Source organism: Dama dama, chromosome 6 (genome assembly GCF_033118175.1).
Source record: "Dama dama isolate Ldn47 chromosome 6, ASM3311817v1, whole genome shotgun sequence".
NCBI classification, from domain to species: Eukaryota; Metazoa; Chordata; class Mammalia; order Artiodactyla; family Cervidae; genus Dama; species Dama dama.
The window spans coordinates 43,323,300-43,546,345 of NC_083686.1; the positions used below are offsets into that span (position 1 = coordinate 43,323,300).

Here is a 223,046-nt window from a genome sequence, read left to right on the forward strand (position 1 = left end):
TTATCTGGCCCAAGAGTCGAATCCTTGAATGGCAGGTGCTGGAAGGGAATGAGATCAGGCATCCTTTAACAAATTAATTACTCAATTAATATATGTATCTAACTAGGGTCAGGGTTTTTGTTTGTTCATTTCTTGCATTTGAAGTACTCCTTGATGATATCATTGTCATGGTCCTTAACCACCACACAACTGCAACCAACCACTATGCCAGGTGTTTCTGTTAGTGTTTCAGCGGTCTGCCCACTGCCCTCGTTTCTTGTTGTCATCAGCCTTAAGGCTGATTTAGTGTTTAGCAAGTGGAGCAAGCCCGGTCTGTGCTTCTGATGGACAGGCTGTGAATTGGAGGTTTCATGATCTTCTCCTCAGGGTGGATTGATTTTCCAGAGCAGCTCACAAAACTTGGGAAAAGTTTACTCCCTAGATTACCAGTTTATTATAAAGGCTGTAACTCAGCAAAAGTCAGATGGAAGAGATGCAGAGGGCAAGGCACGGGGGAAGAATGTGAAGCTCCCAGGCCGGCTCTGGGCGCCACTCTCCCAGCACCTTCTCCTCTTTACCAAGCCAGGAGCTCTCTGAACCTTGTACTTTCGGGGCTTTTTACGGAGGCTTCATTATGTAGGTGTGATTGATTAAATCATTGGCCAATCATGATTAAACTCAATCCCCAGCCCCGATCCCCTCCCTGGAGGTCAGCAGTGGGAGGGTGGGAGAGGGCTGAAATTTCCAGCTAACCACCTGCTTGATTCCCCTGGTGACCAGTCCTCATCCTGTGGTTATCTAAGGGCTTTCCAAAAATCACCTCCATAACACAAACTCAGGTGTGGTTGAAAGTGAAGTGAAACTCACTCAGTCATGTCAGATTCTTTGCGACTCCATGGACTGTAGCCTGCCAGACTACTCTGTCCATTGGCTTCCCCAAGCAAGAATACTGGAGTGGGTTGCCATTTCCTTCTTCAGGGGATCTTCCTGACCTAGAGATTGAACCCGGGTCTCCTGTATTGCAGGCAGATTCTTTACCATCTGAGCCACCAGGGAAGTCCTTGTTATTCATGACAAGAGGTTCCTTTTGCCTTTCTCACTCTGGAGCTACTTCAGGAACTGGAGCTCTTTGAGGGCAAAAGACCAAATACTATTAAAAAAAAATAATAAGACGTTCCCATTGCTCTTATCACTTAGGAAATTACAAGGGTTTTGGGAGCTGCATGCCAGGAGCTAGATGAAGGGCAAACATATATATTATTTATTAATAATCATGAGATCACAATATCCTTAGAAAGATTCTTCCTAAGGGAGAATTTGCTCTTTTGTTTATGAAAACACCTTGATAAGTTTTGGGAGCCATAAAAACATAAGCCTAGAAGGGAAAAAAATGAAGAATTCAGTGGCTGTGTACAAGAAAGCAGCAGAAACTTGGGACTGTGTCCCATGGATGCTCAGGTGGGTGGCTAGCTGAGGCCCTCAGGCGCCGAGGGGAGCGATGGAGGAGCATGATCTGGGACAGAGCAAGACTCCAGCAACATGCCCGCTGACCCAGAAGGCTGGTGGGGTTGACTCAGGGACTTTTAAATGCCATTTTATATTAACACTGCATAGCGGCTACCATTCCACCACTGATCTTTGTTATCCGTCACCTCGAGCACGGGGCTGTTGCACAAATTGGCCTTGCCTTGGCGATGCTTTGGTGGGTGGAGCGGGCAGGAGCTGCTTGGGCCATGTCTGTGGCCTGCGGTGGGCAGCAGAAGCACTTGTTGCGGTCTGCTGTCTTCCTGTGAAGGGGTAACAACACCCCTTTGCATCTGGGGAGCACCTCCCACTTCATGTGGTAGAGCAGTTAATCATAGCATCCCCATTTCCCCGCCCTACTCAGAGTTAGACACACGACCCAGGCCAGACAATCACAACACCATGTCCCTTTGCCCCTGGGGACTGAACCTAGATATGGGCTTTGGGTCTAAGCTGGGCCAATTAAAGTCCCTCACCTGAGTTTCCCCAGCTGGAATGGTAGGGGTAGTTCTCTACTGTCCTCATGCTTAGAAAGTCGTGAGGGTGGAGGCCTGGGGTCGCAGGCAGCCATCGACCCAGCTAGGGAGAGAATGTCATGAGAGAATGAAGCCAGGCAGAGATGGAAGTTAGAAAGAGAGAGACACAGAGAGTGAAAGAGCATCCCTGCCGTCCTAGGTCTGTGAACTAGTGAATCCCCTTCTTGGTGTGTATCTGCCATTTGCAGCAGAAAGAATCCTAACTAATGGGAGAGTGAAAAAAGGAAGAGAGGAGTGCGTAGAAGGAGGAATACTGGCCACTAGTGTAACTATGAGTCCAGAAGAAGCAGGAATTAAGACCAAAAGAAAGCCAGGAATACATAGGCCAACAAACCCTAAAAATAACCAGACAGAACACCAGACAATTCTCAGTTGATGGGGACTTGAGAAAAAGGTTATTTTTGCATGTTAAAGGAAAAGATAACCACTGACAGGTAGATAATTTATGGACATTAAATACATACTTTTTGTAATTAAGTGCAAATGTTTGATCGATAAGATTTTGTTACCTTCTTGGGGACATTTGTCTACTCTCCCTCAACCCTGGCCATCTCCATGCAGCAATCTTGTTCCACATATTCCACTTTCCACTAAAGGGTCATTTGAAAACCTCAACAAACTGTTTCAAACATATCCCTGCCCAAACTCAATGCCAGAGTAACTAGCAATAACAACAGTAATAAGAAAAGTCATTTAAAAACGCCATATTCTCGGACTTCCCTGGTGGTACAGTGGACAAGAATTTGCCTGATCCAGAAAGATCCCACGTGCCTTGGAGCAACTCAGCCTATGCACCACAACTCCCGGGCCCATGCACTGCAACTACTGAAGCCCGCCTGCCTAGAGCTCATGCTCCGCAACGAGAAGCCCCTACAATGAGAAGCATGTGCACAGCCACTAAAGAAAGCCTGCTTGCAGCTACAGGGACCCAGTGCAACCCAAAGATAAATAAACAAATAATTTTTTTAAAAAACCTTCATATTCTATTCCCATGATGGAAGTCCTAGGAGGTAGCGGGGTGCACAGAAGTCAGGCAAGGATACGGAACATGAGCCATGCTTTTATTGACAAGGCAGGAGAATAAGATTTCTTGGTCTTATGAAGCCCAGGGCTTTGATGGTGTGGTGTCTGTGAATAATTATAGGCATGAAGAAGTTAAGGTTTCTAGAGAGAGTCTCCCTTCAGCTTCACCATCAGCTGTCATCTTACAAATATTCAAACACTGCTCCATTGGGGATGTACTCCTATAAACATGAGTTTTCATGTGACTTCTTATAAGAGTTTACCACCTAAACTTAGAAAAATATGAGAAACATTGGACTTGAATCTCAATTTATGTAACGCATCCAACTACCGAAATACTCATGACTAACTGACTCACAGTTCATGTGACTCATCCTTGGAGTTCCAGATGAGCAATGCAGAAGGATTTTCTCTCTCTTTCTTCTAGATGCAAGCTCCCTCTCCCCCTGCTTTTTTTTTAAAAAAAAAAAAAAAAGAAAAAACCTTGTACCTTGGAATTCGACACTGCCTAGGAGCGAAGAAGGCAAGTTTCTGATGATAGTGATGCTGAGGATAAGAATCCTCAAGGCACAGCATAGGAACCATAATACAGAAGCACAGAATCTTTTCAAGATACAGAATGTGTGTTCATGAACCAGGAGAGGAGTATGCACATATATTTATGTCCCCTTTCTCCAGGGGGAGAGCTGAGGCAGAGAATGCTGGTTGTCCCCTTAGGCCTTCTCTCTCTCTTTTTTAAAGAGTGCTTGCTGTTGGGTTTTTGTTTAGCTGGTTGTGTGTACACTAGCATGTCTCTCTTTCTTCCTGTAATTTTATCTGAGGAGAACGGCTGTCCAGCTAAAGACTAAATAGTGTCATTTCCCATGTAGTTAGATTTTTTAGCCAGCCTCCATCAAGCTCTGCTTCCTGGTATTCACGTATTTGCATAGGCCCTTCTCATACTGAACCAGGGCTGGTCTGTGTGGCCAGTTAAAAAAAAAAAAAAAAAAGCAGAAATGATGTGTCACTGCTGAGATTAGTTTCTAAAAGATACTGCAGCTATTCTCTCTCTCCCCCTGCTTCTTGGATTAGTTGCTCTGGGGAAAGGCAGCTGCCATGTGGAACTGAGACCCCTGAAAACAGCCAGTAAAGATAGAGGTCTGCCGAGAACCCTATGAGTAGGCTTGAAAGTGCATCCTCCAGTCCTTGTCTAGCCTTCAGATAACTGCAACCTCAGAACCACAATCACCCAGCTACACTGCTCTTGAGATGGTTTGATAGGGTAAAGGTCTGTTGTTTTAATCTGCTAAGCTTTGGGATAATTTGTTATGCAGCAATAGATAACTAAAGCACTGCATGTGACCAATGAAGTGATGTGTGCTACTTCCAGGTAATGCTCCTACGAAGAGTGAGTGCGCTCTCTTGTCACTCTTTCCCACTTCCCATGATCAAGGATATGAGTATCCCATGATCAAGGATGTGAGTGTCTCAGTAAGTGGAAAGCCCAGGTGGCCCGGTGGTAAAGAATCCACCTGCCAGCGCAGGAGATGCAAAAGACGCGTGTTTCAATCCCTGGGTCAGGAAGATCTTCTCGAGTAGGAAACAGCAACCCACCCCAGTATCCTCGCCTGGAGAATCCCATGGACAGAGGAGCCTGGGGAGCTACAGTCCATGGCGTCGCACAGCTGAGCACCATCCACACAAGGCTTTGAGCTGTCTCAGCTCATAGATGACAGCAACCCCTTAGGCTCAGGAGGGCAACAGAATAGAAAGAGCCTGCGCCTCAGGATTAGTCAGGAAATGCCAGGTTTAGCTGTGCTAGCAACCTCTGATCTCAGTGGCCTGAGAGCAATGCTGTATTTCTCACATCCACAAATCTGAGGCAGTTCTGAGAAACTCTTCAGGATGGCTGTCCTTTATGTCAATAGTTCTCCCTCAAATTTCAGGGGGAGGGAACATAAGCACGAGAGCCTCGCATTGGCATCTAAATGCTTCGGTGACACACCTCACACTCATTCACATTGTTGTTGTTGTTGTTCAGCAGCTAAGTTGTGTCCGACTCTTTGTGACCCTACGGACTGCAGCACGCTAGGCTTCCCTGTCCTTCACCATCTCCCAGAGTTTGCTCAAACTCATGTCCATTGAGTTGATGATGCCATCCAACCATCTCATTCTCTGTCACATTTCACTGGCCAAAGCAAGCTGCATGACCACAACTAACCCCAAGCGGGGTTAGCAGAGAAGCACATTCCTTCCTTATTCCCAGAGGAAGAAGACTGGAAACACTTTTTTGTAGAACTAACAACCACCAAAGTACTCAACACCATCAACTCATTACACCAACCCTGGACTTCTATGTAGGATGATACCTGGTAGAGAAATAAACTTACATATTGACTAAGTTACAGTGTTGGGGATCTCTTATTATAGAGCCTAGCTTTTATCCTAGGCAATGAAGGCATATAGATTAATGAATGGACCTATATTTTAGTCAAGGCCACAGCTTCTGGCAGGAGGGCCTTTCACAGCTATAAGTCTCTTCAGCGTCCAGTAACCTCTTCCTCTCCTTGATCCATTCTAATCCAAGAGGTAATAACTGTTATCAGCTCCCATGTTTCACTTCCTTGTTGGTTCCCTTAATACCCCTTACATCCTTGTAGAGTCCTTTCATTCAGTTCAGTTCAGTAGCTCAGTCATGTCCCACTCTTTGCGACCCCATGGACTGCAGCACGCAAGGCCTCCCTGTCCATCACCAACTCCCAGAGCTTGCTCAAACTCACATCCTTCTCCTAATTACTTCTGATATCTATTTCCTGTCAGTACCCAAACCAATACAATACTCCTCCCTGGACTTATAGCTGTTAGTCAAAATAAGTGATGACATAAGAAATGGGTAGATGTGAAAATCTCAGAAGGATGGTGATGATGTTTTAGATCAACAGTGAAATAAAAGAGCAAACAGGGATTAGCACCCAGATCTCATAGTGCATGGGAAATCTATCCCCTCTATTGGCATCATCAAGACGGTGAGAAGCCAAGTGGCATGTTAAATACTTGCAACTTTACACTAAAACTGTTCCAGCAAAAGCTATTTGACACACTTATTCAAAAATTAAAGCTTATCCCCAAATATCTCCATTATTCATTTCAAATATCACTGGCTTACCAACTTAATTCCTTAGCTGGAGTTCAACTGAGTTCAGCCAGGAAGCTTTGAATTAGAACATGGAATTTGCCAGGTTTCTGTTTGAACAAGATTCAAGGCGCCTCCAAATTTCACAGGTCACAAAGTGTACAGCTCACAGCCTAACTCATCTAGGGTAAAAGAAGGAAAGAGAAAAAATAGTGAATGAGAGAGAGTGTGTGTGAGAGAAAGTGGTGGGGTAGGGGGCTAGGGGAAGAGAAGGAGGAAGGTTAACGAGAGAGGGAGGGAGGAAGGAATGAAACTGCCTATCAAATTCATAGTAAGAAAGGTGATTCTTCAAATGAGGAGCTGTCTCTTCCACATTAAAAAACCAAAATACCCTCAATTTGGAGTGCTCCGCAAGGCCAAACAGCTAGGGGACCCAGTAGAGAATGCAGCTTTGCTGCCAGACATGTCAGCTTCCTGTGGAGGGATCTGCAGGGGCTGAAGGAAGAGACAGATCAAGGAAAACGACTTTCATCCATAAAGATGTCTGGGATATAAATTCCTCTAAGACCAAACAACACAGTGGAGAAGAAAATGAAAAATATGAGTCTTCATCCATTTATTAAAATATTCACTCTTTCTAATACAAAGCAAACAACGCCAACAAAATCATGCGTATTTTGTTAGGATGCTTTAGGCTCCAAGTGAGTGAATATCCAACTGAAAGTGTCTTATCAGGCTTTCTATTTTCTCATAGAAGAAAAGTAGGCCTTCTTTTTTTCAGGGAACAGGGAAGATGGCAGACATTCAGACTGACCATGCGTGCCAAAAGCAACCAACCATCTTTCAAAATAAGAAGAGGGTCCTGCTTAGAGAAACTGGCAAGGAGAAGCTCCCACGATACCACAAGAACATAGGTCTGGGCTTCAAGACACCCAAGGAGGCCATCGAGGGCAACTACATCGACAAGAAATGCCCTTTTACTGGTAATGTCTCCATCCGAGGGCAGATTCTGTCTAGTAACCAAAATGAAGATGGAGAGGACCACTCTCTCATCCTCCCAGACTACCTCCACTACATCGGAAAGCATAACTGCTTTGAGAAGGGTCACAGGAACATGTCTGTGCGCCTTTCCCCCTGTTTTAGGGGCGACCAGATCGGGGACGCTTTCACAGAGGGCGACTGCTGGCCCCCGAGCAAGACGGTGCCCTTCCACACGCACAAGGTCACCAAGGCTGCTGGCACCAAGAAGCAGGTCCAGAAGTTCTGACACTGGACCCCCTGCCCACTTCTCCAAACAGAACAGTTATTTTCCCAGTCCAAAAAAAAAAAGGAAGAAAAAAAAGTAGGTGACTCTAGGTTTGGCTAATTCGACCACCTAACTAGGCCAGAGCGCTGTGTCCTCCTCTCTTAGTTTCTCACCTCTTTCTCCTCATGGTTGCAAGATTACTATTTCAGTTCCAAGCATCACCTCTCACATGACACCATCCAGACACAGGAAGGGAAAGCCTTGGCTTTCTCTTCAAGTATCTCTCATTTTACTCTCCTAGAGAGAAAAAGCCTTCCCCAGAAGCCCCCAGCAGTCTTCCCCTCGCCCCTCATTGTCTGGAATTTGCACCACATGCCCACTCCACGCTTATAACTAGCAAAGATAATCAACACTTAGAGCAGACTGGTGCATAGCAGGAGCTCATTTACCATTTGCCAAATAAATGAAAGGTGAATTGGACTGACAAGGTTGCCTTAGACTAATTACAGTCTGTTTCCTAGAATTCATTTTCCTAGAACACGTTGTTAGGTGGCTGAAGAAAATTTGTATTTTCTTATCAAAGAGGAAGAAAGGGGCTCATCTAGTGGCTTAGTGGTAAAGAATCCGCCTGCCAATGAGGGGACATGGGTTCAATCCCTGGTCTGGGAAGATCCCACACGCCTCAGAGCAGCTAAGCCCACTCTCCACAACCACTGAGCCCATATACCGCAACTACTGAGCCTGCACCCCAGAGCCTGTGCTCTGTAAGAAGAGGAGCCTCTGCAATGAGAAACCCATGCACAGCAACTATTCACAGAGTAGGCTCCGCTAGCCGCAACTAGAGAAAAGCAGGTGCACCAGTGAAGACCCAGCACAGCCAAAAATAAATAAATAAAATTAGTTTTTAAAAAAAACGAGGCAGGAATGGATTTTGAGCAGTCAGCAAACAGCATGTGCCACATTAAGCCATTTATTTTTTTTTAATTAATTAACTTATTTCTTGGCTGTGCTGGATCTTCGTTGCTTTGGATGGGCTTTCTCTAGTTGCAGCAAGCTGGGGCTGCTCTCCCCCGCTGCGCTCGGGCTTCTCATTGCAGAGACTCCTCCTGTTGTGCAGCATAGGCTCCCGGTGCTCGATCGTCAGTAGCTGCCGCACACAAGCTCAGTAGCTGAGGCTCACAGGCTCTAGAGTACAGGCTCCGTACTTGTGGCACATGGGTCTTGTTGCTCTGTGGCATGTGGAATCTTCCCGGACCGGGGATTGAACCCATGTCCCCTGCACTGACATGCAGATTCTTATTCACTGTGCCACCAGAGAAGTCCAAGTCATTTCTTTCCTTTCTTCTTTTTTTTTGGTCAAATCAAGTGGCTTGTGGGATCTTAGTTCCTCTATCAGGGATTGAACTCAGAGCCCTGGCAGTGAAAATGCCAGGTCCTAACTACTGGACCACCAGGGAATTCCCACACCATTTCTTCTTTAAGCAGAGAAAAAGAGCAACCCAAGAAAGAAATTATTACTAATAGTTACTTTAGGAAAAAAATCGTTCTTTGGATTTAAACAAATTGTTCATGCAAGGGAGTAGTATCTTATTAGGGGAGAAGTTACCATGTTCTAGAGAGAAATGAACTTTTTTCTTCCCCAGCTGAGACATCAGTTCCTTTAGGATATTCTCTGCCCATACCGAAAGGTTGTTGCTGAACAATAAGACCCCGGGATTCTTGGCCTCTGGAGGAGATGAATTCAATCTGGGGCCAGAGACGAGGCTGGATCGCTCAGAGCTTTTGTGTAATAAAATTTTATTAAAGTATAAAGGAGATAGAGAAAGCTTCTGACACAGGTGTCAGAAGGGGGCAGAAAGAGTACCCCCCTGCAAGTCTTCAGCTGGATGTTACATAGCCACTAGCAGTCTGTTAACAAAAAGAAAGGAATGTCTTAAAACTCAGGATGGCACCAGGCCCCTCATCCATAAATTGCATTTTGTGATAATCTTGGCACCAGATAATTCATCCCAGGCCATAAAACGATTGACTTGAATCTTGTAGAAGGGCAAATTACCAAACAAATAGTATCATTTGCATAGATTAGGGGAACAATATCTGAGTATAACATACTGGTCTGTCAAGTAGGTTCTGAGCCATTTGGAGGAACTTACAGAGTCTGGGGTAAATGCATAGCACATTAACATAGCTTAAGACAAACATTTCCATAAGAAAAATGTATTGGTTAACTCAAGGTTTTGAGAATAGTTAGCTTCAGGTGAAACCAGGTGTCATGGCAACACAGTATTTTAAGAGAAACCTCCTTTTAAATTTGTATAGATAACGGAAAAAAATATGGCCAGTTTGTTTCCTCCTGCTGCTTAAGAGAGATAAAAATGTCTGGCACTTGCAGCCTATTTCCTCCGTTTGGAGACCCCCGGCCTTCCTGCCTGTTACCCTCTCAATGCCCAGTCTGGGTTAGGTGTCTTTCCCGTGTATTATCAAAAGCACTCTTTACCTCCCCACAGTATAGCACTTGCCACACCAGATCATACATCACTGTCGACCCCTGCTGTGGAGACTGTGTGTGTTCACTAAACTCTCCTTTGTTTTCCATGCGCTCAGTTATGTTTCCCAACCTCCCCTGCAGTCAGGTGTGGCCACGCGACTCAGTCTGGTCAATGTGGCTTGGGTGAAGTGATGTTTGCCACTTCCAGGCTTGGCCTTATCATGACAACTACCCATGCAGGCTCCTAAACTCTCTTTCGGATCTGCTGGCTGAATGGAGAGGGTTCTGTAGACATAAAAGAATGTGAAGGAGCCTTGGACCCAGAAAGACCACATGGAGCAGAACACCTGTCTTCATGCTTGAAGAATCTGGTTTTTTTTGCATGTGTGCTAAGCCACTGAGAATTAGCTGTTTGTTTGTGTGTTTTTGTTAGTGAAGTCATCCCACCCTGACTAACACAGTTCCACATTAGAATGAAAACCTCTTGAGAATAGAAATTTCCTCCCTCTATTCCACCAGGTATCCCTTGCTTTGGGTAGACTCTGGCAGTTGGTGATGGACAGGGAGGCCTGGCGTGCTGTGGATCATGGGGTCGCAAAGAGTCGGACACGACTGAGCGACTGAACTGAACTGATTCCTTGCTTTAGTATAGTGCCTATCACACAACAGGCACTTAGAGCATTTTTTTTTCATTATGCTGGGAAATATTTCATTCTTTGGCCTCTTCCTTTGTTCTTTGAAATAACCAACTCTCTGACCCTCCCTGGTTCAATCATGGCCACATAAAGGAATTCCTTCAACAGCAGCTTTTTACCCCAAGGAAGCAGAGATGACAAGTGGCTGACTTTTTTTTCTGCTGTTACTCTGCCCCCAATACCCCATTCTATTTCTGCTCCTCCATCAAATTCGTCAACATTTTTTTTTTAATGAGATAAATGTAACTGTCTCAACATGTGTCAAGTACCTGAGTGAGTGTTAGTCAATCAGTTGTATCCAACTCTTTGTGACCCCACCGACTGTAGCCTGCCAGGCTCCTCTGTCCATGCAATTCTCCAGGCAAGAATACTGAAGCAGGTCACCATGCCCTCCTCCAGGGGATCTTCCCAACCCAGGAATCAAACCTAGGTCTCCTGCATTATAGGCAGGTTCTTTACCATCTGAGCCACCAGGGAAGCGTCAAATACCTACTATGTGCCAAAATAGCTTTAACTTTGCAGTGATGTATCAGTAATTTTTGATATCTCCTCACAGCTCTACACTGAAACTAACAGTAAATCCTTTTAAAAGAGGACTGGAGTCACCTATGTTGATTGTCCTCCTTAGCAACGAGGAAGGGAGGAAAGAAGCTGACTCTCACATGTAAACTCTGCATTGCGAAGAAGATGACACCCGGGGGCAAAATGAAAGGCAGAAGCTTTCCCCCAATTTTTATGTATTTAAAAAGAATACTCAACAAAGCATTTAAGGATCAAAAAGATCAGTGTCAACAAGGTGCTCTGATGTAAAATGAGTCAGAAATATTCTTGCTATTACCCCCAGCACACATTACATGCAAGTATTGCTGAACCTCTAACCAATGTTTTGGAGTAGTATTTGAAACACCAGTGATATCACCTGGGGTATCTTTTTAGAAAAATATTTATTTATTTATTTGGCTGCGCTGGGTCTTAGTTGTGGCACATAGGATCTTCAATTTTCGTTGCAGCATGCGAACTCCTTAGTTGCAGCATGTGGGATCTAGTTCCCTGACCAGGGAGTGAACCCATGCCCCCTGCATTGGGAGTACCAAGTCTTAACCACTGGGCCACCAGGGAAATCCCTGGGGGTAACTCTTTAAAATTGCAGATTATGAATTTTTAATTAGCTTTCCTCCCAGTAAAGTTCGAGGGACATTGCTACTTAGCCTGTTTTTTTTTTTTAAAAATCACCCATTTTCATCACACAAACTGGAAACAACTTTAGCATCTCCCATTCTGTCAAATCCCTTTCCCTTTTATTAATAACTAGCTAAGTCCCTGCTAGGAAACCACCCCAAAATAGCTGCAGGATTTTCTTCCTGCTGCATTGGTTGGGGTGGGACAGTCACAGGTGCCCTCCATGGCCTCTGCATATTATTTTTCTTTCATCACTCAACTGCAAAGCATGGCCAGTTCATATCCCAGAGGTCATGGCAAATTTATGCAACCAGGAACTTGGCTCAGGTTAAGGTATTTACTGATTTTCTTTTCATCTCAAAAACACCCACTGGAGTTCTCAATGTTAGTGAATGTGTCAAATGATACAGCCACCTCTGAAAAATTGTTTGATAGTATCCACTAAAGTTAAAACATATCTTCTGTTTAACTAAAGATAGTTAAATCTATTTTCTGACCCATTGGTGGGAAAGTTCTTTACCTCTAATGCCACCTGGGAAGCCCCATAAATACTGTATCAGTTCAGTTCAGTCGCTCAGTTGTGTCCGACTCTTTGCAACCCCATGAACCACAGCACGCCAGGCCTCCCTGTCCATCACCAACTCCCGGAGTTTACTCAAACTCACGTCCATTGAGTCGGTGATGCCATCCAGCCATCTCATCCTCTGTCGTCCCCTTCTCCTCCTATACTGTATAGATTGTTGCAAATACAATATAAATGATATGTAAATAGCTGCTTACAAATGGCAAATTCAAGTTTTGCTTTTTGGAACTCTGGAATTTTTTCTCAAATATCTTTTGATCCATGGTTTGCTGATTCTGTGGATGTGGAACCCTGGCGTTCAGAGGTCTGACTATATTTACCCCCATCACCTACCACCAGGTGGGTTAGTAGCTAAAACCTCATTGCCCTTCTGTAGCCAAATGTAGCTGTTGCTGATCCTTTCTTCATGTCTCTTTGAAATCTTCTAACTTCCTTTTTTTTTTTTTTTTTTGCCCATTTCCATCTTTTTCACAAATTGGCTTCAGCTTCTAGTACCTTGATTGGTGGATTTAAACAGGACCTATGACCAACCTAGACAGCATATTAAAAAGCAGAAACATTACTTTGTCAACAAAGGTCCATCTGGTCAAGGCTATGGTTTTTCCAGTGGTCATGTATGTATGTGAGAGTTGGACTGTGAAGAAAGCTGAGCGCCGAAGAATTGATGCTTTTGAACTGTGGTGTTGGAGAAGACTCTTGAGTCCCTTGGACTGCAAGGAGATCCAACTAGTCCATCCTAAAGGAGATCAGTCCTGGGTGTTCATTGGAGGGACTGATGTTGAAGCTGAAACTCCAATACTTTGGCCACCTGATGTGAAGAGCTGACTCATTTGAGAAGACCCTGATGCTGGGAAAGATTGAGGGCAGGAGAAGAAGTAGACAACAGAGGATAAGATGGTTGGATGGCATCACTGACTCAATGGACATGGGTTTGGGTGGACTCTGGGAGTTGGTGATGGACAGGGAGGCCTGGCGTGCTGCGGTTCTTGGGGTCGCGAAGAGTTGGACATGACTGAGCGACTGAACTGAACTGAACTGAACTTGTGGTTTGGGACACAGTCCACATAGGTTTGCCAAACAGAATGAATGTCATACAAAAGCAGCTTGGTGAACTGCTGGCAACGGCGGGTTTAGGACACTAAAAGCTAAGGTTCTGGGAAGCCAAGATGAAGATGGTTAAATAAACTATTACAGTTAGATAAGAAATACAAAACAGAGCACATAGGCCCATGAAAGTCCCCACATTTCTAGCTCCTTTCATCTTAGCTTTTTGCTCAGAACTTCACAAACTATAAAATTCAGGTTTTTCAGGGCAAAAGTGCCAACCCATTTGGACAGAATTCAACTTTTGTTCCAAAGGGAACAAACGATTCTCTGCCCACAGTTGAGTCATAGCAAGCTAATCCAAACTAAGAAAAAACTTCAAAGCATCAAATATCCCTCTTTAAATTACTGAACATTCTGAGTCACCCACAGAAAGGAAAACAATGGTGAATTAGGAGAAACTAAGGGACCTTCTTGACTTGGAGGAGGAGTCTGTCCTTGAGGACAAGCAGCTATCTTTGCTGATTAATGTTAATGGAAAGAAGATAGGGCATGAGAGTGGTCACTTCTTGAAGGAACCCAACTTGCTAAGAAGTCACAATGCTCTGGGCTTCTTAAGTAGCTCAGTGGTGAAGAGTCTGCCTTCCAATGCAGGAGACACTGGAGACATGGGTTTGATCCCTGGGTGGGGAAGATCCCCTGGAGGAGGACGTGGCAACCTACTCCAGTAATCTTGCCTAGGAGATCCCATGGACAGAGGAGCCTGACTGGCTACAGTCCACGGGGTCACAAAGAGTCGGATACGACTTGGCGACAGAACATGCATGCATGTTTGATGCTCTAGGCTGGTGGTTCTCAACCTTGGCTGCATGTTGGATTTCATATGGTGTCCTAAAAACCACTGAGGTCTGGATTCTACCCTAGAGACTCTGGTTTAATTGGTCTGGGCTGTGGCCTGAGCATCGAGATTTTTAAAATCTCCCACATGATTTCAATGTGCTGCCAAGGTTGAAAACCACTGACCTAAGTTCCAGAACCCAGCAGGGAACTTAGCAGGCTACCAAACATTCAGTAAATACTTGTTACCGTTGGTCATAGTAATTTTAAAAAAGAATTTTTATTGAGATAAAATTCACATAACATAAAATTCACCATTTTTAAAAAAATTTATTTTTAATTGGAAGGTAATGCTTTATAAAATTGAGTTGGTTTCTGCCATATATCAACAGCCACCATTTTAAAGTATTTAATTCATGGGATTTTAATATACTCACAGAGTTGTGTGACCAGCACTATTATATAATATCAGAACATTTTCATCACTGTAGACTCTGTATCTATTAACGGACAGCCCCTATTCCCCCTTCCTTCAAGCCCCTGGCAACCATTTAATCTGTTTTTTCTCTTTATAGATTTACCTATTCTGGACATTTCACATAAATGGAATCATACAGTACATGGCCTTGGTGTCCAGCTTTTTCAGTTAGTGTAATGTTGTCAGGGCTCATTCATGTTGTTGTATGTATCAGAGCTTCACTCCTTTCTATGACTGAATAACATTCCATGGGTATACATTCATCAGTTGATGGACATGCGCATTATTTCCAATTAATATGGAAATTGCTGCTTCGATCATTCATGTACAAGTTTTTTTTTGCGTGTGTGTGAATGTATATTTTTGTTTCTCATGGGTGAATACGCAGCTAGACGTGGCATGACTGAGTCACATGGTAAATCTGTATTTACCTTTTGGAGGAACTGCCAAACTGTGTCCACAGTAGCTGCACCATTTTATACGTCAGCAGGTGAGGATTCCAGTTTTTCCATATTGTTGGCAACATTTATTGTTCTCCATTTAAAATGACATATAGTGCCTATGAAGTGGTACTCATTGTGATTTTGATTTGCATTTTCCTGGTGAGTAACTTGCTGAGCATTTTTCATAAACTTATTGGTCATTTGAATACCTTCTCTAGGGAAATGTCTGTCTAAATCCTTTGCCTATTTTTAAAATGGGTTATTTGTTTTTGTTTTTTAATTGTTGAGCTGTAAGAGCTTTTAATATATTTTGGCTGTTGGATCTTTATTCCATACATGGTTTTAGAAATATTTTCTCCCACCCTATGGATTGTCTTTTCACTTTCTCAATAGTGTCCTCTGATGCATAAAAGTTTTTAGATGAAGTCCAATTGACCTATTTTTCTTTGATTACTTGTGTATTTGGTATCATATCTATGTGACACTAATTTTGATAAATAAAGCCATTTTTTTCTCTTTCGCTGGGGCAGGCAGCATCTGAGATGGCTCCAAATCCCAACGCCGGAGATTCATGCTCTTGTGGAATCCCCTACCCCTGCCTGGGTTAGACCCCACGACAAAAGTGATGGGATGTCACTTCCAAGATTGGGTGACAGAAAGACTGCTGCTTGCTCTGTTTTGCTCACTCTTACTCTGAGGGATTCTGCTGCCCTATGGAGAGGCCCCACACGCCAAGAACTGAGGGAGGTTTCCAGTCAACAGCCAGCCTGGAGCTAGGCACCCACCTAAGCTGCACCCAGATTCCAGACCCATAGAAACTGAGATAACAAGCGCTTATTATTTGAAGGCACTGAGTTGCAGGGTAGTTTATTACACAACAGTAGATAACTCATACGATGACTTTCTGCAAAGGCAAAACAAGGAAAAGCGATCAACTAGACTAAGGCCCTGGCAGCCAAGCACTCTTGCCTCTGAAGTGCTCAGTCGCTTCAGCCACATCCGACTCTTTGTGACCCCATGGACTGAAGCCCGCCAGGCTCCTCTGTCCGTGGGATTCTCCAGGCAAAAATACCGGAGTGGGTTGCCATTTCCTACTCCAGGGTATCTTCCCAACCCAGGGATCAAACCTGTGCTTCCCATATTGGCACATGGATTCCTTACCACTGAGCCACCTGGGAAGCCCTTAATATAACATACATTATATGTTATATTATATATTAATATATTAAATGTAAAGTAATATATTTATTAATAAATTAGGCATGTGTTCATAATATATTAATGTACTGTATATTAATATAATACATTAAATTTAATACATGTAAATAGATATACATATTAATATATGCTATGTAATAAAAATAAAATATAAATAACTAATTTTAGATCACTAGTACCCATATTTCCAAAACACTCATTCAAAGCACCTCAACCAGTTTATCTCTTCCCTTCCTCCTCTTACCCACAACTGTTTGTAGTATCTTCAAATTGGTATGAGGTTACAGAATACAAGTAGTTATAATATCTGTCTAAACACAATAAGGTTAGGCAAATAACTTCATTATCCAAGTAATATGCAATATAAATAAAGGGACCATATAATACATTCCCAAGACAGTCTTGATTTCAAACCTCCTTTTTAATGTTAATCACGTTAAGAAAACAGTTTGCCACATATATACCACAAGGTCAAACAGCAACCATTTAAAATCTATTGCAAGTTTAAATAATTCAATTGCATCTCAACTAAATTACTCCGTTTGCACCAATAATTGGGAGCTACGAGGATTGAGTTAATGAAACAAGAACAGAGGTTTGGTAATTAATAAATCAGTCATAGACCATCTGCTTTTTTTGAAATTTGGCTTTCCCAGGTCTAAGTTGCGGCATGCAGAATCTTTAGTTGCCGCATGCGGGATCTAGTTCCCTGACCAGGGATTGAACCCCAGCACCCCACAGTGGGAGTGCAAAGTTTTAACCACTGGACCACCAGGGAAGTCCCTGTCACAGATCATCTTCAAAAGCCCAGAAAGTTTCAAAATAGCAGCAACCTAAGAGTTCTTGTTTATGAATTTAACTGCATCTAAACAAGGATATTAAGCAGGGAACTTGCCTTACCCAATCAGGGAGAAAAGCCACGGCAGGGTCAGGTCTAACTCAGATCCCAGACAGAAGGGTTGTTTTGCTTCCAGGAGCTGAGCAGCTGGCCGGAGGAAAGCGAAAAAGAGCCTTTGGTATTCCTGCCCTGGCCAACGCGGTCATTCCTTTTATCTTTTCTCATCAGGAGTCCGCTTTGTTGTCCAGTCCTGGTATAAAATATTTATTCCATAAAAGCACATAACTGTCTTGTCTGAAGATTATAAGGGGTCTTTTCCTTCACATTCTGCTCCTTTGTCCACTGCACTCCCTGATGCTTGAGGAGCATGGAGAACAATTAGAAAAGCAAAGACAAGGAGTTAGAATTGTCTGAGTCACTCAGTAAAATTAATTTATCTTTTTTAGAATCTGTGACTTATTAGCGGATATTAAAAAGCTTGGTGAGGTACACCCAAATTCCCCAAACACAGACTAAATGCAGCTCATTTCAATACAGTAAACATGGAGGGGATGGCCCCCAGGTGGCAGACATGGGGCTGGGCATGGGGGTTAGGGATGGATGAGGCCTGGACCACTCTCACTAGACAGGCTGCTCAGCACCCAGCCTCCACCTTTCATGCAAATAGCCAATCATTATGTTGTACAACTGAAACTAATATAACTCTAGATGTCAGTTACATCTCAATAAAAAATTCTTAGATTGATATAGTTGAAAAAAAAGCTAATGGCCTTGACAAGTTTCAGGGTTTCGAGGGGTAGGGAGCATGGAGAATTCCATCAGCCCTAGGTGGTGGAAGCAGGAGAGGAGAAGTGATTGGAGCAGAGAAGCGCTTATTCCCCTTTCTCTATCATCACGGTACCTCCCAGGGGGAGCCACCCAGGGCCCTGGGACTCTAGCCCACACAGCCAAAACCCTGGGAAGCTAAATACCACTCAATATGCACAGCGGCAGGGGCTTCCCTAGTGACTCAGATGGTAAAGAATCTGCCTGCAGTGCAGGAGACCTGGGTTCGATTCCTGGGTCAGGAAGATCCCCTGGAGAAGGGAATGGCAACCCACTCCAGTATTCTTGCCTGGAGAATTACATGGACAGAGGAGCCTGGTGGGCTACAGTCCGTGGGATCGCAGAGTCAGTGACTTTCACTTTCACACACAGCGGCAGGCTCCCTAAGGAGTTGATCAGAAAACGACTAAAGCTGTCATCAGACAACTCACAGAAAAGAAAGCAGATGTGTTCACACAGCACCCTTTCCGCAGATGCAGGGCCTACCAATGCTGGACAAAGTTACAAACCTTTGGGCTGGTTTCTGAGACCCTTTCCCCTTCCATTTCTTGCCCTAGTCTCCCATGGTGGGGGCGGGTGCGGTGGCCGTTGCTGTGGCCCGTTCCTTCCTCCCTCTCACTTGCTTCCATCAAAACTTACTTGTCTAGTGTCTCATTCCTTCAGGGTTTGCCCTCTGCCAAGTATCAGGCAGATGTCATCTAAGAGCATCACCAAAGAGCACATTTACATTTTAAGACAGGCCTCTGGTGCCTCAGCTTAGAGAAGTATTCGATGTGAGGTTGCTGGGGAAGCACTGTGGCATTTAGGGGTAGGAAACGCAATGTAGTAAGGTTTCCACCCCTTCCCTCCCCCCGCCATAGTAATATGGTTGTTACAATCACCATCCTCTTAATGATTTGGACTCAAGCCTTTCCATTTGATGAAAAACAGTTTTAAAAATCCACCTGATCTGGTGAGCTGTGTTCAGAGGTATTCAGTGTCTGCAAAGGTAATTCAGTGTCTGCAAAAATGTAATTGTTGGCCATGACTAGGAAGGGAAATCTTAGGGTTTAGTGGCCGGGATGTGACCATCACTGCCCCACAGAAGCAATTCAGAGCTTGCTTCAAAGTTGGGCAAGCTCAAAGGAAGAACCACCAGAGGTCGTCAGGAGCACACCTTCTCACTCCACAGGCGCTGGGGAGGACATAGGAAAACCAGTCACGCTATCAGACAGCCTAAAATACATTAACAGAGATGAGCCTCCATGCAGATAAAATATGTGGCCAAATAATATTTTCAAATACGGATTTCTTCCTTTTCGTCTCTGTAGGGCTCCTTTCCCTTCCTTCCATCACAGCGGGCTCTGGCCTCATTGCCTTGAGGAAGGGTTTCTCATGGGAGAAAACACATAGTTTGAAAGTATTTTTGCTTCTTGTTCCAAAAACTTAATTGTTTAGGGAATCCTGGGGGTGGGGGACATTACAGAAAAAATTAAAGAAAGAGAATCCGTTCATCTCCAGACTGGAAGGTGTTTTTAACAGGTGGGAGTCAAGAGGAAAAAATGAGAGGTGGTGGATTCCAGGAGCAGAAAAGGTCTGTGCCTGCCTTTGCAGCAGGCTTCCCAGGTGGCGCTAGTGGTAAAGAATCTGCCTGCAGGAGACGCGCTGGCTTCCATCCCTGAGTCAGGAAGATCCCCTGGAGGAGATGCCCGGAGAATCCCATGGATAGAGGAGCCTGGTGGGCTACAATCTACAGGGTCGCAAAGAGTTGGTCACGACTGAAGTGACTTCACTCACAGCACTACTGTGTGTTACAGTCACGACTTTGCAGCACGGTCACTACTCAGGCAAACAGTCCCAGAGAGAAGACAGCTGTGTCGAGACAGACAGGATCAGAGGTAGCCCTGCCAAAGACTCCCACACGCCAGTCACAAGGGAAACCAGCGGAAAGCGGGAAGACCTGTAAGGAGCTTGTAGAGAGAGATGACATGTCTAAGCAGTAACCTGCATGGGCCAAGGTCCAGAGGATCCTCCCCACCTCACCCCATCCCCACCACTCAGCGTCTTGGCATTCAGAGGTTCCTGGAACCCCAGAAAGATGGGAGGCTGTTTTTCCACCTTCTCAGCATAGTAAGGCTGGAGGTCAGAAAGCAAGCTGAGTTACAATAAAGGCCTGGGGTTTTGTTTGTTTCATAGACCTGAGTTTATGCCCAGGATTCAAGGCAGAGAAGGTGGCGAGTGGCCAGAGCGGGGAGTGCGTAAGTGGCTCCAGAGCTGGAGGAGACTGAGGTCTGATTGTGAGAATGAGTGTGAATTCTCCAGCATTATGGAGTTTCCACTGCAGAGAAAGGGTTACAGAACTGGTTCTCCCCTGAGCAAAAGCTGTCTTCTGATGAAGTGAGATCACTGATCAACAAGATTCTAACAGAAAAGCACTTTGTTAAACACCTTCAAATATATTTTCTGATACGGTGACTCCTGTAGTGAGAATTGCAAAGATACAGAGTTTTCTTACCAAATCAGTTGAAGAAGATTTGGAACTTATCCTATAAAGGGTAAAATTTGTTCCTCTGAATAGATTGATTCAATGTTCGTAACAGTCACCCAAATGAGAAAGCTTCTTTTGGCAACGGGAGCAAGACATTCTATTGCTCTCATTTCGTTCTTAATCCTTATGCCCTTGCAAAATAAACAATGCACCTTTAGGCAAAGTAAACAAAGAACTGGAAGCATGTTTTAGCCTTGATGATTCAAGATTTCCCTAAGGCTCAGCCATCTCTTTATCTGCCAATTTACCTCTTTTCTTTAATGAACATACTTTATTAACTGGGGGTCAGTTTTGCATTTTCAGATAAATTGATCAAAGTGCAGAGTTCCCATATACTTCCTCACAGCTACTCCCCACCCCCCAATTTCTCCTGCTAAGCTCAGTCATGTCCAACTCTTTTGCAACCCCAAGCACTGTAGCCTGCCAGGCTCCTCTGTCTATAGAATTCTCCAGGCAAGAATACTGGCATGGGTAGCCATTCCCTTCTCCAGGGGATCTCCCTGACCCAGGGATCGAACCCAGGTCTCCTGCATTGCAGGCAGATTGTTTACTGTCTGAGTCACCAGGGAAACCCAATATCTTTTATTAATGTGGTACAATTGTTACAATTGATGAGCCAGTACTGATACATTATTATTAAGTAAAGTCCACTGTTTAAATTAGGGTTCTCTCTTTGTGTTGTGTAGCCTACGGATTTTGACAAATATATAATAATACACATCCACTGTTACAATATCATGCAGAATAGCTTCATTCCCCTAAAAATCCCCTGTGCTCCATCAGTTTGTCCTTCCTCCCTTCCCCTCCCAAAACTGTCTACCACTCCAACTGATTTTTATCATTAACACAACTCTAGAGAAAATAAGGACCTCGTAAATGTCAGCACTATTTACATAGGTTTAAATTAAGTCCTCGTCTTTGCCAGTAGGCAAGCTTGTATTTTGTCGATGGTTGAAATAACTGTACTATTTTGAATTCTAATTGTTTTCAGTCAACATTATTTCACAGATCTATTGCCATGTGCAAGCAGAGTTCACATACTTATCATCTCTAATCTTGTCATAATTTTAAAGATGAATTACTTCACAGTTGCCATGATTTTGCAGGATTAATTGCCCTACAGTTTTAGATGTTTGTTCAATTTCTAGCTCTTCTACATAAACACTTGTCATTGAATCACAGTTTGATGCTTTACTCATGAACTAAATGATGTCTTAGTTTTTGTCCATATTTTAAAAACTCAAGGAACAAGCTTCTGTAGTTCTTTCATAGGTCAAGCTCATTTCCCAAAGGAATAGTGTATGAGGAGTTCATTCCTAGAGTACAAAAATCTGTACCTATTGCAGCACATTTTTACTTTAATGCTCCTTTTAATTTTTAAGCACTATTTAAAATTTTCCCACAGGGCTATCTCTTAATGTGTGCTAAGTCACTTCCGTCATGTCCAACTTTTTGCAACCCTATGGACTGTAGCCCGCCAAGCTCCCCTGTCCATGGGATTCTCCAGTCAAGGATATTGGAGTGGGTTCCCATGCTCTCCTCTAGGCGATCTTTCTGACCCAGGGATCAAACCCACGTCTCATGTCTCCTGCATCGGCAGGAGGGTTCTTTGCCACTAGTGCTGCCTGGGAAGCCTTAATAGCATGGTATTAATTTGGTTGATGGCCTTATAAATACCATTTATCAGATATAACTTTCATTCTGTAGTTTTTGACTTATAGCTGTATTTTTCAAGGCTTAGTTTTAGCAATATCCTGACTTGAATAGTATTTGATAGGATTTATAAAGCCTTTCAAATTATAGCAATAGCAAATGTCAGAATAGTCTCAAAGAGTCACACACCGCTGAGCAACTGAACATGCAGGCATGTCAGGATAACAATGTAATTCATGCTAAAATGACAAATAGGATTCCAGATGTCTTCAAGTAACCATAGTTCTGCTGACGCTGAGGATGAAGAGGACTAGAGCTGGCCAGCTAACAGGACTCTGCCAGGTGCTGGCAGCAAGAGAGAACAGTTCACAAGTCACTTCCTTAGGCGGCAAGGCAGTATTTCTATATCATACCACCATTGTTGGGACCTGGAGTTGATACAAAGATTTTTTTAAACTGAAGATTTAGCAGTTTTAAGATTTAAGTTTGAGATTCAGCAGATGTGGAAAGAAACCTTCTCAGAGCTTCCCTTATCTGACTAAAAACAGCAGCTTCTGGGAAATGAGGCTGCCATAAATCCCCTCTGTGGCTCTGAAGGCAGAAAGACTACTGCACCTGCATAAACAAACATTATTACAAACGTCTTATCCCATTTGCTCTCCTAAAAATCCACATGTCTTTCCTAAGGAAACCCTTTCTCCTCCCTCCCTTGTTCCTGCTAAGTCTATAAACCTCTAACTTAAACCATTTAAAGAACTGCTTCTTTTGTTGGTTTTCATATGTATACAAATAAACCCTTTTCTCTTGTTAATCTCTCTTGTGTTAATCTCTCTTTAATTCACAGGCTCACAGATGCTAAACCTCACAGAGTAGAGAAGTTTTTTCTGTCTAACATTTTAGATTCACAAGAATCAAATTTGCTTACCATGCATTTCCACAGCTGAATGCAGCCCTCCGCCTGCCCCACTGAATTTCATATACGCATTAAAAACATTAGAAGTTTGTTTTCTTCCTTTCAAGCTGCAACTCATTTTATCTGCTCACCAAAAAAAACATTTGTGTGTGTGTGTGGAATGTAATCTTTTTAATTATTTTAAGAAAATTGATGTGTTACTTTTTTATTTTTTAAGAAAATTTACATTATACTAGTTTCAAGTTGTTGTTCATTAAGTTCTGTCCCAGTCTTCCTGACTTCACGGACTGCAGCACACCAGGCACCTCTGTCCTCCACTATCTCCTGGAGTTTGCTCAGATTCATGTCCATCGAGTCGGTGATGCCATCCAACCATCTCATCCTCTGTCGTCCCCTTCTCCTTTCGCCTTCAGTCTTTCCCAGCATCAGGGTCTTTTCCAAGGAGTCAGCTCTTCGCCCCAGGTAGCCGAAGTATTGGAGGTTCAGCTTCAGCAACAATCCTTCCAATTAATATTCAGGACTGATCTCCTTTAGGATGGATTGGTTGGATCTCCTTGCCGCCCAAGGGACTCTCAAGAGTCTTCTCCAACATTACAGTTCAAAAGCATTAATTCTTTGGCACTCAGCCTTCTTTATGGTCCAACTGTTACATCCATACATGACTACTGGAAAAACCATAGCTTTGACTAACCCTATTAGTTGCAAGAGCACATATAATTATTTGACATTTGTATATATTGCAAAATGATCACCACAATATGTCTACTTAACATCTAAGGATTTTCTCTTTTTCAACATGAGAAACTTCCAAGGAGCTAAGCAACAGCAACTAATTTAAAGAGGCTTTGTCCTGGCTGTGTAAGAATCAGTCTGATTCCTGGGCTATGATTTTCTTTTCCTTCAGAGTTACTTTGCAGAAATAGGAGGCAGGCTGTAGCTGTGGTCTGCCATTTTCCATGCAGTTCTTACAACTTGCTGCTGCAGGAAAAGGCTTTGAAACAGCCATTTTTTAGCTAACTTCTTACATTTGTTTCAGTAATATAGATGCTGAAGAACACTAGCCTGCCAGCCTTGTCTGTGACTCTGAGGTGCTGCCTAAAACTATTACAATATTGTTAATCAGCTATACCCCAATACAGAGTAAAAAGTTGGGAAAAAAACAACCACTCCATGTGTATCAAACCTATGGAGATGAGTTTTTGTTTTGTTTTTTTTTTAACAAGGAAGTTATAGGAGTTTTTAAACGTATTTTAGAGATTAATCAGATTAACCCCTTTTCAGATATACAATTTACAAATATTTTCTTCCATTCTCTAGATTGCCTTTTTACACAGCTGATTGTTTCTTTTGCTGTGCAGAAGCACTTGAGGCTGAGCTAGTCCCACTTGTTTATTTTTGTTTTATTTTTTTGGAATGAAAATTCATGCCTGGAAGGCTACAGTCCTTGGGGTCACAAAGAGCCGGACATGACTGAGCTATTAGCACTTACACCTTACACTCCCTGGTGAACCCATACTATTTCTGTGATCTGTGTAATTTAGAGCCTTGCTACTGAAAGTGGTGGGGTTCACACACTCAGTAGACAGCATGTGAGGGGATGAACTGTATCTACCCCCTGCCAAGACCTTAGAATGTGACCATATTTGGAGGTAGGGTCTTTAAAGAGATAAATTAAAATGAGGTCATTAGTGTCGGCCCCAATCCTATATGCCTGGTGCCCTTTTAAGAAGCAGTTTGGACACAGACATGCAGAGAGGGCAGACGTGTGAAGCGACAGGGAGAAAGACGGCTGCTGTCTGTAAGGCAAGGAGTGAGGCCTCAGAAGAAACCAACCCTGCTGATACCTTGATCCTGGATTTCTAGACTCCAGAACTGTGAGAAAGTAAATTTCTGTTGTTTAAGTCTCCAAGTCTGTGATTCTTTGTTATGGCAGTCCTCAAAAACTAATATGGAGCATTAACATCACCTGGGAGCATCTTAGACGTACTCATTTTCAAGCCCCAACTCAGACATACCGAATCAGAATCTCTGGGGAGTGAAACCCCAAATCTGTGTTTCAGTAAGTCCTCTGAATGATACCTATGCAGCCAAAGTTTACGCAGCACTGATCCGGAGTAGTGTTTCTCAAGTTGTGCACCAGCCATCACCTGGGCGGCTTTGGTAAAAGAGCAGTGCCTGGGCCTCACCATGGCATTCTGGTTCAGCTGGGTGAGGGTCGAATGGGCAGTGGCTGCAAAGGCAGACCCGGTTTAGATATTTTCTAAAGCAGCCCTGTTGACTCTAAGGGACAGCCAGGGCTGAGCTCCCCAGGTCTAGAGCCTGCTGACGTGGTCTGGAAACCTACAGAAGAGATGACTGAGTGTGGGTACTTTGGGTAAACTGAGGCAGCTTACTAACCACCTAACATAAGAGGCCTCATAAGTAGTGTGTGATCTCAAGAGCAAGACGGATTCCTCCTCTAGAAATCATCACCCATCCCTTTTCTACCTGCAAATCCTCAGTTCCTCTCTATGACTTGGTGTGATGATTAGTTTAATGTATCAACTTGACTGAGGTGCCCAGACCAAACATTATTTCTAGGTGTGTCTGTGAGGCTGTTTCCAGATGAGATTAACCATTTGAATTGGTGGACTCAGTATATGCGCCTCCTCCACATGGTTGAGCTTCATCCCATCCACTGGGGGTCTGAGTAGAACAAAAAGCAGAAACGGGTGGCATTTGCCCCTTTTTCCCTTGCCTTGTTTCTAGAGCTCAGACATCTCAACTCATCATCTCAAGTCCCCAGACTGAGACTTATATCATCAGCTCCCCTGGGTCTCAGGCCTTCAGACTCCAACTGAATTACGCCACCAACTTGGCTGGGTCTCCAGCTTGTAGATGGAAGACCGTGGGTCTTCTCAGCCTCCATATCTTGTGAGCCAATTCCTCATGATAAACTCCATTTAGATAGATATGAAGAAGGAAGAAGGAAGGAAGGAACAAAGATAGGAAGAAAGAAAGATTTCTTTCTGCTTCTGTTTCTCTGGAAAAACTTGGACAAGCACAAACACCATGGAGGTAATAGCATCTTACTAGATGGGACCAGCCTGACACCAGATTGAAAGGGGGAAATTCAGGGGTTCTGGACCTGGCGTTATTACCCTTAGTCTTACATGGACTGGGGATGTGCAAGGGCCCTTCAGAACAGCTTACGGATGTATGTGGCCATTTCTCTGAGGGCTTAGTAAAGCTTATATTCTAAGCTTCCAGGATTCCTGTTTAGGATTTTATAAACTCTGAGGTGTATATACCTGATTAGATTTGCTGAGCCCTTTCTTCCTGTGTTTGCATTTTAAAAAGGGATAAAGTCTTTAGGTCATGAGAAAACAATTCTGGAGGTGAAATCATTTTATGTACTAGCAAACTGGCAGGAGAAATGGGGGCTGGACTGGAAAATAATGCTACTAATGGTAACTATTACTGAGTATTTTTGCCTGCCAATGCAGGAGATGTAAGAGATGTGAGTTCAATCCCTGGGTCGGGAAGATTCCCTGGAGATGAGCATGGCAACTCACTCCAGTGTTCTTGCCTGGAGAATCCCATGGACAGAGGAGCCTGGTGGGCTTTAGTCTGTGGGGTCACAAAGAGCTGGACACGACTGAAATGACTTAGCACTCACATGACTATACGTCGAGCACCTCATCCATAGTCTCATTTAACCCTCACAACAATGCTGGAGGTAAATCGGGAGAACTGGAACCTAAACCATCTGTACCCACACAGTTCACTGTCTGTATTAGCATGACTTTCACCACTGCCTCCAGTAATATGCTTTAGGAAACTCTTGCCCAGGGAGATAAAGCTACACACAATTTTTGCTACTGTCCTGAAAGTACTCTGTGGATCTTATCAATTCTCAAAAGTTCCTTTAGAAAACTTGCCCTGCTGTGTCTGTTAAGCCCTTGCTCAGTCCTAAACAAGCCCCAAACCTATAAATCCCCCACCACTGCCCTCTCTTCATGAGATGCTGCTAAGACTCTGTCGAGGAAGGGATCGCCCTGATCTCAGCGAGCTACAAACTCAGCTTCGCTTTGTCCACCAGTTCCTTCGTGGTGCCCTGTGGAGCAGCATTTGACAGCACCATGCTTATATCCATTTTGCAAATTAGGAAATTGAGGCTTAGTTACTTTATCCAAAGATACAGAGCTAGTAAGTGGTAGGTCCAGGGCTCAAATCCTGCCATTCAGATTCTAGAAAGCACACTCTCCACCACATCTACACCACCTCTCTTTACATTTGAAATCATGTAATACAGTCACTTATTCTTCCTCTACCAAGGATCAACCAAGAAAAACAAATACAAACTGTGAAAGAACATGTGCCCTCAGGCTCCTCTCCTCACTGCCTGGGCTGTGTCTCGCTGACAAAGGTGGTCACAGGCCAGGACTTCCTCAGATAGGTTGCGGAACCCTTTGGAAGAAAGAGGGGAGAGTTAGGTAATGTGGGAAGCTCCACTTTGTCAGTGACCAGCACACTCCTCTGCCTCAATCCACGCAGCTTCACACTAGACAAGAGTGTGCATGAGTGCACGCTTGGTCGTGTCCGACTCTTTGAGACCCCAAGGACTGGGGCCCACAGGATTTCCCAGGCAGGAGTACTGGAGTAGGTTGCCATTTCCTTCTCCAGTGGATCTTCCTGACCAGGCATCAAACCTAGTCTCCTGCATCTCCTGCATTGGCAGGAGGATTCTTTACCACTGTGCCATCTGGGAAGCCCCAAACTGACAATCATGGGTCACTTAAAAATCGCAGAGGAGCCAGAACTTAAAATGGATGGCTCTCTGACCGATGCCATGCTTTAAGTCCATGCTGAAGCCAGGACTGTGGTGCTATCCAAGCCCCAGGACACTCCTGCCTGCTGAGATCATTACAGAAAAAGCAGTGTGTTACCTGGGGTCTGTTACTGCTTTCCTTTGATGCCCATCTGCCTCAGCCACCCTTGCCCTTTCAGAGAGCACTGCCCGCCCACCACCATCATGTCCCTGGCATCCCAGGGTGAATGCGCTCCCCACTTCACGCTGAAGACCAGCGAGCAGCTTCTTCCTGCTCCCCACCCCAGAGCCCACTTTCTTTGTCTCCAGCCTGCTGCCAGCCCTGTCTTGCAATGCAAAGTAGGAAGTTCAACGTCCTGGAAATTCCAGCAGACCACGCCTTGGCAACAGAGAGCAGGCAGGCAGATGCCTGCTGCAATGGGTGGGGAAGCTTTCCGACCTGGCGGCACCTCCCAGATGGAGACGAAAACCCAGCACAAACTGTGGAAGAACGTGTGCCTTTGGGCTCCATCTCCTTACTGCCTGGGCCGCGTCTCTGCTGTTAAGAGTGGTCACAGGCCAGGACCTTAGGAAGCAAGATCCTCTGGGGGAAGTTAGGTAACGTGGAGGGCTCAGCTTTGCCAGTGACCAGTACACTCCTCTGCCTCAGTTCACGCAGCTTCTTACTGACCCACCAGGAGCCACTTAAGTTCAGGTCTGCTACAGGTTAGATCACACATGTCAACGAAGGGACTTACAACAGCTGGTTGAGGAGAAGTGTGTGCTCACTCATTTAGCAGACCCAAACCAAGGACCTGCTCACAAACTGTGGACATCAGCCCACTGCAATCAGCCACCCCTGTGGCCCTCCCCACCCACCACAGCTTCAGTCTCTTGCTCCACCGGCTTATTACATGTTTGCTCACTGTTGTTGAATAACAAATCAACCCCAAACAGTAACTTTAAACAATAACCATTTTCTTTTCTGACAATTCTGTGGACGGGCTGGGCAGTCTTTCTGTTGGTCTTGTGGGCTTGATCACGTGAATGAGTTCAGCAGAGGGCGAGCTGGACGCTGGGATGGGACCTCTCTTTCCAGGAGGTCTCTGAAGGTCTCTCGAGGGTTTCTCTTTACGCTGTTCTGGAGCAGTGATCTAAGAAGGCAAGAGCAGAAGCTACAAGTTTCCCTGGGGCCTTGGAAGTCACTTCTGCCACCTCCTGTCAGTCTCAGCAAGTCACAGGGACCCTAGACTCAAGGCGTGGGGGAGTGGACTACACTTCCTGATAGGGGTATTGTGTTTTCACTGGGGGTACAACGAGGAAGTGACTCCATTATCCACAAAGACACGGGAAGTTTCTTAATATTCACTATTAAAAATGACTAAGCACTACAATCAATAAATGCTGGAGAGGGTGTGGAGAAAAGGGAACCCTCTTACACTGTTGGTGGGAATGCAAACTAGTACAGCCGCTATGGAAAACAGTGTGGAGATTTCTTAAAAAACTGGAAATAGAACTGCCATATGACCCAGCAATCCCACTTCTGGGCATACACACTGAGGAAACCAGGTCTGAAAGAGACACATGCACCCCAATGTTCATCGCAGCACTGTTTATAATAGCCAGGACATGGAAGCAACCTAGATGCCCATCAGCAGATGAATGGATAAGGAAGCTGTGGTACATATACACCATGGAATATTACTCAGCCGTTAAAAAGAATTCATTTGAACCAGTCCTAATGAGATGGATGAAACTGGAGCCCCTTATACAGAGTGAAGTAAGCCAGAAAGATAAAGAACATTACAGCATACTAACACATATATATGGAATTTAGAAAGATGGTAATGATAACCCTACATGCAAAACAGAAAAAGAGACACAGAAGTACAGAACAGACTTTTGAACTCTGTGGGAGAATGTGAGGGTGGGATATTTCAAAAGAACAGCATGTATACTATCTATGGTGAAACAGATCACCAGCCCAGGTGGGATGCATGAGACAAGTGCTCGGGCCTGGTGCACTGGGAAGACCCAGAGGAATCGGGTGGAGAGGGAGGTGGGAGGGGCATCGGGATGGGGAATACGTGTAAATCTATGGCTGATTCATATCAATGTATGACAAAACCCACTGAAATGTTGTGAAGTAATTAGCCTCCAACTAAAAAAAAAAAAAAAAAAAAAAGACTAAGCAGACAAAGCCTACTTACCATGTACTGGGTACTGTGCTAAGCACTTCACGAGAACCCAGTGATAAACATTATCTCCCAATGCTCCCGTTTCCATGTGGGGAAGGAGAAGTCCCCAGAGAACTCCCTCATTTTGGCCTCACCCACCCCTATGTCCTCCTTCCCATGGCAGCAGGGACCCCTCTGCTGCTGAATCTAGAAGGAGTGCCTTTCTTCTTCCTTGAGATCTCAGAGCCATAGGCAGTGTGCTCTGTCTGCTCTGGGGGCAGCTGTGCCTGGAGAAGGGGTATTTAGAAATCCAGTTGGTTCACTAAAATCACCTTCTCCAAACAGCTTAATCAGTGGTAAAGGAGTTATGCTGAACTCCATCTGTCTGGGTTTCTCGACTGTTTCTGAACTAGCAAGGAAAGGATGGGTGTAATTTATTGGAGACTTTCAAATCTCAACAGCACACACTCTTAGCTCCTTTTCATTGAGAAGTAATTTGTACAAGGTTGCACAGCTAAGACTCTGTGAAGCCTCATTCTGGAACCAACAACTTTGAACAGAAACAGCACTGCCTTCACCTGCTCTCTCCTAGACTGCAGGGAGCCACGTAACATTTATGCTCCCATTTTCCTTCCTTCAACCAAGTCCAGGTTAACAAACAAAAGTCAGCTTCTTCTCTGTTTCCACTTGTTCTTCACCTCTTGAGAGTCAAGCAGTTGGAACCCAGAGATCAACAGAGGCATCTTGACCTTGGAAAATTCAGTTAGGGTTGACTTGAAACCCTTTCCCACCAGAAGTGTGTTGAAAGTTCTAAGTCTCGCCCACTCTCCTGGATTTGGGGTAGGAACACCAGTTTATCTCGTTTTACCTTACTTTAGTGGGTTGTAACTCCACCGTCCTATTTCCACCAAATTATAAAATATCTTACCATCTTGTATATGCTATTTCTCCCCTACACCAGCCATGGAATACAGACAAATTACCTTGACTTTCCCACTTACTTAGCCCTAAGACCAACCATGTGGGAGGCAAGCAGACCAGGCTGGTGGCGGGCAGTGTTGCGGGAGTTTTGTGCTGCTCAGGCCTCTCAAGCCTCTGTTGAGGCTTGTAACTGTCCGTCCTTTCTCCCCTCGGACATTCCACTTCATTATGTAAAACTTCAAGCATGTCTAATAGAAGAGAGAATGTTACAATGAACCCTATGCTTCCATCACTTAATTTCAACAATCACTGACTCACAACTCATCTATATGTCTCATCCACTTCCACTGGGATTATTGCAAAGCAGACTTTAGCTAGGGCATCCCAAGTGGCCCTAGTGGGAAAGAACTCACCTGCCAATGCAGGAGACATAAGAGATGCGGGTTTGATCCCTGGTTTGGAAAGCTCCCCTGGAGGAGGGCATGGAAACCCACTCCAGTATTCTTGCCTGGAGAATCCCATGGACAGAGGAGCCTAGTGGGTTGCAAGGAATTGAACATGACTGAATCAACCCAGCACACACACGCAAACTCTAGATATCACTTCATTCACAAATGTCTCAGCTTCCATCTCTAAAAGAACTGCTTTGAAAAGCATGACCAGGACTTCCCTGGTGGTCTCGTGATTAAGAATCTGCCTGCCAATGCAGGGCACACGGGTTCAAGCCCTGGTTTGGGAAAATTCCATCTGCCTCAGAGCAACTAAAGTTTATGCACCATAACTACTGAAGCCCGTGGGTCCTAGAGCCCGTGCTCCGCAACAAAAAGAAGCCAGCACAGAGAGAAGCCTGCACGCCAGAGCAGCCCCTGCACGCCACAACTAGAGAAAGACCACACACAGCACCAAAGACCCAGCACAGCTAAAACATAATATTTTTTAAAAAGCTTTTAAAAACATAACCACCGTATCAATACCCTCCTAAACATGATAAACAGCACTTCTCCAATACCAGCAAGTACCAAAGCAGGATTCCTCGCCTCCTGGTCCCACCTCTCAGCAACCCCCAGTCCCAACCACAGCTAACTGAGATGACTTGCACGCGTGTATCTCTGGCAGCTCTCCGGTCTCTACGCTGCCACCCAGACCCAAGGACCACCTACCTGAACGCGGTGGACTGCCTCCCGGGCAGAGCAGGCTCAGGGCCTACAGCCCACAGTACTTCTAGGAACTTACAAAGATGGTTTAGTTCTTTTTATATGAGAAGGAAAATATGAAATTTTAGTTTAAAAAAAGTCTTAATATAAAATATAAAAATATGTTCATCTTTATTTTAATATAGTCATAAAATATAATTTTAATATGGTTTAACTAAGCTTACCTAATGAGAACTTTCAATTAAACTTTCATCTTAAAACCAGAGGAGTGAACCACGGAATATTATCAGACGCAGAATAAAACAGTTTCAACCTTTATCCTGTGTCCTGAAAAATTTCAGGACTTTCTGAACTAGTGGCTTTAAAAAAAAAAAAATCCTTTGATAGTTTTGGTAGACTATGAATAGTCTCATTGATGCCATTTTCCAAAATGGACAATATTAACTTACCCAAATTTCACAAATCTAATAATACTATTCTCCACCTTTCTGCTAATAAGGAGCTGAAAATCACTCCAAGGCTTAACAGAGACAGTTAATACAACCATCTGGGAACAAAAGCTGCAGAACGGTGAACATTTGCAGCTGTAACACTTGACAGCTAAAAGGGGTGAGAAGACATTTGAAGCTTCTTAGAGAAATTATTATAACTTTTGGTAGTTAATCACAAGCCTCTGTATAATTCCTCAATAATCTTATTTAATAACTGCTTCTTTAAAGGATTTAGGAAACTTTCAATTTATACACAAACACAAAATAAAGACAGGCACACATACATATGAACATAAACACACACATATCCACTCCAGGGAGCAAATAAAAAATTCAGATTAAAGTATTGATACAAGTAACCAAGCAGAAAAGCAGCACAGACCAGCTGTCAATCTCCTGGGGTAGTGGTGGGGGTGATGATGGTAGCAGCTGTTATTTTTTGGTTTCCTGCTATGATTAGGCACGATGCCAGGAATTTTATTTGCTGAGGGGGCTCACCACATTTGAACATTACATTCATTAAGCGCTAAGATTCTTGTGTGCAAATCAAAGGAGGAGACAGGTAAAAAGTGAACACAATTTAGGGATTTAAAGACAGAACTGGAGTTTGTGGCAAGACGCAATCTGCCTAAAAGTAGTTTGAATGTCACAGACTCTCACCTTTCTTACTGAATTTTCACAGATATCCTTGAACAGATGTTTCTTTATTTGCTGTTTGTCTTAAGAGTCATTTCCAGAAACTTTAATTTTTGTTTCACTTGGCTGTGCCAGGTCTTAGCTGTGGCATTCAGGATCTTCCATCTTCACTGAGGCACACAAACTCTTTAGTGGGATCTAGTTCCCTGACCAGGGATCGAACCCAGGTCCCCTGCATTGGGAGCATGAAGTCTTGGCCACTGAACCACCAGGGAATTCCCTATATTTCATTTTAACCAATAAACCTAGCTTTTTTTCTTTTCCTTCTATCTAAAGAAACAAAAACAAACAAACAAAACCCCCAAAAATCAAACCAAAACAAAAAACAACCAAAACTACTGCATGCCATTACCTCTCCATGACACCAGTTATTAGCTTAACATAAAGGCTTTAGAGATAGAGCTCAATCATCTGTAAAACTGGTTTCCAAACAAGCTCATATTCATGCAAATCTAGATAGGCCATAAAAGTTAGTTTACTCCATAAAATACTAATCCATGGAGATAATAAAACAAATTAAATTTAAAAAATTCTGGGTGGATGCAGTTTGACAAAGCATTACAGTGCTTACCAAATGCCTAGTTTCTGTCACTCATGATAAATGACTCTGAGCGTGAGAGAAGGAAGAGGCTGGTGGAGATGGAATCATTTAATCTATTTCCTGTGGAAACACGAGGCAGCACTGTTTTTTGTGGGAAAGCACTGCCTTCACCCTTGGCTGCATGACATTTATGCTTCTGCAAAATGGAGACCAAAACACTCCACCGCAGCAACCCCAAGAACCAAAAGACTCCATCTCCTTGTTCCCCAGAAGAATCAGTCCTCTTTTGAGCTACAAAAGCTACCCAAGGCTCCCTTCTGCTTCCAGTTGTGATGATAAATAAATAGTAGTAAAACATAAAGTCTACTGGTTTAATCAAACATTTTGAGAAATGAAAAGCTATCCTCTAGAATACTGCTTCATAACCTTTTCCAGGTTGTGAATTAGTTTCAGACTATGATAAGAACCATGGATGTGGACTTCTCCGGTGGTCTGGTGATAAAGAACCCAACGACCAGTGCAGATGACATGGTTCATTCCCTAGTCTGAGAAGGTTTCACATGCTGCCAGAGAAACTAAGCCCATACGCCACAATTACAGAGCCTGGGTGCTTCAGCTAGAGAAAGACCACAAGCAGCAGGAAGATCCAGCACAGCCAAATAAAGAACCATGGGTGCTATTCCCAGCACACTGACATACGTGCAATTGTACATGGACTCATAGAAGATCTATGGACCCTGCAAAGGCTGTCTTCAGACTCTAGGTTAAAAAATTCTGATCCAGAGTAAGCAGAAATTACCAACTTCATCAATAATTTGATTTTAATGTATAACTATATTTTTTTATAAAATGATACATTAATTTGGAGCTGAAAATTACAATTTGACTTATAACTCTATGGCAATATAATCTAGGCTGGATCTCAGTGTTCTCGCTTGTAAACTGAAGATGATAATAATTATCTCATAAGGTTACTGAATTTTCTTTTATATGTATCTAGTGCAGCACTTGCCACAAAAATATTGAATAAATGTTCACTTACTCATTCAAAAAAATATAGTAACCCGTTTCCTAAATTTCATCTACAGATTATAGAAAGCATTTTGACTTATCCACAAAGGCTTCACCGTTTTTCAGTGTTACTTCTTGGTAATGAGGGGGCAATGGAAAAGTAACATGAAGAATGATTTCAGTCTTCAGGATTTATTTGAGAAGACAGTGAGATGAGATCGGCTACTGGAGAACATAGATCTCACCAGGAAAAGAAGAGCAAAACCAGCAAATGTAAGGAGGCTTTGTTTCTTCAGGTCAGTCAGAGCAATGAGACCGCTAAGACATGCATGAGGAAAGAAGTAAGGATAGTAAGGCGGGCTATCATTTCCTCTTTAAAGCATGCTGGAGTCCCCAGACCTGCTAAAGACAGGATTGCAGGTCACGCAGCGTGTTCCCTGGAGGTCCTGTGTGTATTGAGGGGTGGGGGCTACAAACCAACAGCACCAGACTAGGGAACTGTGGCTTTCTGGTTTTAACGTGTAATAGGTTCTGCCAACTCCTGGATCCTTGGAGAACACTGTGTTTTCAAAGCAGCTGGCTTGACTTTAAAGACTTCTGGATCATAATATACAATATGCATAGGAGTCCTGAAATGGAAAAAAACATTTGACTTGAAATAGGATGAAAGGGAAAGAGAACAAACACTCCTCAGGCATCCACTATATGTTAGGCACCGTGATATTATCCCGTTTTGCACTTGATCTTAGCCAAAAGGCCGAGAAGCGATTTTTATCCCGTTTTGATTTTCATAAGCATCTCATAAAACAGGTATCATTGACCTCCACTATACAGATAAGGAGATGAAAGCTCAGGCAAGTCGTAAGAATGACCTGTGGTCAAACCTAGATTTGTGTCAGATTCCAAAGCCTTTCCTCTTTCCATAGAAAGCAAATTCTGGAAATTCCTCAATAATTTGGCAATGTTAAAACAAAGCCAGATAGTTCACTAGTGAACTTGAAGAAATCATGTTTTTTTGAAGTTTCCATCCTTAACCACCAAATAAGAATTTTGCTACCAGGATAAAATCTTGAGTACCTGATCTTACTCTTCCCTTTCCTTTGTCAATGTACGGAGAATGAGTGCCATTTCATTTGATGTTTAACTTTTTTTTTTTTAAAAAGAAAAAACCTATTGCAAAATTTTAAAATATTTTATTATATAACATTGAATATATTTCCTATTCCCTAAGCTCAAGACTACTACAACTTTTTCAGTTATGTTTTCTTGATGGTGCTAGAAAAAGGGGATCAAGTATTATCCCTTGAAGGTAACGAAATGAACTGAGGTTCAGGCAAGTTGAGAGGTCTTCTGAAAAATGAACAGGAATTAGAGGCAAGTTTTTCTTTGTTTAATATATTTTCCGATTTATTTCAAATAGTTCATCCATGTACATGATGCAAAAACGTTCAAAAATTACAAAAGTCTATTTAGGGAAAAGTAAGTCTTCCTCCCATCCTAGCTCCCTAGGCCCCCAAAGTAACCATTGTTACCAGCCGATTATGTACTCCTCTGAGATAATATAAGTGGGCTTCCCCCATGGCTCAGTCCATAAAGAATCTGCCTGCAATGTAGGAAACTGTAACAATTATGTTTCTGTCCTATAATTTGTTTTCCTCAACAATATAAGTATAGATGTGTGTGAGTCACTCAGTCCTGTCCCACTCATTGCCCATGGACTGTAGCCCAAAAGGCTCCTCTGTCCATGGAATTCTCCAGGCAAGAATACTGGAGTGGGTAGCTATTCCCTGCTCCAGGAGATCCTCCTGACCCAGGGATCAACCCCAGGTCTCCTGCATTGCAGGCACATTCTTTATCACCTGAGCCACCAGGGAAGTCCCAACAATAGAGATAGATTATTCCCCTAATAATATAGATAAATAATCCCATATCCATAATAACAGAGTTGTATCCTAGGTCTAAAGCTCAATACTAGTCCACTATTTAATTGAAGTCTTATCAACAATTCATTGTAAGAAGACCATAGATTTGCCACAATAAATGTAACAAGTGAGATGATTTAAAAAATCTATTGTTTTCCTACAACTCATTTCACTGACCTTACTAGATCAGCTTTTCCCTCAATATCCCCAGGCTTTCCTATCCCATCTTAGCCTTTAATTGACATACCTTGCATTTGGGTTAGCTAGTTCTTGAACTCTGGGAGATATCTTGGAATGGAGAGCAGCATAAGATACTGGCCAGAGGGCATCGCGGGGAGGTAAATAATCTTTATGAAGAGGCTTGGCCTTAGCTAGAGCTAGTATTCGAGGGCTAGGGTGGGCCAGCAAGGCAGCGTGGGAGATCTATAGTGGAAACAAAATGACAGAAAAATTTCACATCTCTCTTTCCAGGTATAGCCTTTATCGAGTCACCAGTATTTCTCTCCTGATTCCTCTCCGAACTGGCCTCTCTGCTTCCCTTCTTGCCCCGTACAATCCAGCCTTCACACAGCAGTTACTGAGGGCGAGAAGGTGCATTTTAACAAGCGTATTCCATGAGCCAGAGAGTGTTTTCAGTGATCTGCCTGTATCATTCCCATGCAATCACCATAATAACTTGATGAGGGATGTACTTTCTAAGGCCCAAGTCAAATCATGTCACTCTCAGGGTTTAAATCTTCCAGCAGCTTTCCATTTTGCTAAGAATAACATTTAGGCTCCTTACTGTGGCCAAGAAGGCCCTACATGATCTGCCTGCTATTGTCCATGACATCACCTTCCTTCCATCTCTCCCCTGATCACTAAGACCCCAGCCACACAGGCCCCTCTGGCCCAGCTCTTTCCATCTCAAGACCTTTGCACTTGCTAGTTATGCTTGAAACTTTCTTTCCCCATTCTTGTCATGCCTCCTCTTCCATCATTCAAGTCTCTAGACTCAAACGTCACATTCTCAAGAAGCTCTTCCCTGACTATCCAAGATATATCGGCCATTCTGATTACCCTCTTCCACAATACTTAATCTTCTTCACAGAACTCACCAACACCTGCCTTAGCTCACTTATTTTATTGTTGGTGTGTTTATTGTCTGCTTCTCCCCACCAGAGTATAAGCTGCTTGGGAGACATACCTGTTTGCCCAAAACTAGACTAGATTCTGGAGCATAATTATTGCTGAATAAAGATATGTTGACTGACTGACTCATTGACTCCTTTTGGTCCTACTTTGGAAACCACATCTGCAGGAGGCCTTTCTATTATGTTGCTTTATTGGTAAAATAGGAAAGATGACATATAGCTACTATTCTCTCTCTCTCAAGAGTATAATTATCTGCAGTAGTTGCTCAGTCACGTCTGACTCTTTGTGACCCCATGGACTACAGCCCACCAGGCTACTCTGTCCATGGGACTTTCCAGGCAAGAACACTGGAGTGGGTTGCCATTTCCTTCTCCAGGGGATCTTCCTGACCCAGAGATCGAGCCCTCATCTCCTTCGTCTCCTGCATTGGCAAATGGAATCATTTTTTTAAAAGATTTTTTTTAAACCCCCAAACAATTCTAGCAACTAAAGACGGCTATAATCACATACCAAGGAAACCGAAAATCAAGTTTTGATTTGTCCAAAGGTCACAAGTCATTTTAGCAAACTCAAGTCACTCTCTCAAGGTTTTTTTTATTTCCTAGGGGATTTCCTAATAGAATTCCACATCTAATCCTCAGATTCCTATAATGATGAAATTGGTCTGACTTCCTTTGGCAACATGATCATTAGGTATTTATTGAAAACTCGATTGGGATTAGAAGTCAAGTAGCCACTACAGTGAATGGAGGGGAGTGTCCGGGAGGAAGAGTGAGGGAAACCACCAAAGGTGTTGGGCTCTGTGCTAAACACCTGCCTTATCGATTACCACAAGTCACAACAGGCCTGAAACTGGGAACTATTATCTTGACAATCCCCTTGCTCACAATGCCATCACAACTTTAGGACTTTGGCATGTGCTCTTCCCTTTACGAGAACATTCTCTTCTCTTCTTATTCACTTAGCTGACCTCTTCTCATTCAGCTCAAATAGTCCTTCCTTCAAGAGGCTTTCCCTGATTACCATACACAAGAAGCGTATTCTCTACGCTCAGCCATAGTCACTCCTTTCCCATTTTCTTCATAGCACTTATCACTAACTTGACATCATCTTATCTGTTTACTTATTTTTTTTTCTCCCTCCTTTGTGTTCACCAGGCATGGTGTCTGGCACGCAGTAGAGATTCAAATCCTTATTAAATGAATAAGGCTCAAGAAGGTTATCACATCACAGAGCTAGCAGTAGTGAGGCAGGAACCTGAACTCAGCTCTTAATGACTCCCAAATCCATGATGCTCTTCACCCACAACCCTCAACCTCTCTCCATATCTTGCAGCTAGGTCTTCCTTCCTGCCACAGACCACTCTTTCAAGGTTTCTTATCCAATGACTTTGGTCTATGCCCTACGGAGGCAAAGTAACACCTGGGAATGAGCAGAAAGTGAGCTGAAGGATGCCAAGGTAGTGATGGCTTACAGGACGAATGGGCTTTTCACTTCTTTCTCTTTCAAAGCACAGACCCTCTATCTTGATCCGTGGATGGGCAAGGTCTACAATTCTAGGAGCTGCAATAGCAGCCAGGGTAGATGACAAAATCTTGGTTTCAATCTAGGGGAGAAAAAGAAAACAGTACTTATAAACATCAAACACTAAATACTATCTAGGTCATAGTTACAAAGTAGCATCTGATTGCTGGACCAGACTTCTTAGTACATTCAACAGAAGAGATGAGAATATTGTAGTAACCCATGATTATAGCCGAAAGCATCAATTTCCATCCTTCTGAAACTAGGTTGTATAGATTCAAACTCAGCTGTTTTGGAACTTACTGTTAAACTAAAGATGGGGAAGAACTGAACAACAACCGTCCTAACAGTTACTATTAAAAAAGACTTAGGATGACGTTCATAGAGGTAAAAGGACTTCTTACAGTGTATCCATCCAAAGTCTCTGGTGGCAAGTAACCTCAGGTACTTGTAATAGTAACTTGACTTCTTTTGTGGGCGCGTGTTATTTTTAAACTCTTAGAAGATTTAGAATTAACTGTCAAATAGCTAAGAAAATACAACTCATGGAAATAACACTTTAACTTCAGAATAAGTATGTGCAAAAATTGATGAAGTGTGAACAGGGACTGTGGAATAGATATGGTACTACATCAGTGTTAAATTTCCTGATCTTGGTAACAGTACTGTAGTTCTAAAAGATAATATCCTATTGTTACGAAACACAATAAAGCGCTGAGGAAAGGGGTATACGATGTCTGTAACTAACTTTCCAAAATGATTCAGGGAGGGAGTTCTCTGATGATCTAGTTAGGATTTGGCACCTTCAGTGCCGTGGCCCAGGTATGATCCCTGGTCAGGGAACTGAGATCCCAAAAGCTGTGCAGGGTGGCCGAAAAAGGAAAACATGTGAACTGAAAAGTGATTCAGGGAAAAAAATTAAATACACACACACACACACCCTACACAGAGGACAGAGAACGACAAAGCCAATGGACTTTAATTTTTGCAGCTTGTCAGTAAATTTGAAATTACTAAAAAAACAAAAAATAAGCATATATTGGAATAAAAAGTAGGCGTGTTTTAAGAGAATTTGGCCTGTAAGAATGATAACATTACAACTACAATTTGCAGTGTATCATGGAGTAACTGATTTAGAAGGATGACATTCCATTGAAATCTTAACTTTATGTCATTCTGAAACAGGCTGGGACCTGGGACCCTTTATTGCAGTGCCTGTACCTCGACAAATGCCTCCTGGAGCAATAGAATACAAAGAAATTATAAGGGGACTAAAAGAACTGCTTATGTGCACAGCTGGGGCAAATTATGACTAAGTAGAAGACACAAAAAGGCCAAAACTCAACTGCCACTGTGAGATACCAGGAGCAAAAGCAGGATGCTATGCATGATCCCTGCACGCAGCGCCATCAAGGGAGCTGGCAGACCACCTAAGCCACCCTTCCTGTCACCTACCTCTGTGCTCGGGCACTCAGCTGAGCCCAGCTCTCTGCAGTCCCATGGTCTGTAGCCCACCAAGCTCCTCTGTCCATGGGATTCTTCAAGCAAGCATACTGGAGTGGGTTGCCGTTTCCTCCTTCAGGGGATCTTCCCAGCCCAGGGATCGAACCTGCCTCTCCTGCACTGGCAGGCAGATTCTTTACCACCGAGCCCCTGGGAAACTTCATCTGCCCCCACCCTCACCCTGTTTAAGGGAGCAGCTCAGCCCCCTCTCAGGAAGCAAGCAAGGGCACCTGTTACTTGTTTTCCCGATGAAGCCTTGCCTGAATTTTTCATCTGGCCTCTTATCCATTTGTTGATGAAAGAGTCCAAGAACCTGGGCCAGTATCAATGCTTACAACATTAAAAAACTTCAGGAAAAAAAAAAAAAACCTTCAGGTTCACTGTATTTATAAGTTTAATGTCTTCTATTTTTAAATAACTATTTAATATTTGAGGTTTTATTAATGTAGATGGTTGACATAAAGTAACTTTAAAAGAAATCAAATATAATATATTTAGGCTTCTCAGGTGGTGCAGTGGTAAAGAATCTGCCTGCCAAAAAAAAAAAAAAGCATCTGCCTGCCAATGCAGGAGACACAAGAGATGCAAGTTCGATCCTGGGTCGGGAAGATCCCCTGGAGAAGGAAATGGCAACCCATTCCAGTATTCTTACCTGGAAAATTCCATGGACAGAGGAGACTGGTAGGCTGCAGTCCATGGGGTTGCAAAGAGTCAGATATGACAGAGCAAGTAAGCATGTATAAATATAGTTTAAACTATTTGAATGAATTTAATTAAGTTTGTGTATCAAATATTACTTAGGACTCTTAAAAGTTACTGTCAAAAACTTCTAGAATTATAAATAGAATAGTAAAACTACCAAACTAAACTTAAAAGCCTAAGAAATAGATTTTCTAATTTGAAATTTTAAAAATTGGCTATTAATTACTGAAAAGCATACCTCTGCACAATCTTTTCTGCATACAAAAATCATGCTCAAGGATACCAAAAGACTCGCATCACTGGGTGTGGAAGTTTTTTTCTTAAGTGCCTATAAATTCTTTGCCACTTCTCTCATGGAGAGGTGAGGTTTGCAGCCCTGCCCCCTTGAATTTGGCCAGACTTGTACCCGTATCAATCAACAGAATATGCCTGCAGGGACATAATGTGACTTCCAAGGCTAAATCATAAGAAAAACATGGAGCTTCTACCTGATTCTCCAGGAAGGCTCACCCTTGGAACATTACAATTTAGGATATTCCTTCTCAGAATACAGCTGTCATGCTGAGAGAGGTCTAAGCCACATGGAAAGGTGACCCTGTAGACAGTCCCAGCTGAGTTTAACCTTCAAGGCATTCCAGCTGGGGGCACTACAAATAGTTGTTGTAATGGACTGAATCAGAGATCAAATTGCAAGCTATCATTTCATGGAGAAAGCAAGGGATTTCCAGAAAAACATCTGCTTTATTGACTACGCTAAAGCCTTTGACTGTGTGGATCACATTAAACTGTGGAAAATTCTTCAAGAGATAGGAATACCAGACCACCTTACCTGTCTCCTGAGAAACCTGTATGTGGGTCAAGAACTGGGCATGGAACAACTGATTGGTTCAAAACTGGAAAAGGAGTATGCTGCTGCTGCTGCTAAGTCTCTTCAGTCGTGTCTGACTCTGCAATCCCATAGACGGCAGCCCACCAGGCTCCCCCGTCCCTGGGATTCTCCAGGCAAGAACATTGGAGTGGGTTGCCATTTCCTTCTCCAATGCATGAAAGGGAAAAGTGAAAGTGAAGTCGCTCAGTCGTGTCCGACTCTTAGCGACCCTATGGACTGCAGCCCACCAGGCCCCTCTGTCCATGGGATTTTCCAGGCAAGAGTACTGGAGTGGGTTGCCATTGCTTTCTCCAGTATATTGTTACCCTGCTTATTTAACTTCTATACAGGGTATATTATGTGAAATGCCTGGCTGGATGAATCGCAAGCTGGCATCAAGATTGCTAGGAGAAATATCAACACTCTTAGATATGCAGACGATACCACTCTAATGGGAGAAAGTGAAGGGGAACTAAAGAGCTTCTTGACGAAGGTGAAAGAGGAGAGTGAAAAAAATAGCTTAAAGGCAAACATTTCAAAAATGAAGATCATGGCATCTGGTCCTATCACTTCATGGCAAATAGATGGAGGAAAAGTTGGGCTCCACAATCACCGCAGATGGTGACTGCAGCCATGAAATTAAAAGGCGCTTGCTCCTTGGAAGAAAAGTTATGACAAACCTAGACAGCATATTACAAAATAGAGATATCACTTGGCCAACAATGGTCCATGCAGTTGAAGCTATGGTTTTTCCAGTGGTCATGAATGGCTGTGAGAGCTGGACCATAAACAAGGTTGAATGTTGAAGCATTGATGCTTTCAAATTGTGGTGCTGGAGAAGACTCAAGAGTCCCTTGGACTGCAAGGAGATCAAACCAGTCAACCCTAAAGGAAATCAACTCTGAATATTCATTGAAAGGACTGATGCTGAAGTTCTACATACTTTGGCCACCTCATGCAAAGAGCCGACTCATTGGAAAAGACCCTGATGCTAGGAAAGACTGAAGGCGGGAGGAGAAGGGGACAACAGAGGATGGGATGGTCAGATGACATCACTGACTCAATGGCCGTGAATCTGAGCAAACTCCAGGAGGACAGAGGTGCCTGTTGTACGTGGGGTCACAAAGAGCTGGACGTGACTTAGCAACTGAATCACAACCATGGGCTGAATGTTTATATCCACCCCCTCAACACCCCTCTAACCTCCAGCCAAGTTCATATGTTAAAATCCTAACCCCCAGTGCAATGGCACTGGAGGTGGGCCTTTGATAATTAGGTTCAGATGAGGTCACGAGGGTGGAACCTCCACAAAGAGACTAGTGTGCTTATGAGAAAAGGGAGGGAGATCAGAACTCTCTCTGCTTACATACAAAGCATAGGTCATGGGACACATATCGGGAGGATGGCTGTTACAATCCAGAAGAGGGTCCTCATTAAAAAAAGAATCTAGGGGCACCTTGATCTTGGATTACTCAGCTTCCAGAATTGTGAGAAAGAAACGTCTGTTGTTTAAGCCACCCAGTCTACGGTATGTTGTTAACAGCAGGCCAAGCAAGGCAGGTATGGAGCTTTCAGTGGATTTCAGCTCCCTACCATTTGAGACACCCAAGCCCATTAGAAATCTCTCAGTTGAGGCTCCAGACATCATGGAGCAGAGACAAGTCATACCTGCTTCCCTGTCAGAGCTGCTGACTCAAAATCCTTGAGCAGAGTGGGCTTCCCTGGTGAGTCAGGGGTAAAGAATCCGCCTGCCAACATAGGACACAACTCGGCAACTAAAAAAAGCCTGAGCAGCAACGAAGACCCAGCACAGCCAAAAATAAATAAATTTTTAAAAATTTATTTTAAATCCTTGAGTGTAACAAAATGACTGTTGTTTTAGATCACTATGTTTGGGTGTGGTTTGGTAGAAAGCAACAGAAAACCAGATCAGAACTTAAGGATGAGTGCTCTGTTCGGGCATACTGGGTTTCATTGCACTTTGCAAATACTGTCCTTTTTTTTTTTTTTAATTAAAGGTTTGTGGCAACTCTGCATCAAGCAAGTTTATAGGCACCATTCCCCCACCAGCATCTACTCACTTTGAATCTGTCTGTCAGATTTGGGTAATTCTCACAACATTTCAAACTTTTTCATTACTGTTATATTACACTGATCTGTGATCAGTGATCTTTGACTTTACTATTGCAAAAAGATTATGACTCACTGAAGGCTCAGATTATGGTTAAGAATTTTTAGCAGTAAAATATTTTTTAATAAAGGTATATACATTGGTTTTTAGACATAATGCTATAGCATACTTAATAGACTACAGTAGTGTAAACATAACTTTTATATGCTCTGGGAAACAAAAATATTCATGTGACTTATCTTATTGCAATATTTGCATTATTGGGGTGGTCTAGAACTGAACCCAAAATATCTCCAAAGTATGCCTATATTAGTCCTAGACTATCTGGAATTTGTTCTCTGCGCAGATTAGATTTAAAGCTATTAATGATCCTATTGCCAGGGGTCAAAAAAAAAAGAAGAAAAAAAGACACCGGCAGTCCATGGCATGTACTGATAGAACCGAAGCATGATTTGGGGAGCCAAGCAGGTGCTGACGGAAATCTTTTTAAGGAAATAAAGAAGTGTCTGGGGTGGGTTTATCGGCCCTAAGTGCACTGGAGAAATGGAGAAAAGAATTATCAGCTCAGGGCTTTAAATTCCCACTTGAAGGTGTAGTTAAGAGACTGGAAAAGTTTTTGTGACTTACCCAAAATAAATCCTTATCTCCTATGGTCACAGGACTGAAAATACTGAAAACCAAACTTGAAATCTACTTCTGTGAATAGTGTAGTTCAGTGCAAATTGAATTCCCAAACTTATACCGTCTCCTATGTTAAAGTTAGGGCAATGACTGAGAAGGAATTGGACCTTGAAAATTGGAATTGAAACATAAGGGCCCGTTCCAGTGAAGCTGGGTACCCGTGAGTATCCTACGCCTTCCTCCCTTGTCTGAAGAGGTGAGACTCTCCTAGACGGGAGAACCTGAAATGGCCACTGAAGTATTTTCCAGGGAACTGCTCATTTGCCCCTACTCTCTCTCATTTCTCCTAGATCTATGACCAGACCCAAGTCCCAGCTGCCATGAAAGTCTTCCATAGACTTCTCATCAGCTCCCATAATTTCTTAAGGTTAATTTAACATAATACTCATTGTGAATCTGCTTCTCACATCAATTCTGACAGAAAAGTTCATTTGATGAGAGGGGAAAATAAACAGGAAGAAAAGAGAATATCCACCTAGAAATAAGAGGGGAGCACATCACAGTTACAATCAGGCTACAAAGTCTATATAGAACTGTTTCTTTCACATAGACCACTTACGCTTTTTGGAGGAACATAGTTTGGATTTGTGGCTTTGGCTATTGAGAGTTGTAATATCCGAGGAGAAGGATCAGAGAATTGAACAGAATCTCTTATTAAGTAATCACTGAAGGATCTATAGGCAAATGGAACATGAAATATTATAATCACTGGAAGAACCATAACTCCATTCTTCATTGCTACAATTAACTGCCAATCAATTATATATATATTATTTCTATCTCAGGAGCATCTTTTCCCAAAATCATTCATGCTCTTTCTGTTAGATTGGTATTTCTCAAAGTTGTTTCACTATGATCCACAGTACCAAGTACATTTTATATTATGATACAGTATATGTAAATTTGCGTATCTGAAACTAAATGATCATGAAACGATGCCTTCCCTATGCAATATATTCTGATTTTTAAAATTTCATTTAATTAAAAAAAATAATTGGAATTGATTTCATGATCCACTGATGGGTTGAGACTTGCAGTTTAAAAAACATTTCACTGTCTACCAAAACCTCATATTAAAACCTTGAGATAAAAATTCCAGTCACTATCAAGAACCTTCTGTGGTAGACTTCTCTGCAGAGCAGTCTGAGAGTACTGGCCATAACTTCCAGCAACCTGGTCGATTATCATAGTGGTTTCCCTATGTATGCCTTTTCCAGAACAGAGATCTGTAAAGCAACAAACCCACAAACATAGTATGGAAAAAGTTTTTCTCAAATAAATACGATTACCCTCTAGGATTAGTCTGTTAGATTTAAAAGCTGAAATATTGTTAGCATATCATAGAATTTACCCTTTTGAAATGTACAATTCAGTGTTTTCTGGAACATTCACAAAATTGTGCCATCATCACCACTACCTAAATTCAGGATGTTTTCAATGCTCTAAAGAGAAATCCCACACCTATTAACAGTCCTCCCCCATGACTCCATTCATCATCCCTAGAACCAGTACTCTACTTTCTGCCTCTACGGATTTGCCTGTTCTGGACATTTCAAATAAATGAAATCACACAAATATGTTGCTTATTGTATGTGGCTTACTCTACTCGGCATCTTTTCAAAAATCATGTATCAATTGTCATTTCTTTTATGGCTGAATAATATCACGTTATATGGACTTGTCATATTTTGTTTATTCATGCATCCACTGATGAACATTTGAGTTGCTTCCACTTTCTGGCTATTTTAAAATGCTGCTGTGAATAACCATGTACAAGTTTCTGTGTGAACATGTTTTCAATTCTCTTTGGTGCATGCCTAAGAGTAGCTTTGCTGATCATACGATAATTCTATGTTTAACATTTTGAGGACCTGGAAAACTATTTTTCACCCCTTTTACATTCCCACCAGCAATGTATGAGGGTTTCAACTTCTCCAATACAAGTTATTTTATGTATATTAATTATTATTGACACTCCAGAGGTGTGAAGTAGAATCTCATGGTTTTCATGTGCATTTCCAAGATGATTAATGATATTTAACATTTCTCATGTGCTTTTTGGTTTATTGTATATTTTCTATGGAGAAATGTCTATTGAATTCCCTTGCCTATTTTTTAAATTGGGTTGTCTTTTTTGTACAATTTTAAGAATTATTTATATATATATTGAATACTAGTCCCTTATATGATCTGCAAATATTTTCTCCCAATGTATGAGTTGTCTTCTCATTCCCTTGAGAGTGCCCTTTGATGCAAAGAAAGTTTTTAGTTTTGATGAAGTCCAATTTATTATATTTTTTTTGTCACATGTGTTTCTGGTGTCATGTCTAAGAAGCCACTGCTTAGTTACAGAGATATATGCCTATGTTTTCTTCTAAGAGTTTTACATTTTTGCTCTTATATTTAGGTCTGTGATTCATTTTGAATTAATTTTTATGCTTGGTGTGAAGTAGGGGTCATTTGCAAAAGAATGAAGTTGGACCCCTATTTCACACCAAACATACAAGGAATGAAAAACCCAGTTATCATGGGCTTCCCTGATAGCTCAGTTGGTAAAGAATCCTCCTGCAATGAAAGAGACCCTGGTTCTATTCCTGGGTTGGGAAGATCCCCAGGAGAAGGGAAAGGCTACCCAATCCCATATTCTTGGACTTTCCTTATGGCTTAGCTAGTAAAGAATTCACCTGCAATGTAGGAGACCTGGGTTCAATCCCTGGGTTGGGAAGATCCCCTGGAGAAGGGAAAGGCTACCCACTCCAGTATTCTGGCCTAGAGAATTCCAGACTGTATAGTCCATGGGGTCACTAAGAGTCAGACACGACTGAGCGACTTAAAAAAAAAAAAAAACCAGTTATCATAGTGCCATTTGTTTAAACGACTATTCTTCTTCAATTAAATTTTCCTGGCATCCTTGTAAAAAATCAATTGATATAAACATAAAGGTTAAAAAAAATAAAGGTTTATTTCTGGACTCTCAATTCTTTTCCATTGATCTGTATGTCTTTTGATCTTTCCATTGATCTATATCTTTATGCCAGTAACACACTGTTTTGATTATTGCAGATTTTTAGCAAGTTTTCAAATTGGAAGCTGTAAGTCTTCCAACTTCGCTCTTCTTTTTCTAGACTATTTATTTGCTACGCTAGGTTTCTTGCATTTATATATGAATTTTAGAATCACCTTGTCAATTTCTACCCAAAAAAGATAGCTAGAATTTTAATATGTGTTGAATTGAATCTGTAGATCAATTTGGTGAGACTTGTCATCATAACAAAATCAAGACTTTCAATCTATGAACAAAGAATGTCTTTCCATGTATTTAAATTTTCAGTTTCTTTCAACAATGCTCGTCATTTTCTGTGTACATATAATTCTTTTGTTAAGTTTATTACTAAGTATTTTGTTTTTATTTTTAATTATAGTAAAATACATACAATGTAAAATTTACCATCTTAATCATTTTAAAGTGTGTAATACAGTAGTGTTAAATGCATTCACATTGTTGTGAAACCAACCTCCAAAACAATTTTCATCTTGCAAATCTCTAAATCCACTAAATGGCTCCTCATTCTTCCCACCACCTCGTCCCTCACAATCACCATCCTACTTTCTGCATATGAATTTGACTGCAGTTGGTACTGTGTATAAGTGGAGTCATATAGCATTTGTGCATGTGATTGGCATATTTCATTTAGCATAATATCCTCAAGGTTCATCCCTATTGTGCCATGTGTCAGAATTTCCTTCCTTTTCAAGGCTGAGTAATATTCCATTGCATATATTATTATTATTCCATTGCATGTATGATTTTTGTATATTGATCTTGGATTCTGTGCCTCCTTAAATTCATTTATTCAACCCACTCCAGTATTCTGGCCTGGGAAATCCCATGGACAGAGGAGGTGGGCTACAGTCCATGGGATTGTGCATCAAACACAACTCAGTGACTACACCAATATTTTTACGTGCATTTCCTGAGATTTTCTATATATAAGATCATGTCATGTATGAGCAGAGAGAGTTTTACTTCTTCCTTTCCAACATGAATACCTTTTATTTCTTTTTCTTGCCTCATTGCTCTGACTTCAATCTGTAGTATGATGTTGAATGGCAGCTTCCCTGGTGGCTCAGTGGTAAAGAACCCACCTCCCAATGCAGGAGACATGGGTTCGCTCCCTAGACTGGGAAGATACCCTGGAGTAGGAAACGACAACCCACTCCAGTATTCTTGCCTGGGAAATCCCAGGGCCAGATGAGTCCTAGCAGGCTACAGTCCATGGCGCTGCAAAAGAGTCAGACACAACTTGGTGACTGAGCATGCACACATGGTGTTGAATAAAAATGGTAAGAGCTGATGTTCTTGTCTTACTCCTGATCTCAGGGTAAAAGCATTCAGTCTTTCACCATTAATTATGACGTTAGCTGTGGGTTTTTGTAGATGTCCTTTATCAAGTTGAAGAAATTCACTTTGATACCTAGTTTGTTGAGTATGATGTGTGTTAAATTTTAAGTTCTTCTTTTGAGTCTATTTAGGTAATTATGCCCAGTTCAGTTCAGTTCAGTCGCTCAGTCATGTCCGACTCTGTGACTCCATGGACTGCAGCACGCCAGGCTCCCTGTACATCACCGGAGCTTGCTGAAACTCATGTCCATCAAGTCGGTGATGCCATCTAACCATCTCATCTTCTGTCGTCCCCTTCTCCTCCTGCCTTTAATCTTTCCCAGCATCAGGATCTTTTCCAATGAGTCAGTTCTTCCCACCAGGTGGCCAAAGTATTGGAGTTTCAGCTTCAGCATCAGTCCTTCCAATGAATATTCAGGACTTATTTCCTTTAGGATTGACTGGTTTGATCTCCATGTAGTCCAAGGGACTCTCAAGGGTCTTCTCCAACATCACAGTTCAAAAACATTAATTCTTTGGCATTCAGCTTTCTTTACAGTCCAGTTCTCACATCCATACATGACCACTGGAAAAACCATAGCTTTGACTAGATGGACCTTTGTTGGGAAAGTAATGTCTCTGCTTTTTGATATGCTGTCTAGGCTGGTCATAGCTTTTCTTCCAAGGGCAAGCATCTTTTAATTTCAAGGCTGCAGTCACCAACTGCAGTGATTTTGGAGCCCAAGAAAAGAAAGTATCAGTTTCCATTGTTCCCCCATCTATTTGCCATGCAGTGATGGGACTAGATGCCATGATCTTAGTTTTTTGAATGTTGAGTTTTAGGCCAGCTTTTTCACTCTCCTCTTTCACTTTCATCAAGAGGCTCTTTAGATCCTCTTCACTTTCTGCCATTAGGGTGGTATCATCTGTATATTTGAAGTTATTGATATTTCTTCCAGCAATCTTGATTCCAGCTTGTGCTTCATCCAGCCCAGCGTTTCTCATAATGTACTCTGCATGTAAGTTAAATAAGCAGGGTGACAATATGCAACCTTGACGTACTCCTTTCCCAATTTGGAACCAGTCGGTTGTTCCATGTTTGGTTATAACTGTTGTTTCTTGACATGCATACAGATTTCTTAGGAGGCAGATAAGGTGGTCTGGTATTCCCATCTCTTGAAGGTTTTTTGTTCTATTTGGTTTACTACATTGATTTCAGAATGCTGAACTCAGTATATTCTTGTATTCCTGGAATAAATCCAACTTTGTCATGGCGTATAATTGTTTTTATATGTTGTTAGATTTGTTTTCCCAGTATTCTGGTGTGGACTGCTGCATGTATATCTGGACTTGGTTAGGTAGTATTTTGGTATGAACTGTTACATATATACTCATAAGAGATATCGTCTGTAATTTTGTTCTCTTTGACCTTTCCTGGTTTTGGTGTCAGGAATAATATGGATCTCATGACCTAGTTTTTGGAGGAAACTGAAGTTCTTCTCTACACATATCACTAAGTTTATCAATGAAGGCATCTGTTCCTGAGCTGTTCATAGGAAGTTTTTAAAAATTATTAATTAAATCTCTTTACTTATTATGAGTCTTTTGAGATTTTCTATTATTCAGTAAGTTTCAGTAGTTTGTCTTTCTAGGAATTTGTCTGTTTCATTTATGTTATCTAATCTGTTGACCTTATAATTGCTCAGAGTAATAATCCCTTATAATCCTTTTTTATCTCTATAAGGTCAATAGTAGCAACTCTTCTTTTTCATATGATTCCTTAGAAAGGTCCCTTCTTTCTCTCATGATGGTTTAGTTGCTAAGTTGTGTATGACTCTTTGCAACCCCGTGGACCATAGCCCACCAGGCTCCTCTGTCCTTGGGATTTTCCAGGCAAGAATACTGGAGTGGGTTGCCATTTCCTTCTACAGGGGATCTTCCCCACCCAGGGATTGAACCTGGGTCTCCTGCATTGCAGGTGGATTCTTTGCCAACTGAGCCACAGGGGAAGCTCCTTTCTTTCATGAGTTTAGTAATTTGAATCTTTTTGTCTTGATAAGTCTAGCCAAAGTGTTTTTGTCATTGTTGTTGATCTTTTCAAAGAGCCAACATTTGATTTTGTTGATTTTTCTCCATCTCCCTAGTTCCTATTTGTTTCTATTCTGATCTTTATTATTTCCTTCTATCTGCTACTTTTGAATTAGCTTGATTTTCATTTGTAATTTCTTAAGATGGAAGATTAAGTTATGGTATTCAATCTTTTATTTTTTAATGTAAGCATTTATAACTAAAATTTCCTGCTAATCACTATTTTAGCTATAAGTTGTGGTATATTGTGTTTTCATTTTTATTAATATCAAAGTGATTCATTCTTTGACCCATTGTTTTTGTTTAGGAAGGTATTTAATTTCACATATTTAAAATTTCCCTTCTGTTATTGGTTCCCAATTTCACTTCACTGTGGTCAAAGAACTGGTTTTGTATGAATTCTTCTCAAATTATTGACATTTGTTTTATGACCTAATGTATGATCTATCCTAAAGAATATTTCACGTACACTTGAGAAGAATGTGTGTTCTGCTGTTATTGGGTATACTGTCCTATAAATGTCAGTTAGGTATTGTAGGTTAATATGAAACATCAAAAATGTCTCCAAAATTGGTGACAGATAAATATTCTTTTAGTTTATAGATTGAAATCTCTAACTACCAAATTTACATGTATATTTTAACTAAATTAACAGATTTTATTGAATGAATTGATAAATAAGCAAATTTTGTGGAGGAACTGGGCCACTTTGGCTGGATTTTATGATGGAAAAAGACTCAAGTGGTCCAGTTCAACCACTCCCTGAATGCAGGAATCTTTTTTAAAATCCACCTAAAGTCATCATTTCTGTTTGTGCTTGAACATTTTCAGGGATTTGGGTGGAGACAGCAGTTGATTTCTCCAGATAAACACTTTCCCTACTGAATAGCTATCAGAAAGATTTCTGTATACTTAGGTGACACTGGCTGCTCTATAAATTCCTTGTTCTACTTCGAGTTCTAGAATCAACATTAAGTAACTTTGATTTTCCCTTCCTCTTTCAGATGCTGACCTTTTAAACACAGTTATCACTGTTTCCTTGGTGTCTTCTCTAAGTTAAACATATTATTTCTCCTAAGTATTATTCATATAACACTTTCCAGAAGACTCAACATCTTATGCATTCCCATCTGAATAGTCTCAAATTTATTGTCAGCTTCTTAAGGTATAACATCCATGAGTGGACATGTACACCTAATGTGCTCTGACTAAAGCAGTTCACGGCAGTAGTATCACACTCCTGTATGTGAACCTTGTACATATTCCACTAACACAACCTAACATTTCTTCCAATGACCTCATTACAATCATAGTTCTCATGTGGAAGATATCACCTAAGCTGTCTTTTAAAGTGAAAGTCGCTCAGTCGTGACTGACTTTTTGTGACCCCATGGACCGTAGCCTGCCAGGGTCCTCTGTCTATGGGATTCTCCAGGCCAGAAAACCAGAGTGGGTAGCTGTTCCCTTCTCCAGGGGATCTTCGCAACCCAGAGATCTTTTAAAGACAAGTAGAAATCCAGCATTTAAAGCAAAAGGAAGAGCGTTTATAGTCACAGGGGCATAAGATAACATAAGAGAATTGCAAAAACCTGTAATGTTTCATTTGAATATTTTTGAAGTCGCTGACAATGGTGAGTATGGTGTGAATTTTAGCTTCACTACAATTTGAGTCAAATGTAATTATTGATGATGATCTTCTGATTACCTACATTTGCTGTAAACTTTAGATTTTTCACTCTGATCCTTTGAAAACCAAGTGGACTTCTATTTTGTGAAATTGCATATACTCAAATAAGAGCAACAATATTGTGACAGTCACCAAATCATATGAGAATTTACAGAGATTCTCAAGGTACTCTACCTGTCTATTAGGTACCCTCTCTTGTATCTGTTGGGCTGTGCCAGCTTCTGGATCCTTTTGGAAGGTTGGCAAAACAGTGCAGGAGAGGGGATCTCCCAGATTACAGACTCTCTACCGCAGCTATAACAATATTGAACCCTGCAAGTTGTAGAAGAGAAAGTGAGTGAAACAGGCATGAATTTGAATTATTAAATCCAACCAGCCTAATAGTGTAATAGGAGCCCACAAAGAAGTAATAAATTCTATACATTTTCCAACCAATTCTATGAAGACAGCATTACCATAAACAAAGACACTACAAAAAGAACGACATTAGAAAAAAACTACAGATCAATATCTTATGAAGACAGATGCAAAGATTCTAAGATTTTGTTGGAACACAGGCACAATTGTTTACATATGTCTATAGGTGCTTTCTCAGAGTTGCAGCAGACAATTTATGGCCCCTTCCAGAAAAAGTTTGCTGACTTTTAACTAAATTGTATATTGAAGGAGGTAGAGAAATGGCTACCTCAATTATCATATAAACCAAACTTCAAATAATGGTTATCTTCACTTTTTTCTTTACTTTAACTTCCCTCATGCCTGTACCCATCCTCCCCACACCTTATCATCTTTCCTCAAAGTGCCAACTAGCAGAAAGTCCAGTCATTCAACAAACATCCAAAGAAAACAAATTTGCAAAGGGCATCAAAAGTCTTAACAACATTATTACTTTTAGATGCCCTACTTAACTCATTATAACCACGCCCATGGGTGCTATACAAAATTCATAGTTTCATGAATAAAATAAGAGTTATATATTGTGCTATATATAGTATATAGTATATAACACAATATATATAGTATATAGCACAATATATACAGTATATAACACAATAGTGTTATATATTGTACATGCATCTGCGCTGTCGCTTTCGTCATGCCCAACTCTTTGTGACTTTATGAACTATAGCCTGTCAGGCTCCTCTGTCCAAGAGATTCTCCAGGCAAGAATATTGGAGTGGGTTGCCATGCCCTTCAGGAGATCTTCTCGATCCAGGGATCAAACCCTCATCTCTTATGTCTGCTGCATTGGCAGCTGGGTTCTTTACCACTAGCACCACCTGGGAAGCCTGGTGTATATCCTTACATAACACCCTCATTTTATTAAAAAATCAAAATCATGATAAGCCAAGAAACTGTAAGATATAATACAAGTCTGCAGTAGCTAAATATTAGATGTTGCTCTGGAAAAGTTTTACTGTAGCATCAGATTGGAAATGGATATAGAATCTGTAATATTTAACAAATTTTGTGTTTCTGAAAACATACAACCTGGAAACACACAAATACTAACCTATTAGGTACATATCGGTAGGAGACTTCCTTAGGCTGGGCAAGGCTCTCTAATCTTCGGGTCATCTGAGCTTTCAAAGCACTCTGGGAAACAGGGCGAATAGGATCTTGATTCCCCCAAAACAGTTTTCTGTTAAAAATCAGGGAAAAAAATGCTAAGAAAATTCACTGATAATTGACATCTTAGAAATGGCTCTTGGTGGCTTCTCTATTGATTTTACTACACTTCAAAGAATGACTCTATTATAAAATTTTACAATTTCCAGGCATCAGGAGCTGATAAACTGCTTATGGAAGTTAAAACAAGAACAAGGCTGTTTTATCTACTGTCTTAAAAGGTGATGACCAAAAATGAATCTATCAGAGACAGTTCTGTTTCTGCCATCATGTAATGGACGCTGCAATTACAGCAAGATCATCATAAAATGGGCACACCACTTATCCACACTGTGGCCCCACTTTGGGTGAAGCACTGTACCAGATCTAATTAACTCCCGTAGACCCCACATTCAAATACCATCACACTAGGGCTTGGGATTTCAACATGTAAATTTTGGGGGGACACAAACATTCAGTCTATATCATCTGATAAAGTACTGGCATTCAAAAATACAAAGAACTATTAAAATTCAACAATAAAAAACAAACAACCCAATTAAAAAGTGAACAAAAGATGTGAACAGACACTTTAAAGATGATACACAGATGGCAAATAAGCATATGTAATATGCTCAACATCAGGTCATTAGGGAATTTCAAATTAAAATAACGAGGCACCTCTGCACATTTATTAAAAGGGCTAAAACACAAAACACAGATAACACCATGCGCTGGTGAAGACGTGAAGCAACAGGAACTTCCATTCGTTGGTGGTAAGAGTGGTACAGATCATTTGAAGACAGTTATGCAGTTTCTCACAAAGCTAAGGTCATAGTCTTACCATATGATCCAGTCATTGTACTCCAAGGTATTTACCCAAATGACTTGAAAACCTTTATCTACACAAAAACCTGCATATGACTATTTACAGCAGGTTTATTCATAATTGCACCAAGTCAGAAGCAACCAACATGTCCTTCAGTAAGTGAATAAACTATGGTACCTCCAGACTATGGAACATTACTCAATGCTAAAAAGAAATGTACTATTGCAACGAAAGGCCAAGGAGGAACACTAAAGGCATTTTGCTAAGTGAAAGAAGCCTGTCTGAAAACTTACATATTGTACAATTCCAACACTACATAACATTCCAGAGAAGGTAAAATTATAGATACAGTTAAAAGATCAGTGGTTGCAAGGGGTTTGGAGAGAAGGGAAAGAGGGAGAGGGATCAATAGGTGGAGCACAGGTAATTTTTAGGGCAGTGAAACTATTCTGTAGAACAATATAGTGTGAATACACAACGTTACACATTTGTCAAGACTCAGATAACTGTACAACACAAAAAGTAAACCCTAATGTAAACTATAGGCTTTCGTTAATAATAATGCTCAATATTTGTTCATTAACTGTAACAAATGTATCACACTAATGCAAGTTAACAGACTTCCCTGGTGGCTCAGACAGTTAAGTGTCTGCCTACAATGTGGGAGACCTGGGTTCGATCCCTGGGTCAGGAAGATCCTCTGGAGAAGGAAATGGCAACCCACTCCAGTACTCTTGCCTGGAAAATCCCGTGGATGGAGGAGCCTGGTAGCCTACAATCCATGGGGTCGCAAAGAGTCGGACACGACTGAGGGACTAAATTTTCACTTTTCAATGCAAGTTAATAATGTTAATAATAGGGGAAACTAGGGGAGGGGTAGTAATACAGAAACTTTCTCTGTACTTTAGTTTTTCTGTAAGTCTAAAACTGCTTTAAAAAATAAAATCCATTAATTTAGAGAATAAAAGATCAATGGATAAGGGGAAAAAATCAGGCTTTGTTCAGAAACCAAAAAAGAAAAGGGGACATCCTGTGACCAGGAGTGGAAAGCCAGTGGGTCCAGCCCGCTGGAGACCCCAGAGAACAGGTGTGCTCTTGGCAGAGGCCTAGAGACACAGGCCCAGATGTTAGAAGCTGCAAATGCGAACTTGGAGGATGGACACAAGTGTGTCCCATGTGTGTAGAATAATGCCCTGGGACAGTGATTCTCAAACCTGCCTGCCTGTTAGGATCACTTGGGGAGTCTTTAACACTCCTGAAGTCTAGACTGTGCCCCAGGCCAAGTGAGTCAAGATCTCTGGGGATGGAACCCAAGAATCAGTCAGCTTTTAAATTTTCCAGATGACTCCAGTGTGCAGACAAATTTGAGAATCACTGACCCAAGGTTCGCTTTCCTTGTGCTGACTCAGCTGAGGTGACAATACTGATTCAGTGGCTCCACTTGAGCACAGAGGTGCTAGGATGCAGAGTAAGTGGACAGGTGAAAAATTACTTATTGAATGTAAGGAATAATCATCACAAACAAGACTACATAACATCACCTTACCTATCTGGGGCTCCCCATTGTTTCTTAGGCCTAGAAAGATCTTGAATTCTCTTCCTAGAAAAAGAACTAACAAATACCAGCAGATTAATTCAATGAGGATGCTTAACAAATATGTTTACATTAGATGTAATCAAACAAATCTCATCTGAGGGAGAAATAAAAACCAAGGTCCTATTATATGGGATTTGAAGAGTGCTTAAAAAAGCTAAAAGTATTCAATAATATTGTGAACCCCAAATTCTCACTTTTAAAATCATTAAAAAATATACTACACAATAAAAGACAATCAATACACAATATGACCAAGAATGTACTTGGTTTCCAGAAGAATCCAAGTAAAATGTACACTTACTGGCAAAAACTCTCAATTTTCATAGTAAGTAAATTTGTAAATGCTTGATAGCACTGGATGTTGAAGAGACTGTACAGGAAAATTTCCAACAGAATTTTTGGCTTCAGGTAAACTATGAAACAGGCAAAATATACTCTGGGTACCACTCAACCTCCGTCCTGCCCTGTTCTGCTCCTTGGACTTCCCTGACTATTCTGAATCCACCTACAGCAGAGACAGTTTGTGGTCCCCAAGTATCCATATGTTCCTTTGCATTTTCCAGACTCCTTTGCAGCTATTTGCAGCTATGTGACTAATTATGTCTATCCTCAGCAGAAGCTAATGAACAATAACAACAAATCTTTCCAAACATGAGATTGTGATGGTGGTCTGAGATAACCAAAAGATTCTTCAGCGGTTAAATGTTTGAGATCTGATATGTAATTGATGGACTTCCTAGGGGGTTCAGTGGTAAAGAGTTCATCTGCCAAGGCAGGAGATGCTGGAGACACAGGTTCAATCCCTCTGTGGAGATCTCCCTCTGGAGAAGGAAAAGGCAATCCACTCCAGTATTCCTGCCTGAAAAGTCCCAAGGACAGAGCAGTCTGGTGGGCTACAATCCATGGTGTGGCAGAATTGGACATGACTGAGTGACTGAACACATACATATGTAACTGATGCAATGTACCCTGCCCCAAGCCATGTCTGCTATTGTCTGGAAATAATGAAGATACTGTCCACTGCCAGGGGGAAAAAAGCTACACCCTTACTCAATTAAAAAAAAAATGATTTTGCCATGCAAGTACTGTTCGAACCCTGCTATGATGGCCCGAACCAACTTTCCAGGGAGGGTGGGTGGCTAGGTGGTGGAAAAAGCAAACTATAGTGCAGACAAAATATCTTCTTATACATGAATCTTTGCAGGCAATTTAGCTCCTGGCTCCATCATCACCTCTAAGCCAGGTTTTCCCTCTCTACCTTTTCTTCACCACCTATATAATTTTATTTTAATGCATCATTTTATATATCAGACTACTGAGAGTTTCTCCATTGTATTTATATAGATAGTTAAACTGTATTGTTACTTTAATTGGAAATTATCTCATTAACACCTGTTAATCCTGTGTGATCATTCACTTATTGTGTGTTGTGTCACCAAAGCTACGTCTTCAACCTACATCTCTTCATCTTAATGCAGGCTTGCCCTCTCTCTTAAGTATTACATTACCTTACAGCATCTACTTGTGACCCTGTGCAGAAACGAAAGAAAGTGGTGGAGGGATCTGAACTCTTGAAGGCAGATTTCTTTTTCAACGAGGATTACTTGGCTGTTACATGTCTTCATTGATAATTAATCTGTAGTTTACCAATAGCGAACAAAATTTTGGAAATTCTTACCTCAGGAGCAGAGCAATAAATATATGTTTATATAGCAACAATTAGGAAACAATTTCATGTCTGAATTGATGGGGTAATTCAAATAATTCTTTCTTTCGGTCAGAATGCTCTTTTACACTTGACTATTTTGCTTATCCTAGAGTAGGAAATGGCAACCCACTCCAGTATTCTTGCCTGGAAAATTCCATGGACAGAGGTGCCCGGCAGGCTACAGTCCATGGGGTTGCAAAGAGTTGGACATGACTGAGTGACTGAACACCCATGTATATTTTGCTTATACTAAATATTTCTTTTAAAACCATCAGGTACAGCACATTTGTTTAACAAGATTATTTAGACAATTGGGACAGGCACAGATAATAGAGAACAAAATTTTCTCACAGAAACAAACCAAATTAACCAATCAAACAAAAGCAAGAAATAATATAACAACAAAAACAAAAACACTTAAAGAAACACTCTTCATAGTCTTTTTTTAAGTATAGAAACTTTCCAGATGTAAATGATTTCACTGTCTGTTTAGTAATAGGAGAGTCTGCTCACTTGGCATGCATTTATTTGAAGTAATTTGGTATTTTAAGTGGATATTCAGTAATACTCAGCAAAGGTTAGTTCTACCAGATTTGCTGCCTAGTCATCTTACAACCTTGGGAAAGTGACATGATTACTCTGAATTTCACTTTCTCTCAGAAAATCTAGCTGATTATATCCACCCTATCAACTTCTCAGGATTCCTGTGAGAAAATAAAATTTAAACAGCAAAGTAGTACATAAAAATAAGGCAGCAGTGTTTAATGCCTAAAAGAGGTGAGGAAAAAACAACTAGAAAATATAGTACTTAGGAAATGCAAACTAAGTCCAACCAATAACAATAACTGTAGATGGTAAACAATAACAATATGAATAATTACAACTCACTTATTAAAAGAGTGAAAAAATAAAATCTGGTATTATTTACTTCTCATCTATATAAGCCATTGATAGGAACCTTTAGTATTTTCTCTTGAGTGATTTTATTCTATTACCTCATCTAAGTATATCTTAACCAAATCAAGAATAAGCATCTGTTTTCAGGAGACATCTAGTTTGTACATTGCATACACACACACACATTTCTTTTTTTTCATAGAGGGCACTTTCTTGAAATTTCATTAGCGACTGAATTTTGAGTTAGAGGCAAGAGGAGATTGAGACGTACTAACGAGGAGCTTCACAAGGTCTATGACATGAGATGGTGAGTGCAGAATCCCAGGTGCCTTCAGGGCCTTGGACCTTTAGGTTCACCCCTGTTAGGCGGCACGCACAGCCTGAGCGACAGGTAAACACGGAGCGAATCTAAGGGGAACGCTCCCACGCCTCTGTCCTAACCACTTTATCGCTCTTCTTTCCTCTTCCCAAGGGAGCTGCCCCTAGAAAAGGGCCTCATGACACAGGGAAAGAACAAGAATCTCCTCAAAACCCCCAAGAGAGGCTTTCACTTCAAATGCCCCAGATTGAGTGCCCCGTTCAGCTAGTAAAGTCTGGGAAAACAGTGCTATGTCTATACTCTTACCGTTTCCTTACAAAGTCACAAGGACCAGGATCTGCAAAAGGAAAAGGAAAAGCAAAAATAAGATTCAATAAGAATCAAAGATATTCCTGCACACCACAACTAAAACAGTCTACATGCCACAGACCAGCATGCTACAAAGATTGAAGATTCCCAAGCTGCAACTAAGACCCATGGCAGCCTAATAAGTAAGTTTTCAAAAAATCAAAGATATGATTAAAAATAGCCATTACAAATCAATGAACAAAGGGACTCGGAAAAATAACTATTTGGGGGAAAGGCCAAAGTGGCTCCGATGGTAAAGAATCCATCTGCAATGCAGGAGACCTGGGTTCGATCCCTGGGTTGGGAAGATCCCTGGAGAAGAGCATGGCAACCACTCCAGTCTTCTTGCCTAGAGAATCCCATGGACAGAGGAGCCTGGCGGGCTGCAGCCCACGGGGTTGCAAGGGTCAGACACGACTGAGAATCTGAGAGCAGCACATCTTGACAAAGTAAACCACAGGTAAATCAAACAGTTACATTTCTTCTTTTTAAAAAAGTGACTTAGAGTAAAAATAAAAGAATATCTACTTAATGACTGGATTTTAATCTGCATTAAAGGTGATGAAAGATAGGAAACATACAGATTAAAATATTTAAAACTTAAAATGTGTGTCAAAAAATAAACCTTAGAAAACAAAAATTGGGAGAAATATGTAGTAACAAAATGATAAACTCTTAATATCTGAAGAGTATAAAAGTACAGATGAATAAGAAAAACACTAAAAAGGTGTCAAAAGTTAAATAGACAAAGAAGAGGAGTTCAAAGAAGAGGAAGACATGTGAAGGGCTAATAAATATAAAAAATTCAAACTTGCTTGTAATCAAAACAATGCAAATAAAGAATGAGATTTTTTTTAAAAAACTATCACATTAGCAAAAAGTTTTTACAAAGGATAACAATGCTGGAAGGATCAGATGAATAAGTAGTACTTCCATGCTTCTGGTGGATATTTAAATTAGTTCATTTTGTGAAAGATAATTTGGTGTATGAGTCAGCAATACTTACCTTCCTTAACCTAATTCTACTTCTAAAATAGAAGTACTTTAGAGTACTTTGGAAGCACTTCAGAGTACTTTCTTTAGTCCTGTAAAGAAGTAAGTACAAGTGTGGGCAAAGACTTATGCACGAAAATGTTAATGGTGGTATCTTCAGCACCATTATCTAAAAAGCTGGATACACCTGTATTATCCAAAATGGATGAAATGGAAGCAAATTAAAATTCATGTTTAGAAATTCTTTTTTAATGTGGGCAAATATAGGCCTTATCCTAAGGCCTATTACAGTAGGCCTCTTTAGGACAAATTGTTCCAGTTTCTCCTGGAGAGTTTCTAATCATATATGGGAGCTCTGAAATAACATCTTCTACTGTCTGGAGTGCTCAGGGTAAAGGAAAGTGGGTGTGCTCTGACACCAGATAGACATGGCTCAAACCCCAGTTTTGTTACTTACTCAACTGTTCAATCTTGGGCAAATTAAATAATTAATGCTAAAAATTTTTAAATTAGGATTCTGCTTAAATTTCTATAAGTAAAGGAAAAGTTTAAGTAACTATTAAGTTTGAGTAATTGTAAAGTTTAAGTAATTTACTGTCAAGGGCTCCAACTATGAAAAGTAATATTAATGCAATGAAAACCTGATTGTGAACATGTATTCACATGGATTTTCACTGATTTCTTTATGCCTTTATACCCTCCCCCTCATTTCTAAAAGGATTTGAGATTGCTTACACAAACACATAACAGGATATTCTCTAAGATGAAAAATTCAGGAAAACAGGTAGAAAAAAGGTGGAGGAAGAAGGGAAATAAAAATACAAAACAAAGGAAGAATGTAAAATAAAGTCATGTACCATTATATCTGAACATTTTACCACTGAAAGCAAAAGCCATAAACTTTTCCTAATATGAAATCTGAAAGAAACTCCTCTTGTGAGGTCTCTCAATGGTTTTATACACACATAAAATAAATTATAAGACTTGATAATGAAAAGATGAAGAAAATCTTATTTTCTTAGATTTTTCCTTCTTCAAATTTTATTTTTGATATATGTATTACATGAAACCAAGAGAAATTTTAAAAAATAAGAAGTTTTCAGTAAAGTATCATAATAACTGAATATAAGGCTAGATTTTGTTCCCAAAAATTATTTCTCAGAAAAGTGGTTACCTTACATGCAAGTCCTTTTAAGAACTCATCTTAGGAAGCACTTCCTCAATTACTTTATTTTCCCAACAAAGAAATAGCAAACAAAAACACAGCAGCCCGAAATAACTTCAGTTAATGCTAGAATGGAATAATTATAGAGCTCTCCATACAACTGAAGTTTAAATCTGTATTTTACAAAAGAGGGAAGAGGTAAAGAAATTCAATACAGATTTAATAATATTTTGGTGATATAATTTTGTAATCTTAAGCATTGGATGTTGCTTTATTTTTTTTATTATTATTATTTTTTCATTGATTTTTATTAGTTGGAGGCTAATTACTTTACAATATTGTAGTGTTTTTTGTCATACATTGACATGAATTAGCCATGGATTTACATGTATTCCCCATCCCGATCCCCCCTCCCACCTCCCTCTCTACCTGATCCCCCTGGGTCATTTTGCTTTAAACAAACATCATTTTAAAAAGCAAAAAGAAAGACAAAACACAAAGAATGAGGTGATTGTATTGTGAAGATAGAAGTACAGCTACAGAATGAAATTTTAAGAGTTCTGTTACATTACATGAGTGGGTTCCTAACAATAGCCAGGAACAGCATCAAAGACAGATTCAAAAGGGACCTGTCTTATCCCTAATGCTATGATGGAATCTAGGCAAAAACTGAAACTGGTTGCTGAAATGTGGATGGGAACTTTATCAAGGAGGGGTGAAGCCAACCTCTTCTGAACTCACTTGTCAACCTGAGAATCATCGCAAATGGGACAGCCTGACACCACGTGCCCCCACGTACCACCTATGAAAAATTCTTGCTCAAAACAATGTAGTTTCAATCTAAGCAAGTCTCTCAATCTATATGCTTTGCAAGAAACAGAGGAGCTAGAAGAACAAGTTAAAGACATCACAAAAAACAAATTAAATTCAGAATATGGGATATTTTAACCAATTTTTCTAACAAGTGTGTTTTAAAAAGGGCGAGAAGATTAGAGTTAGTGTTAAAAAGTAACAGAGAAGAGCCATGTGACCCTTTTTTTGAGGCCTGTTAGAACGAATCAGCTGTAAAAATACAGTTTTGAGACAACTAAAAGTGAAAGTTAGTCGCTCAGTTGTTCTGACTCTTTGTGACCCCCTAGACTGTAACCCACCAGGATCCTCTGTCCACGGGACTCTCCAGGCAACTATATTGGAGTGGGTTGCCATTTCCTTCTCCAGAGGATCTTTCCCACCCAGGGATCAAACCTAGGTCTCCTGCATTGCAGGCAGAGACAATTAAGAAAGTTTAAATATTTAACGGGTATTAGATGGTATTAAATTAAAATTGTAGAATTGAAGTGCAAATAATGACACGATAGTTATATTTTTTTTAAAAAGTCCTCAGTAATTAGAAAGGCATACTAGATACTATGGGCTAAATGACACACTGTCTAGCATTTTCTTTAAAATAATTTGTCCTACAGGAGGCCCCAAAATGTGTATGAGTGTGTGCACGTGTGCACGTGTGTATGCCTGTGTGTATAGTAGGAAGGGTTGGCAAGAGAATGCTTAGATGAAATGATTAGCAAAACGATAAATATTAAAACTAGATGGGGGTGTATTATAACATTCTCTATTTTGGGTGCATTTGAATATTTCTATAATAAAACTGTAGAAATAAAAATGATTTTTCTGGAAAAACTGTTAAATTAGTCAAGAGGTAACCATACTGGTATTAAGCATGCAAGTGAAAAAGTTGAATAAAACTGTTTTTCCATGCTCGCTTCGGCAGCACATATACTAAAATTGGAACGATACAGAGAAGATTAGCATGGCCCCTGCGCAAGGATGACACGCAAATTCGTGAAGCCTTCTATATTAAAAAAAAAAAAAACAACTGTTTTTCCATGAAATATAACATTAGAAATAACTATTTCTAAATTATATCATTGATTTTAATGTTATTTTAATTTTATAGGTATAGCGAAGTTAACAAATTCTAAATAAACGTTTGTCTATGCTGTCTTTCTCCCTAAAAGATTATGTATTCAAATTGGCCAGAATTTTTTCAAATTTCCTTATATTCAAGAATCTATAGTAATCTCACTTTGGCAACACCTTGCTGTATCAAATTAAGCAGTTGTATTAACATCCAGACTCTCAGCATTTATAAGTGTCTGTAAGAGTGCTTAGTTCACACATCTCATTTCACTAGAAAGGAAACACGGATCTGTGACAAGACCAAAAGTAACTTCCAAATCTCTTACCTCCTAATTTAGTGCTCTTTCCAATAGCATCAAGCTCCCTCTCCTACTAAGTAAGTGCTCACATTGAAATCCCCAGAATGTGGCTGGAGCCATGATTCGGGCATAGCAGTGTTCAAGCAGCCATATTTCTTTGGGGGCGAGGGCAGGATTGCACGCATTCAATCCATCCTTGGGGCAGACCTTCCTGAGCACGACTCTAGTAACACTCCCCGTCCCTAAAATATTTCCCAGCTCCTTTTTCCTAGTACTTCTTTCCCCCATTCTTCTCTCCCAGGGATCCCCACTCTCACTCCAGTCTAGCCACTGAGATATTCCAGGCTTTGGATCGAACCAACAGGGCTTTGAATGCTGGTCCCACCACTACAGACCCACAAACTACCTAGTCTCAGATTCCTCATCTGTAAATTGAGGACAAAAATACTTTGCAGAACCTTTTTTCAAGCAGCTAGGAAGATGGCAGACATTCAGACTGGGCATGCCTACCAAACACAACCAATCATCTTCCAAAATAAGAAGAGGGTCCTGTTTCTCTAAAGAAACTGGCAAGGAGAAGGTCCCACGATACAACAAGAACATTGGTCTGGTCTTCAACACACCAAAGGAGGCCTGGGGGGCACTTATATGGAGAAGAAATGCCCTTTCTTTTCCAATGGTACCATCTCCATCCAAGCGTGGATCCTGTTCAGTGGCTAAGGTGAAGATGCAGAGGACCAGTGGCATCACTGAGATGACCTCCACTACCCAAAAGCACCAGCTGCTTCATACCATAAGAATATGTCCATGCACCTTTCCTCCTGCTTTAGGGATGTCAAGATCCTCAACATTGTCACAGTGGGTGAATGCCGGCCTCTGAGCAAGACTGTGCTTCAACGTGGAGGTCACCAAGGCTGCTGGCACCAAGATGCAATTTCAGAAGTTCTAAGACTGGACCCCTGCCTACTACTCCAAACAAAATAAAGTTATTTTCCCATTCAGGAAGAAAAAAAAAAGTACTTTGCAGAGCGATACAAGAAGGACTTTCCTGGTGGCCCAGTAGCTAAGACATCGTGCTCTCAATGCAGGGGGCCAGGGTTTGATCCCTGGTCAGGGAACTAGATTCCATATGTGGCAACTAAAGAGCTTGCATGCAGCAATGTAATGTTAGCTCAGCAGGTTAAGAATCTGCCTGCAATGCAGGAGACACAGGAGATGTGAGTTGGATCTCTGGATTGGGAAGATCCCCTGGAGACGGAAATGGCAACCCACTCCAGTACGCTTGCCTGGAAAACCCCATGAACAGAGGACCCTGGTGGGTTACAGTCCAAAGACTTGCAAAGAGTTGGACACGACTGAGTGACTAACTTTCACTGTCAGATCACAATGGGCTCTGGAAGAACCTCTTATTCTAAGGCCGACAGGAAGAAGCCCCGAAAGGATTCTGAGCAGGATGGTGAAAAGCATCTCCCCTTTAAGAGATAATCAGAATGTTATTGCTATTTTATGCCCTTTAGAGATCTGTATTTTATTCCACAGCACACAAACTACACTGCTCACGTTGCCACCAAGCCAGCAAGTGGAACGAGCTGGCTTGTGCTCCAAACCATCTTCTGGGGAAGGCTGCCATCTGCTGGGAGGAGGCATGACCAAGGCTGTTCCCTGATGGGGGCACTCCTTACACCGGATTCCCTCCGCGTGTAGCAGGAAGCGTTTGTAACATGAAATTATAGCTATTCTCCACCTTCCTCTACCCTGTCTTCTTACGGAGCCCATGTTTGAGCTGCTCAGCCTTCAGGTGTGACCGGGACACCACTGATCTCTCAAGGAAAGGCAGGGACCACCTCTCAGAACAGATCTAGGGGGGCAAGAGAGAGGCAAGCTGGAGCTTGAGAGGAAGTGGAAAGGTATCTGTGGGGAACAGTTGTCATGGTGACAGGGACTTGGGAAGAGATGTGTCTCAAGAACATTTTAGCCTGCTTTGCTCTGTATGAGATGGTATAATCCCCTGGAAGATATTTCTGTAAAACCTACATTACTTCTCAGAGCTTTCTGAAGTAAAATTTGTGCTTGTTTTAGGTACATGATGGTTTTGAAGACTGGCCTTAAAGTAGTCAAGTTCTATGCTGGGTATGACCACGTAAACAGATATTGGGATGTTCTTTGACATGACAGGTTAAGCTATATAATCGTTACTACTCTTCATTCTTCCTTGATCTTCTCTCAGGCACAGCTCCCTCGCACTGTGCTCCCCACTGCCTTAGCTCTGGGTCATGTGGGCAAGAGATGGGAGAGTCTGGGCAAGGTGAGAAGGCAGAGGAGGAGGCCAAGCTCTTCTGTCTGATGTAACAACAACAAATACTGGGACCTCCATGCAAACTAGAGCTCAAAAATATCACCTCCCCAAGCCACCTATGAAGCTATGTTTCCTCTTATACCCCTCAAGTCTGTACTTTCGTGGCTTTTTTCTCTATTTTCAAATATATGCTTCATTTCACCTGATTTTATCTATGTTAAGACAGCATTAGCAACTGAGTAAGCACTAAAAGTTGGGTTTATGTAATTTAAAAAGACACATGTATCCCAATATTCATTGCAGCACTACTTATAATAGACAGGACACGGAAGCAACCTAAATGTTCACTGGCAGATGAACAGCTAAAGGAGATGTGGTGCATAGATACAATGGCTTATTACTCAGCCATAGAAAGGAATGAAATTGGGTCATTTGTAGTGATTCAAAGAGAGCATTTTTGACAGAGAGATCTGGTACATATTTATAAGGAGGTGACAAACACTTAAGAGAAGAGCAAGCTGACAGAAGAAAAAGCAAGTGAAACGATTGAGCAAGGAGCAAGGAGGCCCATGTGGCTGGAGAGCAGAGACGGTGGGGAGAGTGCTGGGACAGGAGGCTGGAGAGACAGTCAGATCAGGCCTTGTAGGCCTGCTTAGGACTTTCAACTACAAACTCTGTGATACGAGAACCTCTCAGGAGAGCTGAGAGCAGAAAATTTGCGTGTAATTTATGTTCTAAGGGATCCCTGTGAATGCTACCTGAAGCATGAACTGGTGGGAAAAGAGTGGGGGATGCATGAATGGGTCAAGAGTGGAGGCTACTGCAGCAGATAAGCAAGAGATGACAGTGGTTTACAAAGGTGGTGAAGCTCTGGATGTTAAGAATGGGTATTGTCATGACATATTTCAAAATCAGGGTTTGCTAATGGCTTGGAGGCAAAGTGTGAAGGAAAATCAGCTGTCAAGAATGACTCCAGGTTTTTGACCTGAACACCTAGATGAATGAATGGTGGTGTCATTTGCTGAAATGGGGAACAATGGAGGAAGATGAAGTTTGGGGGTAAAAGTAAGAGTTCGGTTATGGATATGTTAAATTTTACATTCCTATTAGATATTCAAGTAAGAATGTTAAAAGACAACTGGTTCTAAAACTCTGGAAAGAAAGAAATTGAGGCTGGAGATAATTTGGGAAGTCATCAGCATACAATTAAAGCTAGAATGAATGACACTGCCCAGGGAACAAGGAAAGCCAAAAGAATCTGAGAGCACTGAGCCATCATCCATTTCAACTGAGAGGCTGGGAAGAGAAAGATGATCTAGCAAACGATATTGAGTCAGGAACAATCGATGAGGTAGGATAATGATGAAGGCAGTGGTACCCAGCAGTCAAATAAAGAAAGACCTCCAAGAAAAAAAGGAGTGAAAGTATCAAACATGTAAGATGAGGATGAAGAATCAGTCATTGAATTTGGCAAGCAGAGGTCATTGTGACCTCAACTAAAGCAACTTCAGTTAAGTAGAGGGGATAAAAGCTTAGGTAGGTTCTCAAGAGAATGGGAAGAGAGAACATGGAAATAATAACTCATAAACAACTATTTTGAGGGTTTTTTTTAGAGAAAAAGGAGTAGAGAATAGGAGTGGTACCAGGAAGGATACACAAGGCTAAGGGGAGGTTTGGTTTCTTCAAGCTTGGAGTTATTGCTGCAAGTTCATGTGCTGATAGGAATGATCCAGTTAAGAGTGAAATAAAATCATCTGGGAAAGAGAGGAGCCAAGAGCTTAAAGTTAGGTGGGATAGGATCTAACATAAAGGTTGAGAGAATGGCCTCTGGTAAGAACAAAGACAGTTTGTCTATTATTAACAAAAGAAAAGCTACAGTATATGTGTATAGAACCTGGTAGTTTGGTAGGTTCCATGTTAGATAATGGATTGATTAGGGAAATGTAGTATGATTGCCAAGCAGCACTGAAAACACACCTGATGTTTACAGTCATGGATTTAAAGATCGGTCAACATAGTTGTTTGTTCTCTCTCTCTCTTTTTCATCTTTTCAAGTGCAGACAAGAAATGGATTTAAATAAGCAAGAAAGATAGAGGGAGAGACAACAAAGCCAATACTTGCAAGGAAGTGATTCCATCGGTAGACCATGGACTATAAAGTGAGAAAGGAGAGACAAAAAGACATAAGGTAGTGAGTGATATATAATGAACAGTTGATAGCATCAGTGGATTAGAGGTCCCTTGGAACAGTTGATAGCATCAGTGGATTAGCAGTCCCTTGGAACAGTGGACAGCATCAGTGGATTAGAGGTCCCTTGGAACAGTGGATAGTGTCAGTGGATTAGCAGTCCCTTGGAACAGTGGACAGCATCAGTGGATTAGCGGTCCCTTGGAACAGTGGACAGCATCCGCGGATTAGAGGTCCCTTGGAACAGTGGCCAGCATCAGTGGATTAGTGGTCCCTTGGAACAGTGGCCAGCGTCAGTGGATTAGAGGTCCCTTGGAACAGTGGCCAGCATCAGTGGATTGGAGGTCCCTTGGAACAGTGGACAGCATCAGAGGATTAGTGGTCCCTTTGAAGCTGAAGAATTGAGAGGGTACAAAGAAGAGTAAGTGAACTGGAAAGATGGGAAGTGATTAGAAATGGGAAGTGCTTGAAATAGATATTTTGGAAATGGTACAGCAATCGACATTATCAAAGGCCAGTACAGTGGATGTCTAAGATGGGGTGAAAGATCCCATCATTCAAGATGAAAAGGTCAAAGAACTAAGAAGCCAAGTGGATCACCTGTATGGATACTGAAATCTCCATGCATGACAACAGGGTTGGCAGTGGACAGAAAGGCAGTCAACTAGAGCAGTTTCAGTGGAGTGGATAAGAAAGATGCCTAACTACGTGGGCTGAGGAAAGAATTACAGGCAAGAAAAAGGAGTCAGTGGGTACAGACATCTCTTTTGACAAGCTCTGCAATGACTTGCAGAAAAATGGAGCTGATTGAAGGAGGAAGGTCTGAAGAAGACCTGAGGTTAAGGGTTACTTCAAGACAGAAGATTCTAGAGTGTATATGTATGCTCATGGGTCTGATTCATTAGAAAGGGAGAAATTGATCCTGTAGGAGAGAGGGGAATAACTGCTGGAACAAAGTTCTTCAGGAGACAAGAGTGGAATCCAAAGCACATGTGGAAGATTTGCTTCTCATAGAAAGAGGTGTGACTCTTCCCTGAAGTATGAGAAGAGACAGCATCCATGGATGCAGATTCATGTAAGGGAATAGATTAGTGCTAAGAAAATAAGGGAATTAATGACATTGCTTCTATTTTCTCAAGTGTGAGGCAAAGTCTTCAGCTGTTTGGAGTCAAAGGTGTGAAGGCTTGAGGAGATGTAAAGAAGACATTTAGACATCTTCTCACAGATTAGGGGAACTAATATGCTAGGTGAATAAAACAGGCTTGCTAGGCAGTGCCAAGTGACCAGCTGAGATCTGTGGTCATGAAACTGAAATAAAAGCAGTCAGTAGGGCTGTGTGATTTTGTACAGGAAGAGTCAGCTGCTCAGGTGTAGGCAGAGGGTGGTTGGTTGGGCTTAACGAGGGTTGAGGTTTTCCCAGGAGAAGTACTGTGAATGGCCAGAGAGCCAGTGGGGTGGTGGAAGATGTTGTGAGTAAGCAAATGAAATGGCAGACCATAGAATCAAGACTGATAAAGACAAGTCAAGGAGAACATGAGATAAAACACGGTCAGCCAAGGGACTGGAAGCCCAGCGTGGTTAAGGAATTGTTCTGGAGTCATCAATGAGAGGCCATACGTGAGCTGGATGTTTATACCCCAAAATCCCATCAGCCCTGTTATCTTGTGAACCTGGTGAAGACCGAGCATATAGTAAACACTTAGTAAATGTACTCTTTGAATTTTGCTCAATAAGTGTTTTGTTACTATATCTTTAACAATATCATAACATTTACTGAGTGCCACCATGTGACAAACAATGACAAAAATGTCTTCCCTCCAAAGATCCCTCCCCTAGTTGAGATAGTGATATAATAAAAAATCTTAAGTGCTATAATAGTGCTATAATAGTTCAACATGGCAACCCAGAGGACTGCAATGTCTACCTGCACAGAAGTCTTAAGAAGGGCTTCAAAAAGAAGTGGCAGTGATTAGGACAGCTAGCAAGTCACCAGGTGGAGAGAGGGCAGAAAGAAGAGATTGTTTCATTAGCAAGAGTCTCAATTTCCTATCAGGGCTTCTTTAGGTCCAAAGACAGGAAACTGAACAGCAGTAGGTAAATGACATAAGTATCACCTTCCTTTAAATCAAAATGGGCCCTTGCAGACAAACCTTCCCATTAGCGCCCCCAGGTCTAGATGGGGTTGGGTTGCTCAGTGCCCCGGAGAGACTCCAACACCTACCGCTCAGGGAAGACGGCGGCAGCTGTGGCGGGAGTCTCATCAGCAGAGATGGGGAGACCATCACGCCGGCTCTAGGAAGCAACTCGATTTCTTGAGGCTTGTGGGGCGCGCGGGGAACAGGGGCCCCCTGGGGCTTTCGGGGCTCGCGGGGCGCATGGGGCCCGCAGGGTGCATGAGGTTTGAGGGGCTTGCGGGAATCATAGGGTTGGTAAAGCTCATAGGGCTTGGGGTGACTGGGGATCTCGTCGGAGTTCGCATGCTCCTCGGACTCGCCTCGCTGGTCTTGCTCGTCGGCCTCCTCGGAAAACCCCGCCTCCCCAGACGCCTCTGGCTGCTCGTTCGCGTCGAATATCCTGACGACAAGGGGCTTCTGGAGGGCTTCGGAGCGAGCCGCTGTTTCTGCCGTGTGGTGCCCAGCGGACGGCCCAGAAGGACCCGAAGACTCTTGGCTCTCCATTGGCGGCCCAGAAGCTCCCGCTGGTTGACTGCCGGACGCCGGTCACCTTCCAGAAGATGGAAGAGGACGCGCGCGGCCCGCGCCCAGCCCCAGCGAGCCCAACCCGCCTGCGGCCACCGCCCGACAAGCCCCGGCCCCTGGGCCCCTCTCTGCGCGTTCTCCGGTTGCCAAGGGGACACTCCGAGCTGCTGGGGCCCGCCCGGGCTCCTCCCCGGAGAAATGAGAAGCAGCTGAAAAGGAGAGGAGGGGCGGGCTCCTGATCGGCTGTTCTTACCTCCTTGAAATCTGTTTCTGTGGCGTTAAGTCAGAACTGTGGTGTTAAAAAAGACTCTTGAGAGTCCCTTGGACTACAAGATCAAACCCGTCAATCCTAAAGGAAATCAGTTTTGACTATTCACTGGAAGGACTGATGCTGAAGCTGAAGCTCCAATACTTTGGCCACCTGACGCAAAGAACTGACTCATTGGAAAAGACCCTGATGCTGGGAAAGAGAAGGCAAGAGGAGAAGGGGACGAGAGAGGATAAGATGGTTGGATGGCATCACCGACTGGATGGACATGAGTTTGAGCAAGCTCTGGGAGTTTGTGATGGACAGGAAGCCTGGCGTGCTGCAGTTCATGGGGTCGCAGAGTCGGGATACGACTGAGCGACTGAACTGAACTGAAGTCTGTTTCAGAGCACATACACTTGTGTTTAGGATCATTATACCTGCTTAGAGAGTTAACCTCTTTACCCTTCTTTTAAAAAAACTATATTATTTTTCCAGTTTTATTGAGAAATAATTGATAAACATCCCTGTATAAGTTTAAAGTGTAGAGCATGATGGTTTGATTTGCACGTATGGTGAAATGATTACCACAATAGATTTAGTTAACATCCATCATCTCATATTGATACAATAAATAGAAGAAAATTCTCCTTGTGGTGAAAATTCTGTACCAATTTACAACCCCACCAACAGTACCAAAGATCCCCTTTGTTCTATATGCAAGGCAGCATCTGTTATCTCATCTTTTTGATGATGGCCATTCTACTAGACTTAAGGGGATCTACTCACGTAACAACTTTTCTGTACGTTATTATTGTTGTTCAGTTGCCAAGTTGTGTCCAACTCTTCGCCACCCCACGACTGCAGCATGCCAGGCCTCCCTGCCCTCTGTATATCATACAGCAGTGTCAACTATATAATCATCATGTTGGACATTCTATCCCTGGTACTAACTTATAACTGGAAGTTTGTATCTTTTGTCCACCTTCCTTGACCCACCCTGCCCCCGGCCACACCCCTCCATCCATGTAACCAAAATCTGATTTCTTTTTAGGAGTTTGTGTTTGTTTTGTTTAAATGCCACATATCAATAAAATCATATAATATTTGCTTTTCTCTGCTTGTCTTATTTCATTTAGCATAATGCTTCGTGGTCCATCTATGTTGCAAAGGATAGAATTTCCTTTTTTATGGCTAAATAATACTCCACTGTATACACTACAAATTCTTTTATCCATTTGCCTATCAGCGGACACTTAGGTTGTTTCTATGTCTTTGCTATTGTAAATAACGCTGCTAGGAACATGGTGGTGTAGATATCTTTTTGAGTTAGTATTTTCATTTCCTTTGGTTATAGTCTCAGAAGTGGAGTTGCTGAATTATATGATAGTTCTATTTTAACTTTTTGAGAAGCCTCCATACTGTTTTTCACAGTGGCTGTACCAACTTACAATCCCACCAACAGTACCAAAGATTCCCTTTGCTCTACATCCAAGGCAGCACTTGTTATCGCGTCTTTTTGATGATGGCCGTTCTACTAGGCTTGAGGGGATATCTCATTGCTTAATTGATATTTTCCTAATGATGAGTGATGTTGAGCATATTTTCATGTACTTGTTATTTATAAAAGAACTTCTTTGAGGAAAAAAACGTCTGTTCAGGTCCTTTGTCCTTTATATTTTTCTTTAATGGAGTGTATGAGTTCTTTATATATTTTTAATATTAACCCTTTATCAGATAGGTGGTTTACAAATATTTCCCCCAATCCATTGGTTGTTTTCTTATTTTTTTGATGGCTTCTTTTGCTATGTAGAGGCTTTTTAGTTTGATGTTGTTTGTGCTTTACGTATAATTGCCTTCTTTATCCCTGGTAACTTTCATTACTCTGAAGTCTTCTCTGTCTGAAATTAATATAGCTACTGCTGCTTTCTTTTGATTAGTGTTATATCTTTCTCCATTTATTTAATTTTAATCCATATGTCTCTTTATACTTCAAGTGAGTTTCTTGTAGGCAACATATGGCTGGATCTTTTTTTTAAATCCACCCTGACAATTTCTGTCTTTCAACTGGTGCATTTAGATCCTTGACCTACAAAGTGATTATTGATTTAGTTGGATTAATAGATACCATATTTTTATTGTTTTCTATTTGTCCTTGTTGTTTCTCTTTTTGTCTTCCACTCTTTTTCTCCCTTTTGTGGTTTTGAGCATTTTACTTGATTTCATTTTCTCTCTTTTCTTGGCATATCAGTTATAACTTCCTTTATTTTTTCAGTGGTTGTCTTAGAGTTTGCAATATATATTAACAAGAAATCCAAGTCTACTTTAAAGAACACTATACCATTTCACAGGTAGTGTGAAAACCTTATGATGACTAAATCCTAATTCCTTCCTCTCATTCCTTCTATCACTGCTGTTGTAACATTTATACACACACATAAGCATACATAGTCAAATATAGTGCTTGCTGTTATTATTTTGAAGAAACTGTAATCTGTCAGATGAATTAAGAATAAGAAAAATAAGTTTTGATTTTATCCTCACTTATTCTTTTCCCAGTGTTCTTCTTTTATATAGATCCAAATTTCTGAACTCTACTATTTTTCTTCTCTCTTAATCTTTCTTGCAATGCAGAAGTACTGGCCACAAATTCCCTCAATTTTTGTCTCAGAAATTCTTTTTTCTTCACTTAAAATTTTTTAAAAATTAATTAATTTATTTTTGGCTACACTGGCTCTTTGTTGCTGTGTGGGCTTGGCTCCAGTTGCAGCGAGTGGGGCTACACTATGGTTGCATTGCGCAGGCTTCTCTAGCTGCAGGCTCGAGGGCACCCGGGCTTCAGTAGCTGCGGCTCCCGGGCTGTAGGCACAGGCTCAGTAGTTGCAGCTCACGGGTGTGGCTGCTCCGTGGCCTGTGGGATCTTCCTGGATCAGGAATAGAACCCATGTCTCCTACACTGGCAGGAGGGTTCTTTACCACTGAGCCACCAGAGAAGCCCTCTCTTTCACTTTTGAAGGATTTCACAGGGTACACATCTAGGCTGATGGTTCTTTCTCTCAACACTATATTTATTCCACTCTCCCTGTTTCCATAGTTTCTAAGAAGTTTAATGTATTTCTTATCTTTGATCCTTCACAGTAAGGTGTTTTTCCCACTGACTACTTTCTAGGTTTTTAAATTTTCTTCATCTTTGATTTTCTGCAGCTTAAAAGTGATATGCCTATGTATGGTTTTTTGGGGGCATTTATCCTCCTTGATGTTCTCTGCACTTCTGAGATCTCTGGTTTGGTGTCTGACATTAATTTGGAGAAATTCTCAGTCACTGTTTCAAATATTTATTGTTCCTTTCTTTCCTCTTTCTGGTTTCCCATTAAACACATATTGCAACTTTTGTGGTTGTCCCACAGTCCTTGCATATTCTGTTCTGTTTTTCCAGTCCTTGCTCTCTTAGATTTTCAGTTTTGGAAGTTTCTATTGAGATATCCTCAAGCTCAGAGATTCTTTCCTTAGCCAGGTCTAGTCTTTTAACAAGCCCATCAAACATTCTTCATTTCTGTACAGTGCATGCTGTGTCTCTTCTGTGTTTTTTTCCTTTTAGTATGTCTTGTAGCTTTTCCTGATAGCCAGGCATGATGTATTGGGTAAAAGGAACTTCTATAAATAGGCCTTTAGCAATGTGTTGGTGAGGTGGGGGAAGGGAGAATATTCTATAGTCTTATGATGAGGTCTCAGCCTTTTAGAGACTCTGTGCCTCTGGACTGCAGACTTAAGTCTTAGTTTTCTGCCCTCTTAGGTGGAACAGAATGACTGGAGTGGACTAGAGTTGGGTATTTCCTTTCCTCCAGGTCAGTCAGGCTCTGGTTACTCTCTGCTAATAACAGAGTGGGATTCCCAGGTGGCTCAGTGGTAAGGAATCTGCCTGCCATGCAGAAGGCTCAGGTTCAATCCCAGGTTGGGAAGATCTCCCTGGAGAAGGGAATGGCAACTCACTTTAGTATTCTTGCCTGGAGAATCCCATGGACAGAGGCGCCTGGCGGGCTACAGCCCATGGGTGGCCAAGAGTTGGACACAACTGAGTGACTAACAGGCAGGCACTGGTCCCCATGGGGAGTTCCCATTATGAGTCTCTGCTCTGGTAAACTGTCATTCTCTGTATTCCGTTCGTCTCTCCAACACTGATTTTTCAGTCTGTTCAGCTTTTTACTTGTTAGAATGGCCTCATGGCTTCCAAGCTTCTTACATGCTGGACTGGAAACTGGAAGTCTTTAAAAAAAAAAAAAAGAAATTAGGACAAGACACTAAGGTTGGATTTGTATCATATCTGTAGGAAAGCAAAGTTATCACTCTTAAATATTTCTAGGAAAGATAAAGCTTATCTATATAAAAAAATAAAATATCAAGAAGTTGAAACACAAATCCCTACAGTGTTCTGTTAGTGGTAGTTTCTTAGAAAGAAGCCTTTCTTAAATCTTTTTTGAATGCTGTTAATTTGTATTTCTATGTGACTTTGATAGTGTTTACTTTTCTTATTGCCCTATCCTGATTTCTTTTCCCACACTGTTAAATGGATCCACTTAAAGGAAAGACACCTGGATGTACTTGAAAAGAGAAAAGTTATTAGAATATTTTAATGTAAACCTCATTTCATCGAGAAACTACAAATGGGATGAATGCTTGCTAATTTTCACTTTAATTTTGATTAAAAATCCAAATCCCTCCAAATACATTGTTTACCAATACTTTTAAAGTTCAAAATCTAAATAGAGATCCTTTTAATCACCTAACAGTATCTTATATGTGTATATGTGTCGTGCACTGAGAAAGTAGGACATGGCTTATTTTTTATTTGAGAGTGGAAATTTTGGCTCCCAGCCTGCCGTGTCGCGTCCCCTGGTGGCATCCAGACCGTGAGTCTCGTAGAGGCTGTGCCGGTCACTTGTGTCTGCAGCCAGCTGTGCAATCAGGTCTCTGGCGTCCTGCATGATGGACGGTATCTCTGAGCCGCTCTCAGTCACCTGGGTTCCGAACAAGAACATCTTCCTGTCATTTCCCACCTCAGATAATGCCAGAGCTTCATGGATATCTGTAATGTGATAGGCTGCTTCAAGATCCTTCACAAGAATGGAAAAAGAATTGAGAAAAAGTTGGTTATTTTGCAACATTTTTGGATAGATACATTTGTTACTCTCAATGACCGCACCTCCATGATAATATCGAGGATGTTGTAATCCCATTACTAGGATCCTAAAGGCTGTTTGAATATAAAGATTTTCATCAGAATTATATCAGCATTTATGAGTTATTATCAAAAGAGTATTTTCTGGAACAAAGTTAAGCCAATATGATACCTTAATCAATTTCCTAACCAGTGCGATCCACTTCTAGTTTTGTTTTTCCATTTTTGTCCGAATTTTCCCAAGATTTATTTTTTAACTTTTTAAAATAACTTAATTAATAACTTGTTTATTGTTGGCTGTACTGGGTCTCTGTTGTTGCATGGGCGTCTCTCTGTTGTGAGCGGGGGCTACTCTCTAGTTGCGGAGCTTGGGTTTCTCATCGTGGTGGCTTCTTCTATTGCAGAGCACGGCCTCTAGGGCTCGGGCTTCAGGAGTTGCAGCGCAAGGGCTCAGTAATGGCAGCTCCAAGGCTCTAGCACGCCGGCTCAGCAGCTGTGGCTTAGCGGCTTTGCGACAGGTGGGATCTTGCCGGATCAGGGATCGAACCTGTGTCTCCTGCACTGGCAGGCAGATTCTTTTCCACTGAAGAATCAGGGAAGCCCTCCAAGGTTATTTTAAATTTGTCTTTACAATAGAAGCTTGATTCATTAATTGGTTTTTGCCCATATAATATTTTATTGATTATAGCATTTGCCAAAGGTGAGTTTTCTTTTGCAAAAATTATTTCTGCTGAACAAAAAGTTTTACATCAAATTTGGGGGGATGGAGGGAGATAGAGAAGGAATCAGGGATGGAATAAATTTAGAAAATGGTGTAGTAGGTGAAGAAGGCTGAGAGGCAAGAGCCAGGTGGAGGGAAAGAGGATGAGATGGAGAATGGGGAAGGCTTAAAGGAGGAAAACCCATCCGAAGAGGCAGAGAGGGGAGAGATTAAAACAAGGAGACAAAAAGCATGTGTTTACGCTGCATGCTAAGATTGAAACATGTTTCTTTGCCTCTCACACATCAAGAGTTATTAATGGCAAATAACCTCTGATATTTCCTCTCCTAAATACATATGCAGATTCAGTTACAGTTTTTAAGTCTTCTGCAAAAGTTCCAGCATTTTCACTCTTAACATTGGATTTGTAATTGGCCTTTTGTTTCATGGTGCTCTCCCAAAGCTTTAGGGCATCATCTGAAAAGAGTACAATATTGTCATTTTCTCTTGTACCAATATGAACCTATCAAATTCTTGTGAGTCTGTGAGGTTTTCTTCACGTGGTATCATTACCTTTTCTGGTTCTTCCACTTTATTGCCTATGTGAAACCTGAATTCATTTAGTCTTAGAGCATGTAGTGAATTTTGCAATTGTGTTAATGAATCTAGTAACATGTGGACAATGTCTCAAGTTAAAAGAAATGCCACCAGTGGAATTGGAGAGGAAGAAAATAGAAGGGTGCTGGAAGGCAGGAGAGGCTCCTTGTAATGATAAAAGAACATCAGGGATAAATACCACGTGTACTCCACACTCACATAATTGTGCCCTAATAGATGTCATCACTCAAAGAATAACGATAGTAAGATGACTCTTAAAAAATATTTATGTAATAACTTGAAACAACGAGTCATCTAAAAGCTTAAGTTACTTTGATCGAGGAGTAATAACCAAGGTGACCTTAAACTAGCATGTGTGTTAGCTGCTCAGTCGTGTCCAACTCTTTGTGACCCCAGAGACTGTGTCCCACCAGGCTCCTCTGTCCATGGAATTCTCCAGGCAAGAATACTGGAGTGGGTTGCTATTCCCTTCTCCAGGGGATCTTCCAGATCCAGGGATTGAACCCAGGTCTCCTGTATTGCAGGCAGATTCTTTACTGTCTGAGAATATCCAAATTTTTTATTATTAAACCCCAGTAAAAGTTATAAATTTGACACCAAATGGTCCTGTTTATTCAATTTGATGAAGAGATATAAACCACAAAGGAAAGTATCGATAAATTGGACTATTAAAAATGAAAACCTGTGTATTAAAAAGAGAACCATAACAAAGTAAAATGTTAACAATAGTTGCTGCTGCTGTTAAGTCGCTTCAGTCGTGTCTGACTCTGTGTGACCCCACAGATGGCAGCCCACCAGGCTCCCCTGTCCCTGGGATTCTCCAGGCAAGAACACTGGAGTGGGTTGCCATTTCCTTCTCCAATGCATGAAAGTGAAAAGTGAAAGTGAAGTCACTCAGTCGTGTCTGACTCTTAGCAACCCCATGGACCGCAGCCTACCAGGCTCCTCTGTCCTTGGGATTTTCCAGGAGAGAGTAATGGAGTGGGGTGCCATTGCCTTCTCTGCAATAGGTTGCTAGAGAAGATATTTGTAATGCATGTAACAGAAATAGGACTATTTTTCCAAAAGATATGAAAGACTCCTACAACTCAAATGAGAAAAGATAAACACCCCAGTAGGAATTTGGGGAAAGATATTAAAAGCTAATTCACAGATATGGAAATTTGCTTCAAAGAAATGAAACTAATTTGAAACTAATAACCAGTGAACATCTGAAAAAAATGTTCAGGCTCACTAGTAATTAAGGAAATGCAAATTAGAATAATAAGATAAAATTTCATTCTCATGAGACTGGCAAAAATGAAAGTTTGACAAACCAAGTATTAACAAGGGTGTAGCGCTATAAAAACTCTTATATACCACTGGTAGGAAGAATAAATTGGTTCAATATCTTTGGAAAGCAACTTGGTAATATCTAGTAAAACTGAATATGTGAAAGAAAAGTGAAAGGTGCTCAGTCACATCTGACTCTTTGCGACCCCAGGGACTATACAGTCCTTGGAATTCTCTGGGCCAGAATACTGGAGTGGGTAGCCTTTCCCTTCTCCAGGGGATCTTCCCAACCCAGGGATCGAACCCAGGTCTCCTGCATTACAGGCAGATTCTTTACCAGCTGAGCCACAAGGTACAAATCCCCAAACCCAGCAATTCCTCACGCACTAGAGAGCTGTTGGTACACATCTATGAAAAGACACACGAAGATTCACTATAGAACTCTTTACAACAATGAAAAATTGGAAATAACCCAAATGCCCAACAAGAAAATGGTAAAGTGGTGGTATATTCATGCAATGCAATACTATACAGCTCACTTACATTTACCATGATCTTCTAAATCTTCATAGTTTGTGTTACTTAAGATGCTCACTTAAAAAACAAAACAAAAAAAAACTCCAGGCTTTTTTAAAAAAATAATCTGCTGGACTAGCATTTATGGTGGACTTTAATATAGGCTCCTACTTTTAGATCATCATTATAATGATTTATTTTACTTCCATAAACACTCACTCATAGGAGTGGGAGAAAGGGTAGGAACCGAGCTCTCTTATGACTGATAAGCCTGGCAACTGAGAGAGAGGCTACAGCATTACAAGCACCCTTCAGAGATACTGCAAATTGGGTTCCAGATGACTGTGATAAAGCAAGTCTACTGTGATAAATACTCACAATAAAGTGAGTCACATGAAGTTTTTTGTCTCTTGGTGCATAGAAAAGTTACTTTAACACTACTGTAACCTATTAAGTGTGTGATAGCATTATGTCTAAAAATACATACATACCGTAATTTAAAAATACCTTATTGCTGAAAATGCTAACCATCATCCGAGCCTTCAGCAAGTCATAATCTTTTTACAATAGTAACATCAAAGATCACTGATCAGAGATCATCATAACAAATCTAATAATTCTAGAAGTTGGAAATATTGCAAGAATTCCCAAAAGGCCACACAGAGACATTAAGTGAGAAAAGCAGCTGGGAAAGTGGCACCTATAGACCTGCCCCATGCAGGCTTGCCAGAAACCTTCAATTTGTAAAAATCCCAACACCTACAAAGCACAGCAAAGTGAAGCACGATAAAATCAGGTGTGCCTGCACAATGCTATAGATGTCTAATGTTTTTTTAAATTTCTTTTTATTGTAGTAAGATACACATAACAAAAATTTCCATATTAGCCTTTTTGAAGTGTACAGTTTGGTGTACAGTTAAGTAAATTCACATTATTGTACACCATCTTCAGAACTCTTCAACTTGTAAAACTGACACTCTGCACCCGTTAAACATTTCTCCCTCCCTCCTTCCCATTTCTCCCTCCCCCAGCCCTTGGCAACTGCTATTTTTTGTCTCTCTGATTTTAACTGCTCTGTGCTTAGTCGCTCAGTCATGTCTGACTCTGCGACCCCATGGACTGTAGCCTGCCAGTTTCCTCTGTCCATGGGGATTCTCTAGGCAAGATTATTGGACTGGGTTGCCATGCCTTCCTCCAGGGGATCTTCCCAACCCAGGGATTGAACCCAGGTCTCCCACATTGCAGGTGGATTCTTTAACCATCTGAGCCACCAGGGAAGCTGTTAACTGCTCTAGGGGACCTCATAAAAGTGTAATCATACAGTATTTGTCCTTTTGTGACTGGCTTATTTCACTTAGCATAATGTCCTTAAAGTTCATCCATGGTGTAGCATGTGTCAGAATTTCCTGACACATTTAAGGCTGAATAATATCCACTGTACATATACACCATGTTTTGTTTATCCATTCATGCGTGGATGGACACTTGGGTTGCTTCTACCTTTTGGCTACTGGGAATAATTCTGCTATGAGCATGGGTGTGCAAACATCTGTCTGAGTTCCTGCTTTCAATTCTGTTGGTAATATACCCAGAAGTGGAACTGGACTATATGAAAATTCTATTTTTAATTTCTTAAGGAACTGCCATACTGTTTTTCATAGCAGCTGCACCATTTGACATCCCCACCAACACTGCACAAGGCTTCCATTTCTTCATGAGTGTTTAATACTTGAATGCATGTGTGTGAAATTCAGGTCAGGCTAGCTAATCGAAAACTACTTCTGTATACTGACACATAGTATGTGTGTGTGTGTATGTTAGTCAATTAGTCATGTCTCACTCTTTGCAACCCCATGGACTGTAGCCTGCCATGCTCCTCTATCCATGGGATTCTCCAGACAAGAATACTGGAATGGGTTGCCATTCCCTTCTCCAGGGGACCTTCCTGATCCAGGGATCAAACCCACGTCTCTCAGATTCTTTACCATCTGAGCCACCAGGGAAGTCCATGATACATAGTAAGCACGCAAAGATTTTGTTGAAATCAATTCAATAGTCAGTAAATGTTTATTTAATTAAACTAAACAGATATTTGTTGAATTCCTACTATATACAAGGTGGTATACTAGGTTTTTACGTAGGACACACAGGTGAATGCCAGTCTCTGTTCTGAAGGAATTTTTTTCCTTTTTTTTTTTTCATTTATTTTTATTAGTTGGAGGCTAGATTACTTTACAATATTGTAGTGGTTTTTGTCATACATTGACATGAATCAGCCATGGATTTACATGTATTCCCCATCCCGATCCCCCCTCCCACCTCCCTCTCTACCCCATCCCTCTGGGTCTTCCCAGTGCACCAGGCCCGAGCACTTGTCTCATGCATCCAACCTGGGCTGGTGATCTGTTTCACCCTTGATAGTTTACTTGTTTCAATGCTATTCTCTCAGAACATCCCACCCTCGCCTTCTCCCACAGAGTCCAAAAGTCTGTTCTGTACATCTGTGTCTCTTTTTCTGTTTTGCATATAGGGTTATCATTACCATCTTTCTAAATTCCATATATATGTGTTAGTAAGTATGCTGTAATGTGTTCTGAAGGAATTTTCAGCTGTGGGCTTTCCTGGTGGCTCAGACAGTAAAGAATCTGCCTACAATGTGGGAGAGCTGGGTTCTATCCCTGGGTTGGGAAGATCCCCTGGAGAATGGAATGGCAATCCACTCCAATGTTCTTGCCTGGAGAATTCCATGGACATAGGAGCTTGGCAGGCTATAGTCTACGGGGTCGAAAAGCGTTCAGACACGACTGAGCGACAAACATTTTCACTTTTACTTGGTATCTTTCAGGGGATTGGTTGCAGGACCCTAGAAGACATCAGAATCTGCTCAAGCCCCTTATATAAAATGGTGTCATTTTTGCAAATAACCTATGCACATCCTCCCTTATACTTTAATCATCTCTAGACTACTTATAATATCTAATACAAGGTAAATGCTATGAAAATACTTGTCCACATGTGGCAAACAGGAGTTTTACTTTCTGGAAATTTATGGAGCTTTTTTTCCCCTCTGATTCACGGCTGGTTGAATCACAGATAAGGAGGGCGACTGTATACTCCAGTAGACCTAATAGTATAAATTGAAATGAAAATACAGCATATTATTGAATATTTAGCTCTTAAAAGCGGACATTTCTTTGGGTCATCTGTAGAGATGTGGATGGACCCAGAGTCTGTCATAGAGAGTAAAGTAAGTCAGAAAGAGAAAAACATCGTATATTAACACATACATGTGGAATCTGGAAAAATGGTACAGATGAATCTATTTCCAAGGCAGGAATAGAGACTCAGAGGGAGAAAATGACTTGTGGACATAGAGGGGGAAGGAGAGCATGGGATGAACTGGGTGATTAGGACTGACATATATACAATACCAGGCTTCCCAGGTGGCTCATTGGTAAAGAATCTACCTGCCAATGCAGGAAACGTGGGTTCAGTCCCTGGGTGGGTACGATTCCCTGGAGAAGGATATGGCAACCTGCTCCAGTATTCTTGCCTGGGAAATCCCATCAGAGGAGTCTGGCAGGCTACAACAGTCCATGGCGTAGCACAAGAGTAGGACACGATTTAGTGACTAAAGAATAACAAACATACATTACTATGTGCAAAATAGATAGCTAATGGGAATCCGCTATAAAGCACCGGAAGCTCAACTCAGCGCTCTGTGATGACCTAGAGGGGTGGGATGGGGGTGGGAGGGAGGCCCAAGAGAGAGGGCGTATCTGCGTTTTAGGACTGATTCACTTCTGTTAGCAGAAAGTAACACAGTATTGTAAAACAATTATACTCCTATTTAAAAAAATAAAATTTAAAAAAATAAATTAAAAAGATCAAATTCAAAAAGTAAACATTTCTATCTACCGCATTAATAAAAAATATATTGAGTACACTTTATATCTGCACAGATTTTTACCTGTTTGTTTGCAAACACAACCAGAGGAAGGACCGGGTTTGTTCCAATTAGTTGATGAAGGTATTTCTTGGCTTCAGGTAGTCTTTTGTGATCTGCTGAATCCACCACAAATACCAACAGCAAGCCCTTGGACAGGTACATTTCCCAATAGGAACGGAAAGGTTCACTGCCGCCAACTACAAAGGAAAGCAAAGGAAGAAGACACGCACACACGCATCTCAGAAGCGTCCATCGAGGCAGCCAGGTAAGGCACATTTTGATAATTTCTGAACACTGGCAGGTCTTCTGATAAAAGACCTCTGTGAGACTAGACCCAATTCTGAGAACAACCAGAGCGATGTTTCTGGGGAAATGATTGGTGGGGATATTTACCCTCCACAGGCGGTTCATTAAGTTCTGGAACACAAAGGACCAGCATGGTGGTAATTTAGTCATGAAGTCGGGTCCAACTCTTGCGACCCCATGGACTGTAGCCTGCCAGGCTCCTCTGTCCATAGGATTTCCCAAGCAAGAATACTGGAGTGGGTTGCCATTTCCTTCTCCAGGGGATATTTCCAACCCAGGGATCAAACTCAGGTGTCCTACATTGCAAATTTGCACCACAGTGGACGCCTCTTGATCTGTTATACAGAGCAGTCATGACAGCCTGTGCATGTCTATCGACTATGGATCAGTAGACGGGAGTAGTCCACTGAAAGAATTCAGGGTGCTGGGTTTCTCTAAAATGTCTTAAATGGATTGATTTAAATGTCATTGGCTAGCCTCTCTTGCACAACTTTTTTCCTTTCTCAAAACCCCAAATCTAATTTCCTTTCTTTAATCTTGCACTGAAAGTTAATATGATCCTGTGGGTATTCAAGTATACTTGCCTCAGAAAAAAAAATGTCTTTGGGTTATTTTGTTCTGCTGATGCTTCCCAGAAGAAACTTTTTGGAATGGTAACAATACAGACACAGTGAATTCAGTTTTTATTTTTCTCCTGGGACAGAAGTTGACAGACGATGGCCTACAGTCTAAACCTGGCTCACTGCCTGTTTTTGTACTGCCCGTGAACAAAAAATGGATTTTACATTTTTAAACTTTTGGGGGGAGAAAGAATACCATTTTATAACACATGAACATTATATCACAGTTGGATTTCAGTACAAGCCAAGTTGTGCAGGTTTGTTCACACAGGGTCTCGGTTTGCTTTTGCAGTATTGAGTAGCAGCACAGAGATCATGTGGCCACAAAATCTATATGATCTACTCTTGAGCCCTTTGCAGAAAAAGTATGCAGACCACTGTTATGGGCACTTAACAAAAACATTTCAAAAACTAATAGGAAAGGGTCTTTATTTGCCTTTCCTTTGTTTTCCTTTGTACAGAGAGCCAGGCTGGTCATTCTTCAAAGTATTTTGTGTTTTAATTTTTTAAAAGAATGTAATCTAAGTAATTAACGTACGAGCTTAAACAGGCATGTTGTTTCCCATCTTTTTTGCCAACACCATGACATTTCACCTATAATAGGAATTGTTCTCTTTTAGTTATTAACTTCTTTTTTTATTTTTTTTTTTTTATTTTATTTTTTTTAATATTTATTTATTTTATTTATTTATTTGGCTGTTCCCGGCCTTAGCTGCAGCATGTGGGATCAAGTTCCCTGACCAGGGATTGAACCCTGGCTCCCTGCATTGGGAGCACAGAGTCCCAGCCACTAGACCACCAGGGAAGTCCCTAACTTCTTTTTTTAAAAAAAAATATTAATTGGGGAGGGTGCAGGACTGGAAAAAAAATTATTCATTTACTTTTCATTGTTGGCTGCATCAGGTCTCAGCTGTGGTGTGGGGATCTCCACTGTGCGTACAGGCTGCGCTCCAGCAGCCGAGCGAGGGCCCCAGGGCCTGGGCTGAGCAGTTGTGGCTCATGGGCCCTGTTGTCCCGCGGCATGGGGGCTCTTACTTCCCTGACTGGGGATCAAACCCATATCTCCTGTATTGGAAGGTGGATTCTTAACCACTGGACCACCAGGGAAGTCCCTAGATATTAACTTCTAATTTAATGGTAAAATAGTTGGAGAACACGGTTCATATGATGCCTCTTTGAAAACTCCATTAAGACTTTCTGTATGGCCCAGGAAGTGGTCCGTGTTTGGTTACTGTTCCATGGGTATTTGAGAAGAATATGAATTTTAACTTTTTGATGAAGCTAAAATTGTCTAATTCAACAATTTTATATTGTTCATTAGATCAAATTGGTTGACTGTGTTCAAACATTATATATTCTCTGAAGTTTTTTTCTGCTTAATTCCATTAATAATTGACAAACATATGTTGAAACTCCTCATCCGACAGATCTGTCCATTTTCCCCCTTAATTGGAATCTTTTCTTTTTTCTTCCTATCTTCCTTGCTTTCTTTTTATTCTCTTTCCTTTCCTTCCCACCCCCCAACCCCTGCCCTTTTTCACTTTTTATATTCTGAGACTCTTTTCTTAGCCATCTATTTCATTAAAAGTATTATTTCTTCTATAGCTTCTGAGAAATTGAAATCTCTATTCCTAATAATGCTTTTATCAGAAAGATTTGCCTACAGCTTTAACAGTTTCTCTGCCCACCATTTTCTCTTCACAGCTGGATGAAACCAAAAATTCATAGCATTTTCCTTGCATACTGGAGGTGGGGGTACAGAAAATGCCTGGTCCTCTGGCTTGAGCATCCCGATGGGTGAGGAGACATTTCCGATCAGAGGATTATAGGGACAGGAGCAGATATGGAGCTTTATCAAGCATTGGCTTGGACAATGTTAGGTTTGAGAGGCCGATGAGATAGCCAGGTAGAGATGTCAGGTGACATTTGGGTATGTTTGGCTGGATAGATAAATTTGGGAGAGTGTAAAGAGAAGATAAGAGGATCTGATACAACTTTGGGAAACAGCAATATTCTGAGAGGCAGTGACTCCAGAATTACCACAGAGTAGGGGCTTCTGGGTTGTGATCTGATTACAAGAGTATATATGTTGTGATCTGGTCATAACAGGTTTGTGAATATTTGCATTTTCGAGAAGGAAGCACACTATATTTACCTAGATTGGATTTTTATGGGGGGGGGGGTAGTAAGGAGGAGGGAGGCTGTTAAAGGAGAGGGTGCTAAAGCCTTCCTCTCAACTCCCTTTTATCACCACCACTGGAAAATAAAAAGAGCAGAAAGTGATTTTACCCACATTGCACCCTAGCATTCATCTACATATGCATTCTAACAGTCTAGGAAAATCTGACCCAGGGTTTCATTTCATAAGGACCTATGATCCATTTCATATTCATTTTATCATTCATTTCACAAGGACCCATGTGATGCTGACAACATCGCATCTGTCTTAACATCTGACAATCATGTGGCTATATAAACTATTAGCTACCCCCAGAACCACTGAGAAAGAGCGCTTACTCTCCAGGAACTCCATCTGGTGGTCCTGGGTGCTGATGCACACTGCATTGAAACCTTGGGTGGGGGCCACACTGCGCTGGACTCGGTTTAAAGCAAGAAAGTGGAGAATACTGGTCTTTCCTGCCCCATCCAGGCCCAGCACTAGGATCTGCTTATTTTTCTCCTGTGAAACAAAAGATAAGGCAATAAAGCTATGCTATCAGGGCCTTGTTTTCTTGGCTTTGGGAAGTGCGCTTGCCACTATTTGTGAAATTGTAAACCAGAATAAAACTTTGCAAAAAAATCCAATAGGTCTAGAACAAACTGTACTAGTCAGTTTGTATTTTATATAATCAGTCATTACTTATGTGATATTAACTGCATACCCCCTCTTAATCTTCCAACTCCTGGTCAATTTATCAAATAAATACTTTATGTATATCAGGATTTATAGGAGGTGCCATATTTTCAGGGCCAATTTTCACACTTCACTTGGCTTCCCTAGTTCATGTCCATTGGAGACTGCACGAGAATTCAATTTGTTGTTTGGGGTCTTGGGACCTTCTTGGTCCATGTATTGACTCTGCCACTTGGCATGTAAGCATCTAAGGTCTCATGTTATTAATCTGTCTTGTCTCCCCAAACTGAATCATAGATTAAAAGTTCTTAGGGCAAGGTTACTCTCTTCTGTACTTTTTAATATAAATATTATTAAATAAAGAGGCAAAGACTATAAAAATTGTTAAACTAGTTCCAGTCATATTAAATCTCATGCTAAAACCTGATGAACTAGATGTAAACTTTAGGAAGAAGTATTCCACCAGCATACCAGCCTTAGAAATTTTTATGACAAGTGTTTGAGGGACAAGAAGGACAGACTGGTATGAAGAGAGAAACAGAAAGTTCGGAGTGCTTAGAAAGGTGGCTTTTAGTGTACAAACTTCAATGTAAACAGTAATAAATGAGCAACCCAGTCAGACTGTTCATAGGAATTCTATTTCTCAAACAGCTTACCAAAGAGGTTTCTCATATATGGAAAAAGAAAAAAAAAAAACAAACAAACTTGTACACATCTTCAAGAGCATTGGTTTAAAAATAAAAATCTCATACACTTCTGCTTGAGCACCAAATGTTGACATTAGACATAGACTGCATGCTAAGTCGCGCCAGTCACGTCTGACTCTTTGTGACCCTATGGACTGTAGCCCGCCAGGCTCCTCTGTCCATGGGATTCTCCAGACAAGAATACTGGAGTGGGTTGCCATTTCTTTCTCCAGGGGATCTTCCTGACCCAGGGATCGAACCCAGGTCTCCCACATTGCAGGTACAAGGGAAGCCTTAGACTTAGACTTAGAGCCACAAGGGAAGCCTTAGACTTAGACTAGATTTCTGTTAAAAAAGAGTGATCCTCAACAGCACTATACGACGTCTATCCCATGTCCTTCCTCTCTGTAATATAGAAGATCTGTGTAAAAATAAGGTGTTTTAAGGTCTGCTGTAATAGAGACGTATGTATAGGGAATCATTTATGAAACCTGTCTAGTGAGTAACAGAATTTTTAAAAGCAAATGTTTGTTACTGGAGTGAATTATTGACGGCTCTTGAAGCAAATGGTACTTCCATAGGTGTCTCCTATATCCATCCCCACTTCTCCATTCTCTTCCATCTGCCTCTAAATGTTACAGTGTCATTCTCAGAGTCATGGTAAGGAAAAGGGACTGGATGCTGCTCTAAGGGGATGTCACTGGATGGTTTTAAATGAATGCTTTAAAGCAACGGTGACCAAGAAATGGCTGCAAGATGTAGACTGTGTCGCCCCATTATCTCCACCAATGGCCCCACACTCGGGCTACCCCAACATATTTTATCAGTTCCAAGATTTCTTTTTTCACATTTTAACATCTCTGAAATGAGGGCTTTACAATCTATGGTATGTCATATTTTGGCTGGAAGCATTTTTTTTTTCCTTTCTCTGTGGTACCTAAAATAATGGCATCTTGGATCTTAAGAATCTTGTGAATAAAAACCATTTCCTACTCCCTTTCCAATCACATCGCTGCCACTAACCTGACCCTATTTAGAAATCCTGTAGTCACTGATGCTTTACATTTTGCTTACTTTTTAGTCTAAAATACAAGCTTCTTCATGTTTATAATCTCTTAGGAAAAGCTGGGGTTACTGTAAACCAAGAGTTCAGACATGAAATGTGATTCAACACCACTGTTCCTTGTTAAAAGTTATTCCTCTAACTATAAGTGAATCTATATAGCCTGTTTTGTGTGTTCAGTCTCAAAGTTGTGCCCAACTCTTTGCAATCCCATGGACTGTAGCACACCAGACTTCCCTGTCCTTCACTATCTCCGAGTTTGCTCTAACACGTCCACTGAGTTGGTGATGCTATATAACCATCTCATCCTATGCTGACTTCTTTTGCCTTCAATCTTTCCCAGCATCAGGGTCTTTTCTACTGAGTCGGCTCTTCACATCTGGTGGCTAAACTAATGGAGCTTCAGCTTCAGCATGAATCCTTCCAACGAATATTCAGGGTTGATCTCCTTTAGGATTGACTGGTTTGATCTCCTTGCAGTCCAAGGGACTCTTAAAAGGGTTCTCCAACACCACAGTTTGAAAGCATCAATTCTTTGGCTATTTCACCAGAGATCAAATCTCTGTTAATAATTCATGTTGTTCAGAACCAGAAAGCAGCTCTGAGCCCAGGAACTCCAGGAGTACAGAGCCCACTAAGTTGAGCCAAATAATGCTTATTTTTTTTCTTCTCTCCCAATTTTTAAATTGTGGTAAAGTACACAACAAAAAAGGCTTCCCAGGTGGCGCTAGTAAGAAAGGACCCACCTGCCAATGCAGGAGATATAAGAGATGTGGGTTCCATCCCCGGGTCAGGAAGATGCCCTGGAGAAGAGCATGGCAATCCACTCCAGTATTCTTGCCTGGAGAATAGAGGAGCCTGGCAGGAAACCATCCACGGATCACAGACAGTCATACACAACACAAAATTTACCATCTTGGAGAGGGAGGTGGGAGGGGGGATCGGGATTGGGAATACATGTAAATCCATGGCTGATTCATATCAATGTATGACAAAACCCACTGGAAAAAAAAAAAAAAAACAAAATTTACCATCTTAACCGTTTTTAAACCCAGAGTGATATCGACTTCATTCATAATACCGTGCAACCATCACTGCTACCCGTAACTATTCATCTTGTAAAACAAACTGTACTCATTAAACTCCTCACCTCCCACCCCCCCGCCCCAGCCCCCAACATTCTGCTCTTTCACTCTGATTTTGAACACACTAGGTAAACCATCTAAGTAGAATCATACCTATCTGTCCTTTTATGACTACAAAGGCTGGTTTCTGAGGCCTCTCAGTTAAACCTTTGTGACCCTCTCTTCTGGGTGCTGGTGGTCTGAAAACAATGTAAGTAATAGTAACCAAAGCACCCACAGAAAAGGTCCAGGCAGTCCCCAAACACGTCCTGCACAAATTCAAGAAACCTACACTTTCACACACACACACACAAAACAGTCAAGACTGGAACAGAGAGAGCATGTGTGGTGGGGGTCTGGTGGGGGCGGGGGTGGGGGGGGGGGGGAGGCTAGTGTTCGGCGCTGGCAAAAAGGCTGTTGCCAGCGCCGCTGTGAACATCATCAAAGTGTCTTCTTCAACACTAGACCTGGACGCAGGGTCGGCGTTAGGGGTGAGTGGGCGAGCGGCTGGGGAGAAGGGGTTTGTGATGATGGGTCATTCGAAGCTTGGCACATTCCGATTCCACCCGCGGATACAAAGCCGGCAAAGGAGACTGGATTCCTTCCGGCGCGCACCCACCCGGGGTCTCGCACGTAACAGAGCCGGCGAAACCCTGGACAATGGCCTCGGGTGAGGGTCCGAGGCAGCGGTCTCTTACCAGCGGCGCCAGTGGGATTTTTATCAACGTGCTGTTGTCCTTGTCTTTCTCTTCTTTTTCCTTGAATTGCTGCTTCTCTTTCTCCGTCTCCCGCTCTTGCTTCTTTTCATCCTCATTTCTCTTACTTTTCTCCCCCTTCCTGTTCTCCTTTTCCTTAGTTTTCTCCTCCTTCCCCCCCTTTTTCTCCTTCCCGTTCTCCTTTTCCTTAATTTTCTCCTCCTTCCCCTTCTCAGTCTTCTCCTCCTTCCCCTTTTCTTTTTTCTCCTTCCCGTTCTTTTCCTTAATCTTCTCCTCTTTCCCCTTTTCTTTCTCCTTAATCTTCTCCTCCTTCCCCTTTTCTTTCTCCGTAATCTTCTCCTTTCCCTTTTCTTTCTCCTTGATTTTCTCCTTCTCCACCTTCTTTTTGTTTTTCTCCTCCTTTCCTTTTTGCTGAGTTTTCTCTTTCTCCGGCTCCTTCCCCTTCTCCCTCTTTACTTTCCCCCTCTCCATCCCCACCCCCGCGTTTCCTTCCCTCCTCCCGCGCGCCCGCGCGCCGGAGCTGCCGGGCGGGGTCCCGGCCAGAGTGGTCGCCGCTGTGGGGGCAGCGCCGGGGAGACGTAGGTCCACGTGGCGAACAGCGCCCCGCGGTAACCGCCAGCCCCGCCCCACCCCAGGGCCCGGGCTGCGGCGTGGGCATCTTGCGCTCGCCCGCCAGCCCGCGGTGTGGAGCTAGAGGGGCGAGCCCAGGCCAGGGGACCCGGGAGACCCGGCCGCGGGAGCTGGGAAAGACCGGTGAAGCAGGAAAAGCGTCCCCAGGTTTCGCTTCCTTGGAAGCGCGCGCCACGGCGATATGCGCTTGGGATAGGTAGGGTGTCTCAGAAAGGCCTTTCTCGCCCACCCATCTCAGCCTCTCACTTCCCCGGCCTCCTCCCAGCCCCTGTGTCTCCGACCAGAATGCTGGACAAGGCCTGAGAGCTGGACAAGTCCTGAGAGCCCCAGGCTTTCCCGCCTTCCCCTCGTTAATAGCAAGTCTGGAGGGTGAAGTTGGATATCTCTCCCCTCCTCACCCGTTCTGTTTAAGTCCACCAGCAACGTCTAAAACCGCTATCCAGGAGGCTTAAGGAAAAAGGAATGTGACTGGTTCCCTTATTTCGCTTAAAAAAAAATCGCCCTGGAGATTAGTCTGCCAGGATCACAGCTACTGGTAAAACCAGGCATTAAAACCACAACTAAAGAAAACTGTGGTTCCCAATGATCGAAGAAGTATATCAGAAGAGCCACGGGGCTCTGCAAAGATGGTGTGAGAAGTATAGGGATGGTCCTTTTTATTATTTTGTTCAACCGCACTCTTCAGTATGGTCCACAACCTAACAAAACCATCTAAATGTGGTGAGCCGACTTTCCTTCATCAGATCCAAGTTTCTAACAGGTTTAAAAGGAATGAACAGGTTTCAGAAAGCTTGAGTGACGCAACAGCTCTTAAGTTGTTGTTAAGGTTAGCAGTTTCCGAAGTAGTCTCGGAAGTGACATCCGCTAAGCCAGCACCAGCACCATCTGCGCAGCGGGAAGCCTGCCCAACAGAGCTCCTGAGTGATCCCCTTCTTCAAAGACAATAAAAGTGTCAGCTTTTTTTCCCCTCAAAAGCCAAAACTTAAAAAATGTTTACTCTTCAATTTGGTTATGTACAGGTATCCACATGATGAATTTTCAGTGAAAATTCTGTCCTCTCTATACCTTAGTTTAACTTTCTGGCTTTGCAAGAAGGGGCAAGACGTAATTTTAGGTGCTCAGTTTAAAAAATCCTTAGATGTACTAGCAGGATGCCTCTGCAAAATGCCAATACCCCCAAACATCTTAATCCAATCCATACTCACTGCTACATTCTTTTATTTTAAAATGTGCCACAGTGAATGGATGTATCCATATTGGTTTTTTATAAATGTACACACACACACATATATACAAAAGTATATATGTCATGAGTTAAAGACCTGTCCAAAAGAAGAAATAATTACTAGGAAGTTAACAGAGGTGTTTACACTTCATTTGACAATGACAATTTATTTGAACTGAGGTTCCAGTTGCTTAGTACTGATTGATGATAACAACAACTAGCAATTACAATGACTAGAGAACTGAAAATTTCTCTGTTGTGCCTTGGGTCAAAATTTTTATTGATGGATAAATTTCACCAAAATTCTGTAACCTAAGAATTGATTATCCTTTCTACAGAAATTTAACAGAATCCTAAAATCATAAATTTACTAACAATTATTTTTGTAGTGGGCTTTATATTCAGAAGGAATAAATATCTGTCACTCTTACCAAAAGACTATTCTGAGAGCTCAGAAAGTATAATGCCATAATAAGTCATTCATACAAGAGGGTCTCTTGTTTAGATGCCACCAGATTATGTTAAACAGAAAGGCAGCACCACATTTCTTACTCTGGAAAAGGAGGAAAAACTTTCAAAAAACCCTGTGAAGTTTTAGCAGGTACATTTAAACACAGCAGCACTTCATTAACAAGGACAGAGCACTAATGATCACAAGAAATACTTGCAAGTCTAAACTGAATGCTATCCTGGGGAGCATAAAATGAACACTAACTTGGGTAGGCATGCCAGTGTGTCTGCCTCACACCTGTTTAATAAGAAAGTGACCTGTAAGCAAGGCAGGAATAAAGTGACACTGATATCACGGACTGACTTTCATTACTTTGAGAAGGGTATGAATGGTCATGCCCCGCAACTAGAAAGAGGAGTCATTTGAGATCTATTAATTGGGCCAAACAGTTCTTTTAAGCTTTAATACTGCCTACTCCTCAACTCTGGCATTGATTGCCTCTATGTTGGAAGTCAATGTTCATGCTCGATAGGGGCCATTTAAATTTTTCTGACCAAGAGGGTCCAAATCCATCTGACCTCAGAACACTGCATCTAAGTTTCAACTTCTTGCAACATTGATGTATTTCTCTTGATATCTTCGATAGTGCTAAATTAGCATAATGTTATAATTTAAATGACATGGGGGCATAAAGAAGTCCTACTTTATATCTGTGTGTGTATATATGTATATACATACACATACTTTTCATTACCACATATATTTAGTAGCCCGTATTCCAATATCACATGACAGAATTTACAGTCAGAATAATCAAGACATTTAATTTAGTTTTTTTGTGGCCACTCATGTAGTGAAGTGAAAACACCAGTGTATTAATAAGGTCCCTTTTATTACATGCTCTTTCTAAGCAGATATTTGGAATGCTCAGAAGACTCCACTTTCAGTCTCCTAAGGCTTCCTAAGACAAAATGGGACTTGAAGGAACAAGTATCTTTGGACTCTAGTTGAAACAGAAGTAGTTTCTGTTTATATCCTAGGAAACGTTGGGTGACATGCCTTGTTTCTGAAACTGAAAACAATACCAGATCAGCACACAAAGAGAAAGGATGCAACGGATATCAAGGTGGGTTAAACGCCCAACTGTTCTGCATCCTCATCATCTGTGCGAAGCAAGGTGGTACAAGTAGGCCGTCTGACTAGGCAGAGTTTGAAGGAAGATGCTTTTCTGTTTGATGCACAACAAAACAATTTCATGAAAATGTAGGGATGGGAGAGGGAGCAGCTCTGTGCTTCTTGCTGTGTTACCTTTATTTACGTTCCTTGTGTCACTGAGGCTAGTTTAAAAATGGCCTGCAACAAGAATGTTCTAATCACCAGCCACCTTTCCCACCTTTCTTCTTTTTCTGTTGCTGTTTCTTTTTTGTTGCTGGAGCCCCAGCGGGCTTCTGGTGTCGTGGGGGTATGATGTTACTTGTAGATGTGGACGCTGTGGCTCCACTGCCAGGTCTTGGCGAGGTGGGCGGGCTGCTCACAGTTTTACTGGCATCCCTGAAATCATCAGATCAGGAAAGTGTTCATCATTCATACACTCAACAAAGGAAACCACCCCTCACCATCTCCCGCATGTATTTTCTTTTTCTTTTGGCTGTGCCGCACGGCATGTGAGATCTCGCTTCCCTGCTCAGGGGTCGAGCCCGTGCTCCCTGCAGTGGAAGCGTGGAGCCTTAACCACTGGACCATGGGGCAAGTCCCCACACAACGTTTTCTTCTCAGCTGTGTTCCTCAATTCCCTGTCCATTTTTCCTTGAATACCATTTTTACTGCTTTTTAATTTTAAAATTTAATAGATGGTACATGTCAAATTTTAGAAAGATTAGGAAAAAAAACCTTTTAATGATCTATAATCCTACCATGTAGAAATAAACTCATTTAGTAACATTTTAAATTCTGCCTTCTAGTCAAATTATTTCTGTTTATCTAGATATTTGGTTACTTGAATTACTCGGTGTACTGAGTTTCTTTTTGAAGGTACTGTAATCCCAATATTTGCAATACAATCCTACAATCCTAGTATTTATAATACAACCAAACCAGAAGCAACACAGTTTCTTTCCTCTACATAACCATATTATAAAACATTCTTTAAAGGCTATCGGACTATAACTCTCATACTGAAAATATATTTTAAAAATTTCTTATTAATGACCTTGAGTTGATCTCAGAAAGAAGCAACCTATGCTCAACTGGGGAGCAGTGACTTACAGTTCAGAGGAACCTCCTGCAGTTGCTCCCTGGGTCCCTTTTCCAATCTGATCCTTCTTTTTACCCTTCTTCCTTCCTCGGTAGTAGGAACGTTCACGCATTGGTAACCATCTTTCTGGATCTGGGGTCACTTTTGGGTCATAATTCTTAGGCAGTTTTCCTGTATAACAATTAATTGATAAAGAAATGAGAGATCTGTGCATAATGTTTTCGAGATAGTTTGTTTAAACACTGTGTCCAAACTTGGGACTAAACATTAAAACTGAAATAATAAACTTTTTATCTGAGAAAAGTTTTATTTATATAATCTAGTAGCAGAATAGGCCTTATTTCTAAGCATAACACAAAATTCAGAAGCCCTAATAATCTCTCATAGGTGTATCTGTATAAAAAAAAATTTTAATTCTCATTTAGTAAAAGATACTCTTGAAACAAAACAAGAAAACATTTGAATACTATGTAACTGAATTAATATCCTTAATTTAGAATTAGTTTTTGATAATCAATAGGTAAATCATATATAGAAAATGGGCATAGCTGTAATTAGAGTAAGCCTGGAGAAATAAAAGTCATTAACCATGTAAAAGATGCTTGACCTCACTGATTAAAAATAAAAAGGACACGGGACTTCCCTGGTGTGGTTAGGATTCTGGGCTTTCACAGCCACGGCCTAGGTCATGTTCAAGGAACTGAGATCCCACAGGCTATGCAGTATAACCAAAAAAAAGAAAAAAATTTCAAGGATAAAATATTCTACGAAGAAGAACGCCCAGTGCTGGTGAGACTGGGAGACAAAGGATACTGGCAGAAGGTGTATACTGGCGCGCACGGGCACAGCCCCTGGGAAAGCAGTCTAACCGGCAGCACCAGGACTGCACGGGGACCCATGCTGCCCCAGCCGGGCTAACGGGGAAGACGCGCCAGATTCAGGGAGGCTCCCTTCGTGCTCTGGATAGCACGTATGTGGCCCTGCTTCCAACAAACATCTGATTACTCTAACGCAATTCAGCTTTATGTACAGCACAGGAGAACAGAAAGGTGACGACTGCTGGCTAAACCAACCTCAATGCTAACCTTCCTCTACACTGTCAGTTTCATAAACAATCTATTTTCTTACACCAGTTTGATGGAGTTCGATGGTACTTGTAGCCAAAGGCACTCTACTGCATAAGAGCTTACTGTGTGTCGGGCACTGTTCTAGGAGCTTTTTACATGCGGTATCTTCTTTAATCCTATGAGGTGTATGCTATCATATTTCATCTTACAGATGAAAAACTCAGGAAGCTATGTTAAGAACCTGTTCACAGTCACAGCAAAAGAGCAATGTTACTAGAGCAACAATTTTTTTTTTTTTTTTTAGAGCAACAATTTGAATTCAGGCAAACTTCAGAACTGGATTCTTTAAAGTTAGAAATTTAAATAAATGTTAGCCATAGTCAAGTCAAAACTCAGTTTCAAAGATATGAGAGGACAAGTTTATTTATATCTGAAGATTTCTATGTAAGGCTAACCTTAAGCTTTTATTTTATAGCTTTTTTAATCTAAAGATTAAAAAAAAAAAAGCCTTACCCTTCTTTTTTTTCTTCTTTTTTTTCAAATCTCCCTGTCTACAAAGAGAAGAAAAATCATTATCACTGTGATAAAATAATTACAGAGCATTAAGCATGAGCAAAAGACTGAGCTAGGTAATTTATCATAAAGGAGTTTAAGATTTGGTGTCGCCACACCAAAGCTAATGAAACAATTTGGATATTTATTCAGGTTAAATTTAATCAAGCTTCAAATACTGTAGTTTTTGGAAGGTGGTTTAGAAAATGGGTGACAACTGTTTTCACAGAAGAGATACAATTTACACTGGCACATATTAAATCTATGTAAAAAGAAATTTGTGCAAGCACAAAAATCTACAGTTCTGTGGTAAATCACTTTATATTTGGCAGAACTAGTAAACAGGTAATCTAAAATCTTTGCCAGAAGAATATGCACAAGTACCACACAAGCAAAAAATATTTCTGGGAGGATATGCAAGCTAAGTTAACATCAGTTGTGACCTTGGGTGGGAAAAGGGCAGACGGGGATTTGTCTCTCTACAAATTATACTCCACAACCATATCTGCAATTTCCCAAAGAGTCTCTGCATTTCTCACTTCTTTGCTATTGCTCACATTTTGCCTATCTCATCCTCATCTTCCTCTAGAGTCAACACAGTCACCTCCTCCATGAAGCCTTCCCTGAATCTCAGTGTCCCCGGAGGGACTATTTCCTCTGGTGTACTCCTCTATGCCTGCATATGACAGCACATGCAACCTTTATTTTCAGCTGCTGCTTCTTTCTTTCTTCTAGACTGAAGTTCTTTTGAAGGCAAGGACAATGATTTATTTTCTGTCAGCAACACAATATAACTTCAAAAGAAATTAAACCTTTGTATCGAAAAGTCAACATAAAGTACAAAAAAAAGCATTAATAATGCCTAGTGAAAGTACTATGCTGAAACTGAGTCAATGAATAGCTTAGTAACTGTCTAAGGGAAAAGACAAAGAAGATTAAAGGGTTATAAAAGAACTGTATGTTCTTACCCAGCCCTGTTTTGAAAAAGAAAAAAAACAAAAAAACCTGAAAATATTTAAATAGGCATTATATGAAAATCCCCCAAGATCTGGTTTGAATTCATTATTTTGGAGCTCTTAATAAGGCTTGAAATTAGGACAATGATTAAAAGAAATTTGAAACAATATTATCACTGACACTCCAATTCCTTATTTAACTTTTAAGTTAAAAAGGAACAAGTACAGGACTCATAATGAGGCCAATCATATACTGTTGCTGATACATATTTTCTTAAGTTATGAAAAATTGGAATTTAAGTCATTCAAAAAAGGAGAAAAGACTGAAAATATATGAAAGTCACAAAATCGGGAAAGTGGTGTATCTCTTCCATTCTCTATTTATCCTGAGTCAAAAACAGAACCTTAAGGGAACATTTTATTTAGCAGGCCTCTGCTATTTTGAGATGACAATGCATGGGAACAAGGAAAGAATCAGAATTTGACTTCTTATAAATTACTGAAGCTGCCTAATGTTTCCTCCAAATCAGCAAAATGAACCTCATCTGAACTTTGGTTTAGAATTCTAAATCATGTACTAAATGTAGATCAATAACCCACAGGTAAATAAACGTTAAGTCGGGCACATCTAGCCTATGGAATACTACGCATGTGTTAGTCGCTCAGTCATGTCTGACTCTGTGACCCCATGGACTGTAGCCTGCCAGGCTCCTCTGTCCATGGAATTCTCCAGGTAAGAACACTGGAGTGAGCAGCCATCCCCTTCTTCAGGGGATCATCCCAACCCAAGGACTGAAACTGGGTCTCCTGCATTGCAGGCAAATTCTTTACCATCTGAGCCACCAGGGAAGGCCCAGTATTATGCACAAAAAGAATAAAATATGTCTACATTGAGAACATGGAAAAATCTCTAAGACTTATTAAAGAAAGTTCAAAAACAGTTAAATGCAATATAATCCCATTTCTATAAAAAAACAGAAAAGAATCCAATCCAAGAAAAGTATTCCTAGATCAGTTTTATGTGTAAACACAAAGAAAAAGATCTGGATGTATGCACACTAAATTAGTACTAGAGGTAAATTCTGGGTTGGGAAGGGGAACGGGTAACAAGGACAAAAAGCTGGGCACAGCGCAAAGGAGACAGGAAACAAAAGGGACTTAAACTTTATTCACATGGAATTTTTACAAGAATGCATTTTTTATCCCTCATATAACTTAAAAGTTGCCATTAATAAATATTATAATAAAAAAACATTACCCTTGCTCCTTTGGTTGATTGTCTCCAGCAACTTTTCCACCCTTCTTCCGAACATACGTAGCACCAGGAGAATTTTCAAGAGCTTCAACATCTACTTTCAGAGACATACTATCCGATGAGGGCAAGTGTTTACTAAGACTGTGACAGAACAAGAGTTCGTTCAGGAAGACAATATATATATATACATTTATATTTTACCAATGTATCTATGCCAATAGGAAAACAGTCTTTTTTTTTTGTGTTCCCTTCATCAAAAAAACATTAAGTCTTCTATAGAATAATAAGTCAGCAGATCATAAGGTCAATTAAAGGTACTATATTGTGAAAGGAGAACTTGGGAAAGGAGTTATAATCATCTATTCCTTAACTTGGTAATGTACTTCAAAGTGGTGGCTTAATAAAAACTCTGTTCCAAAATAGTTACCATGCTTATAAAACAGATCTGCAAAGGTTTAGACTTGTGGCTGCTCAGCACCCACCATCCCACGTTGGTTTTGGGACCACACCCATACTGAAGTAACAGACATGACCCAAACTCAGCCAATCAGGGCACTAAACCCTCTCTTACATCAGTAACTGAGATGGGCAAGTGAGCTAGGAGCATTAATCAAAATGATACCGCAGAATCATGTGCAACCACCCAATAAAATATGCTGCTGCTTCTTTTTTTCCTACTCTACTTGAATCTGGAGAGATATAAGCTGCATCTTGTTGACTGCATTTTTGCTTACGGATCAAACTGTATCCTATTTGAATATCACTGTATTTTTAGGTCACAGTGATTGATAAATTCTCATTTTTGCTTTTACTAGTTAGAGGAGAGGTTTTGTTTGTTGAAATTTATAACAAAAAGGCCCTGGTCAAAACAGGTAAGGGAAGAGATCTGGTGCACTACTTGAGAGAGGTCTGGAAAGATCAAAAGGATACGCTTTTGCCTTCTCAGGATCTACAAGTGAGTAAGCAGAAATAAGCTGCGCCAGGGTGTGAATATCTTTCGGATTTTGTCTAAAAGAAGAAATAAGAAAAAGTCACTGAACAGTTTATAAAACCGGAGAAAGTAATATAAACAAGCAAAGTAACTCCCACATGTCAAATAAGAGCAATAAAACTTGGATTTCTACACTTCCACCCTTCAAAGCTTACTTCCATAGCTGTTCTAGGTCACTAATTGCCTCCTTCTTCCGCCCGTATTTGAGTTTGAAGTTTGCAGCTTCCCTTATCAAGGACAAATGAGCAGTAGATTTGGGCTATAGGTTCAATAAAGAAAGAAAAAAAAAATTTAAGCTACATATCTAGCAAGTCAATGAAGTTTTATTCACTAGATTAAAATGGACCTATTCATTAAATTTCTCATCTTAAGTTTTACTGAATGCACAAAACAACACACACACACACACACACACACACACACAGTGGGACAGATAAATTAGTACAAGTGAAGACCGATTTAAGAATTCGGGATACAATCCATCTCTATCTAAACTGTCTTGTCTACAACTATAAGTATTACAGCATAATCAAATCTTAAAAGTTTTTCATTCTAGTTCTCAAACATTAATTTAACATAATACTTCCTAGAACACTGATCGCTCTTCACTGCTAACAGTGCTAACAGTATTCATGTCACCTGTGTGTATGCACACCTGTGTGTATAATTATATACCACCTATGCAGAGACCCATACTGGAAAAAACAAGGCTGTTCCTATTAGAGACACACAGTCATTCCAGGTACTGCTGCTCCATCAACCACTACCATCCATGGGCTCTGCTTTAGTGGCTCTACCCTAGAGAGCCAGTAAAGATGAGCTCTCTCATATGCAGTCATGTACAATTACTATTCTTATTTCTTGAGAGTACACACACAAACACACATACATACACTCAGGAAGGAGCTTCAGAAAATATAACTCTGCTTTTAAAAAGATTTTTTATTTTACAGCCATTTCTTACTTCTAATAACTTGATTTGGACCTGCTATACTTAAAAACTGAATGATAGTCTAATAGCGTTCCACTTTTTAAACACTGAGTTGAAATGTTTCAATTTGCCTTAAGTATGAAATCATTACTGCAACTTTTTATTCTTATGCAAAAATGCACCCTTATAACATTTACCCCATTTACGTACCTGATGGCTTTGATACCACTGAATGGCCTGTGTAAAGACTTCGATGGCACCGTCGATATCCTCCTCATGGCTGTACATCGTCACTAATGCAGACACCTGCCCAGCCAAAGGCATAAATGAGTGAACAGAATTCCTCCATCTCTCTCAGAATAAACTTTTTGAAAACTAGTAACATTAAAGAAACAACAAATAAAGGTTGCTAGGCTCTCTGCTAGTACCCAATCCACTGTAAAAATTGCTAGCATGTAACTAGAAACATCAAGAACACAGGGCTTTCCAAATACAAAGGTGGTTACCTACAAAAAAAACACCTCCTCTAAGGCCAGTTGACAAATGGTTTGTTACCAGTCCACAACAAGGTAAATACAGAAGTTGATAACAAGCACTCAGAAAATTAGTTTATATAGTGTAAGACATTGCCAGGACATTCAAGACATGATCACGGAGATAAACGCACTAGCATGGCTAAGCTCCCATGATAAGCCTTATAAAACCAGCGCAAGCTTGCCTAGTGTGCTGGAGGGACAGCAAGGAGGCCTGTGAAGCTAGAGTGGAGTGAAAGGGGAAGCAACAATAGGAGATGAGGACAAAAAGGAGCACAAACAAAAAGGTGTATCATTGGGAAAAATCAACAGAATTAATAAGCCTCTGGCTAGACTAATTAGAAAAAAGATAATAGAAACAAAACATCCTGCAGATGTTAAAGATTATTTTCAGCCACATATTATATTTGATTCTAACATAAAGTAATCACAGTCCAGTCTTAAAGTAAGATTCTTTAAGAGAAAACACTATTATAATACTATTATACATTTACTTGTTTACTGTAAACAGGCTGTGCTGGAGAATGAAACAGTCCCTATACAATAAACGCACATACCACCACCACAGAATTAGTCTTTACTTTGAAACAGATGTGTTCACAGCTATACTAGTGATCTAAACCTGTGATGCTTGAATAATCAGAGAACTAAAACCTAAATTTGTTGGTCACTATTACCAAACTGTTTTAACTCAAAAGAAATCAAAACTGAAGACATGATAAAATAATAGGCTAAGAAATGCCCTATATATGGTCTTAGATTATTTAAGGCTGGCTTTCAGTGGTAATACAAGGCCTAAATGGTTCCTGACACATTTGACTTAATAATAAATCAATGCTAAAGCAAAGCATAAAATGAAATTAAATTTATACCAGAAAGCTATTAAATACTACTTCTATATTATGAATATATATAAAAAAGGCAGAAATTAAAAAAGAAGAAAGGCAGAAATTAAAGTGAAAACAAAGAAATATCAGATACACCTGTGAACTTATATTAATTCCATTACTTTTTCAGTCTTAAAATATTTTAGTTATAAACTCACCATGCCTGGTTTATGCTTTAATTCCTCTATGCTTCTCAATATCAAACATGCTTTGGAAATATTACCTTAAGAGAACAAAAACAAAATTCAGCATCAATTGAAGAAAGCATCTCATGGAGAAAAAAAGAAAACAGAAAATTTAAGAGTCATATTTTCGAACATCTCTAAATACTCAAGCTTTGGGACCTTGGAAATAATGTATTCTATCAATATTTGCTCAGTTTGCCAACAAAGGAAATTAAATCCTAAAGAAACAACATACTCTGCTCATGCCCACAAAGTTAATGACAGAACTGCTACCTGAAAAGTCTCCCAACTCTCAGCCTGTTGAATTCTATTTCTCTCTTTTCAGAGGGTAACTTAAAGGCAGGAGTCCTTCCTTAAAGGCCTTGAAACCATTACCGTAGGTATGAGTGCAATGGACAGTAGTCCTACAATGTTGAAACACTAGTTTCTATTCATTGCAAACCTTAGTAAGTTAAACTTTCCACAAAACAAAAACCATGACACATTCACTCTCAGTAATTAGTATGATAAATTATCCTCACAATAAAACTGAAAACTGGGTGAGAAAAGAAGATTAAAGAGGAAAGCAAGAAAAAGAAAAAAGAGAGGTGGGAAAAGGAAAAAGAAACAAAAGATTAAGATAAGAAATTTGAGAAAAGGGAAGCTGGTCTCAACCTGGTTTTCATTATTATTACCCCAATAAGAAGCCTTTTTAGACAGTTGCCAACTCCCATCCCCTCTACCCATGAAATGTTCATTCTAGCCATCATAATATCCAAAAGATTTTTTTTCAATCCTCTGCTTCCACCAAACCAACCATCACCCCCTTGGGAATACACCTCCTGGTTTATGGCTGACACCAGAGCTGTCTGACAGCAGTCTGCCAGAATTTTCTGTGAGATGTAAACATCCTCCATCTGTGCAGTCCAACCAGCCACATGCTGGGTACAAAATTTATGAAATGTGGTCAACACAACTGAGGAACCTAATTTTAAACTTTGTCTAATTTTAAACTTAAACATGGATAGTGGCTACCAAATAGAGACAACACAGCTCTAGACACTCACTCAACATTGGTTCAAAATCATAAACAAAAAAACTACTAGTTTTAAGATTCAAAAATGTTAAGTTCTCATTAAATTTCCTTGCCTCTTTTCTACCAAAGATATGGGTTATAAAGTATAAAAGAAGAATAAAGGACTACATAAGAAAATTTGAAAACTAGGATGAAAAAGTCACACTTACTTCATGCAAACACTACCACGTGACAGACATAAGCATTTCTACGAGAGACATACACATCTGGGAAATTTAAGTATAGAACAGATGAATTCTTCACTTCTACAGACTTTCAAGGCATAGTTTGAGAAACATTCTAACAATTTAGAAATTAACCCAAGAAAAGGCCTACTAAACTCACTACTACATCTGGAGCTCCTACAATCTAGCTTTGTATTTGGAACAGCATTATGCTTCACCATGATGCAAAAATTTTAAAAATCACATAGTCTACAACTACTTCAGAATCACTCCAACCATATATTTCTGTTAACATGATTATGTTGATCATGGTGAAATAATCACGGCTACCTTGGGAAATTTTCAGCTGTGCCATGGTCAGCTTAATTTCAGCAGCATTTTCTGGATGCTGATCTGAATAGTCCTAAATAGTTGGGGGGAAAAATCACATTAATTTACACAATTAAGCGTACATATTCTAACCGCTTATTTCAGCCTTATTAAAATTTTAAATCTAGTTTTAAAATATTAAATTTCTGCTTTCAGAAAAAATGTTCAAATCTGAAAAAATTTTATTCGATACCCAGTTGGCTTCAAAATTATGCTCTTGGCTTCAAAATTATTAAGTGCAATAACATCAAGTTTCTAAGAAGTCACCAACAGAAAAATAGTAATAAGATTACTACACAGATTTTTTTTAAGATACTAAAAAAAAAAAAAAAAAATTATGACTCCTTACTCCTTATCCCTGTTCAGCAACATTTCCCCTGAAGATGGTCTTAATTTTACACTGTCCAACTTTCCAATGTGGTCTACTCTCAGGAAATTCAATGTGATTTAACACTTCATTCTAGTTAATTGAAAATCAAGTCAGTATCTCTGTAACTGGTGCTCTGGATCAGGGCTTTAACTAGAGAATACGTTACTGGTATTTTAAACTTAAACCATTGTCTGTGTGTGTCAGCCGCTCAGTCGTGTCCGACTCTGTGCGACCCCATAGACTGTAGCCCACCGGGCTCCTTTGTCCATGGGATTCTCCAGGCAAGAATACTGGAGTGGGTTGACATTTCCTTCTCCATTAACAAATCATTAACTACTGTTAAGTTGATCTCCAAATAAAAAGTATTCTTCAGAGTTTATGGCAAACATTTACTAATGCAAACTTATATAAAGAAAGCTGCAGCCCAAGAATTAATTAAAGTGACACTCTGGCATGTACCTAGCGGTATGTTATCAATACTTAATCATTTGCCCATGAAATGTATAAGGCTTACATTATTCTGACATGATGAAAATGAAACAAGGCTGCAGCCATCTGACAGCTCAGGTAAGCTCAGTTCTTTTACCTGAAGCAGCTCGATTGCTTTTGTGTGCTGCTTTTCACGGCAGAGCTGGGCAGCTTGGATCAACACAGGAAGGAGACGCTCAGGACTTTGTGACTGTAAACTGGCAGATATTTTGCGACACTGTTCTGCCTGAAAAACAGTATTTCACACCCCACCCCACCATAAGCTGGTTAATTAAATCAAACATTAAGCCAATGACCAAGGGGAAAAGAAGCATAGGGGAGGTGGAAGGAACTCAGTTGAAACAAAATCATAGGTGAAGAACCACTTAGGGCGAGAGGTGGTTTACAGTAGCTTCAATTTCTTCTCATAAAAAAAAGATTTCCATTTACTGAATATAAACTACAGGTTCTTAAAGCATTTAGGAAAAATAAGTCCTAAATATTCCTTTGGATGCTTAAATTCCAGAATTTTGTTTAAATGCACACACATATTAAGTGTCACCCTTGCTTCAAAGCAACAAAACGTACAGGTATTTCCTGCTAAAGTATTTAAGAACAATATGACTCAGTTCTAAATAGTGAAAACGTTACTGCCGCTCAGTCCACTGAAACCCTGCTCTAGAAGAGTACAAAATCAGAACTTAACTAGAATTTACACACGAGAGTTAGAATCGACCTCATTTATAGCTCAGGTGATTATGCACAAACTATAATGGAAGATGGCTCTTAAATTTATACTCATGACCAGCACCTTTACTTTTTTCCTTTAATTCAGAGAAATTAGAAATAAGGTAATGAGAAAATTATCTCATTTACAGCTGTGAACAGTGTTTTCTTCTTAGAAGCCACCGACTGCACACCTTTACAAAGAATTGGGCAAATTACTTATTTAATAGTTAAAATGTATGATACATGACATTCTGAAGTATGCATGAATTAAAGATAAGAAATGAAAATACAGACTGGACTGATACACCCATTATGGATCACGTACCATATTTCAAAAGGTTTAGTCAGGGGGACCAGAATTCTGTTACCTACCTGATTTGTGTACATAGCAAGTAAAGCTTTGTTAAATTCTATAGCTTGCAGTTGTTTCTTAGAAAGCTTAAACTCCACTCCTTCTGCATTGGTTAACTTCACCTTCTTCTTGGAGTCAAAGACATTTTGGTCCTGACAAAGAAAAGTTCACTCATCATTAACAGCAATCTTAGACTTCAACTCTTTCAACACTCCAAGGCCTTATTTTATGTTAACACAACAAGAGAGCTTGGAAGATAATATACCTGGTTGGGGTGCCTATGCTACTATGATGCATATAAATTTGGCTTGGGTTCTTGGTTTTATCTTTCCACTATTAACTGACTGTTTTTAGCTTTTTAATGAAAAGTACAGAGGGACTGCACAAATCTTACAGTGAAAATCAGGACTACAAAGATACCTAAATTTGTAATTTCTACAAACTATCTTAAGCATTTAGATGACTGATGAGTAACCTAACTTACTCCTCTTTGACATACTGTCATACATAAACAAATGAAATGGTGTAAGAATGGAAGGAACTAAGTCACATTGCACCCTGAGAGGGAAACCAGACATCTGAGTGTCTACTAGCATAGCATCCTAGCTTTATTAAATATTTATTTGCAAATGTGTTATCACTGTGCTTTTAAAACCAGGTTTTCTACTAAAGACTAAAAGGAGGCAAAGAAGAAATCTAAAATAAATTTTACTTTCTGAGTGTGAAGCTTCAATCCAATGTTAAATTATTTTAAACATACAGCAAGAAACATATAAATCCTTAAGAAACCATATTTCTAGTAGGTACTCTTATGTCACTATTTTAATACTTAAATTCACCATGCATGCCACTGCCAGATTTCTCTTCAACTTTGCCATCATGGCACTTAATAAAATTTTATATTTTCTGAGGACTCCCACACCTTGATCATCAATAAATCTAGCCTGTTTTGAAACTAGCCACCGTGTATGTATCTTTTGCTCTCTCACTGTCCCCTCAAAAGTTATTTGCATATGCTTAGGCATGGGAAATGCTTAGCCTTCAAATCATATCCCTCCTTCAAGGCTCTGCTCAAATTAGCCAACTCAGAGATCTTTTTTCTCACCAAATACCACAGTTACAAAGTATTTCCGACTAGAAATTTAAATGTGCATAATTTTTTTCAATACCAGAATGAGATTTTTAATACTACATAATGACTAAGACCATGGTTCGTATTTATTTTGCAATACCTAATGGATTCAGCAATATACTAAAGAAAAATTCAGAAATGTTGACTGAAGAAAAATTCAGTATATAAATATATTTATTAGTTGGTGCAAAAGTAATTTTGGTTTTGTATTATTGAACTTTGCTATTTGATACTGAATAAACTCTTAAATAAATGCAGTTATGTTATACATCATTTTAATGCACATTTCTTGCTTTATAGTTTTTGCTAATGAATTATTACTTGCTGTTTATTTCATATGTACTTTAGACTATAGAAATGATGGTAGACAAAAGGCAAATTTGAGCAATTTTCTTATTCAAGTTCAAAATGAGTCATAGAGCAGCAGAGACACCTCGCTACACCAACCACACATTTGGCCCAGGAACTGCTAATAAACATCCAGTGCACAGTGGTGGTTCAAGAAGTTTTGCAAAGGAGATGAGAGTCTTGAAGATGAGGAGCACAGTGGGAGGCCATTGGAGGCTGACAATGACCAAATGAGAGGATCATTGAAGCTGATGCACTTACAACTGCACAAGAAGTTGCCCAAGAACTCAGTGCCAACAATTCTATGGTTATTTGGCATTTGAAGCAAATTGGATAGGTGGAAAATCTCAGTAAGTGGGGGCCTCATGAGCTGACTGAAAATCAAAAAAATCATCACTTTGAAGTGTTGTTTTCTCTTATTCTACACAACAACAAAGTATTTCTCTGATTTTGACATATAACGAAAAGTGGATTTTATACAACAACCAGCAATGACCAGCTCAGTGGCTGGACCAAGAAGCACCAAGCACTTCCCAAAGTCAAACTTACACCCAAAAAGGGTCACAGTCACTGTCTGGTGGTCTGCTTCTGGTGTGATCCACTACAGCTCTCTGAATCCAAGAGAAACCATTACATCTGACAAGTATGCTGAGCAAATTGATGAGATGCATCGAAATCTGCAACGCCTGCAGCCAGCACTGGTCAACAGGAAGGGCTCAGTTCTCCTCCGTGTTAATGCCTGACCACACATTGTACAACCAATGCTTCCAAAGTTGAACGAATTGGGCTACAAAGTTTTGCCTCATCCATCATATTCATCTGACCTCTTGCCAACTGACTATCACTTCTTCAAAAATCTCGACCACTTTTTGCAGGAAAACACTTCCACCACCAGCAAGCAGGATGCAGAAAATGCTTTCCAAGAATTCATCAAATCCCAAAGCATGAATTTTTATGCTCTAGGGATAAATAAACTTATTTCTCGTTGGCAAAAATGTGTTGACTGTAATGTTTCCTATTAATAAAGATGTGTTTGAGCTTAGTTACAAGGATTTAAAATTCAGGGTCTGAAACCGTAATTACTTTTGCACTAATCTAACATATTGAGATATTTAGTACTTCACACACACTCCTCCCCACTATTTATATATCAGTTAAAAACAATTTGTCCTCACTAGCATTTCAAATTGTTCATGAACATAGCAGGTAGATCTTGCTGTTAAGAACCAAATGCCAGCATCAATTTCTGGAAACCTACATCATGACAACGGCCTGCAACATCCTGTAATTATTACCTTTCAATGCCACTATCCCACATCTGTGAACCCTCTGAATCTCTGCCAAATGAGGTGAGAGAAACCATTCATGGCTAGAAGGACAGCACTTTGGAGTCAGACTAGAATGTGAATCCAAGTTCTGCTTCTTATTGGCTGTGATCTTATACAAGTCATTTAACTCCTTTTAGCCTCAGATTATACTTCTATAAATTGGAGACAAGTACTATCACCTAAAGAGATAACTGTGAGGATGAAACAAGCTGGCGCTTGGAAAATCACACAGCCTACCAAAAGAAACTAACTGTTACTTTTCTCATTTTCTATTGACTTGAATTTCAAATCTGAACTTGAAATATCTTCCCATTAAAACAAGGTTCCAACAGGTGTTTATTCTGACTCACACAGTACTTGTTAGGACTGTTTATATACACGCTTGTAATATTTTACTCAGGGCTTGGATTGAGGAGGGTGGTGGAGAAAGAGAAAACCTGTCCACGGTTCCTCTCCCTCAAAACAAAAGCCACTAGAAAGACAAAAACTATCCACAGAAAACTCGCATTCAGACATACTAGATGAAGGAATCAAAGGCTAAACAATTTACTTCTCTAACAAATATTCTCCATATAATGAGAATAAGGGAAATATTATACTATATTAACATAATAATATAATCATATAGAATATGATTATTCTAATAAATAATGGGAAAAGGTAAGATTTTAAAGTCCAGTGTATATAGCTACAAAATAGTTCTATTATTTGAACAAACCTTGCAGAATCATTATGAGAGTTAAATAACGCTCTCCACTGTGATTTTTGGGCTTCCCTGATAGTTCAGTTGGTAAAGAATCCACCTGCAATGCAGGAGATCCCGGTTCGATTCCTGGGTCAGGAAGATCCACTGGAGAAGGGACAGGCTACCCACTCCAGTATTCCTGGGCTTTCCTTGTGGCTCAGCTGTTAAAGAACCCACATGCAATGCGGGAGACCTGGGTTCAATCCCTGCATTGGGAAGATCCCCTGGAGAAGGGAAAAGCTACCCACGCCAGTATTCTGGCCTGGAGAATTCCATAGACTGTACAGTCCATGGGGCCACAAAGAGTAGGACACGACTGAGCGACTTTCACTGACTCACTCACTCACTGTGATTTTGCTGCAATTGGACTTCGTCATGGAAAAACCTATAATAGAACAAGGCTGGGGTAATATGCTTCTAGTGTTAAGATATAAGTGTGGGGAAACCATGGATAGTCCATACCTTGTTAATTGTAATGATGTTATTTGCAATCACGGCTAGCAATGCCACATCTGTTGGCCTGTGAACAAAAAATTAACAGTCAAAAAGGAAGATACCTTTAAAAAGAAACCTTACCCCCTATAAAAGACACTTCATTTTTATAATTCACTTACTTTAATTTTATTATCTGGTTGTAAAGTTGCAAAGCCTCCTCTGTACGACCCTGAAGCTGCAGAATATAGGCCATCTGCCCATGAATGATGGCCAGTTCTGCCTGGGGGTCTTCTTCAGTCCCATCCTAAGCAAAATAAGAAAATTTTTCCCCCCATAAGTTCTCCAAATTGATCCACATATTCAAAAGACTATATAAACTGAAAGAAAATATATAATTTTCAGGAATTTTCCTATAGAGTTAGTTTGTTAAATTTAGGAATTGCCATCAAAACAGGGAAGCTTAAATGAGAATGACAAAAAGAAAGATTCTGGAAGAACATGGTAACAAGCTGAGGAATACTATTCATTGATCTTTTCTATTCTTTAAAACCTAAGAATTAAAAAACAGTAAAAACCAGCATGCATGTTTAACCTTTTACAACAATACCCCTGAACTCTATAAACAGTTTTCTCATAGAAACACATTTTCAGAATGCTTTACTCTTAAATCTAATATAATTCTAATCCAAAGATTACAAAATTTCAACTAGTAATTATCACTTGCAAAGAGCTTCAAGAGCTGAAACTAACTCTGTAATTAAAGTAGCAAGTCTCTTAACTGATACCCCAGACTAATCTATATTTTCCATTCCTTTGGAGAAGCTGACTGATGCCCACACACAGTGAATCCTCAATGGTAGGAGGCTGCTCTTTTTTGCCATATTTGGCATTCCTATTCTCACCTGGTAAGAATATGTTTACCAGGAATGTCAGACGCATTTGTTTCCAATTACATTATGCCATTATGTTTGATAAGAAAATAATAAAACTTAAGTATTATAGTAAGACACGAACTGAGTGAGAAGAGAGACTGGCTTCAATGATTTAACTATGCTGAATGCTCAGAAATATTTGACAAAGGTAAGTTCCTAAAGAAAATTACTATCTAATTAGGTATGAACAAGCAAACAGTAAGAGATCAGTGAAAAAACAATTCTGTAATGAAAGTAATTCACGACTATCTTTAAAATACTATTACACTTAAAAAAAACCCTGGAGATCATGAGTGTAGAATTCTGTAAGAATTATGCCTGGAATTCCCACAAATAGACCCTTACTCAAAGACCTGAGCCCTACATCTAAAACAGGAGACTGAATTTATATTTATATGAATTTAAAATGAAATGCAAAAAAAATAAAATAAAATGAAATGCATAAGGCATATAAAATTTTTGTATTATAATTTCTCACCCTAAGAGATTCCATCAAATAAGGGTTTTTGTTGATTTTATTCCATCAAATAAGATCCCAGAGGGTTTCTGTGATTCCTATTTAATGAATCAGCATCATTTCAAAAAGTCAGTAAATACTACAAAGAAGTCTACTACAAATTTATATTAGCCACAGTATAATATCTGGGCTTAACCACAGTGGAATACTTACAGAGTCTTCTGAAAATGAACAGCGGCAGAGATCTATAGGAAAAAATGTTTTTAAAATTAACATTGCTGGGTAACTCTCATTTCTTTCATGTTCCAACAAGCAAAAACAAAATTCTTAGGCAGAAGATTTAAGATAATTTTGATAACAAGCACATTTGAGATTTATTATTAACATCAAACATATTACATGAATATCAATCCTTGATTATTCTTGCTCTTTGGCATTTTCTTTCACTTGTAATCCCTGTGAAAAAACTAAGGGAATTTAAAATCTATAAATGTAACAAACGTTGACTGCAAAAAATCAGTTATAGAAAAGTATAAAGCCAATACGCCTGCCAGCCAGAAGTAACTACTCTTTAGCATTTCAGCTATTGTTTTTAATGTAAATACACAGTTGCATTTTTAAATGAAAGTGGGATATTCTACTAGTTTGAAACCTCCCTTCCCCCATTAATATACTATGGACATCTTTATAACACAGATACATCTACATTTTTATTTTTAACATGAATACTGTTAATGACCACATGGTTATTCTATTCTACGGTTATCTATTCTATGGTCATAATAAAACTAGCTAGTCCTCTAATAGGACAGAAATGCATGTTTCGTAATTTTTGTTCTTATGATATTCATTCATACAGATATATATATATGAAGGTATCCAGTTTTTCCTTAAATTTCTGGAAATGAAATTCTTAGATCAAAGGGTATGCAAATTTCAAAATCTGCTACACTGCCTCAAACTGCCCACTGCAAAGCCTCTATTACTTTTACATTCAAACCTCAAACTATGTATGAGGGTGTCCTCCATATCACTTCAATCTAGGTATGATCCAGAAATCATAATTCTTACACATAGTTTTTGCCTCATGGTGCTCTAACCTTGGCCTTTATTTTAACCATCAGTATTAATAAACCAGATCCTGTTTCATCTTTTTTTCCTTCCTATCATTCACTGCAGTTCTACATCACTTTCATAGCTTCCAAGGAATATGTATGCAGAAGCAAGTCAAAATATTTCAGGAGTTGAGACCAGTCATAAGTTCTCTAATAAATCAGTTTCTTTTTCTCTTAATTAACAGCTTTCAAGTATATAGGTACTGTATATGGAAACATACTAAGTGGAGTGAAAACGTGCTTAAATAGTGTTATCAATGAACAAATGTAGTGTATACTGAGGCACACACACAGGCATACCATACTGTTACTATACTTGTGTACTTAATACCAATAATAATAACATTTACCAAATGTTTATCAACTCTGTTAACTTGCATTTACCATTCACAGCAACTTGTTCAAAAACCTACTACTCAAACTTAAAGTTTGGCGTGGTTGAATATGGACAAGAAGACTGGTTTAAGGATAAGAGACCATGAGAGAGAGACAGTCAGGATCCCATGAGAAGGGCTAGATGGAGTCTGAGAAACTTCCACTGCATCAATAATTTCTACTTAAAAACATCCCAGAAATCAAATGTAGGTTTTGGAAATACTTTGCAAAGTTATATGCATGTTATGTTTACACATAATTTTAACAAGTGTCCAACCTTCAGCTTTCTGCAGAATTCTCATTGCCTGGCTCAGCTGGCCTTGTCCTATGAGAGCACACGCAGTATTGTAGCATAGCTCGTGTGTGCCTTCTTGCAGACCCAAGTTCTCCTGCCACAGAGCAAAACACCAGTCACACACCAGACAGGAACAACGTTTCATGGCTGTGTGCGTATACAGAGATACTCACTGGAACCACTTTTTCCCAGTTGCTTTGAGCTGCAACAACAGCTGAAAGATTTGTTTTTCTCTCCTCATCATAATCATCTTGGGAGTTTCGGACAAGATCTCTATATACAGCCAGGCATTCATCATAGCGTTCTAACCGGTATAACTAAGAGAGAAATAGCAGATCAAAAATCAGAGAAGACAAGTGTTGTGTTATATCCCTGACCCCATGTAATCCCTTTTTGGAACTGTTATATAAGAAACCTAATTCAACATAATGTGGGAAATTAACTGTTTTTCCTTTACAATTTTTCAATTAGTTCTGTATGCTACTAATACTTCCCCAAAGTTACTTGCAGTGAATCTCTACTGCATATTTGTAGGCATGATTCAGTGAGAAAAGCCATTGTATCAACTCCCATCTTGAGGTTAGGTAAGTGTCTTAGTGGGTTGTGAAAGAAAATCATTCTGCAGAAATCAACCTTGCTACCTAAGTCTGACTCAGCAATAAAAAAAAAATTTTCCAGAAGATTACTAAGCCCTAGTAAACAGGAACAAAATTAGATGTTAACAAAAGGGCTTACTATTTCTAGGGGTTCATTATACTTCATCTTCATTTCCCTTTCCCAGAAACCAACTATTGTATTAGGTAGTATCAAGTATACACAACATAATTCTTGTTTATTCTATTCAAGTTGTTCTCAAAGGGCAGTGAGAACTGCCAATCTGGGTCAATTAGTCTACCATGTATGCAAAGATGGGTACCCTTTATCAATACCAAAATGCAGGCATTCACCCTAAACTAACCCAGCTTACATGAGAAGTGTTTTATGGACCTATAATCCATAAATGCACCCAAATTTTTCTTTGTTAAACTAACACTATCTTTTAGGGACAATAGATAATTCAATACAACATTATTTGCCCTAAACTGACATTTTAAAAAATTTTAAGAGGGTTTTGCTAGTTCTAATATAACATTTCTGTTTTCTTATCATAGGTAATACTACTTTACATTAGGCTTATTTGTATGTCTCAAAACCCTTTGAAAATAAGGTATTTCCAGAGATTTCATGAACTATCTGAATTCATCCAAATTCTTATTCATCATGATTTTCTTCATTTTACACTTAGAATAAAATACCAGTTAAAAACTATAAAGACTATTTCAAAACTATAGTATATAAACTTATTGGCCTTCATCTTTCCAACTACAAAGTTCAAATTTCATAGGATAGTTTTTAATTTCCCAATTACCCTGAGGAAGTCATTTGTTCATAGAACACTATACATGCAGTTGCTCATATGAAGATCAAGAAGAGGAAACATGCTCAAACCTCAAGAACTGGTTTGGTGGCAAGTTTAATGGATCATCAGGATGGGCTGGGGTTCCTCATCCCTGCTCCCTGCTCTAGTCAGAATCTCGTTCACTCAGGATGACTGTCAAACAGGGATTTTAAAGCAGTAATTACCACTTGTCCATAAAGCTCCTTTAGTTTGTCTGTCTGCTGGTTGGCACTTTCTATTGTCTTCAAGGCATTCTCAATTCTGTTCAGCCTGTACTCACAGTATGCCTTCTCAAAGGAAAGAGAGTTACTGAAAAAGGAAAAACCAATATGTGATTATTGGCTAACACTGCAGAGCACCCGCTGTAAGCCAGATACTGCTCTAAGCACACTCGATACATATTAAGGTACTGAATCATTAATAAGATGACAAACACTAGTGACTTGTCTAAAATCAGACAGCTCAAAAGTGATAAAAAATACTACATTCATTTCCTTAGGCTCTCTTGTTTTCATGGATATTCTTATTTGAATTACTGGCCTTTTGAAACAAATTTATAAGAATGAAATTCTGAATTAGCTAAAAACTGTTTTACATATAAAGACAATCTCAACATTGTTTTAAATGGGTTGTTATATAAGTTTCTTAAATCTATTAATGAAATAATAAGCCATAAAATGCTGTTTTAACTTGTTAAAGAAGTAAATAATCAGCAAAGAAAAAGTAACTAGAAATCTTAAAGGAGCATAGCACTTGTAACCGAACAACTGGTAAACACACAACTACAAAACCACTCCTTACGCACACAGACTTAAGAATTCATCTACGTTAATGTCACAGATGAAACTCATTTGGAAGTTTCAACCATAATCCATGAGGAAGAACCAATATCAAGTAGATGGCAATATCCTTTATTCACTAGACTTAACAAAAAACTATTTGAAAACTTCCCCACTTCACAAAATCACCCAAAATCAAAACACTGAATTTTAGTGTAAACATGTTACTTACAGGAAAACAGTATACCTTTTATTGGGGCTTCCTTTGATTACCCTTTTATTTTTAGTAAAGTCTAAAAAATTTTTTTTAATCTGTAATACACTCAGTTGGCCCCAGTAAAAAAACAAAAAGGTATACACTGAAAGGTTTTACTTCCACTGTTATTCAAATCTACTGTGTTCCCCTCACCTCCTACAACTGACTATTTTTATTTATTGCTTCTACATCAAGTGTTTGTCTTTGCAAACACACAAAAATACACACAGAAATTCTTGTATCTTTTTCTCATACAAGAGGAAGTATATAATACACTGTTGTGTACCTTATAAACATTAAAGAATAAATATGATACAACCTTCATTTCAATACACATTTCATTTGGGGCTTAGGCATAACTAAAGAAAAATGAAATTACAGTAACAATTCAGATTTAAGTGCACATTTCACGAAATGAAAAATGAAATAACAATAAAAGACTGCTGGACTTCCCTGGTGATGCAGCGCCTAAGAAGCCGCCTGCCAATGCAGGAGGACACAGGTTTCACTGATCCCGAGTCCTGTAACCAAGATCCCACATGCGCTGCAACTACTGAAGCCTGTGTGCTTACAACCTGTGCTCTGCAAAGAGAAGCCAGCACAGGGGAAAGCCCACACACTGCAACAGAGAGTAGTCACTGCTGGCTGCAACTAGAGAAAGCTTTCACAGCAACCAGGATCCAGTGCAACCCCAAAATAATGATAAACAGTAATAAAATTTAAAAACTACTATATATTCTAAAGACTGCTAAAGAACTCTGAAAGATCTTGGCCTAGATCATACTCACCTAAACAGTTCTCAAAGGAGACAGACACAGAGATCAGGCTAAGACTGCCAAACCACCCTAGAGGCCTTGACTTACACATCCCTACCCTATGTGTTCTGCCCTCCTCTGTCCCCCACCCCTTTTTTCAAATTAAACTTCTGCTGAATTGCTCTCCCTACATCCTTCAAGAACTCTTATGACTCTTGGTTATGGCCCATGCCCCTCCAGAGTTTCCCTTCTTCTTCCCTTCCCTTCAAAGGGAAGACAGGTGTAAAGAAAAGGCTCCTAAGGCATGACAGAACAGAGATTACTACTGCTATTTCCAGTTTCAGAAACACCACTGGGAAGCAAGAGGAAAAAAAGAGGAAAGGAAGGAAAAAGGTAAAAAAATCACTGAATAATGGGGGGGAAACATGGAAATGGTTATAGTTGTGGTAAACGTGCACAAACAACTAATTAAATCACTTACTTGGCAAACACTCTGGTGTGAGTGTTGATGACATTCAAGGCTTCCTTGAAGCTTCCATTCTGGATAAGGCAAACCACTTTACAATGCAGGGCAGTAACGTCATCTTTGTTGATCTGCAGTACTAGAGAGCAATTTTAGGGAAGCAATTTTTAAATCCATTTGCTTTGCACATTTCCACCTAAGGAAGCTACAACACCAATTTTACTGCAGCAGAAATGATTGGTCAAAATATTTTTTAAATGGATGATCTTTAGGTTAAGAAGTGACAATAAGGAGAGCTAGTTAGCCTTTCCAGTGAGATAGCTTCTCAAGATGCATGTAAAAAAAAGTACAATGAAATAAAGAATGAAGCTATTTTCTATTGCTTTTTCATCTTGGGACGCATACTATATCCTACATATTTTATTACTTCACAGAGAAAGAAAAAAGTTCACACAGAACTTACCAGCAAATGACAGGTTTGATTATAAGTTTGTCACTAACTGCCTTGAGGTCCTGGGCAAGTCTTTTGACTGCCAAATGTCAACTTTCTGATTGCAAAATGAGTATGAAAGCATTACCTATTTTACAAGGTTATTAAGAAAATTACTTGAGAATACTCTGTATAAATAAACTGTGTTTGTTTGTATACTGTAAAATATACAATTTATTTTGCTGGCAATATTTCCAAACACCATTCAAAATTTCCCTTTTCAGCTAATGTAACTAGAAAGAAATACAAGGAAGAATTCAGTTGGCAAAGTGTCAATGCTAAAGCACTGTTCAGTGTCAAAATGACTAGGATCACTTCTGCTTTTGGGCAACTATAGGAATTCAACTCTTAGTCTAAGAATCAGAGTATTTTCTATCAATTAAGAAAATATATATTGGAGAACAAACTGACAGCCCTTGCTGATTAAAGAATGCCTGCAAAATACTACAGTGATGATTAATATTGGTAGCAGGCCTAGCCAAAGGCCAAAGTTAATTCAAAAGAAGTTTAAGAATCAAATAATTCTCATTAGTAGCTGTTTTCCTCAATGTGTGAAATCACAAAAAGTGCACTGTGGGCACAATCACTTCTTTTCACATTAACTCAGCAATAGATTATTGAAAATTCATACTTGTATGTTACAGACATACCTTGGTGTGTTATTATTGCTTTGAACAGTCAAACCCTGTCCAGGTAACTACATTTCTAAACCGAACAAATACAGGCAATATCTTCAGTAAAGAATTGAGAACGACAGAGAGCATTAAAAAGCATGGCTATATTACAGTTAGGTAGTAAATGATAAAAGAATATAATGAATTGAACGTCACATCGAAGACAGTTTACTCGAAAAACGAGAGTTACTGGACAAAAAACAGAATACACCTTTCTTTTTTTGCAACATTATTTCAAATGTTAGTGCTTTCACACACACATTTTCTTGTCTAGGGACGCTGGAGGGATTCTATCTGTGGCAATGACAGGCCTAACATCCAGATCCAACCCTTCCCTCTACCCTGAGTCTGTTCAGCTTCCACTTCGTCAGCACTAGTTTCCAAATTACGTGTGCAGGTTCCTCCCCCGCGCAGGGACCCAAAGGAAAAAGCTCCCTTAGCAATACTGTCTTGATCACTCCACTACAAGGAAAGCGAAAAGCAGGCAACGTGGAGTATTTGCGAAATAAGGCGTGAAAACAACGGAGTGAAATAAAAACAGTTTACAGAAGACGTTGGGAGCTGCGGTCTCTTTAAATCCCTCCCTCGCTTCTCGCGGGGGGAGCTAAAGAGGGAAGTACACGTGGCTCTAAGCCACCCAGGACCCAGAGCTGGCCGGGCTGAACAAATGGACTGCGACCCGCGCCCGCTGGACGTTCCGGCCCTAGCGGGCGGCTGGGGTCTCCCTTTCCCGCATCTGCTCGGAGACGGTCGCGCGCGTCGCAAGGGGGCTGCATCCTCCCACCCGCCCGGCTCTGCCCCGACACTTACTCTTGTTGACGGTTTTGAGAGCGCGCGTGAAGTCACCGTTCTGGCCATAACGGTTCACTTCACTCCAAAGCGCAGGCACCGAAACCCCCCCACTGCCGCCGCTCGCCATCTTGGAGGAGAAGCGAGCCGACCTCTGCCCCGGAAGAGGATCTCGGAGGTGGGAAAGCGGAGAAGGAAGCCGGTGGTTGCTAAGCGTTTCGGAGTTCGAAGCGTCCCTATCCCGGAGTCAGCGTCGAAGACAGCGGTGGTAGTTCTTGTAGCTAGAACTTTGCGGAGATAGAGTTGGTACACCTTATATAAAGCAGGTCTGGAGGAATGAGGCGTCGGACCCCAGAGGGAGGCTGAAAAGGATTCACAGAACAGATTCAGCTAAAAGTAGCGTGCGTTTCCGGGGCGACCGCTGTGGGCGGAGAAGTGTCCAGGTCTCTACAGGCGGAGCGAGGCAGAAGTCTGTGGAAGATGAAAGGTCTATGGCGTGATAAAATACCAACTAGAAACTGTAGGGAACCATTTGAGAGTAGGAGAGAAGTGGGGGGGGGGGGGGGGGGGAGAGAGAGAGAGAGGGCTTCTTGCTGCCTGGGCATACTTCATAGAGGTATTGCTATTTGAAGGGGATCTTGAAAGGTGATTAGGAAAACGGGTTAGTTTTGGGTCAGGTTCACGCAGAGAAGCGAGTATGAGGAGACGCACGGAAGAAAAGAATCAAGTGCAAAACAATTTGGTGAAAATCTTTTGTCTATCCTTTGTTTTGCATTTTGAGAGCAGTTAGCAGTAAGACCCGAAGGGTAATGTGTTTTGAGGTGAGAATTATCCAGGTTCAGTTCCTGGCTTTGTGACTCGCTAGATGTTTCGCTTGTGAACGTTAATATTAAAGTCCCAGTTTTCCCGGCTGTAAAAATAGGGATAATAATCATTGTTCCAGGGATAAACGATACTTCATGCCTCCTGGCATCGTAAGCACTCAAGTAGACATGGGGGCGGGGTGGAGTTTTTGTAAGACTTTAAGATGTGTTTGAATGTCAGGACAGAATACTGTCGAGTATTTTAATGTTTGTTATTTTTAAAAATTTTGTTTATTCATATAAGACCTGTGGCAGGTCTTAGCTGTGGCGGGGTGGGGGCGTCCGGTGTTTTCGTGGCGGGTGTATGGCATCTAGTTCCCTGACCAGGATCAAACCCAGCCCCCTGCATTGGGAGCACCGTCTTTGCCACTTGGATCACCAGGGAAGTTCTTGTTGGGTACTCTTGATGAGAATGAACATTTTATTGAACGCCTAGCCTGCACTCATTTCTTGTCCCGCTTCTACCGGTTCCTGCCACTGTCCTGCCCCCTCTTTGCCAGCAATCTAGCTCATTCTTTTTCATTCTTCAGTATTTCTGTTCTTTATCTTATCCGGTCCTAGGTTAAAAGTTACCTCTTTTGTCTTCGCAGACTATGCAAGTTTCCTCATTACAGGCTCTAATGGAGTTCTCTACTTCTGAGCACTGCTCATTGTTTAAGGCCTCTCTCCAGATGGACTATATTTGCCTTGTTTACTGTCGCATCCCTAGTATCTAGCCCACATCCTTGCATATAGTTGGTACTTAGCTTTTTAACTGAATGAGTTTTTGCTTATTTCTGCCCTGATCTGAGTTCCTTGTGAACAGAATCTATGTCCAGCTCATGGTCACTGCTATCTTTACTGTACCACCATGCTAGGTTAACAACTCTTCCCCAACTGTTTGAAGTTGTGAGAAGTTAAATGCAAAAAGCTCCACTGAAAGTAAGTTTTCATTGGCTTTCTGAGGACTGCTGGGCTGAAGATGGCAGGGAGAAACTGTGACTGTCCCATGGCATGGCATGTTTTATTTAAGTCACATCATGCTCTGTGCTTATTTTCCTATTTTTAGAGATTAAATCAGCTGAAGGGATATCAAATTCAAGGTAATTTTCATGGAACCAGTTCCACTCATTCTGTCCTCTACAGTCAGCCAAATAGAATTTCTACATGATGTATTCATGTGCTAGGATGTACTTTACATACATTGACTCGTTTAATTCACATAATCACTTGAGATAGGTAGTATTAATCCCACTTTACACATGAGGAAATGGGGGCACAAAAAAATTTAAATAACTTGTTGAAGGTCACATCTTCTCAACTGGATAACTGGATACAGTTAACTTTTTTTTTTCCCACTATTTATTTATTTACAGTTAACTTCTTAACCAATCTCCTCTAGTCCACATAACAGCAGAGAATGCTTTGAAACCTGTTGAATACATTATGTCAGCTCCTGCTCAAACCTACCAATAGTTTTTCCTGTCACACTTCAGGGTGGCCCATAGACCCTAAGAGATCTAGTTTTTGTTTTCGTCAACATTTCCTTCCACTCTTAACCCTTCCCTTGCCCACAGGGCTCCAGCAGTATCAGCATGTTTGCAGGTCCTCAAAAAGGCAAAGCTATTTTACTTTCTGTTCCTTTAGTCTGGGAAGGTACTTCCCCGTATCTTTGCATGGCTTGCTCTTCACATCCTGCCCTGCTTGCCTCAAACACATCCCTCATACCCAGTCACCGCCCTCTTACCCTGGGTATTCTTCATGTGCACTTATGCCTCCTCGCACCTATCCGATTTATCTTTTATGGCTATCCCGAAGAAAATGTAAATTTTGTGAGGGTGAAGGCCTTGTCTCTGTTACTTTCCTAGGGCCTAGAATAAAATCAGGCAAAACATGTATTTCACACATGGATAAACAAATAAAGCTTCACACAGGAGCTTATCTTTGTCTTTTATTTGGAGGCATTGTTTACATTTCAGAAGGCATTAAAGCAACAGCAATTTTAGGTGTGGCTTTATGTTATAAACTAGTGAGTTATTTGGACACAATTTTTCTTCCTCTTTTTAACTACAAGCCCACAAAGTCTAAACATCCAAAGATGGCAAACCAGGTAGGTTTGTGTAAGTTACTTTTTAGAACACAGTTAAAATACTTTTAAACACGTATTTACTCTAGCACTGATGAATTATACCATTGAGGATATATGTACTCTATTAAGAAACTAATGGTGAACATTATTATGACCATTAATAAAGGTCAGTCCTGGACACCAGTCTCAATGTTTGACATGTTTATGTACTACACAAGAACAGGCAGAGCTTCTGCTAGGTGGGACAGAAGAGCTGAAATAGCAGCCAACAAATATAACAACTATTCAGAGACCTTAAGAATCCCAAGTTCAAAGATGTTCAGATCAAATCTTTTTAATTGCTCTTGTGATCTAATGTGATCTAACTTAAGATAGAAAACTAAGCAAGACATGATTTTTACAATTCCCCCCATTTCTAGCAGACAGCTAGGCCTAGCACATCAGAGCATAAGGCAAATAAACTGTAAAAGTATATTTTCTCCTCTTTGGGAACTTACAATCCAACAGAGAAAGTACTTGTAGTCATTGTAGCTAGAGGAAGGTTTATTAGGGAAGGTTTAATGGAGACAGTGAAGATGAAGCCCTAGTAACTCGATTTTAATGACACACGAGGACATTCTAAGTCTGAAAACTATGAGAAAAGCAAGTTCTCTTGATAGGTTACATCAGTGATTCTTAACCTACAGACTATGGACAGATTTCAAGGGAACCCAGGAACCAGTGGAACACACTGAGAAATTCTGTGCAATTTTCTAGACAGAGGATCAGCAGCATTCTTATTTTCAAAGGAGTCTGTGTTGCAAAAGAAACTTATTTAAGAGTTTGTGTTTTAAGTCCTTGGACAATCTTTAAGAAGGTTAGGTTGAGAATGAAGATCTTCTAGACCAGGCTAATAACAGAATTTGACCCTTGCTTGAGATTTTGTAGATGATGGGTAAACAGTAAATTCAAGACTTGGTGATGAGTTAAAAATGAAAGGTCAGAGAAAACCATCAAGGATAAAATTAAGCTTCTGATTTGGGACAGTGAGTATAGCCAGCTATAGGCTTGGAAGATGGGTTAAGTTTGGAACATTCAGAGGGAAATGGAAAGCTGAAAATACAAGTTTACAGACATTCACTATAAAGATGATTATTCTAGCACTATTTGTAAACAATGGGCTGAACAGCAGGAAATACCAATAATTAAGTAAAAAGTAATATATGAGGAATGATCAAGACTAAGGTTGGAACAATTTGGTGTCTAGCCCAAGAAAAGGAATAATCAGGCCAGTTATACCCTAAAGAGATCATGTTAAGTAAGTGATAAGATGCTAGCCTGTTAACAGTTGAGAGGAAGGTGAAAAAGCACAGTGTAGGCCAGTGGCAAAAGTTTTCAGGACTTCATCTGCAGTGGAGACTCAGCACTCAGGGCTGGTGGGTGAGTAGGAAGGGAGGGACACAGATTAATTGGTAAAAACTGCCCTCTTTTCAAAGTGAACATATACATAAATTTTTACATGCAAGCTTAAGGGCTGTGTGGACGCTTGGATAAAACTTTTAATGATCTGTAAAATTTCCAAGGCTGCACAATGTAATACTGACTTCCAAATATGGTTTATAGACTCATGAAGAACTGTAATACTTTTCAGTAACAACTGCTCCTTTAGAGGTGCATTTTGCTCGGTATACTGCCCAGGCTTAATACTATGAACAAGAAAGAAACTAGTTATGGTCATTAACTGGGAGATTCCAATTTCTGAAAATGATGGTAGGCTGGGAATTGTTAGTCTGAATGCAATATATATTAGAATGAAAAGAATTCTATGACCTACAGAGCCTTGTAAGATTTATTAAATCTTTCATTGGCAATGACAAAGGTAACTACTTTTTTTCCCATTGGAAATTGCCTTAACACTTCATGGAGAAGTTCTCAGAAGTTCTCTATATGGCTTCCTTAGTGCCCCTTCATTTTATTTATGTCTGTCTTAGCCCTAGCATTAGTCTCGGCTTTGGTCAAAAAAAGGCAATATCAAACCCAGACTTCATCTCTACTTATAGCTAAATACAACATTATTTTCTGACATAGTGACTGCAAATAAAAAACCATGCCCTTAGAATTTTGTTAAGATCATACTGTGAAAAAGGCCTGTATTGTGTTTAACCACCCTTTCTAAGACACAACCATTTTACATTTCTAAAACTTATGGGCTGAGATGTAGAAAGTCAAGTAATAACTTTAGAGCTCTGTAATAGGACATTATTAGCATTTAATAAATATAATTAATTATACTGTCTACCTAACAATGACCATGTGGGTAACAGATTAATTTTGAATGTATAGTAATTTCACTACTTATAAAGAGACATTAATAAGTATGTACACATTTTACTAATCCATGAATCGAGAAAAGCATTTATTCACTTACAAATTTTATTTTTCTCTCAATGATCTAAAATCTTTTCATCTTGATTTTGGGGGGGGCGGGCAGCTGAACTAGAAAATTATAGTTTTCCTCCTAAAAAAATGCAGTGATGTTCTTTCTTATAAATTGGCCTCTCTGATTTTCTTGTCTGCCTGCTTCAAGGAAATCCATGTGTTTAATACACTTGCTCGCAGTCGGGCCCAGATCAGATGGTTATTTAATCCAAATATCTGAGCAGCAAACTGAGCTGATCCTTCTGGAGAAAGGATGGTCGGACAGCCAAGACCTATTGGTTCAGAAAAGATGCAACATTGAGCTCTAAGTAAAGTGAAAATACCACCTAGCAAATTATTTTATACTCTCAGAAGCCCCACCAGCCACAGACAATAAAGCTACTATATTATCCTTTTCTAAAGTAGGATCTGTGGATGGAGTTTCCATCTTTACTATCTGGAGTGATAAAGTGATAAATAATATTCATCGGCTAGGAACAGATATTTTATATATAACTATCACTCTTCTCCTTGAATCTACTTGCAAAGAAATTTACCTTTTGCAAAGTCCTTTTCATATATACTACCCTTTAACTCCCTGGTAAAAGGCCAGCAGCAACAAAATAAGGCATGAGGCTAATTGGGTAGAATCATCTCTTCTAGACAAACGAGGTAAGTTATTTTGGTAATTTTCTAGCTATTCCTTTTGTTTTTGCACTTGACTCATTCTAATAGTTTTAAGAAGCAATAAAAGTCAAATCCACAAAATAATTTTAAGAAATATTAGGTTATAAATTCAATACTAGTTCAGTAGATCTGTTAAGACAACAGAGTAAGTAACTTCTTAGGGGGCCACGCGTTGCTCAGACTGAGTTTTGGTTTTTGAGCTAAAGCCATGGCGGCCTTGTTTTCACTGGAGGACAGCTGCTTCACAGTGCCCTGTGAGTCTCCGCTGTGCCGCAGGGAGTCAGGCACACGGACACACGGATCTGCTTTTTCAGATCTCCCTCCCCCGTAGGTCGCCACAGACCACGGAGCAGCTTCCTGTGCTGCATAGCGGGTTCTCATTAGTCATCTGTCTTATACACAGCAGTGTACATGTGTCAGTCCTAACCTCCAGTTCATCCCATACCCCCTTCTCTCCCTGGTAACCAAGTAAGTTCATCAGGCAGTTTCTTGAGGTGATACCATTATGTCATTAGAGTCAAGGACTAGATAGGTTACAGATCCAAAAGCTCCCATTTCCCTAAATACTCTTGGAATTTATCAGGCTCTTTGATTCTCATGATCCCCAATAAGAATAAAGTATAAATCACAAGAATATTTAATTTGTATTAATAACTCAAATTTATACAGACCCACTACTTACTACATAACTAATATCAGCCAAATTAATTTAAGAAAAGTCAGTTCCTTTGGGAACATGTCAGAAGACAGATGTGAATGTGGTATTATGGTTATGATTTTAAAATTAGTCTTTATCACTTAGAAAATAAGTATTTAAGTATAAAATGCCATCATGTCTCAGATCTGCTTTACATAATGCAGCAGGAGAGGACTACAGGTGCAGCAAGATGTGAATTTCTGAAGCTGGGTAACAGGTATATGAAATTTCATTATGTTATTCTCTCTACCATTGTGCATATTTGAAGCTTGTGAATAAAAGTCTTTAGAAGATTCAGTTATCTTACCACTGGGTAATCGAAGAGAAGACCACACATCCTGAGCTCCCCAGTCTGGAGTGAGAGGAGGACAGCTGATAACTGGATATGCAGTGTTACCAGACAACACCGGCCCTAAACCATTGCTTCTGCCTGCCACTGCCACAAATACAGTAGGAATGCCATCCCCTAGGTAAACGACAAATTGTAATTACACTAAGCACTCAAAAGAGATTTCAACATAGTTTTTAAAAAAAGGGGTCCCTGTGTAGTAACTCCCTGAGTTCCTTTAACAGGAGTCTCTAGATAAAGCACTATATTAAGACACTATTATTAAATATATATTCAAAATACAAGGTTCATCCTGCCACTTACTGGATGTCAAGCAATGAAGTGGCAAGAAGAGTTCTGACCATCTTTGAGATCTGTAGCATTAAGGAGGTGTTAACACACGGGTGTGAGAGAGGGAATGTTCAAAGGCCCTTGCTACCATTGCTGCTTTGGCTCACCGAAGCAAAGAATGACACCACCTGACCCGCAGGGTATGGCAGACACGCAGTTAACAGACACTAGAGGTTGAGGGACACTTCTTAAGGAACTGAATTCAATAACAGAGTACCCCAATATTTAAGACTCTTCAATAAATTTTTTCTCACATCTCATAAACATCTTATTCTTTCATAAATTCCTAAGTTATTTGTTTCCTACAGCAGTCTACTTGGAATCCAAAATTTTATGTTTGCATTTTTCTGAAGAGAAAGAGACCTGGTTTTTATTAGCTTATTGTAGGGGTCTGGCCTCCACCCACCTCCCAAAAAAAGCTCTTAAAAATTCAGTAACTGTACTCCTATAGCAACTACCTTTAGAAGGAATATACAACCAATATTTTCTCCAGTTGAGAATCATTCCAGTCTATAGCGCTCCTTATTTTAGATGCTATCCCATCAAGACATTTCTTTTATATACTAAATTCTGAAATTGTTCCTTCATTTCATGTTTGACTGTCTCCCAGGAAAGGCCGACCATTAGAGATACCTGAGAGGACCTGCAGCTTCAACCTCAGCCCTTTCTTCTGTAATTGATGTGAGGTCTATTTTCTGTTACAGGGTACTAGAAACAGTGCTTGAGGGGATTAGGTAAGGACTAATTCTAGTCTTCATTTTCCTCCCATGCTTGCATTTTCAATTTTTTCTCTCTGATCCATTCTTTTATAAGCTCCTAGAGCACCTTAAAGATTCTGGAGGCAAACATCATGAAAGTTTAAAATTTTTTCCCTTAGAAATGCAGAAAATTATTTTTCAGCATTATTAGTCTAAACATAAAATTTTGGGGCAGAATCAGGAGAACTTCCTGAAATGCTCTATTTATTCAACATTTACCTTCATACTCAGCTTTAATCCTCAGAGTTTCATCTGGTCCTTTATGCGCAGAGGTGACCCTAAGTTCACATGGAATGCCAAAATCTCCACAAGCCTTCCTAATTTTTTCACAGTGATTAAGATCAGAGGTTGAGCCCATCAATACTATAACCCTGCACTGACTTTCTGGTTTCAGAAGCAACTGGAAAAGAAAAACATGAATATGCAAAAGAAGGCAAAGATAAAAATGGATTAATATGGGAATGAGTATTGTAAGAACAGTTTACAATAAAATTACAACTTGACACAGTATTTCTGTTCTTAAGAGACCAAATTTAAGACAAGCAGAACAAAATGATAGAGGATTTATTTTTCAAAATAACCTCTCTATATAAAAGAAAGTGGCCTTCCTAATTAAGACCTAATGAGTAAGATTTTTAATCAGATAAATTATGTTTACTATTATAATAAAAAAACAATTAATATTCAGGAAGCTGTAAAATAGTTCATCAAAGATTTTTAGTACACTCTGTTTAACACGTTTTAAGCCAAGATAGAAGTCATGTTATAAATATTTGCAGGCTAGCTGTGTGGAATTTAAAATGCACGTTCCCATGGAAATGATGTTCTAAAAAGTAGTTATTACCCTTGGATAACCATAAACCCCATTCAGTTTCCATGGAATTATAGCAATAATAAAAATATAAACTTTAAAGTGACATTTTAATGTCACATGGAGTTCCAATTCTATACTCTTGCTAGGGACTCTGAGTAGCAACAGAAAGGTGAGTAGGAAATGTAAGGTTCCCCTGCAGGGGACAAGGAGGAAAGGATTCCAGGTTGCCCAGTAGTATCTGGGAGGCAGATTGGCCAGTTTCATTGCAAGGGGTTCCAGTGTCCCAGTGAGGACAGTTCAGCTGGGACATTTTTTTAAAGTGCTCCCTTCTTTAAAAGTCATTGGAAAAAAGAAAAGCAATGCACCCTCTCACTTTTTTTCTTTCTGAAGCAAAATTTTCTTGGAGAAAAACACATAATATATGAAAGGTTTACCTCTACTCTTTCTGCAACCCACTCAAAATTCTTCTTTACCATCTGCAGCCCTTCAGGAGTTACTTCCTTGAGATCACGATATGACTAGAAAATAAGAAAGCTTAGAACATAAATACCAGACATGCATGAGCCCCCCCATCCCAAACACCCAGCAACTACCTCCGGCAAGCAGAGTGGGTTAATTTGAGCCACCATTATAGAGACTTATGACCTCTCACCCAATTCCCAGACCCAAGTCAGTTCAGAGAGCCAGAGTTTATTGACTGAAAAGGAGATTGGGTAAAGTATTCTACTAGTAATATTCTTCCTATCTGAAATGACTTGGTTTCTGAGTTTAGGGTACAGATTATGAAGTTTGCATAGCAAAAGATGTATCTGAAAAATATATCTGAGCCTACAAACTCATCTCTTGAATTAGACTAGAGAAGTTCAGATAGTGATGAATTCTTGCAGTTTCATTCAAAGATAACTGCTTCCTACACGAGCAATTATTAGCTGCCCTGACAGTTCTTACATATTAAGTATAGAGAAGATCTTGCCCTAATTTTGTTTTTTCATAGGAGAGAACAGAATTGGAGCCTGGTAAGAGCTTAAGACCTGGGGTAGAGTTCCACGTCTGCCACTTGCTCTTTTTTAGAGATTTTTATTTGCATTTGGTGGGGGGGTCAGCAATTATTCCCAGGGCTTAAGTCATCGTTTCTTCAGGGCAACCCCCTCTTCTGGTTCAGGGACAACCTGTTCTTTTTCAGGAAGGATCATCTCAGTGTGGCAGGGAGAGCTCATGTATGGGATGATCTGACCGCTGTGCTCACTTGGATATGCTCAATGACCAGAGAATCCACATCTAAGCTCGTAAGTTCAGCATTACCCTCTGCATTTTTGAGCATGTGCAGTAAAAATTCAGCACTCTTTTTGGGCCACTGACCCTGCGTCCAGCCCCACTGTTTGGCCTCGGCACACCTACCAACTCTACCATTGTAACGATGGATGGCACATATAGCTTCCATAAAGGGACATCTTTCAGACTGGTGGCTTTTCAGATATGCATACCCTGGGCATTTTCATGAGTGTTCTTAACACGAAGATTTGAACCCCTTGATTTGCATGATTTTGTAGAGTTCTCTGGGTCAAGTGAATAGCAAACCATTTTTATAGGTCACCTCAGGTCAGGCCACTTAGCAGAAAAGCCCTGTCACTTACTCTTGTTAATTGTGAAGATATCTATAACCTTAGAGCCTTAGTTTTCAATTAATCAAAAAAGGGTAATATTTGCTCTGTGTGAGATAATAAATGAGAAATCTGCTTCATAAATGTAAAGTATTATACCTATCCTTTTCTCCAGGATATATTATACATAGAAGATATTTATCTTTAAAAATAAATAGCAATCAACAACTCGGGCTCATGTCATCAGAAATAATAAGTACCTTTCCTTTTCCTCCCATCTTCCCTTTCTCTTCTATCCCAGCCTGATCTTGCAAAGGATTAAGGAAAGCCTGAATCATTACCTACCTGTTTGTCTTTTTGCTGAGTTCGATCTCCTGATGGCCAGAGTCTCCAGGAATCATTATCAATAACATCAGCAAGGACAATTTCTCTGGTGGTTACATCAACACCAAATTCAATCTAGAAACAGCATATCAACAAAGAGTTTTTTAACACTATACTACTAAAGACAATTCTCAGTTATAATCTTTACTTTCAAATCTCCATTTTATTTGTACCTTCATATCAACTAGTGTACAGTTCTGGGGCAACCAGGATTTCTCCAGTATTTCAAAAATAGCCTGCGTAGCATGACTCATGATATCCACTTCAGTTTGTCCTATAACAAGTCCAGCAAAGCAAAAATTTGCAGCAATTAGCTGTTCCTCAGACCACTGTGGATCATTATTGGCATCATCCTGAGAAAAAAGTATAGGAGTACAAGTAACTTAAATATAAAATATTTGAAATTTTCAGACAAACTGAGCATGATGAATTCCTCAGAAACATTCACTTTTGCTAAAGATTTAACTTTTGTTTAAAATACCCTTTAATTCACAACAATCTATTTTAAACTTTTCTATTTTCAATAGCTACTTTAAGATTCAGTATTTTGGAGTAACTTATTCTAAGTCATAAAGTACTTTTAAAGAATTTGTTTTCTCTATATAAATAATTTAAATAGAAGTTTATGATTTTTATTTTTTCTTAATCAGTCAATAGAGATGGTAAGAAGACCAAAACACATTCTATTTCAACAAAATCCTTGCAGAATGCAACTTTCATAATCCCTTGACCTTACTTTCAGTAAGAATTTATACAAGACTATAAGTCTTCAAGAACGTTACTCGGTAATTCAAGAGACTCATACAATGTAAAGAGATTGGTAAAAAAATAAAATACTTTCATTTTATTCTAAGTAGTGTCCCAACTGTACGTGAAGTTTTTCTTTTATGGATTCTTGATTTGTATAATTATAAGACAAATGCTTTAAACTGTGCAGTTCACTGATGCACAATGACACTGCTTCTGAAATAGAAGAAATATGCTTAAAAGCATGAAAAGAGATGAAAAGAGAGAAGCAGTTTCAGAAAAGAAAACCAACACAAACTCATAACTACTGACTTCTACATCTTCTGTTGTATGATTCTGCTTAAAAGACACATTAACAACAACTTTCTGTATTAGAACATAAAAAGATCCCTCATGTTAGCCTTCAACAGTAGACTTTAAAATTTACTGAATTGTTCCTTTTCTCTTCTTCCTAATGACTGCTAATTTCAATTTGTTCTTTTTATTCATCATCTTCTTCCAATGTAAGATAAATAGATTTTCAAAGACATTTTCTCCTAAATTTTTGAATTATCATTACTAACTGAAGTGTACATTCTCCACAAATATTTCTGGGATGATAATTTTAGTATCAAAAACTTAAATAGAAAAAAATAAAGCTTAAATAGTATTTAAATCTTTTGACTCTGTGATAAACCTGTTGCTCAGTTACAGTAAGACAGGGAAGTATAAAATAATTACCTTAAAAAACATCTCCACTTTAGGTGGGTAGAACTTATATCCTTCCTTAACACCAGGATTTCTTTTGAGAAAAGAACCAGTTGCTATTCTTCTACAAACCCATTCAATTGGAATCATTTCACACTTCGGTGCAACAAAAGCTGTCTCCCCACATTTTCTGGTGAAAGCAGTTTTGATACCTACATATTGATAACAAAAAGAAAAAAAAAAGCATTAAAATTATATTTAAAAAGTTAGATCTGAGGCATAATAAAACTCTACCCTTTATAAAAAACAAAACAAAAACTCTGTGTAGGGAGGTGGGAGGGAGGTTCAAGAGAGAGGGGACATGCCAATACCAATGGCTGATTCATGTCACTATATGGCAGAAACCAACACAATATTGTAAAGCAATTATCCTCCAATTAAAAAAAAAATCCTGCATAGCTAAATGCATTACACTTAAATGGCACTATCAAAAATAAATATAATTTTTTAAAAACAGGCAGAAGTAGGAAAAAAATTTTAATATGGCTTTCTACTGCCTATCAAAATATTCAGGAATATTTCATTTTACGTTGCAAGGCAAATTATATACTGATTCTAAAAATCTGAGTTCCAGTGTCTCTTCATTCATTCTTTCAAAAAATATTTGAGTGTCTCCTCTACCACTGTGCACCTAACTGCACAAGGCATGTAAGTACCTAAATGGCACTCAATTATCTCTGAATCAGATCCGGTGGCAGGACTGTCACATTCATTGGTCCAGTATTATATGAGCCTTATAAAATACTAATTTATCACAATCAGATAGAGCCCTAAATTTTGGACAGCATTTTTCTCTTAATATTTAAAGCAAATAATCCTTGAAAAAGGCATTCAACAGGTACCAGCAAGAACACAGTGACCAATCTGCCTAAGAGCAAAGAAAATATTTGTTCTTCCTCTCTTCTCTCTTTCTCAAACTGTTACTGGAAAACTAAGATAAACAGCTGCCTTATGATGTTTGGACTGGGGCTACTTTATGTGGTGGCCTTGGAAAATAACTTCTCCAATAACAGTTACAATATATCATAAGCTGTATGTTGCAGCAATTCCACATATACACAAAAGGACTGAAAGCAGGGACTCAAACAGGTATCTGAACACCAGTTTCACTATGTTCACAGTGTTTTGGCTATTAACAGTAGCCAGAAGGGAGGAAAGGACCCAAGTGTCCAACAAGAGATGAGTGGAGTGGACAGACAAAGTGTAGTTACACAAGTGAATTACTGCTCAGTTACAAAAAGGAGGACATTCTGATACATGCTACAACATGGATGATTCGTGAAAACATTATGCCAAGTGAAGTGAAGGTTAGAACTGTAATGCTACTTACAGGAGATACCTAAAGTAGGCAAGTTCATAGAAACAGAAAGTAGGAGAGAGGTTACCCGGGGAGATTATTGTCTAATGGATTAGAGTTTCAGTCTGGAATGATGAAAAAGTTCTGGAAATTGACAGTGGCAATGGGTTGCACAACACTGTCAACATACTTAAACGTCAGTGAATTGTACACTTAGAAACAGTTAACAAGGTAAATTTTACATGTGTATATTTTACCACAATTTGCACGACCTACCTTAGGTCAGGCACTATAAATTCGGTTTCTGTTTGCTTAATCCTCATGACACCTGATAAGGTGTGATGATCTTCCCAAGAAACAGGGGACACTGAGGCACAGTACTTATGGAGGCCACAACTAGGCAAGGCAGGGCTTCCAACGCAGTCTGAACTCTGCAGGCTGCCTTACTCTATGCTCTCCTGGAGGTGTTACTGTATCATCACACTAATGTGAATTAAAATACCTCCTGGAAACCTGCATGGGTTTAACATAACCATGCTCATCTTTAGGCTACAATATTAGCACCTCCAATCCCAATCTAAACCTCTAATAAGATCAAATTTTTATCATCAAAGGACTGAAGATCTTTGATCTTACCTATGTATGTATCCACAGGTGAAGGGAACCTACATTTATGGAAACCTTGCATCATGCTAAGTGTTTTACATGTTATCTCATTTAACCATACATAAAATTTTTGAACTAGCTGCTATCATTCACATTTTACAGTGAAAGAAATAGAGGCTCACAGAAATAATTTAGTAAGTGAGGTCATGCTGCTAGTAAGTAATGGAGCCTGGACCTAAAATGCACTATATCCAGTTCTGAAACCTGTACGATTTTCTTTGTACTCCCTCTGGGTTTGACCAGGAAGATTCAATTAAAATAGGGAAAAGAATAAACTATTCTATACTGTGTGGACAGGAACTCTGGGAAAGAATGTTAAAAGTGTATGTAAAATACTTAGGCCACCTTAATCTTTAACAAATGATTGGGCTCATAGGCAGTCAGGAATTTAAATCAATCCTTGACTTGAGGTGGTAACTACATAACTAGGTCTAAGAGCTCTTTTTACCCAGTAGTCATATTTGCTTATTGTCTACCAAGCTTTACAGATTACAAATCTATTGCTTAAATATAAACAATAGTTACTGTAACTCATAGGAAAGTCCTTCCCTGTATCTAAGGGAATCAAAACTACATAGAATCAACTTATGGTAGTCATACAAAAGAAACCTGCTTCTAAGACAAAGGGATTCAGTTTAGATGGTATAATGATTGTTTCTAACACATACACAAAAGAACTTCCCCCATTAGTCTCAGTTGTTTACAAAATTCAAACTCCTACCAAGACTACTAAGAAAATGTAAATGTCACTTCACATTATGAATTACAACGTCCAAGTATGACAGCTAATCAGCCCAGCTAACCCTGGCACCATCCCTGTATTAAGGCTCCAAGCTCCCCAACTGTGGTTTAACTGTGAGACTGTTAGTCATATCACTACTACCACGTCTCAATGTAACCACACCAGGTTTCTGTGCAAGAAGGAACTGAAACATCAAAGGTTAACATTTGATTTTTAAGCACAGAGACTAAATCCAGGAACTTCAAAATTCCTGTATAAGCGTTAGTTCACTATATAGCATGTACAGTGTTATTTCCTATATCTATACCTATTACTAGTGCAGTCTTTTATAGTTTGTTTATGAGTGACAGAGAAAACTAGAATCCTGATTTACTGATTCTCATTTCGGTGCTTTTCTCACTCAAATTTCCAGAAATAACTTAATTTGGAACATATCCATGGTTATAAAGAAAGCAGTTTTAAACAGACCACTGATGGTCAACTAGACATACCATTTAACAATTAGCAAGTAAAAACTCCATAAATAAGGCTTAAAAGAACTCTTAATCTGTACCCTAAAACTAACAATCTGTTATGAATTTTTAAAACTTTTAGATTTGCCTTAATTTCACATTTAATTTGCCTCCATTTCAATATAATGGAGAAGGCAATGGCAACCCACTCCAGTACTCTTGCCTGGAAAATCCCACAGACGGAGGAACCTGGTCGGCTACAGTCCATGGGGTCACAGAAGAGTCAGACAAGACTGAGTGGCTTCACTTTCACTCTTCACTTTCATGCACTGGAGAAGGAAATGGCAACCCACTCCAGTGTCCTTGCCTGGAGAATCCCAGGGACGGGGAGCCTGGTGGGCTGCCGTCTGTGGGGTCGCACAGAGTCTGACAGACTGAAGCGACCTAGCAGCAGCAGCACAGTATATAAAACCCAGTATACAGCACCTTTCCACACCTTCTGTGAACCAAGTAACTTTCGTTCAGCGTGCTAAATAGATAATTGCTGGAGTACTTCATTTGCGTGACCAACTTTCCCAGCTGCATGCAGGCCTTTCAGAGTCAGACTGCATCACCCTAATTCACTCTCCTGAAGCCCTGGAAAGTACACTGAATAGGTGTCTTATTAAATAAGCAAATAAAAGAACTCGGGCCTGTACATATCTTCCACTGCTTTAATCCCATAGCTACGTGCTACTATGGGGACACAGAAGCTAGTTATATTGTTAACAACTTATAGTGTTAAGCAACTATAAAAATTTTTAACATGTTCAGAGAGGAGATAACTTGTGAGGTTAAAAAAGGATCAAAGGATCATTTATCTGTACTGCAAGAGGAACCTAATACTAATTTGATGTTCTCTCTAGAAATCTACTCAGTTACTGGAAAACCACCATTCAAGGAAACCGTGAAGTAAAAATCCTGGGTTGCATTATTTAAGAACTGAGGGAAGTGCTTTAAAATTATGTAATATTTTTACCTTCAATGTATAGGCGATTTATGATATGGATGACAATTTAGGTTGGCAATTAAACATATTTTTTGGTCACAGTAATTAAAAATGGGAAACAGGGTACTCTGGAAAAGGCAAAAGTACTCAAGCACGTATTCTATACTGACGGAAAGAATTTAACTTGAATTACCTTGTTTCTTTCACTCCAACTGCCCTCCACAGAATGTTTTGATCTGGATTTCATCTTTCAAATAGATTTCACTATTGGAAACAGTCTTTACTCAGTTTTAGAGTAGGAGGTAACCCTGGACATCTTGATCTAGTCCAAATCCCTCACGTGGGGAATGGCAGGATGAGAAGGTGTGGTTGTAGTCTTCAATCACTTTTCAGGGCTTTCAAGTGGAAGAGGGATTTGAAATTCTGTATTACCTCCAAGGGGCAGAGCAAATTTATGCACACAGACTTTTAGGGGTTAAATTCATCAATCAGAGCTGCCAAACACCAGAATATATTTCTTTCACAGGTTAAGTTCCTTAAGTTCCTTCATAGGTAAGCCTTTCCTAAGATGTCCTAGGAGAGGGAAGTTGCAGAGAAGATATACATGCAAGACAAAAACTGTAGCAAACTGTTGAAATTCCTCTTAACTAAATGATACTACTTAGTAATTCCAAACCAAGTAAAGTGTTACAGTTATATGTAAATTTCCGGTATAATTTAAATAAGTGTAGCATGTGAGGCATACCCAAACATGTTGTTAATCCAAATAACCTCCTTAAAGAGATCGGAGTGGTATGTGTGAAAGGGGAGTCACTTACCTGCTTCCTAAAACAACTGGAAAAAAAAAAATCAACTGGTAATCAACATCTTATTAACCCAAAAAATGTCATTTCCCAATAAAAAGAACCAGTAAGTATACGTGAGAGAGACCACAAAGAGGGAGGCTCCTGGGAGAGCCACTCACCTGCTTCCTGTAACAACTGAAAAATACAGCTGGTAATTTTATTTGAGATTGCAGCTTTTCCTTCAAGGTGATTCTTTCTGGCTGCATTTCCTGCTGTAATCTGGTCCTTGGACTGCAGGAGGACTTTTCCTGGACTATCCAACAATTCATAGACTTCTTTTGTTTTACCCTCATAGAGTTTTTTACCAATCTTCAGTACTGTGGAAATAAAATGGAAACATCAAATTTCAGGAAATTTCGTGCAAAAGATAATTGAGAAGAATTATCTAGAATGATGAATCAGTATGCATACAGAGCAATCAAATAATTTTAATAAAAAAATTAACTCATCTGCCTAGGTCTTTATGCCCTACAAAGTATTTTCAATGCACCATCACATTTCACCCGTACAATTTCGTCAAGAATTACAATTATGCAAATTATCATACAGATTAGGAAACTAAGTACCAAAAAGATGCCACATAGTTAAGAAATGGCAGAGCCAGAAAAAACCTCGTCTCCTGATATCTAATGGTACACTGTGCTCTTTCCACCCTCAATTTGTCTCTCACATTAGAACTGAAGTAGAATCAGTTAAGATACATTAAAATTAATGTGACAACTAGTAATTTCATATATATACTCATAATAGAATTAACTAAAATAGCTTGCAGGAGGAAATGCTATATTTTTCCCTACTTCTGTTTTCCATGGCAAGCAAATGGGCAAGTTCAGCCAGATGGTCTTCTTGATTTCAAGTCAATGTGCAAGAGGAGGCACCTCCATCCACTGCAGTCAACCGACCCGGAAGCACTTCTATTTTTCTACTCCTGCTTCTCTACCCTTGAACCCCCCTCCTCACTGACAGTTACAGAAAACTGTGAGAAGTAAGGGCAAGAGCATCCAATTGATGCAGGTCATCAGACATAAAGAAAAGTAGACTTTGGTCATTAGAAAGAATGATTTTGATGAAGATCAGGGATAACAGAAGTTTAAGTACTTAAAATTTCCAGGAGGAGAAACCACCACCCCTCATTCTTCCACAACACTGAGTCATTCTCAGCATCTGCATTTTTCAGGGTCCATGTGCCAGGTACTAAGGATGTACCAGTAAACCACGTTCCTGCTCTCAGGAGGCCAGAGTCTGAGAGAAGCTGAAATTAACCATCATAGTAAGCATAATGTACAGAGTATGGGATCACAGGTTCAGAGCAGGACCACTTAACCTAACCTCTGTCATCTAGAACAAAGTGAGGGTTAGGCTGAGATCTGAGGCACGGTCAAGGGGTAGGGAGCGGCAGTGAAAGGCCAGGGTGTGAAAGTGCATGGCAGAACTTCAGCATGTTTGCAACACTGCATGTGTGTACACTCCTGCTGGGCAGAGAAGTGGGTGGGGGCAGCAGCTGAGAAGTCGAAGGAAAGGCAGGAGATAAACCTGAAGAAGAGGCAGAGGTCACATCAACAGGGAGTGAAGATAACCATTAAAAGAGACAGTTACAACTCAGTTCAATGGCTGCATCTGCAGGGTACATAATTCAGAGGACCAATCCCCATCCTCTTATTGTAATGTCTTGATTCACTGACAAGGTTTAAAAGGTCCTTCCAAGATGTAGCACTAGCTTAGCACTCCAAATTCAGATTTCTTTATTCCCTTCCTAGAACCCTAACTGCACTCAATATGCCAGCAAATTTGGAAAACTCAGCAGTGGCCACAGGACTGGAAAAGGTCAGTTTTCATTCTAATCCCAAAGAAAGGCAATGCCAAAGAATGCTCAAGTTACCACACAATTACTCATCTCACACGCTAGTAAAGTAATGCTCAAAATTCTCCAAGTCAGGCTTCAACAGTACGTGAACTGTGAAAATTCCAGATGTTCAGCTGGATCTAGAAAAGGCCGAGGAACCAGAGATCAAACTGCCAACATCCGCTGGATCATTGAAAAAGCAAGAGAATTCCAGAAAAACATCAATTTCTGCTTCATTGACTATGCCAAAGCCTTTGACTGTGTGGATCACAACAAACTGTGGAAAATTCTTAAAGAGATAGGAATACCAGACCACCTGACCTGCCTCCTGAGAAATCTGTATGCAGGTCAGGAAGCAACAGTTAGAACTGGACATGGAACAACAGACTGGTTCCAAATTGGGAACGGAGTTATGTCAAGGTTGTATATTGTCACCCTGCTTATTTAACTTATATGCAGAGTACATCATGAGTTCATCATGGGTGAAGCACAAGCTGGAATCAAGATTGCTGGGCGAAACATCAATAAACTCAGATATGCAGATGACACCACCCTTACGGCAGAAAGTGAAGAGGAACTAGAGAGCCTCTTGATGAAAGTGAAAGGGGATAGTGAAAAAGTTGGCTTAAAACTCAACATTCAGAAAACTAAGATCATGGCATCTGGTCCCATCACTTCAGGGCAAACAGATGGGGAAGCAATGGAAACAGTGATAAGACTTTATTTTTGGGGGCTCCAAAATCACTGCAGATGGTGACTTGGAGTCTTGAAATTAAAAGACACTTGCTCCTTGGAAGAAAAGTTATGACCAACCTAGACAGCATATTAAAAAGCAGAGGTGTTACTTTGCCAACAAAGGTCCGTCTAGTTAAAGCTACGGTTTTTTCCAGTGGTCATGTATGGATGTGAGAGTTGGACTATAAAGAAAGCTGAGCACCAAAGAATTGATGCTTTTGAACTGTGCTGTTGGAGAAGACTCTTGAGAGTCCCCTGGACTGCAAAGACATCCAACCAGTCCATCCTAAAGGAAGTTAGTCCTGAATATTCATTGGAAGGACTGATGCTGAAGGTGAAACTCCCGGTACTTTGGCCACCTGATACGAAGAGCTGACTCATCTGAAAAGACCCTGATGCTGGGAAAGACTGAAGGCGGGAGGAGAAGGGGACGACAGAAGATGAGATGGTTGGATGGCATCACCGACTCGATAGACTTGGATTTGGGTGGACTCTGGGAGTTGGTGATGGACAGGGAGGTCTGGCATGCTGCAGTCCATGGGGTCGCAAAGAGTCGGACACAACTGAGCGACTGAACTGAGAACCTAACTTCCTATAATCTCTAAATCCTCCTCTCAGGGTTCCGACATGCTCCTTCGTAGGCCCTGAACACTGTTTCCTCCACTTCCATTCCACTACTCATCTCTTTCAGGTCTCACAGGCCATGATGGTTGAGTTTAGACCTTATCCTGAGAACAACCACAAAGCTTAACTAACCACATCAGTAAAATGGCAGATGTCTGTTACAAAGACTATTATGACTTCTGTGTGGAGAATGAGATGAGGCAGGGGTGAGTGGAAGAAAACTACCGACGGACAGACCAGTTAGGATGCTGTAGCAGCAAGCCAGGTGACAAATAACCTGGGCTAAAGAAAAAAATGTGGGATAAGTAAGACTCAAGCTATTTAAAAGGTAAAAGTTTTAATAACAATTGATTCAATATGGGCAATAGAAGGGAAAGTTGAGGATGGTGCCTAGGTTAGATAAAAAGAAGTCTGTACCCAATGCTACTCCCTCTCAATTCAGTTGAATCTGCATTTATTTACTTATGTCCATACCACTGTGGCTTGTGGAATCCTAGTTGGCCAAACTGCCCCCTGCAATGGAAGCATGGAGTTCTAACCACTGGGCCATTAGGGAATCCCCTGAATCATTATTTATTACCTACTTGCATCTCTATCCATTAATAGAAATAACATAACATCATAGAAGACAATTGCTACCACTGTCAAAATGCTTGCTATAAATTCATAGATGAATTCAAAAGAGGCTGATGAGGACTGAGAATAATTCATGGAATTGAAATTTAAGAGTACTTTAAAGTACAGAACTTCCGCAAAAAGATAATAACATCTAGGATGGTGCTGTCCAATAAAGGTACCCACTAGCCACAGGTGCCTATGAAACATCTGAAATGTGGCTACTCCAAATTGAGATGATGTAAGTGTAAAATACACAGTGGATTTCAATATTTTTTTAAAAACTAGCAAAAATCACAATTTTTATAATGATTATGTGTTGAAATGGTACTACTTGGGATATAGTTTATCAGTAAAAATAGCACAAACTGTCTTTCTAATCACGCATGGACAAAACAATTATATATAAATATGTAACATGATAAATGCACAGTGAAGCAAGAAATTTTTTGCCTGGTGGTTTTGGAACTCTCATTGGCATAAAATGGCTAAAACAAACAAAATCTCGACAGGAAATAGAAAATTTTTCAGAAGGTTCAGTTATTAACTTTCTGAAACAGGTTATTATTAACCTAAAGGGAAAAGCAAGACTTTGGTTTCGGGAGTCAACATTAGATGTTCCTGCGTTTGTTTTGCAACACCTATTGATTGCAAACGCGAATTGCAGGTATCTCTCCAACTTCTGGCCATCTCTCGTTCCAATGACCCTTTGCGCCTTTTCCTCATTCCATGAGAAGTTCTGGATGTTACAAAAAGTTCGGAGGCCCCGGAGCGCTTTGTTTCCAACGCACCGCTCGGCAGCGTCAGGGACACGTGCCCGCGCGTCCAGTGGCCTAGAGAGGCGCGCGCAGGAAGACGGGGCACAGTCCGGGGAAGGATGCCGTGGGGAGCCAGAGAGAGCGCACAGGCCAGCGTGAGAGAGGCGGGAAGACCGCGGAGTCCCAACTCCTGCGGACGCCAGTTAACTCACCTTCGACTGCCGCCATTGTCCGGAGTGGTCCGGGAGCTTCGGCCGCGCTGGGAAGAGACGCAGGACTCTGGAAAAGAACCGCGATCAGAGAGGCTCACGGGGCGGGGGAGGGAGGCACCGCCCACAGACACGCCCCTGGCCGGGCCGCGTGACCCATAGCGCCCCCTCCGGGTCTCTTCGAACATCGCCGCGGCCCCGGAACATTGGGGGTCCCTAACCTACCCAGAGGAACCCATCCCGGAGCAAGGCTTCCCGCTGCGCAGGCGCAGCGACGCGGGCCGCCCCCCCCCCCCCCCCCCCCGGCGCGGGCGCAGTTCCTGGAAGAAGAAAAATGGCGCGCACTGGCGGCCCCTCCCCACTTTACCGCCGCTCGCTGACCGGGCCCCCTCCTCGCCAGAGAGAGCGGGTCAGAAATTGGAGCATACCAAGTAGTGATGGCTCGGGGGAAAGCATATGAGGAGGGACATACAAAGTGTGTATCCTCTGGGAGAGAAATGACATTAACCCCGTAAGTCCCACCACCTTCGTCTTCGGTGCTAGAAAATAACGGAGAGTTCCACGTGCAGAAAAATTATCCTCCCACAGGCCTCAGGGGGAGGGCTAGCTCCACCCCCACAGGGCCCGTGGCTCCGCCCCTCAGCCGCGGGGCCTCGCCCTCCGCCCTCGCTCATTGGCGGGCCCGGAGGGGCGGGGCAGAGTGCCGGGGGGCCGACAAACCCCTCTCACTGCGGGGAGAGCACGCGCCGCCGCAGTAGCGAGGGTCGAGCCGCTGCGAAGGGAGCGGCTGTCCCCGGCCCGAGCTTCGGAGGCTTCCAGGCCGCGCAGTCTACTGGTTGGTGCTCAGACCCCTGGCGCCGCGGCGGGTCCCACCACGTGTTTTCGGCGGCGACATGGAGCTGGAGGAGTTGGGGATCCGAGAGGAATGTGGCGTGTTTGGGTGCATCGCCTCAGGAGAGTGGCCCACGCAGCTAGACGTTCCGCATGTGATCACTCTGGGACTCGTGGGGCTGCAGCACCGGTGAGCGACTGGGTGAGGGGTGGGGATGGCGGCTCGTGTTCTCCTCCATCTGCCCGATCCGCTTCCCGCGGCCGGAGTTGGCGATCTCGCGGGCGGCTGAGAACCAGGGGCCGGACCTCTCTCTTACCTGGACTGGTACCTTCCTGTGGCATCCACCAGATTGCCAAGGCGTGCGCCGGGGCTCTCTTGTCTCTCTGGACTTCAGCCTGTGCCCCGCCACCCTTAACGGTCTTTTAGGGGCTCTCCGCGCTCCCGTGTAGTGCACCCCTCCTGGATCTAACCAGATTGTAAGGCTCCAGTCGGCTGGACATGCCCAGTCGGGGTTCTTCCTCGTCTGCTTGCGCCTTTTGATCTCCCACAGCCTGAAGCTGCTCTTGTGATAAAACTGTGTGGGGTGTTTGCTAGTCCTGGACCTACAACACTTTGAGGTTTCGCGGGGAGCCTGCAACCACCACAAGCTTTTGTTTGCAAGAGCAGAGCTATTGGGCAGATGGTGTATTTGAACGAAGTCATAGCTATGGGAACGTAAGGATTCAAACCCGGGGAAGCTGAATCGGTTGATGGTCAAAAGGAACTACCGGTTCTAGATCTCATGAATTCCAACAGATAATAATCCAATCGCGGAGGAATAGTGCGTGTGCAAAAAATTCTTTGGTAAACATTTTAGATAATGAATGAAAAGATTAGTAGTAAGGAAATGCCAAAATAATTCCCTTCTTTAAAAGGAGAGAATAGTGCCTGTATGACAAGATACACATTGACTTTGAAAACCTGATAGATCCTTTGTGTTAAAAAATAACTTTGCTTCTGTGATCTTTCCATTTCCTACTAACTGAACTAAGTTTTAATATAAACAGTTTTCTTAAGGGTAAAAAATAGAAACCTAAGTTTGACATCACTGAAAGTATTACAAAGTTTCCATAAGAGGATACCTCAGCAACAATTTCTAGAACAGTTAAGGAACTTGGTGATAACACTTATCAGCAATACGGGAGAAATATGTATAAATGCATTCCAAATGATTAGCTTTCCCTCCACCAAATTTAAACTAGAAGTAGGCTTTTTGCATTTTTCAGAATCCAGAATAGTTGGGTTTGAGTTTCACATCTTGTATATTCTTGTTTACTAAACTCTGAGAGTAATTTAGAATTCTAGGAAATATTTTTAATTTGAATTAATTTTGAATAATTGTGGGTTGACCATAATAGAGATCTTATTTTAAAATACATTTATGTTATTGAGAGGATTATATATATAAGCCAAGGAAAAACTAAAAGCTATTCATATGGTACTCCATAACAGCAAGAGTTTATAACATTCTTCAGAGAAGTTATTTTGGATATCCTGTCATGGGAAGAGGTGTACAAACACAAGGGATCTTTAGAGTTGCCTGGTGGTCTGTGAGGAAGATATGAAACTGACCTTGAGTTTTTTTTTTTAACTATTTACTATTTTAGTTAACTCGGAAAGTTCATCCCCAAGATCTCCTATTTAAATGTGTGTGTAAAGAAAAGGAGGGTGATTTTTTTTTATGAATAACTTTATTCCTAATTATATGCACTTCTCTACAATTGCTTCTAAGTGAAAGAATTAATGAGATTAGATAATATTGATACAAGCTAAGGGCAATAAAAATGTGATTACTACATGATGATAGAGAAAACTAGATGGATTCTATCAGGATGCTTATTTGACAGAGCAAGTATTTGCTAAACTGTGGTGTTAAAGATTGACCTTGTGATACTTTCAGTAACAGTGGCAAAAAACCCAATAGCTTCTGAGAAGAAAGGTATTAGTGGAAAACCATTTAAATTTTCCTTGTGTAGGCATAGGATCTGGAGAAGGCAGTGGCACCCCACTCCAGTCCTCTTGCCTGGAAAATCCCATGGATGGAGGAGCCTGGTAGGCTGCAGTCCATGGGGTCGCTAAGAGTCAGACAGGACTGAGTGACTTCACTTTCACTTTTCACTTTCATGCATTGAAGAAGGAAAGGGCAACCCACTCCAGTGTTCTTGCCTGGAGAATCCCATGGACGGGGGAGCCTGGTGGCTGAAGTGACTTAGCAGCAGCAGGTATAGAATCATTAAGATTCTTTGAGAGCACTGGTTCTTGCCCATAATCCTATCCAATTCACAATTTTAGATTAGCAAAAGTCCTCACACATTGGGGAAACTGATTCTAAGAATATGAAACTTCTTTATGTCTAGAAGATAAAATCTGTTGCTATAGGGGTGAAAGATTAAGAAATAATGTTTTTAATAGAATGGATAACAACTACATGGTCCTCCTGTATAGCACAGGACACTATATTACATATCTTGTGATACCATAATGGAAAAGAATATGAAAAAGAATGTATGTTATAAATATAGCTGAATCACTTTGCTGAACAGCAGAAATTAATCTAACATTGTAAGTCAACTATACTTCAATAAAATAAATTTTTCAAAAAGTGTTTTCATTTGACAGTAGATCAAGGAATGTCAAAATTGGAAGCCTAGATGGGTTGTTATAATTTAATATAGAGTTAGTTATATACAGTGTACATTGGCAGGTGGTGGTCTGTTGCAGAAGGCTCTAGAAACTGAAATGTCTATCACTTTTGCATTGTTTTTGGTTCTCTCTCAGGCATAGATATTTAGTGTCAGGGATGACACAACCCCTGAAAGTTGTGGTGTTATGTATTTTATATATAAAAACAAATGGAATATCAATTACTGCACTGGATGCTTAATCCAGATGGGTTCATCCAGAAGTCCTTCTTTTTTAGTAGTCTGGCTATTTGCAGATTTATACCATAGCTCTGTTTTCTGTCAGGGGGAATTTTCAGTGTTAAGCTAATTAGTTGTCCTCATCAGCTATAAAGCTGTGTGCGTTTGCATGTTCATGCCACATAATTATAATCATCAAGTACTTTCTCGGACCTAAAAACATCAATGAGTTCTGAGGTTTGCACAGTTGGGACAAACCATACACCCCATTGTAGATTAGAGATCTTTATCTTTAAACCACAGTCACAGTTTATGGAGACTAGAATGACATGGACATATTTGAAGATTCCATAAAAGGAATTACTAAAATTTCATACATTTATCACATGAATCAGCTAGTTAGCCTTTCCTTGGTTAGTTAGGGGATGAAAATGCCCTTCAGTGAATTATCATTTTCCTGTGTTAGGAATTGAACCCTATAACTGGTAAATATTTTCATACCTTTTCTAAAAATTTATGACATTTACCTGATGAAGTTGGGTCACGTAGGGAGTCTCCTGACTGCAGAAATATTCTGAAGAATCTTTTGGTTCTATTGTTCTTTGAGGAAACTGATTTGCAGCGGTCTCAGAAGCAGTTTTCTTAAGAGATACAGATGCCGGTTCTGCAAAAAGTATATAACATATCACTAGAAAGGCACTTGGGAGGTAGAGGGGAGGGACGCACTCAGACAAACCTATGGAATTTGTTCCCAGTTGTCTTCATTTAGTTTGTTGGGAAACCCAAGAGTAGATTATCAGAGAACTTGCTTTGAATTGCCATATTAAGGCTGGAGTTGACTTTTTTTGTTTTTATCTCTTAGAAATAATAGCCAAACAAGTTACATTCCGCTAGTGTTTTACATTCCCTTAGTTGGAAAAGTGCCTTATCCCCCAAAGGATCTTAAGGTACTATTGCTTTGTCATTCTGGGTTGGGAACAGCCTCTTTCCCAAGCCTCTGAGTGTTGGGAACAGCCTCTTTAACAGAAGACTTGAAGTCTACCTGGTTTCCTAGTAGTAGTTTGATCTTGGGAAAGTCTCCGAATTTCTGACTGTTTCTCACCTGTTGGGCTAGACTTATATATTTTAAAGGTCCGGTGCACAAATTCAGTGCATTGGGAATGATACTTACGTGTGGTTAATCCTTAGCAGTTTCCCTTTTCAGTTGCACATCCATTAAAGGGCATTGAGAGAAGGAAAACATGAGGCACTCATCTGATTTGTAATTTATGTCAAAAAATGGAGGATAAAATTTTCAGCTTTCGTGAGATATAAGTGTTGTTGGGCAGGGTTGGGGAGAGTGGAGTCCTGCTCTTTGATACTTTATTTGAAAAATACTTGTTGAGCTCTTCCTGTGTGTATGCAAGGCTCCGTGGTGGACACTAGGGATACTGTACTACACAAGGCTGATGTGGTCCCTGCCCCCACGGAGAGGGAGCAGAGCAACTGGTTCAACAGAGCTGACTTGTTCATGCCTCCATGTCCTCCTCTGTAAATGGGGATAGTGGGATCACTTACCTCATAGAGTGGTGGTCGCGATTAAATGTATTGACATGTAACATGCTTAGAACACTACCTGGATATATGCATACCCTGTGGCCCTGCATTCCGCTGCTGGGTATGTACTCAACAGAGATGCATACATGTGTTTATTGGAAGACATGCCCAGGAATTTGTAGAGCAACCTTATTCTGAGTAGCCCCAGTCTGGGAACATTGGATAGAGAAGGTAGAGGGATGTATGTTCCTATTATGGAATATTCTATGGCAGTAAAAAAGAACAGACTCCTGCTGCAAGTAAAATCATGGATGACTCTCAAACAATGCTGTGTGAAAGAAGCTTGACATTACGAAATACATACTAAAGGAAAAGACCATTGTATGATTCTAATAATAAAACTAGCCTATGGTAGTGAACATTGATAACTTTTATGAGGGCTAACAGGCTTCCCAGGTGTGCTAGTGGTAAAGAACCCACCTGCCAACGCAGGAGACATGAGATGCGGGTTCGATGCCTGGGTTGGCGAGATCCCCTGGAGGATGGCATGGAAACCCACTCCAGTATTCTTTCCTGGAGAATTCCATGGACAGAGGAGCCTGGCAGGCTGTAGTCTATAGGGTCCCATAGAGTCGGACACAACTGAAGCGACTTAGCATGCACGCATGGGGGCTAACAGGAGAATTAATGAAGTGGGGGGGTGTTTAGGGTGCTGGTAGTATTTCATATCTTGAGTTGAGTGGTTGGTGCACAGGTGTCTTCACTTTGAGGTCTTCAACTATTTATGTGAACTCAAAACAATTAGATCAATTATAAATCTATAAAATGCTAAAGTTGGATTATCTTAGAGATCCAGAGAGATGCAGTCATTTGCTCCATGTTGAGTTTTAAGGGTAAAGACAAACTGGACAAATTAGGTTTTCTGTTTCTCAGACCAGTGCCTTTTCTTATATTCTGTGTTTTTCTTTATGCTATACTACATTAGGTTGGGCTTCCCAGGTGGTGCTAGTGGTAAAGACATTGCCTGCCAATGTAGGAGATGTAAGAGACGCAGGTTTGATCCCTGGGTTAGGAAGATCCCCTGGAGGAGGGCATGGCAGTCCAGTCCAGTATCCTTGCCTGGAGAATCCCATGGACAGAGGAGCCTGGTGGGCTACAGTCCGTAGGGTCACACACAGTCAGACACGACTGAAGCCCCTCAGCTTGTACGCACATTGTGAGTAACCTGTTAACTTATAGTGGGTCGGTTTGTAATGACAGCTTCATAATTAGCTGGCTTCTCCGTTTTTGTAGAATTACTAAAAAGTTATAGCCATTGTTAATTACCTTTGGAGAAAAGCAAAATTCAGAACTTACTAGTTTGTGGGGGGTTTCCTTTTACATCCTCCTATTCTAATGGCAATCACAGAAAAGTGTAAGTTAAAGGCGAACGATGAATAGATAGTTGTGCAGAAATTTGAGGTGGGAAAGTTTATGTTTACTTTGTTACTTTCACGCTTAATAAGCTATGAAAGAAATAATTTTTCAGCATTTTTTGCTCTCACACAGCTCATAAACAATAGTCTCAATTTGTCAAGGACAAGAATAAACATGTATCAGGAAAAAGCTACAGCAGTTTTAATCAATGTGGGAAAAGTTGGTATATCTCAGACTCTTACCATCTTCAAGTGCTTTTCTCTTGATGCTCAAAGTTCTTGGGTTTTTGGTATGATTTTCAAATAATTCTTAAACAAGAGAACATAGGAAAAGAGTCATTATATGACATCGTCTAAAAGTGCATTAGTTTTCAAGCATTCAAGTACACACAGTTAGAACATTTAAGTGATTGGACAGATGAAAGAGTTCAAGAATTAGGAATATTTTGGTACTAATCTTTCCTAAATCTTTAGGAAAGATTTGAAAAGAAATTGAAATCCTTCACTTAATAGGTATGTGGTTTATAATAATTTAGGGAACCATTTGAACATAAAATAGTGTTAGGAATTTATTATTGAAGAATTTTTTGCTAAGTTAAATGCAAAGAGGAAAGTTTATAGAATTTTCACTTTAAAAAGTTTAATTCCAAGGTTACATGGTAACCTTGTTTCCATTTGGCAGTTCTGAGAGATGGTTGTCTTAGGAGGCCGTCAACTTCTTCATAAAATCTCATTTTTCTTTGAAGGTTGACATTTTTCTTTTGTAAAACTCTGTATTCATAATTTAAAATTTTTGTATTTGGTATGACATTGTTTCCAGTCTCTTGTCTATTCCAAACTGCATTAATGTTCTGGCAATTTCCTCAAATATTTCTTTGTTTCTTGTGGCCCCGTTCCAGCACTTGCTTAATTTTTTCATAAGGCCATATGTTTATAAGTGCCCTGACCGCCTTGTCACACCAGCGTTCTCCAGCCTGTGTCACTCACTGTTATAATATGTAAATAACTTTTAGCATCTTCTAAAGGAATATGATTTCCTATGAATCAACATGATTCACAATTATTCAAACTTAGATACATCCTGTATTTCAGTATCATTCATTTAAAGCAAACTGGACTGACGTAAAGCATTGATAATTTCAATATGAGGATCAAAATTTTTTTCATACATTCATATTCAAATATTTTAAAATAAGACAGACTAATCCCCAATATTAGTGAGAGTAATTTAGCTGCTTTTCATCAACAGGTATCCTTGATTGCATATTTATGAATACAGAGTGTCTCAGTATTTACAGATTTTTTTTTTTTTTTTTTTTAGTAAGAAGTAGGAATAGACATTTCTTTACTCCCCTACCATATACTCTACCAACTCAGGTATTCAATATAATGAGGCATTTGGGATCATACATAGTAGAGATCTTCCCTATAACTACTTCAACTGGTATATATTAGACTTTAAAAATCAAAAGAACATTTAAAATTCAACAATTTAGATCCCTTACCTGACCCAGGGATACCGTGTGGCACTGTGAGGCCGCCCACCTCATCTGAGGCATTACTTGCAGTGTCTTCCTCTGTCAGAAAACAAGAGTAGTAATTTAAATGTTGTTCACAGAACCCTAATGCACTTCGGCAGGTGAAGACTGCACTGAAAACGTGGTCAGCCTGGATCCCAGCATCAAGAGTGTAACCTCAAAGCCAAGAGCATTTGCCATCTTGAACCAAATTTGAAGGTGGCCTTAGAGGATTCACCGCCAACACCACAACGCTGGAAAGTAGTCTGCCTTAAAAGTCACAAGGCAGGAAGCTTGGTTTGAAAGGATGAAAGTGCTTTGTGACCTAATTTGTTTAACAACTTTCACTGTTACATTTTAATGCTGCCAAAGAGCTCTTACGGCTGTTTTTTTCATTCAGTCCTCATTGTAACTAAGAATAATCCTTACTGCAATACCTGTAAAGGAATAATAAGACTCTAAGATTAGGTGGTTTTAGCAGTCTTCATATTGAGGTATTAAGCAGACAGTGATTAACATTTTAAGGAAATTAAAATGCTTGGCGTGGTAAATATAACAGGAATTTGTCCTGGTGGACCAGTTTATGTTCTGGATGTTTACAACCCCGCTGTTGGTAATTTGGGGAAAGCTCCTCCTCATATGTGTATGTTGGATTGCTGTGTTGAAGTATAGCAATGTTATGGTAGTCTTCTTTTGTCTCAGCTGTACTTCCCTATACACTGGAACATTTTTAAAAAAGAATTCTATGTTATTAAGTATAGGTGTCTATATAGTTACTTGGAATGATTATTCTGCAATTAGACAATGGTTTGTATTAATAAACCTTGAGGCAAAAGTGTAGATGGAGGGCTGTAAGCATATTGCCACAGTGGGTATGTGAAGATGTACATCAGGGTAACCTCATCTTCTTATGAAGGACATGTTTGACAAATAGATTCAAGGGATTAGATCTGATAGCCAGAGTGCCTCAAGAACAATGGAAGGAGGTTTCTAATATTGTATAGGAGGCTGGGATCAAACCTTCACAAATAAAAAGAAATTTGCAAGAAGGCAAAATGGTAGTCTGAGGAGACCTTACAAATAGCTGAGAAAAGAAGAGAAGAGAAAGGCAGAGGAGAAAAGGAAAGATAGGCCCATCTGAATGGACAGTTCCAAAGAATAGCAAGGAAGATAAGAAAGCCTTCACTTTGCAAAGAAACAGAGGAAAACAATGGAATGAGAAAGACTAGAGATCTCTTCAAAAAAATAAGAGATACCAAGATATCATTTCCTTTTACTTATTGTAATAGACAGAGCCTAAGTCTTCTATGATAATTCCCAGTGATTAGCTTCTTCGTATTTCATTGGTCATACATTTTTAAAGTGATAATTTACTCAAAGTAGCTAATTTTCTCCCAACTGGAATCAAATCGAATCTTATGTGTTAACTCTTTTCAGCCCTCTGCTGGTCTTATTCTCTAAAAACATGACACCTTGGCTATGCTTGATGATCTTCTCTAAAAATACAGGAGCTTGAATCCACTGTACAACATAACACTAAACCAAAACCTCCAGGGGTTCTAAGTTGGAAACTAATTAGTTATCCAGAATGTGGGGGTCCACAGCTTTAGCTGGATTTTTCCTTGAAATACAAAAAAAAAAAAAAAAGATGCTTAGTATACTTTTAAGATAGTAAAGTGTTACTTTTGGGGAGATCAGTTTTATGACCAAGTGTGAATGTTAACAATATGGAGCAATGACAACTCCGATAACAATATTTATTAGTAAAAATCTATAAAAACAAAATGGGCTTCCCTGGTGGCTCAGATGGTAAATAATCTGTCTGCAATGAGAGAGACCTGGGTTCCATCCCTGGGTTGGGAAGATCCCCTGGAGGAGGGCATGACAACCCATTCTAGTATTCTTGCCTAGAGAATCCTCATGGACAGAGGAGCCTGGCAGGCTACAGTCCATGGGGTTGCAAAGAGTCAGACATGACTGAGCGACTAAGCACATAAAAACAAAATGAGCCGACCTCTTAACTACTGACCTGATTTTTTCCTAAAGATAGATATCCATGTCTTTAGCTAAACGTAACAGTCTTCCAAGTAGTGGACTAGCAACTTGTGCATCACAAAGTATATATAAAGTGTTTTCTTACATATTTAGCTGCTGGGATCTATGTGGTTTTATACCTTTACTTTTATATTTATTTGGAAGTTTAAAATACCATTATTTCTAGAATGACTGTAAACATCCTGTTTCATATTTTCTAGATATATTCCATACTAACATGTAAACATATCATTTTTTAAAACCTGTCAGTTTACATCTGGCTTAATATTTTCCCTTTACATAAAAGAAGTTATACTGAGATGTTGTATTTAAGTGAGTTCTCCAGAGGACTAACAAGCTTTAATCTTCTGAATTTTTTTGAAAAATCTTTAAAAAATTTTTAAGATTTAAAAATTATAAAAAATATTCCAAAGTTTTTAAACTTTTTCATGAAACTCTTTCCTTCTTATTAAACACTGTATGTGGTAATCTGATTTTAACTTCCAGTGACAAAGGGTCATTGCAGTTATTCCTTTAGAATCCTTAGGAGCACAGAGTTTTGTTTACCTTTGTTTTCCCACTAGTCAGCTGCACGTTCCTGTTTGGTTAGTCTCCGTAATTTCTCTCCATTTTCACCTGTCAGTGTTCTAGCCGCTTTCCTTTTCTCCCATTGAGCTTTTAAAGTGAAGTTTGCCAAGACTGTGGGGCACCTGGTTTCCAGATCAGAATTGGTTTTTAAACTTTTCGATGCTGTAGGAAGCTTTGGACTGAAAGACCAGCACAAGGTCTATGACGGCTAGGCTTCCGCTTAGGAGCTTGGTCACCCCCCTGCCCTCAATTTTGGTTTGTCTAAAAGGCAAACTATCAGAGAGGAGACACACCCTAAGTGCCCTACACCACAGGGCAGTGGTTCTCAAACTTCAACATGTGTCAGAATCACCGAGATACATATCGGACTGCTGGAACTCACCCCCAGTTTCTGGTTCTGGAGGGGGCCCAAGAATTTGCATTTTGAATGAGTTCCTAGATGATGCCGATGCTGCTATGAACAGCAGCCACAGGGAACCTCACTGTCATTAATAATCTCCCCCTTCCATTTCTGCATTTTGGAAATGTGAATATTATTCAACAATACTGTATAATGTTATACTTGTATATGTTCTTATAATAGCATGTTAGATGTTGTGGCTGTTATATAATGTATATGATGGGTGTGTGTGTTCGGTCATGTCCAACTCTTTGCAACACTATGGACTGTAGCCCACCAGGCTTCTCTGACTGTGAGACTTTTCAGGCAAGAACACTGGAGTCGGTTTCCCTGCCCTCCTCCAGGGAATCTTCTTGACCCAGGGATCGAACCGACGTCTTTTGCCTCTGCTGCACTGGCAGGCGGTTTCTCTACCACTGAGCTGCCTGGGAAGCCCAATGTATATAAGTAAATTAAACCATGGTAGTGCTGCAGGCCTCACCCTTATGGCCTCATCTAAACCTCATTTTCTCCCAAAGACCCCATCTCCAAATGTAGTAACAGTGGGGATTGGGGTTTCAACAGATGAGTTTGGGAGTGACGCAGTTGAGTCTGTAGCAGCATCTTATAATAACTTGTATTTCGTTACATACACACACACATAAAAACAAGAATGTTGTTTTACCTGTGCAAGGGCTTTGTCTCATATATGTCTCTCGTAGGTCTTCTGACATATTACTGACCAAGTCATCTTCAGCTGCATCTCCAGCAATAACTGTATGAACATGGTGGGATATATGGTGGTGTGTTTTTTATTTACTTTTAGAACTGTATTTTAAGCTCTAATATAGTATTTTCCCTTTTAGAGTGAACTTGATACTAAAAACTGTGGTTGTTTATTTTTCTGTAGTTAGATTCCCCATCGTTAAACATATTTTAGTCTTAGGTCTCTGTAAGCATCTGGTGTTATAAGTCTAACTAGGTCTTTACATAAAACTGACAAGATTATATTCACCTGCATCTCCAATAGTTGCTGTATGAACACAATCATGCCATTGCTTCTGGGCTACTTGATCACTAGTTATTTTACATTTTAATTTCAATGGGGGAGATGTATAGTTCTCCAGCAGACCAGTTCTTTCCTTGTCTATTAGTGAAACATTTTAGGACTTCTCACCACCATTTCCCAATCCTAACTCTTTGTCATTTCCCTCTCTTTCCCACTCATACTTTTAGGAATTAGGACTTCATTCATGTTGATGTATGACAGAAACTATCATAATATTGCAAAGTAATTATCCTCTAATTAAGAATAAAAATTAAAAAAAAGAATTAAGACTGTATCATTTAAGGCTGATATTAAGATCTAGAAACATTGTGGCCACTCGAGGTCTTTAATAACATCTCACCCATTCCACCATTTTACATTGCAAATCTGAAGGAGGTACTCTTGAGTTCAGAGTTCCACAGAGACGGAGGTAGGACTTGTAATTCCCAACTCCTGGCCTAGAACTCATGCAGTTTATTTCATGCAGTCATATCTTTGTGTATATTGCATCTCAACTCTTTAGGTTAAACTCATTTTGAAGAATTTTATGATGTGTCCTAGGAGAACTCACATTCTCACAGGTTTTATATTTTTCTGAGTTTTTCAATGCACTTTTTCTGTTTACTCACAATTTTACCACAACTGATGTGAAAATTTTTTTGAATTTCTGCCATCAAGAATTTTATTTTTACTTCTGTAAAATTGGTCTTTCTAAACTTCTAGAAATCCAATTTTCCTTTCTTGCTTTGTATAACTCTACACCATTCTGTGTTCTGATCAAATTTGCATGAACTCTGTTTCATGATAAATTGAGCAGTTAGCTTGTTGAATCTCATTTAGTAAAACCTATTTACCTTAGACTGCTGCTGCTAAGTCACTTAAGTAGTGTCCGACTCTGTGCGACCCCATAGACGGCAGCCCACCAGGCTCCTCCGTCCATGGGATTTTCCAGGCAAGAGTACTGGAATGGATTGCCATTGACCTTAGACTATATTCAGGTTATTGACATTTTTTTATATGGTAGCATGATGTTAAGATTACTTTTCTTTGCCTGCCTACCTGTCTGATCCTCTTCCATCTTTACATGGGCACATCCTGTGGCTTGCTCTTCATCTTGGGATTCCTGTTGTGAGTTTTCTGTTTTCTTGTGTCCCAGAATAGCATCCAACTCAGTAAAAAATTTCATGCTTTTAGCCATGCCTAGGTCTCTAGCCATTTTTACAATCTTGTATTCATGTTTTAAGTTTTTGTACTTCGTTCTGCACTGCTTCCAATCTCTCTCTATTCCAAGTTTCTGAAGCTTGGCAGCAATTTGTTCAAATATCCGTTTATTTCTCATTGTTCCCTCTAGTTGTTGCTGTATCCCTTGATCAGACCAGATGCCTATTAGAGCCCTGACTTCTGGCACAGTCCAGTGTTTTCCTCCTTCATTTGCTACAGTTGGAATGACAGTTGGATTATTAGGGGGTTCCATTATTGCTGTAGAGTCACCTGTATTGGGTGGGGAGGGAAAGAGATACATGGGTTACATATATCAGACAAGATAAATAATTGGATGCAACATTACTAAAGACAGTAATTTTCTCTATGGGAGATGGAATGCAAATTACAGTGTAGCTTTTGTCTTAAACTACTTGGGAAATCAAAATACAGAACGTGAATCTGTTCCTTATTGTGATGGTGACTGACTTTAATAAAGTTGTTTTTTTAATTAGTTACATCTTGATCATCTTTCTTCTTTAGCATTTCTTTCTCTTCCATTCTGCTCCTTTAATATGTGGGATTAATGTCAGTGCATAGTGAAAGTTGAATATATAATTTTGTAATATTTACTTCATTAAAGCAGTATAATTATGTATAAAGCAGCTTCTTGAAGACAATTTTTCCATAAGTGTGAGCAATTTATCTCCTCCCTTTGCTTTTTCTGTATCAAATGACTTCCGTTTGCTCCATGTCAGAATCTCCTGGTGAAGCCTTTATAAACCACTGCCCCCATCCTTCATCCCCAGATTGTGATTCTAGTGTGCAATTCAGGACTGAGAGCCAAGACTATTCATGAATGAAGGGCTTAGAGGAAGCACATTAATAATCGGTGCTTCTTAACTCTTTGTGAAAATAAAAGATGTCCCATTGGTTAAAGACCAAATGCCATTTTAAGTGAAGTATTATATCCTTTTAATGAAAAGAAATGTGCCAGAAATTTCATAATGCATTAGGCAGAATGTCTCTACTTAGTTATAAATCCTTTAATAAATTGGTGTTAGATCTCTGCACAGTTTTGCAACTCATTTTATGATAATGGCATTTCTTGACATTATATTGGTTATTTCACAACCATATTATTTTACTCAGATTTCATGTTTAATAAGAAGGTGGTTTGGACCTCAGCATCTATAAAATTAGTCATTAAAAAAATTACCATAGTATTTACCTGGGTATGGAGGTGCTTTTATTTTGTGCTGTATTTAATGTCTTTGTTTTAAGATGTTTTTCATCTTAAATTAAATGTTAATTTAATTTTAAGATGTTCTTATTTAAAAAATTTTTAAAGATGTTTTAAATTTAAGATGTTTTTCATCTTAAATCAAGTGAGCACTTTTCCTCACTTGCATTAACTTTCAGTAAGAATTTATAAGCAAGAATGGGACTTATGTTGACTTTTTAGGTGAATAAAATCATCCTTGACTTCATTATGGATTTTATATTATTTACTTTCAAATGTAAAGTTCTGCTTTTCTTAGCTTCCAGGGTAGCTGAAGGCTATATTAAGTACCACACTTACTATGTGTAATTTTGGCCATCTGCTTCCTTACTATATTTAAAGCATAAAGACTGGGGATTTGAAGCTAATATTTCCAAAGTATTTCTACCAGGAAAAAAAATCACCCATTTTCTCAGATTTGGTATCAGTCTTACTTTCCAATTTGATGTAGATCAGTTTCATTATATTTTTGAGCAGACTGTACCATACCTACCTAGTTCCATTGGTCTGACTTGAGAAACCAAAAGTAAAGGATTTCCTGAGGTGTCTTCCTTGTCTTCTGATGTAACTGACATTTTGCCTGGAAAGAGAGGATTCCTTTTAGAAATAAATGCCAAGGAAAATTAAAATTGGGTTAACAACTGATAACGCTAATAGTTTTAGTTGAATTTGATCGTATGCATGAAGGATCATAGATTTATGATAGATGTTTTTTATAATAGTGGTATATATGGTTTAAATATCTATGTATATAAAGAGAAATCTAACTTCCTCCATTCTGTTGACATTTTGAGCATCCCCTAGAATTGAAGTTTCTGAGGATGGTTGCAGTTAGTTTTCAAGTTAAACTGTGTCTTTAAAGTGAGATATTTTTGCATTTTTGTATTTTAGGTACCTCAACATAGTAGGCCCTTTAAGTGATACTAGTAATGTGAAAGAGAAATCCTGCAATACGATAAAAGAACCCTGCTAAGATGTCCCTCCTTGATTATGTCATTTCCACATGTTTTTCTGCTGCTGCTAAGTCGCTTCAGTCGTGTCCGACTTCAGTCTTAGTGACCCCACGGACTGCAGCCCACCAGGCTCTTCCATCCATGGGATTTTCCAGGCAAGAGTACTGCAGTGGGGTGCCATTGCCTTCTCCAGGGAATTTTCCCAACCCAGGAATCAAAGCCAGGTCTCCTGCTTTGCAGGCAGATTCTTTACCGACTGAGCTACAAGGGAAGCCCATAATTATTCAAGTGGCATAGTTACATAAATTGAAAAGGGCTTCCCAGGTGACACTCGTGGTAAAGCACCCACGTGCCAGTAGAGGGGACCATAAGAGACATGGGTTCACTGCCTGGGTCGGGAGGATCCCCTGGAGGAGGGCATGGCAACCCACTCCAGTACTCTTGCCTTGAGAATCCCATTGGACAGGGGAGCCTGGTGGGCTGCAGGCCATGGGGTCACAGAGTCAGACAGGACTGAAGCGGCTTAGCGCAAAGCACACGACATAATTTTAAAAACTGTCATTTTAAAATTGAGTTTCACAATTATTTGAAGCTAAGTTGCAGTTAGGGAATGTTTTTGATTTAGTTGGGAATATGGAAAATAAAAATCTTAAATTACATAAGAACTCTCTTTAGAGAGAAGAAGAAAAGATACTGACATATTGACATCAGGTAATTTATTGACTGAGCTTGATGAGAACAGCAAGGAAAGGTAGGGTTTACTATTCTTTTATCTGCTTTAGGGCCTGCTTCTGTTTATTGAAAAGGTCTTAGAGCTGAACATACAGGTGGGGGCAAAAAAGAAATATCTCTCTCCACCTTCTTCAGGGAATTTTTTTCCCTCAGGTTGATCATTCCTAGCAAGAATCCCAAAATTATATGCAGGGGACCCACACAGTGGAGATTTTAAATTGAAACCCTTAAATCATTATTTGTAATGCATTTGTATACAGTAAGAAAAGGGAAAGAGTGGAAATTGGTCACTGAAGGAATGTGATACAGCAGCAGTACGCCAAGGGTATTCTGAGATTGAGGATGATTATAGTTTTTAGAAGATGAAGCCTCTTAAGAGTCCTTTCCCAAGGCTTAGTCAGGCTACCTACTGCCTAACAAAAGGGACCAGGTCCTCTGTCCTTGAAAGAGGACCCCTTGCATGAAACAGGTTGATCCCAACAGTAGAAAACACACATTTACTTCTTTGCCTTCTTTTTGCCATACACCAATAAAAATTCTGCTGGTTCCACCATAGAAAAATCAGAAGATGTCATAAATGAATCAGAATTGGAGAAAGAAGGGCTGTGTAAGCCTTAGAAGGGCTTCCTTTGTGGCTCAACTGGTAAAGAATCTGCCTGCAACGTGGGAGACCTGGGTTTGATCCCTGGGTTGGGAAGATTCCCTGGAGAAGGGAAAGGCTACCCACTCCAGTATTCTGGCCTAGAAAATTCCATGGACTGTATAGTCCATGGGGTTGCAAAGAGTTGGACATGACTGAGTGATTTTCATTCACTTTACTTAAAGCCTTAGAAAAGAAGCTGTTTGACTATGTTAAAACTTTTGACTTTTGTGGATTAAATAAAAATCAGCCAAAATTATAAGGTGAAAGGAGGTCATGCAAATTTTTCTAAGACCTCAACTGACATGAACAGTCAGTTCATGTAAATATATGTAAAATGTTCCACAGTACTTCTAATTAAACAAATGCAAAGTAAACAGTTATTGATTGCCTACACTGTTATATGTGTTATATATGTATTTATTAGATTAGCATAGTAAGTAAGTGTTAGTCGCTCAGTCATGTCCAACTCTTTGTGACCCCATGGACTGTAGCCTGCCAGGCTCCTCTGTCCATGGAATTCTCCAGGCAAGAATACTGGAGTGGGTTGCCATTTTCTTCTCCAGGGGATCTTCCCGATTAGGAATCGAACCCTGGTCTCCTGCATGGCAGGCAGATTCTTTACCACTGAGCCACCAGGGAAGCCCCAGATTAGCATACTCCATTATTTATTAAATCAGCAAAGTCTCTCCCCCATCCCGGCCCCCTGTTCTATAAAAGGGACATTTCATTGTTAAAGTACAGTTCTTTTGGAAAGAAGTTACTTTAGTAATATGTTTCAAAGTAATCATACCCCACACCTTGACCGGAAATTGAACTTCTGATAGTCTATCCTACTGGGATAATTTTAAATTGGATAAAAGATAATTGGTTGTCGGAAGTTCCCTGGTGCCCCAGTGGTTGGGCCTTGGCTCTCTTCCACTGCCGGGGTCTGGGTTCAGTCCCTGCTTCGGGAACTAAGATCCCACCAGCTGTGCCGCAGGGAGGAGGCAGTAGATTATACCGGATGTGAGGGGGAGACGACAGTAGATACCACAGATTTTGACACAGCTGAACAACTCAGCACACACAACAGCACAGAGCTTGAACTGAACAACTCTGCCCTTAAAAATAGCAACTCTGGGACTTCCTGGTGGTCCAGTGGCTGGGGGACTGGGTTCTGCCCATGGTCAGAGAACTAGATCCCATCTGCCGAAACTAGGAGTTCACATGCTGCTAAAAAAGATAATGAATGCAGCAAATAAGACCTGGTGCAGCCAAAATAAATGAATAAATATTAAAAATGAAAACTACTACAACTCACTATTAGCTCAAATGATGGTTAGTGTTTTGTAGCAATGAAGTATTTTTTAATTAAGGTATGTACAGTTTTTTAGACTACAGTATAGTGTGATATAAATTTTATATGCATTCAGTTCAGTTCAGTCTCTCAGTCATGTCCAACTCTTTGCACCTCCATGGACTGCAGCATGCCAGGCTTCCCTGTCCAAAAAGTTTGTATGACTTGGCTTTGTTAGGATATTTGCTTTATTGCAGAGATCTAGAACCCAATGCACAATATCCTCAAGGTATGTCAGTATTTAAAGCATTTAATCATAAATAATTTAACCTGCCAAATCTATTTGTTTTACTTTCTGTTAAAACAGAGATGTTCTTCCAAACTAGTAATGACATTTTTATCAGTTACTAGTATTTTAGTGCTTTTGTTTATAAATTTAGGAAAGTGGGAACATTAATACAGAGCAGAAAGTTCTGTCTTATTTTGGAGCTGGGAAAACAACAGTTGAGCAATACATATATATTTTTTTCAGTACTCATAAAATTAAGATTAAAAATACTCTCAGAACCCAATCCATTTTCCAAAAACCATATCAGACAGGAGTAAGGAGCAGTTGGCATTAGCAGTTGGTACCATTTTAATGTCTTTGTTTTTTTACTTTACAGATTTTTTAACTGGTGGCATTATTTCAATTATTTTTTTTTAAATTAATTTTTACCTTGTGCAAAATAGCATATACAAACAGGTCAGTTGTTTTTCTCAACCTTGATATTTCAGGCTATATTTATCATATGGACTCAGAAGTCTGGTTCTCTTACAGTTTGTTAGGTAAAAACAAAAGAAGGGTACTTTTTCTTTTTACCTTCGGTGGTCTCTGGGGCTGTACTTGGGCTCAGCGTTGCCAGGCACCTGTCACTTGCATCTTCCTCTGTTAACGGTGTGGCAGGTTCATACTGCAGGATGGCATCCAAATCATGAAAGAACTTCATGGTTTTAGAGCTGTCTCCAGAGTTGTGGGCATATTTAACTGTTCTGTATTCATATTTGAGATTTTTGTACTTTGCCCGGCACTGTTTCCAATCTCTGTATACTCCTAGTGCCCGCAGCCTTTTAGCAATGTAAATAAATATTCCTTTATTTCTCAGTGTCCCATAAAGTTGTTCTCGTATATTTTTTTCTGCCCAGACACTTAGCAAAGCTTTAACCTCTTCCTCAGTCCAGTGCTTTCCTGCTCCACTCTCCATGTTGAAAGTGACCTGGAAATGATTCACTATTTCTAGCCAAGGTTTTGTTTCCTAGGAAACCAGACGGCTGGTTGTCAATAAGCCGTGAAGAGCTGAAGGGATCTAGTTTAACTGGTTCGAGCTGCCCCAGGGGAGTAACTTGAGAAACTGCCAAATAAGCAGGCTTCCTGATTAAAGAAGCCTGGACCTAGAAGATCCCTAAGGTTACTCATTTCAGCTTTAAAAGGACAAATTACCCTTGAGACAAAAGGGAAAGAAAACCTTTTTTGTGTTTGTTTATTTCTAATTTACTATATGATTGTTGATTTTTTGCTTGTTTGTTTTGGAAATGGTTGGCAGAGGTTCTTCCTACGGTAAAGGTTTGTGACTAAGGTTATTTTTTTTCCCTCTGATGTGAATCACTTAGTTCTTCTGACATTGGTTAACTGAAGACCACATGATTTCACTAAATAAATTAATCTTAAGTCACAAATTATTCAGTTGTATAGGATGTATAGTATTATGCATGTCTGTTTTCAGCATAATAGTTCACAGTATTTAATGCATTGGTGATTTAGCAAAACTACTTGACTTTTAATTTTCTAAATTTTTACTTTGCAGATGCAGTTAATGTTGTAGTTTCTCTTGTCGTTAAAATGCCTGTTATAATTTTACAAAAGATCCTTTCTACAAAATAAATCATGTTAGTAATTGTTAATGTATATGTACATATATGGTTGAGATTTAATTTTTATTTCTACCCTGATACCTCTTCTTTGGAACAAAAATTTGTTAACAAACATCTAGTATTTATAGCATTTGTTCAGAACTACTAAAAATTGTTAAGCTAAAATTGTTAAACTAAAAGTGGAGCTTTTAGTTTATCTTTTGAGTTTATACTCCACTGTGGTGCAGACCCTTTAAAGTCTTACCAGTGTGTTACCCTGCTGAGCTGGAAGCCTAGCTCTAGCTTTCTCTGTGTCCTCACCTCATAGCACTAAGTCAGGAAATGAGATAGAGTGCCTGATCAGCTCAGGGCTTCTTGAAGCAGCATTTGTTTTCTGATGAAAAAAGAGGTAGTTATTTGTCAGAAGACATTTGGGAAGTGCAAAAAAGCAAAACAAAACAAAAACATTAATTTTATGATTCCAGTACGCACAGACATTTTACCTGCTATTTTATTTGGGGCTTTTACGTTGTATCTACATACTCAACCTTATTTAGAGGTCACCTATTACAGAGGTTACAAGTACAAGGTCTGAAATCAGGTTGTCTGTGTCCTAATCTTGGCCATGCCACCATTCTCTGTGTGACACAAGATGAGTTAATTTTGTTTCTTTAGTGTTGTCCTTATCTGTAAAATGTGAACAGTAATCATAGTTACTACTTCGTTGGATTGTTTTGAAAGCCTAATAAATTGGATCATTCATGTGCATGCTTAAGACAGTGCCTGGCTTATTAGGCATAATGCAGTCTCATCTGCTGCTCCAATCATTGTCAGCATCATGATGGAAGTGGCCCTGCTGATGGCAGCATTTAACGTGTTGTCAGACTGAGTTCGTGGGTATTACTGAGAAAAGTATGTTCCATAAGATTCACTAAGAAATTTATCAATGGGGTAAATTTAACAGTTTGACACCTTTTTATATTCACAGGGGTCAGGAGAGTGCTGGTATTGTGACCAGTGATGGAAATTCGATACCAACATTCAAAACACACAAGGTATATTTAAACATTGAAAAGTGTTGATGATAAAGGTAACAATAATCAGAAGACAGGTAGTATATGGGGGGGGGGGGAACTTTGAATAAAAATAATTTGTATGTAGAAGCATAGTTGATCCTTTAACAGTATAGAACATATTTTGTATGTCATATGTACTATATATATTGTTCTACAATAAAGTAAGCTAGAGAAAAGAAAATATTATTAAAATCACAAGGAATAGATATTATAGTACAGTATTGTCTTCGTTGATAAAATAAGCTTATGTTGACTTTTTATAATATAAGTTGTTGGTATCTATGTTAGTATAGTCTGAAGTTGGTACAGAACACTGTACATGGTATACATATTGCTAACATAGACCTCCAAAATGAAAAGATAATGTGAAAAAATTCCTGTTTAGGGGATAACAATTCATGCATTGATAACAAAGGAATAGCAATATGATTGTTTTTTGGTTGCCTAGCCTATACATAATAAGTGAATTGTTATATCATTACTTTATGCCAATGTAAGGATGGGCTATCTACTTTAACACCAGTCTTGCACATAATCTTCTACACATTGACTGCTTGGGTGACGGTCATGGTACTGACACAAAAATGTTCATATGGTTTTTACCATATAGTTATTGGATTTTCACACAAAACCTCTCACACACCCACAATAAGATAACTTTGTTAACTGTACAATATGAAGATTAATGACTGTTGATTAAATTGAAGTGGATCATCATAAAGTTCTTCATCCTAGTAGTCATCGTTCATGAGTAGGCTGAGGAGAGGTTGGTTTTCCTGTCTCGGGTGTGGAAGGAGATAGTGGGGTTGGGGGCGGGCACACTGCGTGTAACTTGACAGATACATCGTAATTTCTGTCTCACGTACTTGCTTTTTTACTTCTCTAAAAATGTTTCTGTACAATACCAGTCCTTCTACCATTTGCTTTAATTTAGTGGCCATAAAAAGGTCTATATTGTAAAATAAGTCAGAAGCAGTCTTAAATAATCAGAACCCTTCTGCTGGACTGTCTGATGTCAGTGTGTTTTCTGGCACTGCTTTCTTCATGTTTTCTTCCTTATCATCTGGCACTGGTTCAAAAGCACTCATCTGCGTCAGTTATTTTTAATTTTTTGCCACATCCGCAGTCTCCTTCGTGATTTCCTTGAGTAGTTCTACCGTGAATCCTGTGAAGTCACGCACAACCTCCGGACACAGTTTTCTCTGGCATGGATTCTTCGTCTCAGGCTTGATGGCTTTTATAGCCTTTTCAGTAACGACAATGGCATCGTCAGTGGTGTAATTCTTTCAGACTTTCATGCCGTTCTTTCTGTTGGGGTTGTCTTCATGGCACCGACAGTCCTTTCCATAGGACTGTAATGAGCCTTGAACGTCCTTATGACCCCCTGACAATCGGGGCTGAATTAGAGATGTCGTGTTTGGGAGCAAGCAGATCACTTCGACCACTTGGCTTCAACACTGTTGAACTTACGGGGTTCTGAGTAGCCAAGGGCATTGCCCAATATCAAAAGTTTAAAAAGCAGTGCTTTACTGGCAGGGTACTTCCTGACTTCAGGAATAAAGCATCAATGAATGGTATCAGTCAATCCAGAACAACAGTTCATGTTGTGCAGGCTTTATGGTTCAGTCATGAGTTAGAAGACTAGCAGCTGCTGTTTGTCCTTTCCCTTCAAGGTTCAGGGGTTCGCAACTTGTAGATAAGGGCAGTCCTAATTATAAACACTACTGCATTTGCATAAAACAGGAGAGTTAGTCCATCCTTTCTGGCCTTAAATCTTGATGTTTTTTAAGCCAAACCTCTCCCTAAAAATCTCCAGCCATCCTTCGCTGACATTTAATTCTCCAGCTTTAGATCCTTCACCTTCCTTTTGCATTGTCCTCATTTAAATAACTGCACTTTTTCTCAAATCTTATTTAATAGGTATGCCTTTCTTATAGCAATCCTGAACCCACCTAAGAGCTGCATTTCTGCAACAATGCAACATGTGTTTTCCTTTCTTTCTTTTTTTTTTTTTGCAATGGTCTGTATGCTGGATTCATTTATCTTGAAATGGCAGGGCCACCACAGCTGTAGGCCACAATCTAGAGTAGACCTCAAGCCGTTCACCTTTTTCTTGTGAAGTCACGGCTTTGCTTCTTGAGAGCACTGCAGTGTCACGAGTGTCGCTTTGTGTGAGTCCCAGGGTGTCACCCAAGGTTTACAGTATCGCACTAAACACGGAGGAAAATCCTCAGTAGCTGGGAGAGAGGCTTTTCACTGCAGTAAGCAACTTGATGTAGAGATGAGTGGTTCACCCAGAGGTGATTAACATTAGATGGCATACTTGCTTTCAAGTGGATACTTGCAACACTTGAACTCCCCACAGTATTAACAGGAGGTGGCTCCAAAATAATTTCAGTAGTGCAGTCTGAACTACAGTTCATTTTTCGCAGTTACTTAATACTGCACCCTTATGCTTGTTTACATTTCTTGAAAAAGCAAATAGAACCAGTTATGGTTTATATTTTTTGTGTGCATAAGTTTTGATAAATGTTAACATTTTATAATAGGTTCCTGTATATTTTTATGGTAGTAAATGATAAAATAGATTAGCATCTACAAATGTTTTATGCATCCATGACATATTCAGTTTCTTAAATTTTTTACTCTAGGCTACGTGGCTCACTGTATTTTTATATCATTGCTAATCTCCAGAATTTTTTTCTGATATATTTATTGGGAAAAAATCCATGAATAAGTGGACCTGTGCAGTCCAAGCCTGTATTGTTCATGGTTCAACATTTTTATTTGTTCTTCTACAGCACATTTCTCTCCCACTGATAATTTGCTAGATTGACTCAGACAAGTTATTTATTTGAATACTTTAACATACTTTGAATTTAAAATTATAATTTAGTTTATTATAGTTGACAAATGTTAACCATTTAGTACATCTGTTCTTCAATGTTTTATCAAGAAGTATCTTATGAAACAGGTGACTCAGTAGGTAAAGAATCTGCCTGCAGTGCAGGAGACTCGGGTTCAATCCCTGGGTCAGGAAGATCCGCTGGAGAACGGGTTGGCTACCCACTCCAGTATTCTTGCCTGGAGAATTCCATGGACAGAGGAGCCTGGAGGGCTACAGTCCATGAGATGGCAAAAGAGTCAGACACAACTTAGTGACTAAACAACAATCTTATAAAACAAGCATGATTAATTTTGTTATATGAATTCCACCTCAGGTATATATTTTAATGCTTCACAGTTCTTACAATTAGGTTAGTCTTTTTTTTTTTTTTTTTTTTTTTAAGATTAGAATTCTGAAGCACAGAGAAATTAAGTGAACTGCATTTTCTAATTTGGAATTGTCTGAGCAGAAGCTTATAAAAGTGCTACTAATGTTTTTTTCCCTAAGATGAGCTTTTATTTTGACTTTGAAGGGAATGGGTCTTGTAAATCACGTATTTACTGAAGACAATTTGAAGAAATTATATACTTCAAATCTTGGAATTGGACATACAAGGTATGCCACTACAGGAAACTGTGAATTAGAAAATTGCCAGCCCTTTGTTGTTGAAACACTTCATGGGAAAATAGCTGTGGCACATAATGGTGAATTAGTTAATGCTGCTCGCTTAAGGAAAAAGGTAAGGGTTTTTTTTTTTTTTTTTAATGCTTTTTTCATGATTGTGATAAATTATTGAAAAGAAGTAAGGAGGGTCTTGGTAAAGTGTATTATCTTGTTGTTGCCACCTGTTACCTAATTGCAAAGGACAACTGTAACAGAATTACCCGGAGTACTTGTTCTCATTTCAAATTCTAAGATATTCCCCCCAGAGTCTGGGGTGGGAATGAGGTCGCCTAATCTGTAGTGTAATATGCCCCTCAGGTGGTTCTGATGCATCGCTTTGGAACGGTGATTTGGAAAATTGATTTAATTATTCCCAGAACTGTGTCCTATCCTCTTCTTAGGCTCTGGCCTTGTCATTGTAATAATACAGTTTTTTGCTACCAAATGAAAACAAATTTTTTATTCAGTCAAAAATATAAATATGAAGTAAACATTATTTTAAAACTGTTTAGAGATCACCACCGAAAGTTCAATTCCAGATAATACCTCGTTCGTTATTTTTAGACCTCACCCCTCACGCAGGCACTCGGCTCATCTCAGCACATCTCTCTGCATCCGGGCTGACCAGTGAGGGTGGGGGGCCACCATCACCGCCAGGGCAAACCGGTGGAAAGTCCCTACTGCAGCATGCCCCTCTTGTGGGGATTGTGTCCTATTTGTCAGGACTGGCCTGAGACAGTCAGAACCGCAGGCCCAAACCCTCCTGCTGTCTCCATCTGCCCCCCACCTACCCACTGCAGGGTAAAACTTAGTTTTCAAAGGCTTTCCCGTATACCTCCTAAAGCACTTTTTTTTTCCTGTTTGAAAAGCTTCAGAGACTTCCCATTGCCTCCAGCAGTAGATATACAGTATTTATTAGTATATTATTAGATATACATACCTACCATTGGTTAGAATGCAGGATTCTATAACATCATCCACACAATATCTGATATCTTTCTGTGATGGCAGGCTGTTGGGTGAAGGGAGAGTTGAAGCTTCCCCTCTAACGGTTGTGACTTTTCTCCTTTCCAAATAGCTTCTGCGTCATGGTATTGGTCTGTCAACAAGTTCTGATAGTGAAATGATCACCCAGCTACTGGCTTATACCCCTCCTCAGGAACAAGATGATACCCCAGACTGGGTAGCAAGGTAATTGTAAAAGTAGACTGAGCTTGCAGCTGTGATAATGTGACCTTTGTCTTGCATGTGTTTATAATGAAGATTATTCACTGAATTATTTAATTGATTCCAGGATTAAAAATTTAATGAAAGAAGCACCCACAGCATACTCTCTGCTTATAATGCACAAAGATGTGATTTATGCAGTCCGAGATCCCTATGGAAATCGTCCTCTATGCATTGGCCGTCTTATTCCTATTTCTGATATAAATGATAAAGGTAATGAACTTCAAAAGAAATACAATAATTTCATAATGCTTTTCCAAGCCATTGTCCTACTATAGCACACCCTGAAATCTTTAGGCATTAGGAACTTACTGAATAAAAAAGCTAGGTAAAAAGAAAAAAGTGGCCCTTAGTTTTTCCCTCTTTTTTAGCCACTCCAGGTAGGACGTGGGATCTTAGTTCCCTGACCAGTAATCGGAGTTGTACTTCTTGTATTGGAAGCACCGACTTTTAAACCACTGGACTACCAGGGAAGTCTTGGCACTTAGTTTTTAAAGTACATTTCCTTGAGTATTTCTGAGGATGAGCCACTTTTAATATATTTAATGGGCATTCCTATTTTGTCCTGACTGAACAGCCTATTCATATCCTTTGCCCAGCTTTTTCATTTGCGCAATATGATTTCAGTGATTTTCTTTTTGACTTGTCAGATGTCTTATTCAAGCCAGGAAGTCATTTTGTTTGAAGGAAGCTTGTGATCTTATCTTTGGTACTAGTCAAACGAGGAGTTCTTAAAGTCATAGTCATGGATAGTGTATGAGAATTTTTGTTTATAAAATTGGTGTTTAACTGTTCTCCTGAAATAGGTAGCCTCTTTTAAATTTCTTGAATTCAATAACTGAATTGTCTTGTGATTTACAGAAAAAAAACCATCAGAAACAGAAGGATGGGTGGTGTCTTCAGAATCTTGTAGCTTTTTATCTATCGGTGCAAGGTAAATTTTGTATCATTCAACATAACAACTTTTCCATATCAATTAAAAAAGTTTTTACATGAAAGTTTTGCTTCTGATGTCTGCAAGAACACATGCTTTTAAATGCAGTTTCTTGTGTACATTGTGCTCAGTAGTTGCACTGACATTCATGTCCTGGTTTAGTCACTAAGTCGTGTCTGACTTCTGTGAACCCAAGGACTGTAGTCCACCAGGCTTCTATGTCCTTGGGGTTTCCCAGGCAAGAATACTGGAGGGGATTGCCATTTCCTTCTCCAGGGCATCTTCCTAACCCAGGGATGGAACCCATGTCACCTGCATTGGCAGGCAGATTCTTTACCCCAGAACCACTAGGGAAACCCTGACGTGCCAGTAGTACCTGCTCATCCTGGAACTGGGATCTTGTTTTCAAAATTCCGTGAGACTTATTTTAGAAAGGAAGAATCTCCTCAACAAGGAATAGTTATGAGCAAAAAAATTTAAGCCTGGATAAAAATGTTCTCTTTAACCTTCATTCCATTACAAATCAACAAAATGCAGGACTTTTATTTTTTTAATTCTAAATTCAAGTGTAGGGTAGCAGATTTATAGAAATTACTGTTGGAGGAATATTTTTTTTAAAGCCAATAGACTTTCTATTAAACTGAACCCTTTGTAAGGAAAGGGACTCTGTGCACTTTATAATAGATAATTAGCCTTAAGGACTGGTTTGCTTCAAGTCTCCTTTATCATTGTTTCCCAAGATATTACCGTGAAGTCTTGCCTGGAGAAATTGTGGAAATATCCAGACATAAAGTCCAAACTCTTGATATTATACCAAGGTCTGAAGGAAACGCAATGGCTTTCTGCATCTTTGAATATGTTTATTTTGCAAGACCAGATAGTATATTTGAAGGTAAGTAAAATATCTCTAACTATTGATGTAAATCTGTTATCTCACTGAAACAAGAAAGTACTTGGGCCCAAAGTCTTTGAAGGCACAGATATATATTGTGAAAAGATGACAGTTCCTCTGACTCTCAGATTTTTTTCCTTTTTGGAGTAAAGATTATGATTTTTAGCTATGTGTTAAGGTTAATTTTTTTGATTAATTGATTAACTTACTTATATTTATCTGTCTGCTTCGGGTCTGGGTTGTGGCACCCCGGGCCTTCATTATGTCACGTGGGATCCTTTGCTGTGGTGTGTGGACTCTCTTGGGGTAGCGCGCCGGCTTCACTAGTTGTAGCAGCCTGGCTCTCTAGTTGTGGCAGGAAGGTTCCAGAGTACACGGGCTTAGCTGCTCTGCAGCATGTGGGATCTTCGTTCCCTGACCAGGGATTGAACCCTCGTCCCCTGAATTGCCAGTTGAATTCTTAACCACTGGACCACTAGGGAAATCCCAAGGTTAATTTTCTTTTTTTTTTTTTAAAGAGTGAATTCCCCCTGATTTATGTGTTTCCACTGTAGTGTTTTTTTGTCTTGCTTTTCTTTTGGTACTCAATTCTATAGCGTTCGAACAAGCTAGTTTCTTACAATAATGATGTGCTGGGCTATATTATACTAAGTAAAAATCTATTTCCTTTTCCAAATATTCTAGACCAGATGGTTTACACAGTAAGATACCGTTGTGGTCAGCAGCTGGCCATTGAAGCCCCCGTGGATGCAGATTTGGTTAGCACGGTCCCAGAATCCGCTACACCTGCCGCTCTTGGTTACGCAGCAAAGGTATTTTCTCTTCCTTAACACACAGTGAATTGCTTATTTAGCACTGGGATTAGAAATCCATGTATATAAAGAGAAACTCATCAATTTATGAGTAAGGAAAAAGACAGTGTTTCTTTACAAGAGTTACTTATTTTCCAGCCTTTTCATTTAGTGGCACTGTTTTTAGCAGATCCACCAAAAATTCACCCAAAGACTAGGAGAATGATCCCCTCATTTTAGAAAGATATCATCATACTATATATAGAGTTTAGTGGTAATATTTACTTATTATAAAGTACCCTCATAAGCCACTGGTGTATTGTTTCCTGCTGAGTATGGGTAATAATAAAGCTATTTTTAAAATTTTGTATAATGTTCTTAGTACTATGCTTAACTGCATTTTTCATAACCAAGTAGATTATATAATTATAGTGATTCTGGGGTGTAATACCCAACATTCATTGTGTTGGGAAGTTCAATTTATGAACTTTCTAAAGAAATAATATGCATACAATATGTGGATGTTTTTCATAGTGATTTATTCTTTGTCATATGTTCACATTCTTAGCATTTTCTTCCAAGACAGAGAAATAACAATACATAAGAAAGAAACATTACAAATTCTAGTAAAATGAATTGCTTTTCCCACTAAGTAGAAGACTTTTGATAATTTTTCTTTTTGCCTTGTCTTCCCTACAGTTTAGATAGTGAAGGAAAATTATAATCTGATGATGGAGAGCTCAGAATTATAACTGCATTTAAAGTTTTTACATACAGAAGACAGGGTCCTCGAGCTCTCCATGTATGGCTGCTCATTGTCCGTTTGCTCCTTCTCTGGTAGTGTGGGCTTCCGTACGTGGAGGTGCTGTGTAAAAACCGGTATGTAGGAAGAACATTCATTCAGCCAAACATGAGGTTAAGACAACTTGGTGTTGCGAAAAAATTTGGAGTACTGTCAGACAACTTTAAAGGAAAAAGAATTGTTCTTATAGACGATTCAATTGTGAGAGGCAATACCATCTCACCCATAATCAAGTTACTCAGAGAATCTGGTGCAAAAGAGGTAAGCAATATTAAAACACCTATCCTATAAATTTACAATATGATAAAATCGGTAAAATTTTATGTTAAAATTTTTATAAACCTAATTTAAAACTAACAAATCATAAAATAGAATACTTTTAAATTTGTGGGATATTGATTACTTTTTTATGAAGATGTAGAAGCAGTCCTACTGTAATAATTTGACACATTGGGTTATATTATCACATCGCAAAGCTTATTCTAACTAAATACTTCAATAATTCATATTACTAAATGAGATGTGTCATTTACTAATAGTTGATCAGATTTAGAAATAAAATCCATTGTGGAGAAAATGATACAGAAAGCAGTATGACAGTCTTAAGATAATTATGCTTAAGATTTTTAGCCTTTTTTAATGACTAGTTATGATTATGATAATCTCTTTGGAATTCTGTGAAAATCATGTAATGAAGACAAAGAAGTGTAAAGTTAGTTCAGCACCCATACTATAGTAAAAAAGGAATAAGACACAAATAAATACAAGAACTAGAAATAGCTTATATATCTACCAGCAGGAAATAATTTGGTAAATTGATACATCAGTATGATGAAATACAATGCAACCATTAAAAACTATAAAGACTGCTAAACATGGGGAAATCTTTGCTATTATAAGAGAGGTAAAAAGTAAATGTGGACACTGATGATAGCTTTGTAAATTTTCCTGACAAAAGTCAGAAAATAATGATAGATTTAGAAAAGTAGACAAATATAGCTATTTGTAATAGTAAGGTGTTTTTTTTTTTTTAATTATATCCTGGTAGGTGTTATTTTCTTTATACTAATAAAATGGTAAAATAAGAGGTAGGCAAAAGTTCCTTTCAAGTGTTAGAAGAGAAAAATGAAGGTGGTTCTAGGAATGTAATAAATGAGAAAGGAGAGATCAGAAGAAAGAAATATCCTTGTCAGTAGGTGACAGAAAGAAACAATGGGCAGCTCTGTATATAGAACCCTTTACAAGTGGATAACATTTCAAAATTCTTGTCCAGGTCACTTTAGGGTCTAGAACAGGGCTGCTCAAGTAGGATTCTTGGTCATTCTTTAAGTTAATTCTAAAAGTAATTCTGACTCAACACTTGGAGTTCTGTATATATATCACATGATTTTTTTCTACCTGTTATTTTGAAAGAAATTTTGTAGTATGCTTTGCTGCCCATATGTTTTTAAAACATTCTGTAAAACAATTTTATGTTACATTTGCCAGTGACAGAATTTTGCATAATTGTTCTTCCAGTGAATGTCGAACTATTTAATGCATGAAATGATTTCTTTCCAAGGTACATATTCGCGTAGCTTCACCACCAATTAGATATCCATGCTTCATGGGAATAAACATACCAACAAAAGAAGAGCTTATTGCCAATAAGCCAGAATTTGAGCATATTTCAGATTATCTAGGTAGGTATCAAAATTTCTATAAACTTTGATCTTTATTCATTTTTTAACAGAAAATCCAAGCTTATCAATCTTTACACTTTTAATGAAAAATAGTGTTCGATATTTGTTAAACGAAGACGTTATGTATGCTGAGCAGACGAACGATAGTGAGTGCTGTGACAGAGAGCTAGGCCAGGTGAGCTTGGAGGAGAAGGAAGAAGGGCTTTCACAGCAGAGATTGCATATTAGTTCACATCTCCCGAAGCTCAGATCAGAAGAAAAACAAGTACTTTCACCACAGATTTCTAATAAAACTATTTGGATGTGGGTACAAATCAGAAGTGAAAAGCTTGTGTAGACGCATCATTAACAATGAGGTCAGAAGACTTGCAGATGGAGGTCATCCTGGGAAGACATTTACCTTTCAAATTCAGGTGAGGTATAAACTATAAACATCATCTACATGTTCATCCGTGTGGTATGCCCACCCCATTCACTGCTTTATGACTGGTGTTTCTCTTAACTGGTCATGCCTGGTTGGGTCTGAACCTTACCAGTTAAGCATTTCCAACTTTACCCAACTGATATATTGTGAACACTCACTCTGCCAGGACCGTATCTATATTATTGTAATAATATTACAAAAATGCTATAGTTAGTAGTTCCCTTATCTGATAGATGAAAAATATAGACCTGGGAAAAGTAAATGACCTTGAGCTTAAATGTGGACCCAGATCTTCCTGACTTCAAAATCTATCATTCAAGAAAACTGACTCCTGAAGCCTTCTGAATCCATTTTAGACACAAATTCTCCAGTGCTATTTTAAATTATGTTATCCCTTAAATTCCAATTTAAAATTTTAAAAAATAATAAAGACCCTGTGTTTTATTGATGCTCCAGCCACCACCACCCCCCTCCTTTTTTTTCTAAGAGAGGCTAAAGGAGGGAATTCCCTAGCAGTCTAGTGACTAGGACTATGAGCTCTTACTGCTGAGGGCCCAAGTTCAATCCCTGGTCGAGGAACTAAGATCCCAGAAGCCATGCGGCCAATAAATTAGTAATTAATTGAAATTTTTAAAAAATAAATTTAAAAAAAGAGAGGCTAAAGGAGAAATTTTTATTCTGGCTTATGTTTTCCTGTTTGTAACTGTTCTCTGTTAGGCAGTTCTTCCGTTCCAAAGGAAGTGTCATGACCTGTTCCCCCTCTTTCCCCCTTTAGGAGCAAGCAGTGTTGTGTATCTGTCAGTAGAAGGACTGGTTTCATCTGTACAAGAAGGAATAACGTTGAAAAAAAAGAGAGAGAGAAAGCAAGACATTATGGTTCAAGAAAATGGGAATGGTCTGGAATGTTTTGAAAACAATGGTCATTGTACAAAGGAAGATATTATGATTCAAGAAAATGGGAATGGTCTGGAATGTTTTGAAAAGAATGATCATTGTACAGCTTGTCTGACTGGAAAATACCCTGTGGAATTGGAATGGTAGCTGCCAGGGGCAGACATGGTGTTTCAGGACACAGAAGTTGGTGAAGAAGTTGTAGTGGTTATACCTCCGTTTACTGTTACTAAGTTGGTACAATGTGAAATGCCACATGCTTGTGTTGTAAGTTATGAGATTTTTTTTTTTTCTGAAAAGGATACGAATTGCTATGATTTATTCAGTAATCCTGGATAAATACTTTGGTATTATCTAGGAATTTGGATGATCCTTTCAGTTTTATTCAGTACTGTTATTTTTTAGAGATCATGTACATTTCAGATCATCAGCAGTCATGCAGCAGATAGGTGAGTTTCTGTTTTAGAGAGGATTGCCAGGTATTATACTCTCACAGGTTCTTAGGAAATTTTGTGGAATGTTTAAGAGTTATTGAAATTCACTTATGGAATATTTTCATAGTTGAACATTGCTAATTGCATTTAATACAACAATATGTGTTTTGTTTTGTTTTTTCACTCAAGCATTAGTTAGCTTGGTTAGAGAAGACACGTGGTTAAGTGTCATTTGCCAGGTCCATGCTTTAAAGAGTTTGCAAGAGGTTAGACTAAGGTGGTGTGATGCAAACAGGACATGTGACTTCATTGTTCATTATATATCATACAATTCAATACATCAGATTCAATTAAATTTGAATCCATTATACCCCAAAGTTATCTATCACTAGCGTTCTCTTTAAAAAAAAAAAATACCTTTTGTGCCTCACTTTCCTCACCTGTGTGATGAGGTGTTTATATTATTAAATTCAATAACTAGCTGTTATTTTGGTGGTTAGAGCCATCATTCCACCTCCCAATTTTAAGACAGTGAATTAGCTTTTGAAATGTTGGCTATTGGTCTGCAGTCAAGATTTCAAAAGGGAGACATACAGCAGTGATCTGCCACTTAGCTTTGAAATGCCCTGATGGTAAAAAGATGTCTGTGCAAAAAAATTTTCATACATTTGACTAGCAAGTGTTAATATGATCCATACTACTTAGTGACCTTATGGTAGAAGCACAGGAAGTAACCTAGTACAGTTGAAGTAAAAGATAAGTTTTTTTAGATTCTAACAAACGTTTTATCCTTCCTTGGATTATATGCCTTTCAGTGAAGTGCTTGATCACTTGCAAACATGTGTATGCGATGAGACGATCAAGTAGAGACACTGCAGGGGCCGATTTCAAGGAACAAGGAGACAACAACCTTTTCCAGTCAGTGTCCGCATCTAATTCCAAGCATTAATTCATTAATTTACCACTTGCTCTACTTTATTGAGATCTAATGGATTAGATTTTTTTAAGTCTTTTTGTTTTCTTTTTTAATTGTTTGTTAACATCTGAGGTGACTTGCCTTCAGTCCTTGCTTATGTAAGATTTTTAAAACATAAAAGTTTTTTGGTGCATTACCTTGATGTGGTGTAGTGTCCAAATCTGCCTAGAATTATAATATTTATTAATAACCATAGTCTTTTTCTCTTCGTTCAGTATTTAGTCTCATATGCTGTGTCATGGCAGGCCAGGAGAAACTGTTGACCGCTCTTTAAGCCCATATGCGGCAGGCAGCAGTGGTCACATAACCCTGTGGGGACACAGCAAACAGCATTTGAATATCGCCCTGGGACCATTTGTGCATGTAGCCTCTGGTCTTAAATGTATTCTTTGTGGCACCATGGAGGAGGTGAGACCCTTGGGTCGCTTTTGAACTAGCCTTACTTACATTTTTTACATTTGATTTTTTTAAATAAAACAAGAGACTCAGGGAAAGTACTAAACCAAAATCTCTGATTTGACGTCTGTGTTTTCCATAGTTTTGGTTTTATTGAGGTGTTTTTAGAAAAGAAAATGGTACTGTGACACTTTAGTAATTGTACAGATTTCTGACTCTTTCTCCACCATGACCTTTTATTTCACAAGTTTCTGAAATGCGAATTACAGTTTTATATCAGTGTAATCTCAAATGTTGTTTAGCTGCTTTAAATTTATATAGGTATGGTAAGCTGCAGAGAAAATGAGAAATACGTTTTCATGGAATCTATATTGTGAACTAAACTAAGCCTACTTTTTGTGACTTCCTTGTGATGCATTGGTGACAAATACATGTAGTAAGTACATTTAAATATGTGCGTGTACTTTTTCTAAATAGAGATTTTTAGGTAGTGCCTCATGGTGAACAGCACAGTGACAATCATACCCAGGATCCATTCTTGGCATCACCTAGTTATACCTTACTTCTCTGATTCAGGCATTTCAATAATAGGACATCTCTTATGAACCAGGCAAACTGTTGATGGAGTAGGAGGGATGAATAAAGTAATTAGAAACGCAGTGCTAAGTAAGCACTACAATAGTGGCCAAGTTCTGGGAAACACTAGCAAGAATAGGGAAGGTGTCACAGAAGAGGAGGCTTAGATTTTCAAACTGTGTGTGTTGTTGGGATGGAGTACTCTTTAAAATAAAAATAAAGTAGATAAATGAACAAACTGTGGTACATCCAGACAATAGAATATTATTTGGTCCTAAAAAGAAATGCACTGTCAAGCCATGAAAAGACATGGAGTGAACTTAAATGGCTATGACTAAGTGAAAGATGCCTGTCTGAAAAGAGCACATACTCTATGAGTCCACCTATATGACATTCTGGAGAAGGCAAAACTGTGGAGACAATGAAAAGATCAGTGGTTGCCAGAGTTGGTGGGGAGAGAGGGAGGAATAGGTGAAGCACAGGGGAAGTTTTTAGGACAGTCAGACTATTTTCTGTATTACTGTGATGGTGAAAAAACATCACTATATATTTGTCCAAACCTATAGAATATATCGGGTTCTCATATATTACTTTACTTTGCCAATAAAGGTCCATCAAGTCAAAGCTATGGTTTTTCCAGTAGACACGTATGGCTGTGAGAGTTGGACTATAAAGAAAGCTGAGCGCCAAAGAATTGATGCTTTTGAACTGTGGTGTTGGAGAAGACTCTTGAGAGTCCCTTGGACTGCAAGGAGATCCAACCAGTCCATCCTAAAGGAAATCAGTCCTGGGTGTTCTTTGGAAGGACTGATGCTGAAGCTGAAATTCCAATACTTTGGCCACCTGATACGAAGAGCTGACTCATTTGAAAAGACCCTGATGCTGAGAAAGATCAAAGGCAGGAGGAGAAGGGGACGACAGAGGATGAGATGGTTGGATGGCATCACCGACTCAATGGGCATGAGTTTGGGTAAATTCCGGGAGTTTGTGATGGACAGGGAAGCCTGGCGTGCTGCAGTCCATGGGGTCACAAAGAGTCGGACATGACTGAGTGACTGAACTGAACTGAATAGAGTATATGACACCAAGAATGATCCCTAATGTAGACTAGAAAATTTGGGTGATAATGATGTATCAGTGTGGGTTCATCATCTGTAACAAATGGACCACTCAGGGTAGGGGCGGAAATTGATAACAGTGAAGTTTATTATATGTGGGGGTAGTGGGCGTATGGGGGGGCTTCTCTGGTAGCTCAGCTGGTAAAGAATCCACCTGTAATGCAGGAGACCCCTGGGTTTGATCCCTGGGCAGATCCCCTGGAGGAGGGCATGGCAATCCACTCCAGTATTCTTGCATGGAGAATCCCTATAGACAGAGGAGCCTGGCGGGCTACAGCCCGTGGAGTTGCAAAGAGTTGGATACGACTAAGCACAGCACAGGGGGCATATGGGAACTCTGTGCCTTCTGCTCAGTTTTGCTGTGAACCTAATACTGCTTTAAAAACAGTCTGTGTAAAAATAAAGATACCAGGGGACTTATCAGTCTTCAGTGGTTAAGACTCCGAGCTCCCACTGCAGCAGGCACAGGTTTAATCCCTGGCCAGGAAATGTGATCCCACATGCCTTACAGCATGGCCAAAAAAAAAAAAAAAAAAAACCACAAAATAAAAATAAAGACACCAGGGTCCTACCTCTAAAAAACAAAAACAATAAAAATACATGCATATAGTTAAAGTGAAGAAAGCAGAGGCCATCTCCAGTCTTCTGTAGTGCTTCCCCAATTTAAATATTTTTTTCTGTATGTTTTAAATAATTAGCTCATACTACTTCTCACTGTACCAATTTTAGATATTATCTCTACTGCCCTGGAATCTAGCAAAGTGTGCTTTGACAGACTTAATCCACTTAATCATAATAATATCATTGCCTCTCAGAATCTTGCCCTAGAGCATCGGGTGAGTTTCTCATGCCTTTCTTTGGGTTTCAAGTAGGTATAGTCAACTTCTCTAAGGAAAACGGCCCTCATGTTGATCAAAGAGAAAATCCAGACCCCTCAACAGCAGAACTGCACAGACAGTTCAGAGTAAACAGCAACATGCAATGTAAGCTTGTTTTTGTGTGCAGAAATTTTCTTCTCAGGTAGCTCAGTTGTTGGATGGCAGGAATCGATTCTTTTAACTGTTTTGGAATTTCTCACTGCACTATGTCAAACAGAAAATGATGACACAAAGGAGGCCCAGGTTGGTCCTTGCACCCTTCCTCAATCATGGAAAATTGGCTTCACTGATGGATATGTTAGATGTGATGGTTAATGTTATGTTTGGCTAGGCTCTGGTGCCAAGTTGTTTGTTGAAACACCTGTCTAGGTATTTTTTAGATGTAATAAACATTTAAATCAGTAAACTGAGTAAAGCAGATTGCAGATTTTTAGTGTGGGTGGGCCTCATCCAGTCAGTTGAGGCCGTAAGAACAGACTGCAGTTTCCTGAATTGGAATTCTTGGGCCTGCACCCTAGAAACCCTGCCAGTTTCCAAGCTGTTTCAGGGCTGCAACATCAACTGTTAACCTGAATTTCTGGCCTGCCCTAGGTTTCAGACTTGCCAGCCCCCACAATTCTTTGAGCCTGTTTCTTAACCTCCATTTACTCCATTGGGTTCTGTTTCTCTAGAGAACTCTAGTGGGCTCACTCTTGCAAACAGCCTGACTTCCCTCATCCTTCTAGTTTTTTCAGTCACCAGGCAAATGTGCCGAGCCTGAGTGAACTCAACCACCCGTCAATCTTTCCTCTGCCTTCGACTGGGCAGCTGCGCTCCCTTAGAGTAAATCACACAACACAGTCCCAACCATGTCATGGGCTACAGGAGCACCTAACAGTGACCTGACCTTGTCTCAGGGAAGGACCAAGGACTGTGGAAGTTACTTTTGAAATAATTTTTATTTTCAGAAGAAACAGTGACATTGACAGCTGAGAGATGAGTTGGGAAGTAGGTGAAGAGAAGCAGTGAAATGAGAATGTACCAATACATGTGCAAAGGATCAGCAAAATACTGGGGTATGTATTTGATTATTGGGAATGGGAGCCATGTAATAGAGAAGAATAGATACTCAGGAAACAGGTGCAAAACACATGAGTCTCTGCTGTCAGGAGGGATTAAATTAGGTCAGACTTGGAAACAATGCAGCTGCTATAGATTCTATGACAAGTGTTAAGTCACAGTCTGGGAACGGTCTAGGCTTGTGCCCCGACTGAGCGACTTCACTCTGACTTTTCACTTTGATGCGTTGGAGAAGGAAATGGCAACCCACTCCAGTGTTCTTGCCTGGAGAATCCCAGGGACGGGGGAGCCTGGTGGGCTGCCGTCTACAGGGTCACACAGAGTCAGACACGACTGAAGAGACTTAGCAGCAGCAGGCTTGTGCCCTATTTAAAAGCTAAGAAGGTAACCTGTTACTGTTTCTTGGCAGTGCACATGAGGTTCCTGGGTCAAAGACTAGAGAATTTCATTACTCGTGGCCACAGCATCCTGTTTGATGGCTCTCCAAGCCTCCAAAGTGCCCCTGGGTGCCGGAGGTAGACATAAATGGATGTCTGCACACAAAGTGGGTGGTGGTACAGGAAAGGAGTACTAAGTTTGAGGGGATTCATTCCTTTTACAATAAGTGGAAGCAAGCCTGCTACTTGGGGAAGACATTACCTCAGCTCTGAAGATGGATTACTCTGCAGCCTGTGCCTTATGGTCTTTGCATACTTAGTCAGAATTTGCAGGGACACTCAGGGTCCATGGCCAATTGCTCCCAGCAGTATGCTAGGTTCATGGGATGGGGGTTGTAGGAGGATAGCTAAATTCTCATACAAAGTTTGAAGAAAGGCAATGCTGAAGCTGTTTGCATAAGAGGAGTAACTGTTCATCGAGCCAGTGGGGGAGAAAAAGGGTTTTTAGCCTGTGACCCAGCCAAGCACAGGTGTGGGAACTGGATAAGGGTTTGGCAGGCTCAGAAGACTTACTAGGGTCGTCTTACAGCTGGATCTGATAGTACCAGGTGTGGGGACTGTGGAGCGTGGGGTGAAGAAGCAGTGGTCAATTGTGAGAGTTTAGGCTAGAAAGATAATGAACTATCTCACTTGCCTTACTAGAGTCTGAATGCCATGTAGGCAATGAGAGACCCCTGAAGCGTCTTCAGAATGCTGTGCCTGCTCTGATGTGTGCTTTAGAGTGATCACTCTAGATCACCAGGTAAAAATGGCATCTTGAACAGAGTCTTCTACATTTGCTTCCTCTTACACCTCCTGAAAATGACAGTAAAGGGATTTTTTTAGGGTCACAAACTCAAGGATAGATGGTGATAATAAAATTCTGAAACCAAAAACAAAGGGCTCAGATGATTTGGAAAAGCTCAGATATGCAGATGACACCACCCTTTTGGCAGGAAGTAAGAAGAACTAAAGAGCCTCTTGATGAAAGTGAAAGAGGAGAGTGAAAAAGTTGGCTTAAAGCTCAACATTCAGAAAACTAAGATCATGGCATCTGGTCCCATCACTTCATGGCAAATACATGGGGAAACAGTGGAAACAGTGTCAGACTTTATTTTTCTGGGCTCCAAAATCACTGCAGATGGTGACTGCAGCCATGAAATTAAAAGACGCTTACTCCTTGGAAGGAAAGTTATGACCAAACTAGACAGCATGTTAAAAAGCAAAGGCATTACTTTGCCAACAAAGGTCCGTCAGTCAAGGCCATGGTTTTTCCAGTGGTCATGTATGGATGTGAGAGTTGGACTCTCAAGAAAGTTGAGTGCCGAAGAGTTGATGCTTTTGAACTGTGGTGTTGGAGAAGACTCTTGAGAGTCCCTTGGACTGCAAGGAGATCCAACAAGTCCATCCTAAAGGAGATCAGTCCTGGGTATTCATTGGAAGGACTGATGTTGAAGCTGAAATTCCAATACTTTGGCCACCTGATACGAAGAGCTGACTCACTTGAAAAGACCCTGATGCTAGGAAAGATTGAGCGCAGGAGGAGAAGGGGACGACGGAGGATGAGATGGTTGGATGGCATCACCGACTCAATGGACGTGAGCTTGGGTACACTCTAGGAGTTGGTGATGGACAGGGAAGCCTGGCATGCTGCGATTCATGGGGTTGCAAAGAGTCCGACATGACTGAGCGACTGAAATGAACTGAAAGACTAAACCAGCAGGGAGCAAAGCCAGTAAGCAATCCTATTTACATCATTTTGTTTTAGTCACTAGGTTGTGTCCCAACTCTTTTGGGACCCCATGGACTGTAGCCCGCCAGGTTCCTCTGTCCATGGGATTTCCCAGGCAAGAATACTGCAGTGGGTTGCCATTTCCTTCTCCGGGGGATCTTTCTGACCCAGGGATTGAACCCTCCCTGCATTGGCAGGTGGATTTTTTTTTTTTTTTTTTTTAACATACCACTGAGCCATCAGGGCCCTAAAAAGCTGAGAAACTGGCTTCTGCAAGTAAGGATAAAGAGGGTAACTAAAAGAAAGGATTGGCAATTGCCTTGAGAGTGAATTATACCCTTATGATACCACCCATCAACCTAAAAGCCTAACCCTGAAAGCCTTTTTATTTGGGAGAGAGTAAAACAGAGCGTCCTTGTATTAGAGGACACCAGGCACTTGGAATAAAATTAAGAGAAAATTTTTATACTGAATTCTGAGACCTCCTCCCAAGCTCTGCAGCCCTTTTTTCTCACTTGGTTTTCAAAAAACTTTTCCCACGGACTCAGAACTTCCAATCAGCTTTTAAATGTCCCACTTTTAAATAATCAAGTATTATCACCAGACACCTGTGGAAGCCTCCAACATGAGAGTCCAAAACCAACAGAAGGAGCAGAGACTGAAAGGGAAGAAAAACTCGAACAAGCTATCATTCGTGTCAGAATTAAATTATCCTGGCAGGTAGCAGTAGGAGAATTAAACTATCCTGCTGTAGCCACGCAAGGCTGGATGGGCTTAAGGGAAAAGCTGAACAAGAGCACCTGAAGTAAGAGAGCAAAAGTTAGCGTTTTAAAGATGCAAATGTGTCGGGAGCTGTTATGGGGGGTCCCGCCTGTGACGAGGTCATGAAGAAAATACCGGGCAGGCAAGGCCGTCCGGGACCCCATCCATGACGAGGTCACGAGGAAAAAACCTGACAGGCAAGGCCGTCTAGGATAAGGGACCCTCCAGGTTGGCCTCGGGCTCTACCCCACCCTGTATCCTCCCCCCTTTTTCTGCTGTTGTTCTTGTTTGCCCTGTTGCAGATTCTTGTGTTGCCTGCCAAGAGCTCTCCTGCTCCTCTTTCACTGAATGAGGACCAACTTAAAACCCTAATTAATAAATCTTCTGGACGCTGGTACCCTATGAGAGATGAAGAAAATGCTTCAATTCAAACCCTTTTGCTGGCATTCTGGCTTGTTTGATAAATATGTGCTCTCATTGCACAAAATGCTCTTGATTGTTCTAAACATCCTAAGCACAGTACGCTAACAAAAACTATTAAGCATAGGCCCCTTCACGGGGTGAAAAAAGCTCCACAAATATGATAGCCACAAATGTGCCTAACAAAAAACACTTTAGATAGAGATTAGCTGGCGACTTCTTGCAGGTGGTTAACTTTTAGACTAAGAGCCTGTTTTGTGCCATATCTGCTGTTTCTGCAGTCCTTCGCATTTCTGTTCTGTAAAAATGTACTTCTATCTAGTTCCCATAAAGATGACGCTTATTAGAAAGGAAATAGATTAATTATAAGAAAAACAGGGTCGGCTACTGAAGTTGCTTAAGCCACACCAGGTGCAAGCCATAAAATGTTAGCAGGCCTGAAGGCCAAATGATAAGAAAGACTCTTGTGAACGAAAAAGTATGTGGGTGACGTCCTGTTTCTGTTGAAGGTCAAGTTGCTGTAAATGTTTTGAGATGACCTGTGTGTAAGCAATATGCACTTCCCCCAAAGATGTTGTTAAGGGTATAAAGGAGCCGTGCAAAAATAAACTTCAGACTTAGCCCCGAGCTTTGTCTCACTCTCTCATTCACCGACGCTGTTCATCCTGAGGGTTCCCCTGGATCCTGCTGGGGCTGGACCCCGGCACAAATGGGCAGGGGAGGATACAGATTTTAGGCCCCTCCCTCTCTAGACGAATTCAGAACCTCTGGGAGTGGAGATTCAAGAATCTGGAATGTGTTATTTTAACATTAGCACAGGCGATTCTGATACGGCCAGCTGGGCAGTGGTCCAGAGACTGGGGACAGGAGGACAGAGGATCTAACTGCATCCAGCAGGGTAAAAAGAAGTTGGGTGGGGGTGGGCATCTAGGCTTTCTCTCCCCCACTCACTGGGTGGGTAATGGTGTCAGTCCCAAACACAGAAGCAAAGATACACATCTGACACTGTTCCCCACCCCGCAACACACACACACCAGATAAAAGACCGGTGGTCCACACTCATGGGCAAGTGGAGGGGCCTCTCACTTCGATGCTGCTACAGTTTCTCGCCACCAATGCCTAAGGACACAAGAGCATTGTGTTCTCATGCCTTTATATCGTTTGTTGATGCCAGGCTGCTTCCTAGACAAAGTCTTTCCCCTAGACAAAACAAAACCAAAATCCTGACCATTTTGTAACTGGGCAAGTGCTCCAGAAAGCCAAACTCTGACAGCAGATGTTTACAGCAAAGTTAAGGATTTATTTGCAGGGTGCCAAGCAAAGGCATGGGAGACAGGTCTCAGATGCACCCCATCTTGGTCTTTGAGTTAGGCATGTTTCAACGGGCAAGAACAAAGAAATTGGGATTAATCACCATCTTCTAACTTTTAAACAAATATTCATTTACTGACTTATCTGGCTGCATCTGGTCTTAGTTTCAGCAGGCGGGCTCTCTCACTGTGCACAGACTCTCTAGTTGTGGCACACAGGCTTAGCTGCTACGTGGCATGTGGGATCTTACTTCCCTGACCAGGGACAGAGCCCACCTCCCCTCCATTGCAAGACAGATTCTCAACCACTAGACACCAGGGAAGCCCCACCATTTCTTAATCTGGTTTTGTGGGTCAGGTTGTCTGCAGTTTACAATTCTTTGGCCAGGTGATACAGGTCTGTGAGCTCATCTTGTCCTGGAGAAACAACCTGAATTTGTATGTTACTGATGATATACCTACCTACCTACCTACCTACATATATATATATGTATGTATGTGTGTATATATGTATATGTAAATATATCTGCAACAGCAATTTTAGTACATTAATGATGTTATCAAAAATAGCAATCTTAGGGCTTCCTTAGTGGATCAGATAGTAAAACGTCTGCCTGCAATGTGGGAAACTTGGGTTCGATCCCTGGGTCAGGAAGATTACCCTGGAGAAGGAAATGGCAACCCACTCCAGTACTCTTGTCTGGAAAATTCCATGGATGGAGGAGCCTGGTAGGCTACAGTCCATGGGATCGCAAAGAGTTGGACACGACTGAGCAACTTCACACACAGTCATCTGACTCTGGTTGATTAGTATTCAATTAACCCAGGATTGATGTCAGAGGAGACAAGAAAGGGAATACAGTTATGGAGGGAGAGATTGATCATAAACTCAGAGAGGGAACTTGGTTTTAGGAGAACTCGGTTTCCCTTTCCTCTCTGCTACCAGCACAGTATCTTTTTTTTTTTTTTTTAAATCACCATTATTGTTCTTGACATTTTTCATAATTAACTTACATGCCTCCAACTCCTCTAAAAAAAAGACTGCTATTCAGGAGCATAAGTAGCTTAAGTAACTTTCGTGCCTCAGACTGTTTTAAGCCGAAATGTTCTTAGTTATCATTTAAGTGCACCTTTTCCAATGAAAACGCCAGCCTTATGACAAGGAATCCGTTCGCAGGCTGCATTGCTGCACTGTCCCCCGCAGGGTAGGGCAAGTTCTTTAAAAGTTATTTACTTTTTTAAAAATAAGTGCAATGGATGAAGTCCAGTCACTCATGTATTTCACAATGTTTTCATCGCTCTTGGCATCAACTCCAAGCGATCTCTCTAGCCAGTCACATCGTGAACGAGGACCCAGTTGCTTCGAATTAAAGTTTCTCGCTCATAGTCTCTTGGCAAGTATGAAAGGGTTCGACTCCAACGGGGTCAACTCGCAAACTGTCCAAAATCCAACGCGCCTAGAGTGGAGATTTCAAACGAGAACAACCAGCAAAATACCAACTCTTCCGGCCCTGGCCTCCGAAGCTCGGAGAAGGGGCGGGGCGGGGCAGAGCGACGCTGTCTGCTCCGAGACGCCCGTGCGACGTCATCAAAGGCGACGCGGAAGATTACGGGCGAAGCCGCGCCATTCAGCTCTCGGAAGGCCAGGCCAGATTTCAACCTTGGGAGTTGTTGATTTATTCGCTGTGTGTGACGCTTTGGGGTTGGACTGGCGGGTGAAGGTCCGGATGGGCTCAGATTTCCCCGCAACCTTTTCACCTCTAGGCCTTCTGAGTGGGTCTCGACAGGAGGCGGTATCCAGTGGGGACATGTGTGAGAAAGGAGAAGTACGGCGACGTCTGGGGCTGCCTGCACACAGGTTTGCTTAGCTTACGGGCTAGCCACCGGTTGGCCTCGGATTTGAGTTAGTGGGGTGTGGCGGGATGGAGTGGTGCAAAGATTAAACTTGACCAGTGTGCTCTCCGCTCACCCTGCGTTAGACTCTCTGCACCTTATTTCAAACGTAAGTTAGCTTTTCTTAATAGCATGATTTCGAAAAGCAATTGGAAAAACGTGTTGAAAGGTAAAAAGTAGATATTAATCGTAGTCGCTTCATGAACGTTAAGAAGCCGGTGGATACCGGAAAATAAAGTTTTTAGGTTATTTATTAGTATTTAAAATAACCAGTAACCTAGGAAGAGTCCCTCGGAAAAGGCAATGGCACTCCACTCCAGTACTCTTGGCTGGAAAATCCCATGGACGGAGGAGCCTGGTAGGCTTCGCAGTCCATGGGGTCGCGAAGAGTCGAACAGACTAAGCGACTTCACTTTCACGTTTCACTTTTATGCATTGGAGAAGTAAATGGCAACCCATTGTAGTGTTCTTGCCTGGAGAATCCCAGGGATGGGGTCGCACAGAGTCGGACAACGACTGAAGTGACTTAGCAGCAGGAAGAGTCCCTAAGACCTCTCATGACTCAATAGCAGCCTCTACAGATATGAAGTAGCAAGTATGTTAAAACTTAATGATCCCGTTACATATATAATCTGTTTACCAGATTTTCAATTTTTTCCCCCTTCTAATGTGGTCCCAGAAATGTTTGGACATCCATTTAGTATTCTCTGTTGAAACAAATGTATTTATGATTCAGTTAATGAAAACGAAAATCTTAGACAACAAGAATAGATTTTGCCTTAATTCTCTTACAGGAAAGCTGGCAATTGAAAGTTTAAAAAACATACTAATTGTATAGATATGTGTAGTGAATGTTGTAATTTGTCATAAAAATGGCTTTTCAAAAAAGAATTCATTTTATCTTGTGCATCACAGAAAGAGCAAGTATTTGTAGAAAAGCCTATTAAAAATACTGCAAATACTAAAGTTATTTTATATTTAGAAGTTTGTATTTAGAAATCAGAGTATTTCCAAACCTTATGGGTGTCAGCAGTTATTCATTTTGCTCTCTTTGAAGTGAAGAAAAGTCGTTCAGTCCTGTCTGACTCTCTGCGACCCCATGGTCTATACAGTCCATGGAATTCTCCAGGCCAGAATAGTGGAATGGGTAGCCTTTCCCTTCTCCAGGGGATCTTCCCAACCCAGGGATCGAAGGGAGGTCTTCCACATTGCGGACAGATTCTTTACTAGCTGAGCCACAAAGGAAGTCCCTTGCTCTCTTTAGGAATATTTTATTTTCTCCAATTGATATTGATTAAATGATGTGGATGAATCAGCAGGGAGATAAGTTCAAATACTGACGGTTGTGAAGTTTTTGTTGCTGTTCAGTCATACCTAAGGTTTTTTTTTATGAAATGCAGCTTCACGTTTTCTTTTTATGTGACCTGCATTGATAAGCCCAAAGAACTTTGTATTGATGTAATACTTTATTGAGTTGTAATATTATAGAGTCTAAATTTAAGTGAATTTATTGGCAATTTACAAATCAAATTAGAGGCTATTCCCTGGCTGCCCAGTAGTTGGGGTTCTGTGCTCTCACTTCTGGGGCCCTGGGTTGGATCCTTGGTTGTGGAACTAAGATCCTGCAAAAAAAAAAAAAAATATATATATATATGTGTGTGTGTGTGTGTATAATATATATGTTATATATATATATATTTCAAACTAGAGTATGAAGAGCTTAGTTAACAGTTCTTGACTTGCTGTGACCTTTGAAAAGTATTATATATTGATAATAATAATAAGCACAGTTTATATAGAGAGGACTAAAATTAGATAAATGTAAGGGTTTTTTTTCTCTTTTTTCTATCAGAGATTGGTTTTGTTTTCACCTTCGTTCAGTTCCTAAAAGCAGACTTCACTTGAATTAGCTTTTTCAAAGTTACTGTACAGGATTTTAATGATTTTAATCAACCTATAACAAGAAAAATGAAAAAACTAAGCATATGGTACTTTGAATTTGGTTTTACTGGGTAATAATTTACTTATTATTATTTCTTTTCTACTTTGTGGTCTGTTTTGAGAGAATTCTGCATTTCTACTTGTTTCATCCTCATCTGTGTATATACCATTCCCCTCTCATATTTGCATCCAGTTCTGACCTGTTGACTGTATCAAAATTTCAACCCTGTTTTTCTCAGCAAAGTTACCATAGACAGTTCATAGTTCAGCAATTCTTTAATTGTGTCTTTGATATAGTCATTTTTATGAATGATTGTATAGAATTTTTTCTCTAAACATCCCCCCCCCGCCCCCCGCAACAAACTCCATGAAACTCCTTGTTCCCTAACGTTTCTTGATACAGGTGGAGTTCTCTGCTACCAGTGATGTTCAGATAAGCTTCAGTGAAATGACTCTTCAGGAATTGGTGCATCAGGCTGCCTCCCTTTATTCAGATAAAATAGCTGTGTGTTTTGATGAATGTAACAACCAGCCTCCAGTTTACTATACCTACAAGACTGTGGTTAATGCTGCTTCAGCATTATCGAATTTTCTGCTGTTACACTGTGACTTTCAAGGAATTTGGGAAATTGGTCTCTACTGCCATCCTACAATAAACTTACCCTCTTGGATTTTAGGGTAAGATTTTTTTAGAACTGAAAATTTGATATCTTAAAGTAAGGTTATTTTCAACAGATATCCTGTGCTGACTCTGTTCTTTGTTTCTTTAGAATTCTCCAAGTCCCTGCTGCTTATGCGCCTGTTGATCCAGATTCACCACCAGCATTATCAATTCATTTTATGAAAAAATGTAATCTGAAGTATATCCTTGTTGAAAAAGCGCATATAAGTGTAAGTGTGGCTATTTAAGTTTTTTTTTTAATGTGTTTTATTTACTTTTCAATTGAAAGGAGTCCCATCCCCATCTTGATTTCTAAATTCACTAACTCAGCAAAGCTTCTCAGTCTCAGCACTGTTGACATTTTGGGTTAGATAATTGTTTGTTGTGAGGAGAGTCCTTTGCATTATAAGATGTTTAGTAACCCCATGGCCTCACCTAACAGGTGTCAGTAGCACCCCTCAATTGTAACAACCAGACTTTTCTTCCAACTTTGCCAAATGTCTCCTGGAGGTACCCTCCACTCTCCATGCTCCTTTGAGAACCACTGCTCAATGACATGAACATATCTTCTGCCCTCACAATAATGAATTGTGCATTGCCTTGAATTTACTTTCTCTTTCCAAAGTTTCCAAAGGAAACTTTTATAGTACTTGATATTTTTTTTTTTGGCCATGTGGCATGTGAGATCTTAGTTCCCTGACCAGAGGTTAAACCCATACCTCCTGCACTGGAAGCATGGAGTCTCACCCCTGTACTTCCAGGGAAGTCCCAACACTTGATACTTTTATCTTTGTATCTTTATGCCAACTTACAGTAGTCAGCAACATTAAAGAACTGTATCCAAGCTTAGATTTTGAGAAAGAGATTGGCACTTAGGCCAGACCTTTCTGGAAAACTAAATATATTATTTTTAAAATTTTTAAGTGACTGCCAACCAGAGTCAATTCTAGTCAAGAAACACTGCCTTAGGTGCAAAATTGGTATTATATGTTAAGCAAGGGGCAGCCCATGTTTCATTATTATTTCTTCATTTATTGTTTATAAAATACTATTTTACCATGGAAAAAAATTACAGAAAATATGTTCAATTTAGCCTATTATTACCATTTCCTATATTAATCATTTTATATTTGAGAGTAACTTAAATGCCTTTCACCTATTTGTATGTATATGCATTGTATCTGTAACATACATCAGTAAGACAATTCAAGAGCTTCAGGTAGATGGGGGGCTTCCTATGGAATAATAGGTATTAGAATAGGGCCTCCAGAAAGAGACAATGAGTACTAATTTGGTAAATAAATATTTTCTGAATATACATGTATGGTTGTCTGACCACAGTTTTCTGTTCCTCAAATTGGTTATTTGTTTTAAGCAAAACTAAGGGCTTCCCTTACTGCAGCCATGAAATTAAAAGATACTTACTCCTTGGAAGGAAAGTTATGACCAACCTAGATAGCATATTAAAAAGCAGAGACATTACTTGGCCAACAAAGGTCCGTCTGGTCAATACGATGGTTTTTCCAGTAGTCATATATAGATGTGAGAGTTGGACTGTGAAGAAAGCTGAGCGCCAAAAAATTGATGCTTTTGAACTGTGGTGTTGGAGAAGACTCTTGAGAGTCCCTTGGACTACAAGGAGATCCAACCAGTCCATCCTAAAGGAGATCAGTCCTGGGTGTTCATTGGAACGACTGATGCTGAAGCTGAAAGTCCAGTACTTTGGCCACCTCGTGCGAAGAGTTGACTCGTTGGGAAAGACCCTGATGCTGGGAGGGATTGGGGGCAGGAAGAGAAGGGGACGACAGAGGATGAGATGGCTGGATGGCATCACTGACTCGATGGGCATGAGTTTGAGTAAACTCCGGGAGTTTGTGATGGACAGGGAGGCCAGGCGTGCTGTGATTCATGGGGTTGCAAAGAGTCGGACATGACTGAGCGACTGAACTGAACTGAACTGAAGGGCTTCCCTGGTGGCTCAGCGGGAAAGAATCTACCTGCAGTGCAGGAGACTCAGGTTCGATCCCTGGGTCGGGACGATTCCTCTGGAGAAGGAAATGGCTACCCTCTCCTGTATTCTTGCCTGGAGAATTCCATGGACAGAGGAGCTACAGTCCATAGGGTCGCAAAAAGTCGGACATGACAGAAGGAACTGAGCACGCATGCACACACAAGTGAAACTAAAATGAGAATGTGAGGTTCAGTTTTTTAAACAGCCTTGGTGAAAGTTTTGTAGATGGGGTGGTTGGGTGGAAGAATTAATTGTCAATATCAACCTAGTCTTTATAACTGCATATAGGAAGGAGTTGGATACATAGCAAACCCCATAAAAAGTACCTTGCTTCCTTTTCCATAATTTTCATGATGGTGTAAGTGTTCTTCTGTCACTTAACACAAGAGCAGTCAGAAGTATTTATTGAGCATCTACTGTATGCCCAGGATTTCCTAGAGTGGTAGTTCTCAGCTGGCCGTGATTTTACATGCCAGGAAACATTCTGGCATGTCGAGATATTTTTTATGATCATGATGGAAAGGGGATGGTACTAGCATCTAATGGGTAGAGGTCAGGGATTCTGCTCAAAGTCCGACAGTGTACAACCCCAACAAAGGTTCATCTGGTCCAAAATGTCAGTAATGTTGAGATTGAGAAAGCTTGCACTAGAACAGGGTGTTTGGGAGGATATTAGTATGTGAAAGTAACTTAAGACAGGATTCTTACCTGGCAGTTGCTTATATAGTTGGAGAGAAAAGATTAGTACTTCCAAGGTCTACATAGTGTAATATCACCCTAAGCGAAGTATACATAACCTAGTAGAGATAGGACAGTTTTAATGGAGAACAGTGTTTGAGCTTGGTCTTAAGAATATGTGGGCCTTAATTTTTTTTTTTTTTTTTTACATTATAGAACATCCTACACTCTACCTAATAAACACAAAACAAGTACAAACAGAAAACACTGCTGGATCCTGAGTTGTGACCTTTTCCTCTCATTTGTATTAATTTCTTTATTGTAAAAACTTGTTATACTTCATTAAGCTGCTATTTATCAACCTAAAAAGATATACTCAAGGGAAACTTCTGTTTTAATCTGTTTCCATCTACCAGATAACTGAGCCAGAAATTCAGCAATCTTAAGCTCACTCCCTGTCCAGAAAGTCACCAAGCTCTGTTGATTCTTTGTTCATAGGCCCTTTCCATTCATTTCTGCTGCAACAGACTCTTTAGGCTGATAATCAGTTCAGTTCAGTTCAGTCGCTCAGTTGTGTCCGACTCTGCGACCCCATGAACTGCAGCACACCAGGCCTCCCTGTCCATCACTAACTCCCGGAGTTTACCCAAACTATTGTCCGTTGAGTCGGTGATGCCATCCAACCATCTCATCCTCTGTCGTCCCCTTCTCCTCCTGCCCTCAATCTTTCTCAGCATCAGGGTCTTTTCAAATGAGTCAGCTCTTCGTATCAGATGGCCAAAGTATTGGAATTTCAGCTTCAGCATCAGTCCTTCCAATGAGCACCCAGGACTGATTTCCTCTAGGATGGACTGGTTGGATCTCCTTGCAGTCCAAGGGACTCTCAAGAGTCTTCTCCAACACCATAGTTCAAAAGCATCAATTCTTCGGCGCTCAGCTTTCTTTATAGTCCAACTCTCACATCCATACATGACAACTGGAAAAACCATTGTATTGACCAGACGGACCTTTGTTGGCAAAGTAATGTCTCTGCTTTTTAATGTGCTGTCTAGGTTGGTCATAACTTTCCTTCCAAGGAGTAAGCATATCTGAATTGTTATGGAAGGCTCATTAAAGGCACTCACCTAAAGAATTGCATATCATTCTCTTCTTGACAAGCAAAGTCTAGTCTATGCTATTGCCACTTTCAGTTGGATCCTATCACAGATTAAGATCTAAACTCCTTGGTTTTGACGATATAGTTATTAAGGATTAACAACTCATCTCTGGTCAACAGCACTACTCATCTTCTCTCTCTCCCCCAATTCTGCAGCTTATTGGAATGCTTACTGTTCTAACACCAACATTGTCAGGTCAGATACTGTTTATTGATTGTCTAAATACCCCTTTTCTTTATTTTGAGAATAACTACTTATAACACAGACATTACATATGAAGAATCAATCTTTGACCTTCCAGGCAAGTTAAGTTCGGCCTTCTCTGTTTTCACTCACATTGGAAGCATATTTCGTTAACACATCACATTGCACTGCAGTTGTGTGCTTTTATGTCTCTATGTTAAAGGTGAGTTTTAAAGTAAGGATAGCACTTTACTCTTGGAGATTTCTCATTTTTCTTTTTATTCCTGGATAAGGTGCAAGTGCAATTGACCCTTGAACAAATTGGGGATTGGGGTGCTGAATCCCGTTCATTGGAAAATCTGCCTATAACTTTACAGTTGTAATTCTGCATCCCCAGATTCATCTAACTCAGATGCAGTAGTACGTTTTTACTGAAAAAAACTCAGATAAGTGGACCAGTGCAGTTCAAACCCATGTTCAAAGGTCTGTTGTACTTAAAAAAAAAAGGCCGTGCTAAATCAGTAAATGAATATTCAGTATTCTATAGAATATTAAACTATATAATAATAAACTTTGTTCCCCATTTAATACAGAAATTCAAGTCTTCCTATGAAGCATTATTGAACTATGATACGCTTACAGTAGAACATAATGACCTAATACTCTTCAGACTTCACTGGAAAAATGTCGAGCTGAGCCTGGTGCTAAATGATAGAAAAGAGAAATTTGAAAAAGGAAAAATGACAGCAAGTATGAGTTCTGAGAGCAGCAGTGAAGAAAAGTCAGAAGAGCATGTGGATGTGAGGCTGAAGCACTGCTTGGCCTATGTCCTCCACACGTCAGGCACGACAGGGGTACCTAAGATTGTCAGAGTCCCTCATGCGTGTATAGTGCCAAACATCCAGCATTTTCGGTAAGTTCTGTTCTTAGAATCCTTCTTCAGAACTTGTAATTTAAAGGGAAAAATGAATTTTGAACTGTCTGTTCTTTATAACTCTTGTTCCTATTGACAGTCCTAAGTAATCTGGGTCTCTTGTTTCAGTTATATCTGAACTTCAGTTCTCTGCAGAGTAGGGCTGCACCCGTTTGATCCAGACCTGGAGTCAAATAGCAAGTGATATGTTTGGAAAATTTGCTTCTTAATTATTAATAAGAAGAGAGGAAACATTCCTAGCAGAGGTACTGGCAGAGGTATGGGAGAAAGGAGGAGTTTGGCTTGCTAGAGTGCATTGGGTCTGAGCTGAAGAGTAGGAGACTTATGACCTCGGGGACAGGAGCCTGATAGCCTCTGTTGGAGAAGTTTGAACTTAATCCAAAAGGTAATAAGGAACCATTAAAAAGCTTGCATTTCATTAAGTTTACTCCTGTAGCATTGTGGAGTTGGTTTTACTGTTATGGCTGGGAGATGAGTAATCTCTGTAAAGTTGAGATTCTCAACTTTTGAAGAAAGAAAATAGAGGGGAAAGGGAACCAGACAGAGAGAAGCAGTCTTAGGAAATCGAAGGAGGAAACAGACGTAGAACGAGAAACCTCATGAGACACATATGTAATTTTATGTCATTGTGAGTCTTATATAATTGAAAAGTTTTTAGTAACCACATTTAAAAAGTAAAAAGTGAAATTAATTTTAACAATATTATTCAATATACCCCAAATATTATCATTTTAATATGTAATCAGTGTAAAAATTATTAGTGAGGTATTTTACATTGTTTTTTGTACACTAGTTATTTTCAAGCTCTAGAGTATATTTTACACTTTACACGTCTCTGTATGGAGCAGCTACATTCTTAGTGCTCAGTAGGCTCAGGTGTCTAGTGGCTGCCCTATTCTATGCACAGATCTAAAAGGAAGCAATGGTAAAATGCTGCAGAGGTGTCCACTGTAATTGACATTTCTGGTCTTTAATGACTTTTTGCTTCTAATGCCCAGAGCTGAAGACTGTACAGGCTAGAGATAAGAAAATGAGGGATAAAGATATGGAAACAGCAAACATAAGGTGTTATTTTCTAGAAACTAGTTTTAATAGAAATGAAAGAGTTATGGGAAGATGTGTTTTTTTTCCTTTGCTTTTAGATGGGAGAGCTGTAGGCTGGACATAAAGAATTGGTGGCGAGGATTGGTTTGGATAATCAAGTAGAAGAAATATGGTAAAGGAGGAAGATACTATGAGATAGGAAGAGATGATATTTAAAGTATTGGGTGGATATACATCTTCTTTAGAAATGGTTAAAATTGGAGCTTATCTACATAACAGTTGGGGGAAGGGAGGGGAAGAAAAGGCTTCTATGGGAAATACAAATAGGTTTCTTTAGGAAAGACAGGAGGAGATAAACTGTGGTAATGCTGACCTCTGCGCGTGAGAATAGTTTTCATCATCATAAAAGTCCCTTGTAGAGGGTAGAGGGGGTTTATGGTAGGTTTACTCTTGGTGCACTTTCTGGGAGTAAAAGTCACCCTGAAGATGGAGTTTATGGCAGTCTCATTCCCCAGAGGTTTCTGCTGTCAGTCAGATAAGGAAAGTTCCAAGAAGGCTTCTTTCTGCATCTGTTGAATCCAAAATGTCTTCAGCTTGAAATAATTTTTATACCAACTCTGGGGTTCCAAGTTGGTCCCCACAATACCATACTTTAAGATATTTTGAAGTTAAGGTAATTCCTAATTCTAGATAGAGTGAGTTTTTTGTTGCTAATTTTTTTTCTTGGCTCTGCCAAGTGACTTACAGGATTTTAGTTCCCCATCCAGGGATTGAGCCCAACCACAGCAGTGGAAGCACTGAGTCCTAACCTCTGGATTGCCAGTTTTTTGTCTTTAAATTCAAGCAGTGTCTTCATCTCATCACTGACCATCCATGCTCAGTAATAGCTTTACTGCATATATTTTGTTCTGCTCTTTGTTGAGATACTGAGAAAAAGTGCCAAATAATGAGAAAAGGGAGTCAGAGGTCTCTATTGATCATCACTGAAGATGCGGTGTGGAGGAAGTCAAGATTCTCCCAGAAAAGCAGAACCAGGAGGATTTGTCAGGGATCTCTTACAAGGAGTTTACTTATACCTGTAGAGGCTGGCTGTCAAGACTCAAGTCCGTTGGGGAGACAGTTAGAAAGGGTGACTGTGGATAGGCTGAACCCAGCGGGCACGTGCTTGTCCACAGGCAAGCCGGGAAAGAGAATCCAGGGGAGGGAGAGTAATTGCTGACCCCGCTGCTCTGTGGGGTCTCTTCTTCAGAGAAGGCCTGAACACGCTCTCTCTCTCTCTTTTTTTTTGCCCATGCCATGTGGCATGCAGGATCTTAGTTCCCTGACCAGGGATTGAACTCACGCCCTCTGCATTGGGAGCTCAAAGTCTTAACTACTGGACTTCTAGCAGAGTCCCCCAAACACTCTCTTAAAGGCCTTCCGACTGAGAACAGCCAGCCAATCCAGGATAACCTACCTTTTGATTAAAGTCAGATGATTAGGAACCTTAATCATATCTACAAAATCTCTTCAAGTGGTGCCTAAGTGCATAAAATATGTCATGGTAAAAAGTAGATATGGCTTAAAATGGCTTTTAACCCTTATATTTATAAAGAAGAGTTCTAGAATTAATAACACCATTTTGTTTAAGAGAGAAAAATAGATCTGGCCAGTATCTGGAAACTTAAGGATCATAAAAACTTTTTTAGGATATATGTTTACTAAATGTTAGGCATTTCTCGTAATTACATTCTGTCTTGCCTTAGGGTGCTTTTTGAAGTCACTTATGAAGATGTTTTGTTTCTGGCTTCACCTCTGACCTTTGACCCTTCTGTGGTGGAAATATTTGTTGCTTTGTCAAGTGGAGCCTCTTTGCTTATTGTGCCAACTTCTGTCAAAGTGGTCCCGTCAAAACTAGCTGCTGTTCTGTTTTCCCGTCACAGAGTGACTATTTTACAGGTACATTTTATGAGCAAATAAAATGTTTTGTCTTTAATTGTTCAATATTGTGTGTTAGAATATATTTTGTATCTATAGCTCTTTACGGTGGATTCATAGTAATCTAGTTAGATTATCAAGGGCTGTCACCTGATGATGTCACTTTTTGTTTGAGAATGAAAAAAAATCAGTTCCGTTTATTTAATAGAAAATTCTTTTACTGTGCAATTTGTACATATTATAATAACTAAAGGAACTCAACTTTTACTCAAACCTGTTGAGACACGCCTCTCCTTTCTTAAAGCTTTGAATTTACTTTTTTTCCCACTAAAAATTGGTTTAAGTAAGTTAAATTATAATTGACTTAGAAATTTAGATTTTCTGATTTTTACCTCAGTATATTTATATTAACCTAAAAAAACAAATATTTTTTAAATTTGGCATTTTAAAAGATTTTAAAAATATATCTGAAAGTATGTGACTGGTACACTAGCCTTAAGATATTTCATTGTTAAGTGGTTAATTAATAGAATTATATGCAGATCATGATAAATCAAAATTTTTAAAAATGAGACTTCAGAGGACATTAAATTTCTTCCCCAGAGACAAAATTTGATGCTGACTTTCTTTTTGGGCAATGTGTTTTTCATCCTATTAAAAAAACTCATATATATATAGGTATAGATGTAGATACATAAATGAAATCATTATAGCAATGTGACTTGCTGGGTATCACTGATATAAATTTTCTCATCTGTTGGTGAATTATTCTGTGAACCTGGGCAAGATTTTAATATAGCTTTTATTTTCCTATAAAATTCAAGGAGCATAATTTTTCAGGGAAAATATAATAAGTTCCTTAATAGATTTGAGTGATAGTTACTTAGAGAAAGGAAACTTCCCTTGCTTGTCGTCAGTATGTTATGCCTCTTTAAATCTGATCCCCTTGCTTAATGTTTTGGCACAATCTCAGATAAATTTACTTTAGCACTGGTTTTTAACCTTTTTGGGATCATAGATCCTTCTGAGAAATGGATATATACTTACTAACTCTGTTCCCAAAATACAGCAGTTTTCACATATAATGTCCTTATGATTTGATATAACTCACAGTATATACTTACTAGAAATATTATTAGCAGATGACCTTTGACTTTGTAAGGGCTCCTTGTACAGATATTATTTACTAATAACCTTGTCCAAATCTAAATGGATACTAAGCAAGGGTCTTAAAAGCTTTCAAAGAGAATATATGCTATTAAAGTTTTTTTTTTTTTTTTTTTTGCTATTAAAGTTTTAAAAATGAAAACAAAATGCAATATCTTGAATTATTGTGGGGGAGAAAGGCCCCAAAGTGAGATGGACTAAGTGTTTGAGGAAATTAAGAACCTCTTTATTTCAGGAGTAAAGAGTTTTCTCTTATGAAGGCTCAATATTTGGTTTCTCACAAACCTACAGTATATTTGGGCATTTTTTGCATACTCTAGATAACAGTGTTACATTATTTCAATTTGATGCCTTTTAAAAGTGAAACATTTTAGTTAGAGCAGAATATTAGGTTTCTAGCTACCGAATTGTCACTATGTGTTTTTCATTTTTATGTGAATTTCTACTTAGACAATTTAGAAGAAACTGTAACATTTTCTAATTGCTTTTTCCCCCCTGTCATTTGCTAAGTCCTGTTTTCCTATGCCTATGACAATTGGTTGCAAAGGATATTGAGTTGTATTGTGCCACTAAATTCATAATTTCAGTTTATATGAATATCTGAAAAGTGTTACTGTGCTTTACCTTGCTGAACATTGATAGTTGTGCATTCATTTATAGAGTTCAAAGTTGACATTATACTTAACACTAGAAATTAGACCAGAATATTTCAGATTCACCTTATTGAAAGTGGAGAACAGAACCATTTGGCCATCATTTTTATTTTTGGCTGTTCTGAGTCTTCATTGCTGCCAGACTTTTCTCTAGCTGCAGTGCGTGGGCTTCTCACTGCAGTGGCTTCTCTCGTTGCAGAGCATGGGCCGTAGGGGATGCGGGCTCGGGAGTTGCGGCTCCCAGGCTGTAGAACACAGGCCCGAGTTGTGGGCATGGGCCTAGTTGCCTTGCGGCGTGTAGGATATTCCTGGGTCATGAGCCACCAGGGAAGCCCTCAGCCATCCTTTTGACAGGAGGTTTTCCTTGTGATAAGACTTTGGTGGGACAATTAAGAACTTGACTTAACAATAATTACATGCTGGGGTGTAGGGTCAAGCTACTACTTAAATATTTTGACATGCCATAACCTTAAATAACCTCCCTGAATTAAAATTCAGGTTGTCCTTTTAGCTTTTATTGAAAGAAACCATTTAAAAATACTTATATGGAACCTGTGACCAATGGCCAAGTGAGGAGACTGGCAAATCTTCTCCCCAAAAAGCAACTATAAAGCTCGACAAAATTGACAAAAATAGCCATTTCCACACTTGGAAATCAACTATAGACGTACAACTATCTGCAAAGTGGTTATGTTTTTAAAAACTGTTGAGTTTTGCAGTAGAAATGGGAGTCTGTGGCCTGAAGTTTCAGTGGTGAGGAGGGCAAGCACATTGCTGGCTGACACCGAGGCTTCATGCATGCACATAAGAGATACAAAAAGGCCTGTGGAAAATACAGGCTGGATTAAACTTAAAAATGACTTAGTTTTGAATAAAGAAGGCACAGTGCCAAGGAATTGATGCTTTTGCACTGTGATGCTGGAGAAGACTCCTGAGAGTCTGTTGGACAGCAAGGAGATCAAATCAGTCAATCCTAATGGAAATCAACTTTGAATACTCATTGAAAGGACCGATGCTGAATCTGGAAGTTCCAATACTTTGGCCACCTGATGTGAAGAGCCAACTCGTTGGAAAAGACCCTGATGCTGGTACAGATTGAGGGCAAGTGGAGAAGGGGGCGACAGAGGATGAGATGGTTGGATGGCGTAACTGACTCAATGGACTTGAACTTGGGAAAACTCCTGGAGATGGTGAGGGACAGAGAAGCCTGGCTTTCTGCAGTTCACAAAGAGTTGGACACAACTTGGTCGGACACAACTTTGTGACTGAGTAACAACATCAGTCCATTCCCGGGTTCATCTGTATAGACAATCTGTCTAATCATTGGTTGACTTCTGAGCTATATAGACACAAGGTGACCGTAAGGAAGTAAGACTTGAAAATAGAATATGTATTGTATTATTTATTTCTTGGCTGTACTGCACAGTTTGTGGAATCTTAGTTTCCCGCACAGGGATTGAATCTGGGCCTCAGCAATGAAAGCAGAGTCCTAACCACAGGACCTCCAGGGAATTCCTGAATATGTATTTTAAAAGTCAACTAAGCCGCAACACTAGTGGCCACATATCACAAGGGAGACAGAATTCACATTTAGCCTGGCAAGTTACAAACAAATAAGCAAACAAAAAATCCACAACAAAGCATTTCATAACAATAAAAAATGGTCAGTACATCAAGAAGTACATTGTTATATAAACAAGATGATATTTGCCTAAAATTAGAGGTTCCAACTACATGAAGCAAAAATGGACAGAACTAAAAGGAAAAACAAATTGACTCAATGGTTTGAAATTTGAATACCCTATTTTCGGTAATTAAATGAAAAACGAGACAGAAATCAGTGCACATATTTTAAAGAAGACTTGAACGTTCTCAACCAAATTCCATATGCAGAGCACTATCCACCAAATTCAGAGTACACATTCTTTTCAAGTAAATTTAACATTTCCTAGGATAGAGTGTATGCTAGGCCATGAAACAAGTCTCAGGAAATGTAAAATGTGTTGATGGAAAATTAGTCAATCTAAGAAAGAAATAGAGAATTTTATTTGAGCCAACGTGAGGATTATAGCCCAGGAGACAGTTTTTCAGAAAGATCTGAGGACTATTCTGCCTGTTAGAAGTCAAAGCACAGTTACATACATTTTTGAGACGGAAAGTTATACATTTAAGTGACATGTTGGTAGTTTACATAGTCCAGATCTGCATGTGTAGGACAAGTCAGCGGGTCATATCTGTTGTTTATATCCTGCCCAGTCTACAGTATTTTGTCATAGCACCCTGAGTAGACTGAGACGAAAAAGAATGAACTATTGATACATATATCATGAATCACAAGGCATTTTCACTCAATGTAGGATGAAAGGAGCCAGCTTATAATAATACTTGTTGTATGATTCCATTTTATAAAATTCTAAAAAATGACAGCTGACCATAAGTGACAAAAAATAGATCAGCAGTTGACTGGAGGAGGGGTCTAGTTGGAGGGTAGAATTATAATGGTACATAGGTAATTTTAGGGCTGAAGGATATTTTCGTTATCTGGATTGTGGTGACGGTTTCACCAACAATATATCTCAAAATTTGTACACGTTAAACATGTATAATTTATATGTCAGTATTATCTTAATAAAGTTCTTTTTTAAGGTCTTTACTCACTGTGCTGCTTAAGCACATTTTAAAAACACTTTATATACTTTTTCTACATAGAAATAATGAAAGAGGAAATGTAAATTATTTTATAGATTTTGTTGTTTTTATCTTTAAACCTTTTTGTCTATAAATTGCATAATGAAACAATACTGTGCTTAAGTTTTTTACTAAAGCAAAATTTATATCCACATTAAAAAGGTAATGTGCTTCAGTAGTTTTCCAAATACGATTTGCCATTTAGAAAACATAGCCTTAATTTCCATGTGAACTCCTAATGTTAAACTTTGAACTAATTACTACAATTCTTTTTTTAAAGAAGTGAAGGGGAAAAAATAGTTTATTTTTGATGTATTTACAGGCAACGCCAACATTGCTTAGAAGATTTGGATCTCATCTCATCAAGTCAACTGTTTTATCCACCAGTACTTCTCTTCGCATATTGGCCCTTGGTGGTGAAGCATTTCCATCATTAACTGTCCTCAAAAGCTGGAGAGGAGTAGGCAATAAAACACAAATATTTAATATTTATGGCATCACAGAGGTATCAAGTTGGGCGACTTTCTACAGGATTCCAGAGAAGATTCTTAACTCTACTTTGAAGTATGAGTTTCAGTTACTACAAAGAGTAGAGAGAGGGTATTTTTCCAGTATCTTAACACAAATAGTGTTCTTGATAGGCACTGGGGTCATTATTTTAGCACCACTGTTTTATCTAGAATTCTATGCTGGGAATTTAGAAAACTGATACTACAGATTCTGCTAAAGCTTTTTGTAACTAAACAGATAACTTTTACACCTAACCTTTTCCACTTGGCAGTCTTTGAATTATAACAGAAACTTTTTTTTCTTCATTTGGTACAGTGTGATTTAAATACATTGGTGAATATTCTATTCAAGTGAAAATTTTAAAATTTGGTTTGGGTTGTTGTGTTTCATAGATGTGAATTGCCTGTACAACTGGGATTTCCACTGCTTGGAACAGTAGTTGAAGTCAGAGATACTAATGGTGTCACAATTCAAGAAGGCAATGGCCAAGTATTTTTAGGTTGTTTTACATTTGTTGATTGGGAATGATTTTTTTTTTCCAAGAAAAAAAGTCTGTGTTAATTTTATTCTTTCCTCAGTTTTTCTTAAGTCTAGTATTCTTTTCAGTGATGGTAATTTTTAATCTCATCCTCACAGTCAATGAAACATTTAATCAGTTACATGATTATTTTAGATAACTGTGCCTAATACTCTAAGGGAAGATAGAAAAGCAATTTAGGAACTGTAACTTGCTTTGTATTTCTTTTATAGCCTGAATTTTATTTAATTAGAATATTTAAAATTTTAAAATTATTTTTAAAATGTTCTTAATCACATATATATATTTTTAGAAATAATTTTATCTCTTTGCTTATTCTACTAAGGTTGTTATTGTATGTAATTTTATCCGATAACATTTAAAAGTGAGTCCGCAATTTTATATATATATATTAAAACTTTTAAACTTAGTAAGTGAGCTTTTGAAAATGTTCTGATTTCATGGTTTTAATTTTCCCTAGATATTTTTATTACATTGGTGTTTATATCTTGTGAAGGTGGCAGAAATAGAGTATGTTTTCTCGATGGCGAAATGACGGTCCCACTTGGCACAATGAGAGCCACAGGAGACTTTGTGACTATAAAAGATGGAGAGATATTTTTCTTGGGACGAAAGGACAGTCAGATCAAACGTCATGGCAAACGTCTTAACCTAGAACTTGTACAACAGGTAGAAATGTTTAAATATTAAATATCTATTAACATACATAGGTATTAGAGGCAGCCATAACTAATTTGCTTTGCCAGGGTTCTCTATCAGTATTATTTAAACCTCAGACTTTTGTATTAATGATGAATTACAGTAGAAGACATGGATAATTCATTGTATACTTTACTGTCGTGTTGAAGAGAGTTTTCTTTTTAAATAAGTGACAAAATGGATGTTTATAACTGAAAGTAAATTTATTTTGCTCTGGGAGCTATTGTTTTTGGAAAACATTAAGAACCCTGTGTGCTGGTAATAGTGATAGTAGGAAACAATTTTTTAAAAATCTCTAGAGAATTTAATTTGACTGTTGATTTCAGAGCATTTAGGAAGTTTACTTGTAAATGTCCTCATTGGCAGATTTGGATAATCTCTCTCATAGGTTGCTGAAGGTCTTCAACAAGTGGAGTCTTGTGCAGTTACATGGTATAACCAGGAAAAATTGATTTTGTTCATGGTGACTAAAAATGATTTAGTAAAGGATTACATCTTTGAAGAACTGCAGAAACATCTTCCAAGTCATGCAGTCCCAGATGAGCTTGTGTTAATTAATTCTCTGCCATTTACATCTCATGGTAAAATAATTTGAAGCTGCTTTGTTTCAATGCCAAATGATTGTAATTGTGTTCATAACTAGTTTAAAGACCACTTAAATCCTTATTGTTATAAGTAATACTAATATATATTGTGGTAGACCCTCTATTAAATACTTTGTAAAAGTAATTCATTTTATCTCAGAAAATCCTGTGAGTAGGTGGTATTATTCCCATTTTCTGATATGAAAAATAAGGCTTAAGAGGTTAAGTAGTTTTCCCCAAATCACATTGCTAGTTAGAGTTGAAATTCTATTGAGAACTGTTTGACTTCAAAACATGTACTCTTAATCACCAAATTCTATTACTTTCCCAATTTTATCTTTAGTATTTATTTCAAGATGTGGTAATTGCTTAATAAATAGTACTATTTCTTTAACTCTTTAAATGAAATGAACATTAACCCCTCCTTTCTTCTTATCTGATACTACATTCTGGGTAGCATGAGGCTGCTTTCTTTATTATTGATTTTCTGTGACAAACTATTCTATAGGATTTCTAACCTTAACAATGAAAAATGTGTCTGTTGTGACTAATGAAGATATGAAGGGTTCAAGCTGAAATTTAAAAGTTGTTTTTTCTTTTATATTAAGGCAAAGTTGATGTTTCTGAGTTAAATAAGATATATTTAAACTACATAAACTTGAAGTCTGAGTGTAAGCTCAATGGAAAAGAGGAACTTTGGGAAAAATTACACCATTTGTGGAAGGTACAACTTTTAAGATACAAATTTGTTGTTATAAAGAAGTCATTGTATATCTTTGGGGAATGTAGCATCCTAATAAGTCTGATAAAATTTTCTAAGAATGTTAACTGCTGTCCAGATGTTAAGTAGCATAGCTTTGTTTATTCACTTTGTATTAAAATAAAAGTTAGGTTCTGTAATGCAAGATTAGATTAAGCTCCCTGTATAGAGATTTATCGGAAGTTAGGTAGTAGTCATAAAAGGCACAAGTAGACAAAACTTCTCTTGACGTAAGTTTTCCCTGAGAAGGTAGTTGAGTACAGTTATACTTGTCCAAGTAGAGAAAATAGCCCAGTCTTGCTGTGCCACAGCCTGTGGTATAAAGGCTTTAACATCATTATTCCATGAGTTTCAATGATGTGTATGTTTCTGCTTAAGGGAATTTATATTATTTATACACACACACACACACACACACATATATAAACAATCAAAAACTTTTTTTGAAATATATATATTTACCTTTGATTTATAGGTCAGTATAATTTTTCTTAAAATATGGAGTTTTCTAAAAGAAAGATGTATTTGTATAGTCTTATCTAAAAAATAGAGGATATCTAAATAAAAATACTACCCACTTCATTTTTAGATTCGTGGAAAATAATTCTGATATATATATGTGAAGTTAATGAAAATAACTATCCCTATATTATAGAAATATCAGATATTATTATGGGTTTTATATATATATTGTGGGTTTTATAATTAGTAAATCAGATGTTTTTATAATTTGATTTCCTATTGTATGGGTAGAAAAACTGCTCTAAAGGGAAGTATAATTTGCAGTCCTAGGGTAGGCTTGTCACACTGTTGGTAGGATGATGAGGGGCTCCTTTACTATATAGAAAATCATGTTAAAATTTATTTTGTGTGTTTTTTGTTCATCTCAATAATGTAAGTACTGTCACTTATATTACTGTAAGTGCTGGTTTTAGGCCTTGAACATCAATGTATTTCTCCCTTCTCCAATCTGTAGTCTGTTCTGAGTCTCTCAGAAGATGCTTTGAAGATTCCTGATGAGTCACTCTTCTTAAATAGTGGTGGAGATTCCTTGAAATCCATACGGCTCCTCAGTGAGATTGAAAACCTTGTTGGCACATCAGTACCTGGGCTTCTGGAAATTATTCTCAGCAGTTCTATTTTAGAGATTTACAATCACATCCTTCAAACAGTGTTTCCAGATAAAGATCTGACACTTAGCAAGAATCATGCCATGAAAAGAAAATTCAGTGATGTTATTCAAGAGGAAACCAATGGAAAATCTTTACATCAGGAATCTGTCGTGCCTTTAAATTGTGACAATGAGATCAATGCTTTTATTGCACTGAGCAGAGGGAGTCAGATTTTGTCTTTGAAAACTGATAGGTATTTAACTAAGTTGGGACATTGCCCTTCAGCGTATCCTTCTGATTTAATTTCACAGACTGACATTCAAAATAGAGAAAGCCTAAATACTCCACCTCTTATTGGGAAGTCAGAAGATCCATCCTGTGTTGTAGAAGTTTCTGAAGAGGAGACACCTGTGATTAGGGCTGAGAAAATGGAGTTTCGTGTGAGGTGGAGGTCAGACACAGGCAAATGTGTGGATGCCTCCCCTCTGGTTGTAATACCAGCTATTGATAAGTCATCTGCAACTGTGTACATTGGCTCCCATTCTCGTATAATGATGGCAGTTGACCTTTACTCTGGAAAATTGAAATGGGAACAGATTTTAGGAGACCGCATTGAATCCTCAGCATGTGTATCTAACTGTGGAAACTTTATTGTAGTGGGTAAGTTTCTGCATTTGAGGTTTATAGAGTTAAATGGAATTACCATAAGAAAATACCAGTAGGGCCAAGTTAAATTTAAAAAACCTGTGTATAGTGGGTTTGGTTTCTGTCAAAGAATTATAATTACATGCTGATTCACAGTGTGGGCCTTGGGTCAGAGTTTCTGGGTTTGAACCTAGCTCTAAGGCTGTTACCCGCTCTGTGACCTTCAACAAGTTGTGGAACTCCCTAGAACTTCAGTTTTCTCATGAGTGTATGGGCATAATAAATAAAACATGGTGCTGCATCACAGATTATTCCCAAACTCAGTGGTTTAGAGCAATAAACACTCATTATTTCACAGTTTGTGTGGATCAGGAATTTAGAGGAGCGCAGCTGAAAGTTGTGGCGCAGGCTTTCTCCTGTGGCTGCAACCATGTGAAGGCTTGACGTGAGCTGGTGAAATCCGCTTCCAAGATGGCTTACTCACAGTGCAGCTAACGCAAGACCAGTTCTTTGCTGAGTTTTGGCAGGAAGCTTCAGTTTCTTGCCCCATGGGCTTCTCTCTGAGTGACCCAAGAGAGTGAGTGAGGAAAAATGCAGTACTTTTAGTGTCTAAAGTTGTAAATGATCATTCATGCTTTATTCTGTTATTAGAAGCACATTGTTAAGTCTGGCCCCCACTCAAAGGGAGGGGAATTGGCTCCACCTCTTGAAAGGAAGAGTATCAAAGAACTTGTAGATATATTTTAAAACTACCACAATGATCGTAGAGCTTCTGAGAGGATTAAATGTGATAATTGCTTGTGAATCCTTTAGTACATGCCTGGTGGCTCAGACAGTAAAGAATCTGCCTGTAATGCACGGGACCTGGGTTCAGTCCCTGGGTTGGAAAGATCTCCTGGAAAAGGGAATGCTGACCCACTCCAGTATTGCCTGGAAAATTCCATGGACAGAGGAGCCTGGCGGGCTATAGTCCATGGGATTGCAAAAAAACTGAGCGACTAACACTTTCAGGGCCGGACTGAGTGCTCATTGAGTGTTAGCTATGAACTGCTACTCCATTTCCTTAAGGTGCAAGTGACTTGACTTTACAGAGATATGGGGGTTCAAGTATAATGTCTCCTTGACTATCACTCTCTTTTTACCCCTCCCCCAAACTACATTAAGTTTTACTTTAGTGCTCATGGACTCTGTTTACCAAAGCTTTTCAGTCTAAATACTTAGGAATATATCTCCCTACTTAAGTTATCCTGGCTAGGATCTACTTGAATCTAAATTTGATCCTTTCCTATTGAAAACCTATATTTTGTGAATTTCGCTACAGGAAACTTTCAGTTATACATATGAATTTGAGTAATCCCTCGTCCGTGAAAGTCAGGTCATTGAGGTTATTGTTTGCATCCCAAGTGTCTACCCAAAGCTTGTGGCGCATGGTGGTCACTTAGTCCTTTTTTTTTTTTTTTACAAATTTTCCAGATTCATTGAGATGTAATTGACATATGACGTTTTATTAGTTTAAGGTATACAATATAATGATTTGATGTGTGTGTATATTGCAAAACAATTACCACAATAAGTCTAGTTAGCCTACATCACCTGATATAGTTACCATTTTCTTTTCCTGGGATGGGAACTTTTAAGATTCACTCTCAGCAGTTTTCAAATATACAATTCAGTGTTGGTAACTATCACTTAGTACTTTTTTTTTTTTATTTTACTAATGTATGGTTTATATTCAGTAGTATACAGTTCTGTATTTTGACAGATGCACACTATCATGTAACCACTACCACAATTAAGAGTCCATTGCTCCAAAAAATTTCTGTTTCACCTTATAGTCATTCCTCCTATCCCTGCCACCAACCACTGATCTGCTTTTTGTCCCTGCTTGCAGGATCTTAGTTCTCTGACCAGGGATCAAACCCATGCCCCCTGCAGAGGAAGCCCGAAGTCTTAACCACTAGACCATAAGGGAAGTCCCTTAACAGTGTCTTTTGAGGAGAAGTTCTTAATTTCAATGAAGTCTACTTTATAATTTCTTTTATGGATCCTGCTTTTGATGTCATATTCAGGAGATCTTTGCCTAACCCAAGGTCACAAAACATTTTCTTCTGGAGCCGAACTGAAAGAACTTTCTCATTACCCAGCTGTTCCTGGTGTAGTCCACTATATAAGACATTTCTCTTCATCTTCACTAAGTAGGCTGTCCTTTCCCTTCTGAGCAGTAACTGCCAGAAGAAAGCATAGCAGATACTCTGGAAATTGGGCCTCAAGTGGGCAGCAGTGGTTATAATCATAGGTGGAACCACCCAGAGTGTTGGGCCAATGCCTGGATTTCACTTCCCCTGACTTACATGCCCTCCAGAAACTTGAGTGACCTTTACTTTGTAGATTTTGACCACTCCCACTTCCAATTGGAGGGGTTTTTTTGGCCACAGCAAGTCAGAGACTCCTGCTCTGTCTTCTCATCCCAGCAGCAGTTTGGAAAAATCAGTCTACTATAGTTGTCAAGACAATAGGCTCTGGAGCTTGACTTCTTGAATTCAAATCCTTGCTCTGCCACTTACTACTTGAGTAGTTTTGCCCATAACTTGCCTATAACTTAACCCTCTGTGCTTCAGTTTTGTCCTCTATATAATGTGCATATAGTCACACTTCACTGTGAGGATTACATGAGTTAATAGGAATAAAATTCTAACAGTAGTATCCTCCATAAGATAAAAAGTTAGTAAACATTTGTTAAGTTCCTGAGTTGTGTTCAACTCTTTGTGACCCCCATGGACTGTAGCATGCCAGGCTCCCCTGTCCTTCACTATCACTTGGAGTTTGCTCAGATTCACATCCATGAAGTTGGCGATGCCATCTAACCATCTCATCCTCTGCTATCCTTTTCTCCTTTTGCCTTTGATCTTTCCCAGGATCAGGGTCTTTTCCAGTGAGTCGGGTCTTCACATCAGGTGGCTAGAGTATTGGAGCTTCAGCATCAGTCCTTCCAGTGAATATTCATATTGTTAATTTTAACATTTCTTTTTAAGATTTATTTATTAAAAAAAGGATTTATTTATTTGGCTGCACTGAGGCTTCATTGCTGCACGCCAGCTCTCTCTAGTTGCAGTGAGCAGGGCCTGCTCTTAATTGTGGTGTGCAGGCTTCTCTTGGGGCGCACTGGCTCTTGGGCACTTGGTCTTCTCCAGTTGCAGTTCCCAGGCTCTAGAGGCACTGGCTCAGCAGTGGCGCATGGGCTTAGCTGCTCTGTGGTATTGAGATCCTCCTCAACCCGGTATGGAACCTGTGTCTCCTGCATTGGCAAGGAGATTCTTAACCACTAGACCACCAGGGAAGCCCAGCATTTCTTTTTCTTTTGGCTGTGCCACGCGGCATGCAGGATCTCAGTTTCCTGAACCAGGGAGCAAACCTGCCCCCCCTGCATTGGAAGCGCAGAATCTTAACCACTACTAGACTGCCAGGGAAGTCCCAATATTAGCATTTATTGAACACTTTTTATGTACTGGGCATTTATCCTAATTATCACAATAATCCTGGATGTAGTTGTATCCACATTCAGCAGAAAAATAATCTGAGGCCCAGCAATGCTAGATGATTTGCCCAAAGGATGGCCATGACAAGATCTGAATCCAGGTCTGCCACGGCCTCTTTCTGCTGCAGCATGCTCATGTTCATTGTTTTCTTGGTAGTGAAGCACTTCATAGTACCTTGAAAATGTAAGGTGTACTTACTGAAAAGGTTTTTTTACATAAGTGGTTACTGTCCGTTTCTGTCTTGCTGAAATGTAAATCTGAGCCAAACATAGAGCCAAACATAAGTACACATGAAGAGCATCGAATATATGTTGTCATGGTTTAAGCCAAAGAATTATTTTCCAGTGACATATCTAAATCTCATCTTTAATATTTTGTTTGCCAACAGGCTGTTATAATGGGTTAGTTTATGTTCTGAAAAGTAATAGTGGAGAAAAATACTGGATGTTTACTACTGAGGATGCTGTCAAAAGCTCAGCAACGGTGGATCCAACCACAGGACTTCTTTACATTGGATCTCATGACCAGCATGCATATGCTTTGGATATATATGTAAGAATTCAGTTCGTCAGCTTTACACCATAAGCATAAATAGAAGAGCTTGAAATTATCAGGTGGTGTTGACTAGGGGAACAGGTATTAACTATTTTCCAAGTTTGTGATCTGGGAAGATTAAGGGGTTAATTAACAGCCTTAATCTCTTAAGATATTTTTAACTTCCTTACCAAATTTTCACAGATTTGCTGCTCAGAGTTTTGAAATATAAAGAAGTTAGAATTTATCATCAACAACAGAAAGAAGAGAATCACAAAAATATCAATAAGATATTTTATATAAGAACCTGATTACATAAAATTTTAAAATTTAAGAATGATAAAATTAAAAAATTAAGTTGGGAAAAAATTTTGAAACAAATATGACATAGTTAAAACTCATAAGTATAAATGAAATTAAAAGCAAATATAAATCTATAAGAAAAATATAACGGTCCAGATAGAAAAATACTCAACAAAGGATATAAATGGACAGGACCCTTAAGAAGAAATGACTAGTAAATGTATGTAAGTATTTTGTATGTTTAAGAATCAAAGGAATGAAAATTTAAAACTTTAATGATAGAGAAGCAAATTAGCTTAGAGGGTAACATTAAATGCTGATGAGAATGATGGGAGGTAAGCTTTTGAGGAAGACAGTTTGACAATTTGAATAGGTAACAATTTCATATCCTTTGACTCAGTAAAATTCTAGGAATCGCTCATTGCAAAATAATCAGAAACATGGACAAATGTAAGCACCAGAATATCTTATTTCCAAGTTGTTTATACTACCAAGAAATTAGTTACAAATAGGGCAGAGAGAGAATGTTTTATGTTCGTATGGGATATGATCCATTAATGTAATATTTAACAAATTTTACAGAATAAGTGAGCTAAATTATATGCAAAGTGTATGGTATTCAGAATGATCTCAGGTATATTAAACTGTGTGTGTGTGTGTGTGTGTGTGTGTGTGTGCGCGCGCCAAAAAGATCACAAGGCAAAAATGCTAAAATGTTAGTAGTAATCTCTGGGTATTGCCTTTTGCCTTCTTTTTATACTAACTTGATTCTCCACAGTATGTATGTGTTACTTTTATACTAAAAATAAAAATTATATTAACTGGGTAGACACACACAACTTTAAAAGAGACAGGATATATTGATTTTGTGAATCACCCTCAGAAACCAATTAATTGGCTTTATTTTTTGCGCTTTTTAAAATTTTACTTTCTTATTTACAGAAAAAGAAGTGTGTTTGGAAGCTGAAATGTGGAGGAACTGTTTTTTCTTCTCCTTGTTTGAGCCTGATTCCATATCACTTGTATTTTGCTACACTGGGAGGACTTTTACTGGCTGTAAATCCTGTAAGCATACAATAATATTTACTGATTTTATTACCTGTTTTTCTTTAATATTTTTTACTTTTGCTTGGAATTCTGAAAATTCAAAGTAGACCTCAACTAGATGTAGTCCACACAGTCCTGGATCAGAATTCACTAAAATGATTGACATGAAGTCTAGAGCCTTGAGAAAAATCTAAGTTCTGTGTTATATCTTTTATCAATTTTTTAAATTGGCAGAATGTTCTCAGTTCTATCAAGAACTTTGTGTCCATTCTAAGGAGAGAGTTTATGTGCTAGTTATTTGTTTCCTGGTTTCATTGCAGGTTTTTATCTCAGTTCTCATAAATAGCACTCATTAATTTTATAGCTGTGTATATACACTAGCTTCATTTGTAATCAAGCTATAATATATAAGCTTCACTTATAATAGTCAGCATGCTGCTGTAGCATTTTCTGATGTTACCTCTTGGAGGTTTATGGATTTGTTTTATAAAAGTAATTGATGAGTAGAATGATTTAAATGCTATGAATCACGTTTTGCCCATACCAGGCCACTGGGGACAGAGTTTGGAAACATTCCTGTGGAAAGCCACTCTTTTCTTCTCCACGGTGTTGCCTACAGTATATTTTTATTGGCTGTGTAGATGGAAATTTACTCTGCTTTACTCACTTTGGAGAACAGGTAAAAAATGTCTAGTTCTGTTTTACTAACCTTTCTCAAAGGCATAGTAGTCGGTGACGACGAAAGTAAAATTTTATACAACATTTTTTGACCCATCGTGTTGAAAGCTAGTTCTGTTTTAATTGTTAGCCTGTGGATTTTTAAAATTTTGAATGATGCTGTAATAGATTTAAAAGATTCTATCCAAACATTGTTTTAATTTTGCCATCCTTCTTGTCCAATGTTAAAAATGTTAACCAGTTTTTAGCCAACTTAATTATAACCTCTGTTCAGGTTGTGAAAATTGAAATAAACCCCTGCTTTTTCTATGAAAACCAAAATCTGTTACAGAACCCAGTTTACTTTGTATGGAGTTTCCATCGTCAGCCTCGTGATCAGCAGGGTAGGCTCCTGATCTTTCGTTAGGATACTAATCTCTCCTTCTTCACCCACAAGTGACTGCGGCACAACTTCTATGCTTTTGATTTGAGGGGTTATTCTGTGGACTTGAGTCTACCAGCTCCAGCATAAGCTAGCCCATTAATGGCTGTGATTGCTCCGGGTGCCTTTCATTCTGTTTCCGTCCCTCATACACTGGCAGTTTCTTTTGTTCTGTGTAACAGTTATTTTGTGATGAAACCTTTTTTTTTAAGTCTTTTCTCTAACTTTTAAAGTTGTTTTAAGTGTTTGGTTGTGTTGGTCTTCCTTTCTGTGCTCAGGCTTTCCCTTGTGGTGGTGAGCGGGACTGCTCTTCACTGCAGTGCCGGCGTCTCTTCTCCAGGAGCACAGACTCTAGGGCACTCAGGCTTCCGTAGTTGCAGCCCAGGGGCTCAATAGTTGTGATTTGAGGGCTTTACAGAACGGCCTCAGTAGTTGTGGCACATGGACTTTAGTTGCGTGCAACATGTGGACTCTTCCCAGATTGGAGATCCGAGTCCATGTTGCCTGCATTGACAGGCAGAATCTCATCCACTATACCACCAGTGAAGTCCTGTGATGAAATCTTTTATTAAGTCCACTTAATATTTTTTATTTAGAAAGTAATTTGAATATATTCTCACCTTTAGATTTCTAAATAGTTAGAAGAGGCAAAGGTTCTTACTCATTTTTTTTTTCCTTCTCTGAATGAGCCAAAGAAAGATTAAAGTAATTTTGTCCAAGTCAGGAAGAAAATTGAGGTTACACACCATGTATCATGAATATACCCATTCTTTTTATTTTGCTGCTACTATGGATTTGTGACCATTACCTTAGACTTATGCCTGTTTTTCCTGTGTGTTTTAAAATATTGGCTGACAGGGTAATCTATAGTAGCTTTGAAATAAGCAAATAGTATATATCTACAGTGTAGTCACACAACTCATAGCTCTTTGTTTAAAGCTTTAGTTCAACTTACTGCACATAAACTTTTCCTCTCAGCTTACTTACCTCCTTCTTCCTACATCGGGAGACTAGAGTAAGATACAGGTTTTAATAAGATACACTGGAAACTCAGTGCAGTTTTATCTTAGAAATCATTGTCTGAACATATTAATAATGACTTTTGGATGAGGTTTGAAATGAATTTATATTATTATATAGTGGTGATTTATGTAATAAGGGCACTGGTGTTTTTTATGTTAGATTTTATCACTGGGACAGAGGTCTAATCTGAGGGTGCTACTTTTCAGAGAAAGCTATTATTTTCTCTATGTATATTTACCATTCAGTAGCCTACATCTCTCACGTTTTATTAAGAATTTCATAAAGCTTTAGTCTACAGAATTGTTGAAATGAGATGAGTGAATTATTTTTGCCTTTATCACCCTTCAGGTTTGGCAATTCTCTACCAATGAACCAATCTTTTCATCCCCATGTACCTCAGCATCAGAGCAAGAAATATTTTTTGGTTCTCATGACTGCTTTATCTACTGTTGTAGTATGAAAGGTCACCTCCAGTGGAAATTTGAAACTACTTCAAGAGTGTATTCAACGCCTTTTGTTTTCCGTAACCACAACCATACCAATGAAATGTTACTGGCAGCAGCATCTACTGATGGGAAACTGTGGATCTTGGAATCTAAGAGTGGACAGTTGCAAAGTGTGTATGAACTTCCTGGAGAAGTTTTCTCTTCTCCTGTGGTCTGGGAATCAATGATTATTATTGGATGTAGAAATAATTATGTTTATTGTCTGGATTTATCGGGTGACAAAGGTAATGAAGTGCAGTCCTTAGAATATACCTGAGATATTTGAAAATATTTTATATTACTGAGCTTGTGGATAGTCTTATATTAAAGATTATATTTTGTTTAAGAAGCTTGTCTATTACACTTTATTGGAAAACAACCATACTTTACTTCCTATAGGAGCAACAGATGCTTTTACAAGGAATTATAGAACAAAACACATCCTAATGCCTGTTATAATTATTAATTAAAGGAATATCGATGTTCTTCTGATTTCTATAGATGTCCTACTTTGGTTTTTTTATAAAAGACCTCTGGGAAAAAAGATCAAAATATACTTGGTGGGTTAAAAACTTAGTCTGTGATGTAATTAACATTAACACTATTCACTCCTTTATACTGAGAATCATAACAAAATGTTGTCAAAGATAAGGAGCTCTACTTATCAAATTAGTTTCCTTAATTTAGTATTTTTAAATGAACAAAGTACCAATGTAGAATACTATATATCTAGATCTACTCTGTATTGTTTCAAGTTGATATACCTTCTTTTCTCAATCTTTGATATATGAACATTGACTAATATTTTTTACACCTGTATTTTTCAATTTATTAGATTTTACTACTGTAGCAGCTGTTTTTGTTGTCAGTAGTTTGAAGGTGGGGAGCACAGCAAAAACAGGAAAGAAGAAAACCTCGTATGCTTTTAAGTGTCGTGATTTCTTGTAACACTTCATGCTGCTCTTTCCGTCCCATGGCGCTTCGCTTGTACATACTCCATTTGCCTGGCCTGAGTTGCCTCCAGGTCCAGTACCTTCTCTGGAAGCCATGCCCTCTGTGCTTCCCCCTTCTCTTACGCCTGGGCTAGGCTGTGATTTGCTTTAACTTAGAGAAGGCAGTGATGGTGATATTATGCCACTTTCTGAGCCTAAATTTTAAGAAGATGTGGTAGCTTCTGCTTCTATAGCCATGGGAGCCCTGAGCAGCCACATCAGTCTGGCTGTTTACTGGAGAAGAAATGTAACGAGGGAGCCATGAGCTAAGACTACACTAAGAACCAAGGAAGCCAGTGAACAGTGACCGTCAATGATATGGCCCCCAGCGTTCCAGCCAACTCCAGCTATACACTGTGTTGCTGACCTTTCCCCTAATTCTGCAGACAGCTGTAGTATCATTTCATTTGTTCATTCATTGACCAGTAGAATCTCAAATATCAAACATGCCAAAGTTCTTGGTGGCAAGCAATAGAAGCTAAATTTGGGCTATTTTAAGTAGAAAGTATTTATGTATTTTTATTGACATATAACTGATGTACAATATTATATAAGTATTATATAGAAATTCACAGTTTTTAAATGCTATATGCCTTTAAAACATGGCTGTATTCCCTGTGTTACACAATATATCCTTGTAGCTTATTTATTCTACACACAGTAGTTTGTACCTCTTAATCCCTTACCACTGTTTTGCCCTTCCTCCCTTCCCTCTCCCCACTGGTAACCACTAGTTGGTTCTCTATATTTGTCAGTCTGATTCTTTTATGTTAGATTTACTAGCTTGTTCATTTTTTTAGATTCCATGTAAAAGTGATATCATACAAAATATTTATCTTTCTCTGACTCATTTCATTCAGCATAATGACCCTCCAAGTCTATCCATGTTTTGCATATGGCAGAATTTTGTTCTTTTATGGCTGAGTAGTATTCCATTGTATACATAAACCACATCCTCTTAATCCATTCATCTGTTGAAGGACACTTAAATTGCTTCCATATCTTGGCAATTATATAATACTGATATGAACATTGGGATGGATGCATATATTTTTTTGAACTAGTGTTTTTGTTGTTGCTTTTGTTTTTCAGATATATATATCCAAGAGTGGTGGAATTGCTGAGTCATATGGTAGTTCTATTTTTAGCTTTTTTTAGATACTTCCATACTGTTTTCCACAGTGGCTACACCAATTTACATTTCCCTCAACAGGGGATTCCCTGTTTCTCCACTTCCTCAATCTCATTGATTGCTTGTGCTCTTTTTAATGTAACCATCCTGACCTGTGTGTCGTGATATCTCATTGTAGCTTGTATTTGTACTTCCCTGGTGATTAGTGTTGTTGAGGATCATGAGCCTGTTGGTCATCTGCATTTCCTTTCTGTTCAGGTCTTCTGCCCAGTTTTTAATCAGGTTTTTTTCTTTTGATGTTGACCTGTATGAGTTATTATATATGTTGGATATGACCACAAGTTGGTCGTATCATTTGCAAATATTTTCTCCCATTCAGTAGGTTGTCTTTTCATTTTGTTGATGGTTTCCTTTGCTATCCGTAAGTTTTTAAGCTTAATTAGTTCCCATTTGTTTATTTTTGCTTTTATTTCCTTTGTTTTAGGAGACAGATTCAAAACAATATTGCTACAATATCTGTCAGAGTGTTCTGCCTATGTTTTCCTCTAGGAGTTTTATGGTTTCCAGTCTTATATTTATGTCTTTAATCCATCTTGAATTAATTTGTGTATATGGTATTAGAAAATGTTCTAATTTCATTTTTTCACATGTAGCTGTCTGGTTTTTGCAGCACCAGTTATTGAAGAGATTTTTTTCCCCTCCATTTAATAGTCTTGCCTCCTTTGTCATAGATTAATTGACTGTAAATGTGTGGGTTTCTTTCTGGGCTCTCTATTCTGTTCCATTAATGTTTTCTGCCAGTGCCATAGTTTTGATTATTGTAGCTTTGTAGTATAGTTTGAAGTCAGGGAGCTTGATTTGTCTAGATCTGTTCTTCTTTCTCAGGATATTTTAGCTGCTTAGGGTCTTTTGTGTTCCCATATAAATTTTAAAGATCTGTGAAAAATGCCCTTGGTATTTGATAAAGACTGCATTGAATCTGTAGGTTTCCTTGGTAGTATGATCATTTTAACAGCATTAATTCTTCCGGCCCCTGAATACGGTATATTTTCCCATCTGTTTGTATTGTCTTCAGTTTCTTTCATCAGTGCCTTATGGTTTTCCAAATACAGGTGTATTACCCCTAAGGAGGTTTATACCTAGGTATTTTGATCATTTTGATGCAATGGTAAAATGGGATTATATACTTAATTCCTCTTTCTGATTATTCACTTTTGGTATATAGAGATGGAACCGATTTCTGTATGTTAATTTGTATCCTACAACTTTCCTAAATTCATTGATGAGCTCTAGTAGTATTCTGCTGGTGTCTGGGATATTTTGTGTATAGTATCGTGTCGTCTGCAAACAGTGACGGTCTTACTTCTTCCTTTCCAGTTTGTTGCTGTTGTCCGTTGCTCAGTTGTGTCCAACTCTGCGACCTCATGGACTGCAGCACGCCAGGCTTCCCTGTCCTTCACGCTCTCCCGGAGTTTGCTCAGATTCATGTCCATTGAATCGGTGATACCATCCAGCCATCTTACTTTGCTTGTCCAATAGCTGTGACTAGGACATCCAATACTGTGTTGATTAAAAGTACCTTGAGTGGGCATCCTTGTCTTGTTCTTGATCTTAGAGGAAATACTTTCAGCTTTTCACCTTTGAGTATGATGTTAGCTGTGTGTTTGTCATATATGGCCTTTATTAAGTTGAGGTATGTTCCCTTTATACACACCTGGGGAGTTTTTTTTATCATAAATGGATGTTGAATATTGTCAGAAGCTTTTCTGCATTTATTGAGGTGATCATGCGGTTTTTATTCTTCAGTTTGTTAATGTAGTGTTATACTGATTGGTTTGCAAATAGCGAAAATTCCTTGCATCTTTGGGATAAATCCCTCTTAAGTCATGTTTTATGACCCATTTAATGTATTGTTGGATTCAGTTTACTAGTATTTTGTTGAGGAATTTCTGCATCTATCTTTATTAGTGATATTGGCCTATAATTTTCTTTTTCTTTTTTTCTGTAGTATCTTTGGTTTTAGTATCACAGTGATGCTATCTTCCTAGAATGAGTTCAGATGCATTCCTTCTTCTGCAATTTTTTGGGAATAGTTTGAGAAAGATAGGTGTTAATCCTTCTCTGAATGTTTTGTTGAATTTACTTGTGAAGCCATCTGATCCTGGACTTCTGTTAGGAGTTATTAAATTGCTGATTAAGTTTCATTACTGGTAACTGATCTATTCATTTTTTCAATTTCTTCCTGGTTCAGTCTTGGCAGATTGTACATTTCTAGGAATTTGTCCCTTTCTTCTAAGTTGTCCATTTTATTGGCATATAGTTTTCCATATAGTAATCTCTTCCGATGTTTCATATTTCTGTGGTGGTTTTTGTAACTTCTCCTTTTTCATTTCTGATTTTGTTGGCTTGTGCTCTTTTCTTGATGAGTTCAAGCTAAAGGTTTATCAATTTTTAAAATCTTTTCAAAGAAGCATTTTTTAGTTTCATTGATGGTTTTGTTGTTGTTAAAGTTTGCTTTATTTGTGCTCTAGTCTTTCTGATAGGTTTCCTTACACTAACTTTGGGTTTTGTTTGCTATTTTTCTAGTTTAGCTGTAGCATTAGGTGCTTTGAGATTGTCCTCATTTCCTGAGGTCTTGTATTACCGTAAGCTTCCCTCTTAGAACTGCTTTTGCTGTGTCGCATAGATTTTGGGTCATTGTTTTTCATTTTCATTTGTCTCTGGGTATCCTCTTTTAATTCCTCTTTGACTTCCTCAGTAATCCATTGGCTTTTTTTCAGTAGCGCGTTGTGTAGCCTCCATCATGTAGTGTCCTTTGTCTCCTCCGACTATCTCTATTTTAACATCTATTTTATCAGGTGTAAGTATTGCTACTCTGGCTTTCTTATTATCTCTATTTGCATTCAATACCTTTTGCATCCCTTCACTTTCAATATATGTATGCCTTTAAATCTGAGTCTCCTATAGGCAGGATTCTTTTTTTTTTATTTTGCCTTCAGCCACTTGATGTCTTTTGGAGCATTTAATCCATTTACATGGGAAGTAATTATTGGTATGTATGTTCTTATTGCCATTTTGTTAATTATTTTGGGGTAGTTTTTGTAGGTTTTTTGTTGTTGTTCCTGTCTTCTTTTGTTATTTGATGACTATCTTTAATGTTTGGATTCCTTTTCTTTTGTGTATCTATTATAGATGTTTGGCTTGTAATTACCGTGAGGTATTTATGTAGCAGTCTGTATTTAAGAAGATTGTTTTAAGTTCTTGACCTCTTAATTTCAAATGCATTTTAAGATTCCTGTGTCTGTACTTTCCTCCCCTCACAGTTACTGTTTTTGATAACTTTACTTGTTGTTGTTCAGTTTCTAAGTCCTGTCCAACTGTCTGCAACCCCATGAACTGCAGGACACCAGGCTTCCCTGTTCACCATCTCCCAGCCAGCGCTTGCTCAAACTCATGTCCATTGAGTCGGTGATGCCATCCAGCCATCTCAACCTCTTATGCCCCCTTCTCCTCTTGCCCTCAATCTGTCCCAGCATCAGGGTCTTTTCCAGTGAGTCAGATCTACGCATGAGGTGGCCGCAGTATCAGAGCTTCAGCTTCAGCACCAGTCCTTCCAATGAACACCCAGGACTGATTTCCTTTAGGATGGACTGGTTGAATCTCATTGCTGTCCAAGGGACTCTCTAGAGTCTTCTCCAACACCACAGTATGAAAGCATCAATTCTTCAGCACTCAGCCTTCTTTATGGTCCAACTCTCACGTCCATATGTCCATATTCTTATTTTTTAACCTCCCTACTAGCTCTGTGCATGGGTGATTTCCTACCTTTACTGAATCTTTGCTTTTACCAATGAAATTTTTCATTTTGTAATTTTCATTTTTCTTGTTGTGGCCTTTTTTACTAAGAGAAATTCCTTTAATATTTCTTGTAAAGCTGGTTTGGTAGTGCTGAACTCTTTTAGCTCTTGCTTGTCTGAAAAGATTTTGATCTTTCCATAAAATCTGAATGAGAGCCTTGCTGGGTAGGGTATTCTTGGTTGTAGACTTTCTTTTCATCACTTTAAATATGTTGCCCTTCTGGCCTACATAGTTTGTGATGAAAAGTCAACTGATAGCCCTTTATGAGTTCCGTTCTATGTTATTTGTTGTTTTTCCTTTGCTGGTTTTAATATTCTCTAATTTTTAACATTTAATTACAGTATTTTGGTGTGTTCTTCTTTGGGTTAATCCTATGTGGGACTCTGTACTTCCTGGCCTTGGATGTCTGTTTCCTTTCCCAGGTTAGGGAAGTTTTCAACTATTAATGTGTCAAACATGTTCTCGGCCCCTCTCTCTCTCTCTTCTCCCCTGTAATGTGAATATCAGTGCATTTGATGTTGACCCAGAGGTCTCTTACACAGTCCTCATTTCTTTTTCTTTTTTTCTCTTCAGCATCAGTGATTTCCACTGCTATGTCTTCCAGGTAACTGATCATTTATCTGTACCATTTAGTTTACATTGATTCTTTTTAGTGTATTATTAATTTCAGTTATTCTTCATCTTTGTCTGCATATTCTTTATATTTTTAGTGAGTGTGAATAATAGTCGCTCGGTCGTGTCTGACTACAGCCCCAGGACTGTAGCCTGCCAGGCTCCTCTGTCCATGGAATTCTCCAGGCAAGAATACTGGAGTGGGCTGCCATTTCCTTCTCCATTATATTTTCCAACTCTTTACTAAAAACCTTTAACTTTCATTCTGTGTACCCATTTTTTCCCCCAGATTCTCTAATCATCTTTATGATTACTACCCTGAACTCTTTTTTTCTTAGGTATTTGCCTTTCTCCACTTCACTTAGTTCTTCTTGTGGGGTGTTATCTTGTTCATTCGTCTAGAACATGTTCCTCTTTTGCCTCCTTTTGCCTAAGTTGCTGCTGGTATTTTATGTTTCTGGTAGGTTGGTTGTGTTTTCCAGCCTTAGAGCAGTGGTCTTCTGTAGGAGACATCCTGTTGTCCCTCTCATCGCCCAAGCTGTATGCTATGGTGGCTCCGGCCGTGCGGGTCCTTCTGTTGTGCTGAGCAAACTATGTGGGCTGTCTGGGAGGCTTGGTTGGCTCCTGGTCAGGTTAGTTGCTAAGCCCTACCCCGTGCAGAGGGTACTGGTCCCTGGTTGGTAGGACCAGGTCAAGGGTAGCTGACTGTAGAACCCAAGGGGGCCCAGGGCTCATGCCGGCTCATCGGTGGGTAGTCAGGGTCTAGAGGACTCCCGGGCTGTTGCCCACTCTATGGTGGGTGGTCAGGGTCTAGAGGACTCCCGGGCTGTTGCCCACTCTATGGTGGGTGGTCAGGGTCTAGAGGACTCCCAGGCTATTGCCCACTCTGGTGGGTGAAGTCAAGTCCTGAGTTAGTGCTGGTCTACTGACAGGCAGAGTCAGGTCCTGGAGTCCACGTGTGAGGCCGGGGGTCCCGGAACTGTTTTCAGATCACTGCTGGGAAGGAGGGGGAGGGGAGGGGCTGTTCCTGACACAGTTGGGTACAAGGTCTCAGATATCCCAAAGCTTTTATTGCATTGCTAGTGGGCAGGGGGCAAGGACCCAGGCCCATGTCATCCAGGACATGGCCTGGGCTGCTGGTGGGACTTCAGGATACAGGATTGTGGCTGTCTTGCATCTGGTGTCTGCCCTGGGTAAGGCCGGTCCAGAGGTTGGAGCTGGCTCCCTGAACAGCAGAGCCAGGCAGGGCTACATCTTGGGGCTAAAAACTAAAGGGAAGATTCCACAATGGTCCTTGCCAACACCAGTGCACATATGGTAGAAGGAACTCCCAAGGATGGCTGCTGCCAGTGTCTGCG

At 39.7% G+C, this 223,046-nt stretch overlaps 7 protein-coding genes, 1 non-coding gene and 1 pseudogene across 22 annotated transcripts; 5 read left to right on the top strand and 4 right to left on the bottom strand.

The window, feature by feature from the left end:
• The first annotated feature begins 6,967 nt into the window (after nucleotides 1-6,967).
• On the top strand, nucleotides 6,968-7,441 carry LOC133058557 (small ribosomal subunit protein uS17-like). The gene has a single exon (XM_061145272.1). The coding sequence runs from the start codon at nucleotides 6,968-6,970 to the stop codon at nucleotides 7,439-7,441; it is 474 nt and encodes a 157-aa protein (XP_061001255.1).
• A 27,994-nt stretch (nucleotides 7,442-35,435) lies between these two features.
• On the bottom strand, nucleotides 35,436-72,387 carry SPMAP2L (sperm microtubule associated protein 2 like). Its single transcript, XM_061145585.1, has 9 exons — nucleotides 71,931-72,387; nucleotides 60,807-60,837; nucleotides 57,526-57,579; nucleotides 55,056-55,184; nucleotides 53,717-53,854; nucleotides 45,946-46,060; nucleotides 39,452-39,583; nucleotides 37,091-37,266; nucleotides 35,436-35,550 (listed from the first exon to the last, which is right to left on the bottom strand). Exons 1-9 carry the CDS (start codon nucleotides 72,385-72,387, stop codon nucleotides 35,436-35,438), a joined length of 1,347 nt encoding a protein of 448 aa, XP_061001568.1.
• Nucleotides 64,762-64,868, top strand: LOC133058944 (U6 spliceosomal RNA). Its single transcript, XR_009693452.1, has one exon. It is a non-coding gene; the product is annotated as a U6 spliceosomal RNA (small nuclear RNA).
• On the top strand, nucleotides 65,706-66,174 carry LOC133058558 (small ribosomal subunit protein uS17-like; annotated as a pseudogene).
• A 1,404-nt stretch (nucleotides 72,388-73,791) lies between the features above and the next one.
• On the bottom strand, nucleotides 73,792-92,732 carry ARL9 (ADP ribosylation factor like GTPase 9). Of its 3 annotated transcripts, XM_061145887.1 has the most exons (5): nucleotides 92,238-92,732; nucleotides 88,330-88,492; nucleotides 84,908-85,083; nucleotides 77,562-77,766; nucleotides 73,792-76,918 (listed from the first exon to the last, which is right to left on the bottom strand). In XM_061145887.1, exons 1-5 carry the CDS (start codon nucleotides 92,724-92,726, stop codon nucleotides 76,863-76,865), a joined length of 1,089 nt encoding a protein of 362 aa, XP_061001870.1. In that variant the 5' UTR covers nucleotides 92,727-92,732; the 3' UTR covers nucleotides 73,792-76,862. The 3 variants fall into 3 exon arrangements, with proteins under 3 accessions (XP_061001870.1, XP_061001869.1, XP_061001871.1); XM_061145886.1 differs by lacking the exon at nucleotides 73,792-76,918 and having other exon boundaries at nucleotides 77,325-77,766; XM_061145888.1 differs by lacking the exons at nucleotides 73,792-76,918; nucleotides 88,330-88,492 and having other exon boundaries at nucleotides 77,325-77,766; nucleotides 92,238-92,362.
• Nucleotides 92,733-94,250: 1,518 nt separating this feature from the next.
• On the bottom strand, nucleotides 94,251-120,681 carry SRP72 (signal recognition particle 72). Its single transcript, XM_061145896.1, has 19 exons — nucleotides 120,527-120,681; nucleotides 118,571-118,691; nucleotides 116,485-116,608; nucleotides 115,035-115,178; nucleotides 114,844-114,955; nucleotides 113,290-113,321; nucleotides 111,867-111,991; nucleotides 111,715-111,772; nucleotides 107,720-107,851; nucleotides 106,737-106,865; nucleotides 105,742-105,814; nucleotides 104,146-104,210; nucleotides 102,778-102,873; nucleotides 101,792-101,895; nucleotides 101,576-101,653; nucleotides 100,649-100,786; nucleotides 98,396-98,433; nucleotides 96,827-96,986; nucleotides 94,251-96,112 (listed from the first exon to the last, which is right to left on the bottom strand). Exons 1-19 carry the CDS (start codon nucleotides 120,633-120,635, stop codon nucleotides 95,935-95,937), a joined length of 2,016 nt encoding a protein of 671 aa, XP_061001879.1. The 5' UTR covers nucleotides 120,636-120,681; the 3' UTR covers nucleotides 94,251-95,934.
• A 5,120-nt stretch (nucleotides 120,682-125,801) lies between these two features.
• On the bottom strand, nucleotides 125,802-162,306 carry PAICS (phosphoribosylaminoimidazole carboxylase and phosphoribosylaminoimidazolesuccinocarboxamide synthase). Of its 7 annotated transcripts, none has more exons than XM_061145891.1 (16): nucleotides 161,919-162,306; nucleotides 157,946-158,032; nucleotides 156,030-156,461; nucleotides 154,608-154,697; nucleotides 150,910-150,981; nucleotides 149,648-149,713; nucleotides 146,981-147,117; nucleotides 142,725-142,791; nucleotides 138,057-138,254; nucleotides 132,921-133,099; nucleotides 131,627-131,806; nucleotides 131,415-131,528; nucleotides 129,903-129,986; nucleotides 128,874-129,054; nucleotides 127,525-127,569; nucleotides 125,802-126,126 (listed from the first exon to the last, which is right to left on the bottom strand). In XM_061145891.1, the coding sequence occupies exons 1-16, from the start codon at nucleotides 162,298-162,300 to the stop codon at nucleotides 125,960-125,962; spliced, it is 2,481 nt and encodes an 826-aa protein (XP_061001874.1). In that variant the 5' UTR covers nucleotides 162,301-162,306; the 3' UTR covers nucleotides 125,802-125,959. The 7 variants fall into 7 exon arrangements, with proteins under 7 accessions (XP_061001874.1, XP_061001872.1, XP_061001873.1 ...); XM_061145889.1 differs by having other exon boundaries at nucleotides 127,525-127,683; XM_061145890.1 differs by lacking the exon at nucleotides 154,608-154,697 and having other exon boundaries at nucleotides 127,525-127,683.
• Nucleotides 143,394-184,609, top strand: PPAT (phosphoribosyl pyrophosphate amidotransferase). Of its 3 annotated transcripts, none has more exons than XR_009693410.1 (12): nucleotides 143,394-143,742; nucleotides 163,935-164,001; nucleotides 167,442-167,648; nucleotides 168,651-168,763; nucleotides 168,867-169,012; nucleotides 169,661-169,733; nucleotides 170,474-170,625; nucleotides 171,310-171,437; nucleotides 172,258-172,479; nucleotides 173,780-173,900; nucleotides 175,100-180,648; nucleotides 181,732-184,609. XR_009693410.1 is itself a non-coding variant. In XM_061145898.1 (11 exons), exons 1-11 carry the CDS (start codon nucleotides 143,615-143,617, stop codon nucleotides 175,363-175,365), a joined length of 1,623 nt encoding a protein of 540 aa, XP_061001881.1. In that variant the 5' UTR covers nucleotides 143,394-143,614; the 3' UTR covers nucleotides 175,366-184,609. The 3 variants fall into 3 exon arrangements, 1 of the variants encoding a protein (XP_061001881.1); XR_009693411.1 differs by having other exon boundaries at nucleotides 175,100-177,457; nucleotides 178,207-184,609; XM_061145898.1 differs by having other exon boundaries at nucleotides 175,100-184,609.
• A 2,289-nt stretch (nucleotides 184,610-186,898) lies between these two features.
• Nucleotides 186,899-215,590, top strand: AASDH (aminoadipate-semialdehyde dehydrogenase). 5 transcript variants are annotated; one of them, XM_061145902.1, is made up of 15 exons: nucleotides 186,899-187,150; nucleotides 189,530-189,804; nucleotides 189,897-190,017; nucleotides 194,410-194,729; nucleotides 197,540-197,732; nucleotides 202,542-202,819; nucleotides 203,122-203,228; nucleotides 203,764-203,936; nucleotides 204,355-204,547; nucleotides 205,159-205,274; nucleotides 206,287-207,082; nucleotides 210,992-211,155; nucleotides 212,383-212,505; nucleotides 213,035-213,166; nucleotides 215,065-215,243. In XM_061145902.1, the coding sequence occupies exons 2-15, from the start codon at nucleotides 189,575-189,577 to the stop codon at nucleotides 215,092-215,094; spliced, it is 2,976 nt and encodes a 991-aa protein (XP_061001885.1). In that variant the 5' UTR covers nucleotides 186,899-187,150; nucleotides 189,530-189,574; the 3' UTR covers nucleotides 215,095-215,243. The 5 variants fall into 5 exon arrangements, with proteins under 5 accessions (XP_061001885.1, XP_061001882.1, XP_061001886.1 ...); XM_061145899.1 differs by having other exon boundaries at nucleotides 186,901-187,150; nucleotides 214,958-215,590; XM_061145903.1 differs by having other exon boundaries at nucleotides 186,902-187,150; nucleotides 206,734-207,082; nucleotides 214,958-215,590.
• Nucleotides 215,591-223,046: the final 7,456 nt, after the last annotated feature.

Excerpts from the sequence above, each read along its gene's own strand:
- LOC133058557 (XM_061145272.1), top strand. The coding sequence starts at position 6,968 with ATGGCAGACATTCAGACTGACCATGCGTGCCAAAAGCAACCAACCATC.
- SPMAP2L (XM_061145585.1), bottom strand. The coding sequence starts at position 72,387 with ATGGAGAGCCAAGAGTCTTCGGGTCCTTCTGGGCCGTCCGCTGGGCAC. Across the intron at positions 39,584-45,945 it reads ACTATGTTCCTCCAAAAAGC|ATTGAAACCAAGATTTTGTC; the intron begins GTAAGTGGTCTA and ends TTTCTCCCCTAG. Across the intron at positions 35,551-37,090 it reads CTAGCTAACCCAAATGCAAG|GACTCCTATGCATATTGTAT; the intron begins GTATGTCAATTA and ends TTTCCATTTCAG.
- ARL9 (XM_061145886.1), bottom strand. The coding sequence starts at position 92,726 with ATGGAGAGGGGGAAAGTAAAGAGGGAGAAGGGGAAGGAGCCGGAGAAA. Across the intron at positions 88,493-92,237 it reads AAATCCCACTGGCGCCGCTG|GAGAAAAATAAGCAGATCCT; the intron begins GTAAGAGACCGC and ends TTTGTTTCACAG. Across the intron at positions 77,767-84,907 it reads TTGTGTTTGCAAACAAACAG|GATCTTGAAGCAGCCTATCA; the intron begins GTAAAAATCTGT and ends ATTCTTGTGAAG.
- SRP72 (XM_061145896.1), bottom strand. The coding sequence starts at position 120,635 with ATGGCGAGCGGCGGCAGTGGGGGGGTTTCGGTGCCTGCGCTTTGGAGT. Across the intron at positions 118,692-120,526 it reads TCTCAAAACCGTCAACAAGA|TACTGCAGATCAACAAAGAT; the intron begins GTAAGTGTCGGG and ends ATTGCTCTCTAG. Across the intron at positions 96,113-96,826 it reads GCAGGAGGTTCCTCTGAACT|GGATGCCAGTAAAACTGTGA; the intron begins GTAAGTCACTGC and ends TGATGATTTCAG.
- PPAT (XM_061145898.1), top strand. The coding sequence starts at position 143,615 with ATGGAGCTGGAGGAGTTGGGGATCCGAGAGGAATGTGGCGTGTTTGGG. Across the intron at positions 170,626-171,309 it reads ACCAGATAGTATATTTGAAG|ACCAGATGGTTTACACAGTA; the intron begins GTAAGTAAAATA and ends CAAATATTCTAG. Across the intron at positions 171,438-172,257 it reads CTCTTGGTTACGCAGCAAAG|TGTGGGCTTCCGTACGTGGA; the intron begins GTATTTTCTCTT and ends CTTCTCTGGTAG.
- PAICS (XM_061145889.1), bottom strand. The coding sequence starts at position 162,300 with ATGGAGAGTGGAGCAGGAAAGCACTGGACTGAGGAAGAGGTTAAAGCT. Across the intron at positions 138,255-142,724 it reads GACAATGGCGGCAGTCGAAG|TACTGAAGATTGGTAAAAAA; the intron begins GTGAGTTAACTG and ends TTATTTCCACAG. Across the intron at positions 133,100-138,056 it reads TCAGTTGTTACAGGAAGCAG|GTATCAAAACTGCTTTCACC; the intron begins GTGAGTGGCTCT and ends ATCAATATGTAG.
- AASDH (XM_061145899.1), top strand. The coding sequence starts at position 189,575 with ATGACTCTTCAGGAATTGGTGCATCAGGCTGCCTCCCTTTATTCAGAT. Across the intron at positions 197,733-202,541 it reads ACAGAGTGACTATTTTACAG|GCAACGCCAACATTGCTTAG; the intron begins GTACATTTTATG and ends ATGTATTTACAG. Across the intron at positions 202,820-203,121 it reads CTACAAAGAGTAGAGAGAGG|ATGTGAATTGCCTGTACAAC; the intron begins GTATTTTTCCAG and ends TGTGTTTCATAG.